General features: G+C 47.7%; 2 long non-coding RNA genes and 1 other non-coding gene across 5 annotated transcripts; all 3 read left to right on the top strand.

Moving 5' to 3' along the window:
• Window positions 1–51,537: 51,537 nt before the first annotated feature.
• Window positions 51,538–203,523, top strand: LOC109028494 (uncharacterized). Of its 3 annotated transcripts, none has more exons than XR_010135173.1 (9): window positions 51,538–51,896; window positions 56,429–56,458; window positions 66,857–66,998; window positions 70,604–70,707; window positions 71,172–71,346; window positions 80,049–83,198; window positions 83,551–83,705; window positions 201,841–201,964; window positions 202,806–203,523. It is a non-coding gene; the product is annotated as an uncharacterized lncRNA (long non-coding RNA). The 3 variants fall into 3 exon arrangements; XR_002007503.3 differs by lacking the exons at window positions 201,841–201,964; window positions 202,806–203,523 and adding exons at window positions 105,316–105,408; window positions 105,685–106,493; XR_008669125.2 differs by lacking the exons at window positions 56,429–56,458; window positions 201,841–201,964; window positions 202,806–203,523 and adding exons at window positions 105,316–105,408; window positions 105,685–106,493 and having other exon boundaries at window positions 70,601–70,707.
• LOC101127550 (uncharacterized) lies at window positions 121,290–125,442 on the top strand. Its single transcript, XR_175649.5, has 2 exons — window positions 121,290–121,864; window positions 123,070–125,442. It is a non-coding gene; the product is annotated as an uncharacterized lncRNA (long non-coding RNA).
• A 36,702-nt stretch (window positions 203,524–240,225) lies between the features above and the next one.
• Window positions 240,226–240,342, top strand: LOC115936104 (small nucleolar RNA SNORA71). Its single transcript, XR_004071686.2, has one exon. It is a non-coding gene; the product is annotated as a small nucleolar RNA SNORA71 (small nucleolar RNA).
• The last annotated feature ends 48,016 nt before the right edge of the window (window positions 240,343–288,358 follow it).

Genomic DNA, 288,358 nt, shown 5'->3' with positions numbered 1-288,358 from the left:
GAAGGAGCAGATTTTGGGTGATGGCACAGCCAGCCAGCATGAACAATGGTACCCAAAGGGTGCTGATGAACAGGCTGCTGTCAACCTGGAAGCAGGACTCTGGAGGCCAGAGATAAGTTTCTAGATGTGGCCTATCCCCATCAACAAGTTAATTGCTGCCCTGGTTGAAGACATGAAGGCAAGCTTATCAAATATGAGGAAGCTGTGAGGTTGAGAAGGATATGCTGAGTGACAGAATCAAGATGCAAGGAGACCCTGACTGGCAGGGAGACTGGGCTGAAACAAACAGGAGAAACTGAAGGGGAAAATTGTAATGTCTTGAAAATGGTAACATTTCAAAAATCTAGAGAATACATGTGAAGGCTAGGGGAGACCTGGCAGGACATTAGGTCATTCAAAAAAACAGAGGTGTGGATGTGAAGTGGTTACCCCCAAAATTCATGCAAGATACCCAATAGACTCGGGCCATATCAGTTTGCGTGTAGTGTCCTGACCACATGTTGTCAGTGGATGTTGACAAGCTAGAGCTCGACCCAAGAAAAGGTGATCAGGCTATTGTATGATGTAGACCATGGCTGTTCAGTAGAAATGTGATGTAAACCTTTTGTGTGTGTGTGTATGTGTATACAGCTGGCCCTCTCTATCCACGGGTTCCACATCGATGGACTCAACCAACATATTAAAAAATGTCCACAAAAGGAAAATTGGGTGGTTGCATTTTTACTGAACATGTACAGACTTTTTTCTCATCATTATTTCCTAAAAAATACAGCATTAACAACTATTTACATAGCATTTGCTTTGTATTAGGTATCATATGTAATCTAGAGATGATTCAAAGTATATGGGAGAATGTATGTACGTTATATACAAACACTACACCATTTTATATAAGAGATTTAAGCATCCATGGATTTTGGTATCCATGTGTGTGTTTAGGGTCCTGGACCCAATCCCCCACAGATACTGAGGGACAACTGACATACAGATGGTCCCTGACTTATAATGGTTTGTCTCAGGACTTTTTGACCTGGCAATGGTGCGAAAGCAATACACTTTTATTTTTTTGAGACAGGGTCTCACTCTGTCGCCCAGGCTGGAGCGCAATGGCGTGATCTCAGCTTACTGCAACCTCAGCCTCCTGGGTTCAAGCAATTCTCCTGCCTCAGCCCCCCGAGTAGCTGGGATTACAGGCATGTGCCACCACTACTGGCTAATTTTTGTATTTTTAGTAGAGACAAGGGTTCGCCATGTTGGCAAGGCTGGTCTCGACCTCCTGGCCTCAAGTGATCCACCCGCTTCTGCCTCCCAAAGTGCTGGGATTACAAGCGTGAGTCACCGTGGTGGGCCGCAATACATTTTTAGTGGAAACCATACTTAGAGAATCCATACAACCATTCTGTTTTTTACTTTCACTACAGTATTTAATAAATTACATGAAGTGGTCAAAACTTTATTATGAAATAGGCATTAGGTTAGATGGTTTTGCCCAGTGTAGGCTAAGGTAAGTGTTCTGGCCACATTTGTGGTTGGCTAGGCTAAGCTATGATGTTAGCTTGTTAGGGTAGGTTAGATATATGAAATGCATTTTGATTTACAGTATTTTCAACTTATGATGGATTTATTAGAATGTAACCACATCGTAAGCCAAGGAGCATCTGTATATATATATGTGTGTGTGTGTGTATATATATGTGTGTGTGTGTGTATATATATATGTGTGTATATATGTGTGTATATATATGTATATATATAAATATATATAATTTCTAGTAGCCAATAATATATTTTATTTTATTTTGTTTTGTTTTTAGAGATGGAGTCTTGCTATGTTACCCAGTCTAGTCTCGAACTCCAGGGCTCAAGTAATCTGACTGCCCAGGCTTCTGAGTAGCTGGGATTACAGGCACAAACCACCATGCCCAGATGATAATATATTTTAGGTAACTCAAGATATCGAAAACATTATCATTTCAGCATGTAATCCATATAACCACATTATTAATGAGATATTGCATTCTTTTTTCCCCCTAAGTACTAAGTCTTTGAAATTTAGTATGTATTTTACACTTCCAGTGCATCTCAATTCAGATGCTCATTTTTTAATGATTAAAATGAAATAGATTCCTACCAAAATAATAAGTTGTGTTTAGTGAAAAATATTTTATATTGCCTTATTTTTTAAATTTAAGTTTTATTTATTTATTTATTTATTTATATTTTTGAGACAGAGTCTTGCTCTGCCACACAGGTGGTATGCAGTGGTGCGATCTGGGCTCACTGCAAACTCCGCCTCCTGGGTTCAAGCAATTCTTGTGCCTCAGCCTCCCAGGTAGCTAGGATTACAGATGCGTGTCACTACTCCCAGCTAATTTTTGTATTTTTTTAGTAGAGATGATGTTTCACCATGTTGGCCAGGCTGGTTTCAAACTCCTGGCCTTAAGTGATCCACCCTCCTTGGTTTCCCAAAGTGCTGGAATTACAGGTGTGAGCCACCACTCCCAGGCTAATTTGAAAGTTAAATAATTAAAATTAAATACAATAAAAGTTTTGTTTCTCTGTTGCACTAGCAACATTTCCAGTGCTCAGTATTCACATGTAGCCAGTGGCTACCAATATTGGATACTGCAAACTTTGAATTGCAATTTGTATTTCAGCAAATTCTCCATATGGTTCCTTTGCCAATGAAAGGTTGAGAAACCCTGTCCAGAGTTCAGGCCATGATTTGGGGGAATGTCTGAAGAAACAAAGTATACTTTGCAAGCAAAAGGGAAAAAGCTCCAGGAAGCTATGATAACAATCTTCAGATAGTTAAAGGTCTGTTGTGTGCAAGGTGAGGAAGATGTCCCGAAGTGGAAGAGCCAGGACCACAGGCAGAGGTGGGGTGGGGGTAGGAGGAAGGGAACTGGACTTTAGGAAGCTTCTTTAGTTAATTATCTCACTTAATCCTTGAAACAAAAGAACTGAACTTGGATCCGAGTTCACATTTCACTTCTGCCAATCACTGTGCATCCTGAAGGAAGAATTAACCTCTCTGAACCTTAGTTTACTATCTGTAAAACAGGAAAAATAATAATCTGCCTCCTAGGGGTAATGTACAGACTATGTGGGCAAGGACCATATTTGCTGCATTTACTGCAGCATCTCTGGGCTTGGCACAGACCTGCCACAGAGTCAACCCTCAAGAACTATTTCTTCGTAAGGCCAGGCACAGTGGCTCATGCTTGTAATCCCAGCACTTTGGGAGGCTGAGGGGAGGACTGCTTGAGCCCAGGAGTTTGAGACCAGCCTGGGCAACATGGGGAGACCCTAGCTTTACAAAAAAAAAAAAATTATTGTGCATGGCAATGTGAGCCTGTGGTCCCAGCTACTCAAAAGGCTGAGGTGAGAGGATTGCTTGAGCCTAGGAGTTCAAGTCTGCACTGAGCCATGATTGTACCACTGCACTTTAGCCTGGGTGACAGTGGGAGACCCTGACTCAAAAAACAAAAAAAAAAAAAGAGAAAAAATCCAAAACACAAAAAACTATTTCTTTGTAAACTGGCACAGCTCTAATTTGAGAAGGGTGGCTATTACTGGTTCTAGCAGGCTCATGATTTGAGGTGACAGGTTGTGTTTTTCAGGGCACACAAACCAACCCAGCCCACATGCTCCTTCTTCCCACTGAAAGCCCATTTTTTTTATTTACAGCTTCAGATTGATCTGAATCAATCTATCCTCAAACCTTTTCATCAGATGAGTGAGAATAGAAGAGCAGGGAGGGGAGGTTGGGCTCCTCCATCTTCCCTTGCTCATCAAGTAGCAGTGGATCTCGGGCCATTTCCCCACTGTTGAAACAAATAGCATCAAAGCGGAGTACTGAGTCACTTGAAAGTGGGTGGCTACTCTGGCCTATCAAAGTGTTTCTCTGCAAAAGACCCCACCACAGGCTTGCCAAGCCACATCTGTGCTTCTGTCAAGTAAACAAAGAATATCTACTGCTCTCAGGCAGGCACTAACATTAGCCGAGTAAGGGCTCTTTGGGGACCAGGGAAGGGAGGTTTGCATTTGAAAATGAACCACTGTACGTGGATTTATAGTGCTGCTTTTCCGACGGAGAGGGGGAAATATTTTTCTCTGGGAGATTAGAATTTACTAGTGGATTCAAGTGTAACTTTGGAGAGTGGTGGAGGTATTAGATGTGGCAGTATCACAGTATTGTTTTATTGGCAATTAGATTTCAAACTGGCACGAATGTATGAAAATAAGTCTCAATTATGGGCCTGTGAAGTTTCTCCACCATCTGTCAACAGTTTGCTCCTTATGCCACAACATGTGTACCTTTGGAGGGAAAATGATTTAATAGCCCAAGCGAAGAGGTATAGCTCACCAAATTGTATTGGAGTTTATAGCCAATGCCTGCATTTATGATTTCTGATGCAGGGAAAGCAAATTTAAACTCACACCCGTGCGTGTGCATATGCACACAAGCGTGCATGCACACGCACACATCCCTTCCAGGGCCCCATAGACTCACAAACTGTCAGAGGCTGAATACAACTTCAGAAGAAGTGAGCCCAACTTCCCCACTTTGCAGTTGAAAAAAATCAAGCCCAGAGAGAGCAAAGGACTGGTCCAAGTGACACTGCATCACGGGGCAGAGCTGGAAATATAACCAACAGGACACTTGGTGTTGGGGGCTGTGGTATGCTGATAAGTGTGTAACAACCAGTTCTCTGGGAAAATTCAAGTCTTGATTTGTAGCGCTTCCCTATTTCTGTGGTGTAAACGTTCCCACAGTGGCTGGTTTCATGCTGCCAATGTGATGTCACTGAATGTGGAGTTTGGAAGAAATGTGTCTTTCACAGGACAATATAAGCCAGTTCCACTATACCACTGGAAAGGGGGAATGAGCTTGCTGCATGGAAATGTGTGGTTCACTTGTCCAGCATCCACTTTCCCTTCTGGCAAGAGTGCCCCGATTTTTCCACAGGGCATCTACCCCTACCCTATTCTTGGCCCATGAGTTTTGGGTAGGATGACACTATCATCAGCTCTGGGGATGACACATGACCCAGGACTGAACCATCAGTATATCCCATCTCCCTGGACATTGATTGGTTCAGGGATGGGCTTGTGACTCAGTTTGGCTCTTGGAGTCAGGCCCAGGATTTTGAATTACAAAGGAGTAGCCAGTTTGCCACCATAAAAGGAATGGTTGTCTGAGAATAGAGGCAAACATAGAGGAAACAGAACTGGGAGATGGAGAGAATGGGCCCTGATAATATTGTTTGCTCTGGGATCTATCCCTGCTTATGAGAATCAATCAATTCTCATGTTTCTTTATCAAGTATGTCATTTTTAACAGAAAGGCTCCTAACTGATGAGTTTGTCTCTGGGAGTTATCCTAGAAAGTCTCTAGGGCCTTTGGGATCTGCTGTTTATTTGGAGTGTGAAATTTGTAGGGTCATGGGTTTTGTCTTTCTCAAAGAATTCATGCTTTTACAGAACCTAGCACAATATCTGATGTGTAGGAGATGCTCAGTAAATATTTGTTGATCGTCTTGTATCTGGCAGCTTTTGCTATATTATGATGCAGTAACAAACAATTAAATGGCTTATGACAATAAAAATTTATTTCTCACTCCTCTCTTTTGTCATTTATGTTGGCTGCAGCAGTGTTCCAGGTATGTTCATCCTAGGATCCAGCCTGGTAGAATGGCTCTTGAGGACATGATGTTCTCATGGCAGAGGAAAAAGGAACAGAGGCAGAACTTTGTGGCAGCTCCTTAAGTTTTGGCTTAGGTAAAGTACTTGTCACATCTGCTCATGTTCCACCAACTAACACAAGTCACATGGCAGGGAGGTATACTCTACACAGTGATGCACTACAAGCCATAGGTATGGGCAGGGATTTATAATCAATGCTTTTATAGGTTGGGGAGTGATAATGGGAAACAATATTGCAGGCAGATAGAGAGAGAATGTGAGAATGCTTTGGATACTACCTTGTGAAATTCAACATTTGAATATCTATTGACCCAGCCATGTTACTTGTAGGTGTACAGTCCAGAGAGCCTTTTGCATATGGACACCATGAGATGTGTACAAAAATGTTTATAGCAGCATGTGAGTACAGTACAGAAACCTCAACAATGCAAACAACTCCAATGTCTGTAGGCAGGCCAATGGATATGTAAAATTAGGATACATTTACACCAAGGAATATTATACAGCAAATAAAATGAATGAATCTCAGCTATCCAGAACAATATGGCTGCATCTTAGAAACATAATATTGAGTAAAATAAGTATGCCTACAGAAGGCTACATGTAGTATGGGTCCAATTTTATAATTCGTTTATATGAGAAAACATTATGTACAAAACATAAAGGAATGATGTGCATAAAATTCAAGATTTGGCTACTTTGGGTGTGGGAAGTCTGGGGATGGGGTAGGTAGATGCAAGTTACTGGTGATGTTCTAGCTTTTATGTTGGCTGCAGAGTTGAGGGGCAGTCATTTTAATATTATTTATTTTAACTTATATGTGTTACATTCATTCTTTACCAAATATTCTTAAAATGTAATTAGAAAGAATGCAAATAATAAAAACTAGGAAAGGAAATAATTTAAAAACAGACAGAAGTGATTATGGAAACAAGCTAGCTTATAAAAGCAGGATTCCTGGAAGCAAACTTAGCAAAATTCATTTTTGTGCAGAGTCCAAAGATCTGGAATTTCAGTTGGGGGCATTGAGCATTCTAGGTCCTCTAGATAGGCCACGTGCAGTGGGCAGCTCAGATCGCCGGGCCTCCCCACGCTACGGAGAGGATCTATAGCCCCACTGGCCCCAGTATCACACTATTAAGCCACTTCAGGGGCTGAGATACCCGGAGGGGCCCTGCTTGTAGGGATGAGCTCTCCGGGTCTACAAAGAGAGGGCCACTGCTGTGGATGGATATATTGGTCATCAAGTTTGTCCAAAAGTTGTCACCAAGAGTTTGGTCCTCTCTGGGTGTCTGAAGAAGAGTTCAATTTAGCCTTGTAAAGTTGAAGAGGTCACAGTTGGATGGCAGGTGACATCCGCCTCCTCTCCCGACCACCCCCATTCAGTGCTGACTACCCCCACAGAAGCTGCATTCTGCTGGAAGGCTTCCTCATCGGCTTTCCAATCTCAGGACAGGAGAACGAAGTTTCAAATGGGAGATTCTGGGTCTTGAATAACCCACAAGCACCTGCCCCCAGGTGTCTCCCTGCTTTCCTGGGCTGAGCGAGGCATGTTACCGAGGGAAACCTATCTTTCTGTGGTAATTCCAGGTAATTCCAGCCCAATTGTTGTCTGAGTCTATTCCCTTGGATGGAGGGAGAGAGAAGGGGGCTGCGAGGGGCCTGGAGACGAGTCACAGCAGAAACCACAGAGCAGGAGAGACTTCCCTCTGAGAGAGGGGAGCTTCCTTGCCCACCTGTGGGGATCGTGCAAAATCTGTCCTCTGCTCCTTGCTGGGCAGGCATGCTTGCGGATCTGTATACATTTAGGCTCATTTAGCTTATTTTAGTTTGGTTGCTTTTGGTTGAAAGTCACAGAAACCCCTCAAAAAAGGGATTTTTTTTTTAGTCGAATGTATTTATACCCAAGTGGGTCTAGCTTTAAGTGGAATTTGATCCAGGATTCAAAAAATGTCACAGAGCCTTCTTGCGCTCTTGACTCTTTGGCTCTGCTTCCTGGCGTTGGCGTCATTCTCAGGGGGCTTCTTCCCACTCCCATGTGCCAAGGTTCTCCCAGAATCTCCTGGGACTACATTAAAGTCCAACATGAAAGAGTTTCTTTGTCGCCGAATCCCCGCCAGAAGCCCTGAAATTCATTGTTTGGATTCACTTGGTCATGTGCCTCTTCCTAAGCCAATCACAGTGGCCAGGGAATTTGATGCACTGACTGGCAGAGCCAGGTCACATGATCTCCTCCAGAGCAGGTATAAGGGATGGAGTCAGCCCCCCTAGAACCTTATGGGTACTTCAGTGAAAATCAAGGCTAAGAGGAATAGGAAAGGGGACTGGAGGCTGAGAGGATAATCAACAAATGGTCATTCTTATATGCTGATGCTTTAGTGAATGTGAGTCATTTGCAGAAGTTCTTTGCATCTGAAAGATAATGGTTCCTGTACTACGTTGGTGGTGAAGGCATTTTTTGCTTTGGTTGTTTGCCTTGTAGATCTATGTTGATTTCTAAAACTTTAAAAAATGTTTGCTTTTAACCATGGACAGTTTTGAACATACACAAAAGCAGAGAGTAGTATAATGACACCCTCCCTGCCTTATCCATCATCTAGTTTCAACCATTGTCATATGTTGACTTTTGACTTTCAGAAGTTTCAAATTTCTACATAGTTCAATCTTGAGCTTTTCCATCGTGCTTCCTCCCACTGTTTGTGTTTAGAAAGAACCTAAGTATTCAGCTTCATTTTTCCTGAGTTTTGGGTTTTTTTTTTTTTTTTTTTGAGGTAACGTTACAAGGTGAAGCTCTGAAAGGATTTTTTCTCAGGTATCCAATTTCCCCATCTCTGTGTATTGAATCATCCATTGTATGCTCACTGGTTTGTGATGCAGCCTTGATTTGATATTAAGTTCTTGCATACACTAGCACCTGTTTCTGGCTACACATTCTGCTTTATTGACTTGTGTGCTCTTGCACTAACACTACTTTTAAAAATTTTGTAGATGTGTAAATAAGTTTCGTAGCCAATATGCCTAGTTCTTTACCACGATATTCCTTTCTTCAATATTTTTCTGCCCAATTTTATCTATTTGTTCTTCCAGATGAAACTTAGAATCATTTTTCCAAGTTCTAAAGAAAATTCCCTCAGGATTTTGATTAGAATTGGTTCAAGTCATGTGCTAAGTTGGAAAAATGAACATTTTCTCCATAGTCACTCTTCAAATCTAGAAATATGATATGCCTCCCCATTTATTCGGGTCTTGTAAGTCCCTCTGTAAAAATGGATGGTGTTGTTATCTCCTAAGGGGGTCATTCCTGGGTTGTTTATATATTTTGTGTGTTTATGGAGGAGAGATTTAACACCTCCCATTTTATTTTCTTTGTTCGTTCTCTAAGCCTTTTTATTTTCATTAAGTCTGGGTTGTTGTGAGTGGTTTAGACCATGCCATGAGGAGCCCAGCACCCCAACCTACTAGAGTTTATATTTCCTCTAAAATGGGAGTCCTCTGAGCTCTTATGCACGGTGGAAAAAGCATGAGCTTTGACATCAAGACAGACCTGAGCTCCAGTCCCTGCTCTGCCCTTTTCTAGCTGTGTGTCCTTGGGCAAGTCAGTTTGCTTCTCAGAGTTCCATTTTCCTTACCTGCAAATGGGCATGGGTTGTTTTCTTCATTTTTCATCTTCTTTCTTATATTGTGTTTATTTCTAAATGTGTCTTTCTTCTCTAGGAGAATCTAAACTCCTTGGGAGCAGGGGCTATGCCTCCTCCATGGTTACACCTGGGGAAGATAATCACATAACTGTGGAAGTTCGGCACCTCCAGGAAATACTGACAGCAGAGTCCAGCCAGTAGACACTATTTTAGTTCATTCAAAATAGAATCTATCTTGAGATAATCTAGAGTTCTCTCCAGGATTATGTTGTTTTAAAGAAAACTTTGAAATACAGATAATAGTTAATAAGATTAAAATAGTTAAGGCTTGTTGTGTTCTCAGCATGAGCCAGGCACCAGGGAACCACATTTCAGGCATTATTTCATCAGACTCCACAATTCCCTGGCAAGGAAGGTATGATCCCGTTTTAGCTCAAAGATGATAAGAAACTAAGATCACACAGCAAGATGTGGTATGGCTGGGATTTGAATCAACTCGGTGCTCTGTACTGGAGCATCCTACTATTTCCCCTATAGCAATCAAGTAGAGTGTCCTAACAGTCCCTCAGGCAAAGGAAGTAGCCAGAAATGCAGGTCTGTACCTGCTTTCCCTCTTGTGCTGTTTTTAGCAGAGAAGTCAAGTAAGAAAGCCATCGATATGTGTTAGTTGCCTTCCTCTCCTCCTTCCATTTTTAGCATCCCCAGAAGAAGGGCTGCTGTCAGCACTTCTCATTCTGGTGTTAAACTCTTACCCAGTCTCTGCCACTCTGTGCTCTCCTTACAAGAGGGACAGCCTGGCATGGCTGTGGAGGACCGCTGGGTGGCAAGAAGGGGTACAGAGTATGAAGGGAGCCCAGATAATAGAGGCAAAGGACTTGGAACTTGGCAGGATGACAATGGGGAGAGAACTCTGGCCATGGAGCCAGAGGTATCCACCACTTGATAGCTATGTGACTTGGTGCAATTCTCTTAGCAATCTCTGCCTCTGCCTCCTCATCCCAAAGATGGCAGCTGGATACCCCTGATGGGCTGGAGTGATGCTGGTAGTTTACTCTGGACCATGTAACCTACCTTCCTTCCTTTCCTTCCTTCCTTCCTTCCTTCCTTCCTTCCTTCCTTCCTTCCTTCCTTTCCTTTCTTTTCTTTCTTTCTTTCTTTCTTTCCCTCCCTCCCTCCCTCCCTCCCTGTCTCCCCCTGCTTTCTTTCTTCCTTTTTCTTTTTTGTTTTTGAGACAGTGTCTCACTCTGTCGCCCAGGCTGGAGTGCAGTGGTGCGATTAGGGCTCATTGCAGCCTTGACCTCCCTGGGCTTAAGAGAACCCCCCACCTCAGCCACCCAAGTAGCTGAGACTACAGGTATGTGCCATCATGCCTAACTAATTTTTGTATTTTTTTTGTAGAGATGGGGTTTCGCCATGTTCGAACTCCCAGGCTCAAGTGATTTGCCCACTTTGGCTTCCCAAAGTGCTAGGATTACAGATGTGAGCCACTGCACTCAGCCTGATTTTTCTTTAAGGGAAAATAAAGATGGCTAGCAGGCTGAGCCTCTGTGTGTGTGTGTGTGTGTGTATGTGTGTGTGTGTGTGTGTGTGTGTAAGAGAGAGAGACAGAATGGGTATAGATATGTGTTTGTGTACATGCATGTGGTTGAGTATTTATGTGCTCATATGTGTGCCCCTATGTACTTGTATAAATGTGTGTATGGAGGTATATATGTGTGTGAAAAAATGTGTGTGAATGTGTCTGTATGTGTGTGTGTGTGATTGCATGACAGTATGTGCATGAGTATATGTGTGTGTTTGTGTATGTATGAGCACATGTATGTGAACATGTGTATGTGCATGTATTTGTGCATGGGTATGTGTATGTATAGTTATGGGTGTGTATGTATGCATGTGCATATGTTTTTGACTATATACATAAATGCTTGTGTTAGTATAAGCATGTGTGTGGATGTGTTTGTGTGAATATGTGTGTGTATGTGCATGTGTATATGACCATATATAGGTGTGTGTTTGTGTATGTGCACACAGTTGTGTATGTATGTGAGCACTTGTATATGTCTATAAATTGTGTGTGTGTGTGTATTTATGTGTATAGGTATATCTGTGTGTTGTATGGGTGCATATGAGTGTGGGCAGGAATAGATATATATGTGCTTACGTGCATTTGTTCATGTGTGCATGCATGTGTATTGTGTATTTTCCAGCATGAGTATGTGCACACTTGTTTATGTATATGTGCTTGGCAGTATATGTGTGCACGTGAGAGAGAAAGTAAGAGTGTGGGGCTATGTGATTATGTGTGTAAGTATGCGCATGCATATTTGACTACATGTGGGTATGAGTGTGTATGGTTGTGTATATCTGTGCATAGGTGTATGGATGGCTGTGAGTGTGCATTTGACTATATAGCTGGGGAGGCATGTTTATATGTGTGCACATGGTTTTGTGTATGTGTGCATATGTGTCTGTGCACATATGTGTGTGTACATGAGAGAAAGAATGCATGTGTAGGAGTGAAACTTCGTGTGTGGGATTCTGTGGATGTGTGCACATGTGCATGTGGCTGCATATGTATGTGTGCATGGGTCTGTGTGAGTGTGTGTGTGTGCGTGTGCAGGCGGAGGGCCTGCGCTATGGAGCGGGGGGCCTTTCCTTCGCTCCTGACAGATGGTCCAGCAAATGAGGCCCCTCTGCCACCTGCCTGCTAGCCCTCCCTAGGGCCTGCTTCCTCCCGGCAGTCCTGCTGGAGCTGCTGCGGCGCTTCCTCCCTCCCTCTCTCTCTCCCTAACATTTGCCCCGCTTAGCTGCTGCGTGGGGAAGGTGGGATTAGGAAAGAGCTGGTCAGGGAGGTGGGCCTTGACTCAGCTGGCTGTGGCAGGACTGGGAGGCTCAGAGTGTTATCTGTGTGTGTGTCTTGTTTCCACGGCAGGGAGGCAAAGTCCGGGCAGCCCTCACCAGCACCTGGGCTCCATCCACAGGGTGGGCAGGCAGCCCAGGGTGGAAGGGCCTATGCTTTGCAGACAAAAATGCCAGATGGTGGGAATTTGGGGCAGAGAAGGGGGGCTCCACCGCCTGGCTGCCAAGGGTTAGGAGGTTTCCAGGGCTCTGGAGAAGGGGCCTGGGGAGTTTGGAGTGTGCTGCTGTGGGCTGTGGGGTTTTTTTGGTGGTGGGGGGCATCATGTTTTTGCATATTTCAGGATATATTTCCCCTTTGGACGTCTATCAGCTTGTTAAAAAGTTGGATCATGAAGATTTAGCTATTTTGATATCAGGAGAGTACATGTTCCTGTAAGAAAGCCAACACATTTTTTTTAACAGAAAATATTTATTGACAAGTTATTAAAGCAGCACCAAATAAAACAGACACTTAGATGGGGCAGTTGGATTGTGAGTCAACCTAGGGGCATGGCCAGAGGCTGGGTTCCGGTTCTTTCAGGACTGGGTTTCACCTGCTGCTGGTTGGTTTTCTGAGCTTTGCTGTCCCTCAGCCTCATGTCACAGTGTACGGAGTTTTCCCAGGTGGATCCACTTGCAGCGATGCACTTAGCCATGTTCTGCTGTGGACAGATGTTGCCATCTCTGCCCCTCCAACCCAGCCAGTGTGGGTTTCTATAGGGAAGCCCCAGCGTCTTTGTCCCTGCCAGGATGAACATGTGTGAGCAGCACAACTGTGGACAGGAACCAAAGGCCTTTTTTTTTTTTTTGGCAAAGGGAAACAGTGAAGAGAGGGATGATTTTATGTGAGCATGGTGTTTCCTGGCCCTTCTCCCCTCCCAAATGCTAGCGTCTGCACAGGAGGGTGGGGTGCCTCAGAAGGAGCCTTGGAGTAATGGGTGGGAGCAAGAAGCGGGTTGGAAACAGGTGGCAGTCTTCACAGCCTCAAAGAAACTGCCAGCTCCCTGCCCCTGGCCTCATCCCCTATGTCCAGGAAGGTGTGGTTGTCACCAGGCTCAGAAAACCTCCATGCTTTCACATTGAATAAGTCCAAATTCCCGGGACAAGGCAGTTCCGGCTGGAAATGTTGTCCACGTCCCCCACTGCACTCTCCCTTTGGTGGTCCATCTATCACTCTAACCTTTCTAGCTCACTCTAGGCTCTAAATGCCATTTGATTTTTTTTTTAAACAGAAAATATTTATTGACAAGCCATGAAAGCAGTGCCAAATAAAGCAGAAAATTAGATGGGCTGTCAGTCATGCTGTGTCCTCTGTCTAGGGTCTCCCTCTTGTTCCTCTTCCCGCCCACATCCCATCTCTCCTGGGCTCAGCTAAAATGTCATTTCCTCCTCTCTTCTTTATGCTCCTCTGACATGTTCTGGATGAAAACAATCTCCTGTGACTCCTGACTACAACAACTGCTTTCTCTTGTTGAGATCAGTGGGGCTGCACTGAATCCACTCAGTCTCCCTGGCACCCAGCATAGGTCCCGGTACATGGGAGGTGCTCTGTTTGCTGAGTGAATAAATAAAAACTCAAGTACCAGTTTCCTTTGGGAACTGGTAGCACCAGGTATAGATATGATGCTTCTCAGCTTGAAAATAAATGCTAATCTGCCTATACCCTTATCGTCATAATCATCATGGTCATTGTTGTTATTAGGTATGCATGAATATATGTGGGCGTGGGTACCTGCCTGTGAGATAACACTGACCCATTTAGCAGGCATGGGATCTTCCTGTAAAAAGAGCATGGACAAGCTTCACTCAGGAAATAAGACACTGAACCTGAAGACTTTAGCCATTATCCCACCCCACATTTTTGTCTTCTGCCACATTCCTATGTTAAACATGAACTTCATCAACACTGTCTTGCATGTGGCCTCTCATCCACCTTTTTTTTTTATTATCAGCTTTGCTTTTGCCTTCTAATGCTTTTCTAGTTGAATAAATTTCTATCCCTGTGGGAATGACAGATAGGGCAACAATTCTGGACTGAGCATGTGCTGGGTGCTGAGGATGGAGAGAAGGAAGGAGTGGGACCCTTCTAGCCAGGAATCACATTCTAGAAGGAGAGATATGTGTAAACAGATGCTTCTAGAGCTCTGCCAGTGCTTTGGCAGCAATAGGAACAGACTTGCTATTGAAGCACAAGGGAGAGACCACCACACCAGAAAACTACTCGTCCTCTCAAGTCCAGCTCAAATGTCCCCTACCCTATAAAGCCTTCTTTGATTCCCCCAAGAGCAAGAGAGCAGGAGGGGCTTTAGATGGAGTGAATGACATGTGCAAAGGCATCGGACCTGAGAGAACCTCATGTATCTGGGTTATGGGGAGTGGTTTGATGTGGCTGGTGTGTATTTGGTGGGTGCAAGCCCCAAGCCTTGGTGGCTGACATGTGGTGTTTCATCTGCGGGTGCACAGAAGTCAAGAATTGAGGTTTGGGAACTTCTGCCTAGATTTCAGAGGATGTATGGAAATGCCTGGATGTCCAGGCAGAAGTTTTCTGCAGGGGGGCGCCCTCATGAAGAACCTCTGCTAGAGTGTGTGGAAATGAAGTGTGGGCTCACAGCCACACAGAGCCCCCACCGGGGCAGTGCCTAGTGGAGCTGTGAGAAGAGGGTCCTCCAGACCCCAGATCCACTGACAGCTTGCATCATGTGCCTGGAAAAGCTGCAGATACTCAATGCCAGCTTGTAAAGGCAGCTGGGAAGGGGGCTATACCCTGCAAAGCCACAGGGGCAGAGCTGCCCAAGGTCATGGGAGCCCACCTCTTGCATTGGTGTGACCTGGATATGAGACATAGAATCAAAGGATATGATTTCAGAGCTTTAAGATTTGACTGCCCTGCTGGATTTCAGACTTGCATGGGGCCTGAAGCCCCTTTGTTTGGCCAATTTCTCCCATTTGGAACAAGTGTATTTACCCAATGCCCATACTGCCATTGTATCTAGGACGTAACCAACTTGCTTTTGGTTTTACAGGCTCATAGGCAGACGGGACTTGCCTCGTCTCAGATGAGACTTTGTTCTTGGACTTTTGGGTTAATGCTGGAATGAGTTAAGACTTTGGGGGACTGTTGGCAAGGCATAATTGTGTTTTGAAATGTGAGGACATGAGATTTGGGAGGCGCCAGAGGTGGAATGATATGGTTTGGCTGTGTACCCACCCAAATCTCATCTTGAATTGTACTTCCCATAATCCCCACGTGTCATGGGAAGGACCCAGTTGGAGGTAATTGAATCATGGGACAGTTACCACCATGATGCTGTTCTTGTGATAATGACTGAGTTCTCATGAGATCTGCTGGTTTTATAAGGGGCTTTTCCCTCTTTGCTTAGCACTTCTCTTTCCTGCCATCATGTGAAGAAGGATGTGTTTGCTTCCTGTTCTGCCATGATTGTAAGTTTCCTGAGGCTTCCCCAGCCATGCAGAACTGTGAGTCAATTAAAGCTCTTTCCTTTATAAATTACCCAGTCTTGGACAGTTCTTTATAGCAGTGTGAGGATGGACTAATACAGTGGGTGAGTGTGTGGGCATAATGGGAGATGAGGCTTGCAGACAGGTGGGTTAATGTCATGAAGAACCCTGAATGCCCTATTGAGAAGCTTAAATTTAATCCTCTCATAAAGTGTTGGGGGCCACTGCAGCACTTTACATATATCTGCATTTTAAAAAGACTTCTCTGAGTCAGTGTGGAGGATTGGACTGAGCAGAGGTGGAGAGCAGGGACTCAAAGGGACTCAAAGAGAGGTTGGGCTGATGGAATTTGGTGACCATTTGGATGTGTGGAAAGAGGAGTGCATCTCTTAGGATGTGTTCAGGTGTAAGACACAGAAGCCTTGACTGATGGGGGCTTACAGACATAGGGCTCATTTTCTCATGTGACAAACATCTGAGAACAGGTGGCTGTAGGCAGCAGTTCAGTGGCTGAGTACTGTCAGAGTCTATGTTTCTGATGTCCTTTCAACCATGTCATTGACTTCACAAGATAGCTACTAGGGTTCCAAACATCTCCTCTATGTCCCAGGCAGGAAGAAGAGGAAGGGAGTGCCAGCCCATCAGTTCCTTGTATCAAAGAGCCAACTAAATGCTCAGGCTTATCTTTGGCAGACTTTTACTTCGGCCTTTTCGGCCAGACCTGGGTCATGTGGCCTTTACTAACTGCAAGGAAGGCAGGGAATGTGAGCAATGGGGTTGTTGCAATTGGTTCAGACCAGTTGCAATCCATTTCCTTGGGCTGGGCACAGTGCCACCCTAAAGCAAATCAGGCCTGTGGTAGCTGGGAAGAGGTGGGGAAAGGATCTAACAGTGGGGAATGGATGCTGGAAGGGCATCTGACAGTGTTGGCCACCACCAGTAAGAACACAAGGTCAAAGATCATTCCAGATGCTAGCCCTGCTGGCTGGGGATGGCATTCAGCTACATGTTGGGGGAAGGAGTGGATGCTTGTGGTGGAGAGAGTGGCTTCAGTCTTGCATATGTAACCTACATGTCACCTTGGATCACTCTACCTGTTAAGATCTGGAGAAGATTTCCTTGAGCCCAAGCTTCCTTGAATCTTGAATGGATTTGTAAAAGCAAATGTGACACAAAGAGTTTAAAAAAATTTCTGGGTGGCTCATGGTTATCTGGCTCTAATCTTCTGCTGAATTAGTTCAGGTTAGTGATGACTTAGGGTACCGTCATGTACTATTTTGTCCACAAATATGGGGAACCTGATGTAGACTAGTTCTTTCCCTTATTACTCCTCCCTTTCACACACACACACACACACACACACACACACACCCTGTTTTATCAAGACATGTGTGTGCATAGATGCCTTTACTGAAGGGGCGTGAAGAAGAAGTGATTTATATTGCAAAAACACACACAACTTGAATTTAAGATTAGACATTTCTTTCTTTTCTTAAAACTGTACCTCAACTCTTTCTATGACTTGGGTTCTAAACTTCCACCATGTTCCAGTCTTCTCTCCTTGCTCATTCTCTCTCTCAATACCCCAATCCTTCTCATCTCTTGGGAAGAACACATGCCACCTCCAGCTGATAGTTCCTGGATTTGCCCTATGGCCTTATGAGGTTTAGGGTGGGCATCTGCCCTGATCGGTTGGTGCTTGTGCTGTACTTTGTTATCAGCTAGTTTGAATATTGCCCTGGCTTAGCTCAAAGCTCAGTTCTGTGCCTCCCACCACACACCAAGGGCTTATTACTCTGCAATTACTGCTGGTTTGGGCCCACGTGATTAATACTGCCGCTGCCTACCCAGGCTCTGCCTGCTAGTTTAGGGAGAAGGGTCTCTTGTGTCCTGTTAGGCATGGATGTGTTGAGTTTGAGAAGACCCCAGAAGTTACATCACCTACTTCTCCCTTACCCAATTGCTCCTATAAGTAACTACCCAGGGCATGACTGCAGTGCTGAGAAATGATGTCTTCCCCTGGGTCCTACCCTCTGTGGCTGATGAACTGGAAGTGGCTGGAAGCAAGCTCGCTCCTCAGATGAGAATGGGGGTAGGGAGGAGCCCCACAAATCTTTCAGTGGAAAATAAAAAAATCAAATGGTATTAATTTATCTGCACAACTCATTGGGCTTAAAAGCACAGCCTGAAATGACTTCTTGATTGAGAGAAGATGCTTCATTAATCTTAACCCTCTCATTTGCAAGTGTGGAGAATGGAGACTAATGGCTGACATTCAGGACATAAACCTGCAGACACTGAGCTGGAATTACAGAGAAGTCACAAGAAGGAGAGGAGAAGCAAGTGGGCCAGGTTGATGCAAGGGGACTCAGGGTCTTGAGGGGTGGTGGTGATGGGAAGGGGGGTGTGTTCGACCTAGAAATATTATCTATTGATTTAATATCATAAATCATGCTGGAGACAGTCCTCTGGGTCCTGAGAGTGAGGGCGCTGGCCTGGGAGTCAGGAATCCTAGGTTTGAGTCTGGTTCCTTCATTGCCTTCGGGGTAACTTGGGCAGTTTGGAGTCTCTCTGGACCTTGGGTTTTATTTCTATAAAATTCAGGGAGAGAGTGTGTGGGGAGGTGCCTGATGGTTTTCAGGTCCCTCTCAGTATTAGGATGCTTGACTCTATTGACCACCGGTGACAGATGGCAGCTGGGTTTGGCACTGTAGCCTGGGGTTTGAGGCAATGCCTCTGCCTCATGCAGCAAACTTACCTGCTCATGAGATCAAACATGAGAAGAGAGCCCCATGAAGGTATCAGAAGGTCAACATGCCGAAGGAGTGTCCCACGAGGGTAGTACTCTAGTGGGGGGTTGGAGGAAGGGAGACTTCTTTACAGTTGGGTGTGGAAAGAATCATAGATGGCTTCATGGAAGAAGAGGGCCTTATGTCACAGGTCAGGCTTTGAAAGGAAGAGAGGATAGAGGTGGAAAGCTTCTACTTCCAAATGGGATCAGGTATTTATCTTGGGGCCCATGAAGAACCATGATTTCTGGGATGAGGGAAAAAAAAAGACCAGCCATGGTGAGATCAGCTGGAAGGCAACCTCAGGTAGCCTCTGAGCAACACCAAACCTTATTTCATGATGCCTGAGATTCCACCATCAGACAACCATTTCTGGTGACTTAAAGGATTTTTTTTCAGGTTGCTTACCCACATAGTGACATTGGGCCCATGAACAGGCTACTCTGAATATCAGGTTCACATCAATAAAATTAGAACAATAGCATAGGTAGGTAGGTAGGTAGGTAGCTGGGATTAAATGATCTAAGCATATAAATGCACAGCACAGTGCCTGAAATGCAATCAGACCTCACTAAACATTAACTGCTGTCATAGGGTTATGACATCATTATGGAGAACTTACTGTCCCAAGCACTGTGCTTTACATTTGAATAATAAGTAATGCATTTTAATAATAACTCTATAAGGAAAGTATTATCCTCATCTCTAATTTTATAGAAGCCTGGGGCACAGAGAGGTTAAGTAACTTGCTGAAGGCCACACAGGTAGTGAAAGGTGGAGGTATAATTTGATCCCAGGCATCTATACTATTAACCACCCTGCTACCACTTCTCTTAATATTAGTATGATTAGTTAGTTTTCAAAAATAAGGCTGCAGGTCCTACTGACTGCTGGAAGGAGAAAAGTGAGTGGAAAATCATTTCCCAGTGTTTGGTCGACCCAAGAATCCTAGGAGGCATAGTGAACCCTGGGAGCAGGAATACTATAAGCCTGCCCTAGCAGGAATTTACGATATAGGTATGAGGTCAGGCTAGAATGATTCAGACTGGGATCAGGGACCAGGGTCTCAGAACTGGGGTAGAATGTTCTGGATGAACTGGAGCAGGCCAGAGGCAAACTTGTCCTATGTCTGTCGGGATCCGTCTCCCCAGCTTTCAGGAGATGGTGAGCAGAAGTGACTCTTTGGTCATTATAAGGTTATTGCCTCAGACTTCTATTGTTGTCTAGCCCTTGGAGAGCTCCTAGCTTGAGCTTTCCATGGACTCTTTCTTGGAACATGAGTTCTGGGAGCTTTTCCTCTAAAGTGTTTCTGATCACATAATCCTTGGAAACTGCAACTCCATCTTCCTATAGCAGCTGCTATAGGAAGGGTCTTGCCTATATCTCCCTCCCTACCATGCTAGTGGACTGGGCTAGATTTTCAACTGCCAGTATCTGCATCTCTGCCTGAGGGATTTCTGCTTATGCTTCAGAAACAAGGGGAAGTGCTAGACAGTTAATGACACCCCTCTCAACTCCTGACAGAACAGCCCTCAAGCAATGATGGGCCGGCAATGGTGTATAACTACCCCAGCTCCCACCCTCCTAGTGTGGACTAACTCTGAGGCACACGCTCCCCATCATTGCCCAGAGATCCCTGGTGGGATTAAGTTCCAGTTGTTCACAGAGATAACTTGCTTGGTATTTATGCTTTATGGCTGCTTTCTCTTTCCTGTCTCTTCTTCATTTTCCTACTAAAGTTTCCTGAGATCACTTTCCAAACAAACTGCTTGCACTCAATTCCTTGCATTATAGCCTGTTTTGGGGGGAACCCAAGCCAAGATAATTACTCCTGGAGATTCCTACAACACATTAAAGCATTAAAGGCTTTGGGTAATCTTATAGTAAGGGTATCTCAATCAGTTCAGGCTGCTGTGACAGAATACCATAGACTGGGTGGCTTAAACAACAGACATTTATTTCTCACAGTTCTGGAGGCTGGGGAGTCCAAGATCAGGATGCCAGCATGGTCAGGCCGGTTCTGGTAACTGTCTCTCTTCCCAGTTTGCAGACAACTGTCTTCTTGTTGTGTCCTCACATGGCAGAGAGCAGAGAAAGAGTGAAAGCAGCGTCTCTCCTGTCTCTTGTTATGAGGGCGCTAATGCCATCATGAAGGTATTAGTGACCTAATTACCTTCCTAAGGCCCCATCTCCAGATACCATTACATTAGGGACCAGAGTTTCAACATGTGTAATTTTAGGGGGGAGACACAAACATTCAGTTCATGACATGAGAAGACCTATTTGACTTTAACACAGTGTTTCCCAACTTGCCTGACCAGAGAATTTTTTTTCACCAAGCACCTTGTAACCTCTCAGGGAGCATTATTCTGTGGTCCACACTGTGGGAAATCATAGTCTAATCCTACCTTGCAGTTTATAGCTGATTTATCTGAGGCCCAAAGAGGGAAGGGAGTAGCTGAGCCCATTCTTGGCAGAGCAGGAATTAGGACTCATGTCCCATCCACTCCTGATAAATGTGTTTTCCAACCACCATACTCCTCCCCCTCCTCATCTGTGATCTGCAGAAAATAATATTGACTCCATAAGAGCTAATGTAACATGTGTGAATATCCTGAGTAAGCTGAAGAGGATTATACAAATATGCGGAATGATTTATTCTGGCAGTGGAAGTGGTGGGGGCACCAAACAGAAGGACCAGGGAGCTGACTTTTGCGGGGAGACTGCATCTGCCCTGGAGGGGGAATGTGACCGGAATTTGTTCAACCTACTGAGTTTCCTGAAAGGAGACTCCTACACCCCCACCCCAGCAAACCCAGTGTTGATCTAAAATATTAGCCTAGAGGAAAGTTGGCTTGAAGAGGGGCAGCATCCATCTTGGAATGTCCTTATCTCATTTCCATAGTCACCAGAGACAGCTGGAAAGATAACCAGATGTTCAAGCATCTCTTCCTTTCTCTCGCTCACTTGCTCGCTCACTCTATTTTTTTTTGTAAATTGAATTTAAGGGACCTGTTTCTTAGCAACAGCAGCAGTCAGTGGTTACAAAGTCCTCCTTGGCCATTTCAATGCCCAGGGTTTCAGTAAGCAGATGAACCTCTCAGTACCAGCTGGAGACTGGGGACAGATAGCAGGGCCACAGTAAAAGTCAGCAATCTAGTGCTCCATTTGTGTGTGTGTGTGTGTGTGTGTATGTGGGGTGTGTGTGTGTGTGTGTGTATGTGGGGTGTTCCCAAAGGACCTAACATGAGGGCAGTAGGGCCCTTAGAGCCATCTTTGGCTCTGGGGTGCATGTGGTGTATGATGACAGCTGGACTTCCCTGGGCTGAAAGCTGAGTGTGGCTGCTCCAGCTCTGTTCTGGGGAAGCTGTTGTCATGGATGGTGTGGCTTTGTGACAAAAGTGCTAGATGAAACCTAAGGAAACTCAGGTCTAGTCTCAGCAACATTGTAGTGTTACCTTAGATAAGCCATCAAACTTACCTGAGCCTCAGCTTCTGCACCTGTCAGGAAGGTCGTAACACTACTTGGCCAAGCTGAGGGACAGAAAAGGTCAGGGCATGTGGAAATTCCTCAAAAGGCACGAGGAATGATGATGATGTCAGGGGTTAGACATCTCTTTTCTCCGGCCTGAAATGCTTACTCCTCCCTCCCCTAGAGGAATCGAAACTAGATTCTGGAAGCACTAGGATGTCTCTAGGCTTGCGGGCAAAAATTATGGGGAAGGGGGGGTCCTACCTGGGAAAGGAGAGGAGAAAGCCTCTCTGTACAGATCTGGGGTCACAGCAGTGAAAGTGCTTTGGAGACACAGAAGGGCAGAATATTGGATATTAAGAACCCTTAAGACCTTTTATTCTAAAGTCTCTTAATGCTTAGATCCTTGACTACTGAAGTTGAAATCCAGTGGTCCACAGGTCAGATATGGCTCTCACAGTGTTTTGTAATTTCTCAAATTAGTTACTAACAGTTACAAATTAGCAGACTGCACATAAAAATCATGATTTCCAGTTCCTTTGAATAATCAGAAGGAGTGATTTGCACATCATGCATCTAGAGCTGAGCAGAGGCTGCTCCATTTCAATGCAGTCTCTGGTTTGTCATTGTCCCCACCATTCTCAGATGCCTTCTAACTGGGCCTCTTTGCTCACCTCATACCAACCTGATTCTTACAGACATCTGAGTTTGAAATCCCTGCTTTCCTGGACATCCCTTGGACATCTGAAAATGGGGATGTTAAGAAAATCTACCCAAAATAGTTACTATTAAGTTGAAATAAAGTTATTTTCCTGGCACATAGAAGGGGTTGAAAAATATTGGTTTCCATACTCCTTTTAAAGCTTTCAAGACTTGGAGTCATTTGTATTAGTTGGTCAATCATAGGGGCCTAGAATGAGTCTTTCTAGAGGACAACCTTTATTTAAGCACAAATTCCTTCTGCAATTCATTCATTCATGTAGGCATTACTATACCAGGGGCTGTCTCCAAAAGGTGCAAGTTTAAGGCTTGGCTACTTATGATGTGGATGACCTCGGGAAAATCTTTGACATCTGAGTTTCCCCAGTTTCTTTCATTATTTCATTGATTTATTCATGCATGCAGACATGCATTGATTTATTTTGTGCTAGGCATCATGATACTAGGTGGTGAGGCTTCAATGACGCATAAGACACAGCCAAAAGAAATCTTGGTCCTGCTTCCTAGAGCAGAGCCTGAGGCAGGTATTTGGATGCATGTGAATCATAGAGGGAGTGCTATTAGGAAAAGCCTTTAATGAAAGGAGTAAAACAGGATAGTGAAGGAGGAAAAGTCAATGTGAAGTCTTGCCTAGGTCTGATCCATGAGGATAATGGAGCCCTGAATTGTAACTTAGACTGCAGCCCTCTCTTATCCATTGGGAAAAGGAGTGACATTTTATACTCCAATGTCAATCAGGCACTGCCTGTGGACTGTATTCTCTGGGAAGAGTTGTATAACCTCTGAGCAAAGCAACATCTCCCATCAACTAAGGAAGAGCTGCTGGAGAAAGGGGGCAGCTGCAAGCTATTAGTAACCAATACTCACAGCAGTTGGAAGATGCATGCCTTGCTTGTAAAAGAGGATCTCTGCAAGGCACCAACAACATATAGCACAATCCGCCACGTGCACCTCTCAGGTTCTTTTGATTCTCACATTGAGTTCACTCCACCTGGTCTCAGCTTCTCTAGCATTCTGTGGTTACATTTCTGAGGAAACCTACAAGAGGAGGATTAGTGGGGTGAACTATAGTTTCTGTTGCTGAAGTTGCTCTCAAGGCCAATATTGATCATCAATATCTTCTTCTTCTACTACTTGCTTTAGATTTTTCATATGCTTGGCTAGCACTTCTGCTGGGCTGGGTGGCTTGCCTAGTGGGGTGACCCAGTCAATCACCTCTAAAGGCCTGTGCACCTGGTTACTAGGTCATGGTTGGTTATGTATAGATAACACTGGGCACAGGAGTACCAAGGGACAACCCAGTGGATGTGGATCACTTGAATTCCAAACACATTTCTCCATGGTCTCATGTGGCAGCAAGCCACACTTCCTTTTGATGTTCAGAGCCAACAACCCCTGACACTATGGCAACCCTTCCTGTGCCTACTGATTTGTTAACCCCAGTGGTAGTAGCTAGACCAATCTTGTTGAGAAGTCTATGCTGTTGAGTTCATGCATAACTCAATCTCTGCCATCATGATTATTTTGTTTATGGGCTCATTGTGTAAGACAACAGTGGCCAAGAACTGAGGCTGGCTAATATTGCCTGGCTAAGTCATCTTGTCTAGTCTTTCACAGTGGATACTCTCTGGTGTGTGTTAACATACAATACAAAGATATATGTGTCCATTCCCACAGCCCATTCATACACCTCTACCTAAGACTTCCTTGTTCTTGATCTCGAGCCTTGTTCATTTCAGACTCTTGACTTACAGGCTATACCATTTGCCACTTTCCACCAGTCTATGTATATTCCTACCTCAGGCCACTTTTCTCTCTGCACAAAGTGGATGACCAGGTGACCAGGTACATTGTCTGAAGCTTTTCCCATTTCAAGAATTTCCCCTCCCTACTGTCTTTCAGGTGACTAGGTGCATTGTCTGCCTTTCAGAGCCCTCCTGAATGGGGCCGGAGTGCAGCAATTTCCATTTTCAGCTTGTGCCAACATCTAGGATCAAAACTTGAACTTTTCCTTTCTCTGTTGGCTGGCCATGGGGAACCTCCATAATACCATATGTGAGCTGAGGAAGACATTGACACAAATGTGTTTGGTGACATGGAGTATGGGCCACCTGTTTGTTCAGTTACTTCTTCCCTCTGCATTTGTCTGAACTTGATCCTGGATCTTCCAGTTCCATGTTCCATGGGTTGTTGGCTTTTTGACTTAGCAGTGGGGCTGACAGTACCCAGCTCATGAGGGGCAGTTCTGGTCTCATGGTTACCTGGTGTTCCACGATCAAATACTCTTGTCTCTACCAGAGTCTTTTTCAGTAGCATGCTAGAAGCTGTTTTTGGAACTGTGTATACATCTCTGCTGCACATGGCATGGTTTTGTTCTAGAACCCTTTAGGTCCACTTATGACTCTGCTGTTAGGACTTGCAGAGATTCTACAAGGTGTTTTTTTTTCTACCACAAATATCTCTGATACTATGGGGTCTACTGGATCATATGGCCTGATAGAATTTGGCTCTGTGTCCCCACCCAAATCTCATTTTAAATTGTAATCCCCATGTGTCAAGGGAGAGACCTATAATCCCCAAGCATCGACAGAAGGAGGTGATTGGATCATGGGGGCAGTTTTCCCCATGCTGTTCTCATGATAGTGGGTGAGGTCTCACAACATGATGGTTTTATAGTGTTTGGAAGTTCCTCCTTCACTCTCTCACCTGCTTCCCTGTAAGACGTGCCTGCTTCCCTTTCCACCATGATTGTAAGTTTCCTGAGGCTTCCCCAGCCATGCAGAACTCTGAGTCAATTAAATATCTTTTCTTTATAAATTACCCAGTCTCAGGCAGTTCTTTAGAGCAGTGTGAGATCGGACTAATACATGGCCCAAGTAGAAGTGCTGCTTGTATCACAGCAGTTGCAGTACCAGGCAACTGAATCTGTTGCCTGGTACTTTTTTACATTGGGCCTCAGTCAAAACTAGCAGCCTCTTGAATCACTGGGCAAATGGGTTGGAGCAATATTCCCAAGTGTGAAATACGCTACCTCCAATGTATTTGCTTCTTTCTTAGTGGTAGAAGGTACAGAGCACACTAACTTGTTTTTTATTTTGGTGGGGGGATTCTCAGCATCCCCAAGACCTTAAGACCTCTAAAAACAATAACTTTGGCAGGTTTCTGGCTCTTTGTAGGGTTGACCATCTGCTTTAGTGAATACTTGTATCTCACTTGTTACTCCTTACTCAGAAAGGCCTGACTTATGTGATGTCATCAGGGGAGCCATCAGCATGACCTTTGTGATGCTCTGTGGAATGCCCAGATGGCCCAAGCTCCTCTGGATATATTCTGACAGAATCAAGGAGAATTAACAGACCCCCAGGGCAGCACTGAGTGAATACTGTTGTTCATCCCATGGATATGAATGTGAACTGTTCTAGATACTTCTTTCTGCTGGATACGGAAAAGAAAGCATTTGCCAGATCAATAGCTGCATACCACTTACCTGCAACTATAAGTTGCTCTGGATAATTCCCACATCCGGCTCAGAAGCTGCACATGGGTTACTAACTGGTTAAGTTTGTCATAGTTCACTGTCATCTGCCATGACAGGGGCCAGGCTAGTGTATGAAATGGGACATATGATCCGGACCATCTCCTCTGCATTTTTTTTTTTGTTTTTGAGATGGGGTCTTGCTCTGTTGCCCAGGCTGGAGTGCGGTGGTGTGATCTTGGCTCACTGCAACCTCTGCCTCCTGGGTTCAAATGATTCTCCTGCCTCAGCCTCCTGAGTAGCTGGGATTACAGGCGTGTGCCACAGGCTAATTTTTGTATTTTTAGTAGAGATGGGGTTTCACCATGTTGGTCCCACTGGTCTTGAACTCCTGACCTCAGGTGATCCGCCCACCTCTGCCTCCCAAAATGTTGGGATTACAGGCGTGAGCCACCATGCTCGGCTTCCTCTGCATTTTTTGTCTTTGAAGTGACACTAATCTCTGCCATTCCCCTAGGAAGTGATTATGTTTTTGGTTTACCCTCTTGGCCCAGGGATAGGGGCAGCTTCAGAGGCTTCCACTTAACCTTTTGTAATACAGGAGCTCTTAATCTACTGGCCAAGAAACGATGGTGATGTTCTGCCAACTGGTAAGTATATATGTTGCAATCATGTATTCTGGAACTGGAAATGATCTTGCAGTTCCTGGGCCAGGACTCCATTTTTTACCTGACCGCATATGCTTCTACTACCATGGAGGAACCATGATGGGGTTTTGGGTCTCAGTGTCTCAGTACCAGCTTAGATCCTGTATCTGACATCCCTCAGAAGGTCTGGATTTTCCATTTCCCCATTGTAATTACCCTTTCTCTTCAGTTTATGGCCATAAATCCAGTTGGGAAATAACTACTGTACATATTTACTGTGGCATCGCAGGGGTCTTTCTTATGGGGACCCATCCTCCTTTTCAGTTGATGGGTTCAGGATGTGAGAGGTGGTTTAGATCTGGAAACTGAACATGGGACCATGACTTTCCAATGGGGTTTCTAATCTCAGTCTCCTGCTCATCGACTCTTGAACTCTTTTGATTCTATATATTAAATGATACCCTGGTTGAATCCTGAGAATGTCATGTTTTATTAGCCATTTTCGTCAATTAGAGGTCAGCAAGCAACTTCTGTAAAGGGCCAGATGGTAAATATTTTAGGGTTTGCAGGACATAGAATCACTTTTGCAATTACTCAACTCTGTCATTGTAGCACAAAAGCGGCCGTAGATAATATGCAACAAATGGGCGTGACTGTGTTCAATAAAAATTTATTTATAAAAACAGATTGTGAGCAGAATTAGGCCTGCAGGGCTGTGGTTTGCTGATACCTGCCATAGATGTCTGCAGGTCAGGGCCCTACTTTCTTGGCTGCCATTCTGATTTAGAAGCACACATGGTAAATCCATTGACTTTGCTTTTGAAAGTCAAGTGCCACCACCATGTATCTGCTACATCATAAGTTTAGCACCCCCATTGCTACTAGGGATCCCAGTTCTGTAGCAACATCTCCAACTCTGTCCAAGCCTACTGAGGACAGGCAGTACTGAGTCTATTTGTAGTGCCATTGTCCCCTCACCAGCGCACTCCTCATCCACTGGGAAGATGGTGTGTCCTCTGGGCCCCGCAAGGGCCATAATTGGCTAGTGTTCTAATCCCAGCCTCTTGCTCATCCATTCTTCATCTCTCCTTTAATAATTTATTGAGGCAAAATTCAAGTAACATGAAATTAAGCATTTTAATGTGAACAACTCAGTGGCATTTCGTGCATTCACAATGTTGTACGCCTATCATCCCTAATTCCAAAACACTTCCATCACTCCAAAGTAAAACCCCTCAACCATTAAGCAGTTTTTCTCCCCACTTCAGCCCCTAGCAACTGCCAATCTGCATTTTATCTCTCTGGATTTGTCTATTGTAGACATTTTATATAAATGGAATAATAAAAGATATGACTTTTATATCTGGCTTCTTTCACTTAGCATAATGTTTCAAGGTTTTATCCATGTTGTAGCATGTATCAGTACTTTATTCCTTTTTATAGCTAAATAATATTTCATTGTGTGTGTATATATCTTGATATTTATACATCTATATCTATGCACCACAGCTTATCTATTCATTCATATATCAAACATTGGTCTGTTTTCACCTTTGGCTACTGTGAGTAGTGCTATTATGAACATACATGTACCTATACTTGTTTGGTACCTGTTTTCAATTATTTTGGGTATATATCTAGGAGTGGAATTGTAGGGTCATATGGCAATTCTATGTTTAACTTTTTCAGAAATTGCCAAACTATTTTCTATAGTGGTTGAACCATTTTGCATTCTCACCAACAATGTACGAAAGTTGCAACTTCTCCACATCCTTGCCAACACTTGTTTTTTGTTTTTTTTTGATTATAGTCCTCCTAGTGGGTGTGAAGTGGTACCTCACTGTGGTTTTGATTTGCATATTCCAAATGACTAATGATGTTGAGCATCTTTTTCATGTGTTTGTTGGCCATTTGTGTATTTTCTTTGGAAAAATGTTGATTCAAGCACTTTGCCCATTTTTTAATTGGGTTGTCTTTTCTGCTATTGACTTCTAAGAGTTCTTTATGTATATTTTGGATACTGGACTCTTATCAGATATATGATATATGCAAATATTTTTCCCATTGTGTGGGTCGTCTTTTCACTTTGTTGATAATGTCCTTGGCTGCAAAAACAATTTTAACTTTGATAAAGCTTTTGTTGCTCTTGTCTTTGGTGTCATATCTAAGAATCTATTACTGATTCAAGGTTATAAAGATTTACCCTAAGTCTTCTTTTAAGAATTTTATAATTTTATCCCTTATATTTAAGCTGTTAATTCATTTGAGCTAATTTTTATATATCATGTGAGGTAGGGGTCCAACTTTATTCTTTTGCATGTGGATATCTAGTTGTTCTAGCGTCCTTTGTTGAAGGGACTATTCTTTCCTCATTGAATGGTCTTGGCACCCTTTTTGAAAATCAATGGGGTAACAATGTATGGGTTTACTTTTGGACTCTCAATTCTATTCCATTGGTCTATCTGTCTATCTTTATGGTAGTACCACATTGTTTAAATTACTGTAACTTTGCAGTAAGTTTTGAAATTGGGAAGTTTGAGTCCTCCATCTTTGTTCTTCTTTTTCTTTTCTTTTTTTTTTTTTACATGTAAAGCAATTTTATTTTTGTTTAACCTTAAGCTTGCCAGTTTTTTTCCCTGAACAGCATTTGTCTTGTTTTGATACCCACCTACACTCATATTAGAAATGTAGTGCAAACTGCTTGGTGATTCCACTTTGAATTTATAGTCATGTGACTAGGATGTTTTGAATATATGTTCTTCTTTTTCAAGATTGTTTTGACTACTTTAAACTCCTTGTAATTCCACAAGAATTAGAGGATTGGCTTTTCTATTTCTGCAAAAAAGGCCATTGGGACTATGATAGGGACTGCATTGAATCTTCATCTCTTTTGATTCTATAGATTCAGAGATACTCTTATTGAATCATGGGAACATCATGTTGTTATTAACCAACACTATATATCAGGGGTCAGCAAACTTTTTCTGTAAAAGCCAGAAAGTAAATATTTGGGATTTTGAGGGCTATATGGCATTATATAGTAGCAATATAAGAGTCTTTGGACTCCTCTCACAGTCTGTGTAGCAGCTTCTGGAAGCCATCCCAGCAACATATTAGAATCATCTCCTGGAGTCATTGCCAGGGTGTTAAATCCTGTGATATGAGGTATGCCCCTATATCAACAAAATTTTTCTTATCCAGCTTTATATTCAGTTTCTCCTCTTGACTCAACACCTTCAGCATCCACTTTCATATACACTCTCCTGGTTTCTATTAGGCAGGTCTTACAGTTCCTTTGCTGCATAATCCCTCTCTTCCTTTAGTAGGTCAAGCACTTGCCCTGTGAAACCAGGCTGTGATTTGGTCGTGGTTATGGCTGTGGTGGTCAGGAAGGGAGGCAGGGATACCTCGTGAAGAGGGCTAGCATTGTGCTGTAAGGAACTTGCCTCATTGAGGCTTCTATACAAACTTAAATCAAGACAGGGGGCAGGGGAGGATTCTTCCAACAAGGAGGGGTGAGCATTTTTTGCAGGCCCAGGGAGTCCAGGAGGATTGGGGATTCAAGAGTTCAAGTGTATCCCATATAGATATCTTTCTCCCAGATTTCAGGGTCTCACTTATTCTTCTTCCCATTAGGACTTTGACTTGGTGTGTGAGAATTGTGAGGTGGAGAAGACAACTTTCTCTGAAGTTCTGCTACTCTGACAATTATGTCCTGTTTCCAGACCTCACCTGGGTCTGCCGTCCAATTGCAAGAGATGAGGGTCCCTTTAAATGCTGTTGAAGAAGCTCTCTGTCTCTCACAATTGCTTTACACTGATGCCTGATAGTCCTGAGCTTGTCATTTTCTCTTTTCAAAGCATCCGTATTCAGCAACAACTACCCACATTGACGGTCCTTCTACTGACTCTTTCTCCATTGTCTCTCAAACTCCTGAGGTACCACATGAGTCTGTGCACTTCCCACCTGTGCCCCATCCCTGCCAGAACAGGTGAAAGTCTCAGCAGCCACACAGCTGCCCCCTGCTCCGAATGCCCAGTTCTCCACCTGCCACCAGGCCTGTGAGTGGCCCATCCGGGAATCTCATCCTTGGATCTGCTTCTTAGGCCCACTTCTGGCACCAACTGCCTTGGGTTGGGTTCTCTGAGCTTGAGAAGGGGTTCAGGTTCCCATGATTTATTGAGAGAGTGCTCTTCAGAAAAAATCCTGGAGAGGAGGAAGTAAAATTAGGATGGGGAAGGGAAGGAGCTCAGCAAGGCAGAGTCCAGGCTTGGCCCGATCCATGGTGGTAGGCTGTGGAGCATGAATCACACTGCAACGTCATCTGCTCTTGAAGCAAGGGGGCCAGACTTTTGTACCCCTCTATCAGTCAGGGTTGTGGGTGTCCATCCCTAGGGTGGAAGTATAACCTCCCTGGCAAGGTAACTCCCTTCAGCTCAGTGTAATTTTCTGGAGAAGGAGCAGCTGTGAATTGTTATCATCTGGGAGTGGGTGGACGTGGTAAGCATCCACCGCAGAGAGAGTGGCATGTTCTGCTAGCAGCAGCAATTTCAGCAGGGCTGGGGCCTGCACAGTGAGGCATCCAGGAGGTAGTAGTTCTTGGACCAGGGTAGCTTGCCATGGGGGTGGTGAGAAATGGTTGGTTTTCAACACACACACCTATACACTCCCCCCACCACACACATAGAGGGGGTCTCACTCTGTTGCCCAGGCTAGAGTGAAGTGGTGTGATCATAGGTCCCTGCAGCCTTGATCTCCCAGGCTCAAGCGATCATCCCACCACAGACTCCCAAGTAGCTGGGACTGCAGGTGTGCGCCACCACGCCTGGCTCTTTTTTTTTTTTTTCGTAGAGACAAGGTCTTGCTGTGTTGCCCAGGCTGTCCTTGAGCTTCTGAACTCAAGCGATCTTCCCACCTAGGCCTCCCAAAGTGCTGGGATTACAGGTGCGAGCCACTGCACCCAGCCTGAATATATTTTTTTAAATGACTTTATTGAGGTATAAATGACATATAATAAATAAGCTGCACATAAAGTGTACAATTTGATAACTTTTAACATGTGCATGTATAGATCCATGTAATCATCACAATAATGAAGATAATGAACATTTCCATAACCCCCAAAAGTTTCCTGTGCCCTTTGTGACCCTCTCTCCTGCTCATTCTCATTGTACCTTGCACCCTCCCTTTCACCCTCCTCCAAGTCCCAGGCAGCCAGTAATCTTCTTTCTATCACTATAGGTGAGTTTGCCTTTTTTTTCATTATATTTTAAGTTCTAGGGTACATGTGCACAACGTGCAGGTTTGTTACATATGTATACATGTGCCATGTTGGTGTGCTGCGCCTGTTAACTTGTGATTTACATTAGGTATATCTCCTTTTTTTAAGAATTTTGCACTGATGGAATCATACACTAGGTACTCTTTTTTTTTTCTTTCACTGCTTTCATTTAGTCTAATTATTTCGCGATTCATTCATGCGGTTGAATGCATCAATGGTTCATTCCTTTTTAGTACTGTGTAGAATTCCAATATGTGGATGCACCACAGTTTGTTTATCCATTCATCTGTGGATGGACATTCAGGCTGTTTCTAGTTTTTGGCAACGATGTGTAAAACTGCTATGAACATTTGTGTACAAGTCTTTGTATGGACATATGCTTTCTTTTCTCCTGTATGAATAGCGAGCTGTGGACTGGCAGGATCACATGGTAGGTGAGTGTTTAATTTGACAGAAAACTGTCAAACTGTTTCCAGAGTGACTGTATTATTTTACATTCCCATAAGCAGCATATGAAAGTATCAATCCCCACATCCTCACCAGCACTTGCTATGCCTAGTCTTTTAAACTTGAGCCATTTTAGTAAGTGTTCTGGATATGTGTTGAATGTAGAGCCTACACGATTCATAATAGATTGGATCTAGGATTTGACAGAGGGGTTATTTATGCAACAAATATTAATTGAGTGCTGTCTCTATCCTGGCATTTTTTCTAGAGGTTTGGGGCATAGTAGATAACAAAACACATATAATCCCTTCCCTCATGGACCTTACAGCCTACATCACTTTCTTGCCTGTTTGGGGAAGACTAAGGTGGCTTAGGGTGTGGGATGAGGAGGCAAAGGAGGAGGCAAGTTCAACTGATGGAGGTGGTGAATGGTGTGAGAGCAGAGGGTGAAGGCAGGCTGTGTGGTGTAAGATTCAGGGGGTCTGGTCTAGAAAGATACAGTGACATCCTGTTTCCTATTAGTGTGACCCTAGCTGGGTCATGTGACTGCACTGGGCAGCTTCAGTTTCTTCATCTGTAAAGTGGGAATAATGAATACTTTAGGTGACCTGAGATGTCTTACTGGCACTTAGCCAGATCTAGAAGCTAAGTGCAGTCCTTAAAAAATATCCTTACTGAAGTCAGTGACGTTACATTTATTCACCAACTTTGCTTTTTAGACAGGACCAGAGAGTCCTGTGTCCTCAGAAATGTCCCAGGGATCACAGAGTCAGACCATGGTCCAGTGCCTTATTTCCACCCTCTTCTGCTAACTCTTCAGGTGCAGACTATCAGCCTGTGGGCCCTGAACAGGTGAGCAGAGTGTAAGGGCTGTTTGCAGCTTTATTTTTAGAGCCGGCCCTGGAAGATGGCTCAGGCTCTGAGGCTCCATGGGGAGCTGAAGTCAGGCTATATTTAGGAGACACAGCTGCATCCCACTATCCCTCCCATGTCACTGGGATTTAGTCCTGGTGTTCGGAAAGAACACCTCAGGTTTTCCTAAGCTGTGTTTTGTATCTGTGGGTGTCCCCAGGAGCAGTGGGGCACCCTTCCTCGGTGCCTCTGTCTCAAGCTCTCTGTGATGAAGGCGCAGGCAGGGTACGACCTGCCTCCTTTGTAACACCAGTGGTTTCTGCCTCATCATGATGCTCACGGCTGGGAGTGTGGCTCCCTTCAGTGCCCTCTGTGTAGCCATAGCAACCATGATGATCCACATTTGTTCAGCGTTTCTTGTTTACCCAGTGCTTTTACAATCATCTCCTATTGCATCCTCCCGATGGGTCTGGAGTGTGGCATCATGATCACTATCCCTGTGTTCTGGATGAGGAAACTGAGACTCCAAGAAATGCAAGGATATGCCTAAAGGCACTGTGTGAGTGACCGAGGTCATGAACTTAGGCTGTGGGATTCCAAGGTCAGGGTTCTTTCAGTTAAGTTGTCATTGTTGTAGTAATTGTGCAATCTCTAAGTCCCTGGCCTATCCTACCCCACCACCTGCCTGCACAAATCCTTCTCTTCTGAGGCTCTGTAGTCGGCTCAAATGCCACCTTCTCTGGGAAGCCCTTTCTGAATCTTTCAGATGAATATGAACTCATGGGTCATTTCATGATACAATGCAGAATGCCATGGGGGTGGAGTGTGGTTTAGCACAGCTCCTATGTGCACGTCATACCTCCGCTACTGGCTCACAAGCTTCTCTTCATATTCCCTATGTCATCTTGTCGAGACCTCACGAGCTTGTAGCAGGTGCTTAAGTTCTGACTGAATTGAATTCCAACCAAATGCTGTAACTGGATGGTTCCCAGATCCCACATAGGGTTTGAGATTGGACAGATCCTTGAGCTCATAGCCTGGTGCTGCCATTTTCTGGCTGGATGACCTAGGCTATTATCATAACCAACTCTAGGCCTCAGTTTGCTCACCTGTAGTGCGGGAATAATCATAGTCCTATTTCATGAGGCTGTGGTGTGAGGATCAGAAGAGCTAATGCAAATGAAGGCCATGTTTATTATGCCCAGTGCATAATGAATGCTAAAAAATTAGCCACACATATTCTTATTCTTTTTTTTTTTTTGAGACGGAGTCTCGCTCTGTCACCAGGCTAGAGTGCAGTGGCGTGGTCTCGCTCACTGCAACCTCCCACTCTCTGGTTCAAGCGATTCTCCTGTCTCAGCCTCCCGAGTAGCTGGGATTACAAGCACACGCCACCACGCCCAGCTAATTTTTGTATTTTTAGTATAGATGGGGTTTCACCATGATGGCCAGGATGGTCTCAATCTCCTGACCTCATGGTCCACCCGCCTCGGCCTCCCCAAGTGCTGGGTTTACAGGTGTGAGCCACCGTGCTCGGTCCATGTTCTTAATCTTTATTCAGCAATCTTGACTGATTCTCTAGCAGGAACAAAGATCAGTTGATGTGTGACATCAGATGACATCACACAAAAAATAAACAAATAGATGTTCATTAGGAATGTCCTGTGACATTCATTTATTCGTTCATTCTCTTATCCATTCAGAGTCGATATGACTCACCTGGGAGCACAGAAAAGGGTGGGCATTAGTCCACATCTTCCCTGTCTCATGGTTAAAGCCGCTCTTTTCCTGCAGAAGGGGAAATTTCTCTGCTTTCTTGGTAGAGAAGTTGGTCACCTTCCCTTTTTGCCATCAGAACTGTAGGCAGAGGCCTGGAGATTAGAGAGGAGGGGGCCTTGGGAGGCTGTGATGGCAGGGGATGGCGAGTGTGTGCTGGGAGGCACAGGTCCTCCCAGTGGACAGAAGCAGGAAGCTGGCAAGGATAGCAGGTACCTGAAGCGGGGGTCTGACTGGAGTAGTCCTTTGTAGCAGGGTGACCTGGTTGGCCTAGAAGTAATGAATGCCCAGGAATGGCTGAGTTGGTTTAGTTCTGAGCTGGCATCCAACCAGACTCTTTGTCCTATAGGGGAGAGCTTCACTGGCCTTATGGCAAGGACTGGCAACCTTGGCCTGGTGAATGGGAGCATGAATAGCCCAGCTGGTTTTATCATGGAGGATAACCTTATGGAGTTTATTCTGGCTTTACTTTATGTAGATGAGGGAGTAACTTAGCTGACTCTGTAGAAGGGGAGTAGGAGTGGCCTAGGATGTGGCAGAGACAGTGGTGATCACATCACTGAGAGTCCATCTGCTCTCCCAGAACCGCGTGATTGCTTCTGCTTCTGTGAGTAGAAGCAAGGTGAGTCACTTCTGGGATGCAGTATGGAAGAGCTGGTGTGACATCCTACAACTTCTCTTCCCCCGCTGCAGTGATAGAAGAGGCTGAGAGTTTTAGGTGGAAGAGTCTCTGCCAGCCAGGATCCCTGAGTGACTATGTGGAGCAGAGTCCACCTCAGCCTCAAGCTGGCTCTGGGAGCAAGAAACAAACCTTTGTTGTGTTTAGCCACAGAGATTTTGGGGTGGTTCCCACTGCAAAGTGAACATTAGATACCTGCAAAAGTTGATGGTAATGGCATGGGGAGGATACTAATGTTTCCTAGATTCTGGAAAATATTTTTGTTGAAGTTCCATTTATATTGTGTTCTGGGGAGCAGTTCCTATGCTGAACATCAGTTACCTTACCAATCTTCTTGATTCTCTCAACACATAGGGAAACTGAGGCTCAGAGAGGTTAAGTAACAAACAAGGTCATGTGGCTGGTTTCGTGGCATAGCTAGACTTTATAACCTTGGTCTTAACAAGTATGTAAATGAGTGTTTTTTTCATAAAGAGAATTTCATTTGCCCATTGGCTTTGCTCAATTCTCTCAGCGGTGCTTCATCATCAGTTTGATTATCCTTAAGTGAAGTTCACCCTGTAGTCAAGCAATTAATGTCAATAAACAAACACTCAAATGTAGCAGGAGAGCCAGCTCTGAAAGGGGAATGGGGATGAGTCCTTAAGTGAAACAAGAACTTTTTAAGAAGATGAATAATGGCTGTCTCTTTTTTGCAAACTAGAACTTTTGTATATTGAAGATTTTAAAAAACAGTAATGCCATGTATATTTTTGTGTACATATATACTTAGGTGTGTATGCATATTTTGGTATGTCTTGTGGATATGTGTGTACCAAGTGTCTGGATTTACAGATAATGCATTCTTGATCAACACACACCCAATTAATTGAACTTTTTCATAATGTTTAATCCCTTTATGAGAATGAAGACAATAAGGAAAAGTAGGAATCTATTTTTTAAAACTATAAAATTTTTAGTATTTTGAAAGTATTGAATTTTTATCAAACCCAGCCTCCTAAACCTTTAGGTTGTATTAATTCATTTATTTAATGAGCAATTATTGTGCGCCTAGTGTGTCCCAGGCACCTGGGCCTCAGGGGCAAAGTACTGATAATGACCTCGAAGAACCAAGGAGCTTCCTAAGGGAGAAAAGACAAGAACCCAGAACTCTGTGGCCCAGTAAGACAGTGGTAAACACTGTATGGGGATCCCCCAGAGGACTAGGAAAGTTCAGAAGGGAAATTTTTCCCACTTAGGGTGAGAAGTCAGCAAAAGCCTCACAGGGAAGACAGCATTTGAGTTGACTCAGGACAGGGAGGATGGGGTAGGATTTTGATAGAGACTTCAGGAGAGGCTGTTCCTACCAGACACAACATCCAGAGCTCAGGCATGATGGTAAGGGTGAAATTAAACTAATGCACTTCAACAAGGAGGTTGAAATAAGTGATTGCAGGTTAACCTCTAATTAACCGGAAAATGCCAGTAACTGGAACCACTTATAGAAGGTTGTTCCATTAATTAAGATTTTCCTGTGCGTGTGCACGGTGTGTAAGACTACACAGTCACAGATACACTCACACACCTCTTCAGCACCACGCTGCCCTAAGGACCCTCCCGTTGCACGCAGTGGGCGCGAATCTCTGCACCCCTCTGTGGCAGGGAGCGGTGCTGCCCGTCAGTCTGGAAGACACATTCTCAGCACGTCACGCTGCGGCCCCACGGAGGCCCCGTTCCAAGAGGATTGGAAATGTAATCACAACAGTTTTTATTAGCAAAAGAACAGCAGGAACCCTTCTGCTGTCCATATGGACAGATCCCGATGGGTATTCATGAAAACAGTTTGCTACGGTAACAGCCGTGCTTAAAACTCCTCGTCCAATTACCTTTGAACTTGCCTTTTTTGCTGCAGTGGCTACTGCTGCTGCATGTGAAACATCTTACACACTCGTTTCTCCCCAGGAGGGAGGCATCTGCTTCACCCTGTTTGGGGTTCTTTGCCCTGGAGGCTGGGCAGCGGTGGGTCCGAGGAGACTCAGGAGTTTTGGGCCTGGTCACTCATCATGGATGTCCAGGCAGTCAACTCGGTTTCATTTGTCCTGTTAAATTGGCCGGCTAATTGGAGCCAACGATAGCTTTTGGAGAAACCCCTTAGCCCTGTTAGGGCTTAGAACAAGGGGCAATTCTGCAAGGACATTTGGTGAGAGGGTTAAGAACTTGCTGATGTAAGCATTGTTTCCTGGCCATGTCCAAATGCTTCCCAGGTAGAGGGCAATGGGTATAGTGACCATGCAGCCTAGGTGCTTGGATACATTTCTAATCCCCAATACCTCTTCTCACCATCCCTACTGGTATCTATAAGTTCAGATCAAGTTATATGCCACAATTCTAGGAAAGAAAATACAGTTTTTATGTATGGAGGACAGAAATATGTACATCGGAAATAGGATCCCTGTTAAATCAGAAAGAAGCCCCTGCCTTCTGCAGGTTGCAGGTGCCAGACCTTGAAATTCATTGGCTGGAAGAAGACAGAGAAGGAGCATCATGCAATTTGAAGCTGGTAAGTCTCAGAGTTGGTGAAAATCAATACTGGGAGTGGCCAACAAAACAAACACAGTTTTAGTGGTTGATGCCTGGTGAACTGAGCAGATCTGCCCTGGATATCCAGGTCAGAGAGAAGTCAGAGGGGACATCTGATGTTCTGCCTGCTGCGCTGCCATCTTCTGGCAATGATGTTTCCGTTTTCCTTTGGGAATTCATCACTTTCCTGCTCTCAGGCAGTGGGGTTGGACTGGGCTGGCTTCTGTCCTCTGCCTTGAGGAGTGGATGTAGAACTCAAGCCTGGCCCAATAGCATCTCATGGATTGGTTGTGAAATGAGCCTACTTGGGACAAAAAGGATGTGACTTGGGGCTTTTGCTGGAACTCTTCAAGTAAGGAAGCTTCTAAGCAGGGGAAATGTGGGCCTGAAGGTGTGGGTGGCTACGTATTTGTCACCTGGAAAGAACCTGATGAGAAGGACTCCCATCCTGATCCAACCGTGCCCAAAACTATGCCATCTTGGCCACTTGGTACCTGAAACAGTGGATCTTCTTCTGTGCCTAAGCCAGTTAGAGAAGCCTCCAGGGGTTAAGATTCTGCTAGATGACCCTCTTCTCAAAGGAAATGGTCCTTCCAGGTCTTCCTCCCTGTTTTCAAATCCATCACCTTAGGCCTCCCATTTCTCATTGGGGGCAGCTTCTCAAGCTGGCTAGAGGAGAGTCAGGCATCTTGCCTGGGTGTGGAATCACATATGGTGGTGTCAGATGGTCCTGGGTACGATCCTGGCTCATCATAGTGGCTCATTAAATCATGTTAATAATCTGACTGCATACATTTATGGGGCTTTTCCATTTCCCATCCCTGAAGGCAGAATCACCCTGGGGTTTAGTCCAGAGTGTGGACTTTGGAGTCAGACCAGACCAGGATTCATGCTCCAGCACTGCCATTGCTAGCAGTGACTTGGGAAAGTTGCTTAATCTCTGTAGGCCTCAACTCATCAGGAAAATGGGCATGACTATGCTTGTCCCCCACTGTATGTTTCGAGGCCTGAATGAGAAAATTCATGCAAAGCAAAGCTTAGCCTGGCATGTTCTACATGGGAGCCACTATTGTTATTTCTAGAAACCCATAAAAACAAATTCTTAAAGCTACTAAGCCAATGCCCCTCAGTTAGTATTCCATTGGATTTCCCAGTGCACACTCTTCCTTTTCTTTCTATCTTTTCCCCCCAGTATCCACTGAGGACTGGGTTTTCTGTTCTGAAGTCTGTGTTTACCCAGATGTAGAAGATAACAGGTACATTATGAGAGCTCTCCAGGGGCAGGAGCCATACCCAACAGCCAGGAAAGACTAGAGCAGAAGAAAGTGTGTTCTGATGGAGGAAAAAGGGGCAATTCTCAGGAAGGGGACAGCCTTGGTGAGGGCTGATGGATCCAACATCTTTGACTGCATGATATTTGTTTGAAGGACAAAACCACTGTTGTTCCACCTTGGAGATGTGGAGATCGCCTCTTCAGTTCAATTCAGTCTTCCTGAGTATCTACTTTGTTTAGAGTCATGGTATCCAACCCAGCTCAGATTTTCCCTCTTATTTGTTTTCTTATCCAAGTAGAAAGAGGGAGTATGCAGCAGTATGGAAATTGTAGAAATTGGCAAGCTGATTCTATAATTCATATGGAAATGAAAAAGACCTAGAATAGCCAAAACAATTTTGAAAAGAACAAAGTTGGAGGACTAACACTGCCTGATTTTAAAGCTTATTATAAAACTACAGTAATCAAGACAGTGTAGTATTGGCATCAAGATAGACAAATAGATCAACAAAATGGAACTGGGAGTCCAGAAATAGACCCATGCATATACGGACAACTGATTTTTTGACAAAGTTGCAAAGACAATTCAGTGGAGAAAGGATAGTCTTTTTTAAAACAAATGATGATAAAAAAAATTAGATACTCCTATGCAAAAAAAGGCTTTGATCCATAACTTGCACTGCATGTAACAATTAGATCAAAATGGATGACAAATCTAAATGTAAAACCTAAAACTATAACACTTCCAGAAGAAAACAGGAGAAATCTTTGTGACCTTGGTTTAGGCAGAGTTTTAAAATATGACACCAAGAGCATAATCCATAAAAGAAAAAAATAATATATTGGACTTCATCCAAATGAAAAACTTCTGCTCTTTGACATATACTGTCAAGGGAATTAAAAGGCAAGTCACAAACTGGGAGAAAATACACAAAAATCGTGTATCTGATGAACTTGCATCTATAATATAAAAGCAGTTTACAATAAAAAGAAGACAACCTAATTAAAAGCAAACAGAAGATTGTAATGCACATTTTACTATAGAATATATTCAAATGGTTAATAAGCACATGAAAAGATGCTCAACATCATTAGTTATTAGGGAAATGCAAACTGAAATCACAATGAGATATCACTATACATCCTATTTGAGTGGCTAAAATGAAAAAGACTGACCATGCCAGGTGTTGGTGAGAATATGGGGACTGAAACTCTCATACACTGCCACTGGGAAGTAAAATACTGAAAAACAGTTTGACTATTTCTTATCAAGTTTAATGTGTACCTACAGTTATGATCCAGCCAGTCCACAGCTAGCTACGCACTGAAGAGAAAAGAAAGCACATGTCCATACAAAGACTTGTACACAAATGTTCATAGCAGCTTTACTGTAATTGCCAAAAACTGGAAACAACCTGAAAGTCCATCAGCAGGTAAATACATAAACAAACTGTGATGTGTCCATATATTGGAATACTGCTCAGAAATAAAAAGGAATGAACTAATGGTATATGCAAAAATATAAACAAATATCAAAATAATTATGCATAAGGAAAGAAGCCAGAAAAAAGAGTAATACTTAGTTTGATATGTATTTCATTCACATAAATTTTAGAAGATGCAAGCTGGTCTATCATGACAAAGAGCAGATCAGTGCTTGCCTCGGGGTTGAGGGCAAGGGGCTGGCAGTGAGTGGTGGGAGGAAATTTCTGGAGGTGATGGATATGTTCATTATCTTAATTGTGATGGTTTCATGGGTTTCTGTATGTCATAACTTACCAAAATGTACACTTTAATTATGTGTCATTTATTATATGTCAATTATATGTCCTAAGTATGCTGTTAAAAAAAGAAGAGATGATAAGACTCTAACAGCAGCACCTGGATCAGATAAAATAGTCCAAGAAGGTGGCTGGCTGTCCAGGGGAAGAGGGAGAGATGGAACAGACTACTGGCTCCAAGGCCAATGTCCCTTATTTTGTACCTGCCCACCTTTTACCCCACTGTCCCCTCTGTCAGGGCATGCCCTTCCCATTCTCCTCACCTATTTAGATTCTATTGTCCTTCTAGATCTAGGAGAGAAAATGCTTCCTCCACGAAGCCTCCCAGGACCACACCAGAGTTGTGTTTTCTTCATCTTATATGCTTGTACAGCATTAATTTTGTATATTACTCCTTGGAGTGTGCATTGTGGGTCTTGCCGCATAGAGGACAAATAAGTGAAGGTTTCAGTTAGCATCAGTAACTGCTCTCTCAGGCTCTCCTGAGGCTTCTAAAAGTGTCTTCTCTTCCTGGTCGTTTTTCCACCTCTCTTGGGATGGGACAAGAAGGAGGTCTGCCCACACAAGCTTCTTTTCAGTGAGCAGCAACTCCGCCTACTGAAGGGCAATGCCCATGAAACACCCCTCTCTCTCCCATGTGCAGTCAATCACAACATGCCCCAGGCTCTCTTCAAAGCTTGAATCAACCTACTCTTTTCTCTATGGCCACGACCCTAGTCCCAACTGCCATCACTGTTTGCATTTGCTGGGAGCACCACACTAGCCTTGTCTCTGGTTTCTCTACTTCTACTCCTCCCACCACTCCCAATGGGCCTATTCTTAACCCAGCACCCAGAGGGATTCTTCCAAGAGTTGCATCAGCCTATGCCACTTCCCCGCATGTCACTTTTACCTAAATTCTCCCAACTGCACTCAGATTAAAACCAAAACCCCTTGCCATGGCCATACGGCTGAGCTGATGTGGCTTCTGCTGCACTCACTGGACTGGCCTTTCTTCAGTATGGAGCACACCCTGGACTCCTTGCCCCTTGGGTCCATGGCACGTCCTCTCCATCTCCTGGAGCTCGTTCCTCACCCATCCTCCTTTGCAGGGGAGCTTCTTCTGAGAGGCCTTCCCTGGATATCTGCTCAAAGCTCTTCCTTCCTCTTTGTTCTTTGTCTCACAACATTCAGTTCTGTTCTTTCTTTGTACATATTCCTATTTGTAAGTGCATATTTATATGTTGTGTTACTAACATAAAGGCTGTCTGCTCCACTCAGCTGGGAGCTCTGGGAGAGCAGGAAGCCAGTCTCCCGTTTACTGTTGTCTGCCATGTCCCCAGCACCAGGCTCTCAGAAATATTTGTTGAATGAGTGAATGAATGAATCACAAGGGGAGATTTGAGGGAACTGGCTTTCTGCTGTATCCATTGTCCTAGTGACCTTGGAGCATGAGGATATATTTTTCTGCCTTACAATGCACACTTCTGAAATCAGGATGGCTCTTATCATTGTGGCATATGTTTGATGAGGCAGTATTTTTCCTCCAGGAAGCTTCTAACTTAGTGATTCACTCTTAAAATGATGCACATTATATCTAAGAATTGCAGTAACAGGAAAATCTTTGCATTGCCTAATAGATGAGAGTGTTTGGCCCTCAGTTTCTGAGAGCTTCCCTGTTGTCTCTCAGCTGTGACACCTGCTTTGTGACTTGGCTTGTGTGATGTAATCAAATATTTAGTATTTATATTGTTCATAGGTATGGGCAGTTTCTCCTTAGCTCAGACTGTAAGCTTCCTGAGGGCAGATATGGTGTTTTACACTTTGCCGTTTAAGGACTCAGATTGGGCACAGAAGGGGAGGGGAGGAGATGATATGAAAGGAAGAGGAGGGGAGAGGCAAGACAGGGGAAGTAAGGGGAGGAGTATCTAATTCCTGGCCCTCCCTAGCCATCCCTTCAGCTCCTACAGTGTCTAGTGGCCCAGCTGTGAGACCTCTTGAACTGCCCTGGCCTCATGGGCCCAGGCCCTGCCATCAGACCCCAGACCTCCATGCTGCTGAGAAATGGTGTGTCCCAATGGTTAGGAACACTGGGTGGACCCAGGTCAACTTAGGCTCTATCCCAGGTCTTGTATTTTGCTAGCTGTGTGGCTCAAGACAAGTTGGTTTCTCTCTGAGCCTCAGTTTCCTCATCAGTAAAAAGGGGATGATAATAATATCCACCTTGTAGGATAAATGTAAGTAGAGATTATGGTAAAAATATGAACAGCCTGTATTGTGTGAGCACTGGCCAGTCTTCCAGTCTTAGAGCAGGATTAGGCGCAAACCTTTAGAGGTATCAGAGGAGGGCAGGGGTGGCTAAGGTGGAAGGAGGACATGCCGGGGCTTGGGACAGCAGCCGTTTAGCAACCAAAGTGAAAGTGATTCAATATTTTAACGACTGGCGTGCCATACAGGTGTGTGATGCCTACGTTGTAATATAACGAATGTGAGACATTTAGCGTGATGCAGGGTAGATAGTGCCTTGATTCAGGGTAGCAATTGCTAGTAGTGTGCCAGTAAATTCTACTAAACACTGGCTTTCACAAAAACAGTCCTAATTTTTAGCGTTTGCCAATTTCCTTGGTGTAAATCCTACCAATATGGTCAATTTCAAGCTACCAATGTTCCAATGCTGGACCTGGGGTTGGGAAGAGATGTATATGTGACAGTCACCATTGTACAGAATTCCCATCACACAGACACAGGATTCCTAGGTAAACTTAACAATATAGATCATAGTAAAGCATAGTGATATATTTTGAGTATCCTTTAACTTTTGATTTTAATATAATTTAACTCTAAATTTATAGGATTTACATTTTAATAATGGCTGTGTTTAGCAACTGGCTTGCAAACTTTTTGAAAATTTAACAATTGCCTCTAGAGAAGTGGTATAAGCTGTCTCTAGCACACCTTTGAATGACAATGACTATTATACCCACCAGTCTGCTTGCCAGATCTCTACCTATTTGCATTTCTGAGACCTCTGGGGACTCTCTTGCTCCTTACCTGTAGCCGACCCCACCTGATGCTCATTCCTGGCTCATTCTCTCACTTCCTGTCACACCTGTGAATTTGCTATTCTTGGTAGGCAGGCCCCAAGTATGTGCTCCACCCAAGGGAACATGCCTAGTTCCCAGGTCCCCTCATTCTGTCTGGCCACCCCACCACCTTCTCAACCCCGGCTTCCCTGTTGGGTTGGCCTCTGATGAGACAGTGCTAATTTGGGGAGAAGACAGTGTGCCTAAGAGAAAGCCGTGCTCCTGGGGTGTGAAAGCTGAGCGATGTTGCATTTCTTCTCAGGGCTAGAGAGAACCAGCTACAAAAGAGGGTTTGGCCTACGTTTGCCAGACTGCCTGCACCACCCTACTCTTGGCTGCCATCCTTAGCATTTCTGCTGGCGAAGGTGCTTGGCAAATTAATCCCCCAAATGCACAGAAATCTCTCCTGCCAAATTCAATTCTCCAACCAGCGATAAATGCTCACCACTGGCTTGTGCAAGCAAAAACAAAGCACAAACCCAGCAGCAAGGGCTGTGGTGTTGGGGATGGGAAATTTACTGTTCTTTGAAGCCCTGCAGGTCTGTGCATCTCAAAGTTATCAAATGAATTAAAGGGTCAAAGAAAAGATAAGGGGATTTGGTAAGCAACAGTAAGCGTGGCAGAGGAAAGGGTGCTCCACCTGGTTCAGACTTCACCAATGGACAGATCTGTCATCAAGCCTTATCTCAAGGACACTTGCTGGAAAGAGTCAGGCATCTCAAGGCATGTTCAGGGAGAGGAGACACTGTTAGCAGACAGCCCTGTCCTTTGTGTCTGGGGTAAGGAGAAAGAAGGGAGAAGAGGGAAGCTAGGCCTGGAAGATAGTGGTGTGTAGCGAAATGAACCAAGATGTGGAGGCAAACTGGCTTGGTCTAAATTTAGGTTTCATCACTTTGTACTTGTGTGATCTTGGCCAAATTCGGTCCAATCTCTGAACGTCATGTTTCTCATCTATTAAAATGGAATAGTGGTATCGTAAAAGATGCTATCGGTGCTTTGTCCATATCTCTTGGCAATCACCGTTCCTGTATACCCAACCTGGAGACTTCTGACACAAGCACCTGTGGATATTTGTCTAAGGGCTTTCAGGTTGTTTTGAGTATGTGTGTACGTGGCACAGGTCAGGCATTGTGGGGGGAGTTAATCCATTCTCCCAACTGGGAGCAACCTTCAACCCATGACTGGCAGGAGTTGGAGGATACATCCCCCAGCTCCTTCATCCCTCAGTGGGATGACTGAGGTGTGCTGTGCAGATCTCCAGAGTGGCCCAGGGTGATGAAGCCTCATAGGCCTGCAGTAGTGGAGTGCTCCAAAACACACTTTATTGGCTTCTTTCCCTTCTTTTTCTTTTCTTCCCTCTCCTGACTGGTGTTTCCTGGGGTCAAATCCCAGATAAATTGCTTACACCTGAATCATTGCCCCAGTGACTCCTCCTGGGAGAGCTCAATCTAAAAAACACATTGTATATCATAGGATAATTTTGAGGGTTAAATGGGAAGACATTTAAAATGCTCAGAGAAAAATAAATTGCAGTGAGCATTACTAGTAGGGATTTGAGTAGATACTGGTCTCCTGTCCCTTTCTCTGTCTCCTATCTCTTTCCCAGGAAGAATATGACACAGTGAAAACTTCTTTTTTCCGGCTCCCTTGCAGACACTTGATTTCTCTGCAAGGGAGTGAGTGGGCGAGTGGCTATCTGCAAGGCTGTCTCCCCAGTGCTCTGGATCCTGACTCAGAAGGGTGTGAAACTCCCTGCACATGGGGCATGAGTGGAGCCTCTGGGAGTTCTTTTGGGGGCTAAACAGACTCAAGGACTAATTAGCTAATGCCTGTGGAGTGCCTGGGAATGTCAAGTGCTGAGTGTGAAGTGCCATCACTTGAGAGGGCTTCCCCTCTCTAAGCCCTCCACGGAAGATGTGTCGATTACTGCGTATGGAGGAGCTGTTGCTGAGTCTCTGGTTGGGGCTCTTAATCAGGCAAATATTTACAGTCCCCATGAGGTACTCAGGGCTTCACAGGCCCCAGAGGCTGCAGCTCGCAGCTTGGCCCAGGGCCACTAGACAGGGCCTTGGGGAGTGTTTCTGGGCTGCTGGTTCCTCCATGGTGCCCATGTGAGATTCTGCAGTCCAGTATCCCTGGGCCCCAGACCACTCCTCCTGTGCAACAAGCTCTTCTAGGGCCCTCCAACCCACATAGACAAGCCCTGAGGTTGCTGCTCGGTCTTTGATCATCCATCCAGGGCATGAGTCTGAAATCTTCCCTTTCAAACCTGTTCTTCCTCCTTCTGAAGGTGGCATTGTCATCCTCCCCAACACTTCAGGCATCTTTGATCATTACCCAGAATGTTCAGCCACCCACCAAGCTGTTTGGATTCTTTCTCTGTATGAGTTCTGACATATACCTCCTGTGCATCCCATCAGCACTGCCCTCGTTCAGGCCATCATCCGCTTCCCTGGTGCATTGCTTTCATCTCCTGGCCACTCTTCTAGCCCCTAGTCTGCTCTCCACATAGCCAGTGGAGGCTCCTTCTGAATTGCAGTTCTGATGGAATCCCCCCTTAATGAACATTCAATGGCTTCCTATGGTTTACAGAATAAAATTTGAACTTTTCTGTCTGCCTGGGGGTCCATTGTGATTTGGAGAAAGTCCTAACCGAACTTTCTCACTTTATTTTCAACTCTCTTCTTCTATGTTCCCACTGCTCCACCCAGCCTGAACTACTCTGGAGTTTGGGACCACTCCCCCAGTGAACCATCCAAGCCCTTTCACCTCCTGTCTCTTTGTGTATGTTTAGAGAACAGATTAAATATCACATCGTTCTTCTCTCACCTCCCATAACAATCTGATCCATGTTCTGGGACAGCTATAGAGGCTTTTTGACTTTGTATTGCAGTGATGAGTAGGGAGTCAGCTTCATGCCTCCTGCATTAATGCTGTGTCTGGCCACGATGTTTCTGACATCCGAGTGTGGTGCTGTAATACAGTGATCCCTCTATCAATACAGAAGATGGTTGCATTTAGTCCCAGTTGCCTGCTCACTGCTTGTTATCTAACTGAACTTGTGTATGAGAGTCTGTCTTTTCTCCCTGCCTTCAAGGAGCTCCTTGTACCTAATATTTTTCCTCAGTGCCAGCAAATATTAGTTGTTTAATGCTTGTTGAAACAATATGAACTTGTGGCTTCAGAGACCTCTGTGTATAGCAGATGTGGCATCTCTTCCTTAGGATGTATTTCTGTGAGCTGGGCTGAAGGGACATGGCAGCCAGTGTGGGCTCCATGGGCAGAGCTCTGCTTGGAGTCCTCCTGTGGTCCCTTCCAGGTTCTGGGTTCTCCAGGTGAGAGTACCTGCAGAGGTCTCCTACTGGGAGAGCTCGCAACAGGAAGGCAGGATGCGGAGACTGAGGGCCTAAGGGCAGAGAGCCAGTCTGGATGGGCAGGTAGAAGCTCAGGTGGTGGAAGCATTTCCTCAGCCATGCAGGGGTGGGGCTGCTGGGAATCTGGGGCATCATCTGTCCCCACTGGGTTGGGTGATGGGGCAGTGAGGAAGTGAGATCCTGCTGCAGCATTTCCATTGCCTCTGGAAAGGGGCCCAGTCTGGAGTTAACCCAGATATTAGATGGCAGGCGATCTAAAGGTATTAGGTCCAGTTTTGGTTTCTTTTCTTTTTCCTTAAAATAAAACAAATAAGAGTATCTTTACCCAGTCTAATTTGTGCAGTCCTGGGAGCCCCACATTGCATAATACTAGGGTGTTACGGCAGAGCTCCTGGACTTGAGCTACATAGTAGCCCTGTGATACGATTTGGATCTATGCCCTTGCTCAAATCTCATGTTGAATTGTAGTCCCCATTGTTGGAGATGGGGCCTGGTGGGAGGTGATTAGATCATGTGGGTGGTTTCTAATGGTTTAGTACCATCCCCCTAGTGCTGTCTTGTGATAGAGTTCTCCCAAGATCCGTTTGTTTAAAAGCGTGTGGCACCTTCCCCTCCTCTCTTCCTCCTGCTCCAGCCATGCAGCACATGCATGCTTCCCCTTCACCTTCCACTGTGACTGTACGTTTCCTGAGGCCTCCCTAGCCATGCTTCCTGTACAGCCTATGGAGCTACAAGGCATTAAACCTCTTTTCTTTATAAATTATCCCGGCTCAGGTAGTTCCTTATAGCAATGTGAGAGCGGACTGATACACCTTGTCCGGTCCTGACTTCACAATCTGGTAGCCTGCTGAGCAGATAAGGTCCTCTGATCATTTTTGTTTGACCTATCAGTGTTGATAAGAATTGAGCTAACATTTTACAATTGTGAGACTTTGTATAACATTTCACATTTCTGGTTTCTTTTAAAAAATGGGAAGACCTCACAAGACTGGGCTTCTTATTCCTACAAGGCAACTGTAAGCTGGAGCTGGGCAGTGGCTGCTGCTCCAGGCAGGGCGGGTGACCCCACCGTGCCTTGGAAATCACTTGGCCTGTGTCATTCACTTACTGTCCTGACTCGTGGCCTGGTCTTAGGTCACAGTCAAGGAGAACGTCACTGATACAGTGGAGGACCCTTCACCATCATATGTGAGGCCAGAACAATGCCATCGAGCTAAGCTGTGTGTATACGAATGATAGAATGTCAGAGTTGGAAAAGCCTTTCTGGAACTTTGTCCCTATCTCTCCTATTTGCAAACACAGACCTGGAGCCAAGAGCCAGAAAGGGACTTTCCCAAGGCCACTCCTTGAGTTGATGGCAAAACTGAGACCAAAACCTGGTTCTCCTTACCCACAAGCAGGAGTCTTTCCTGGTTAGAGACAGAGCGTCCTGTCTTCCCTTCCTTTGTGCCTCTCATTTCATGGCCATCAGCTCCATTGCAGACCTGTGTGGAAACTGGAGGAAGACTGTGGTGGGGAGGGCTGGGCAATAAAGGCTGGGGAGGCCCAGGCTGCTCAGGATAAAGGCTGAATACAGGGGCGTTCAAAAGCCACTGGGCACTGAGCGAATTAAGCCATGCTTGTCTCCGTTGCCCGGGTACTCTTTATGCATCACATAATGCCATTGTTCAGCCAGAGCCAGGGGCCAGAACGAGCACTTTCTTTGCAGGTAGGCAGCCAGCGCAGGCCCAGCAGCAAGAGAAGGAGCAGGAGAGGCTGGAATATTCTGGCTTGAAAACAGCAGCTGTGTAATAAAGCCGGGCTGGTTTGTCTCAGGGCCCTGCTGTCCCTTCTCCCCGCCTCAAAGTAGCAGCATGAATCAGTTCACTGCGGCAATGGTCCAGGAGATGTGACTTGCATCCCCATCAGCTACCTGATTGCGGTCCCTGGATGCACGAGGCGCTGGATGTGCCTGGCATACCAAACTGCCCGCCTCTGTGCCGCAGCTACTGGTAATGAAGATCACCGGCCCCGCCCAGCACTGTGGACAGAACCGGGCATTCTTCAAGGCCACCACTGGCCTTTTATCTTGTCCAGGGCTCTGGGATAGTCACTGAAATCCTTGGGCTGCTTTTGACGGGGGCCACCAGCCTGTCTCAAAGATGCCCTGACAAGCCCCTCCAGCCCTGGGCAGACAAAGGCTTGAAAGGAGAGGAATTGCACACGGTCCAGACGCTGCTGTTTCTAATACGTTATTTTGACACACAATTAACTGCAAAATTTGCTCTAAGCTAAGAGCTCGGGCCCTCACAGGATTCGTACAGCACAATTCAAGCAGGATTTGGTTCTGTGAAATCTCATTCTTCCTGAAGGGCTAGGGATTGCCGGCTCCCCACGGCGATGCCACCCCTCTCAGGGCCGGCTGTGGGCACTGATCAGAGAGGATGCATCAGCCCGCCCACAGCCCAGCATGGGGCCAGGGGAACCATGGCACGAGTCATGGGAGGGGGTGGATAAAGCTTGCACAAAACCTTCCAACAGAGCTCCCTGAACAACAACCCTTCCTAAAATGGTGTCGCTTATCCTCCGCTGACAAAGGCCTGATTTGAGCTCTCCCCGGAGGTGGGATGAAGCGAACACATTGCCTTTTATCTCTCCGTCGCTTTGAGAGGGGAAGACAACTGGTACAGAGCGTGGTGGGGAGCCCTGGAGAAGGCACTCTTGAATGAAAGGCATAATCTCCGGCTCCCCCAAACCAGGAGGGGAGGCAGCTTTCATCCCCCACTGCGGCCCGCTCCCTCCGTCCTGGAGGCATCTGAATGGGAGTGGGGAGCTTGGAAGGAGAGGCTCCTGCCGCTGCACAATGCCACACAATATTGCTTCTCTCCAGGAGCCCAGAGGAGGCCATGGACATACAGCATCTGACTTTGAAACCAATTCTCCAATCAGCTATTTAAATAAGAAATATAATCTCATTGAACACCCAGAGCTGTTGGTCTGAGATGCTTCCATTTACAAGGCACGTGAAGAAAGTCCCCAAGCCCTCGGTTTATCAGGACAGCCAGCTTAGGATGACTTACTGGGGGAAAGAGAGGTGCTAGAGAGGGTGGGGAGAGAATTGAAGTTGGCCGTTAGAAATCCAGGCTGTCGACTGCTTCAGGGGTGAACCCATGCCGCACCTGTCGGTGCTCTATGCGGAGGAGGTTGGAGAGGTCTGTGGGTTTTCAGAAAACCATCCGATAGCAGGCAATGCCCTGTAAAGTTGTGAAGGGGGAAGAAGGGGCACAAAGCATTGTCTATCTCTCTTTTGGAAACATTGTTTTGAGTACTGAAGTCATTGCCACAGCATTTTTTTGTCAGAGGCCAAGTGGCTGTTAAGACCCAGTGGGTGAAATTCCCCTGACGAAAACCGGCCCAGCAAGAAGTGGGGACGATAGCCTTGACTGACCCTCCCCTGCCTGAGCTCACGGTCTGCCTCCGGCACCAGCCGTGTTTCTAGGCATTCTGGAGAGGGAGGCTTGAGAGCCTGTGCTGACCACTGTGGGAATCCCGAGAAAGCTCGTCTGCCACGTGCTAGCTTTCAATCTATGTGCAGCTCACTCACCTGAGGCCTCAGTGTTTATCACTTGCAAAATGGGTTGTAAGGACCAGGTGAGCTGAATGTGGACCGTGCCTGACAGGTGGACTGTGCCCCATATAGGATGGATACGATTCTACTGTGATGATGGCACACTCCGTCTCACTCACAACTTCGGGGAACATGGCCTGCTCAGGTTCTGGCATGTCATTTCTGGTCAGCAGCCCCGCCCCTCCTTGCCCTGTCCTGTTCTGCCCAATTCTGCCCCACTCTATCTTGCTCCCTTCGAAATCTATGGTGCTGATGACCGCCTGTGAGAGGCTGGGAAGGGGAGTGTCCGTTTGAGCTGGAAGGCTGCCTGGAGGAGGTGTGGCTTGAACTGGGGTTGAGCAGTGGGGAGGATTTGGAGAGCGGAGGAATGAAGGAGAGCGGAGAGCAGAGGCTTGGAGGTAAGAACGAGCAGAGAGGGAGGGCTGGGGAAGCCAGTCTGCAGGGAGGGGAGGGGAGGTGAGGTGCTGTGCTGGGGAGAAGGAGGGGAGAAGGATGGGAGGTGGTGGAACCCTGCCACTCCTTTCTTGGTTGCTTTGCACCCATCTGACGTCCTTGCTGGTCAGAGGATGAATCTGGCTAGAGTGGAGCAGAACTGAAGAGCAGAGCTGTGCAGCCCTGGAAGCATTCTAGAGACCAAGACCCTCAGGGGCAAGGGCCGGGTGCTCACTCAGTCACACCGTGGATCAGCAGCAGGGCAGAACCCCACCCTGTGCCTCCTGTCTCTTTCTCCCGTTATAACAGCTAGCTCTGATGAGCACCTACTGTGCGCCAGGCACTGTTCTAAGTCTTGGTGTGGGTTTCCACAGTTAGTCCTAAGACAAGCCTGTCAAGTAGGGAGCATTGTTATCCCCATTTTAGAGACGAAGAAGCTGAGGCCTGGAGTAGTCTTGAACCTTGCCCGAGGTCACACTGCCAGGAAGAGGTAGAGCCCACAGGCCACCAGCATTGAGCTCCTTTCTGACCTCTTATCTTTGGGGAAGGTTGGCCCAGTTTCCTTCTCCTTTCCTGAAGGAGCGTGTGCGTCCTTGCTGAGACCGGGAAAGGAGGTCTCAGCTTCATTTGGTATTCCCTCCCTCCTTAGTAAAGCACCTAAGTGCCTTCTGCGCTCCTGGAATGTCAGGGACCATCAGCAAACATCAGTGAGGCGGGAGACGAATGCCCCCAAACCCGTGCCCCATGGTGCAGGAAGGGCTGGCTCACTCGGCTGACTTCCATTAAACATTTGATGCATCACAGAACTGCCGAAAACCATCCATCAGGCCATCCCCCTCCGCCTGCCTCCCTGCCCTGCTCACAGAGGGGGTTCGGCCTCAGCCTGCATTCCCCGGCTCCAGGGAAGAGAGAGGAGAGGGGCAACACCCAGCCATGGCTGTGATGCTAGTAAAAGCACCATGTATTGAATGTCAGTGTGCCCAGGCAGACCTCAGCACATTACAGATTTTATCTCATTGAACCCCATGATCGCTGATAGGTGTGGTTGTTATCGTTCGGTAGATGTGGAACCTGACATCAAAGAGGGCCATGGTCACTCTGAAGGAGCTAGGGCCGCACTGAGCCCAGGGATATGAGTTGAGAGCCCCCTCCACCCTTCTGCATTCCTCGATGGGGTGGAGCAGATCAGGTACCGCACAGCGGGATGGGGCCAGAGCAGCACAGTGCGTTTAGTGATTAGTGACCCGTGGAGGTCAGCCCCGGCCAGGGCAGGTTGGGGGACCCCAGCACAGGGTGAGTTGCAGGACAGCGGTCCATGGGTAGTCCAAGGCACTCTGTCCTTCCCTCCACCCGGTTACTGCAGCCCGACCAAGTTCTCTGGGCTCCCCCCTCTCCCTGGGGACCCCATTCAATCAGGGGCCAGTCTCTTTGGTTCTCCTAGCTAGATGTTCCTGAATTCACAATCTCACCCCCTTTCCTTCCACATCATGGTCCCTCTCGTGAGGGACTGCCCCAGCCTCCTGCTGGTCTCTGGCCTCACCTTGTCAATTTCTTCTCCCCACTGTAGCCAGAGGGATTGTTCTAGAGCCCATGTCTGCCCTTTGGTTCTTCCACTTAAAACTCTACCTGACTGCCTCACATGTGATGGAGCCCACATTCTGCACTCAGCCTGACCTCCCCAGGACCCTCCTGCCCGCCCCTTGCTGGCTGCCCCCATGCTCATGCTGGGGTCTCAGCTGTGCTGTGCTCGCTGCAGGAGAGCCATCCGCTGCTCCTTGGCCGGTGAATTTCTGCTCATCGTTCAAACTCCAATGCAGAGCACCTTTCTTCCAGGGAGTCCCCCCGATAAGCTTTGTATGCTTCATCCCAACCAGCACAAACCACACTGTCCCATTTGCTTCCCTGCTTGTCTGTCACCCTCTATTGATCATCAGTTCCAGGAGGGCAGCGAATGTGCCCCCTTCCCCACTGCTCCCCTAGAGTAACATGGGGGCTGCTCCACAGCAGGCCCTCCAGGAATGGATGGCTGCATGATGAATGAATGAATGATGCCTGATACGGCTAAGACAGGAATCCCCCAAGGTGCAACAAGGGTCGGGGACTCAGACGCAGGTGGCAACCTAGCAGGGGGGAGGTGATGTGGTGTTTGGAGTTTAACTGAACCCAGTGCTTACAAGCTGTGTGGCCTCTGCCTGCCTCAGTTTGCTTGCATGCAACATGGGTATAATGACAACTCCTTTACTGAGAATTTGTCATGAGAGGCCCTGGAGATAATACCTGGGCAGTGCCCAGCTCTGTGCTAGGCACAGAGGAGGATAAGGTGGGGCTCCCTCTGGGGCTTGAGGCCAGGGTCAGGCTGCAAGCCTCTCTGAGACAGCATGTGGGGCTGACCTGGCTCTGCAATCAGGTGGACTGTGAGTCCTGAGGCTATAGTCTAGGCATACAAGAGGAGGCAGGGGCAAGACACTCCCCACGCTCCTCTGGGCTGGCCTCAGCATGCCAAGGCTGGGGTCACCATTAGCTCATCCTTCCTTTGAATGGAGCCAATGGCAATCAGGAGGACCGTGAGTCTTGGAGCTATAGTCCAGGCACACAAGTGGGGGCAGAGGCAAGGCATTCCCCACACCCCTATGGGCTAGCCTCAGCATGTGGAGGCCGAGCTTTCACCACTAGCTCATCCTTCCTTTGAATGGAGCCAAAGTTAGAACTGGGCCACACTGAGATTACCTGCGTGGGGAAGCAGAGGCCCAGAGAGGGTTTGGAATGTGGGTGCGGGTGAGGGAGGTGGGATGTGGGGAAGAACCACCATTTATTAGTTACCTACTAAGGTGTGGGAGGCACTGGCTTTAATGACAGTCAGGCACCCCCAATTCCTGGATGTCTGGCCATGGGCACATTGTGTAAAATGGGTATGAAATAGCACATATCTAGGTGGTTGCCAGGAGGGCAGGGGACGTGGTACAGAGGAAACACCCAGTACCCAGTGCCAGCCACGGTAAGTGCCCGCTAACTGAAGCCCACTGTGGAAACTTTGGGGTGCCTCGGTCTGGTAGGTATGATCCCCGTTTCCAGAATAGGACAGGAGGCCCAGGGGGGTGAACGGAGGAACTCAGGGCCACGCAGCCACTAGGGACCAGAGGGACAAATGACCTGGCCCCAGGCTTGTGCTGAGGTTTTGGCCACGGGGACCACATATGGCAGGGTAGTATTTTTCTCATCGCCTTCACGTCGCGTTTCTTAATTTAAAGTGGGAAATTCCATATTGGGTGCCTCATCAATCATTTTTGTGAGCTCAGCTCCATGGAAAGCACAGAAAACATTTATATTTGCAGCTCAAACTGTCGAAAATGTAAAACAATTTAAATAATATTAACATTTTAACAGCCTCCACTCACAGCTCTGTGAAATTAACCATTATCTCTTGGAGTAGTTGTTAAAATTCAGCCGTGGGTAAGTGGTGAGACCCATGGACAGCGTGTTTGGGGGTGAGAGGAAAGGCCAGGGGGCCACCCGTGTGAGCTCCCAGGGGCTGGTCCCACCCAGGCCTCCTGGCCATTCTGCCAAGCCTGTGTCCTTGCTCAGGGGACAGACTCCTGTGGCAGGGACTGTGGCTCCTTGTGTCTCAGATGAAGACCCTCCAATTGGGCGGGGTGCTGGAGGCCTAGAGAGAAACACGGCACTGACTCTGTCCTTAAGGGACCCCGGTGGTGGGGAGAGGTGACTGGCAAAATGCACACTGGTGTGGGATTTGTGCTATACACAAGAAGGGAGTGCTGGGGTGTTGGGGGCACTGAGGGGAAGTCAGGAGCACCTCCTGGAGGAACCTGCATCTGAGATGATTCCTTGTGGTAGGCAGGCACTATGTGAGGGAACGGATCGTCTCCAAGGCCTGGCCTTGCTATAAACCTCAAGAGCCTAAGAGGGCCTGCCTTTTGTCCCAGGCAGTGAGAAAGAAGGGCCTGCAGAGAGGTGCTTGTGGGTGGTTCTGTTAAGCTCCACACACAGATTGGGGATGGGTTCACTTGAACAGGGATGCAGACAAGGGGTGGGCACTTGCTGGGCTGTTGGGTGGTCCAGGAGTGATGAGCTTGAAAAACCAAGACTCAGGGAAGAATGACGTTATTTTCAAATAACAAGAATGAGACGACTTTTCCAATGGCTTCAGCAGGATGAACTTCGGCTTTGTGGGCAGATGTTATAAGGTGATAGTACAGTTTCTTTCCTACTACATTTTCTTTTCTGTTTTGAGTTGAGTTCTTGCTCTGTTGTCCATGCTAGAGAGCAGTGGCATAATTATAATTCACTATAGCCTTGAACTCCTGGGCTCAAGTGATCCTCCCACTTTGGCCTCCCAAAATGCTGGAATTACAGGTGTGAGCCACTGCGCTCAGCCCTACATTTTCTTACCTATTCCTTCTTTTATTATTATTATTATTATTTATTTTTTCATTTAATCTTGCTCCTTTTAATACCTATTCTTCCTTCTGCTTTCCCATAGGGTCATGATACAGTGATCAATAATGAAATGGTGAGCTCCCCCCGTTGTCAGGGGTGTCAAAGACATGTTGGGTGACATCAAGGACTAGTAAAAAGGGATTTCTGCATCGGACCTTTATTCAGCTCCACTGTGGGCCAGGTCTTGACTAGACGCCACCTCCTTGGAAAAGAGCCAGACCCAGTCGTTGCCTTTGAGGGGTGTTATAGACTGAATTGTATCCACTCCCCAAATCTGTATGTTGAAGCCCTAACCCCTAATATGACTTTACTTAAAAATTAGTAAATGAGGTTGTAAGGGTGGAGCCCTAACCCGATAAGACTGGTGGTGTCCTTATGAGGACAGGAAGAGACAGTAGAAAGCTCACTCTCATTCTGTGAGCACACAGAGCAAAGGCCATGTGAGGACACAGCAAGAAGGTGGCTGTTCACAAGTCAGGCGGAGAGCCCACTTCAGAACCAACCCCAGTGGCACCTTGATCTTGGACTTCTAGCCTCCAGAGGGGGGTAAAGAAATGTCTATTGTTTATAGCACCCAGTTTGTGGCATCTTGTTATGGCAGCCTGAGCTCACTAGTACAGGGGGTTCTTAGGTGAGGGATTTGCTAAGGTTGCTGACTGTAATACAGTACCATACAGGACAGAAGTGTGCACAGAGAAGGGAGTGCCTGGCTCAGTCAGGTGGGCATCAGGGGAGGCTACCTGGAGGAGGTGGTGGTGCAACAGAATAAAGAGAATCTGGTCATGAAGAGAGGAGGAGGAAGGAGGGGAAGCAGAGGTGGGGGGGACAAGGTGCAAAGACACAGAGGTGTTAAAAGCATAGGTTTGGGGACACCAAGAAGAATTCTATATGATTGGAGAGCAGGGTTAGAAGAGGATTTGAGAGGAGAGAGGAGGCTGGGGCACAGGTGGGTCCACCGACGAGGGAGGACCCTTCTTTATCTTTCTGAGAAGATGATTTAGAGACTCCCACCTGCCAGAGGACTCCATGATCAGTGACTAACTTGCTGTGTGACCTTAGGCAAGTCACTTAACCTCTGCGCACCATAATTCTCTCATTTGTAAAACCGGGCAAAGCATGGCTGCCCTGCCTGCCACCCGGCTGCTTTGTGGGCTCAATAAGCGAGCGCGTGTGAAAGCACTCTGGTGAAAGCCCCATAATAGCGCCACGGAAATGGAAGGTGTTATTATTATGTAACCGCGCTGACTCCCGTCAGAGAGTGTGGAGTCAATTGGAGTCTTGAGGGATGTCAGGGAATTGGCTGCTCTCTGAAGCTTGTCATAGAGACCTGTCTTTTCATTGTACTCCTTTCATATCACTGTTGGCCCGATGAAAGAAGGGGAGAGAATCTTTGATATGTCTAAATATTCCGCTCCCACCAAGACGGGAGGAATTCCGAGGAAGAGCTATTATTAGAGGCTGAGCTGGAGGCAGGCGCCTACGTGGATCAGAGGCTGTCAGTTTGCATAAACAGCCTCCCGCACTTCCCAGGCTGCTGCGGGCCTTGGCACAGAGTAGGTGCCAACCGTGCTGGCTGTATTGCAGTGGCACTGCCCAGGCAGGCAGAGGACCAGCTTCTGGTTCCCATTCTGCATCCACTTTGCTGGGCAACCCCAGAGCCAGTCACTTACCCTCTCTGAGCCAAGAAAGACGTTATAGTGCTTCCTGATGGTGAGTGCTTTTATGAGCGGGGAAGATAAGATGCTGTATGGTACAGAGATCTGGACAGGCCAAAGAAGTGACTAAGCACAGGCTGCTGACATTTTGGGTATGATGAGGCCAGGGAATTTCCTCTCTGGGAAGGATGCATTAGGATTTGGTTCTTCCTAGACCTTGTGTCAGAACCACCTGGGGAGTTTGAAAAGTCAGATTCCCTGGCACTACTCCAGGCTTAGAATCAGAATCTCTGGAGGTGAGGCCTGGGACTGTCTTCAGCAAGCTCCGTAGTGGTGTGGATGCAAGTGGCTCAGCACTGGTCCGTGCTCCTACATTTACAAAGGCTTGGACCAGGTCAACTGTCTGGGTTGGGGACACTGTGATTCCATGGCAACAGGGCAGGGCACCCTGCCTAGTGCTTGACCCAGTGAGTCCAGCCCTTTCCCTGTTTACTTCTAGCCACACTAAGCCCTCCAGGAGCCTGTGGGTGGGTCCTGGACCCACTAGTCCATGAACTGGGGAAATGATGGTTGTACTCTGGCTCCTGGCCAGCTCCAGCTGGGCATGATGTCTTCCATACCAACCCTATGTAGATTGCCATGCCTAGATGGAGCCTGCCATGTCTGGCTCAAGACTTATAGAGACCAACTGGGGAGGGCTTCTGGCAGGTGAAGAATGGGCCTCTTTGGACTCATTTTCAATGACTTGTCAAAATCACTTGTCAAAGTGCCTTCACTGACAGGGAGCCTCAGAGAAAGGCCTGGAGGTACCACCTGAAAACAGCTCCCTGTTTCAAAGGTGAGGAAATGGGCTAAGAAGGGCCAAGTTGGTTTGTTACTTTCACTAGAACCCTTGTCCTGTTGGATTAACCCTGGGACCTGGGTGAACTTGAAGAAGGCAGAACCTGGTCAGGCGTACAGAATTGGAGACTATTTTGTGTTCTAATGCAGGCTGACATCCTGCGGGTAGATGATAGCCTGTCCCTGGCTCTCGTGGGCCTGTTGAATCTCTAGGCTCAGCACATCACAGTCCTCCCAGTGCTTGCCTTCCCTCCACTACCACGACAACTGGCTACCAAGGAAGAATAAGAGCAGCGCTTCTTGCCTTGACTGCCCACTAGAGTTTCCTGGTGCACTTCAAAAAATCCTGATACCCAGCCACACCCTTGACCAATCAAGTCAGTATCTCAAATGTGGGACCCAGGTCTCAGTAAATATTTTTAAAGCTCCCTAGTGATTTCATTGTGAAGCTAAAGGGAGAACTGCTACTTTAGAGTGGTGATTCTCTACAGGGGGTGATTTTGTCCCCTAGGGGACACATGGCAATGTCTGGAGACATTGTTGATTGTTACAACTGGGGGAGTACTACCGGCATCTGGCTGGTAGAGGCCTGGGATGCTGCTAAACACTCTAAAGTACATAGGACTGCCCCTACCACAGAGAACCATCCAGCCCCAAATGTCAGTAGTGGTGGGATTGAGAAGCCCTGCTTTGGATGAAATGGGGGAGGTGACCTTGCTCACCGTTCAGCCTTGCAGGCTGACCATCTCCCTCTTACATCTTCCCAGCCCCCTTTGAAGGGAGCCTCTCCCAGCGTGCTAAAAGTTTCCCAGTGGGTGTGAGCAGCTCTCAGCGTATCAGCCACTTGGGTTTTCTGCCATGTCCAATACCAGTCATTGAGACAACCATCAAAATCACAATGATCTTTCACCTTTACTAGATGAAAAGCTAAGGCAAACTGCTCTCAGATGAAATGGAGGGGGTAGAAGCCTGGAGCAGTGCCTAGAGCTGGAGGGATATGATTCAGATGCATGAAACAAACATCCCCAGATCAAAGTTAATTTCTTCCTCCTGTAAAGAAGTCTGTTGGTGTGGAGCCCAGGGCCGGAATGACGGTTCATGTGTCAGGGACCCAGGCTCCTTCTGGCTTCTTGCTCCCCCATCCTCAGCACACAGGCCCCCGCTGAGGTCCAAGAGGGATGTTGGAGCTTTCAGAAGGACTATGCTTTTCTTCTCCTTCCAGGACTGATGGAGGCACCCAGCCCTCCTGATACTTCCGTATGGCTCATATAATAATCCTGTGAGGAACAGAGAGTAGGTGTCATATCCGTCCATTCTACAGATGCATAAACTGAGGCTCAGGGACTTCGAGTATATGTCAAGTTAGAAGTGGAATTCAGGACTTCTTCCAGCTTTCCTAATGGTGGTCTTTCTCCTGCAGGGGACTGAGGGGGACACACCCCTTCCTCATCTAAGCCTTTTACATCTCAGATCTGTTGAATTTTTCTGACTCCTTCAAGGCAGGGCTTGCCTACACATATGGTGTTTACCCCCTGAGTTTAAGTGACATTATGGCTAGATGACATAAGACAGTGGCTTTTTCTTTTTTGAGACAGGGTCTTGCTGTGTTGCCCAGGCTGGAGTGCAGTGGCATGATCATAACTCACTGCAGGCTTGAACTTCTGTTCTCAAGCGATCCCCCTGCCTCAGCCTCCGGAGTAGCTAGAACTACAAGTGCACGCCACCATGCCTGGCTAATTTATTTATTTATTTTTACTTTTTGTAGAGGCAAGGACTCACTATGTTGCCCAGGCTGGTCCCAAACTCCTGGCCTCAAGCAATCCTCCTGCCTTGGCCTCCCAAAGCATTGGGATTACAGGCATGAACCACCGTATCTGGCCTATGGTGGCTCTTAAGGCATTCTAGACCAGCAACATCAGAATCAACTGGGAGCTTGTAAGAAATATAGATTCTTGGGCCGGATGTGGTGGCTCATGCCCAGCACTTTGGGAGGCCGAGGCAGGCAGATCACTTGAGGTCAGGAGTTCAAGACCAGCCTGGCCAACATGATGAAACCCCATCTCTACTGAAAATACAAAAATTAGCCAGGTGTGGAGGTGCATATCTATAATCCTAGCTACTCAGGAGGCTGAGGCAGGAGAATTGCTTGAACCCAGGAGGCAGAGGTTGCGGTAGCCAAGATCACACCACTGCACTCCAGCCTGAGGTACAGAATGAGACTCTGTCTCCAAAAAAAAAAAAAAAAAAGAAAGAAAAAAGAAATACAGATTCTTGCAGCCATCTGTTTGAACAAACCTCTGTGTGGTTCTGAGCCCTGCCCTCTAAGGTTTGAGAGGCTCTGCTCTAAGCGATCCTGGAGACCGCTTTGCAAATCCCAGTCCTAGAGAGGCCATGTGAATTGCCAGAGGCTGCAGTCAATCCCACACAGGAAACAGCTGGAATCCCAGGACCCCAGCCAGGACCTGTATAGGACTTAAGGCCAGGGCTAGGTGAACAGGCTTTATTAGCAATGGTAAGCTCAGCTGCTGAGACAAAAATCAGCCAAATCAGTAGCTAGAAAAATAATGTCCAGGTTGCAGGCTGTCCCGGCCCTCACAGTCTTCCAGGGGCCCTCTTTCTGATTTCTCTCTGATCTTCTCATAGGGCATTGTCCTCATCTCTCTTGTGCACACTGTGGGGAGGGAAAAGGGACCCAGGACGTTCTTAATGTGCCAGACTGGAAGCAGCAGACATCACTCTCACAGGCATTCCAGACCTCAGTCATGTACACAGGAGGCCAGAAATACTGTCCAGCTAGACAGCCAAGGCCCAACTACCTCTGACCCCCGATTGCCCACCCTTCTCCTCACTTACTACGTTCTGGCCACTGTTCCATCCAAGGGCCCACACTCTTCCTACCTCAGGCCTTTTTGCAGGTGCTGTTCCCTCTGCCAGAAACGCTTTGCCCACCCTTGTCACCTTCCCTGACCAGCCTATGAGCAGTGAATGCTCTCCTTGGTATTCTCTGTCTCAGCCTCCTGTTTGTTTCCTTTGCTGGGATATGACTTGAGTTTGCATCTTTGTCTGATTACTCAAAGATCTTGGGCCCATTTCTTCCACTGGCTCTAACCTAGACCTGTGGCATCAGAATCACCAGGGGTGCAAATTCTCCAGCTGCACCCCAGATCTACTGAATCAGAAACCATGGGGGTGGGGTCCACTAATCAGGGTTTTTAAAAACCCTCCAGGTGATTCTCATGTACAGCAAAATCAAAAAATAGTTCTCTGAGGCTGGAATCTGGGCATCTTCAGGTCTACATGGCCCATTGGTGAATCTCTATGGAATACAACTGCACCCTCCACTCCATGAGCCTACTCCTTGGACTACAACACGGAGAGAGGGAGTTGGGGAGGTGTGACTATGGGAATAGATGCAGAATTGGCAAAGAAGCAAGACAGACTGACCCCCAGGGAGCATGCAGCAGCCACACGAGACAGTGCATCATGGAGCATTAGGAGGAGGGGAAGAGAGTGGACCATAAGCATCAGAGGATGGAACTCCTGGTCAGGAGAAGGGAGGTGAAGTGCCGGTCCTTCCACCACTAGCTGGGCAACTGGGGCAGGCTCTCTCTCTTGACCTCAGTTAACACAACTCTAAAATGGGGCAATAGTGATACTTCACAGCCTTTCTCGATTAAACAAAACAATGTGTGAAGAGTGAGATCAATGAAACTCCTAACTGCCTTTTACTGAGCACCCACTATGTGCCAGGCCTGGGCCAAGCACTGTGTGATTTCATCTTCACATCAGCCTTTTGAAATAAGTTCTAAATCACTTCCAGTTTGCAGATGAGAATGCTGAGGCCTGAGCTCTTCAGTCACTTGCGTAGGGGTAACACCAAAGCAGTAGCTGGCAGGGCTGGGTCGAGGTGAGAGGACATCAGTGCTCTTATTCTGCCTGACAATGAGCTGTGTTCTGTTCCTCATCGCTCCCCCAGCACAGCCAGTCAGGAAGGCAAGAAGTGCTGCTGCCCAGGCCTTTGGGTGTGTCTGCTCCTCGGCCTTTGAGGACTCATACAGGAAGCAGGCTTGGTGCATGCTTGTCAAGTGGAATAGAACCAAGGGAGAAGACAGCGCCCTCAGCCTAGCCCCCCAGGGAGGTCCACTGCACAGTGCCATCAGAAGTGGTTCTGCCTCTGCAGGGCCTGGTCCCACCTGTCTCACCATGTCAAGGCTGGGCAAGGCTGCCTGGCTAAGGGGAATGCATTGCTTCCCAGACTTGTGCATAGTCGTGCCCACCTAGCTGTGTTGTAGGAGTCAGAATCAGGTGTGCAGAGAGGCAAGCAGGGCTCTTGCCTTTAGCGGATGCTCCATTGAGAAGTTGTTCACGCATTCGTTCATTCTTGCCATCCTCAGCATGTTCACTGACCCGCAGTAAGAGATGATGCCATCTACCAACCTCAGCATCCTGTGTAATATTTAGACACATCAATGGCTAATTTTAATGCAAAATACTGGGGGCAGGGCAGTGCAGAGCAGGGACTACTTCTGCCTGAGGATGGAGTAGGGGACAGTGGAGGCTGCAGGGAGGCTTCAAAGAGGAGGTGACATTTACCCAGCATCTTTAAGAACATTACCCCTCACTCTCACCTGTTCTTACCCTGCCGTTTGAACTCACCCAAGCCTCCCACTACCCCTCACACACCCATGCACATATGCATAGCACCACAACTGTTAGCCAAACCCCTGCACCAGCACCAGCGAAGTTCCACCTGCATGAAGTGCTTCCTAGGTGCTGGTGGAGGCCATCCAGGTAACCCATGGGTCAAATTCCACCTCGAAATGAATTTTGTTTCATCTCACAGTATTTAAAATTTTAAACTTCAACACTTTATGAGCCAGAGATTGCATACTAATAGTTCAGAATTTTCACTTTCTCTAGAAAAATGAGAAGTCTCTCCAGCCCCAATGATGGCAAGCACCCTGGAGCTGAGGGGGATGAGTGGCGGCTGTGCCCTTTGGACAGATGAGTGTGCTCCAGTCCTGGGCTCTCCACCTGCTGCACACATCTGGAGTCTACCTGGGCCGGAGAGACACTTGATTTTAAGACCTCTGTGTCTCTCTCACTGGGTCCTGTGGAATTTGCCCAGGAATGGCTGTGAAATACCCCTACTCCTTTTGCTCCCATTAAAAGGGGGCATATCAGAATGGGAGTGGCAGTTGTAAAAGTAATAAGTCATTTACAATAATCAGCATTTATATGAAACGACTGTGACACATCTCCCACATGACTGGGTCACCTGCATGTGATGTGACTCCAGGGCTCTTAGCGCAAAGCGTCATGGCAAACTATGCCTGGCTCTAACTCTCACTGGCATTTTGGGGGACATCAAAGCTCAGTACAGACTCTGCCCAATCAATATAGAAAAAAAGTAAAACTGATTAGAAAGGCGACGACCTCCAAGGGCAACTATGTGCCTGTTCCCATTTGCCCTGACAATACTTAACGCCTTTACCAAAGAGAAATCTTCTGAGCTTGAGGCTGCATGTTTTTTGAATCCCAGATATACATATACATATATATATATATATGTGTATATATATATATGTATATATATGTGTGTGTGTGCGTGTATATATATATATATATATATATATATATATATATATATATTTAAATCAGGCAGCAGCTCCCAGTTTTCTCATCTAGGGGTAGCTTGTGGCCAAGAGGAAAGAGGAGTTGTCTGTGAGACAATTTTTTCCCTGGCTTTCCTTTCTAAAGTCACCCCTGAGGGGATGATGCTGGCAGTGGGAGAAGGAAGAAGGGGAGAGGGAGAGCTCCAAGAGAAACAGGAGTAGGGAGAAAAGGTGCTTCCTGGCCCCTGGAGATATATCCAATGGGTGCAGGTTTTGTAAGTAGTGGGACCCCAGCTTTCCCTGCAGCAACCCAGGAGGAACGGCTGGGTGATTTCCAGCAACCCTGAAGGTTTCCAGCCCCAGTGTGGGACAAAAGCAGAGTGCAGGGCACCTAAAAAGACTAAGGCTGGGAACAGCGATTGTTTCTGAAGTAAGCAGAGGGGTCCGAGGACCCGAGGTCTTCCCAAAGCCTACATTTTGTGTAAGACTCTGTGACCTTCACATAATTTTTGCCTGGGGGGAAGAGCACCTGGCCGTGATGCACTAGGGTTACGTTTCCAGGGAGCATTGCAGAAGGAGGGCTCCAGAATTCAAAGCTACAGTGATTTATGGAAAAGGCTAAATGGGATTCTTCCTGTAAGCTTGAGTTTGTAGACTGAGGTTCTTGCCCCCAGAGTAGATATTGAGGCAGATTAGTTCCAGAATTGGGTTACGGTGTTCAGAGATGGCTAATGTGTATTGTCTAGAGGGCCAACTCAGGCCAGGAGGGGCTCTCTAGGGCTTTGTGTTAAGAGGGATTCTGAGGCAGTCTTGGCTGGGTGGGGGGAAAGCAAGCCTTTATTGATTAGTGAGCTGTAGCATGGATGTGATTTTTGGTCTTATTTAACCCTTTCATTTTATAAGCAAAGTAATTGAGGACTGGAAGAGTTAATTTGGCCTAAGATTGGGGCAGAGCTGGAACCAACCAAGAACTTCTGATGCTAGTGCTTGTGAAATCCTGACAAGATAAGAAAGTAACAAGGAGGAAGGAATTCTAGGTGGGGGAGAACAATTGCTCTGGGAGACAGCTCATCAAAAACAACCTGCTAGCACAACATCCTGTTCCCAAAACCCTGTTCCACATGTAACCTTTCCAGCACGACCTTATAAAACTTCCCTCCAGCCCCTTTGCAGACAGCCCTTTCTCTGCTGTGCTGCCCTTTGCACCCTTGCAACCCTTTCTCTAATATATTTGCCTTTCTTTACCTATGACTGTCTTGGTGAATTCCTTTAGTGCCTGCCACACCAGCCCCAGCCAGTTGCACCCATGGCAGTGCTCTTTAACTGACAAAAATTCAGTGAGCATTTTTCATACCCTATTTTGTGCTGGTTTGTGTTAGGTGGTGGGGCAGTTCAAATATAAAAATATTAAAAACATGGTATTAACTGCCTACCATAACATTTCTGATGCTCAGGAGACTATTACATGACTAATATTTATATTAGAGTATATTAACAGCTTTTGCCTAAACCTCAGCATTTTATGAACTAGTTCAATACGGTACTCCACAGGGGGAGCCTCCTTGCAGTCAATCAGGGACCCAGGTTCTTTCTATCTTGTAGCTCTGCCACCTCCCAGGGCCACATGGTTCTCTGCCTGCAGATGAAGAAGTGAGAGCGAGTGTGGAGGACTGTGTGGACAGTTTCTGGGCTGAGCTGGGTACATGGCTTCTACCCCGTGGTCTATGGGCCAGAACTTAACCACCTGGCCACACCTACCTGCAAGGGTTGCTGGGAATGTAGGTTCATTGTGTGATGATGGGAAAAGAGAAGGGGGCTTGAAGAAGATTTGCCATGCCCATTTTAAAGAGGAGACCGAGACTCAGAGATTTAAGTAGCTTGCCAAGGGTCAACCAGCTAGTAAGAGGCAAATGCAGAATTTATATGAGTTTGCTAAGGCTGCCACAACAAAAGTACCACACACTAGGAGGCTTAAACAATAGGAATGTATTGTGTCATTGTTCTGAAAACCAGAAGTCAGAAATCGAAGTGTTAGAAGGTACAGTTCCTCTTGAGGGTTGAGAGAAAATCTGTTCCATGCCTCTCCCCTGACTTCTGGTAGCCTTAGGCACTCCTTGACTTGTAGATGGCATTCTCTGTCTTCACCTTGTCTCCCCTCTATGTGTTTCTGTCTTTGAGTCCGAGGACACCAGTCATACTAGATTAAAGCCACCCTAACAGCCTCATCTTAACTTGATCATGTGCAAGAACCCTATTTCCAAATAAGGTCATATTCACAGGTACCAGGGCTAGGATTTGCACATCTTTTGGGGTGAACACAATTCAGCCCATAACAGAATTCAAATGCAGGTTTTTCTGCAGGTCATAAAAGGACGTGATGAGTCAGCCTGGAGGATTCAAAGAAGGCTTCCCAGAGAGACTCATGTTCAAGCTGGGCACTGAGGGTAGATCAGGAGTTCTCCAGGTGGAAAAATGGGTAGGGGATTCTGGAAAGAGGCATGAGGTAAGTCTCTGTTCATGTGCACAAAAGAAATAACCTGCATTTCTTTTTAGACATCCTAGAATTCAGTTGTGGAACGAATTCATACAATCTTTCTCCTTTAAGTTTAAATTGGCAGGGCCTATCTGCCCAATTGAGGCAAACATTAAATATATGTGGAGTACCACTTTGTGATAAGCCATATGCAATGCCCTGGGGACTCAGAGGAGAATCAAACAGAGTCCCTGCTGCCCTGGAGCTTACAGCCCAGGTCAGCATTCAGTGAGCCTACATGAAAGATAACTAACGAAATGAGAATAAGACACATATGTCATAAGTCTGAAGTAAGTGGGACAGATAGAAAGTTTTATTGCCATTCACAGGAGAGGGACAGCTTGGTGGCCTGGAGCAACCATGGAAGGCTTCCTGGTGGCAGACTCTAGGACTGGGATTTGATAGAGGGCTTGGATATGGCAGTGGGTAAGGGCTGTGGCATTCTAGACAAGGAGAACAGCATAGCCAGGACTGCTGGAAGCCAGGCTGGGGTTGGAGAATGGCAAAGTCTCGAGTGCCAGCCCAGGAGGTTGGGTTTTATGCTAAGGGCCCTGGTTTCACCACCTGGCTGCTGTCATTCTTCTGCTGGTGGGCAGAATGCATGTGAGCCTGCACCACTGGAGCTGCACCCAGTTTGGCCAGCACTGTGGCACATCCTGATGACACAGACCCTGGGGCCTGCAGGGACCAGCAGGGGTGGTAGGAATGGCTCCTGCATTTGGGACAGGTGCCAGGAGATGACTGTTAGGGCTGCGGCTCCAGTGACTAGATAAGAACAGACATCAAAAGCAGGCAATTGCTGTTCTTCCCACAAAGGGCACCCTGGGAGGGGTGGCCCTGCTAAGAGCTCAGCTCAGCGGTCTCCCTGTGGGGGGCCGGGGATGGCTGTGTCATGGCTGCAGCCCCCAATTCACAGTTATTAAGCTAAATGACTGCCTCCCAAGCACAGTGGCACCAACCCTCCATCAGTTCACAGACCTCCCTGGGAGCTCTGCTTTCATCCCTCAGCGCCACCTCGCCTCCCTCCCTGGCCTTCAGAAGGTGGAAGGGCTGCTCTTCCCCACTGGCTGGGAAGGGAGAAGGTCTTCCTCTCAGGGAGGGAGGAAAGAGTTGATTAAGACAAACCCACAGCAATGCCTCCTCTCCCAGAGTCCCTGGTGTGAGGGCAGAGGATGCAGGTAGAGTCCTGGGCTGCACAACAGGTGCCTGGTTCTAGTCCTGGCCCAGCACTGATCCACTGGGGAAACCTGGGCCAGTCATTCCTCCCTCTGTCTCAGCTTCCTCTCCAACAAATGGGGAAAATGACATTGATGGTGTGGATAAAATGTTTTCTTACTGGATAAGAAAGAGCTTTCAAGACAAACATTCTGCCTTTTGAGTGTTTTGGAAAATATATAAGCAATACAATTCTAGTTTTTCAAACAAACCTAGTAAGGAAGGGGTGACTCAGGTCAGCAACCCTCCTACTGGCACGAAGGGTCCCAGAAGTAAACAGTCTCTGACTCCATCCCATTTGTGTGTTTACAAATCTTAAATTACATGATCAAGAACCAGGGACCAGACAACCAGAACCTAGCCGTCACCAATTAAGAAGTCAGGATTAAGGACTCGTGGACTGATGGTAGATGCCAGTGGAAATGCTAATCCCTGTGAACCTTTCCAGGAACACATTGATACAGTGAATGTTTTCACTCAGCCAAGAAAGGCTCCTTGAAAGCTCAGCTCTTCTAGGAAGGCCTCCCAATTTCTCCTGTGCAACACTGCATGGGAGGGGTTTGCTAGTGTGTCTGTGTCTTTCCTAGATGTGAGTGCCTCTGGCTTGGAAACCACATCATTCCTGTGCCCCCAGAACCTGGCACAGGGCCTGGTGGGAGTAGGTGGTCAGGGAGCAAATGTGAATCAAAATTCTGTCTGAGCCGCTGCCGGGGCACATCAGTGATGTCCAGCAGCATCAGGCACTGTAGGGGATGCTGAGGACTGGTCTGATTATTGCTCCAAACGTGTGCCCTGGAGGAAAACGGAGAGTGGCTAACAGGGTTGGGCAGTGTGGACAGAAGGTGGGCATGTGAGGGACTCCAGGAAGGGGGTCGGGGGGCTTCTCAAGAGAGGCACTTGGCTTGGACTTTGAGGGATGGGCAGGCATTAGGCAGTTGGAGGAATGAGGGTATTCCAGGGGAGCAGAAACATGACTGAGTGCCTGGAGACTGCCAGGAACTTTATGAAGCATGTCCCGTTCTATCCTTCCCACACCGGTGTGTAGACAATATTATCTCCATCTTGCAGACGAGGAAGTGCAGGCTTTGCAAGCCTAGGTGATTTTTTTATGTTCACACACAGAGGTGGGTTTGAGTTCAGGTCTGTTCATCTAATGGGGACACTAGGACATGGGCAGAGACAGGAGAGGGTGTAGTCAGAGAGCAGAGGGGGACTAGGAAAAGGGACAGGCCAGAGACACTATGGGGCCTCTCCTTTCCAAAATAATTTCTCAGATCTCATATTTGGCCCTGGGGCTTCCAGCCTGATAGGTTAGATTTTGCCCCCATCAGACAGTAAGGAAACTAAGACTTAGAAAAGGGATGTGTTTTGCTGCTCTGCCAGAGATGGTTTAGGATAGGTACAGACAAAAAGGGGTGTCTCCACCAGGATGTCAGCTCTGCAAGGGTAGGGCTGCACTGGCTTGCTCAGCATCACACCTCCAGGGTCAGAGTAGAGCCTGAGTCACAGCAAGCGCACAGTAAATGTTGCAAAATGAACATGTGAATAAATGTAGGGGACTTCCAAGGATAGAGAGAGACAGAGAGAGACAGAGTATGTGTGTGTGTATGTGTGTATGTGTGTGTGTGTGAGTGACAGTTTGTGTATGTGTATGTGTGAGAGACTGTGTGCATGTGTGTTTGTGTGAGAGAGAATGTGTGTGTGTGTTTTTGTGTGAGAGACGGTGTGTGTATGTGTGTGTGAGAAGTGTGTGTGTGAGACAGAGAGAGACTGTGTGTGTGTGAGAGAGAGACAGACTGTGTGTGTGAGAAAGAGAGTGTGTGTGTGTATTTGTGAGAGAGAGAGAGAGAAAGAGAGAGAGATAAGCTGACAGTGCTGCCTTTAGATGAAAACCTGGATGATCTTAGAAGTTCTCCAAAGGGTGCTTTCTCACCTGTAACACAGAGACAGCTACAGGCAGTGAATTTATTAAGAGCTTGCTCTGTCCTGGAAACTGAACAAGGCTCCAGGGACACAGACACACTCATCACACTAATCCTCTCATGGAGTTTATAGAATTTGTGGAAGACAAACACTCATTGCTCATCCAACAGATGGCAGAGGTGATGGGGCAGCATCCTAGGCCTCAGGGAGAGAGTGGAGAATGAGACAGTCTAGGTCCCTATCCTCAGGAAGCTTACTTTTTTAGTTGGGGAGGACAGAGAATAAATCAGAAAGCAACCAAAACCAAAATGAAAATGAAACCAGAGGTGCCAGATGACCTGGGACAGTGACAATTGCAATGAAGATAACAAAAGAGGGGAAGAGTGATTGGTCTGGGGACTGGTGGAAAGAGGGTCAGGAAAGGCCTCTCCCAGCAGGTGCCATTTGAACTGAGTCCTGCTTGGTGCACCTAAGCCAGATGGGGAAGATTTGGAGAAAGAGCATTTCCAGTGGAGCAAACCGCATGTGCAAAGGCCCTGAGGTAGGTCTGGGCTTGCATTCTGGAGGAATAGAAGGAGGCTGCTGTGGCTGGAGCCCATTGAGTGATCAGGGGAGAGGAGGGAAGGAAAGGGGGCTGAGGTGGAGAGGCGGGACCCATCACGCAGGGCTGTGCCTGGTGGGTGGAGTTTTTGTAACTGCTACAGGAGGGATTTGGTCAGGCTAGCCATAACAGTCCAACATGTAAGTGTTGACACAACAAGGAACTGTACTAATGAAGTGCTGCAAGAGGCTATGAAGGCAAAGTGTAAGATGCCATGGTAGCAATCTTCTCGCCAAGAGGAGAAGCAACAGGACCAGATGGGCTCCTTAAAAGGGACACACTGGAAGGGGGTGAGCGAGGCAGCAGAGACATTAGTGCTGAGGTAGGCTGAAGCCAGAGTTAAGGAGGTGGCAGGGAGGATGCACAAGTGTGAATAGATGGCTGAGTTTCCTTGGATCTGTTAGAATCTGCAGGCCTGGTTGGTCCCAAGACTGTCCTAAGAAAAGGAGGGCCATGCTGGGAGCTGGAAGAAACCTGCAGCAGGTTGGAGGTTGAATGGAGTCCCTTCACAAGTTCTGTCTATTGGAACCTCAGAATGTGACCTTATTTGGAATAAAGGTTCTTGCAGATGCAACTAAGGTAAGGATCTCAAGGTGAGATCATTCTGCATTAGACTGGTCCCTAAATCCAATGACAAGTGTCCTCATACGCAACAGAAAAGATGCTGAGACACAAGGAGGAAGGGATATGAAGACAGAGGCAGAGATCTGAGTGATGTAGCCACAAGCCAAGGATCTCCAGGAGCCCCCAGAAGCTGGAAGAGGAAAGAACGGTTCTCCCCTGGAGCGTTCAGAGGGAGCCTGGTGCTCCTGACACTTTGATTTCAGACTTGTGGCCTCCAGAGCTGTAAGAGGTTGCATTTCTGTTGTGTTAAGCCACTAAGTTTGTGGTAATTTTCTGTGGCAGCCCTAAGAAACTCAGACAATGCCCTGTGAGAAGCCCCAGCTCATACTGCTCCTGTGATTATGGCTCTCTGCTTGGATCTGTTTTGAAGAGCTCTGCTCTGTTCCTATTTTGCTGCACTTCCCCCCTCCTCTCACCGCCCCCCAACCATCTATATTAGAATAAGATTGAATTTTCTAGCTTGGGTTACTAAGCTTTCAGATCTCGAAAGTGTGGCCATTAATCAGCTGTCATGGGATGTCGTAAACAAGGGGCTTTAAAAACCATGTTTGCTTTTTAGGCTGATAATACTTGGAGGTGAAGCTGGGAGAGTTATACATAATGCATGCATTTTAATGGGCCATGCACTAGAGCCCTCTTTAGTCCGAATGATTCGTTTTAATGTTCAAAATAAATATCAGAGACAATTTGCCAACAAAGCTGATTTTCTCCGCCCGCCATTAACTTAATCTTTATACCTCAGCCTAATGACAGAGGGGCTGGGGGGCAGAAGAAGGGCTTTGGATTGCAAATAAGTGGGGAAAAGCAGTTGGCATGGTCATGAGCCATGGGGTGGCTGCATGTCTCGGATTGTACAGGATAGTCCTGATTTATGCCCAATGTCCTGGAGATATTCTGAGGTTGGTTTGAGTGCTGCTGCCAATATTTAAATGTTTTTGATGGACCAAATAACAAGTTCATATGGTTTAACCTAAATATATAAATAGCTCTTGGTTTGTTTGATAACTTACATGGTTATGGTAAATATGCCCTTTATAGGTGGGGAAACTGAGGCACTGAGAGCCAAAGAGCATTGCCTGGGGACATGGAGCTCCATGGAGGCTGAGCTCCAGGCTCCCTGGGTGCTCCTGCTCCCAGCCCAGGTGATTTCCTCTTGGAGTGTGTCCAAATTGTCACTGCCCTCTCTCTGCCCCAGCTTGTCCAGCTCCTGCCCGCTCTTGGGCTCTCAGCCTCAAGGGCTTCTTGCTGCACCTTTGGAAGGTAAACCTTGAAGGCACTCTTTGTTCTGCCCCAGGTCTCCTGGGGTGGTGATGCTTGAGGAAGGATCAGCAAACCCACTGTCCAAACCTGGGCATGGCACCGTGGTGCATATCAGTCTTGATCACCCCAATATGGAACTGTGGAGACTAATCACACATACTTACAGTTAAGTAATTTTGGATAATTGACACATATTTGGAGTAAGGTATGATCCTTGCTTTTTTGAAGGTTACTGAAGGTAGGATGGGGAAACAAGATGAATATTCCTCCATATTTTGAGGTTGATTTTTTGAATTCACTTATTTTTTTTTTTAAGAGACAGAGTCTTGATCTGTTGCCCAGGCTGGAGTGCAGTGGTCTGATCATAGCTCACTGTAGCCTTGAACTCTTGGGCTCAAGCGATCCTCTTGCCTCAGCCTCCCTAGTACCTGGGAGCTAGAGGTGCGCATCACTATGCCTGGCTAATTTTATTTGTTTATTTTTGTATGGACAGGGTCACTTCACTATGTTGCCCATGCTGGTCTTGAACTCCTGGCCTCAAGTGATGCTCCTGCCTTAGCCTCCAAAGCACTGGGGTTACAAGCATGGGCCACCCTGTCCAGCCTGGAATTATTTATTCTTTCTTTTATTCATTTAATAACTATGGAGTCCTCAAGTGCCAGGTGTTCGGCTGAGGTCAGGATAAATTCACCTAAATATCCAGATTTCTGGCATTCTGGAAAAATGGTCATATTTGGCCCCCCACCCTGCGTTCTTGCCTGGCAGCTCTTGGCTGGCACTGAGCTGTGGCACCCTCCCAGCCTCCCTTCACATAGCCCATATTATTCTCCTCTGTGCCACCTGCCTGGCACCAGCAGGCACTTGAGTTTGGTAACACTGGTTGATCTCTGCCTCCTATATACCAAAACTGGGCATATAGTAGGTGCCAGAAAAATTCTTGCCATTTGTTGCATGAAACTGACTCCAGATGGTTCTCCTTAAAAGGTCCTCATCTTCCTTCAAATACTTCCACAGCTCCATCCATGTGTTCTGGAGGAGAACAAGTGCTAGCTCCTCCATGAGTGAGCTCAGCTTGGAGAGGGGACCCTGATGGGCCAACACCCAACCTGGGCATCCTAGAAGTGGGTACGCACACCATGGGCACATCAGCCTTGGTGAGAATGCAAACCTGCCCCCCACCCCTGACATCTATCAAAACTTGAAAATTTCATGCTCTTTGGCCCAGGTATTCCAGGGCCACATTCCACAGATGAGTTTGCAAAAGTGCATCAGGATACAGATGCAAGCCTGAGGGTTACAAAATTGTTTGCAGCAGCAACTAGAAACCCCAAAATGTCCATCAGAAGGGCGTAAGTATGTGAGACGTGGTGCTTCCATGCCAACAGCTCTAGGAGAGAATGGGGCAGATATGGAGATATGTGCTGATATGGAGAGATTCAGAGATGCATTTTCAGCAAAATAAAGCAAGGAGCAAAGCAGTGTGTATGAACACATTTTGTGTATAAAAGACAAGTGAAAGCATGGGTTGATGTGAACGCTGGCTCTGCCACTTACCCGCTGTGTGACTTGGGCAAGTCACTTAACCTCTCTGGGAGTCATTACCTAGGCTGTAAACTGCAACTAATAATAGCGTCTCATCAAAGAGTTGCTGTGATGTCTCATGCATTAATATATAGAGAGAGCATGAAAAGAGCTGGGGCCAGAATAAGACCTCTTTGGCTGTTATTATTACTGTATATGCACATATATGTCTTTATATTCTGGAAGAACACAAAATATTAGCAGGAGATAGTTTTGTTATTGAGAGAGGTTTGGAAGGAGAGATCTTTTTATTTTACATCTTTATGAACAGTTCAAAATTTTTATCATAGGCATTTTTAAAACTTTTATTTCAAAATAAGCGAAAACAAATTGACCAACCACCAGGGAGGAATCTCTTTCTGTCTGGGGTAAAGTGGGAGCTGGGAAAGTTAACTGAGGAGGTTGCCTCGGAGCTGGACCTTAAAGGATCAGCCAGGCAGAGAAAAGAGCTGAAGGATGGGCATTCCGGCTGGGAAAACCAGCATGCATGAACGTCCAGAGGCAGGAGTGATCAGAGGGAGTAGTGAGGGGTCAGATTTGGGGATCACAGATGAGCAGCTGAGATGAGACTGGAGGGATCAATGAAAGAGTTTGTGGGCAGGGTTCAGACCTCCTGTACTCAAATCCATGTTTGCTTTTAGGTGATGAAGAATAGATGATATATTTTTTAGCTGGATACAGAAATGCAACATGCCCATTTTGCCAGATAAGAAAACCGCAGTCCAGAGGAGTGAAGGGTCTTTCCTGAGGTTCCACATCAAGTTAGAGGCATAGAGGGTCACTGGCTGCTGGTGTCATCTTGTTCTGCCACATAGTACACGCTTCATCAGCCCCACCTGACATTCTCTCACTGTAAGGTTGGGGAAACTGAGGTTCAGCAGGGAGGCTACTTGTTTCTTTTTGTGTAGTCTGTCTCCCCAGTCAGCGAAGGCTCTTGGAAGGCAGGACCTGTGACTGTTCTGTGGACTAACGCTTGCCCCAGGGCCCAGGACTGGCACATAATAGGCGTGCAGTTAATGTCTGTGGAATGCGAGAATAAAACAAGGTCATGTGGGAAGTCAAGGGCAGGCAGAACAGAAACCCAGGTCTCTGTCTCTGGACCTGCAGGCTGGGCTGTATTCAGTGCACTGGGAAACCTGAACTCTTGGTGCTGAAAGGGAGCCTTGGGTATCTTGAGAGTAGGTCCTGAGTTTTGTGGTCCATATTGCCCTTGGTGAATGAATGAAGGAGAGAATGCACATATGTATGCATCAATGAGAGGATCTGGTCCAGCCCTTTCATGAAGCCCAGAGAGGGAAAGGGCTTGGATAAGGCTGCATAGCTGGTGGGCCCAGGGCCAGCTCAGAGCAGGGCCTCAGACAATGTCAGCTGAATGAATGATACAGCTTCCCTGCTTGACATGGGGCAGGGACCCTTTCTCTCACTACAGGGACAGTTCTGCAGGGATGGGATCATCTTTTCAAGCCACTGCCTGGGTCTTTGCATCACTCATCATCACCCCAGGAATGACATTAACAGTGGGCCCAGCTGCTTGTGACCGGCCTGCTCCCCGCACCCTCCCCATCACCTCACACTGGCACATGGACCACAGTGGGCCTCTAGGGAGCCCTACCCCTTTTCCCAAGATGGGAGGCTGGAGCAGGGACTGAGTCCTGGTGTGGCCTCATGTTGCTGTGCCCTTGTCCTCGCCCCTTCCTTTCCTCTGCACCTCGGTTTCTGCTTCTCCAACCTATGTTCTTCGGTGCTGCCCTTGGTGTGGGGATGGGATAGTGCGGAAGAGAGAGCAGGACTGGGGCTTGATCGCCTGGACCCAAACCCTGCTCTACCCTGACCAGCTCTGCAGCTGGCCTGGGGCGAGGCACTCACCTCTCTGGGCTTGGAGCTTCTCCCTGAAGGATGGGTGAGAATCCATTCTCCGCCCTAGTCTGTGATGAGGGCTGGGTGACGCTGTGCCAGTTACCCAGTACCTGTCCAGCACCTGGCCTGTGCATGTTCTGGAAGTATGGCCAGTACTTTCATTACCTCTTCAGCGTCATTGCCCCCATCCTGGCATCCTAGCACCTGGCCCTCATTTGGATAATGCTTTATCCAAAGACAAAGCATTCTGTGCGGTGGAACATTCCATCTCCAAGCCTTTGCTGTCACTTGTGCCTGAAATGCCCTCTCGCTGTCGCTCTGAATCAGAGACCCCCTGTTTGCCCCCTGACCTGGCCTGTGTCTCAGAATCCCTCTGGATTCACGCTCTTTCCTCTGGGTGCCCTACAGCCCAGGCCCTTCCTCTGCAGGGTCCCATCTGCAGGCTGCCCCACCATCCGGGCCCTCCACTTCTCCCTGTTCCTGGCACAGCTGTGACTGTCTCTCCCTGCCTCAGTTCCCCGGAGGGTGTAGAGTGTCCAGATCAGGCCCTTTACCTCCCCAGCCTCACAGCCGAGGCTAAGAGAGGAGAAATGGCTGGGTTCAATTCCCAGCTCTGCCACTCCCCAGCTCTGTGACCTGGGGCAAGTGTCTTCCCCTCTCTGAGCCTCAGTGTCCTTCTCTGTGCAGTGGGGATGTTGTCAGCCTTTGCTTGGCTGGGTTGTAGTGGAGATCATGTGAATCCACATCTGAGATATCTTAGGATGGGTGCCCAGCTTCCCCTAAGGCCTGTGTGAGTGTTTGCTGTCAGTATTGTTATTATTGTTGCTGTGGTCACCAACTCTCCCAAGGCCACAGAGCAGATAAGGAAGTGGGGTATCCTGGGTAGAGCGGCTGGGCCCAATGCCAAAGTCCAGCCAGTCTGCCCACCCATCTCCCTCCCACCTCTGAGGCCTCAGAGCTGCCAGGTCTTGAGGAGGGAGCTATGTATGTGCTGGGATTTCTGGAGGGGGAAGGAGAGCCCAGTGGGAGGAGGTAGTGCCCTTCTCCCCACCAGGGGTGGTTCTGGGAGGGGCAGGTGAGTGGCGGGGGATGTTGGAACAACAGAGCTCCTGTTTACCGTGAGGGACCTTAATATTGTGACTGCTGCTTCTGCTCTGCCTCCCTGCTGTCTCACTTGGCAAATATGCTCCCTGGGGACCACGCAGGACTGGCTGCTCCCCCAGCTCCTTCTCTCCTGGGAACAGCCAGGGGAGGGGGAGCCGTGCCTCCACTTCCTCCAGAGGCCTTTCTCTCCCTTCTGCGTGGTAATGCCTGGCTGGGGAGGCACAACTTGAATCACAGTGGCGGGGAGACTTCTGGCCCCACGCCCTGCTTGCTGTGTGACCGTGGGTGCAGCACCTCATCTCTCTGAGCCTCAGTTTCCCTACTTGGGAAGTAAAGGGCTTAGTCTACAGCTCCAAAAAGTTATGAAAATTATTCTTTTTCTCTTCACCAGGAAAAGAAAAAGGAGACTTTCATTCAAAGTTGTGGTGGTTGTGGTTGTGGTTGTGGTGGTGGTGGTGGTGATGGTAGTGTGTGTGTGTGTGTGTGTGTGTGTGTGTGTGTGTGTGTACCTAAAATGCAACCCTTCCTCCTTCCCCTAGGAAAGGCTCGCTTCAGGTGGGCCTGCTTCCCCTACTCCACCTTCCTCCAGGAAGCTGTCCCTGACCACCCCCCTCCCCAGCTGGGTTAGAGTCCTCTGGGCACCCGTAACACTGGCTTTCCTCTCTTAAGGCACCTGTGTCTCACCTACTCTAGTACCAGGCCTGGTCTGAGGGGCCTCACCCCAACTACAGCATAGAGCCTGGCAGAGCAGCCTCACTGCCTATGGAACTACTCTAAGATGAGACAATGGGAGTGATTTCTGGACTTTCAGACCAGGGCAATTTCCTGGGGGTCAGGATGTGGGTGGGCGTGGGAGTGGAAGGCCCTGCTCTCAGGATCTGTGGAGCCTCTCCCTATAGAATCTTGAAAGACAGAGCTGGGCAGGTGGTCCCTAGGACACACAGTGAGATGTTAACTCCCATTTCCCAGGCCTGATTTTGTATATGGGCCTAGTTTGAGGCCTCTGTACCTCCAGGTGAGCCTTGCCACCTCCCTGGATGCCCCAGAGAGCACGGCCAGGCCCAGCTATGGCAGCTGGCATGGCCCTGTCTGATCCTCCCTTTCATTCTGGGCCTCTCTGAACATCCGGCCCTGTGCCCTCCATCCTTGGTGTTCAAAGCTTCACAGAAGCAGCTCAGCAGGAAATGAGAGTGCTCTGACCCCTCTAGTCCCTTAAACTCTTTTAAAGGAAGAAATACCCTGATGGGAGTATCTTCTGGCAGATTTACATTTTTAAAAAAATGCCAGTCACTGCTCTACAAAATGGGAAGCCCAGGCTCTAGAGTGAAGATCAAGGTGCAGAGAGCTGGGTGGCTGACTTTTCTCATCATTCTGCTCTGGGCCAAGGGCTGCTTCTCACCCTGCTTCCCCAGAGAGTAGCCACAGGGCCAGGCTCCCTCCATCCCCTCTCCCTGCCCAGCTCTAGCTTGGCCCATGGCTCTCTGAACCTCCCACTGCACTCCTGCTTCTGTTTTTGTGGGTGCCTGACCTCCACCAAGCATCTCCTTCCCCTTCTAGCTCCTGACCCGAAGCCTCGGAGGAACCCTCCCTAGGTTCCAACTGGGAGGGCATCCCTCCACTACATGTCCTTTGAGACTGGTTCTAGAGCCCAGCATCAGGAAACTATACAGGTTTGGAGCTCAAGAGATCTGAATTTAAAGTTTAGCTCTATAGCCATCAGCTTTGGAATTTGGGTAACTCACAAACTCTCCCTGAGCCTCAGGTTTCCCATCCAGAAAGTGGGTATAAAAGCACCCATCTGAGAGAGTGACTGCAAGATGGTGAATGAATGTGTGTGATATGCCTAGCAGCCAGCCTGAGAACCGTTCTGTTCCAAGTGGGGCCCAGGACTGGTGCCATCCGCAGACTGGTCATGATAGAAATGGAGAGTGAGAATACTTGTACAGCAGCTTCACAAGATGGTGACATTTTAGCTTATTTCATGAAAGCATTTCCAACAAATTGGAAAATAAACTGATTGGAAATGAAACAAACTGGTTCTTCCACACTTAGACTTTGAGAAGTCTTACTCAGCATGGAAGAAATCTCAAGAAACAGTGGTTATTTTCATCCATCCATCCATCCACCCACCTATCCACCCATACGCCCACCCACCCATTCATCCACCCACCCACCCATCCACCCATACGCCCACCCACCCATCCATCTACCCACTCATCCATCCACCCATCCACCCACCCACCCATCCACCCATCCACCCACCTACCCACCCATCCACCCATCCACCACCCATCCATCCACCCATCCACCCATCCATCCATCCATCCATCCACCCACCCATCCATCCATCCATCCATAGATTCACCCCTCACGGTGAATTCATCCCTCACGGCGGATGCTCAGAGGACCTAAATTTGGCTCTGGCTGTGACTCTTCATTTATTGAGCTTTGTTGGGGTAGATGAGAGAGGTCTGTATGTTCCCCAAATTTCTTCAGGCAGAGGCAGCTCTGAATTATATCATATTGTCAGGGGTAGGGCCAGGAGAAGCCCCATCCCCCAATTGCACCCCTTGCCCTTGCTTGGCTCCTGCTTTCATTTTCATCAGGAAAACCCGGGTAGGATTTACTCTAAGTCTGTTCTTCATCTTCCCAAAACTCAAAGTCAGGAGTTTGTCCCCCACTCCACCTCTCCCAAACTAATTTCCTTTTATTATGAAAACCAGAAAAATGACAAGTAATTGCTTGAAGATGTTAGAAAGATTGCATTTTGTTTTGCTACTATCAGCTTAAAAATAATGTTTAAGAGATTATGAATGGGTGATTAACTATTTTTTCTATTACTTCTCTCTCAAAAGCAAAACCACAACGATTGTGATATGCACAGTAAAATGAAAGCCCAGCTATCTGAAACCAGGCTAGAAGAAACCGAAAATACCCACCCCACAAGGAGCCATGTCCCTTTCGGGGAGAAATTGTTGCACTCAGATCTTGGAGAAGACAGAGCCATGCAAAGTTAAGTTGCTAAAGTGGCTAAAAACAAACATGGTCTCCACGTGCTAATTTTTCTCCCTGGCCCCTCCTCCCCACTCCTTACAGTAAACAGCAGTTATGGGGACTGCAGTCAAATTCCCTATTTACTGCCTTTCCTGAGTCAGTTTGTTTTGGGTGAAAACAGTCTCTGATGCAGCTCTATTGCACCATTTCAGCGGCTGTTTATCATTTAAAAGGAACAATTTTAATACCTACATTTGCCTTACAGTATGAGCCATAAATGTGATTTAGGTTTCCCTTTATAATAGACTCTACAAACAATTGCCTAGGCTCCAGAAGAACTGTTTCTCCAAGTGCTGGCCATGAAAATGGACAGGCTTTTCCTTTCTTTACAAAAGTTTTCCTTTTTAATACCTCTTGAAATTAATTGAACAAAAACTGGGTAAATGGGCTGATTCACACATCTTCCTTGCTGGGAGTCTGGAGCCTCGCAGCAATGTCTTGGGAAAGGATGGGTCTCCCAGAGTGGGCATGGGAGGAAGGCCCAGGAGGTTGTGCTGCTGATGCTGTTTGTCCTACTTCCTGCCCCCCTGGGCCCCAGCTTCCTCCTCTGTAATGGTGGGGTGGCAATGGTGGTAATAACATAGATCTCTGACATCAGTGCTACTCAAAGCCAGGTTTGTGGGCTGGCAGCATCAGCATCACCTAAGAGCTTGCTAGAAATGCCAATTCCCTGGCTCTGCCCAGACTTGCTAAATCAGGATCTCTGGAGGTAGGGCCCAGCAATCTGTACGAGAAGGTTGTCCGGGTAATTCTAATACATGCTAATGTTTGGGAAGCTCTGACTATTTGGAAGCAGAGCTAGAAGCCTGTCAGGGGTCAGAGTGAACTGCTGAAAGTGTTTATGAGCTCCCATAATCCAGTGGCATCCTGGTCCTGGGAACGGTGAGCCCACTGGGTGCTTAGGATCCAAGTCGGTGAGTGACAAAAGTAATGGATCCAGTCTTGGACACCATAGACTAGACTTGAAAGTTGACAGACTCAGGTGTGTGTCCTGAGATGGGAAAGAGGACGGTGACAAGTCTGAAAGATAGAATCTCTCCTGTTTATTCAGAGTTGATGTCTACATGGTTTCAGAGTGCAGAGCTGGGTAGAACCCCAGGGGAGAGGAGGCATCCTGGCCAATGGAAGTGTGCAGGCAGGAGCTTCAGATTGTGATCCCCTTTGCCATTGAAGGGTTTCCTACATTAGGGAGGGTCCCCATTGGCCTCAACATTCCAGGACCTGTTTCCTTTTAGCCTATACCTCACCTTCTTGTGGCCTCCCTTCCCCAGAGTGGAAGGGTTGTAACCCTGCAAATGAGGAAAGTCCTTCTGCATGGACATGCTGCTTCCTGCTGAGAAATACCTCCATTCAGGGGAAAAATGGGATTAATTTTTAGCGGAAGCAGCAGTGGCTGAACATGCAGTTTTCAAATTGTTGGCTATGATATTAAGTAACAAGCAGACTCCTGTCCAAAGGATGTTATTAAAATTAACTGTTTTAGCACTACAGTTAGAGTCAAAAACCAATCTGTCACTCCTAAATTGGTTTCTTTCAACTGCTATTTGCGGGTAAAATGAACAGTTTTAACAATTACATCTCCAGTGCAAATCATAAACTTGATTTACAGGAAAACACTTAATTTACTGCATTTGACTGTGCACCAGAGCTGCCAATTATCTGACTGTAAATTTCCCCACTTGGTTATTTGTTTCCTAAACAGCAGCCTTGGCCCCATTGCCTCCCTCACCTCTGGGCCCAAGGCCCCACCTGGGGTTGCAGACCCTGATTGGGGTTTTGTCTGTGAAGTGCTGGTGCTCAAAAGCAGACGGGGTCCACATGGACCCTCTGTCTGTGTTATTTCAAGTAGTAAAATATTGAGTAGAATATCACTGCTCTTTAACCTAGTCTGAGCTAGCCATGAAGGAGGAAGAATCACAGAATCTGTGAGCATAAAGACCGTGGAGAGAATCATTCATTCATCCATTCATCAAACAATGATTACGCAGTCATTTTCCCAGAGCTGGGAGCTATAGGCTATGCCGTGATGGCTGCGTCTCCCATGGTTCCTGCCCTCAACAAATTCACAGTCTAATAGGAAAGACATGTGCAGTATTATTCAATATCATTTTGTGGTATAATAAATTTTCCCTTTAGTTGTTGGCTGTTAATGAGCCAAAGTGCTGGGGCCCACTGAGAAGTGATTGTTCTGCTTGGAGGTGCTGGAGAAAATAGAGAAACTCACATGCCGTAGTTTTGCAGAAGTTCCATTTGAACTGAGTCTTGATGTCTGAATACGAGCTTTTCAGGTAGAGAAGGAGAGGAAAGGGTCTTTCAGGCAGGGGGAACAGCATCAGCCAATTCTTTTTGGCACAGAAGAACAGGGTATGTTTAGCGAGGGGGTGAATGGTCTGGCCTGGCAGGAGGGAAGGGGGCAGGTTGGCACCAGGATGCCGCTTTTAAGGAGTTTAGAGTCTGTTGGATTTATAATCCAAGTCCTTCTCTAGCTAAGCAAATGGAAGTCCACAGCATTGAGATACCCCGTGTAACTCAGGAGAGACTGTAAATGCCAAGAAGCTATAGGATGGAGAATGGAGGATAGTTTCCTGGTATTTTGAGAAGTAAGAAAGCATATGCAAACATATGTAAATGAGATGCAAGCCGGCACCTGCTCTGCATTGTGTAGTCAGCCAGCTTTCTGCAGCCCTGTGTGTTTCTACAAAGGTGAGAGAGGTGCCTCCTTGTGACTCCAGCTGAGCTATGGGACATATCAGGGGGTTTCATAAAAAAGAAAAATTACCCCAAGACTTTCCCTGCCAGGGGCCCTTCTGTTGGAGGAAGTGTCCCCTTGGGAGAGAGAAGAGGACCAGAATTTAGGCCTCAGAAGGGAAGGATGAAGCCCCCAAAGTTGCCACCTTCTAGGAAGCCCAGACCTCAGGATTTTGAGGAGTTGGCTCCATCAGTGTCAAGAGGTTTGTGTGGGCAGCTGGCTTGGGAGGGTGGGGGGTTGTCATGCCCTCTGCTCAGGCCCTCTGCTTCACCCCAGCATGCCCCACTCCCCTAGGCTCAGTGTCCCCATGGGAAGGGATCAGTGGGAGCTTTCAGCGCCAATGTCTCATGAGTTGAAGGTCAGTGGTTTTCTCTTGGACTGATGATTGTCCTGCTCTGATCCACCTGACTCCAGAGGGGTGGGTACTGACATGGTGATGCAAGAATGTGGCCTCGGTCTCCCCCTGGGGCCTCGTGGTTAATCCCCTACTCTCCTGTGGTCTGGAACCACTGAATGCGGATTCAAATCTCTCTTTCCTCCATGATTCTATCAAGAAAGAAGAGGTTTGTCATCTCAGTTGACACAGGGGTGGAGGCCCGTGCGTGAGCCCCTGAAGTTTCTAGGGCTGACTCTTCCTAATTTTCTGTGTGGCCTTGAACAAATCCTCTCTCTGGATGTCACTCTGCACCTAAGAAGCCAGATACTTCAGGTAAGAGCCCTTTCCTGTTGACAGTTGCCTCATCCTGACCTGCCGGCAGGGTGTGTGGCGGGGAGCTGAGCCCCTTAGGGACAGGGACTGCTTGACAAACATTTTGGAGGGCTGAGGGGGACATTGGGGCATCCCCACCTCCAGGACAACACTGCAGCCTCAGGCCCCTGCAGTAGAGGCACCCCTGGAGGGAGGGAGGGCCAGCTGCCAGGCTCGCGCCCCTTGTGGGTCCAGGGGGCCGACGTTGGGGAGGGCTCTCCGCCATTTCTGGCTGCCCCTCTAGTCCTTCTTCGGGTCTCTTTCATCCCCCCTCCCCTCTCTCCCATCTGCATGCCAGACTTTCCCTCCCAGTCTTCTCTATCTGTGCTCTCTCTCTTATTCTCTGAGTCCCATGGTTTTCTCTCAGCTCCCTGCCTGGCCTCTCTGTCTCCCTGCAGGCCTCTCTCTTTCATCTTCCTCTCCTTGCCTGCTCTGGAAGTCCTTCTCCATGTGTTCCCCTGCCTCAGTATAACCTCTCCTCTGTCCACCTGCACCCACTTTCTCCCCCAGCTTCCCCCACCCAGCTCCCAAGTCCTGAGCGCTTTGGGGGAAACTAAGGACAGGTTTCACCCTACTAAGGATGGAACAGGCAGGACGGGAGAGAATAGCCAGCCTTCAGCAGGTGGCAGTGTTGGGTGACTTTTGCTTGTAAAACCTTTTAGCACTGAAAAAACATGCTGGAATCTATTGGCATTTGAGAGGCTCTTTTTTTTTAAAAAATAAAAATAATGACTCTCATTTCCTGGGCATCATTAAACAAGGTGCAGTGTTTGTGTGTGTACGTGTGTGATGAGGATGTATGCACACAGATGTCTGCACCTGAGCCTGTGGGGCTGGAGTGTAGGGGTGTATGTGTGAGCAAATGTCAGGGCCCTGGGTGCCTGGGTCTACATGTGTAGGGATGGGAGTGTCTGTGTGCGACACACACAACCTGTGTGAATGTGGGTTTCCGTATGAACTAGTGTGTACCAGCATGGGATGTGTCTACATGTATGCACCATCACACATGAAAGTATGTGTGTGAGCGAGCAGGGCAGGTCGGGCTGTGTGGGGAGCAGGGTGGTGTGTTTGTGTCTGCAGATGTACCCACCAGCGGAAGCACAGTGGAGGGGAGGGAGAGTCATGGAATTAGGCCTCCAGGTTTAAATTCTGGCTTCACACTGCAGTGGTGTGATTTTGCTGAAGTCTCTGAGCCTCAGACTCTTCATCTGAGAAATGAGATAATAGCATTATCTGGCACTCCGGATGACTGTGAGGATTAAATAGGCTCTTCTGTGTAAAGGGCCTGTCCTGGCACGGGCCCAGTAGGCTCAGGGCCACAGTGTGTCTGGGTGAGAGTCGGCAGGTGTGGCCTTCTGCTCTCCAGCTCCACTGTCTGGCTGGGCTGGACTTCCTGGCCCTCAGGCCTGCGGTGTTGGCCTCTCTAGGAGTATGAAGACCCAGGGGTGGGGATGTCCTGAGGGCTCTGGGGTCTGCCCAGCCCTAGTGTTTCCTGGCTCTGCTGGATAGAACCACAGCCAGAATGACTGCTCCCCCCCCCGCCCCCCGCCCCCCCAGCAGTGGAGATCCAGAATGCAAGAGCTGCAGTGGCCCTCAGGGGTCGTCAACTCCATCCAGCTCCCAACATAACAGGAGAGGGGAGGGCAGGCCACAGCTCCCCACATAACAGGAGAGGGGAGGAGGGCAGCCCACAGCTCCCCACATAACTGGAGAGGAGATGGCAGCCCAGAGGGGCCGGTAGCCTGACCTGCGCCCCATCGTAAGTCATGGGCTGGCCACTGTCTGAGGGCTGTAAGCTGGGCTGATTCCGAGGCTGGGGCCCAGAGGCAGAGGCAGAGGGCAGCTCCCTGCCTCAGCTCCTTGCAGTCCTGGCTCCACCCCTCCACCCCTCTTCTTTCCTCTTCCTCATCTTTTTGTGGCGACCTTCTCCCTTAGAGCTGAAAGTGGAAAGAGGGCCGCATCTGACTGGTTCTCTACTGCTGTGTAACAACCATACCAGAACAGAGGGGCTTCGAGCAATGTCTTCTTCTTTTGCTCTGCTCTCTGGGTTGTCTGGGACTCACCTGGGTCTCTCATGTGGTGGCTAAGGCTGGCTTCTTGTGGTCTTTGCCTCTCTCCTTGCAGCATCTCATCCTCCAGGGCCTCTCCACGTGGCTTGGGCCTCTCCCAGCAGTGTGGGCTCAGGGTAGTGATTCTTTTTATGTAGCAGCTAGCTCCCAGGACACAGCCAGTGGAGGCTGTCAGGCTAGTTAAGGGCTGAGGCTTGGACTGGAACAAGGTCTCTTCCTCCTATTCTTTTGGAAAAAATCATCATGACCCACCCAAATTCAAGAGGGCAGAGAAATAAAACCCACTTCTTTATAGAGGAGTGGAAGGTCATATTGCCAAAAAGCCTGTGGGATGGGTGATGGTGTGGTGGGCATCTTTGGAAAGTGCAATCTGCCACACCATCTTAATGGCATTGTAAGATGACAAGCAAATGCCAGTCTTAAGCATGTTTCTTCTCCACCATTTCATCCAGCCCTCCCAACAGCCACCTGCAGTGGGCCTGTCCCGGCTTCATCATCCCCTGTGTCACCCTGGGCAACTTCCTTCACTTCTCAGCACCTCAGTTTCCACGTGTTGAACAGGAGTGGTAATAGTTCCTGTTTCATTGAGTTGTCATAAAGCAAGAACTCAGCCCAGCACCTGGAGAGACCTCAAATGTGCTGTTACTATCATCGCCCTTCTCTTCCTTTCACAGATGAGGAAACTGAGTCTCAGGGAAGTTGAGGGACTGGCTCAGAGATGTACAGCATGGCATTGCTGGAGCCGGCCTGGAAGACAAGCAGTCTCCCTCCAATTGCACACTGTTTTCTCTGAGGCTCTGCATTGTTGGAGGAAGGGTCAGAGGGGCTGGAGAGGAAGAAACAATGCAAATATGAGGCAGCAGAAGGGAAATTGAGGTACTGGGAGCTTCCAGCCTCATGCTGCTTGCTCTCTCCTGAATCCATCGTTGGTCTTTCTGTCCTAATCTGACCACTCCATCGCCAGCCTCCATTCCTCTGAATGTTGATAGAAGAGCTCCGGACTCTTTCCAGCTTTCCAGACTTTTCCACTCACACAGACTCAAGGGTCCTCCCAACTGTCCTGTGAAAAGAGGCCATCCCATTCCACAGGAGGGGAAACTGAGGCTTGGAAAAGGCACATGGTCCCATGTAGCATCACTGTGGCTCTTCGGACTCTTCCAGGTCCCTCTGCCTGTCCTGGGCCTGCCATCGTTCCACCTCCAGGTCTGCCCGCTGCCTGCACCTCTCCTCCCCCTCTTACCTTGCCCTGCACTGCAGCTGCCACGACCTCCAGCAGCCCTTTAGACTAACGTCCTAAAGCAATAATGCCATGATGTTCCTGGCTTTTTCAAAACCCTTTTCCTAGAGTGTGTTAACCAGAACGGCAGTCCCACGAGGATCTCTGCGATGAAAGGGCTTCATGGTCAAATAGTTTGGGAAACATGGCTTCCTTTGTCCCTTCCCTCTCAGTTTGCCAAATTTAATTATGCCACACCCCCATGCACCTTCTTTTGTTTCATGATATCATTATTTAATACCCCATTTTGGAATATTATCTAAGAAATGTGGCCTGAGGAATGAAGTTCAAATCTCTCCTCTTGGGGTCCAAAGGGCTTCACCATCAGATCTCAACCTTGTTTTCCACTGTGCCTCTCTTGGATATCCAGAGCCCTTGCCCTCCCCTCAGTAGTCCCTGGTGTCCACAAAATCCATGATCTCACCCTCCCTGTTTTTGCTCAGACCTCTCAACTCCCGTCATGTATCTCAGAGCTCTGTTTCTCCAGGGACACTCCCAACCTCTCACCCCTTGGCAGTGCACTGACTGCTGCATCTCACTCAGCCATTGGTTGGGTGCAAAGTAAATTTTCTTTCCAGGCATGAACCTGAGTCCCAAACTCAACCCTAAGCTCTTTAAGGGTGCAAGTGTCATCTTGGGTTTCTGCGTCTCCTGACTTCCTCCCCAGGCCTGGTGCAGAAGCATTGGCAATGCTTCTTATGCTGGGCAGACGGTGCCCAGCAAAGTTGAATAGATATGTGGCAACAGGCTGGCTCAGCTGGAGTTTCACCCTCAGTAGGGAGGAACACATAACTCCTTCTTGCTGTGGTATGGGAGTCCCAGGGTCTCAGGACAGTAGAGGCCACTGGTCCACACATGTCTTCTATGTTCAGTTTGATTTGAATTTGGGATTAGCGATTCTCTTTCTCCTCTCCCTAGTGGGAGAACAACAGGAGCTGGGCTTTGGCTGTAGCAGCAGAGATCCCAGTTAGACTCAAGGAATAACTTTCCAAGTAGCAGAGACTGTGGACCATTTGCCAGATTGGATTTCAGTGATTGGTTTTAGACTAAGAGGACTGTCTCTGTTGTCCTTAAGGATTTAGGGGTGACTGTGTTCTCCCAAGAGGTGGATAAGATGACCTCTTTTGGGCTTTTCTATCCCTGTAATTTCCAGAGCTGCCAGCTCTCTGGGTCCCTGGGGTCACAAAGGGAGGAAGAATTTCGACACAGGGAAGGAGGTGGGAGGAAAGGGGAGAGGGGTTTGTGTTGGGGGAACAGACCCCAACCTCTGCAGCTGGGGCACGTACTGCCCAGATGAAGGAGGTTGGCGTGCCAAACCGCCCCAGTGGCTCTTGGAGCCTCTCTCGGGCTGCTCCCCCACTCATGTGCCACAGTTATTTTTAGCACTAGGATGTGCAGAACATGCTACAGAGAAACAGAGTGGAAAATCTGACACTCAGAGCCCTGCTTGGAGGGAGACACAGTTCTTCCAGCCGGGCGCCACTCACGTGTCTGATTTGCATCTTGCACGTTTCTCTGAGCAGCCCGACTACTTTGAATTCCAGCTGGCTCCCGGAGCTGACCCACAGCCTCCTGGACAGGGCCTGGGGTCCTTGCACTTGGCAGGTGGCGATGGCTCTGGTCAGGCTCCCCTTGCTTCTGCTGGCCATCAGAATTGTGACCTGCATACAAGCATGGGGCGCTACATAAAAAGCCCAGTGGTCATCTCCTGGGTGTCCCAGACATCATGTGGAGAAGACAGGGCAGGTCTTAGGATTGTTGTTGGGTAGGGGAGGAAACCCAGGCCCAGACAAGGCATCTAAGGACCTGAGGTCACACAGAGAGGGAATAACAGAGCTGGCCCTCAGGAGGGTCAGCCCCCTCTGTCCTTGGGGCATCCCACTGGGAATGCAATGTCTAGGAAGCCTAGAGTCGAAGTCCAAACCAGCTCAGGAGACAAGGAGGTTGTGTAGTGGATATTTAATTATAAATTACTTTATGTTTTTTCCCTTCTTATTACAAAAACAATGCATGCTCTTTGTAGAAAATTTAAAAATACAGATAAGCAAACAAGAAAATTAAAAACACCCATAATCCCAGCACTCAGAGATAAACCCTGTAAATATTTTGGTATGTTGCTGAATATACCACCAGGCTTTTCCTTTTTCTTCTGTAAAACATTTTCATTTATTTTTAATTACACATGTAATATAGGAACACATTTTTTGTTAGAAAAATTCAAACAATACAGATCAAGCTAAAGTCGCCTCTCTCCCTCCCCAACCGAGCTTCCCTTTTCTGCAGAGGTAATCACAGTTCTAATTTGATGTATATCGTTCCTGATCTTTTTTTAAGTGTACACACACATTCATATCATATAGAGATATGTGGTTTTATTTTTAGTGTGTTTGGATGGGCTTTTTTCCCAACAGAAATGGTAGCATATTACATGTGTTGTTCTACACTTTGATTTTGTCACCTAACTATTAGTCTTGGGGTCCTCTCAGTGTCAGTGTTTAGAGCTCTAACTCATTTGTTCTAACGGCTGGGTAGAATTCCCTTGCATGCATACATCAGAGTTTATTTAGGCATTCCCCTTGTGATAGACTTTTTGATTGCATCCACTGTGTGTGTGTGTGTGTGTGTGTGTGTGCGTGTGTGATTGCAACACTGCCTTTCAGTGCTCTCATATGTGCCTCCTTGGGTGAGAAAGCTTCTCAAGGGTCAAAGCTGAGATGAGAAATGGCTAGTTACTCTTGTTTTACGTGCATTAAGAAAATGGGAGCACCTTGGATCAACTGCCATAAGAATCTGCCTTCTCCACTTTTCTGTGCTAATATGAAGGCAGCTCTGACAGCATTTCCCAAACTGTGCTCAGGACAGCGCTGTGTACTGGGAGACCCTGATAGGTCCACCTAGGGAGATAAAAAATCAGGGCAGGTGTACGGTTGAATACATTCAATGTACAGTCGAATAGATTCACTGAAATGCTCTTGGAAATTCACCAGTGCCCATTAGTATGTCAAGAGGTGTCCTGAAGTAAAGAAACAAGTTTGTCTTCATTTAGCCTGGCTTTGGAGGGCTGCGGTGTAGGAAACAGATTGCAGCAGACAGCGGCAGTGCCCGACCCACATCCCCTTGGCCCTGCCACTCAGTGCTCTTCTGGTCCCAATTCCACCTGCTGGCACCTGTGCTTTGTGCCTGTGTCTGGTTTCTCTTGCTGCAGGAACCTGTGGGGCTGCCCTGTGGCAGGCTGAGCATGCAGGGGACCCGGTGTTGTCTGTGTTCCAGCCCCAGCAGCCCTCAACCAATGATTGAAGGGATTGGTGTAGAGAAGCCCCAGCTCCCTCACCTCTCGGGTGAGATAACTTTGAGGCAAGTGTTTTACATTGATCCCTGTGCTTCCCCAGAGGGATCAGGCTCCAGTTCCACTGTGGTAGCTGGCTTGAAAACATGCCCATTATTGGCTGCCCTCCTTCCTTGTCTCACTTCCCCACTCCTCCCCACTCATCTCTCCAAATTTGAATCTTCTTGCATTAGAGTCCTGGGTTTGCTCCGGAAAGAAGCTCAACTAAAACTGATCAGTGGTTACTTTTTAATGGCTCCATGTGAATGTCCTAAATATTTCTCTCAACAGATCCTGCATTGCTGGACATTGAAGTTGTTTCCTTTTTTTTCACTATTATAAACAATCTTGTGGTGGACATCCTTCTAGCTCAATGGCTGTGTACATTTTAAATTATTGCTTTAGAAACTATTCCTAGACATAAAGCCACTGGTTCAAAAGACATGCATCGTTGTAGGGCTTTGATAACTTTGTGGCATCTGCATTCTCCCCTTCTCATCTTGTTCTAATCTTGCCTTGCATTCCACAGAAGGTACAGAGGGGCCAACCTTGGATGCGCTCTGGAATGAGGCTCTCTCACAGGGACTGGGAAAGGCAGAATACAGGGAATACATGGCAGGATGCAGGGAGACAGGCGAGTATCCACCTGGAGTTCATAGGGAGGCTCTTAGAGCTTAGTGCTGATGGGTGCTTCTTCCCAGGTTCCTGTTCTAAACTCTTCCCATTCTACAAGGCTCCGTTGAAATCTTACCTCCTCCAAGAAGCTTCCCTTGACTTTTCCTGCCTTGTGGGCCTCATCTTGAGGCTGCACGTGATTTGGTACTAATTCTATACGGGTCATGACACATCCTGTGGGTGGTAACAGTCAATGTTAAGCACATGACAGATTTACACGTTTGGGGTTCAATAAATGCTTGAGGTAAGAAAGCCAGGGAACCCAGATTTGAATCTACCTTTGCTGCTATCCTTGGTGGGGACCTGTGGGTCTCCAGGCAAGGGCCCCGAGGTGGGCTTGAATGGGAATAAGCACAGTACCGGCCCACTCTTTCCCTTCTCAGCCTCTCATTTTGCCCCCTTTCCAGGAGTCTTTCAGCCAGGAGTCCCAGAGGCTTGGCTGTCTGCATTCAGCCCGGGGCTGCGAATATCAGTGCGCCTTTCTTTTTATCCTTCCAGGTGCAGGTTTCCGGAGACAAATATACCCTCCATTCCCAGCCCCTCGATCTGTCTAAACACAATTTGACATGCGTTGCTATTAGCTTAGCACCTTATCAAATAATGCGGCCTGATCGAGATAAAAGGTTTTACAACCCTTGCTGCCTTTGTTTCTGCCTGCATTCACCCGCCGAGACAGCTAATAATTACCACCAAAGACAAAGAGAAATCTATACGCTCAGCTTAGAGGTTCCCGTGTGCATGTTAAGCAGCAGCCAGAGGAGAGAGAGGTGGGAGGAGATGGCCCCAAATGCAGCCTGGGCTTTGCAGCCTGCTGGAGAGAGTGGCCGCCTGGTTGCTGGGTGACCCTGTAGTTTGGTGCTGTCTAACCCTGGAGGTGGAGAGAAAGGCGGAGGCTGTGCCCCAGAGCCCTGCCCTGGGGTGTCAAGGCCTGGATTGGCAGGCCAGGGTGGTGTGAAGGGAAAGGCAGGGATGCTGGCGTAGAGGGTTGCTGAGACCAGGGTTTCTGCCTGGGTCTGCTCCCAGGCTGCTCTGTGACCTTGGGTAGCTCCCTTGTTCCCTGTGGGCTTCAGTCTCTGTTTCCGTAGCCTCTGGCCTCTGTGATAGGGTGCCAAGGCAGTGTGGTGGGAGGGTGCCCGAGGCAGTGTGGTGGGAGGGTGCCCGAGGCAGTGTGATGGTGAGAGGTGAAGCCAGCTGGACTTCCTGGGTGGAGTGGGGACTTGGAGAACTTTTCTGTCTAGCTAGAGGATTGTAAACGCACCAATCAGCACTTTGTGTCTAGCTAAAAGATTGTAAATGCACCAATCAGCACTCTGTAAAAAATGCACCAATCAGCACTCTGTGTCTAGCTAAAAGATTGTAAATGCACCAATCAGCACTCTGTAAAAAATGCACCAATCAGCACTCTGTGTCTAGCTAAAGGATTGTAAATGCACCAATCAGCACTCTGTAAAATGGGCCAATCAGCACTCTGTAAGGTGGACCAATCAGCGCTCTGTAAAATGGACCAATCAGCAGGATGTGGGCAGGGACAAATAAGGGAATAAAAGTTGACCACCCCAACCATTAGCGGTAACTGGCTAGAGTCTCTTTCCAGCGTGTGGAAGCTTTGTTCTTTTGCTCTTCACAATGAATCTTTTTGCTGCTCTCTCTTTGGGTCTGTGCCACCTTTAAAAGCTGTAACACTCATCGCAAAGGTCTGTGGCTTCATTCTTGAAGTCAGCAAGACCAAGAAGCCACCAGAAGGAACCAACTGTGGACACAATGGGAGTCTGGAGACCTCACTTCGAGAGTCAGCTCAGCTGCTCAGGCAGTTGTATGTTGTTGTGGGCCTCCATTTCCCCATCTGGGAAATGAGGAGCTGGTTGGGATGATTACCGTGGGCATGTCAGGACTGTGCCCCAGGTGGTGGATGACGCAGCTGGCCTCTCCCTGGATGTCTATTCCATGACCATGCCTATGTGGGGTCTTGACTGGGTGCTGGGGAAGGAGAAGATGTACGTCTTCAACTGAGAACCTGTCCTAAAGAGGCAGTTTTCATTCCAGAACCAACAAAGACAGAGTGAAATGGGAGCTCAGTGGGGGAGGAATAATTGTGAATGCAGTCTCAGAAGGCTTCCTGGAGGAAGAAGGAATGAATGGTGCCAGGGTAGATGGGGTAGAGTGCCTGAATGGGGCTGTGTGCAGCAAGAGCAGTGATGAGGATTGTGAATAAAGTGGGCTGCAGGGGTTGTGAGTCTGTGATAGAACAGTCTGGATTGCAGCATCTGCTGGCACTGGCCACTCTCCAGGGGACACGGATTCCCATAGATCTCAGGACTGTTGGGGGCTGCCTGGATTCCCCTCTCCCCCTGCCCTGGCCTGCTGTGGGAGGGATAGAGCTAGTGTGCTCAAAAATGTTTAACGGTTCCCTGTAAACATCCCCATCACGATCGATTCCACAATACCAATGTGACATCACCAAATGCAGAGTTGGGAAGAGATGAGCACACTTGACTCTCACAAGTGGGTGTGAGCTGCCTCCAGCACACCGCAGGTTGGAGTCCAGTGTAAACCCAAGGAGTCAGGTCAGAGACCCACATGGTGTCAAGACTCAGAAGATAAAGAATGGAGTAGCACACATGCCACCTCCACTCCCACTTGTGCCTATGGCAGACATCACTAATCAATTGTGTCTCTGCTAAGCTCAGAATTCTTCTCATCTGAGTGCTCCAGGCAGTCGCTATCAATTGATCGCAGTTGGCATACAAAATGACAATTCTTTGCCATTGCAGATCTAGGCTAACCTCCACATTGTACACATGGGGGAAACTGAGGACCAGATAGGGAAGGAGACTCTCTTGAGGTCATCCAAACAGTTTGGGAAAGCTGAGGCTGGAAGGCCAGTGGCCCCCCTCACAAGCTGGCACTCCCCTGTCCTCCCACACTGTCTTTGCTGTTGACAGCAGCAGTAACAAGGGAAAGGAACCTTGTTCCTAAGAGAGGTGGCCTTGGGCCTGGGCTGAGCATCTTATCTTCCCTGAAGTTCCTACCTCGAAGACAGGGCTGAGTGCTGTCCTAACCACCAATTCTCATTACAAAGACATGTCTGCAGCAAATGGCCATTTTCCCTTTGTGCCCTTCCTTGGGGCATGTGTGTGTGTGTGTGTGTTTGCGTGTGTGTATGCAGATTTACACAGCCCTGCCCATAAGAATGGACATGTTTTTAATTCCCATAAGCTAGAGACAAACTTGGGGACCTTCCCAGAGAGCAATGGTCCCTCCAGAGCACCCCTGTTTGTCCCCCAGGTTTATCATCAGAGCAGGCACTGGCTCATGGTTTATCCTGCGATGGACTCTGGGCAAGTCTGCTCATGGCTGCGAAGCGTTGGGCCCACTCTGTTTCCGTCCCCTTTATTCTTTTCTTTTTCACTTTGCCACACTCAGATATCATCTCTCTGGCCAGCCCTCCCTGATCCCTGACCCCAGCCCTCTCCTCTGCTTCGAGCTTCCCTCTGGCTTTGTGCCATCACCTGGGGTTGTGGGATGATCTGCCTTCATGCCTGTCTCCCTCCTGGACTGGGCGTTCCCTGAAGGCAGGGCTGGGCTTCCTTTTAGCAGAGCCAGCCTGTGATCGTGGTTGAGTTTACCCCAGCAGCTCCCTTTGCCTCTCTCCAGAGTTGTCCTCTTACTGTGATTTGAATCCAGGATTCTTGGATCTGGAAAGAGACCTGGGGACCTTGTGGTCATTCTTGCATTGTTCCCTGTGTGTCCACCAGCTGGGGTTTTAGTTCTAAGCCACAGAAAAGGAGTGTGGCTGATGTAAGTAGACGGTTTAGTGAAAGGTTAGTGTGTACTCGCTGAATTGCTGGGAGCCCGAAGAACCAAGTTCAGGCAGGAGGCAGGGGGCCCGGATGGCAGGCAGGATCACAGCTGCAATTTTGCCACAAGGCTTTCTGGGAGGACACTGCCAGGCCAGGGCACTGGACAGTTTTGCAGCCTTGAGGCCATGTGGCCTTTGGAAACAGGATGTTTGTGCAGCTGCTGCAGCCATCACAAGAATGGAACCTCTTTTACCTGCGTGTCCTCAACTCAGATTCAAAATTGCCTGGCAGCTGCCTCTGACCTGTGGAGCCAGGTCACCCGCCACACCATAGCTGCCAGGGGCTAGTGGGCAACTGAGGCTTAGCCCCGCCATGAGTCCCTGAGAGGATGCATGGGACACACCTCGCCATCGCCCCCACTGTGGGGTGAGGGAGTCCAGGCAGGCACTTAGCAGTTCCTGTCTCTCGCTTGCTAAAGGCTGTTCCTGGGGTGTGTCAACTTCCTGGCACTCTGCTGTGCCATGCACACAGGGCAGAGGTGATGTATTCCTCCAAAGTCTCCCCAGGAACATGAGGGGTTTCAGGGGAGTGGAGGGACTGAGGATGGACCCTGAGGCTCTGCCGCCCCTACCCCCAGCTTCAGCTTGGGTTCTGCTATGTTTACTGCACTTCTACGTGGGGGTTTGTGGAGACCGATCTCATATTATACTAAACGTCGACACCCATTTGGTCCAACACTGAGGTGTTTGGAGGCCCTAATAGGGGTTCAAGGTCACAGTGAGTGAGCGAGTGGCTGTGGTGCATGAACCCAGGTCCCCTGATGCCCCACGCTGGCCCCTCTGGCAGCACCTCAGCCTCTTACACCAGAGCCCACACCCCTCATTGTCGGGAGGGCCTTCAGTGGCTGGGCTTATTTGGAGATGGGACTTGGAGCTGGATTGTCCCTGTGCAGGGTTCACACACCCACAGACAGTTAGCTCTGGGAGAGGTCTTAGAGACCCCTGGCCCTGTCCTTACTTATGCAGAGAGAAGGCAGAACCTCCTTGCCCAGCACCCCTCAGGGGACTTCTGGAAGATATTTGGCGAGGTGTTCATGGCTCACCTCCCTGCAGAGGAGAGATCATTATCAGTGCTGCCTGGCCGCCAGCAGCCCCACAAGGAAATAGGCATGTCTGGTCGTGGGAGTCACCTAACCCATGGCTGGTCATTGGAGGCTTATAGGCAGGGCTCCGGGAATGCCATCTTGCAGGGGAAGAGTGGGCAGGTAGCTGGGCATCTACCCCTGGGCTGAGGCAGGAGGCAGCCAGCTTCAGCTTACGGTGAGTGTCACCCTTCATGGCTGGGGCAAGGAGATGGAATGGGTTTGGCTCATCTGTCTCTGCTTCCTCCATAGCACAAGGCTGGGCCAACGTGCTGTGTGTGGACACGTCCATGTGTGCAGGATGGAACGAGTTGCCCTCCCTATCATCCTGTGACCTTGCTCATGATACTTAGCTTCTCTGAGCCTTGATTTCTTCATCTGTAAGACCATGGTGACCTTATTGGATTGTTGTGAAGTTTAGGTGAGAAAGGCGTGAAAGTGCTTAGCCTGGAGGCTGGCACAGAGTAAAGTTCAATACACACTAGATAGTAATATTATGACCTCCTAATTTGTAAGCTAGGGAGGCAGTGCCTGCCTTGCAGGGTTGGCTGGAGGATTAAATGAGATGGTCTACATAAATGCTGAGCACAGGTTTTGGCTCATAGTACAGCTGGCTGGTCATGCATGTTAACATCACAAGGGGAAGGTTCTGCCAGTGGAGTGTGTGAGACATGGGCTCCTGGATGCCACTTTCTTGATGTACGCTTGAGACTTATACAGACCCCTTTAATTTTAAATTCTGTTTTGTGGCTTATCTCAATAAGGTGTATCAATTAAGATACTTCCAGCTGCAAGCTGCATGTAACGGAAAAACCGAGTTGGAATGACTTAAATAAAAAGGAGGTTTAATTTTGCACGTTACAAGAACAGTAGAGTGATAGTAAAGTTTAGTGATTAAGGCAGAGCTTAGAGCTCAAAGCCAGACTGCCTAAGGTGAAATCATTGCTAGCTGTATCACCTTGGGCCAGTTAATTAACCTCTCTGGGCCTCAGTTTTCACATCTGTAAATGGGACTAGCAATAGTACCTTGCTCACTTGGCTCTGGTGAGGATTAAATGGGTTGCCAAATGCAAAATGCTTAGAACAGTGCCTGGCACATGGGAAATGCTATGTTAGTGTTGGCTGTCTATTTATACCAGAGTTGGGATTGTTCCAAGGCTCATCAATTTTGGGGTTCAGTGATATAAACAAGGTATCGATTTTTTTTCCATTGTCTACTTTGCCACTGTCAATGTGTTGATTTTGTCCTCAGTTTTATGCCTTCCTTATTCAAGAAAATTGCAGCTGAACCAAGCATCACTGTCCAGAGCCAGAAGACAGAATATCTCTTCTTTTTGGGGAGAGAAAAACTTTCTCCAATGGTGTTCTTGACACCTCATTGGCTGGAAAGGGGTCAAATGCCTAGGTTAACTACTTGGGGGAGAAGAGAATGGAATTACTGTGATTGCCTGAGTCTGGCTGAGCTTCATCCTCCTGAAACCACTCATACTTGGACTAACTTGGAGGTCTGCAGTGAGGAAGAGGGGGGGTGGGATGGTGAATCATCTAGTAATGTCTGACTCAGGGTAATGGGGTGTGGAGACACAGCCACATAGCAAAGAATCTGCTATCATACCAGGCTCTGCTCTGCAGGGCCTGATACAAGTTTTTGGCTAGTCCTGAAAGCCTCTCTGGTCTGGTGCTGGCTGCCATCTAGTCTGCGAAAGGTGGCTCAGATGGAGGCCTGGGTAAGAGCGTCCAGGAGCTGAACTAAGTCCTTGTCTATGGTGGTGCACATGAATAACAACTTCTGTTTATTCAAACTGACTTTCTCCCACTATGATCTAGGAGGCAGGTATTATTTTTATCTTCATTTGAAGACGAGAGAGCTGAGGCAGGGGGAGAGTAAGTGATGTGCTTTGGCATATACTATTGGTGCCCCACCCACAACCCTTTGGTCCTTCTTGGAGGTCACCTGTAGCCATGGTGGACAGTGGCTGACTTGCTTGTGTGCAAGGTGGCCTGGGCGTGCCGGGAAGTTAATGCCCAGAGTGACAACCCTCAGGAAGTGGGGCAGGGGAGTTGATGGATAAACACCCCAGCTTCCTCACCGTTAGGGGACAATTCCTAGCTGTGTTCGGCAGTCTCTTGAGGTGTGTGTAGCAGTAACCTGCTCACAAGTGCATATTAGTGTGGCTTTTCTGTCTTCCTTGCCTGATTTTCATTTCTTCTCATCTGGACTTCCCGGGATCACTTCACCCAAATCCTGGGCTCAGGGGCTGCTTCTGGTATAACCCAAACTAAGGCCCTTGTCCAAGATTGCAGGGTTAGCAAGAGATGGCGCAGGGATACACACCAGGCCAGCCAAACTTGAGCCTGAGCTCATGACCAGCAAGCCACTCCTCTTGTCATTGGAAGAACTGTGAAAGAAACAGGAGAGCCCCAACCTCAAACCCCAAACCCCACTCGACTTCAGCCAGACCAGTGCTCATGGTGGTAGCGAGCTGCCTGTACAGTAACCAAGCCCAGTGTTTCCTGCGGTGAGGGCCTGCTGGGCTCCGACAGCCAGTGGTAGTGGCTCATAAACTGCCTGATGGGATGGGACCAGTGACCCGTGAACTGAATCTGAGGAACAATCCGGCCTTCCCCAGCCGGCTGCAAAGGAGCGATTACGGACCATCCAGGAAATAATACATTTCATGGAAAAGACCGTAATTACGGAGTATTGAGTAAATAATATGTGCTTTTTAAAAGTCTGCAATTATGTATTTATCCTATCTGTAATTAGGGAATTTTTAAAGGGCGCATTATAGGTAATTTAAAAATAAAATAATGACACCACTCAAAACAAACAGTCCCAAACAAAGACAATTCAGGCCACCCCAAACTTGGTTCAGTGGTGATTTCAGGGGTAACTGCTGTCCTGGGCTTCTGGGGAAATCAGATGGTCCATGATTGTCCTGGGTGGGTGAGGTCAGCTTGACCCCAATCTTGGCTTGATGTCTAGAAGTTCCTCCGTGCTAACATTCTCTCTTTGACTAGCCTCAATCCTCAGAAATCTCTTCCTCTGGTGACAGCCAAGTGACTACCGCGTGTTGGCAGCATTTCTCATTCTTATTCTTGTAGAAACTTTAAGGCTGCACTGTCTGATGCAGTAGCCATGAGACACATGTGGCTATTTAAATTTAAATGAATAAAAACTTAAAAAATTTAAACACTCAGTTCTTTAGTTGCACTAGATGCATTTCAGGTACTCAGTAGCTACACATGTGTCAGACAGTACAGGCATGGGATATTTCCATCACTGCAGAATGTTCCAGTGGACGGTGTTGCTTTAGAATCTACAGCTCACGTATGTAGTAGATTGCTTACGTAGTGTAGACCTGGTCTTGAACAAATGCAGTGAAAGAAAGCTTGCTCTTTTTTCTGAAGTTTCTTCCCCACTGGAGAGACCCAACGTTACTTTTCCCTTCTTTTACACGTACTGTTTTATACTGACTTCCCTTAACGAGCGGGGAGGCTTGTCTCATTCATCTTCATGACACCCCATCCCAAGCCAGGATCTAGAATATGTATGTTGGTAGAGAAGCACTGGCTCAAAACTTTTGTGAACACTTTTCTCCATTCCTCATCTTGTTGTTTTGCAGCTCAATGTCCACCTCTGTCTTATCGCTCTTAGGCACATCAATGACAAACTCTTGGCCAAGGTCATACTGGCATGCTGGAGGTGATGCAGGTGATGATGGTGACAGTTATGATGGCAGTGGTGGTGGAATTGGAGGTCATGATGGGCAGGGTGGTGCTAGAAATGATTAGGGTGGTGGTAGAGGTAGTGGTGAAGGTGATGTTGGTGATGGTGTTAACAAAGGTTGGGCCATGATTGTATCGACATGGTGGAAGTAGCTGAGGTGTTGACAATGGAGGTGATGAGGGTGGTGGTAATGGAAGTGAGACCTTCTATGTGTAAGGCCCAGTGGACACTGGAGTGGAAAGCCAATGCTTGTGGAATGAGGGGATGGATGGGTAGGGCATGTCCTGAGTCTCTGGCTGGCCAGCTGTGAGTCGCAGCCCCAAGCCATTCCTTCTGAGCTTCAGGCTCCTTTTCTGTAAAATTCATGAGCGGACATTTAATTTTTTAATTAAAAACTCTGATTTTTTTAAATAGTGGATATATTTACATATTTGAAAATAAAAATAAAATGAGAGGATTGTCGAGTGAAATGCTCCTTCTGCCCCATCTGTCCATTCCCTCCCTCTTAGCTAGACACTGCTATCAATTTCCTACATCCTGAAGAGTTTCTTTTGAATGTGTTTACTTTAAAGCAAACACATATGTTCGTTTCCTTCCTTTTGCACCAGTGATAGCATAGTGAACACGCTGCTTTGTGCTTTGCTTTTTAAGTGGTGTTTTAAGCTATAAGATACCTGTGTGATATGTGAAATAGTCTCTCTTTTTGAAAGATGTACACCCCAAATTCATAAGGTCTTTGAGAACAGTGACTGTGCTCCCTTCTTCTTAGCTGACCTCAGGCCATGCCCATGGCTGGGAATGGCACGGCGGAGCACAGACTTCTGGAGTCAGTAGAGTCACATTCTTGGTAAGCTTGGAGACCTCTGCTTTCATAGCTGCAAAATGGGGACAATAATAGTCCCTGCCTCAAAGAGTTGTGGTTGACATGAGTTGATTGGAGTGCTGAGTCTGCAGCCCTCTGCTTAGTGTCTGGCACAGAGTAGGTGCTCAATAAATGGTAGAAGTGGTGACTCCCTGAGGTGAGTGTCATCAGTGTGTCTGTGAAGGGGTGGGCTGCGGGGCTGGCTCAGAGGATCTGACATCTCCCCTCTAGCTGGTGGGGCTGGCAGGATGAGGTTCTTCTTTACAGTATACCTGGGATCTCATATCTCCTCATGTGTGTTCCATCAGAGAGAAGCTATTCCTGCCCGAGCAGCGGCGTGATAGCTGGAAGGAACCTGTTGGGTTGGATCAGAATCCTGAGACAGGTTGTCATGGCTGAGGCTTTGTGAAGGCAGAGTGGGTCACTCCTCAGCATGCCTGCTCCTGCCCCTATTTCAGAGGAGCCATTAGGGAGGGTTAAGAACCTCTTGCCACTGTCATTTGGCTATACTTAAACAAGTACACTGAAGCCCCTCAGAGCCCACCAAAGCTGCTTTCTGTGCTGGGAGAAGGAGGAGGAGAGGATCCAAGGCCCAAGTGCTTTCTCGCTGTCCTTGGATGCCTCTGGCAAGAGAGAGTGGCGGCCCAGATGGGATGTGCCGAGGCAGACCCTCCTGCAGCTCATCACCTCTTGCCACTGCCTCTGTAGCAAGCCCTCCCTGCTCCTCCTGCTCCCAGACCTGTCCCCTTGAATCTGTCTTCATCTCTGTCCCTGGAATCATTGACTTGCAGGTCAACATGGATTGTCTCTCTCCTGGGCTGACCCAGTGCGTGGCTGGCCCCGTCTGCATAGTCAGGTTCTCCTACCTTAGCCTGTATTCAAGACTTCCTGTGATGTGGGCTTCAGTGTCTGGCCTGATTCCCCTCTGCCACCTCCCGATGGGCTGGGTTGCTTCCTCCACCCACAAATTGCCAGCTTGGGCAGGACTGGGAACCAAACAGACGCAACATCCAGCGCCTCTTACCCTCTGACTATTTAGGCAGAACTTGCCATCATTTACTCCCAGAGCTGGTCTCGCCTCTTTCAGCTGGCCTTCTGTCCACCTCTCCCTCCTCCGAGCTCCTCCTCATCACTGGGCTCTGAGCCCCAGGTGGTCTGCTGTGGGTTATTTCCATGGGTGCCACTTTCCTCAGAAGAAAGAGTATAATGTGCTAGTTAAGAATATGGACTTCATTTTCACACTGTCTGGGTTCAGATCTCTTCCTGGCTGTGGCAAGCACTTCACCTCTGAGTCTTAGTTTCCTCACTTGCCAACAGGAGTAATTGTTCCTACCGCATGGGTGCTGATTGAATGAAAGGATGCAGGTGAATTACTTAGCACAGAATTGGACATCACGTAAACAGTTGCTACATGTTAGCTGTTAGTATTAGACCACTGGGCTCTGATTTCTAACACAGGAAGAAATAGCCTGACCTTCACCCCACTCATCCCTGTAGGACAGAGGCTGGCCTGGTGGGGGCACTCAGAAGGGGTATCCACAGTTCATTTTGGGACTACAGGAAAGATCCAATCTTTTCACTCTCTTTGCTTCAGGCTCCCCCTAGCCCCATCCTAGTCCACACCCCTAAAGGGATTCCCAGAATTTCGGAACCCTGATCAACATAAACCCTGGGCCCCTCAGGCAGGTGCCAGCCAGGAGTAGTGGATTTACAAGGTAAGGACGTATAAGATGTGACAGGCCTGGAATTAGCAATGCAATTCCTCTGTCATTTTTATCATTGGCCCCTGCAGGGAGGAGCTGATTAAATGGATATTCAACTCTTTGCATTAATGTGCATCCAGCTTCAATTTGCATTTCATTAGCCGCACAAAAAGCATAATTTTATTATTTGCCGTTGGAAAGCAGATCTCTGCTAACAAGCAGCTACATGCTGTTCCTGAAATATAGTGTGACTGACTCGCTCCGCTGTCTGGCTCACCCTGCTATCTTCTTCCCCCTCTGCAGACTTCCGGCGCTCTGGTGAAGGTGGTACATGGCAGATTTGGCTTTATCATGGCGGGCTGTGTTCTCATTCCAGCCCTGGTCCCGCAGAGGGCTCTGTATTTCTCATGTACCTGGGGAGGCAGGATTGACAGCTGCCATCTTCCTGGCCAGTCATTGTCATCACCACTAGTAACATTACCACTATCAAAACAGTATTTCCACCTTCATAATACTACCTTCACCATACTCACATTGCAATTATTATCATTATTATTACATCAGTATCGTCATCACCTCCACCATCACCATCATTATCATTTCCATTACCACCACCCTTCTCACCTCCCTCATCATCACCTCCACTACTTCTATCATGCTGATACATCCACAACCAATATTAACACATCACCATCATCACCTCCACCGTCACCACTCTAATCACCTCCACCATCACTCTGACCATCGCTATCACCAATTCCACCCCCACTGCCATCATATCTATTACCATGATCACTTCTATCACCTCCACTGTGCTAATATCTTGCCCACAGCTGTTATCACCATCACCATCATCACCTCCACTGCTACTTCCACCACCACCACTATCATCACCTCTACCACCACTACCACCACAGTCTCCACTACCATGACTAACTCCACTCAGCCAAACTAACACCATGTTCACCACCATCACCCTCCTCCCACTACCTCCACATCCCAGTACTTTCACTGGTATCTCCACACTAATCTAATCACTGTCTCTCTCAACACCCTCAGAACTATCACTGCCACCCTCACTACCACTATGATCACCACCCTCTCTGCCACCAACACCACTGTCTCCACATCTTCCATGTCAGTGAGGACCTTGACCATCACAGCATCCACACTGTGTCTTTGACATTACTTTTAAAAATCTGAAAGCACCAGCATTGAAAATTTTCATTGCTGTCAGAGTCCATGGATCTGTAGTCCCTACGTGGGAGTGTTGCAATAAGCAGAGTGACTGGAGCCCTTGAGGGGAGCAGGGTCCAGGTGACCAGTGCCAAGGGATCTGGAGAGTGAAGCAGAGGGACAGTACAGTAAAATCACTGGTGGGAGCATGAATTTGGAGGCAGATGGAATTGATCTCTGATGCACCATGGGACCTTGAATGAGCCACTTTTCTGAGCCCTAGTTTCCTATCAGTCAAGTGGGACTAATAATACCCCTTCATTGAGTTGAATATTAATTAAATGACAACATGTGTTCTGAGGATCTGCAGAGTGAAAGCTGCCAGTTCTCTGCCCTGATGCCCTCAGATCCTCTTGGATGTCCTTTATGAGCTCCATGCATCCCTGCCCCAGCTCTTGCATGCTTCTCTCCTAACAGCTTGCAGTTGCAACCTTCTTGAGACACCTGCAGGCTATTGCAGTTGCTTTGCTCAAAGGTACTGAGAGCCAGAAGTGTCCCAGAGAGGCCTGCAGACAATGATCAGGAGGCAGGAGTATGAAAGCCCAGCTCTTTTCTTTCAAGGCGGGCAAACTCAGAGATGGAATTTACACTGTAGAGCTCCCTGCAGGATCAGGCCTTGGCGGGGACTTCACCTGTAATTGTATCATTGCGTGGCTTCTTCCCTTCCCTGTCTTGTTTTCCCCACTCCCTTTCTGGGTTCTCCCAGGAGCAATTTCATAATGCTTGCATGTGAATTTTCATGTCAGGTCTGCCTGTGACATGACGCATAGCAGGATTTCAATTCACCATGGTTCCCTCCTCCTCTTCTCACGTTCATCAAGTACATTAGCTAATAGAGGGCTGTCACACATATTGTTCATTGGAAGTGTAAGCTAACCCTGGCAGTTTCTTAGAGTGGGAATTATTACGCCCATTCTGCAGGTGCACAACTGAGACCCATGTGAAAGATCACGGAGTTAGTAGGTGGAAAAGGTGAGGTGTAAATCATGTCTTCTGTATTCAAGTCCAGCCTTCTTCCTGCAGTACCAGCCTGCAGAATTCTCTGAGCTCAGGGCTGGCTTAAGCCTGGGCCGGCATGTATAGATGAGATATGATTCTGGATCAGTTGCCAGGCAGAGAGCTCAGACTCCAATCTTCTTTCTCCCTTGCCTTGAGCACCACCTTCCCACCCCTGTACCTAGAGCACAGCTGAATCATACCACAATGGGATCATCTGGAAAAAGCAATGATGTGACTGGTTTAAAAGGAAGACCATGCGGTGAAGGAGACCCTGTCCCCTGCTCACATGCTGTGTGACCTTGGGCAAATTCTGAAATCTCTCTGAGCCCTGGTTTCCTTATTTAGTCTTTCCAGCCACCAGGTGGGGCACGGGCTGTTATCCTCCTAATTTTAGAGCTGGCTGAGAGCAGTAATAGATGTTCCGGGAAGGGGAGGCTCAAGCAGAACAGAGAACAAATGCTCTTGTCCTCTTCTCCCAGTGCAAGAATCCCCTGAGCTGCATTTCTGACAATGTACATCTGGCTATGCCAGCGACCTTGCGCTCTTGCAAGAGGCCCTTTCTGGCTCAGGCTACCAGCATTCTTCCCAGAGAGCCCACTGGCCTTCCACTGGGTCTGGTGGGATTCCTGGAGGTTGTTCAGATGACCATGCCTTTCAGGGATTTGAGGACAGCTTCCTGTGCCCTGAAGTCTGTTCTTTCTTAGCCCCAATAAGGGAGCATAAAGTAGCTGCTTACACATTCCTTTCATCCCCAGATCATTCTCCTCTGGGCCTCTGCTCACAGACCTTCCATCAAGAAATTCACTACAGTGTGTTGGAACAGTCTATGTACCTGACTACCCCACAAGGTATGCTCCTTAAGGACAGAGATCTCATCTTAGTCTTTAAATCTCCACAGCCCAGCCCTGAATCTGGCTCAGTGGAAGTCCTCAAATGCAACAGAGTAAAGTGGACTTTGAAGTCAGGAAGACTTGCATTAAAATCCCAGCTTTACTGCTAGTTAGCTGTGGGGTCTTAGGCTGTTTTTTTTTGTTTTGTTTTGTTTTGTTTTTTTTTGTTTTTGCTTCTTTAAGCTTCAGTTTCCTCATCTGTGAAATGGTCTGATAGTATCGCTTATTTCACAGGGCTGTTGTAAGGATCAAATGGCATCATGAATGGAGGGTACCAAGTCCTGCACCCAGCCTGCAGTGACTAGCACCTGCTCCCTGCTGAACATGGTGGCTGGGGCTGGACATGGTCCTTGGGGGTGTGATCTGAGCAGCCTGCAGCATTCTGGGCCTTTCAACTGCTGCATCCTGGTACCAGTCTCATGCTTCCTGGTACCCTACAGATGGCTGTCTCCTGGTGGAGTCACCAGGTTGGAGGGGTCCTCAGAATGCCAACAGAACAGAGCAGCCCTGAGCTCCGGCACCTGTCACTGTGGCTTGACTGAATACATATCTCCAGACCAAGGCAAGCATCTCTGGCGGAACCCACTGTGGAGATCCTAAATTGGCACCCCATAGAGTGAGCTGTCTGATTCTACAAAGGCAGTATTTCTAGGTTTCAAAGGAACTGAATAATTTAAAATGCACAAGACAAAAAGTGGGATTAAGGTGATCTGATAGGCTCTCCAGGCTGGGGTATCAATTATACTCTCAACTCGTAAAGCCTTATTTGTGAGATTCGGAATTTATTATCTGTCTGAAGCACTAATTACCAGGTTTCTCTCTTTTAATTTTACAGGTCTCTTCTCAGATTTATTTTTCTCTTTTTTTCCTCCCACTGGGGACAAATAGCTTCCATTCCTGAAGGGAAGTTGCCTGCTTGGAGACGGACAGAGGAAGATATTTGGGTTCAGCTTATCCCCTCTGGGCACTTTGGGGGAAGCAGCATGGGTTGGGGCAGGAGAACTCTAATGTGTATGTGTTAATAAACTTACTGTTTTCTAAAATTTTGTCAAAGGTATGCATGTTTATAGTTTGAAGAGGTGAAGAGTTCCATGTGGCCTACTGTATTTTTCCTTCCTTGTATAGCTTTTATTTTCCTAGGAGCTAATAACTATCTTGTTCTTTTGTTTGCTTGCCTTTCTCTGTACTTATCGCTAATTCAACTCCAGAGTCTTTACTGATTGCCTATTCCAATATTTTCACCCACATCAGGTGCTCTATCAATTTCATTGTCCTGAAGAGTTTCCCTGACAGCCTTCTGACCTGGTGCCCTCAGAACAGGCAGCATTCTGTGCCCGGGTCTCGTCTCATCCTGGGATCTCCCTTTATCAACTTCCTAGGGATGCCCTTCCCTCCTCTCCTGTGTCAGAGTTTCCTGCCTGTTCAGTCTCCATCTATTTTGGTTTACAACTTTGTTTTGTTAGAGCACATCCTCTAATGGCTTCTCAGGAAGAATCCATGGGAGACAAAAATTTTGCCTTTCTGGAAATCATACTTGATTATTTGGTTGGATATAAAATTCAGGAATGAGTTTTTTCTTTTGAAAATGAACTTTTCACCATTATCATTTTGTTTCCAGTGATGTAAGTAAGTCAATGCCATTCTGCTTCCTAAGTCTCTTATATATTACCTGTTTTTTCCCTTTCTTATTAGGAAGCTTGTGAGCTCTTCTCATTGTTGCCAGAGATCTGAAAGTTAATCTTGCTGTGCTGTGGTGAAAACTTATATTTATCCATTGTATTGAATACTTGATGGAACTTTGAGTCTAGAAACTCATGCTTTTCAGTTTTGGGAAATTTTCCTAAATTATTTCTTGGATGACTTTCTTTCCTCTGTTTTTTTTTTTTTTTTTTTTTTTTTTTGCTTTTATCTCTCTGAGAACTTCTATAGTTTATGTATTAGAATTCCTGGATTGATCTTCTAATTTTATCTTTTTTTCTTAATTTTTTCCCTTTGAATTTTTGCACTCTTTTTTGAACTCTTTCTTCAACTTCATCTTCCAATCCTTTTATTTTTACTGCTTTATTCTTTTATATATTTGATTTTCAAATTATCCTCCATACAGCTCCAGAGAGAGTGTGCTAAAACACAGACTTATCATATTAAAGCCTTACTGGCTTTCCATTTTGCCTACAGAAGTCCCGTGTTTTTGGTATGATCTGTGGGCCCCAGCACATTTCTCCAGAGTCATCACATTAAGCCTCTCCATGTAGCCAATGCTGCATCTGCTCCAGCCAACTCACCATGCTGGATGCATGATGAAAAGACCCTCTTTTAGTCTTACTGGTCTCTTTTTAAATTTATTTTTCCCCCACTGGGGCCCAACAGCTCTCATTCGTAAAAAGGAATTGCCTGCTTGGAGATAGAGGATTTTGCTCTGGCTGAGGCTTCCTTCTAGAATGCTTTTACCCTGACTGCTCTCAGAGTTGACTGTGGTCCTGCCTTCCCCACTGGACTGAGAAGTCCCCAAGGCCAGGAGCTGTTCTGAGCACCTATCAAGCCCCAGGCCCACAGCAAGATAGGCATTCCATCCACACTTGATGAGAGTTGATGAGTGCTCTCATGTAAACCTCTGGACTAGTCTCCTAACAGGTCCAGGGATGAATCCAACACAATCTCTGCATTCAGCTGATTGACATAAGATGAGGATTAGGGCACACAAAGTATGTTCATGTACACACACACACATACACACACAGACTGAGTCAATAGGTGGTTGATTGCCACTAGTGCATTAAGAGAGGGACACACAACGTGCAAGGAGAATTTCTGGGAAACAAAACTCCCATCATATCCATGAAAGCTTTCTTATGGGGTGCTGCAGTGCTACCTCTCTGGGCCAGTGTGTGGACCTCAGGTGTCTCTGCCTCCCTAGGTGGGCCTCCCTTTGGTCTTTGCTGCCATCTCTCTGGCTGCTCTGTCCTTCTCTTAAGAACAGGGTAAAACCATTTTCCATTCTTTTCAATACTGAACAGCAGGCTGACATTTGCAAAAATTCTTTCTCTGTAAATAGGAGCAAATCAGGAAGAGCTGAATTCTCTTAGCTCTGGCTAACTTTAGTGCCCAGATGGGGTCCATACTCTGTCCCAAGGGAGCCTGTTTTACTAGTAGCTGCCATTCATTGGGCACGTCCTATGTGCCAAGCACCATGTGAAGTGCTCCAGGTATGTGATCTCATTCAGGCCTCAAAACAGATCTGTCGGGCAGGTATTGTCGTCATTTTATATACTAGGAAGCTGAAGCTCAGAGAGGTTAAATGACTAATTCAAGATCACACAGTCCAAAAAGGCAGAATAAGCCAGGATTCAGATCCAGGTATGGTGATTCCACCCTTAAACACAATAACAAAGAAAAAAGAGAGAAGGAAGCCACGAAGGTTCTCATTTGGCTCAAGCACGGTGGCTCATGTCTGTAATCTCAGCACTTTAGGAGCCCGAGGTGGACAGATCAGCTTGAGGCCAGAGTTTGAGATCAGCCTGGCTAACTAACATGGTGAGGACCTGGTCTCTACTAAAAATGAAAAAATTAGCAGGTGTGGTGGCAAACGCCTGTAATCCCAGCTATTGGGAGGCTGAGGCATGAGAACTGCTTGAGCCTGGGAGGCAGGGGTTGCATGAGCTGAGATTGTGCCATTGACCTGAGATTGTGCCATTGCACACAGGCCTGGGTGACAGAGCAAGACTCTGTCTCAAAAAAAAAAAAAAAAAAAAAAAAAGGTTCTCATTGGGAGCCCCTATAAATGGCTCTGGGTAAGAGACAGCTCAGGGGAACGAGGGCAGGGAGGAGGACTACATGGATCCCATGCAGCTTTTGTCCCTGGACCAAGGCCAGACAGAGATGTGACCCTAGGAAATGACAGCTTTTGTGGTGTGTTGGCTGGGGCCCCTGGTGAGGTACTGGATGTGGCCAGCAGCGGTTCTCACTTTGTGGCTGACTTCATTAGGGAGTTGCAGAGGAATGGGAAGACTTAGTTAGTAGTGCAGCCTGAAGGAAGGAGCCTCCGAGACTGTCCCGCTGATCTCTTTGCTTCATTCACCCCAGAGGAGGTAGAGGCCCCAGGAAAGGAGCTGACCTCTCTAAGCCCACATGGTGCATGGGGGCAGGGACTGGCCCATGGACCTGATCTCCTGTTGTCCATCCCAGGACTCCTCCCACGGTGCGTCAGAGAGGCTTTTCTGGCCCCAGAGAGCAAAGAGCTCTACCAAGAACACGGCTCAGAGAGACCAAAGAGAACAAGAACCGTAGAAGATGACATGGGAGACTAGAATATGATTCAGGTTATTCTAAAATGCCATTTGCATTCTTAGGAAAGAAGTGCCATTTAATTACTCTATGTGCCTGATAGCAACTCCAACAGCCAGAGAAGATGTACCCTAGGAGGCCTTTCATCGTAGAGACAGTCCTCATTTTGAACTTCTAAAAGGATCCCAGCCTTGATGCTTGAACACTGCTGGGGGAGGGTCAATTGTCACACCATTATGAGAAACAATTAGGCATCATCCAGAAAAGTCTGAGAAGCCCACACCTTATGACCCGGAGAGCCTTTGGAGTAGTACACAGAAAATCTCTTGGACCCGTGCTCCAGGAGACACGAGTAAGAATGTTCGTGCCGCATTACTGAATACAACCCAAATGCTCATTGCAGTAGAACGGATCAGTAAACTGTGTATGTTCATCCCACGGAGAATGAGCGATCTACAGCTACATGTGAATAAATCTCAGGAATGTAACGTTGAGTGAAAAGAGCAGGTCTCAGAAGAATACACAGAGCATGATTTTATTTATGGGAAATAAAAAGACACGCAAAACTACTGTTTAGGGATACAAATATGTATAGTAAAATTACAAAGAAGGGCAAAGGAGTGAGAAGAATAAAGTTCAGGATGGTGGTGTTTGTGGTTACTGCTATAGGAAGGGAAGGGACTAGAATTAGGGGGATCACACAAGGCACCAAAATGATCAAGTTCAGTTTGTTCAGCTGGGTGGTTGGTGTATGGGTGGGTTATGGGTATTCTTATTCATTTATATTTATTTATTTTCTTTTTTAAACTTCCTTTTATTTTTTTAGAGATGGGGACTTGCTATGTTGCCAGGCTGGTCTCGAACTCCTGGCTTCAAGCCTCATAAAATGTTGAAATTACAGGCGTGAGCCGTTCCACTTGGCTTTTTTATTTTAGCCTTACATATATTTTAGAATTGTTATTTTGCGTTACAATAAATATGTAACAGATTTCAAGTGTGGTTGTTTTATAAAATAACAGATAAATAAGCAAAAAATATAAGTTGCTTATTATCTCTCCTCTAGGAGACAAACTGATATGGTTTGGCTGTGTCCCCACCCAAATCTCATCTCGAATTGCAGCTTCCATAATTCCCTCATGTTGTGGGAGGGAGCCAGTGGGAGATACTGGGTTCCTCCCAGTATGGGAGTATTCCCGCATACTGTTCTCATGGTGGTGAGTAAGTCTCACAAGATCTGATGGTTTTATAAGGGGAAAACCCTTTCGCTTGGCTCTCACTCTTCTCTTGTCTGCTGCCATGTGAGACGTGCCTTTCACCTTCTGCCATGATTGTGAGGCCTCCCCAGCCACGTGGAACTGTGAGTCCATTAAACCTCTTCCTTTTGTAAATTGGCCAGTCTTGGGTATGTCTTTATCAGCAGCATGAAAACGGACTTATACACAAACACAGTGAAAATGGACTAATACACAAACACAGGCCATCTTTTGGTGTGGGTCATCCCAGGCTTTTATGGACTCATTTTATTTGTTCAATATTTGCTGGTTTGCATCAGTCTCTACCTGTGGGTGTGTCCAGGCTGAGACAGAGCTGGGACTGGCTGATTCTTCTGAGGCTAGACCTAGTTTTCCTCCTTTCCCATCCCCAGCAGTTGTCTCTGTAGGAGTGGCGGGACTTTCTTTTTTTGTGGTTGTATATGGAGAGAAAGAGATTTGGAGATTTTTTTTTTCTGGAGCACATAGGTGGGACAAGAGGGGAGACCCCTGCCTGGCCTGAAGAACTGGATTTTGGCCCTGATGAAAGAGGAAATGAGGCAGAGACTGCCTGAATGGAGTTAAGAAAATGCCTGGGGAGACTCTGAGCTCAAGGAGGCCCATGTTGGGATCCAGGGCCAACACAGCATCAGGTCAGTGCTAGAACTGAGTGACAATATGGGATGGGGGCCAGGCAGCAGTCCCTCAGTGGTGCAGTCCTCGCCAAACCAGATGGATGGCCCTGTCTGCAGGTGCCTCCTTGATTAGCTCACAGTCCCACAGGAGGGCCAGCCAGACTTGTTCTGAGCACACGAGGTGCCTGTGGTGTCTCTCAACAACAATTTGGGGAGATTTTCCAAAGGAGGTGATAACGCTCTGCAGCTAGGCAGTTAGGATCCAGAGCTACCAGGATTTGAGTATAATGCTAGTATGACTACATTCATATGCACAGCTGTCACTAAATAATATTTTATTAAATAATTTTAAATGGTTGCCATAGTATTCTGTTGTTTGGATGCATTGAGGTTAGTTTATCTGATCCCTTATTGTTGGGATATTAAGTTGTTTCTCTCTATAAGCAATTCTGCAATGAATGTTTGTGAACATTCGTGACTATTTCCTAAGAAACATTATTAGAAATATGCTTACTAGGGTAATGGGTTTGCAATTTTTTTTTCAGGTTTCTTTCCTTTTTGCTGAAGGGTTTGCAAAATTTTAAGGATTTTGATGTAAATTGCTAAAATGTCATCCAGAAGGAATATGTGAATTCGTATTTACCAGCGATAAGTAAAATACCTGTTTCCTCACACTCTTGCCAAGATGGAATATGATTTTAAAATATATTTTACATATTGAAGAATCATAAATTATGATATCTCATTTTCATTGTTGCATTTCTTTGGTTTCAGAAGAAAGTAAACTTTTTTCATGTGTTTATAGGACATTTAATTTTTTGGCATTATCTGTTCATCTTTTGCCGTGTTTTTCTATCTGGATATTCATATTTTTTCTAATACAATTTGAAGCACTGTTTATACGTTGAGACTGTGACCCCCTTTTTTCTTTTTCAGGGATAAAAACAACTAGTGTATTGATTTGGGGAGGAGAGAAGGGGTGCAGATGGGAAATGGGGAGACAAGGGCTCTTTAGTGTTTCCCAAAACCACTGCCACACCCCCTCCACCCTCTCTTGCCTTCCTCCTCTATGGTGGGCCCCAGCAGGCTCTCCCCCTTTTCGGTGACCTCCCTCTCCCTCCTCTCTGCACCCCACTTGGCTTCAACCTCTAGTGACTGCACAGAGCCCACCTGGGGTCTAATGCTGGGGAAGGCAGCTCGAACTCACCTTTCTTTCCCCTTCTTCCACCTCCCACCTCATTCCCGTCTGTTGTCTAAATAAAACACAGAAAAGGAAGCACAGCTGGTACCAGGGAGACTCATCCCAGGGCTAGGGGTAGGGGTGGGAACTGGGGGCAAGGCAGGCAGAGGAACCTCAGCCCATTGTAGTGGAATCATGGAAGGACAGGCCCGGGGGTCTGGCTCAGCCATCCCCCTCTCTTTCTCTCCCTCCGTCTTGGAGGCTGGCCTGGCAGTGGGCCTGCTATTTGAGGAGGCTGGCAGGGAAGCCTCCATGCCTACCTCTCAGGAACCATGTGTGACCCCTTTTCTATCTTGTGTTTTGCATTTTTTTCCCGTGTGTCAGTTACATGTTTATGGTTTTTTTTTTTAACTTTTATTTTGTCTGTTTATTTATTTTTTTTGGAAACAGCATTTTGCTCTGTCTCCCAGGCTGGAGTGCAGTGGCATGATCTCGGCTCACTGCAACTTCCACCTCCCAGGTTCAAGTGATCTCCCACTTCAGCATCCTGTGAAGCTGGGACTATAGGCGCCCATCACCATGCCCGGCTAATTTTTGTATTTTTAGTGGAGACAGGTTTTTGCCATGTTGACAGGCTGGTCTCGAACTCCTGAACTCAAGCAATCTGCCTGCCTCGGCCTCCCAAAGTGCTGGGATTACAGGCATCAGTCACTGCTCCCAGCTTTTATTTTGAAATAATCTCAAGCTTATAGAAAAGTTGCAAGTATTAGCTGGGCATGGTGGCACGCACCTCGAATCTCAGCTACTCAGGGAAGAATTGCTTGAACCCAGGAGGTGGAGGTTGCAGTGAGCTGAGATTGTACTATTGCACTCCAGCCTGGGCAAAAGAGTGAGACTCTGTCTAAAAAATAATAATAATAAAAAAAATAAAGCAAGAAAAGTTGCAAGTAGAGTATAAAGAACTTTTTTTTTCTAAACCCATTTGACAGTAAGTTGTTGACCCAATGCCTCATCATCCCTGGATACTTTAGTGCACATTTCCTACAAGCAAGGACATTTTCTGACATAACCTAATATGACCATCAGTATCAGGATGCTGACCTTGTACATGAGGACCAACTATTCCTCAGACACCATTCAACTTTTGCCAATTGTCCCAACAATGTCCTTTGCAGCAGAAAGATCCGGTTCAGAATTACATTTGCATTTAGTTGTCATGTCTCTTCATTCTCCTTTATCTGGGACAGTTCCTCAGGCTTTCCTTGACTTTCATGACCTTGGCACTATTGCAGAGTACAGGTCAGTTATTTTCTTGAACATCTGTCAGTGGGTTTTTCTGAAGTTTTTTCAGGACTTGCTTCAGCTTATTCATATTTGGCAGGAATATCAGAAGTGATGCTGCGTTCTCCTTGTTGCATCCCTTCATATCACATGGGATTTTGATTTCTCTCCTTACTGGAGAGTGAAGCTTTGATCACTTGAAGATGGCTTCTGCCAATTTTTTCCACTGTAAAGTTACTTTTTCTTGTTTGTAATTAATACTTTTTTTTAAATGAAGAGGTACTTTGAGACTGTGTAAATATCTTGTTCCTCCTAAACTTTCGATTTATTAATTTGTATATTTTGTCTATATAAACTCATGGATTTCTGTTTGATGCAATTCGTTATAATCCATTAATATCATTATTTATTCTGGTGCTCAAGCTGTCCTGGATTTAACCAGTAGGTGCCCCTTCAAGTGGGCTTCTGTATCTCTTTGATTTTGTCCCCATCATTCTTTGAACATTCTTTAATTTTTGGTAAACCAAGGTACTCCTCCTTAGCTTTGGAATCAGCTGTTTCTCCAGGGAGTCCTTGTTCCTTTTAGTGGAGAATGGTATTTAGAAGACAAGATCTGGGTCCTAGGTGTGCTCATTACTATTGGAGTGCCACAGCTCCAGCTCCCAGGTTCTCTCAGTGGACACACACATAAGCATACATTCACACACTTGCATCTATTTTATATATATATATATATAATATATATATATATATAAAATAGATATACATATATGTGTACTGATATGGTATGGCTGTGTCCCCATTCAAATCTCAACTTGAATTGTACCTCCCAGAATTCCCACATGTTGTGGGAAGGACCCGGGGGAGGTGACTGAATTATGGGGGCCTGTCTTTCCCATGCTATTCTCATGATAGTGAATAAGTCTCATGAGATCTGATGGGTTTATCAGGGGTTTCCACTTTTGCTTCTTCCTCATTTCTCTCTTGCTGCTGCCATGTAAGAAATGTCTTTCATCCTCCGCCATGATTATGAGACCTCCCCAGCCATGTGGAACTGTAAGTCAGATTAAACCTCCTTTTCTTCCCAGTCTTGGGTATGTCTTTATCAGCAGTGCAAAAATGGACTAATACAGTAAATTGGTACCAGTAGAGTGGGGAGTTGCTGTAAAGATACCTGAAAATGTGGAAGCAACTTTGGAACTGGGTAACAGGCAGAGGCTGGAACAGTTTGGAGGGCTCAGAAGAAGACAGGAAAATTTGGGAAAGTTTGGAACTTCCTAGAGACTTGTTGAATAGCTTTGACCAAAAGCCTGATAGCAATATGGACAACAAGGTCCAGGCTGAGGTGGTCTCAGATAGAGATGAGCAACTTGTTGGGAACTGGTGCAAAGGTGACTCTTGTTATGTTTCAGCAAAGAGACTGGTGGCATTTTGCCCCTGCCCTAGAGATCTGTGGAACTTTAAACTTTAGAGAGATGATTTAGGGTATCTGCAGAAGAAATTTCTAAGCAAAAAAGCATTCAAGAGGTGACTTGGGTACTGTTAAAAGCACTCCATTTTAAAAGGGAAACAGTACAAAAGTTCAAAAAATTTGCAGCCTGATTATGCAGTAGAAAAAGAAAAACCCATTTTTTGAGGAGAAATTCAAGCTGACTGCAGAAATTTGCATAAGTAGCAAGGAGCCTAATGTGACTCCCCAAGACCATGGGGAAGATGTCTCCAGGCCATGTCAGAGACCTTTACGGCAGTCCCTCCCATCACAGACCTGGAGGCCCAGGAGGAAAAATTGGTTTCATAGACCTGGCCCTGGGTACCCATGCTGTGTGGAGCTTAGGGGCTTGGTGCTCTGTGTCCCAGCAGCTCCAGCCATGGTTGAAAGGGGCCAACGTAGAGCTTGGGCTGTGGCTTCAGAGGGTGGAAACCCCAAGCCTTAGCAGCTTACACATAGCGTTGAGCCTGTGGGTGCACAGAAGTCAAAAATTGAGATTTGGGAACCTCTGCCTAGATTTCAGAAGATGTATGGAAACACCGGGATGCCCAGGCAGAAGTTTGCTGCAGGGGTGGGGCCTTCTTGGAGAACCTCTGCTAGGGCAGTGCGGAAGGGAAATGTGGGGTCAGAGCCTCCAAGCAGAGTCCCTACTGGGGACCTGCCTACTGGAGCTGTGAGAAGAGGGCCACTGTCCTCCAGACCCCAGAATGGTAGATCCACAAACAGCTTGCACCATGCACCTGGAAAAGCCGCAGACACTTAATGCCAGCCTGAGAAAGCAGTGTGAGGGAGGCTGTACCCTACAAAGCCATAGGGACGGAGCTGCCCAACACCATGGGAACCCACCTCTTGCATCAGCATGACACGGATATGAGACCTGGAGTCAAAGGAGATAATTTTGGAGCTTTAAAATTTGACTGCCCTGCTGGATTTCAGACTTGCGTGGGTCCTGTAATCCTTTTATTTTGGCCAATTTCTCCCATTTGGAACTGCTATATTTATCCAACACCTCTACCCCCCATTGTATCTAGGAAGTAACTAGCTTGTTTTTGATTTTACAGACTTATAGGTGGAAGGGACTTGCCTTGTCTTGGATGAAACTTTGGACTGTGGACTTTTGGGTTGATGCTGAAATGGGTTAAAACTTTGGGGTACTATTGGGAAGGCATGATTGGTTTTGAAATGTGAGGACATGAGATTTGGAGGGGCCAGGGGTGGAATGATATGGTTTGTCTGTGTCCCCATTCAAATCTCAACTTGAATTGTATCTCCCAGAATTCCCATGTGTTTTGGGAGGGACCCAGGGGGAGGTAATTGAATCATGGAGGCCAGTCTTTCCCGTGCTATTCTCATGACAGTAAATAAGTCTCGTGAGATCTGATGGGTTTATCAGGGGTTTCTGCTTATGTGTCTTCCTCATTTCTCTCTTGCTGCCACCATGTAAGAAGTGCCTTTTGCCCTCTGCCATGATTATGAGACCTCTGCAGCCATGCAGAACTGTAAGTCAAACTAAACCTCCTTTTCATCTCAGTCTCAGGTATGTCTTTATCAGCAGTGTAAAAACAGACAAATACATATACATTAAATCATATTTGCTTAATTTTAAATTGTTGCCATAATGGAGTAAATTTGTAAAATAATTGTTAGTGGTTATCATATATCTATATATACACAAGGTTGGCATCTGTGTAAGATGGGACAGGAGCCAGGGTGGGGGCAGGAGGCACTGTGGGATGTCAAAGTTCCTGTTACTGCCTCCAATTCTGATCACATGTCATAGGGTATATTCTGCCTTTCTCCCTTTCCATTGTTGTAACAGTCTTTTTTTTTATTTTTTTTTGAGACAGAGTCTTGCTGTGTTGCCCAGGCTGGAGTGCAGTGGTGCAATCTTGGCTTACTGCAACATCCACCTCCCGGGTTCAAGAAATTCTCCTGTCTCAGCCTCCCAAGTAGCTGGGACTACAGGCACCCACCACCACACCTGGCTAATTTTTGTATTTTCAGTAGAGATGAGTTTTCACCATGTTGGCCAGGCTAGTCTCGAACTCCTGAGCTTAGGTGATTCACTTGTCTTGGCCTCCCAAAGTGCTGAGATTACAGGCGTGAGCCACCACACCAGGCCATTGTTATAACTGTCTTCTGTGACAGTGAAAAATCTGGCTCCCATCTCATCTTCTGTAATATATTTAGTCATTTGATCAATACCTTGTATGTAACCAATCCCTTATCACTGCCATTGCCCTAGGGACACCCTCCCCACCAGTGTATTAGAGCTGCCTTTCTTATCCTGTTCTGGCTCCAACACCCTGTGCTGGGCCACCTCCTTTCATGGATACCTCTTCAACCTACTCAGGCTGTGACACCCCAAGCTAGGCTGTTCCCTACTCCTCAGATGCCCCCTTTGCACCACTTGGGCTCGGCCACTCACACTGGGCCACCACTCACCCTCATGTATGGCCCCTTTGACCTGCTTAGGCTTTGACACCCCGTGATTGCCTCCACCCCATGATGTGCTCCAGTGCCCCAATGGCTGCTGTCTCATTTTGCATAGATGCCAACCTTGCTTAATCCCACGTAGTGGCTTCTAGCCTAAATTGTTTTGGAAGGAAAGGGAAGAGTATATGTGAAATATTTTGATGTACAGAAGTTTTACATTTTAAAGAAAATAAACCTATTGACCTTTCTCTTCATGTTTTCTCAATTTAGCTCTATACTTAGGTCTTTCCTACCCATCTTAACTTGGGTCCCCCAAAGAGCAGAACCTGTGACAAAGGCTTATCTGCAGAGTTGATTTTGTGATTGGCTCCCAGGGAAGAGGAGTGGGAGGCTGGAAAGAGGGAGACAGGACAGGAGGGGAGGCCAACACGGGGGAAATAGGGCTCAGTCCTGCTGGGGTCCTGTCAGGAACTTTGGAGAACATGCCTCAGAATTGGCTCCCTGGCAGAGGGAAGAAGGTTTTTATTTCACAAGAATCAAAGGCTTCCCTGGGGAATGTGGACTGCTTGCACTCCCAGTATTGTGCACATGGCAGAATGGCAGAGTTGGTCACTGACAGCAGGTATCCCAAAGAGCTGGGCCAGAGAAGCTGGGAGCAGAGAGAGAGGGAGATGTGGCATGGCAGGGGTGGTGAAACAAAAAGAGGAGCTGACAGGGTGTGATATGTGGCATAAAAGATGTCTGGCATACAACTTGAAGATAATGTGAATCTTACTTCATATTTCATTTTAATACTCTACTTTTTAAATATTTAACCTATCTGGAATTTTATTTTATTTTATATTTTTGAGATGAGGTCTTGCTGTGTTGCCCAGGCTGGAGTGCTATGGCACAATTGCAGCTTACTGCAGCCTCAAACTTCTGGACTCAGGCGATCCTCCCACGTCAGCCTCCCCAGTAATTGGGACTACAGTCCTGTACCAACATGCCTGGGTAAATTTTAAATTTTTTGTACAGACAGGGTCTTGCTTTGTTGCCCAGGCTGGTCTTGAACTTCTGGCCACAGGTAATCCTCTTGCCTTGGCCTCCCAAAATGTTGGAATTACAGGTGTGAGCCACTGTGCCTGGCCTGGAATTTATTTTAAAGTGTGGTGTGGGCTGGGCATGGTGGCTCACGCCTGTAATTCCAGCACTTTGGGAGGCCAGAGTGGGTGGATCACGAGGTCAGGAGATCAAGACCATTCTGGCTAACACAGTGAAACCCTGTCTCTACTAAAAATACAAAAAAAAATTTGCCAGGCATGGTGGCAGGGGCCTGTAGTTCTAGCTACTCGGGAGGCTGAGGCAGGAGAATGGTGTGAACCTAGGAGGCAGAGCTTGCAGTGAGCCCAGATCGCACCACTGCACTCCAGCCTGGGTGACAGAGCAAGACTCTGTCTCAAAAAAAAAACCAAAACAAACAAAAAAACAAAAGGACCAGGCCCAGTGGCTCACGCCTGTAATCCCAGCACTTTGGGAGGCCAAGGCGGGTGGATCACAAGGTCAGAAGATCAAGATCATCCTGGCTAACATGTAAAAATACAAAAAAAAATTAGCTGGGCATGGTGGTGGGCACCTGTAGTCCCAGGTACTCGAGAGGCTGAGGCAGGAGAATGGTGTGAACCTGGAGTGTGCAGTGAGCCGAGATCACGCCACTGCACTCCAGCTTGGATGACAGAGCGAGATTGTCTCAAAAAAAAAAAAAAAAATCATGTGGTGTGAGGTAGGGATAGAGTTTAAATTTGCTCCCTAGGAGATTGGTCAGTTATCCTCAAGCCATAATTCACTGAATAGTCCATATTTTCCCATAATGACATGAAATTCTATCTTAAAAGTATATTAAAGTTTAAATATGTATTGAATCTGCCTCATTGTTCCGTCTGCTAATTTTTTTTTGCTAGTACCACACTGTTTTAATTATTGCAGATTTAGAATGCATTTTAAAATTTGCAGAACAAATATCCCTTTAGTGATGTTCTTTTTTCAGAAATTTATTAGTGAGCAGTAGAGGTTTATTTTTCTAGAGGATCTTTTGAATTATTATTGTGATTTTTATTCTTTTTTTTTTTTTTTTTTTTTTTTTACCTTCCCAGGGGGAAAGGGCCTGAGCTTGTACATTCTTCAGCCAAGTAGCAAACCTCTCTTTCACAGATGGTCAGAATACATAAAATCATATGATATAAAGACACAGATGGTGTGTTCCCACTCACTATGCTGCCCGCCTTTTGATTTTACTCTCACTGCTGTCCTGTGACTTTAGGAAAGGGTGGTTATTGTGTACAGCACAAGTACAAGGCTTAGAAAATATTTTTTTTCCCCAAAGGCACACAAATAAATATTAGACATAGAACTGAAATGCCTTTTTGTGTTCATAAGACTTTTTAGAAAGAATGACTGTCTAGGAATTAAAGTCTGTGCTTCTAATGGGAAATCCTTGGTCCTGATGTGTTTACACTGAAGCAACTATTTTAACTGAGTCTTATGAAAGACCTTCTTAGGAGTGACAGGTATGAGCTATTGCAACAAAACATAGTGTACAATCTTATGTGGGGGTCTTTAAATAGAGAGCCAGTTATAAAGACTGTGTCCCTGATGTGTGGAGCTGGTCCTCCTCCCCAGCAGACCTCACCTCCCTGCCCTTTCAGCATCCCCTCCTTGGCCCCAGCTGATGGCTGATGCTCCCATTGGTCTCTGTGGTGCTACCTGCCACTTGCCTGCCAAGACCTCAGACCCTCGCTGTCTCCTTGTCCCATTTCCCCTGAGGCTTGTGGCTGGTTCTGTGGTTATGACTGAGTTGGCCCTTCTGACATCCTGATCCAGACACTTCCCATCCTAGGCTGTCTCAGCTCTCCAAAAGCACCCTGAAAATAAAAATGGAAAGGAGTTTGGCTCCTTGGGTGAGGTTGTTCCTGCTCTCCCTAAGACACTGTTCTTTTCTGTAAATTTCACCTATCTGAAAGAAACAGAATGCTTCTTGTTTCTTGGTGGGGAAAAGTAACCATAATGGAATGCCACCTTCATGCTAGGCATTTTACAGGTCACCCCATTTAATCTTCACAATTCTATAGGAAGGGATGCTTGTCTCTGCTTTAGAGAGGAGGAAACTGAAGCCAGAGGGTTTATGGAACATGTGCAATGTCATGTGGAATGTTAATAGTGAAGCCAGGGCCAAAACCGAGGTCTGCATGAGTCCAAGTCCAATTCCACAAACATGATGTTAACATACTCCTCGGTGCCAGGCACTGTGTTTTAGGGGCATAGCTGCCTCCCTATTGTCAAGGATTTTGAGCAGATCAGATTTGAGGACCTTTTTTCGATAGGTCTATATTTTTCTTACAGCCACTCTCCATTTTAAGCGCATCGTGAGTAGACTTTTGGAGTCTGATCTATCGAGCTGGGTATGTTTGGAAAGCTACAGAGCAGTAGCCATAGAAAGACTGCGTGAGACAGAGTCCTAGCCTATCTGTCCGGCCAGTCGAACCTCATGTGTTCGCTGCTTTCATTTTCCCTTGGCTGAGGAAATGATGGTTTGGTTTTGCAAAGGAATGCTGGGGACTTCTGCCAGCTTGCTAACGGCCTTGCCCCATTCAGATGCATCGAACTCACAGAACATCGCTCCCCAGCTGTGGGCTCGCGGTTCTGAGAGTGCCTGAATAGAAAACCACTCATTTCCCTTCGCAAAAGAGGCGCCCAAAGCAGATATTTCAATATATTCCAATTTAGCCGAGGGAAGCCAGAACATGGATGTTGTTGCCAAGGAAACCACCTCCTTCCTCCTGTGTGCTGTGCATACGTGTATCACTTCATCTCTCTGCTCTCCAAGGTAATATCATAGCTCCGTGCTTGGGGAAGTGTTTTTAAAAAGGCATATAAAACCTCTTAGCATCGAGAAGATTCATTAAATGATCTCACTCCAGAGAAGCTTAAATTATTCTTTTTAGATCCTTTTATGCTGAGGATGGGGAAATGGCTGAGTCAGTGCTATCTCTCGCAGCCCAGCTTGGTGTCTTGGTGGAGACAGTTTTTCAGAAATAAACAAATCAGAGTTCGCAAGCTTAGACAGGGCGAGTGTGTGTGTAATAAGAATGAGGCCGTCATGTAGCTGTAATGTCACAGTCTAATCCCTCCTAGCGGATCTGCCAAGACCACCTTAATCTGAGGGCCTCCTGGGTGTGAGGCCACATTGCACAGGGCAGGCTTCAAAGTGGAGACAAGAGAGGGTCGGTGTTGCAAGGCCACCTGTCAAAAGATTCCTTGTTCGGGAACTGCGTGGGGATTTCTGCTGCCCAATCTGTTCTCAGGCCCACGCCTGGGCTGTTTTTGTCCTGCCTTGGTGTCTGGTCTTGGGTCCACCTCTCTCTCCTGGACGCTGCCATCACCCCCTTCATTCCCACCTACCCTATTCTGTATGTTAAAGTCAGCACAATCGCCCTCATGCCTTACAACCCAAAAGACAAACTGGAGGGTGCACTTGGTAGTCATCTGAGAGCTCAGTGGGTGGCCCCGACTTTCACACCTTCTTCCTCTCAGCCCCTCCTGGATTTTAGGGCTCAGATTCCCTCTTGCCCACTGCATATGCAGATTAAATTTGGCTTCTCTCTTTCAATTAGTGGCACTAGCCAAGAATATTGGTTTATATTAGTCATTCCCAGCTGGGGGCAATTTTGCCCCCCAGGGGACATTTTTGGTTCTTATTTCGAGGAGGGAGTCCTGCTGGCATCTAATGTGCATAGGCCAGGGACTCTGCTGAAACAACTTACAGTGCACAGTCCAGGCCTCTAAAAACAGAATTATCCAGCCCCAGGTGCCAATAGTGCTGTGGTTGAGAAACCCTGGCTTATACTTATTCTCTTTGCTCGTTGATGTAATAAATATTTATTGAGTACCTACTATACACCAGGCTCTAAGCCAGCAGCTGGGGATGTGAACTGAACAAGACAGACATAGCTTCACTCACTTTCTCACATAGAGCCAATTGGGAGACGTTAAACAAATAATTACAATGATACAAATCAATTATTATTACAGCTTGAATCTAGATCTGATGTGGATATCCTGCCACAGTTCCGAAGTCTACCTAGTGCCCCAGCCGAACCTGCCCTGGCTCCTAGGTGGGGTATGGACATCTGTGGCATCCCTCCCCAACACCCCACCAAGCTGGGCTGCAAGACGGGTTATGGTGGCCCCATGACTTCCTTCCTTGGTAAGCCACAGGACTTCCTTGTTAACTGCTTTGCTGTTGGTCATTGCAGAGAAATAGGGAACAATAAAAACAACCTGAGGTGTGGCAAAGGCTCTAGGACTGTGTCATCTGCTGAAGCTCCAGTCCCTGCGCTGCATCTCCTGAGTGGCATCTGTGATGGCAAACAAAGGCTCCTTGGGCTTCACGCTCTGCTTTCTTTCTAAGTGGTACTTACCACCCGCTACATCCCAGCCTTCTTCTGACCAGCTTCCTCTTCTGATAGACTTATTTCCATGAAGTTCTTCAGAGTTAGAAGCATGAACTTTAGAACCAGGTGATCCCGGTTGGAATCCATCTCTGGCACTTGCCATATGACCTTGGATAAGTTACTTAACCTTTCTGTGTCTCAGTTTCTTTTTCTATAAAATGGGCATAATAAAAATCTATCTAGCATAGTTATTGTAAGGATTAAGTAAGTTATTATATGCAGAGTTCTTGGTTCACAGTTAGTGCCATTTAAGCCTTTCTGTCATTCTTACTGTTACCATTTTCCTGGCATGTCAGTCTGATGATGCAGACGAGGCAGGAGCTTTCGTCTCTGCCTCTCGTGGACTGCCCGATCAGCTCCACGGAACTCAGCCATGCCTGCCTGCAGTGCTGAGGCCTCGCTTTGGAGTGCTGGAGGCTGAGAAGTCAATGGATGTTGCTTGGGCATTTTGGGGGGTTTCCTTATGCAGGAGGAAGATGACAATCATTGTGGAAGCAGAAGGTTGTCATGGAAATGCACCTGTTCCAAGTCGTTGCACCCTGGGCTCTGGGCTGGCTCTGCACGGGCCTGCCATGCACTGACTTCAGCTTCATCTGAGTCAGTGGGAGGCTGGACAAAGGTAGACATCTTTCCTCACTGCCAGCCTGCCATTGCGGCTTTCTGTCTCCGGTGTGAACAGGCAATCGAGCTTTCTTGGTCTCCTGAGCTACTGTGAACGTGGCACAAGATAGTGGACTCTGAATAACATTGGAAACAACTATTTCCTGGATGGCCACTGTGTGCATGGCCTGTGGGAGGGTGAGGGCAAGAGGACTGATGGTTACTGGACATCTTCTTCATGGCCAGGCTTCTGTGTGTCCTCTCACTTAATCCTCCAACAGCACTGTGAGGAAAATACAGCATCCCACCTCACAGGCGAGGAAGCTCAAGTTGAAGGAATGTTAAATTGCCTGCTCTGAGCCTCACAGCCAGGAGGTGACAGCCCCAGGATTGGCGGCCAGGGTTTGTCTGCCTTTAAAACTTATGTCATGTCCTTCTGTGTTATCTCGGTCTGTACAGGCTGCTACAGCAAAATACGATAGCCTGGGTAGTTTATGAACAACAGAAATTTATTTCTCATAGTTCTGGAGCCTGGAAGTCCAAGATCAAGGCTCCCGCAGGTTCAGTGTTCGGTGAGGACCCACTTCCTTATTCATAGACGTCCCCTTCTCACTGTGGCCTCACAGCAAGGGGTCAGGTTTCTCTCTGGGGCCTCTTAAAATAGGGTCACCAATTCCATTCATGAGGGCTGCACCCCCATGACCTAATCCCCTCCCAAAGGCCCCACTTCCCCATACCACCACCTTGGGGGTAAGGATTCTGACATGAATTTTGGGGGGACACAGGCATTCTGATCATAGCGTATGTGTAGTTGCTCCTGGCCCACTGGGGAAACCACTGTCTCCAAGCATGGCTCCCATCTGGTTACCCTGGGTGGCCAAGGTCAGCAGAGGTGCTTTGCCAACTGGTTGGCACCCACACTACCTCTGTCCAGGTGGGCTGGGGCGAGGGTTGGGTCACAGTAGGACTCTGTGGGGCTCCGGGGACTGTCAGCTGCCCCGGGGCTAGAGGTTCTGCTGCTCTGTGCCCACAGGCACCTCCTGGGAATCTGGTGACTTGCATCAGGGCCTGGAACTCACCCTGACAGTTCTTTCAGCTCTTGTCTTTTCCTCTCCTACCTACCTGCTCATCTCGCTTTCACACACAAAGCCTCCCCTGCACTCCCCGCTCCCCTCCTCAATCCCTTTCCCGGCTTTTGTACTTTATGATGCCGTGACTTGGGTGAGGAAACTCATTAAAGTCATTATTCCATGCACAGAAATGTGTCTTTCATCCCATTCATATTTAATGTTCCTCCCACTTGATCTTTTGATGCTTTTTAATTCTTGATATTACATGACATACACACACAGCTCTCGTTGGGAATCGTTCTTTCTATAGAGTTGTCATGACTGCTCTCTGTGTGAGAAGGGCTCCTCCTTACGTATTTATTAATTTCTAAAATGATGCCTGTATTTTGGGATTGATGCTGTCTGATGCTATTGACTTTGAATAATCAAGGGTGACATTGGGATAGAAGGAGTTGTGGGAACAGGACAGAGGTCTGGATTCTTGTCCCGACTGTTGCTTTTCCTGCCTGGAGGCCAGGTGTCCATCTGTGAAATGGGCAGATGCATGCCTCATGGCCTAATCCAATCCCTGCATTTGGCATCCGTTGGGATTTTCTGAGGTGTAAACACCTGGTTTAAATTCTGTCTAATTTGCTATAAAAAGGAATATTTTAGGAGGAGATGGGGCTACCCATAGAATCACAGAAAAGGCTGAGAAATTGGCTGTCTGAGGGATAGATAACCAGGGCAGCTGCAGGGACCTGGGAGCGGGCTCCCTTGCGGCTCCGTGGTGAAAGGAAGGGGACCTAATGGCTGCCAATGGCTCTTTTCTCAGCTCAAGATTTAAATTCCAGTAAGTGAACGTAGAATTGGCTCAGCTTGGGTCCCATGCCCAAGGAGAGGGCGGGGTGTTTTGATTGACAGTTATATTGAGATCTTATCCAATGAGGGCCAGGAGTTCCCCCAAGGTTAAAAGGCTGTTTTCAGAAGAACGATGGATTCTGAGTAGAAGAAACAACAAATGCCCCGAACACATCCCAAACCATGGGGAGGCAGTGAGACCATGGACAAAAAGAGGAAAAAGCAGGTTCTTCGGGTTCCAAATCTCTGACTGAGAGAGATACATTTCTGGGCCTCAGAGATTACCTTCTAATTCAGGAGGAGGCAGACTTTCTCTGGAAAGTGTCGGAGAGTAAATATTTTTGTCTTTCTGGCCCACATGACTTCTGCCATGATACCGTGGAAGTAGTGGTAGAAGACATGTAAATGAATGGGTGTGGCTGTGTTCCAATAAAGCTTTATTGATAAAAAACAAGTAGCAGGCTGGGTTGGGCCTGCAGGACACAGTGTGCTGGCCCAGGTTCTAGTTGACAGCTTTCATTTCTTAGAGAAGTTCCTTTCCAGCTTTAGCAATCCGGGTAAGACAGTGGTTCTCCGATGTGGCTCTACTTCAGCAGATCCCAAGGAGCCTGTTGAGAATACAGATGCCTGGGGCCCACCCTAGCCTTGTCAAATCGGAATTTCCAAGGATGGGCCCAAGGATCTGTATTTTTAACAGTTGCTCCTGGTTAGTTCTGAACTACACAGTGTTGTGAACTGGTCTTCTAAGACCCAGTGGAGCAGGTAAGATCATCTTCCGTGAAATGTGGATGTAGTAGAGAAACTGGGGAAAGCTTAGGAACTGAGAGGAGAGGAAGGCTCTCCAGGGTTGGGGAACAGTGTGTGTGTAGGGCAGGCTTCCTGGAGGGGCCCATGCTGGCCCTAGATGGGAAATGGAGCTGTCCCAGCACTAACCTAGCTTTTCCTAGCTCTCATCTCATTCTCTATCCTGTGGTATGCTATTCACAAGCCAGAGGGGAATTGATGGAAAGTCCCGGTATGAAATCTGAGCCATGCAGTTCCCTGCTGTGAGGCAGTAAGGTCTCAGAAAGTTTTCTGTTTTCGTTATTCCGAAAAGGCTGCACCCATAACCCAGCCCTATTTCATGGCTTTCCTCCATGGCACCCCTTTCCCCTTGTCATCGTTCTTCTTCCTCCCCTACAGACCTGCTTTATCAGAAACTTCCTTTCTCCTTTGCCCTGAATGACCCCCACCTGTGCCTCTTTCTGATACTGACCTTATTCTGGCAAACCCAGCTCCTTCTTGCTGTAATTTTTAATGGGACTAAGACTGCTGGGAGAAGCCCTCTCCCATCTCTTTCAGTTTTCCATGTTTTCTTCCTTAACAAACACCCCACTCATAAAACCTTTGGGGTCTTTTCTACTGAGGGTTGAAGCCTGTAGATGCTAGCAGAGCAGCTGCATTGTAAAGAGGGAGGTGGGTTCCTAGGGGGTGGTCCTGGGCCCAGAAGGTTTCTGACCATCATCGCTCTGCCCTTGGACCTAAGTGGGGCTCTTTGCTTGTTACAATAGTAGGCATCCATTGCCTGCCCAACATTCACCTCCCTTTTCTGGCAGCAGAACACCTTTTTTCTCAGGAATTTACTCCATCCCCACTTTGAGTCCAGGTGGATTGGGTGGATTAACTCCAGGATGGACATGGACCCAGGCCTGGCAAATCAGTGCATCGGATTCCCCTTGGCCACAGTAATTGGTTCAGGGATGGGTCTATGGGCAAAGTCCATGCTGGGTCTTATATGGGGTTGTACAGAGGAAAGAACTCTCTTTCTGGACTTGCTGTCAAACTGGAGTTTTTGGAGTCCAAGTGGGGAGAGTGTGCTGAGAGTGAGTGTAGTACACGGGAAAAACAAAGCCAAGATGTGCACCAGAGAGAGGATCAAAGAGTGAGAGAGAGAAAACAGGTCCAGAGGATGGGGTTTGAGCCTCTGGATCCAGCCGGACCTGAAGCCAGAGACCTACATGCAGACTTGTCTACTATATGAAATCTTACATTCTCTTTCTGGATTAAGCCAGCTTAAGCTGCAACTCAGAGTCTTGACTGATAGTTGACTTGGTGCTGGGAAGGTGAGTCTCTCCACAGGGATGCCTGAGCCACAGGGAGACTGCTATAGTCAGCTGTGAGCTCTTTCTTGTCCTATCAGCACAGCCCAGATGAGTTCTCACCAGGAACAGGTACACAACAGTCATAAACTGACAGGGTTAGTCATAGGCCCGTTGTGCTCTGAAAGCTTTGTCAGAACAGGCACACATCATTTGTCCCCTTCCACACCCCGCTAGCAGCTCTCAGCATGGTCCTCAGTGAATGTGCTGTTTGTCCAGCTGATTGAGGGGCAGCACAGCCTTCCTCACCACTCAACAACTGCCTGCACACTCTCCTGCCATCCTGGTCTTGTCAGTATCACCCCACCGACCCAGTTTCCAAGTTAGAAGCCGTCGTCCTCTGCCTCTTTGATGTAATCCAGCCTCTTACTGCTTTTCCATCTCTACCACCACCTGCTTAGCTCAGACCTCAGCCTTTCTTAGGAGGAAGCCATTTGGCTCTGGAACTGACACCTATCCAGGGTGGCCTCTGTTCCTTACCTGTGAAATGGGGATGGAGCACTACACTTGAAATGTGAAATGTCTCTAAGGATTTGGATGTCAGGGGAATATAATGGCCCTTTGAGCCATTATATTCAAAAGGAGCAGAAGAAAGACACAAAGTCACCTGCAAGAAGCAGTGGCCCAGAAAGCTTAGACATCACCTCCTGAATGTACATGAAGACCATGTCCATCAGAAGGGAGCCTTGGCAGCCAATAGGAGCACAGAAAATAAGGCAGCCCAGAGGCACGCTTTCCTGTGGAATATCTGGGCTGCATTATGGGCTTCTGTCAGTTGTGAACAAGAACACACTAGAGCCTGATGCCACTGGCTCCTCCAGCAATGTCCGAAAGCGTTGACTTCCTGTGTTTGCTAGCCAATGGGGAAAGAATGTGCTGGTCAGGCAGTGCAACCGTTTGCAATGAGTAAGCTGGCATTTGGGCTTTGTTCATCGTCCTTGTGAGCTATGAGTCAGCATCTTGGAGCCTGTCAAGTCTGGCCATCAATGACACTGCATTTCTGGTTTGCAGGGCTTGGTCAGGCCCTGACCCCAGGTTCTCAAGGTCAGGAGTGTATCAGTGTAATCTAAGGGCTCTACCCCCTGAGATTCTGATTGATGAGGTCAAGTGGGACCAGGCCCTTTTACTGAACAGCTCCTCAAGGAGGCCTGGTGCACAGCCAGACTGAGACTCAGGGCCTGTGCATGGCTACCGCACCTCCCCTGGCTGCCTGTGGGCCCCCTTGTCTGCCTCCTTCGAGCCTTTTCGCTTGGTGTTGCTGATTGACTTTCATGTTCACTTGAGTAATTTACATGGAGCCTGCTTTAATTCTCCTGAGACCCCCTGTAGGCTTTCATGAAATTAAACCCTCAACAACGACATTAGAGAAGGAAAAAGGGCCTCTTTATTTGGAAGTTGTGGACAAAAAGAGAACAGAACGGCTGGCAGTTGTTCTTCCTCTGAATCTTCTGCTTCTGGCTCTGTAGTTGGATCTTGTACCACTGGGGCTTTGCTTCCAGGATGGGGTGACTTAGGGTGGATGTAATTGTCGTGACCTTCTGGGGGCCAGGATTTGGCCGGAATGACCACCATTCCAGTTACTTGGCTTTTTGCTACTGGAAAGACTGTGAGTTGGCTCTCTAAGGATTTCTAAATGACTAAGGCTGAGCACAGAAGCAGCACCCCAAAATCCTGTGCACCAAGGTTGGGGATGAATCCTCCTCTGATCCTTCTCCCAAGACTTCTGGATCAAGAGTGGGTTTCATTCATTTGGCCCCTCTGAGGAGACAAGTGGAGAAAGGAAGTTCTATTTACTACAGGGTCTGTGACTTTACGCAACTTAGAAGGGTACAAGTATGGTAATTGTAGAAAGCAGAACATCATTCTGGCTAGGCTCTGTTGACTTGGACAAAATCATCTCTAATCTATGATACATCCTGAGCCAAACTATACTCACTGTTGGAATTGGGGACATCATTTGCATGGCCTCACTTCTGTTGCTTGTTTTGCCCTCTAAATCTCTGCTATCACCTTCACCTTGTTGACTTTGCAGTTAACTTCTCTTGCTGCTTTGCGGAGAAAATAGATGTTAGATGGGGACACCAACCTTTTGCTACAAAAAGTCTGAATGTAAAAACATTGTCTGCCGCCTTGTCCTGGTTTCACTGGCTTCTGACTGACCAAGGCTGATGGAATCACATGCTCCTTAAGGGTCTAAAGGGTCCCACTCCTTGCTCTGTCTTCAAAGCCATTCCCATCAGGATTTAGGTATGTCTGCATCTTGTCCACATTTACAATGGAGTTCTTTCTTCCCTTCCCTTTGCAGGTTAACCACTAGCTTCTGCCTTATCACTGTCTTCCCAACTCACAGTCAAACTTATTGAGAGAATGAGCTACACTCCTCCCACACAGTCCTGCATCTATTTCAACAGGGTTTCTGCCTATACTCCTCCCAAATGGATCTGACCATGTCACCATTGCCCTCCACGTTCCCACACCCAGGGATACTTCAGTCCTTACTTTACTGAAACCTGCAGAAACGTTTGACACCCTCAACAGTTCCTTCCTGCAAACATCTTTCCTTCGTTTTCATGACACTGAATTATTCTGATTTTATTATCCCTTCTCTTCCCTTTTAGTCTGGGAATATTCTCCCTCTGCCTGTTCCTTACCTCAGTGATTTCTGAGGTGTCTAAAAATCATCCAGGGTGGTTGCTAGAATGCAGGTCAGATCTCAGCCCCAACACCTCATACAGGTGCATCATGACTTCTCTTGACTGCTTAGAGTAAAATGTGGGAAGAGAGAAGCAAATTAAATATAGAATTTATAATCAAAAGGGAAGCAGAACTTAAAGAGTTGGAGAATTCTCAGCCTGTAACACCTGAAAAAATATGTTCAGGAGAGAGCATCTACAATGTGGCTAAGCGACTGTTTGATAAGATTAGTAGGGACAGAAAGAAGCCAGATGCTTTCCATCAGGACACTGGAAGAACGGCCCTAAAGGTATTTTGGAGATCTTCAGGGCTGCCACATCCATCACAGGCCCAGAGTGCCAGGGCCTTGTGGGTGGTAGAACTGTTTCAAGGGAGGGGCTCAGTGTGCCTGTGGGACCTTGGGCTTGCTGCCCAGAGCCACCTCCAATTTTTGCTTCATACTTCTGGTGCAGTGCTCTTTAGCCACCCCAGCTGGGGCTCAAGTGTGGCTCAAGAGGGCCCTGGTACAACTTGGGCTGCCACTTCAGAGGGCACAGGCTGTCAACCTTGGTAGCGAACCTCAGAGGCCCAACCCCTGACTCATTGTGTCCAGAAGGCAGGACATGGAGTCAAAAAATATTCTTCTCAAGCTTCAAGATGTAACACTGTTTGCCTTGCTGGGTTTTGGACTTACTTGGGATCTGTTACTCCTTTCTTTTTTCCAGTTGCTCCCTTTTGGAATGGGAACATCTATCCTATGCCTGTCCCACCATTGTATTTTGGAAGCACATAACTTGTTCAGTTTCACAGGCTCACAGGTAGAGGGCAGTTTGCCTCAGGATGAATCACACCTTTGAGTCTCACCCATATCTGATTTAGATGATATTTAGATGAGACTTAGGACTTTAGACTTTTGAGTTGATGCTGGAATGAGTTAAGAATTTGGGGGCTATTGGGATGGAATGGATGTATTTTGCATGTGAGAAGAACATGAATTTTGAATTTTGAGGGGTCAGGGGTAGAATGTTAAGGTTTGAATGTATGTGTTCCCCTAAAATTTGTGTGTTGAAACCTAAGACCCAATGTGATAGGGTTAAGAGGTGGGGCCTTTAGAAGGTGGTAAGTCATGAGGGCTCCACCCTCATGAATGGGATTAGTGTCCTTTTAAAAGGACTTGAGGGAAGCATCTGGGCCCCTTTTGCCTTTTGTCCTTCTGCTATGTGAGGATCAAGCAGCAAGCCACCCTCTTGGAAGCGGAGTTGATCAGCTCTTACCAGACACCAGATCTGACGCTATGGTATTGGACTTCCCAGCCTCCAGAGATGTGAGGAATACATCTCTGTCCTTATAAATTACCCAGTCCCAAGTACTTTATTGTTGCAGCATGAATGAACCAAGACAAGTCCACTTTCTATCTCCAGCCCAGCCATTGCTCCTGAGCTTCAGAACCACATATCCAACTACCTACAAGATACCTTCATGAGGATGTGCCAGGCAGTGGAAACATTCAAAGCAGAACTTCTCATCATCTCCATGCTTGCTGTCCCATGTTCCTCTTCCCTGTGACTGGCACCATTGCCCAACCAGTTATGCAAGGGAGAAACGTCGACTCCTCCTTTTCCACTGCCCCCGCCAAAGACCCAACCAATCTTCAAGTCCTGTACATTCTAACCCCTATGTAGGTCTTAAGTTCCCAGTTGCTCTTCACTTCCACTGTTCCTGCCCTGTCCAGGGCCCCCCAGATTTTCTACTGGATGGGCCTCTCCGTGGGTTATCTGCCTCTAAGTGTGCCTTCTCCCACTATTTTTCACATGGTGACTTAGGAACAGTTTCAGTCTGACCTTGTCACTCTTCTCCATTCAGGCCTTTAGTAGTGTCCTATTGCTTCTGTTTGGACAAAATCCACATCTTAGCCTGGCTCCTCTTCTGTCTCTAGGTATTTATCCTCCAGGATAATCAAATAGCTACTCCACTAGCCTGGCTCAGCACCAGGGCTAGGCAGAAAATTCAAATGATTGTAGCACAGTTTACCAAGTTTCTGTTATTGAGCTAAAATAAAAAGGGTCAGCTTGTCCAGTTGGATTCATAAGAATCAGAGATCTCAACCAGTACTAAGCCTTACTCATAACTGCCAGGATACGAATAATTGTGAGGCCCAGGTAAAGTGTGAAGTCTGAGCCACAATACAGCTCCCAGGACTTTTTTGCCACATTAGGCTGTGCCCTGGCCCAGACTTATCACTAGGGATCTCTATGTGCTACACGCGAGCCATCCTTCTTGAAAGGGTAGCTATTTGGGTCCTGAAACATCTTCACTTTTTTCTCTGCTAGTTTCATAGCTTGCACAACATTTTCCAGGGAGCCATCTGACATAAATCCATAGGTTCCAGGTTTGTTTACCACGAGCGGTTTTAGGCAGATAGGGCACGTCTCGCTAAAAGCATTCCATAGATAAGAGAGCTTCTGCTGGCCAACATCATTAGAATGTTTGCCAGAGGCTCTGTCCCTGGAAGGATTATGAGGGGATTTGATGGGGTCATCTTTCTGTCTTGCCTGGGGTGTCTCTCCTACAGGTAGAGAATGAACTGCAGGCATACAGCTGACCCTCCCTTTCCCCGTCCTGCTCTGCCTACCTCCAACATGCTGGTGCTTCCCAGAACTCTGACCTTGGTCTCTTCTCTTCTTACTCTACATGTGTAATATGGAGCACCTCCTCCTCCTCAGCAGCTTCCTTTCTCTAGACACAGAGTCTCGCAAAGCTACCTTTTTCACCCTTCAGCTTCAGACTCACATATTCCCCTGTTCATTGCTGCCTTAATGTCCTCCAGTCCTCAGACAAGCTCATTGGGTCCTTTCTTCCTTTCAGGGCAATGACATGCACGCCCACCTGGTTCTCATGAAACCTTGAATCATCTCGGTCCTGCCAGTTGCTAGCTCTTTGTCCTAAAGTAAGTCAGAGAGGAAAACCTCTATGAGCCTAAGTTTCCACATATGTAAGGTGGGCATAATAGCCATATCTGCTTCACAAAGCTGTTGTAGGATTAAACGAGATGATGCCACTAAGAGCTTATGGCAGTGGCTGGCACACCATAAGTGCTCAATAGTTACTGGAAGTATCTTTGGTTCCACTCCCATTCCTGTGGCTACTCATTACTGCATGTTATAAGTTCTAGCTTCTTCTTAAGGCCACCTTTCCATTTTCACCACCCTCTCCTCACCTCTGCCTTCACCCGTGACAACAGTTTTGGAACTGGCCTCCTCTATGCAGCTCTCTCTGATCTCCCCTATTCTCTGTAGCCAGAAAAATCCTTCTCCATTATGCATCTGATTATGTTAGTGCCTTTGAAGACTGCGTTGCTCTTGGGAGAATTCCAAACTCCTTAAAGTGGTTTAGGAGGCTGGCTATGATCTGACCGCTACCTGTCTCCCTGCAACTCCTCACCTCAAATGCTGACCACTGGGTGTGCTGAACTTTCAGCTCTTCTGACCCGCAGGATTTGGCAGAGGCATCCCCACCACCTGGAGCACTCTCTTCCTTTCTCTCCAGCCCTCCAACTCTCTCCCATGCTTTGCAATGCTCGCTCTGCCTTTCTCCCATCAGAGCACTTTCCAGCTGCGTGGCCATGCTGGGTTGCATGCCTGGACCCCTCATGGGAATGTAAACTTCAGGAGGGCAGGGGCCGTGGCTCACAGTTGTCTCCCCAGCACTTAGAACAGTGCCTAGCAGATGGTAGGTCCCCAGTAGCAAATAATCTGAGTCAGTAAGTGAGTGGGCAAGATGAAAGGGGGTGGGGTGGGGAGCAAGAAGGAAATCTTGAGTCTGGGGTTTCTGGCTTGAATGAAATTGAGATGGGCAATCTTCAGGCAGGACTCCTTGTCGAGGGGTCATTGTTTTAATGAGTTCTTTGGAGTAGATGGGCCTAGGTGAGCTTGGCAGTGGGCACTGGAGATCAGGCCTCTTGAAATAGGTTTATGATCTGACAATTAGCATGGGAGATGGATCTCCTTCCCTGCCCCATCCTCAGCTGCCCTCACAGCCTAGCAGGGTTGGGGCAGAGCACGCGCCCACTTGGGGGGTGGCCATGGTGTAGGTAGGCTTCACAAGGTTTCTTTCCTTTAACATTGTCTTGGGCTCTGCATGGGACAGAGATTTCACCTAGGTCTGCGAATCCTGCAACAAACTAGTGCTGTAACCCTTGTGACTGGCAGGTTTCTGTCCTGTTTCATGTGGCCTGTCCCTAAGAACCCCTTGTTGGGGATTGTTTGGGCTGTGGGTGGGTGGGGTATTCCTTGCAGCTGTCTGTAGGAAGCTACTTGCCACTACTCAGTAGTTCCTAGGCAGGAGGCTGTAGTGCCCAATAGGGAGCCATGAAGGTGAAAAGTCCCCATTTCTCAAAGCCAACTTTTGCCTTCCTCCCCAAATCAAGCACAACTTGCAACTGTGATGACCTTTTAATCGATTCTATATTGAAGGGTCTGGAGGAAGGAGGGGAAGGGAAAGGGCAGAATCGGGCCTTGTGCCTTGCTTGGGCATCTTGCCCCCTTGACCTGCAGAGGGGTGACAGGGCTGTGCCTGGGTCCTGTGGCCGCATGGAGGCTCCCTGCATCTTTGGAGGGTCTCCTGAGTTACTCCACCCTGCAGAGTAATGAGGTTTCTCTCCTCCTACTCCTGCATCTTGCAAATTCTGTTGTCATCTGCTGACTGTCAGTGGCTTTCCTTGGCCCATTTTCTGCTGGTCTGCAGAGGGAGGGTTGATTCCACTCTGAGGGGTGTGGCTGGAGAGTGCTGGGGAGCAGGGAGTACAGAGGCTCACACTCTAGGCTGGGGCTGATTTCTCCTGAACCATCAGCAATCAAATCTGCCTCACCACTGTGAGAATTAATTCCTTCTCAAGCTCCCCTTCAGATAGGTGAGAAATCCGTGTGCCTCCTATTAACATAATTGTGACCCCGTTTCTTGTGAAATGACAGCCCTGGTCTGATTATGCTCAGGGAGCATCCACAGTCTGTGTCCTGGGCTGCGTGACAAAAGCTTCCTCACATTAACTGGCAAATGAACAGTCCCACGGTCCACATGGTCTCTGGAATCTGCAGACAATGGCCACGTTTTATCTCAGCCATAGGATGGGGTCAAGAAGAAGTTCCAGTGTAGCCCACCACAGCTAGTTAAGTACACGCCCAGCAGCATTTTAAATGAGGTAGGGAGGAGCTCTGCAAAGGCATGGCTGGAAGGACAGTAGGCTTGGAGCTGGGGGGCCTAGGCCCAGCCTGCCATTTGCTAACTGCTGTTGGGGTCAAATCCCTTCCTCGCAAAGAGAGCAGAGGGCTGGTCCGTTAGACCTGATACTTGCTGATTCTAGGCTATCACTGAGTACAGTCTTAGAACCTGTAAACTGGGTTCCCATTTTCTGTGTTGGAGGAAGGGTCTAGAAAACTCTCTAGAAGACAGAGTTAAGAAGTCAAATCAGTGGTTGGATAAAGGCCTTCCCTCAAAATACGACACTGCAGAAGGCACCAGAGGAGCTCTCCTCCCTGGAGGCAAGGCAGTGGGCTGAGCTCAAAGCCTAGCCTGGCCATGTGCCCAGTTGGAGGCCCATGGAAGGCATCTGGGACTGGGGATGAGACAGTGTGTCTGTTTCCTTGTTGAATCACTCTTGCTCATCAAATATCTATTGAACACCTCTGATGACCAAGTGGCATGAGAGAATGGAAAGAAGTCTATAGTCAGGGGAGCTCCATGTGCACCTAGCTTAATCACTAACTGGTGTGGGCCTGCGCAAATGGCTTTTCACCCCAGCGATGTGGCCATGCACCCTACATGCCTCATCCTGTGAGGATGAATGAGGCAGTGTTCCTGACACAGAGTGGACCTCCCCCAAGTCCTGCCCCCTTCCCTCTCTCTGTGTGCACAACAACATTTGAGACATCACAGAGGACACTGAGGCCATTCAGAAAATGCCACTGTCTTTAAGCATGAACAGGCCCGTGGCAGGGCAGCTAGTGTGTGTCCAGAAATGCCATTGCTGCAGAGTGGAATTAACCAGGGTCCCACGGCCTGGGGACTCAGAGGAGTAAGAGGCCTGAGCAGAAAGAGTTTTATGGATGGTGCTGAGTTGAGCCTAGACTGGCTTGGCACTTGAAGGAGAAGGAAGAAAGATCATTTCAGGGCAGAGAACAGTTTGGGTCAATGCATGGGTGCACAGAAGCTCAGAAAAGAAAGCAAACCTGTGTGGTGGGGTGTGTGTAGGTGAACACTCCATACAAGATGGTATTTCTGTGCAGGCACATGGAGGGAGGGGTGTTTGGGTCACAATGTTTTGAGCGTTGGGGAGCACGGATGGCATCTGGGGGTGCTAGCCTCAGCTCTCCACTTATGGTGCAGCATGTTGGGGTAAGCTTTTCTTCCCCATTCTTCTCCAGGACTAGACACCGTTATTCAGTTCTGTAGTATTTTGCTCTTTGTTAGCTCTTATGCAGCGGGGGAGCTGCACTGCCTTGGTGTTGGAATAATTGTCCTCTTGTGACACTGTAAACCACCCATGCACCAGACTTCCCACCCCCACTCTCTGTCTGTTGTTCTCCATGGTGCTTTTCTTCATCCCTGCACCATGTGTTTACTACTTTCTGTTCCCCACATTAGAATCTCAGCTCTGTGAGGGTGGTGACCTCACCGCTGGGTTTGCTACTCTACCCAAAGCCCTTAGAGGACTGCAGCAACCAGTAGGCTTTTGTTGCATATCTGAAGAATCAATGAGTGAATGGCAGTTGGATGGATGGCTCCTTGATCACCTGTCGTGGGGCAGATTCATGTGGCAAGATGTCAAGTAATTCATCCAAGCCCGAATTCACATTCATTTGAGAACTTACAATGCCCAAGAGTGGGTGGTAAATATTGTAGGATGCCCAAAGCTCCCAAGATGATAAAAATGACCCTGGAGTTATACTAAGGGCCACCCTGGCAGGCTGCCCCCTCCTGTGCCTTCTGATAATCATGGCTTGTTGTGGGGTGTTAACTGTCATGGTGATGGCAGGGCTGAACTGGAGCTCTCACAAAAGGAGAGTGAGTTTTTCAGAGAGCCTTGGTTCAAATGAAGTCTTTTGAAATAAGATCAAGGAGTATACTCTTTTCCCATGGTGTTGGTAGGTGTTAAGATGTGTTAGACCATTTGCATTGCTATCTGAGGCTGGGTAATTTATAAAGAAAAGAGATTTATTTTTGCTCATGGTTCTTCAGTCTATCAGTCTATACCACATAGCACCGGCATCTGCTCCTGGTGAGGCCTTAGGAAGCTTCCAATCATGGTGGAAAGTGGAAGGGACCCAGTGTATCACAAGGCAAGAGGGAGCAAGGGAGAGGAGGAGGTTCCAGGCTCCTTTAAACACACCATCTCTTTCTTGAACTAACAGATTGAGAACACTCATTACCTCAAGAACAGCACCAAACCGTTCATGAGGGATCCAACCCTACGGTCCAAACAATTCCCACTAGGCCCATCTCCAGCATTGAGGAATCACATTTCAACATGGGATTTGGAGGGGATGAACATCCAAACCATATCATGTGTCAGTAACATTTCCTGAACTTCAGTAAACACCAGAACTGATTGCTGTCCTCTGTTACTCAGGTCCATGTGGGACCAGGGATATTAAAAGGAGGGAGGATCCTGATGGAAAATGCAGCAGAATATCAATGCTTATGAATAGACATCCGATTTCCTCCCCCACCAAGTCTGTGGGATCGCTCTGTAGATAGCCTTCCCCCTCACTCCCTGAGGCTATGGGAGCCCCTGCTTGGTATCCAGCCCCATGCTATGCCCTGAGGTTGTCTTGGAGGTCTTTGCTGCCAGGAGTTCACAGCTAGTTAGGGAGGTAAGGCACAAACCAGGTCGAGACAGGTAGAGGAGCAGGATGGGGCAGCAGGAGGGTGCAGGGTCAGGGTGGGGAGGTCACAGAGGCTGACTCCTGAATGCAATTGCAGAGACTAGAGATTTAGAGCAAATTTTTAAAGCTTCTTCAGACTATGAGCTTCTTCACAAGGTGAGGGAAGAAGAGAATTCCAGGCAGAGAAAACAGCAAGTGGAAAGGTGAAAAGGCAGTGTGTGTGTGCGTATGTGTGTGCATGTGTGCCTGTGCATTGTGTGTGTGAGAGCATGTGTGCATGTGGGCCTGTGTGCACATGAGCATGTGTGTGTGTGCGTGTCCATGAGTGAACTGATGAAGTTTCTGGACAGTGACGTGAGGGAGGTGGGAAGGAGGAGGGAGGAGGTGAGAGGAGAAGGAGCTGGTGAGGGAGGTGAGGTCCAGGCTGTGAAGGCCTTGAATTTCCCTGGACATGGCAGCAGGCCCCTGAAGGGTTTAGGTAAGTGCTAGTGTGATCATTTCTATTTTAGAAAAACAATCCTGGCAGCTGAAGGCCAGGCGCGATGGTTCATGCCTGTAATCCCAGCACTTTGGGAGGCCGAGGCTGGTGGGTCACCTGAGGTCAGGAGTTCAAGACCAGCCTGGCCAACATGGTGAAACCCCGTCTCTACTAAAAATACAAAAATTAGCCAGGCATGGTGGTGGGCACCTGTAATCCCAGCTACTTGGGAAGCTGAGGCAGGATAATTGCTTGAACCTAGGAGGTGGAGGTTGCAGTGAGCTGAGATCACGCCATTGCACTCTAGCCTGGGCAACAGGAGCAACAATAGTCTCAAAAAAAAAAAAAAAAAAAAAAAAGAATGGATTAGGAGGTGAGGCCAGAGGCAGGGCCACTCACTAGCAGGCTGTTGGAAGAAGCCAGAAGAGGGGGTAGCAGGAGCCCCATCAAGGCTGCAGCACTAAGGATATGGACAGGGGGTGGCTGGAATGGCCATGGCCTGGTGACTGATCGACTGGTGTGTGAGGAGAGGGCCTCTCAGGAGATAAGGGTCCAGGGTCACTCCAGGGTATCTAGTCTGCTGGCAGGGAGGGGACGAGTGGGGACATTAACCAGGATGGGGCCCCTGGAGGAGAGCTAGTCCCAGGGCGGGGTGGGGACGATTTGCAGCCCTGGGTGGGTGGGAGGTGAGATCACTGCATGGTGTTAGGTGTCCTGTTCTGGGCCTGACCCAGGTTTGCTTGGTAAAGCCTACTTCTGGGCTCTTTCCTCTTCCCCTTTTCCTTTCTGCTTCCATTCCCTTCCTCCCTGGTACAGCTTCCCAGTCTCCTCCCTTCCCCTTCAGCAGCATCTCAAGATAAACAGCTGGGGAAGAGGAGCTGTGGAAACGTCCAATCAGGGAAGGTTATTAACCCAGGATTCTAATTATGGTGTTGCCCTGTGTCTCTTGCATGGTAACAAGCCAGCCTCAACTGCTTGAGCTAAGAGCAAGCTCAGTGTTTCCTTCAAGCAGCATCGTGGACAGATTCCTGCCAGACCCTTCAGAGCAAGCACCCCACACCCCTAGCCCAGGGTCTCTTCCTCGATAGGGGGTGATCTGTCTGCCCCTCACTGTTTTCTCCAAATAGGTAAGACCGGGTGGCCAAGCACGTGATTGGCAGTGAAGTGCACATCAACACAGCAGCCCTGGCTTTCAGCAGCTGAGGTCAGCTGTTGAGCCAATGCATTTTATTTATCTGCCTAACTGCCACAATGACCTCTTCTGGGAGCCCTGGGCTGGGGTGGTGCCCTCACCTCTGGTATGGAGGAGGGAGCCCTGGCCCAGGGGACCTTTCTTTGAGTAACTGTTCTGTGCAGGGCTCTGGACTCAGTGCTGAGGATGCACCATGGATCAGACAGAGGCTCACGGACCTTAGCCATTTCTTTGGCATGAGGTCATTGCAGCTCAGAGGAGGGGCTGTTGCCCTTAACCGCATGTGTCTGTGTGAGTGGAGTGGGGAAGGTTCGGAAAGGTTGCTTCTTGTTATTGCTTGTTTCTAAGTTGCTTCCAAAGCCCCCAATGGGATTCTCAGCTCTCTCAAGAGGAAGGCAGAAGAGAGTCAGAGAGAGATGGGACAACGGAAGCACAGGTTGGAGGGATGTGATTGCTGGCTTGAAGATGGAGGAAGGGCCATGAGCCAAGGAATACAGGCGGCCTCAAGATGCTGAAAAAGGCAACAGAACAGATTCTCCCCTAGAGCCTCCAGAAGGAGCGCAGCCCCGCCAATACCTCGTTTTTAGTTCAATGAAACTCATTCAGACTTCCGATCTCCAGAACTGTAAGACAATAGGTTTGTGTGTGTTCAGCCACTAAGTTTGTGGTACTTTGTTATAGCGGCAACTGGAATCTAATGTCAGGGGCCAGATTTCAAGATGCCGTAAGCCATGTCAAGGGGTTTGGATTTTGTTCTGTAGGGCTCAAGGCTTATCACTGCTTAGGAGTCTGTGTATGTTAAGCACATAAGCTTAGATTATGAGGGTTTGAATACCACCCTTGCCAATAACCAGCTTTCTCAAAGCTGCAGCATTTTCAGCTCCAAAAGTGGGGAATCATAGTTCTCATCTCATTGGGCTAGTGTAAACATTAAATGAGATGATGCCTGTAAGGTGTTTAGCCCGGTGTAGGCCAGGAAAGTGATTGTTACTTTTACTTGCTTGGCAACCTTAGGTAGCATAATGCCTCATTTGGCGGCTTTGATCATGGTGTCTGCCCAGGGAAGGTATAGCAACCCCCCTCCAACCCCCTTACCCCCCAGGAATAAGTGAATTTGTGATATGATTGTATTAGTCCATTTTTATGCTGCTGATAAAGACATACCCAAGACTGGGTAACTTATAAAGAAAAAGAGGTTTAATGAACTCGCAGATCCACGTGGCTGGGGAGGCTTCATAATCACGGTGGAAGGCAAAAGTCACGTCTTACATGGTGGCAGACAAGAGAGAAAAGAGAGCCAAGTGAAAGAGGTTTCCCCTTATAAAACCCTCAGATCTCATAAGACTTATTCACTATCACCACTACCATGAGAACAGTATGGGGGAAACCGCCCTCATGATTCAATTATCTCCCACCAGGTCCCACCCACAACATGTGGGAATTATGGGAGCTACAATTCAAGATGAGATTTGGGTGTGGACACAGCCAAACCATATCAATGATGAACTGGAAAAGAATTGAAGGGTGTGCCCCTATTGGCCTGGCATGTGGCTGTCTGCCCACCCATGGTGGGAGCAGGTGCCTATTCACCCTGCTCACCTAGCCCCTGCTTCCCTCAGCTCCCCACAGGCATGCCTGCATTCCTGTGCCCCTTATGGGCTGTATTCATTTCTGGCCCCTGCACTATGCTCCAGGCATAAGCTATTTTAGTGACAAGTTCCTTGAAATGCTACACCTTCCCTGCCCACCTGGACAGAGACCTCCCCAGGCCCAGCTGTCAAGTATCGATTTCCCCTTTAAATATTATTGCAGCCCAGGAGCATGTATGGATTAATTGACGAGGCTAGGCTTGTACCTGCACACTTCATTAACAGCTGCTACTAATTAGTGGAGTAGTCATTAAGAGACCTACTGGGGTTTTGAGGATAATAGTTTTATTTATTTTTTTCCATGACTCTTAAGCATACAATAAATTGGGGAGTGAAATGCCATGGGCCCAAGTTTGGATGGGAGTCACGGGGCAGCCTGTGCTCTGGATCTGCCCTAAGAACACAACAGAAACTAGGACATCACCACAGTGGGACCCAGAGTTAAGAGGCCCTTCAGGTCATCTGGTCTACTATATGTGGCTACTGTGGCTGGGACTGGGATAGGGGCAGGGCCTCATTCTCAAGGTCACACAGGGACAGGGAGGCAGAGCTGGGATGAGCACCCAGGGCTGCTGGCCTTGTTGCTGGCCAGGGCTCTGTTTGCTAAATGGGGACTCTGCCGCATACATTTGGAGAACCCAAATGTGGGAGGATAGACCAAGCTCATGGCCACGTCCTCTGCCTGCCCCAATCTTACCCTCTTTTCCCAAGAGGGTGTTGCCCTTCCTTTCCCGTTTCTGGGCCTCCTCCCATCCCATCCACATCACTCCACCCTTCCCACTCCCACTGGAGTCCTGCTATACCTTGCTCCTAGAACCCCTTTTTCTGTCCTTAGCATCTCCAAATGGACTAGACTCGACAAGCAAACAGTCTGCAGTGGACCCCTTGGGTCATCCATTCTGATGGAAACAGTGAGTGGAATTAATCCTAAGTCTTTGAATTTGGGCTACTCATTGACTCTCTCAGCTTTATCCTCACCAGCTCATGGTGAGGCTGAATGCACAGTAGTAAAGGGGGACCAAGCATGGGGATGGCGTGGAAAGAGTGGTTCCTCAGCAGATGGCAGTGCCTGTGCTCCTGTGCTCCTTAGGGAGGTGGTCTGTGGGCAAACCATCGTGCTTTCCTCAGGCTGACCTGGACCATTCACTGAATGCACATTGAGAGATTTTACAGCAAAGGAATAGAGCCTTGACTTATTATTTCCTTCTTGTTTTACAGATAATGACGGTAATTCGCATCACTAACCTTCCCTGAAAGCTTACTACATGTCAGGAAGTGCTATTCTAAAAGGGCTTCACATGTATTCATTCATTTCATCCTCCTGACAATCCTGTGATACAGGTGTTTTTGTTATGAGTCCTATTTCAAAAAAGCAGAAGTGAATACAGTAAGTTGCCCGTGGCTACACAGCATGTCAGAGGTAGAGGTGAACCCGGCATTCCAGCTCACAGTCCAAACCCTTAGCCACGGAACTCTCTGACCTCTTAGAGAGGTCGATTTCCTGGCTAAGGGAAACCCCTGTTCCCCAGTGTGTGCTGTGTGGGTGGCAGCTGTGTTGGTGCCACAGGTCTGTGTCCCCTGGACATCTGCTGATTTATCCAGGGTGGTCACTTGAAGCAAAGACTGTCCACACTATATAATTTGAGTGATATGGCTCAAAAGTGCGGGCTGGGCCAATCTGAGTTCGATCTGGGGAAAGGTATGAAAGAAGCTGAGCCTGGAGGTGGGTAGAGTAGATGAGCTTGACCTAGGGCTGGAGACTCATCATGATCACCAGCTATGAGTGATTGGAGGAAGCCAGCTGGCTGAGAAAGGAGACAGAAAGGTGAATGAATGCCATGAGAGAGACCTCAGTCCTGGAAGGGCAGCTTTCCCCTGCAGTCTCAGGGTGCTGGCTCCCATGGAGTCAGGCTGCTCCTGGCCTCCTGTTTAGGTATTCTGGTGAGGATGTGCTTTATATCAAACTACAGATGCCCATTGATTTACGATGGGGCCATATACTAATAAACCCATGGTAAGCTGAAAATACTGTCAGTCAAAAATGCACTTTTGGGCTGTGCATGGTAGCTTATGCCTGTAATCCCAGCACTTTGGGAGGCCGAGTCGGGCAGATCACTTGAGCCCAGGAGTTTAACGTGGCGAAGCCCTGTCTCTACAAATATACAAAAATTAGCTGGGTGTGATGGTGTATGCCTATAGTCCCACCTACTCAAGAGGCTGAGGTGGGAGGATTGCTTGAACCCAGGAGGTGGAAGTTGCAGTGAGCTGAGAAATGCCTCTGTACTCCAGCCTGGGTGACAAAGTGAGACTCCATCTCAAAAAAAAATGCACTTTTTATTTAAGATATTTTCAACTTTTGATGGGTTTATTGGGATGTAGCCCCTTTGTAAGTTCAGGAGAAGACTGAATGTGTATTGCTTTTGCACCATTGTAAAGTCAAAAAATCCCAGGTGGAACCCTCATAAGTTGGGGACTGTCTGTAATTTCTCTCTTTGAGTCTCTCTGGTTGAACTCGCAGCCTCTCTCTTCCTTGGAAACAGAATAACTCTAATATGAACAGTTATCTTATCAGCTCTATAGAGTAGCACCAGTGTGAGGTGGGGCTCAACCCCATCTATCAAGCAAGGCTTCTGCACAAGAATAATATCCTTTTTTAAAAATTTGTTTTAATTTTTTTTTTTTTGAGACATAGTCTCGCTGTGTCACCCAGGCTGGAGTGCAGTGGCATGATCTCAGCTCACTGCAACCTCTGCCTCCCAGGTTCAAGCGATTCTTGTGCCTCAGCCTTCTGAGTAGCTTGGACTATGGGCGCGTGCCACCATGCCTGGCTGAATTTTGTATTTTTAGTAGAGATGGGGTTTTGCCATGTTGGCCAGGCTGGTCTCTAACTCCTGACCTCAAGCAATCTGTATGCCTCAGCTTCCCAAAGTGCTGGGATTACGGACGTGAGCCACTGCACCCGGCCCACAATATTCTTAAATATAACTGGCATAGATGGGTAAAGTACTCTGGACACAGTGCCCAGCTGAACATAAACATCTGTACTAGTCAGGGTAAGGATAAGGTAAGTGGCTTATGGATGACTGAAGTTTCTTTCTTTTTCACTGCACAGTTCTAAAGTGAATGGCCAGGGTTGGCAGGGCAGTGCTGAGCCTCACAGCCATCCAGGGATTGGGGTCCTCCAAACCACTCCCCCACCATCCTTGAGACCCTTGGTGTAATCTCAGTGTTGGAGCAGGGAGGTGCCATGCCTGGTTCTGCCACAGCTGGAAGAGAGCATGGAGGGGCACCTGATGTCCCAAGTCATCTCCACTCCCCTTCCACTAGTGAGAACTTAGCACATGGTCTCACCTAGCTGCAAGGGAGCCTGGGAAGTGTAGTCTTTTTCAGGGTTGGCAAATGCTGTCTGTAAAGGGCTGGATAGGAAATAGTTTCAGCTTTGTGGGGCCATATACTCTCCATTGCAAGTACTCAACTCTGCCCTTGTAGCTTGAGAAAGACCATAGAAAATATGCAAATGAATGGGCATGGCTGTGTTCCAATAAGACTTTATTCATGGACTCCTAAATTTGAATTTAATATCACTTTCATGTGTCATCAATATTATTCTTTTTTTCCAACCATTAAAAAATGTAAAAGCCTTTCCTAGCTCATGGCCATTCAAAACTAACTAGTGGTTTGGAGCTGGCTGGTGGGTCATAGTTTGTGGACTTCTGACTCCTGGTCTGGACAGCGATTTTGGGCTTGGCCACACTTTGTTAAGGGAGATTGGATTTTGGCAGAGAGTGAGCGATCTCTACCACTACGTCTACTGCAGGGCTTGCTTAGAGAGAGGCGTCTTAGCAAAAGCAGGGTGCCCCCTGCCCCCTTCTCTGTACAAATAGAAGAGCAGAATTCACTTGGTGAGGGGGAACAGCCATGTCCCTCTTCCCAAACTTTTCAGGAGCAAGGGGAGGGAGAAGCCATGGTGGGGGGCTCCTGATGTCAGCAGGTTGTAGAGAAAGTGTCAGCTCAGCCCTGGAAGGTCTTCTGCAATGCCAGATAAGGAGCTACAAGCTGGCCTCCCAGGGCTAGAGGCTTGCCATCCAGAAGCAACCAGTGGCTGGGCCGGGAGACAGGTGGCAGCACCCCCATCCCTGCCACTAGGGCTCAAGGACACCATGCAGGAGGTGGCTTTCAACCAGACAATGACAATTTTTAATAATTAGAAAGTGACAGCTACAAATATAAAATGTGACCAAAAAATCTGTCAGAAGGAATGAAGATACCATTATTTGGAGAGTGTTTTCCTCCATCCCTCCCTCCTCCTCATCAACTCCCAATGTGGGGGTGGGAGCTTGCCAAGCAAAGCTGATATCAGTTATTGAGAAAAATAGAATCATTCCCTGTTTGTACATCACTGAGTTTATACTGTCAATCAAAACAGCTACACATATTTTTAGCATCAACTGCCAATTATTCTTTCTGTCTCAGAATAATCAGAACCAAAGACTGAAAAATTCACTTAAGGGTGTTAGACATGGAGTCAGGCCAGCCTGGGTTCTGACAGTCCTGGTTGTGTGACCTCCACAAGCCCTGTGACCCCTCTGGGACTCAGTCCCCTCATTTGTCAAATGGAGGAGAGTAAAACCTATTGTGCAGGTTTGTGGGGAGAAGCCCATTTCGGAGCATTGCTCAACAGCAAAGGATGACTTTAGTTTGTCTCTGTGGGTCTCAGTCTTCTCGTGTGTCAAGTGGATGGTTGGACTCCATGATCTGTTTCCACTGTGACTTTCAGTCGCTGCCCCACTGATGGTTGAGTCTCTGACTTTCGAGGAGAACGCTGCCCTTCACAGGTGCTTCTTTCTACAGGGAGGTTTTGAAGAAGATGAAAGCAGTGGCTTGATTAGGAACTTCCTGCTCTTCAACCTTCCCAGGCTTTCTGGGCACAGTGCAAGCTGACCTCCTCTAGGATGTCCTCCTAGATTTCTTCAGGCACAGGCCATCTCTCCTGTTTATTAGGGACCCATGTATTTAAACTTGACCTCTACCCCAGCCTTTGTTGTCTACTTTCTGGTCTGCCTGGGGAATTTGCTAGAGGTAAACTCCCTGTAGCCACTCTGATAACTGGTCCTAACCCTAACCCTCACCCTAACCCCACCTGGAGCTCTGTGAATGGGTCTGACATGCACACACACATCATAGCTCTGTCGGCGACACTGGCCCCACTTACTGGCTTTAACCCTCCCTGAGCCTCAGGTCCCAACATTTGCCTTAAGGCACTCTTGCTTAAACAGCCCATTCAGACACACTCACTTGTTTGACCTTGGTGTTGGACACAACGAGCCCTGCTGTTCAGTTGCTCCTCCCATCCCATAAGTGTGGGCTGGAGGTGCCCTGTTTTGGGGCTAGCCTGGGAGAGGCCACCAATCTCACATGCCTGTCATGCAAAGGAGACAAAGCACCCAGATCCCCCAGCCGGGAGCCCCTGTTGATAGCCATGTCCTCTTGGACCCTGGGGTGACGTGGAGAGCACAGCAACCAGCTGGTCCACAGACTGTGCAGACGTTCTATTGGCCTCACGTTGCCCACTGGCTTCGTGGAAGCAGGAAATGCTATCTCAAGTGGAGCTCTGTCCCGTCTTCCTGTCACCGTACAAATGATGGATCAATGACCACCCTGGGAGAGTGATGTTCTTAGGGAACATGTGAGAGAGCCAGCCAATGAAATGTATAATGCAAAATTAAGGATGCTGGTCCTTGTTCACCTCATTAACCATCTAAACTCTTAGTATGTGTGAGGCATGTTGTGGTATGTGACATCATTTAATTCATCCATTCATTAATTCCTTTTCCATTCAGTGTTTGTGGTCTGTCCATAGGTGTTGGGAATATGGGGCAAATAAGACAGAAATAGTTCCAGGTCTGGTGGCGCTTACAGCCTGGGAGGAGCTACACAATGAAACAATTACAAAAGCATTTGATTTGACGAGCCTGCAGCCTGGGCTGTGGAGTTGAAGGTGGCCAGACAATGGTGAGGGCCAGGGTATAGGGCAGAGCACCCAAAATGTTCCAGGCAGAGAGAAAAGAAAACAGGTGGGAGAGCTGAAGGGAGACGCTTGTGTCTGGATACCAAAGCATGGGGGTGGGCAATGTGGTTCTCCGAGGGGGTAGGGAGGGGCTAGACTCTAGGGGCCCCAAAAAGCATGACAATAGTGTTTGAACTTTAGCTGGAGAGCAAGGGAAGTCCCCAAAGCTTTTCTGGCACTTGTACAGCAGGACAGGTTTTCACTTAGAAGGACTCCTCTGGCTGCTGTGTCCAGGGTACGTGGATAGGAGGAGAGTGGAAACTGCTGAGGTCACCCAGGTAAGACACGTGGAAAGCTAGAACCATTAGGATGGCATGCAATGGGTTGAGATCGGTTCAAGAGCTCTAAGGAGGAAGAGCCCACAGGATTTGGATATAGGGAGAGGGAGCATCAAGACTGTTCTTAGGTCTCCCTTTTGAGTGTCTGGTTTGATGGTGGCGTCTTTAATTAAGATTGGAAACACAGAGGGATAAATGGACTTTGGGAGGAAGATGATTGCCTATGAGACCCCCAGGTGGGTCTGGAGTTCAGGAGAGAGGTCTGGGGCAGGTAGTGATCAAGATGGGAAGTCGGAGGTATAGAGGTGGAGACGGGCTCCTCTGGAGGGCTCAAGTCTTTCAGAGATGAGTGGACAGGGCCTGGCATGGATCACTGGAAACTCTTCTCAATGCTCCACAGCCTCTATGTACAGTCCTCAAATTATATGCCAATTATGCACCAATTATATAATCCTTCTTGGTCAACCAGAGGAAAAGAAAGATAAAACTAAGAGAGTGTAGTAGAAATGGGGGAGGATAGGGGTCATTTTTGTGCCTTCTCCTACTCATCCCAGCCACAGGGCCTTTGCACTTGTTGCATGAATTCCTGGACCACCCCTTCCCCAGATGTTGGTCTGGCTGGCTCCTCAGCCTTTAGGTCAAATGTCACCTTCCCTGATAACCATCTGATTACCCTGTCCCAAAGTGTGCTGCTCTCAGCTGTCCCAGCCACAGCAACTGATTTGACTTTCTTGTCTTCTTGTCCTACCTTCCTTCCTCCCTCCCTCCCTCCCTTCCTTCCTTCCTTCCTTCCTTCCTTCCTTCCTTCCTTCCTTCCTTCCTTCCCTCCTTCCTTCCCTCCTTCCTTCCCTCTTTCCTTCTTTCCTTCCTCTCTCTCTCTCTTCTCATTTTAGAGACAGGATCTTGCTGTGTCGCCCAGGCTAGAGTGCCATGGCACAATCACAGCTCACTGGAGCCTTGAACTCCTGGGCTCAAGTGATCCTCTCAGCTCAGCCTCCTGAGTAGCTGGGACTATACGTGTGCACTACCACACCCAGCTAATTTTTTTTTTTTTTTTGAGACAGGGTCTCACTCTGTTGCCCAGGCTGGTCTTGAGCTCTTGGGCTCAAACAATCCTCCTGCCTTGGCCTCCCAAAGTGCTGGGATTACAGTCCTGAGCTACCAAGTCCTTTGCTCATTCCTTTGTGGGTCTTTTTTCTGTTTCTCCTGACCATGTAAAACCCCTGACGGCAGGGACCTTATCTGTGTATTGTTCACAGCTACTTCTCCAGCACTGTCCTTGGCTTGAGTTATTCTCAATTCCCCTCCCCTTCTCCTCCAACAGGCATGCAGCAGCAACACATGTGTGTGGGCTCTAGCTCTTGTGCCTCTCCTGGGTCTGTTCCTGTCCCTCAGCCACTGCTGTCTGAACTGCATCCATGAGCAGGTCTTGCTTGGGTCACTTGTCTTTACTCCCTCTGCTCTTCTATTATATGATTCACATGGCAGCCAGGAGCCTCTGTCTAAAATGGAAATCTTCTCATGTGGTTCCCTTACCTACACTCTGCAAACGACATCTGAAAACAACTCCAAATGCCGTATGACCCTTTTCAGAGGCCATGATAGTCTAGCCCCTGCCTACCCTGCCAGTTTTCTCTCCTCCTTTACCCTTCACTCTGCGTCAGACACATGGAGCTCTCAGCGTCTCCAGTGTGCTGCTCCTCCCTCTCACCTGGGTGCCTCTGCTCTGCCTGTCATAGCTTGTAGGAGCTCTCTAAATACTGAATGCATACATGACAAATCCAGGACAACAAAGGGAGAAAGGATACTCATCGGGACAGATTTGCCTCCTGTTTTTCTCCCTTTCCAGGGAAGCCTAGGAGAGCGTCTTACATTCTCACTGCATGTCTCTCCTAAGCCCCAAACACTTTCCCTTGTCCTAGCATTTGATGCCTGAGTCCCTCAACCCAGTACCTTGAACTGCCTCCAGGGCCCCAGCCATCCCAGGCAGCCTTAATTAATTGTAAAATTGATTAAGCAGCCCCCTTTGTTAGGCTGGGCTGGTGTTTATTTGTATTTTCATACTATTATCCTTTTATACTTCTCTGGGCGCCTTCAGCTCTCTACTGACACCTTTTATTGGGGAAATGTTAATTTAAAAATCATCTATAATGCAGGTGTCACAAATCAAAGCTGTTCGGTAATGAGTTGCTCTTATGTCGTATAAAAACAATTAATTAAAACCCTTTCTGAGAGAGCCGTGCCGGCAGATTTATGTTTCCCAGTGTCTCCCCCTCGACCTTCCTTTCTAAGGACCCTCATGCACTCAGCTGGCTTCTATGGGGGGATGGTTTCCTCCCACCTCTCCCCAGGAAATAGAATTCCAGCCCGGTGGAGTGGAGAAGGTTCCAGGAGGGCGTCGGGCCCAACCACCTTGCGTTATGGAGCACAGAGAGGGATTCTGCTGTGGTCACATAGCACCTAAGTGGTTGCACCAGCCTCAGAACAGGCTGTCCTGCCTGAGTCGTTCCTCGTGATCACTGCTGGCATTTCTCCTGCTGGCCTTCATGGCAAGGCTGATGGCCAGGGCACACAGGAGCAACGGCACTGCTGGTCTAGCAAGTACCACTCTCTGGCCTGCTCCACAGCCCGGCCACAGCAAGGGAGGTGAGTCATTCTCCGCTGACAGATGCAGTCACTCCACAGATGCTTTCCATCTTTGCTGATTAATTCTGCACTTAAGATAATCCAGGGGCTTTAAATTCTGGTCTTGCCTCTGCTCCTGACCCATCCTGTAACCTTGGGTAAATCACTTCCCCTTGGTTGGGCCTCAGCTTCTCTCTCTACAAAATGGGTATATTGATTGAAACAAGGGGTTGCAAATTCAAATACTCATAGGTACCATCAATGAATAAGGCAGTCCCGGCGGGACCTGGGAAAAACCATAGAGGAGCATGCCCTATCTGAAGGAGACCACCTCTATCCCTTTCGGATGCTTGTGGCCATAAGAAAAAGCAGGCCTGGCGTTGCTCTTTGCAGAGAAACTGGAAATCCAGCTTGGGGTTTCAAAATGTTGATGAGCGGGCCAGGCCTTGCTCAATTTGTCCTCAGAGCCCCTTCTTCCACATCCCCTGTTCTGCTCTCAGGGGCTGGCCATGTCTCTCTGTGACCTACTGAGGTTCCAGGGTGGCTGGGTCATCCTGGCTCCTGGGCTTCGTCACCAACACCACCTTCCTCCCTCCTTACCTCCCTAGGGTCTAGAGCTGGTGCTGATCTCTGGGTTGCCTTGCTGGTTTCTCCTCACCTGCGTCTCCAGTCCTCATGTTAAATTCCCTCTGTTTTAAATACCTCCCATGGTTTATGGGTTCCTGGTTGGATCCTGACTGATACATTTCATAATTTTATTAACAGACATTATTATTAATGAACACAATGAAGAGCAAAAATCTTGTCCGTGAGTGGCTGGATAGGGTATGAAGATTCCAGGTTATAATTTGGTTCAGGGTAGACCTGAGAAATCAGACGGTATCAGTCACTGTAGAAGCTTCCAGTCTTATATACTCTCCAGGGCATCTGCATCTGGCCCTTCTGCCTCCACTAAAAAGTGACCTCTCATTCTCCATTGCTGGAACTTCTTCTGGCCCTGCCCTGCTCACCCTCTCCCTAGTTGGTGGTTCTTTTTTTTGAGACTAGGCCTTGCTTTGTCATCTCAGGCTGGAGTGTAGTGATGTGATCACAGCTCCTTGCAGCCTCGACCTCCTGGGCTCAAGTGATCTTCCCACCTCAGCCTTCCAAGTAGCTGGGACCACAGGCACACCACAATGCCTGGCTAATTTTTTTTTTTTTTTGTATTTTTATAGAGATAAGATCTCACTATATTGCCCTGGCTGGTCTCAAACTCCCGTGTTCAAGTCATCCGCCTGCCTCGACCTCCTAAAGGGGAAGTGGGATTACAGGTGTGAGCCATTGTGCCTGGCCTGGTGACTTCTTTTATGAAGGGGGATTGGGTGGGCTCCATGCAGGCAAATGACTCTCTCCCTCCCCTGACCTCTCCAGCCTTCTCCACAGCCCAGCCACAGTGAGGGAGTCATCAGCACTGGAACCCGGGGTCCACGGCCTTGGAGGATCCACACCCTCCGCATTTGAGGAACTTGGCCTTCAGTCAGGGAGCCAAGAAGTCCCTGCCAATCAAGGAGGGGGTGTGGGCTGGTGGGTGGGGGGGGCAGCCTTGGGGCACGGGAGCTGATAGACCAGACTCGAGAGTTCTACTCCTGACTTCTAGATTGTTCCACCTCCATATGGAATATGTTCCTTCCATCTAACACTGTGTGATTTGGGGACCATCCAACTCAAATGAAAGAAGCCAAGCCATGCAGCGAGCCACCCCCTCCCCAATGTGGGGTACCCCCTGCCCCCCAGCTCCCCTGCCCTCCCAGCTGAGAGGGGATCGCCGCCTGGTGATCTCAACCTCCCCTCCAAGTGGGCTGTGAAGTGTCTAATCCAGGCTTTCATCTGGCATCCACAATTATAATGTCAAGATTGAATAATCTGCCTTTATCTCCCGGGTGACAGCCATGTAGAAACTTCAAAAGAAACAGTTTTGCTGGCATCTAACGGCTTTTGTTAATTACTATATCCCAAAGAAAATGAAATAAAGGAGGGAGAAAAATGATATTTCTCTGTGACAACTTTGTAAAAATATCAGTGATGAAGTGGCGCGGTTTAAGGGCTTTAAGTATTCATGTGGCTGAGATGGGACCTCTACCCTCCCGCCGGGAAGCTTAAGCGTGCCCGAGGGTGCATGCACACACACACTCACACATGCACACACACACTCGGATCTGCTCCCAGACCCCTTCACACACCATACATGTGGTTATGGGCACTCATCTTCATAACCCTCTCACAAAGTCCTGTGCTACACACACGCACACACACACACACTCATACGAGTAGAGTACTCCTTCCTTCATTGGATGGTTCAGAATCCTTCCCATGACCCCAGTTGCTGCTAGGGACACAGGCTTGAAAGAGCATCCTTTCAGGGTAGCGGGACAGCAAGGAAGACACACAGGCAGACAGTAGCTCGTTTTCTGTTTTCTCTTGTGTCACACTGCACAGGTGTCATGTACCATGTGGGCACCTAAGAACCATGTGATGGAGGGAGCAAAAGCACAGGCTGTGGGCTGGGCTGCCTGGGTTTGAATCCTGGGGCTATCTTGCTGTAGCTGTGTGACCTCGGGCAAGTCATTCAACTTCTCTGTGCTGGAATGTCTTCACCTGTAAAATGGGGTCAATAATAGGGTGTCCTGGACAGGAGGAGGTACAAGATGAGGTAGATGAAGTAACACAGATAAAGTGGTCCCCAAATGTTAGCTGTCATTTAGAGGTGTGCAGAGTGGCTGACTGCCTGAGGAGGAGTGGCCTGGCATTGCCAGAAGGCTTCATGGAAGAGGCGATATTTGAGTTTGCAGCCTTGAAGGTTAGAGGAAAAGGAGCACATATCCCAGGCAGAAAAAACAGCTCATGCAAAGACTTATAGGTATGGTGGCGCATTCATGTCCCATCCGTGGTGAACATCTGGTGTGACTGGAGGACAATATGAGGTACCAGGAGGAGAACTGGATGGGTAAAGGCTCTGGAAAGGTAGGCAGGATGTACCTTAGTGGTGACAGACCTTGGGTTTCATTGAGAGGGTGGAGTTTCCCTCGAGGAGCTGGGGGCTGCTGAAGGGCTGTGGTCTGTTGAGGACCCCCATCAGATGGGGGGAGCCATGGAGAATCAGGGGGCAGGTGGGCATGGCCTGGAGTGGGCCTGGAAACAGGAGACCAGGCTGTTCTGAGAGGTCATGGGGCACCCCCACACTCACTCACTGACACACACATACACACTCACACGTGTTCATAAACACCCACAGGCTCACAGTTCCACACCGGTACACACATACTTTCCTTTCCTCTTGTTTCCCAAATGGCACTTGTAGGTGGACTTTTAAATTGAAACTCCATTTCTCTGCAGTGGCTCTTGACTCCTCAATTACCTGGTAGTGGATTGGCAGAGATGTGATTAATGGAGTAAATTGCCAAAATTAACCCCTGGAGGCCTTATGTGCTCCTCTGTGATATGAAGGGAGTGCCTCCGAGGTAGAGGAGCATGGGCTGGCGACAGCTTTGGTCCTGTGGGGCAGGAGACCTGGCATCTGGTTCGGGTCTCAGTCTCCCCAGCTGTAAAATGGGAGAATTGAACTCATTCTCCAAGAGCCCATCTAATGACATTGTTCTAGGGTCTTCCTGAGGGCTAAACAATCACATCAGCGTGTGCTAGAAATGCCTCCCACAGAGCAGTGAGCTCATTTCAAAGCAAAAAGCAGTTTTGGGCTAACAGTCTACTGAGTGCCAGGCACAGAGCCAGGCACTGCAGGGGATTCAAACCTGAGTAGGAGAGGATATCTGTGTCCTACTTCCTCCTGGCCTCAGCCCTCCTGTTACTTTGGAAGCCCCTGGAGGACAGACACTGTCTGGAAGCTGATGCCAAGGTACCCTGGGCACTGAGTGAGGGAGAGGTGGCACCCCATTTGATTGGAAGGGGCAGCGTGTATAGACTGAGCCAGGCCTGTGGGGGAAAGGGAAGGTGAACATCCCAGGCATGGGGCATAGCCTGGGCCCAGGAAGAAGCTCAGGATGTGTTTGGGACCTGTTTTGACTGCCTGGAGCTCAGAGAGTGAGACCTGGAGGGTCAAGGCCAGGAAGGTGTGGGTATTTGGAGGCCTTGGTCTTATTTTAGACAGTAACACAAAGTAGCTCCAGCAGAGGCAGGGAGGTACAGGAAGCCTCCACAAAGTATCCTATGGGCACCAGGGCGGGAGGAGCTGTTGGCTTTCAGGAGCTGCTGGTCACACGATTGGCCAGCCTGGGGGACCCGTCAACCTCTGGTTTTCTTATCATGCCTTTTTTGCTCTTTTTTTCTACTTGAGGCTGGCTGGCTTGTGAGGAAAATGGCCACCCCTTCTCAGCTTGCCACAACCTAGGCTGAGGAACCAGGGTTCTCTGGGGAGAGGATCTGATGGGTTCCACATGGGTCTAATCGGATTTGACAAAAGAGGTGGAGTACTACTATGGGCAGAGCATGACAAACCCCTTTGCAGGATTGTGAGGGCTTGGCTGGCTGCCACTCTCCCTCCCTTCGGCTTTGGAAGCTTGGCAGAAGATTGCATGGATGTTTGTAGGCCATGGGGACCCACGGCAGGTGGGGTCCGCCGCATTTTAAAAAGGCTGTCTGACTCTAGAGTCATAAGTGGACGCAATAAGTAGGGAGGGAGCCAGAATAAAGCAAGAATATCCCAACCTTGTGAGGTCACAAACAGAGTCTCTTCCCTTAGCGTAAAGTGGCTTTCCGGGGAGATCCTGTCCTCAAATTCTCCCTTTCCCATGGCAATCAGCAAGGGGGTTTTCCTGGTATTTGTGGTCAGGTCTTGACCCATGGAAGCAGGCAGGTAGAGAAGACTAGTGACTCTCTACCCTGGAAGGCAGGAGACTGGGGCAGGAAGTTTGAGGCTTGGACTAAGAGGTGACCCTGTTGGCACAAGAAGGACACCAGGGCAGGCAAGTGGAATCCCATCATCTTTGACCACCTGCCTGCTCCAGGAAGCAGGCATTTGCCCTGCTGGGATCTTTTGAAAGTGTGCAACCTTGAATGGAGCCAGAGAGGAGAGGAGTCTGTGCACTGGGAGGAGTGAATGGAATTCCGCTGTTTTGCAAACATTCCAAAGCAGCAGGAGCCTTCAGTCAAATGAGCCTCCTCCCCACATAAAGCAGAAAGACCTGGAGCTGCTGCAGGTGGGAGGCCTGCAGGCCCACTCAGGACAGCTGCGGAGGCCAGGAGGGGTGCCCCCTGCAGTTGTGTAAGGCACAATCAGCCCAGCCACACAGGCTGGCCCCGGCCCACTCCACTGGTTGTCCTGCCCTTGTCCCCAAGCCACATCCTAGAAGTTCACTGAAAACTCATCATCTGGATGAGGCCAAGTGAGGGTCACCAGCTTGGCCAAGAGCACCTCTAGATATCGGTGACTAAGGGGGGATTCCATGCAAGACAGGGCTATATTGAGGTGACTGCCTTTGGAAGTTTGGACAAAGACACTAGGCTTTAGCTTGCATTGCACTGATGCCCTCTTTGGCCCTGGAAGCCTCTGTGTTAAGAATCTTCTGGGGCTACCTTGTCCCTCTGGCCCCTGTGTCAAAATGTCACCTGTGCACATGCTTGTGTGTGTGTGTGTGTGTGTTTTGAGATGCTGTCTCGCTCTATCACCCAGGCTGGAGTGCAGTGGTGCGATCTCGTCTCACTGCAGCCTCTGCCTCCCGGGTTTAAGAAATTCTTCTGCCTCAGCCTCATGAGTAGCTGGGATTACAGGTGTGCACGACCATGCCCAGCTAATTTTTGTGTTTTTAGTAGAGATGGGGTTTCCACATATAGGCCAGGGTGGTCTTGAACTCCTGACCTCAAGTGATCCTCCCACCTCAGCCTCTCAAAGTGCTGGGATTACAGGTGTGAGCCACCATGCCCGGCCCACATGCTTTTGAACTGAGCACAAGTCATTCATTTGGATTATGTATTTCCCTTTCTTCTTAGATCTCATTGAAAACCCGCACTGGTGGGATTTGGGTTTTAGCATCACAGTAAGGGGCTCCCTCTGCCCTCTCTGGACCCCTGGGCACATCTAGTGCTGACTACCTTCTTTTCAGAATGCTGATCCTGGGGTTTCAGGGCCCTCAAAGCTCTGAGTGTCGCCTGTGATGCTGGCAGCATCGCCCTTCTGCCCTAGCTAAGCCCCCTTGTCCCCAGAGCCCCTCTGCATGGTGGTGAGGAGGGAGCTGGGGCTGTTCATTCCCCCCCAATTAACCCTGCCTGCCTGAGGGGAGCACTGGCCCCGGAACCAATCTCAGCCTCCCTCCCACTAGTCATTAGTCTCCCCCGCTGCAGGTAGAGTGACAGACAGGCTCAGGAGCTCCTGAAAAGGCCTTTGTTTTATCGCCTTCAGTTCAGATGCTTCAGAGCACTAGCAGGCCATATTTTAATCTCAGGTCTTTGCAAACAAAATCGTTAAAAGCAGATGGCTGTGAAGACTGCCATGAATATTAATAGATATTGAAAAAAGGCCCCTTAATCTTTCCATAAATCTTTCTGAGGAGGTGGGGGAAGACTTGGAGATGAGGGCTGCAGTGTAGTTGCAGGTACCCTGGCCCTTCCTATCTGGGCTTGATCCTAATAACTGAGGAATTAGCACAAAGATAGGTGGTTCCAGCTCAGAGCTGGGCACCGAGATGGGCCCGGAGAAGCAGTCTTGGGCTTGCCATCTCCTGTCTTCCTTTCTCCTTCCCCTGCAGAGCTGTGCTGGATGAGGACCCGGATCCTGCTCAGCACCCTCATTCATGCTGAGGCCAGCTGTGGATAGGCCCTGTTCTCTTGGTGCTCTATGTAACGATGCTGTTTGCTGTCACCCATTGTGTGCCAGTTTCCACACCTGTCAGCCTTGCATCAACCTTTTGAGGTGGAATTATCATCCCCATTTCACAGATTAGGAAATAGACTCAGGAAATAGAAACAGCTGGCTCCAGATCACTGGGTTAGTAAGTGGAATGGAAGCGATCTGGACCCAGATCTGTTGGCCCTGAAAGCCTATGTGTTAAGAGTCTTCTAGGACCGCCGTGCCCCTCTGGCCCTTGTGCAAAAGTATCACCTGTGCACCTGCTTTTGCACTAGACACCATTCATTCATTCATTTGGATTATACATTTCTCTCAGTTCTCTTTTAAAATGCAAACACTCCTGGGAGAGGTAACCTATTAAGTGGCTGAGAAATATTAAAAGCTGTTCAGCCGCATAATCCAGGACCTGAGTTGAAGTCTTAGCTCAGCCATTTCCTGGCTCCATGACCTTGAGGCAGCATTTAATTCCACAGAGTTCGTTTCCTCTGGAAAAAAGTGGGAATAATGAAACAACCCTATGAGGTAGACAGAAGGGGCAGGAATTTGAAGAGATCAAAGATAGGAAAGCACTTTGAAAACCACATACCATCATACACCTGCAGAGGAATACGGTCTTCATTGTTGTTGAAACACCTGATTCATTTCCCATCACTTTCATGGTGATATGAGGGAATAAGAACCAGGGGTGGGGAGAGGTGAAGCGGGCAGGGGGCACAGCCTGGTGGGAGTGGGGTGGTGGGTGGCAGGAAGGGACATGGCTGCTCTACGGAGCCAAGGGCATTGGTCCTAAGCTTTTCTTTTCCTGGCCAGTGGCTTTCCTTGCTTTATGCTTCAAATCTAATTCAGTCCATCTTCCTCCTTCCTCCCTCTCCACTCCTCCCTTCTTCTCTTCCCATTCCTCCCTTCCTCCCTTCCCTCCTCATTGTCTGTCTCTCTCTCTCTGACAACAAATGTTTTTGGATCACTTGCTAGTGTTCCAGGGGTGGGGAATCAATAGCAAACATGAGCAGTGTGGTCCCTGCACTAAATAAGTAACAAAGAAATAGATCCAGCAGGTGCATACTGGATAAGCACTTTGCGAGAAACAGACAGGGGACCCATTTTACATAGGTGGAGGCCTCTCTGTTTTCCCAAGCTGGTTCTACAAAGCTGACTTATGTTGGGATGGCACCCCATATGACTAAGGCTGGAAAGTCCTTAGAGGACACAGGTGAGAGCCAGACAGTGAGACGAACAGAAAGAGTGAGCCAAGGGAAGCATCTTTTGGTGTGCTGCTTTCACCAGGCAATGGCCCCCAGGCCCAGCCTCCTGGCCAGGCCACGCCCCTCCCAAACTCCTCCTCTGTCTGAGTCCCATCCCCATAATGGCCCCTCCCCTGGCCTGGTTCTGCCCACAGGCACTCTTCTTATATAGGATAATCTGGCTGACCTGATACTCCTAGGAGTGGGTTTATGTGAATCCCAAAGACTGAGAAGAGGAGAGTGAGGTGGGGGCCTAGGAGGGGCTCACTGCGGTTCTCTGGCTCTAAGTTTTCATGCACAGGGTTCACAGGAACCAGTTTTGAGAGAAAACTCAGAAATGGAAAAAGTAATCCATCACTTGAGTCCCATTAAACTGTTGCTATTCCAAATGCAACCAATTCTTGGAGCCTGAGTACAAAGAGGCAGAAACTTGTCACGTTTCAACAAACATACTTTATTATACTGTATAATTTAAGGTATCATTTTATTCAAGTGACATTCAAACGTGTGAAAAACGGTTGCGTATGCCAGATCCATTAATGAAATCATTACGTACAAATGGTTACGCTTTACCAAGTCATTCATTAAAAGTAAATTAATGAGGGGGACAGCATTAAAATATTTCGCAATCATTACCAGGTCCAGCCTAACCCACTTTTATAAATATTCATCAACAAAAACGTGCCTCAAGAACTCACCCAGTAAATTAAATTCTCGTCTTGAAGTGTTTTGCTTCTATTAATGGCATCAACCGTGGTACTTTCTTTGATTTGTTTTCCGGAACTTTGGGATATATTGTACGGAAATAATGACAAACTCTGAGTAATCGCTGATAATTAGGCCAAATCTATTATTCCCATGGTATTTACATTTTGATTACTATTTTCCCCCTAAAGGCAATGTCTTGAATCTATTCTAATACAAGGCAAAATAGTATCTGAAATTTTCAGGGCTGGAAGGAAACTCAGAAATTAACTAGTCCAGCCTTCACCTGATGTTTGAGTCTTCTGTCAACATCTCTGCCATGCAGCCCTTTGCTTTCTACTTAAATACCTCCAATGATAGGGAACTCATTATCTCTGTGGCCCATTCCATTCTTAGACACCTTTGATTATCATTACCTCTTGTTAACTTTCATGCACATTCTTAGCCCCGTGCCTCTGGGTGGAATGAAAAATTCTTCACAAAAATGGGAAAGTTGTCCTGTAGGTATAATCACACTCTGGTCTTCCCCTAATTCTTTGGCCTCCAGCCTAAGCATTTCCAGGATATTTGAAACTTCCTCTAAGGAACTGAACTCCAGCCTCTTCTATTTCTTTCTCTTTTCTGCAGAGTAGGCCTTACCATGAAGTCCCTGCAAGATCTGGTCTCGAACTTTATCTTCCCATCACCCATAGTTTCTCTCTGTGCTTTAATCAGGTAATCCTGAACCATGGCTGGTGACCTTACACAGACTGCTGATTAACTTTGAGCCTTTACACAGGCTTTCCCCTCTGTCTGAAATGCTCTTTCCCCCTTTATCTGCCTGATGAACTCCTATTCATCCTGCAGAACCCCTGTTCAGTGGTCAACACCTCTGTGACACCATCCTTGATTGATTCCCAACCCCTCCCCATGACAGACTGATCACACCTCCTTCCTATACTACTTCTGTTCTTTGTAAATACTTAGTATTTTCCAAGGGAGTGGGAGAGAAGAAACGCTAGGTTCATGAAGGGTCTCTAGGTTAAACTTTCTTTCTTTTTTTTTTTTTCCTTAAAACAACACACTTATTATCTTACAAATCTGTAGAACAGAAGTCCTTTCTTTGGCTCATGGCCACCTTCCTTCATCTTCAAAGCCAGCAACATCAGGCTGATTCCTCCCAGATTGGACTTTTGATGTTATTCTCTAAGGAGGAGAGTTAGACTTGTAGCCTCAGAGCAACAACATTCAAAGAGAGATGATTATCCACGCTTACATTTTTTGCCCCATCGCTAGCCCACGTTACTTGAGTGCACTCTGAAATCACATTATTTTTGAAAATAATGTAGCTATCTTGGAAAGAGCATAATTTTTATTGCATTGTATTGATAAGGCTAAAAGCATTAATTTGTGAAATGTAAACATTTAAAATCATCCACGATGTTGTAACTTTGTTTTGACCTTTTTTTAAATATAAAGGATTGATTATGAGAAGTTGGCTCAGCGATTGTTGACATTTTAAAAAACCATTACTAATGAAAACAAAATATGATAGTGGGAGCCTCTCTGGTCCCTAAGAAGTCGTGCTAAGTGCCCACACCACACGGAGTGAATTTCCCTGCTCGCTGTGTGTCCTGCTTTCTAGTCCACATACATCACCCAGTAGTTAAGAGTGCACACTCTGGAATTAGACTGCCTGGGTTCATGTCTAGCTAGGGGACTGAGTGACTCTGGGCCAGTTCCTGACCTCTCTGTGCCTCCCCTTCCCCATCTGTAAAATGGGGGCTAATACTGACACCTGCTTCATCAGAGGCTGAGCTCACTAATGATACATCATATGTCAAGTGCCTGGTGTGCAGCTGTGCTCTAAAAGCCTTCCCTAACACAATTGGCCTCAGCACAGCCCCTGGTCCAGAGGGTGGAGTCTGCATACATCTGCTGCAACTCTGCAGATCCCATAGTCCAGGCCCTTCATCTAGAAAAGCTGCTCCCAGAGATGGTGCACACTGCCCCCCTCTCCTGCAGGCTCCACGCATGGCCTCTCCTGGACACTGGGAGCATCCGTGTGGGTGTCTGGAAGAAAACAGGGACCTATTACCAGCTGACATTTTCCTGCCTCCTTAGACAGGAACCAGCAGATAAGGCTACTTCCATTTTCCTCTTGCCCTCAGAAAGGCACAGAATCGGCGGGGCGGGGGCGGGGGGGGGGTCAAGTAAGATTTTCCCACCATCAGTGTGCTATCTATGGCTGCATTTAGTTTTATTTTTCATTAAGCAACAGCCTCTTAAGGAGAAGATCTTTTCCCTTCTTGTCTAGCAAGGAGCTGGAAGGACAGCCCTGCTCTTCTCCAGGTGAAATGGCTGGTCCCACCTCTGATCCCGAGCGACATTACTGCCCCAATGCTGAGGCTCCTCTTGGGAGGAGGTGGGTGCTGTTGTGCTGGCAAACTCGGCGTTTTCCTCCTTTAACGGGAAGGCCTTCCCAATGGGTATCGAGTCCTCATTATCCTCTCCTGGAGGGGTCAGTTGAGAAGGCAGCATAATGCTGTACTGAGACCCTTTTTGGGGGAACAGGGGAAGGAGAGATTAAGGGATGTGCCCAAGGTCACACAGCTGTGGGATGCAGAGGCAGCATTTGAGGGCTGCTTTCTATGGAGCAGATGAGAACTTCAGCTGCTAGGGGTGGGAGGGGCGACTTGTTCAGCAGAGTCAAGTGCTCCTGGGCATGTTGTCTGCGCAAAGCTTAGGGAACCAGGTGTGTCTCTGTGTGTGCTGGTGGGAGCTGGTGGGTGGGATGGGAAGGTGGAGAGATGACCTTTGCAGTCTAATTGGCTCATTCCAAGGACAGCCTGTCACCAGAGGCAGGTGCCTTGAGACTCGGAGAGAGACACCTCCTCATTCCCCCATGCCAGGTGGGGTACAGAGAGAGACAGACTCAGCCACATGAAACCGCAGAGAGAGATAAACACAGAAACAACAAACAGAAAAAGGAACATGAAGACTGGCCCAAGACATAGGGAGCCACAGGGGCAACTGAGAGAAGAGCTCACCAGCATCCACAGAGATGCAAGTCAGAGAGAAATACCCAAGGCAAATGAGGCCCGAGAGAGTGGTCCAGACTTAGAGAGACAGGTGAGAAGCCAGAGAGATGCAACTAGAGACCTCGGAAGGCAGAGATGCAGGAGAGATGTTAACCCATGCACATGGAGGCATGAAGATAGCAAGACAAGGAGAGAGACAGAGCCAGCCACACAAACCCTCTTATTCCCAGGAAGATCAGCCAAGGAGAGGAGAAAATAGTTTGCTGAATGAAGCCCGGCAGACCTCGAGAGAGTCAGTCCCCTGATGGTCAACCGGCACATGACTCAGAAATTGGGGCTGGTGAGTCTGTGGCGGCAGAGAGGGTGCTGGGGTGAAGGCCAAGCCTTCCCTTTGCACCTGGATGAGGTGCCCAGAGCCCAACCCAAGGGTGGGTAGTACAGACCTTGCACCCACCTGCTCCTGGCCATTTTACTGAGCCTCAGCAGTGGCGATGATCATTGTCAAGAAGGTCCCAGCCCTGATCCCCATCTGCCAGCTCCAGCTTGGTTTGCAGGGAGCAGACAGCCTGCTCTGTTGTGCCGGCTCCTGGCTGCACAGCCTGCTGTCGCTCTGGCCTCCCCACAACTCTGCCCCTCAGAAGCTTCTGAGGGGAAGGAGGAGAGGGAGCGCTGCATGTTTAGGAGATATGGCATAGACAAACCAGATACACCAGAATGGTCACGTTACTCTGCAAGCATAAATTGAGCTCAGGCAACAGGCACTAGGTAAGTGTTTGCAGGAAGGTGCAACCTGTTTAAAAGGAACCTTAACTGGTCTGGGCCAGTTGTAATGAGAGAGCACCTTGTAAATGGGAGAGCATAGCCAGGTGAGCTTGGGAGCTGTCAGATTAAAAATCAGTTTTGACCAAAATACATCTATTATGGTTCTAGAAATGCCCCCTGGACCAGGAATGCAGAACAGGGGCTGTGTGACTTTATTCCCCATCATCTCTTCCACACCTGGCACTGAATGGGCACTGAATCATTGATGACTGAATGAGTTCTAACATGTCCATCCATATTAATAACTAAGATTTATCTAGTGCTTGCTACAGGCCAGGCATTTGGCCAAGCACGTTGCATTATATCTAATCTGGCAATGCCTCTAAGGGATAGGGACTCTTACATTCCATTTTACAGTTAGGAAAGTGAGACCCACTGGGGCAAAGTGATTTTTCCAAGATTACAAGTGGGAAATGATGCGGCTGGTCTTGGTACCTGGGTTGCCTGAATCTAGATATGGCAATCTTGCAGTGCCATTGGGCAGCTTTTCATAAAACATTGTTCTAGTTGGCACAGTTTTTCACACCTGTTACCTGAATGGCTTTGCAAACCAGTTAGCTCTAAGCTGCCCCCATCTCTGGGCTGGCTACTGCAGCAGCCTCCTCCCTGGTCCCCTGACTCCCCTTCCACCCCTCCGAATGACTCCTCCTGGCAGCAGCCAGGGTGACCTCAGCAGGCAAGTCTCATTAGAGTGTCTCAGAGAACTGGTGGTTCCCATTGCTTGTGGGATAAGGACATAGTTCCTGAATGCAGCCCACCAGACCCTACCAAGCACACGGCCTCTTAACCAGCAGCCATGAGCTATCAGGGGGCTGAGAAATCAATGTCATGGCTTGTGACCTTAAAGCAAAGACATAGAATGAGCTAGAATAGAAATAGAATAGAAACTCTCAGAGAGGTCACATTTAATGTGGCAAGAATAACTGCTTCATCAGTCTTTTTGAAGTGGATGTATGCAGGTAATTATACATGTAGGCACATGTGTGTGTTCTGTGTTCTGGGTCAGCAAGCAAAATGTGTTTCTTACCATAGGGCATCATAAAAAATGTGGGAATTCAGTCATATAGGAGCTCCTGATCTAAGCTCACGCAGCCCACACCCCCTTCCTCTTAGCTCACAGCCACATGGTCAGCTTTAAGCCCCTTTCAGCTTTAGTTAAAGACACAGGGCTTTTGCCTGGAATGTTGTTCCTGCCTCTTCATTTAGATAACTTGACCATTCTTTCTTTCTTTCTTTCTTTCTTTTTTTTTTTTTTTTTTTGAGAAAGAGTTTCACTCTTGTTGCCCAGGCTGGAGTACAATGGCACGATCTCAGCTAACTGCAACCTCTGCCTCCCGGGTTCAAGTGATTCTCCTGCCTCAGCCTCCCCAGTAGCTGGGATTACAGGCACCTGCCACCATACCCAGCTAATTTTTAAAAAATATTTTTAGTAGAGACAGGGTTTCATCATGTTGGCCAGGCTGGTCTCAAACTCCTGACTTCAGGTGATCCACCTGCTTAGGCCTCAAAGTGCTGGGATCACAGGCGTGAGCCACTGCGCCCAGCCTGACCTCATTCTTTCAATCTCAACTCAGGCACCGCTTCCTCCGTGAGCCCTCCCTGGCCCTCCCCACCCCCACCCTCACCCAGTATCCACCCACACAGCACCAGGGACTTCCCCTTTATAGCGTTTCTCACTGCTGCACTTTGACATGTGCTCAAGTACTTATTCCACTGATGGCAGACCCCCCACTAGTCTGTGCTCCATGGGGATGTCACCCAAGGGAGGACAGCCTGTCTAGAGTGCCCGATGGGGTCTGGGACAGGTTTATTTTTGCTAACCATCGTTCCCTGTGTCTAGCTAGCACCATGTCTGGAATATAGTGGGTGTTCAACAAACGCATGGAGATTGAATGGATCTGGAGAGGCAGAGTACTGCTGTGATCTTTATAGGCGAGGAAGTGGAGCCCCGGAGAGCCCTAGAATGATCCGCTTAATGCCCCAGCCAGGTTAATCTCTAGAAGCCCTTCTGCTCTCCACTCCCACCATGGCATTTCGCAGTCCCCAAAATCTGGCTTGAGGTGTCAGTCTGAGTCCTCCCTCACTCTCCCTGCCCTCCTCACCCTCCTGTCCACAGCTCCCTCCCACTGTGGCCTCTGGGCTCCTTTTCCCTCTCCAGCTGGCTGACATACGGGGTGGCTGGGGGAGGCACAACTCAGAAAGTGACAGCGACAATATTAGGAGTGAAAAAGATCAATTAAGCCCATCGAGCTGATTTGTGAAGCTGATTAAATTAGGAGCCTCCCTGGGGGCAGAGGCTCTCTCAGGTTGATAGACCAGCTGCTGGCTGCTGTAGAGTCCTTGCCAGCCCCCAGGGTGCAATGGGGGCCACTTTGTCCTGCTCTGTCCACGGAGAGGGGATGAGGGGAAGCTCCCTTTAGAAAGCCCTGGCAGGGCCAAGCTCAGCACCCAGCCCATGGTCCCCTGTGCTTTCTTATAGAATCCCCTGCAATCCTGGGGCACTGAGTAGATTGGCCTGACTTTAAAATAAGATCCTGGGCCTCAGAGAGCTTAGGTGGCCTATGCGGGGCAACCCAGCTGGTAGGCACAGGTAAGTGCTGGACCTGGGACTGGAAACCAGGTCCTTCTGTTCCCTATGTGTTCTGTTCTGTCCTTGCCCTGTCCCCATATCCGGCTTCAACATCCCGGTCTATTACTCTTTTTCCAGTCTCAAGGCTCCTGTCCCCGCTGCCCACCCCCTCCCCCTTTGACTGGCTCTAATCAGATTAGCTCTCCAGTAACCCGATCCCTCTGCCTTGGTCTCAGGATTCCCTTTCATGGACTGTCTCCAGGGCAGCTGTGGCCAGAATATTCTTCTAGTACTTCAGAATCCATCCGCTTCTCCTGGCTTCTGGGTGGGGGCTGGGGAGAGGGATTTGGACAAAGACTCTAGTGTGTGTAGGGGCAATGAACCCTGGGGAGGTTACAGAAATGAGGTTGGCTTCTCCAGAGTGCACGAGCTAGGGAAGGGAGCGCCTTGAAAGCCAGGCTGCAGAATTTGGCCATCCTCAAACACCACCTTTAATGGCAAAGGAGGGATGGGAAAACTCCTGAAGACCAGGTAGCCATGGGGTGCTACATTTCTGGATGGAAAGGGGACCACACAGGTGACACTTGGAGTGGCAGGTGCCCGGGAAGGAGTGCTGCGTGTGGGTTGGGGTGGGGTTTGAGGGGGGAGAACAGAGGAGGGCTTCACTTAGGGGTGGGCTTGGGGCTGGGTCAGGAAGAGGACTGACAAGCCTGGAGGGGTGAGAGTATTTCAAAGATCCCTGAGGGTCCTTTAGCTCTTGGCCAGAGATGGGGCTGCAGGGGGAGCAACTGACCCTTAGACAGGGCCTGATTTCTCTCTCTCTCTCTCCCTCCCTCCCTTCCTTTCTTTTCTTTTTTTGAGACAGAATCTCACTCTGTCACACAGGCTGGAGTTCAGTGGCACAATCTCGACTCACTGCAGCCTCCGCCTCCTGGGTTCAAGTGATTCTCCTGCCTCAGCCTCCCAAGTAGCTGGGATTACAGGCATGTGCCACCACAATTGGCTAATTTTTGTATTTTTAGTAGTGATGGGGTTTTGCCATGTTGGCCAGGCTGGTCTCGAACTCCTGATCTCAAGTGATCTGCCCACCTCGGCCTCCCAAAGTGCTGGGATTATAGGCACAAGCCACTGCTTCCAGCCTGATTTCTTATACCTAGGTCTTCTTTCTTCCTTAGAGCAAGTCTGTGACAAATCTATAATTAATTTAAAAAAATACACACAAGCAAACACGGGCTCAGAGTTGTGTAGATGTAAGTGGTAGAATCAGAACTCACACCTAAGTCTACGGGGCCTTCGGAGCCTGGGACTTTTCGTGGACTAACTGCCAAAACTTCTGCAGTCTCGAAGTCAGGGGGCAGAGCTAGGGAGCCCCACAAGCCTCAAAGGGCCAGATGGGCTGGTGGTTAGGAGCACAGGTTTTAAAATTAGACTGAGTTCACTCTCCTGGCTCTGCAGCTTGCTTGCTGTCTGGTCTTGGCCAAGTTAATTTGCCTTTGTGTAGTTTACTTTCTTTCTCTATAAAGTGGGGATATTAATAGTACCTACCTCATGGGGTTGTTGTGAGGGTTAAATAAATGTACTCCCATGAAGAATTCCGAACAGTGTTGTCATTTGATAAATGTCAGCCATTCTTACTCAGGATGGAGCCAGGATATAGGGGCATTAGGCCAGGCCAGGCCAGGGAAGGCAAAGACCTCTAAGCCAGTGCTCCCTGCTGTCTTCGCATGTCTGTGAGTCTGAGCTACCTGTGCTGGTGGGGCCTGGGCTGTCTGGCTGCCCAAAGTGGCTGACACCAATAAGTCATTGTCCAGCTCCAGATTTGAGTCCTACAGCCTCTTCCCATCTAACTAGCATGGAAACGGAGGCTCAGACAGGTTGCCGCAGATCTGCTCTTTGATTTGGGGCAAGTCAGTCCTAGAGCCCTACCCCCAACCCAGAATCTGAATCCTGGTCCGGGGTCTCTAAATTACCCTGCAACTGGTTTAATTTTTTCCAGGCAGACGCCATCCTCATGGCAGAAACATTTTTTCTGTAATCTTATTTGCAACTGCTAATGAGAAGCAGGGCCGCTCTCTGTTTCTAAACCTCATCCACATCTCTAATTTGTTTCCAGAGGCTGGGGCTGAGGCTGCTTCCATCTCTGTGAAATATTAGCAATTATTTCTCAATTACTTCTCATGGGGAAGGGATTCTTGGAGATGGAAATCTGGAAGCTGGAAGAATCCATAAGGATGATGTTTTGATCTGACGTGAACCTTGCCGAGAGGCACACATGCTCTGTCATCCCTGCTCCAACTTGAGGGCTAGGCTGGGTGGCATATGACTCTGTCCCCCTCTCTTTCCTCACTGAGCCTCCGGCCCAGCTTGGTTCCCAAACATGGAGCTGCTGCAGGTCTCAGAAGCCATGGAGAACTGGGGAGGGAAAGGGAGGAGAAAAGTCTTCTTTGTAGTATCACTAAACGCAGCTCTGTCACTACAGCTTATAGGATCACAGGCCTTAGGGTCATCCTTGGCTCTTTCTCTCACACCACAAACCCAATCTATGAGTGAATCCTCTGGGTTCTACCTTCAGAATCCATCCAGAATCTGACTGCCTCTCACCATCTCCACGGCTCCCTTCTAGTCCAAGCCAGCAACATCATCCACCTGGATTATTCAGTAACACCCTGACTGGTCTGCCTGCTACCACCCTTTGCACAGAAGCCAGGGGGATTGTTTTGGAATTCCACTTTTCACGCAACTATTTGTCCTTTTAGCTATAGTACTTTGCATTTTTTAAAGTGGTTTTTTTTTCAGTTCTAGAGATTACACATATGTCCTTAACTTTTCACAGTCAGTTTAGAGTTAATACTTTATCACTTTATGTAAAATATAAACCTCTTACAAATATTTGCCATCCCCATTGTATGCTATAGTTTTCATATGCATTACATCTATATACATTATAAACTCTATAAGACAATGTTATCATTTTTGCTTTAGTTATCTGCGTATTAAGGAAATTAAGAGGAAAATTAACTTATAATTTTATATATTTAGCAATATTTTACCATTTCTGATGTTTTTTATTTTTTATTTTTCTTGAGGATCCAGTGCCTCTTTGATTTTATTTTGCTTCATTCTGAAGAACTTCTTTTAGTATTCTTATAGTTCATGTCTTCTGGTGACACATTCCATACATTTTCTTTTAAATGAAAATGTATTTTGCCTTCCTTATTAACTGATATTTTCACTAGATTTAGAAATCTGGGTTACAGGTTTTTTTTTCTTTGCCCTTTAAATGATGTTACAATGCTCCTTCTATACTCGTGGGGAATTGGGTTCAGGACCTCCCCATGGATGCCAAAATCCGTGGATGCTCAAGTCTTTTACGTAAAATGGCATAGTATTTGCATGTAACTTCTGCACATTCTCTCATACACTTGAAAACATCTCTAGATTACTTATAATACCTAATACAATGTAAATGCTATGTAAATAGTTGTTGTATCATTTAAAAATTTTTACTCTTTTTTATCGTTGTATTGTTATATTTTATCTTTGAAAAATATTTTCCATCTGAGGTCCCATGACTGTGTTCTGCTTCAGGCCTCCATAGTTTCTGGTAAGAAGTCTGTGGTTATTTGAATCTTTGTTCCTCTTTGTAATGTGTCTTTTTCTCTCTGGCTGCTTTCAAGGTTTTCTTTTTATCTTTTATTTTAGCAGTTTGAATGAGTGTATGTAAATTTGTTTTGCACCAATTTGCAAAGTGGGTGTTGTTGTTTTTTGCCACTATTTATTTCTTTTTCTTTTTCTCTTTCTGTCTCTCTCTCTCTCTTTTTTTTTTCTGAGAAGGCTGCTGGTCTTGAACTCCCATGCTGAAGCGATCCTCTAGCCTCAGCCTCTTGACAGGTGGGTTTGTGCCACCATGCCGTTTTGCCATTATTTCTTAAGAAAAAAAATTATGCTCTCTTATTCGTCTCCTTCCTGCTGGCGCTCCAATTATGCATATATTAGATCTTTGACGTTATCCCACAGGCCTCTTAGACACTGTTCACTTTTTTATACCCCCCCTTCCCCTGCCCCCCCCCCTTTTTTTAGGCTAAATGGCTTCTGTTGATCAACTTAAGCTCACAGCTATTTATTTATTTATTTATTTATTTATTTATTTATTTATTTATTTAGAGATGGAGTCTTGCTCTGTCACCCAGGCTGGAGTGCAGCGGCATGATCTCAGCTCCCTGCCTCCTGGGGTCAAGGCCTCCTGCCTCAGCCTCCCGAGTAGCTGGGATTACAGCTGTGCGCCACCATGTCCAGGTAATTTTTTGTATTTTTAGTAGAGACAGGGTTTCACCCTGTTGGCCAGGCTGGTCTCAAACTCCTGACCTCAGTGATCTGCCTGCCTCGGCCACCCGAAGTGATGGGATTAAAGGCGTGAGCCATCATGCCTGGCCATCTTCATTCTGTTTTAGGCCTATACAGTAACTGTTTAAAATATTCCAGGTATTGTATTTTTTAGTACTGGAATTTCCACTTGGTTCTTTCTATATTTTTATTTCTCTTTAGAGGTTTCCTATCTCTTCATTTATTATGAATGTATTTTCTTTTGCCTTGTTTAGCACAGTTATAATAACTGTGGTACTTGTCTGATAGCTTCAAATTCTGGGTCATCTGAGAGTTGATCTCCACTGACTATCTTTACCCTTGAGGATGGATTATGTTTTCCTAATTTCTTGTGTGTTGATTTTGGGTTTTATCCTGGACATTGGAAATGCTATGTTGTAGAGATTCTGGAGTTTGTCATATTCCTCCAAAGAGTGCTGACGTCTTTGTATTAGCAGGCATTTCACTTGGTTAGACTCAAACTACTGTTTTGCCTTTAGTGGGCTGCACCTCAAATCACAGCTCAGTTCTTTAAGCCTTAGTTGCAAGTTGTCTTGAATCTTCTCTATGCATGTGTGATTCAGAAGTGAGCCAGATACTTGATCAGAATTTACTAACAGAATTTGGGCCTTTTCTGGCACTTTCCTTTCCAGAAAATCCCCCTTCCTTTCCAGAGGCTCTGGTTGCTCTAGGTTCTGTCCTCTGGTTCTTCAGGCCATATAAACAGCATTTTCTACTGGACTTTTAGCAGCCCTGAACATGGCCACAGCTGCAGCCTGCCCTCTGGGTAAAGTCATCAAAGTGGAAAACTTACCACATACTGGTCCCTTCTTACAAGTTTCAACATCCTTCCAAAATCTGCCTGCTTTTGGTCATTTTGGTCGTTTGATCATTTTGATTATTTCAGAGCCCTCTAGCAATTGTTTTCTGTATTATATCCAGAATTTATAGATATTATTTGTGGAAGGGTATATCTGTTAGGAGATCACTCCACTCCACTGGAAGAGGAACTTCCAGAGTGTCCTTTTTAAAACTTCTCAGACTGTGCCATTCCTCCCCTCAACTCTCCCCACTCTCCATGGCTCCCATTTTACTCAAAAGCCCAAATGCTCACAATGGCCTATGAAGCTGAGAATAATCTAGCTTCAGACTGTGTCTGACCTGTGCCCTTTTACCTCACCTTTGCTCACTGGTGGCCTCTTTGTTGTTCCTCAAACATACCTGCCTGATACACTCTTACAAGACAGCTCCATGGCTGGCAAGGCCCTGCCCCCTCCAGCCCCATCTTTAGCCATTTGCTCCCACTCTTGACACTCCATCCCCACTGGTCTGTGGTCAGCCTCGGCTCAGGCCATGTCCTTTTCCACCGTAGGGCCACTTCTTCTGCCTGCAGCACCCTTTCCTAGACTTTTCTTCTGTATACTATTCCTACTAATCCTTCCCTCTCGTAGAAATGACTGCTTCTGGCCAGGCGCGGTGGCTCACACCTGTAATCCCAGCACTTTGGGAGGCTGAGGTGGGTGGATCACCTGAGGTCAGGAGTTTGAGACCAGCCTGGCCAACATGGTGAAACCCCATCTCTACTAAAAATACAAAAATTAGCCGGGTGTGGTGGCGCTGCCTGTAATCCCAGCTACTCAGGATGCTGAGGCAGGAGAATCACTTAAACCTGGGAGGCAGAGGTTGCAGTGAGCCGAGATCGTGCCATTGCACTCCAGCCTCTGGGTGACACATCGAGTCTCCCACTACAAGGGGTGATTGGTACTCTCAGGGTATGTAATACTTCTTCATACCATATCACACACTTAACAATCATTTATTTACTGGAAATGCTTTGTTTGCTCATTAATTTTGAGTGCTGTGAGGGCAGGCATTCCATTTGTTTTCCTCCTTTCTGCACCCCAGGCACCCAGCACATACTAGGCACCCAGTAGATACCTGGCATCTGACTGTCAGGGCCCAGCATGGAAGTGGAGGCAGGTCGGTGAGGAACCTTTAAGAAGTCCTTGCTGTGTACACAGCCTTACAATGTGTGTGGGTAGCTATTTCACCTCTTTGCTACTTTTAGAGAAATGGAGGCTCTGAGAGGAGAAATGGCTTACCCAACGTCATGCGACTAGAAATTCCAGCTTGAAGCCTCATGGCGGGAGAGCTCAGACCAGCAGAGAGACCTCAGATCGCTCCCAGCCTTGGCCTGCCTGTCACACTTCCTCTTTGCTGCACTGGCAGCTGGAGGGTTGTTGACTGCACAGAGTTTTTCTTTCCTTTTCCCTTCTTTCTCTCTCTCTCTTTCCCTCCCTCCCTCCTTTCTTTCTCTCTGTGTCTCTCTCTGGCGTCTGAGTTGGTTCCTTATGGTGAGTTCTTGGTCTCCCTGACTTCGAGAATGAAGCCACGGACCTTCGCGGTGAGTATTACAGCTCTTAGAGGTGGCACGGACCCAAAGAGTGAGCAGCAACAAGATTTATTGTTAGGCGTGAAAGAACAGAGTTTCCACAGCCTGGAAGGGGACCCAAGGAAGTTGCCACTGCTGGCTGGGGTGGTCAGTTTTTATTTCCTTATTTGTCCCCGCCCATATCCTGCTGATTGGTCCATTTTCCAGAGTGCTGATTGGTCCATTTTACGGAGTGCTGATTGGTCCATTTTACGGAGTGCTGATTGCTCCATTTACAATCCTCTAGCTAGACACAGAGGGCTGATTGGTACATTTTACAATCCTAGCTACAGAGTGCTGATTGGTGCATTTATAATCCTTTAGCTAGACACAGAGCACTGATTGGTGCATTTACAATCCTCTAGCTACCCAGAAAAGTTCGCCAAGTCCCCACTTGACCCAGGAAGTCCAGCTGGCCTCACCCTTCACTTTCTGTTTCCCCAGGATTCACAACTGGGCTCCTCTTGCTGTGTTGGAGGGAGATGTTTCACCTGAGCACCATGTTCCACATGGCAGTGGGGCAAGGCACTGAGGCTGTGTGGCATGGCACCACAGGGTGGCCACTGGTCCCTGAGTCGGCAGACCTGGCTCTCTTCTCCCTGCCATGCTGACTTCATGTTTATGGCTAACAAGCCTCTCCCAGGGAGCAGCTGAGCTGCAGGGGCATTCCTGGAGCGTCCAGGAGAGCAATATGGCCCTTTGCTGGTGGAGAACCTGAGATCCTCAAGGAGAAAGTGAAGAAAATTCTCTCTGCATACAGACCCCCTCCCATTTTCCCATTCTGGGTTGACTATCCTCCCTCATAGATGTGCTCATGAGTCTTGGAAATCCTCTTGACTCATTGCCATTTAAAATATCTGTGTTGCTTCTGATGATAGATGGTTGATTTATAAAATGGTTTGGCTCTCTTTATGATAGAATATTATACAGGCATCAAAAACAATAATGTAGGAGACAAGGATATGAGGAGATGTTCAAGCTGTATTCTGTGAAAAGAAAAAAAGATTGCAGAATACAGCATATGTTCCCATTATTTTTTTTTTTACAAAAATGTGGACCTAGGTACATAATGTGTGCTATACATAGGAAAAAGCCTGGAGAACTTGCACGAAATGGTCACACTGTTTTTCAGTGATGGTAAGATAAAGGGTAATTTTAAAAATTCCTATTCTTTTCCAGGTTGTTTCTAACACTGCGCATGCCTTTTGGAGACAAATTTTAAAAATAAACATTATTTTTAAAAGGAAACAAACAAAACCAAACAGAAGGGAGGCTGGGTTTCTTGGGGATTTCGGGAGTGCCTGTGTCTCCACGACCCGGGCAGTGCTCTTCTGAGAGGACTGAGGGCTGGGGAGGCAGAGAGAGCAACAACAGGCCACCAGCATTGAGAAAGAAGGCCTCAAGTCCACATTGAGAAGGACACTACGCTCTGGAGCATAGGCTGAGCCCTGCATTCTTGACATTGGAGCCCTTCGGGAGTGCCAGAAGGAGCAGTCCCTCTCCTGGAGGAGCCTGCCTTCCCACCACGGAGGCTAACACCACAACAGCCATAGTGAGCCACCCCATCTGCCCATCTTCTTACGTGTCAAGCACTGTGTTCAGTGCCTTCACAGGTAACTTCGATAAGTCACCATGGGCATGCTGCGACTAAGTTGGTACTGATATTCTATTGGTTTTAAATGGGGAAGCTGAGGCTCAGGAAGGTTCAGTATTTTGCTGGAGGTCACACAGCCAGGCAAGGGCAGAGCCAAGATTTCAGCTTCAATCTGTCTGGCTTGGAAGACTTCCTTATCTTGTGGCAGCATCTCCAGAGATCATGGGTCAGCCTCTTCTTGCCAGAGGCGTGTGTGTGTGCACAGACACATACACGCTGAGTGACAGAGGGACAAAAACAGTTAGTGAGCACCCACCCAGGCACTGTGCTCGAACTTCTTCCTGCAAATCTGCAAGGTAGGTTCTAATGATGTTCCCATTTACCCCTAAGCTTGCGCGGTGGCACGATTTACCAAGCATCACCGGCTGCCCAGGGTGACCTAGGATTCCAGCTCAGGTTTCTCTGATACTGATCTTGACCCTAGTGTGCTTCCGTGTGATCTTGCTTCTCTGGCTACTGGTGTTCTGCGGGTCTTGGACAGGTGAGGCAAACTAGGGCCAGATACTGCCCTCTGCCTGCCTTTGCATGGTCCCTGAGCTGAGAATGATTTTTACATTTTTAAAGGGTTGTAAAAACAAAACTCAAAGATTATGTGGCAGAAATATACATGGCTGGGCAAAGCCTAACATATTTACTTCCTGGCCTTTTAGAGAAAAAGTTGACGACTCCTAGCTTAGGGTCCTGAGGTCCAAGGAGGAACTCCTGGTCCTGCACATCTTCATCCTCCACATTTGGTGGTCCCAATGCTGCATGCGAGCTGTGGCTGTGGACTCAAAAGCACTGTGGTGGGGGACATTTTAAAAATGAGCTGTAAAAAGTCTGCCACACTTAGGGCACTCATTTTCCCACTTATATTTTGGGGGGACATCTGTACCCAGGGAAAAGCTCAGTGATCCTTGTTGGATTTCTAGGGTGAAGGGCTTTTATCTCAGCATGGGGTCAAGTGCAGCTATGTGTGGGTGGCAATGAACTTCAACATCTAGCCTGATTCCCCTGCAAATTGGAAGGCACCAGTGCCACCCCAGGCACCAGCCTTGAGTGTCAGGCATAGTGCCAGGTGCACAAGAAGAAAGCAAGGTCCCTGCGGATCTCATACAGCCCAGTCTGGGGAAGCAGGGGAGCCCCTCTTGGGTATCCGAGTTGGAAGAAGAGGCTATGAGAATGGGAGGAGGGGCAGGGAGGACAGCCAGGAAATGCAGGCGGTGACACCTGCGCTGTGCCCTGAGAGATGAGGCGTTACGCGGACTTGGGGGAAGGGACGTGGGGAAGTTGGTGCTGGCCAGGCGCGGCGGCGGGAAAGGCCCTGGGCAAAGGGGCTCAGAGGGGCGGCGGAAAGTGGAGCGGGGCTGTAGGTGTCAGCAGAGACGCGGCTTTGGGGCCGGCACGGCCCGCCCCTCGGCCCGCGCGGCCATTGTCTGCGCCAGGCGCCGCCTTGGCAGCAGAAGGTGACATCTGGTGACTAATGGCCGCGGCTGCGCGCCGCGCTCCTCCCTCCTGCAGCGCCCGGGGCGCAGCTGCCGCGCCGCCTCCTCCCCACTCTTCTCCCCTCCCCTTCCCTCCGCTCTGTGGGCCAGCGCGGGGGCGCGGGGCGGGCAGGATCGATGCCCTGGTTTCCGAAGGGCCGAGGCCGCCCACCTCCAGCCGGCCGGGCCGCCCCGCCCCACCATCGCGCATGCGCGTCTCCTGCGCGCTCCCTTGGCAGCCAGCCCGGGAGGACGCGGCTCCCCGCCAGGGGCAGTGCAGGGAACAGTCATGCCTCCCTGCCCCCGGCCGGCCTCACTAGCGGCTGCAAACACCGGCCCATACCGGAGCCTATATGCATGTGCATTAACTCGCAGGTGCACGAACTCACGGTCACACGTGCTGTCATGCATTGTACACCTGTCCTCGTTCATGCGTGTTCACAGACGCATACGTGGGGGCCGTGCTCGCCCACAGACTTACCTCCAAAATGTCTTTGCGTGTGTTCACATAGGTACACGAATCACGTGTGGACTCGCGCAGCGATGCACTGCTTACACACTCAAATATAGGAACATCCATGGGCATGTCTATATATACACTCACAGGCACAGCAAGTGATGCCCTTGTCCTTGCCAAAGGTTGAGGGAGGGACAAAGCGCCTAATTTAGATCTGAGACAGGATCTAGTGTGGACTAGGTACCCCTCTTCCCCAGTGTTTACACTACTTATAAATTAGTTGCATTTGAGAAACTACATAAAAAACCTGGAGATTTCACCTATAGATCTGGATTTCTGGCTTCTTTTGCAAAATCAGAAGCCCGGGAAAATTAAGGCATACTCCCAGCTTATCACAATGAGCTGGGGCTGAGCTGCAGGGTATCCCTCAGTCTGTGATTAAAGTTCCCCTACCTCCACCCAAAGGCCCCCTCGCCATGCTGGTTCCTTCTTCCCTAGCCAGGATTTCCCACGTGGAGCCTCAGCCCTAGCCCTGACTTTGGAGCTGGGCTAACTAGCTTTAGCCCTGATGTCCACAGCAAGGAGATCCTCTCCACTGTGTGATGTTGGAGGGTGCAGCCAGCCATAAGGAATCCCTCTGCAGTCTGCAAAGTACCCTCTTCACTCAAGGACCACGTGGTTCTGCTGACAGCTCCGAGAGCAGAGCGCTAGTGCTTCCATCTTATAGTTGAGAAGATGGCGGCTTGGGAGTAATGATATTACCACCTAGTTGGAAAGTGCAGATGGGGTTGCAATCACTGTAGCTGAAGTGTGGGAGGGGGAGCAGGGTTCCTCTACTTCAAGGTGCCCCTGAAGCTGGCTCCTGCCTGGCTCTGGCACATCTGTCTCCCCTCTCTGATATTGTTCCTCTCAGCCTCTGGCCTGGTGGGGACACCTGGTTCACAGAGGGAGAGGCCAGTTCCTGAAGCTTCTGGGTGTCTGCATGATGTCAGGCTCTGGCTAAACTAGCGAGTGGCAGCCCAAGAGGCAGTGGGGAGCTATGTGGATGTTAGTGCCACCCACTGCCCACCAGTCCTGGCGCCCCTTACTCCTGCATCATCTCATCCACTCAAGGGCTCTGGCTACCTCTGAGGGCTGACAACCCTGCCCGATGGCTCACCTGAGCGCCTGTCTCACTTATTCTTCTCCACTGGAAATCTGGCATGTCCTTGACTCTCAGCATGTCCAAAGCCAGTCTGTGAAGTGGGGTGACCTCAGGTGGGGTGTCCAAAGTGGGTATAGCCTGAGCTCAGATCCCAGCTCTCCTTCTCCCTCCTTGTGTGACCCTGGACAAGTAATTGCCATCTGTGCCTTCAGTGTCCTCCTCTGCAAACTGAGAACCATAATAGTACCTGCTTTGAGGATTGCCCAGTGAGGATTAATTGAGGAAATTTACACAAAGCAATCTGTGTGGTGCCCAACACAGATCCGGTGCTCAGTCAATACCAGTGCTTTTTAACTTTAGCTGGTTCTTCCTTCCACTGCTCCCACCTTGGTTGGTTTGTACTTTCACCAACCCAGGACAGGATGCTGAGAATTACTCCTGCTCCTCTCTTTGCATCTTCCACACATTCAGTCCTGTCAATTTGACCTCCCCAATATCTCTGGAGTCTGCGCTCTCCTCTCACCCAGGGTGCCTCTGCTCTGGTTTGGTTTGGTGTCACCTCTGGTCTGCACACTTGTGGCCCCTAGCCAGGTTCCCAGGCTGCAGGCTCCTCGAACTTAAATCCAGTCTCATTGCTGCCTTTGAAATGCACATGGTGTCACTCCACTCTTAAGGTGCACATCCAAGCTTCATGACCTGGCATTCACTGTGGATGGCTGAAAGGATAGCCATGGGTCTAGGGTGAAATTTTAGGAAGTAAAGCTGTATGTGTGCTTTTTCTCTCACCGTCCTGTGTCTGCCAGACCTCACATTTAGCAGCCAGTGGACCCTTCACTCCCACCTATCATACACACTTCCTCCCCTCCATGCCTTTGCCCAAGCTGTACTCTCTGCCTGGAAATCCCCTTCCCCACAATTCCAACTCTGCTTTCTGTCCTGAGCTCACCTATCCAGACCCTCCAGCCTCCCTTTATATTCAGTTGTTACCTCTCTCTCATGATCTGCTTAGAGCACCCTGCATATATTGCCTTGATTTTGCACTTAACCTCATTTGTCATATTTCTCTGTTTACATACCACCCAGACCAATGCCTCTCAAGCTTTATCAGGCACATGAACAACTTGGAGCTCTTTTCCAAATGCAGATTCTGTTGGTCTGGGCTGATGTCTCTGTATTTTTAACAAGCTCCCTGGTGATGCTAATGGTGCTGGTTCAGGACTATATTTTAAATAACAAATACTTGGATAGTGAGTCCCTAGAGGGCAATGACTTGTGTTCAGTTCATCTTGGTATCCCTGGTACCTAGCTAACAGCTTGACAAATGGAAAATCAATTAAATGCCTACTGAAGTAAACGAACGAATGAATGAATGAACGAAAGGCATCTCATCCAGATGAGAGTGTTGGAAAGTCTTTTGGAGTTGTTGACACCTGAGTTGCATTGTTAGGGAGGTATAGGAGGGAGCCAGGTAGAGAAGGCAGTGGCGGATTGAGATACTCCAGGTGAAGGTCAGTGCTAAGGCATAGGGATGTACAGAAGTGCAGGTGCAGGATAGTGTAGGAATGGAAGACTTGAAGTTCAAGGTGTTGGGGAAAGAGACCAGGTCGCCAATAGCCAGCCCGGGATTCCGTGCTAGCTTGTTTGATCCTAGAGCCTTTGGAGAATGGCATAATTCCAACTGTGGGCCACTCCTGCAGCAAGCTAGGAAGAAATTCCAGAGAGGAGATGTAAGACTGGGTAGTCACCTAGGGGACTTTTCAGTCAATGGTGTGGAGATCAGCCCATGGCGATGAGGATGGAGTCAGGGCACAGATTAAAGAGAAACTGAGGAGGAAGTATAGACAGAACTTGATGAGTGATTGGAAAAGAGGGTGAAGGAAGGCCTCCCCCTTTTACTGGGAGGCACCTGGGTGAGTGGTGGCACTGTAGACCGAGACTGGAGTTCAGGAGGAGGAGCTGGTCTAATGGGAAGGCTGAGAAGTTTAATTTCAAAGCTGGCAGGATGTTAAGAGCCTGCGGGAAGTCCAGGGCATAGGCACCAGGAGCTCCTGAGAGAGTCCAGGGCTGGAGATGACAGTATGGAGGCATCGGCTGACAGATGCTCACTGAAGTTTTGGGAAAGAATGAGATCATCCGGGAAAATCTTAGAAATAAGAAGAGAAGAAGGGAAAGGGGGGACTCTGGAGGGAAACCATTCATTTAAAGAGCAAGAATTAATGACAACCTGTTAGAAGATAAAATGGGAATAGAACACATTTATAACAGCAACAAAAAAGATAAAAAACCTGGGAATCAACATAACAAGAAATGTGCAAAATCTAACTGGAGAAAGCATTAAAATGCTTCTAAGGGACAAAAAAACATTTGAATAATGCTCTTGGATGGAAAACTAACATCATAAAATTGTCCATTCTCCCTCAGATAATTTAGAATTTAATAAGGTTTTCAATAAAAATGAAGCCTTTGTTGTTGTTGTTTAGACAAACTGATTATAACATTCATATGGAAAAATAAATAAGTGTTGAGAGGCCTCTGCACGAGCAGAAGTAATGACTACCTCTGTTCCAGACTATCTTTGTAAAGACAGACTAGTGAACACGTTTGGAAGATAGAGATAGTGTTTTCCGCTGGAGCAAAGAGCAATTTGTTTACTGTCCAGTATAACAAAGATAATGTCCCCTTCTAGGGCAAAAATCAGGCAAGCTTACTGTCCATTATAAAAGATTTAGGCTCTCTAAACTGAAAGTTTTTCTCCTGTAACACAACTCACTGCTTGTGCAGGTATCACCTGTCATACTGTGGCACTTGGGGCTTGTGTAACCATCACAAATGCTGACGCTCTGGCTACTGCTATTGCCACGAATAATAAAGTCCTTTGTCTCTGACTCAGAAGTCTTGTGTCTTCTGCCAGCACAGAAACAGGACAGGCTAACTTGCTGGTTTGCAGGCAGAGTAAAAACCCTCTTAGACCCTTCACAGTTCTTGACAAGAAGAATAACTAGCAAATATCTGAAAGCAGAATAGTAAGGAGTAGGGGCTACCTTGCCCTGTCGGGTATTAAACCATACTATAAAACTATATTATATAAAACAATGTAGTACTAGACAACACAGCAGAACAAAATCAAATTCCAGAAATTACACATATGCATTATTCAATAAATGGAGTTGAAGCAACTGGAGAACCATCTAGAAAAAAGTGTTGGATCCATATCTCATACTTTATACTTGAATAAACTCCATATGAAACAAAAATGTAACTGTAACAAAATGATAATATAATACATGTACCAGAAATGTGAGAATTTTAAAACTGTTAGAATGGAAGAACTTTCTAAGTATGACACATGACCCAGAAGCCATAAAAGAAAAGACTGATAATTTTAACTTTTTTTTTTTTTTTTGAGATGGAGTCTCTTTCTGTCACCCAGGCTCAAGTGCAGTGGCGTGATCTCGGCTCACTGCAAGCTCCGCCTCCCGGGTTCATGCCATTCTCCTGCTTCAGCCTCCCAAGTAGCTGGGACTACAGGCGCCTGCCACCACGCCCAGCTAATTTTTTGTATTTTTAGTAGAGATGGGGTTTCACTGTGTTAGCCAGGATTGTCTCGATCTCCTTATCTTGTGATCTGCCTGCCTCAGCCTCCCAAAGTGCTGGGATTACAGGCGTGAGCCACCGCACCCGGCCAATTTTAACTTTTAAAACGAAACTTCTGCATGGCAAAACCCCAACATACACAAAGCTAAAAGACTTTGAAAAGATTTGTAATTTATATTACTGACAAAAAGCATATTTCCTCATAACATAAAAAGTGTCCACAAATCACTATAAAACAGATCAATAACACAAAAGATAGATGGACAAGATATAAAGAGTTATCAAAACCTAGGACAATATGCCACTTTACTCATAATAAGAGAAATATAATTAAAATTTCACTGAGACATCATTTTCATCTCTCAGTTTGCTTAAGATCAAAACAGTGGATAACACACTGTGTGGATGGGAAAACGGACACTCATTGCTGATGGAAGTGAAAATTTGGGGGTACAACTCAATGGGGGGATATCTGGAATATCTACGGATGTTACAAATGCTTCTGACCCCACAATTCCACTTGTAAGAATATATGCTATGGAGAGATTCCCATATACGAAAAATGATGCATGTAAGATGAGTTTTTACATGTTTGTAATGGCAAACACTGAAAGCAGCCCAAATAGGCATCAAAAGAGGATGTTAAGATAAATCAGGTGCATGCATATACGAGTATTCCTGTGATGTACAGATATGGAAAGATTTTCAAGATAGGTTGTTGTGAAGAAAGCAAGACATACTTCAGTGTGCATAGAATACTGCCATTCTTGTGAAAAAGTAAAGGGGTGTGTGTGGAAGAATTTGTAGACATATGTGTGCATACATGCACACTTCTACTTAATATGTCTGTGGAGGAATATATAAGAAACTGATAATGTTGGTTGTCTCTGGGGAGAGGAACCTCACCATTGGGAGGCAGGGATGAGAAGGGAAACTTCTTGTTACACACATTTTTATACCTTTGGAAATCGAGAATATACTACCTCTATAGGGCTTCCCCACAGAAATAACAAAGAGAGTGAGCAGAAGATAGGGAGCCCATGACAGAGACTAAGCCTGTGCAGGTGGAGTCTCAGAGAGAAAGCAGAAGAGAGCTGCACTGGAGGAGCCCACCAAGGAAAACCTCTCAAGAAGGAGGTAGGATCCTGGCCTGAATGCTGCAAAGACATTAAGAATTTAGATGAGGATTTGGAGACGTGCAGTCAATGTGTTCATCGGGTCCGTGGTGACCTCAGTGAGAGTGCGTTCAATTCAATTGAGTATGTGACTGTGTAAGCCCGAATGCGATGTTTAGGAGAGAATGAAATGTGCAGAATTGGATATGGTAAACACTTTCAGAAATCTTGGTCATGAAAGGAAGATGAGAAGGTGGAAGCTGATGGGAGACAGGGCAGCTTGTGGGTGTCTCTTCTTCTTCTTCTCCTCCTCCTTTTCCTCCTTCTACTCCCTCTCTTCCTTCTTCTCTTCCTCTGCCTCCTCTTTCTTCTCCTTTTCCTCCTTCTCTTTCTCCTTCTCCTCTTCTCTTGCTCCTTTTCCTTCTGATTTTTCCCTTCTTTTCTTTTTCCTCCTCCTTTTCCTCCTTTCCCCTCTCCTCCTTCTTTGTCCCTGTCTTCTTTCCCTTCCTCGCCTCCTCCTCATTATAATTATTATTATTTAAAAGAGGCAGGCCGGGGGTGGTGGCTCATGCCTGTAATCCCAGCAGGCCGAGGCGGGCAGATCACAAGGTCAGGAGTTCAAGACCAGGCTGGCCAATATGGTGAAACCCCATCTCTACTAAAAAAAATACAAAAATTAGCTGGGAGTGGTGGTGGATGCCTGTAGTCCCAGCTACTCAGGAGACTGAGGCAGGAGAATCGCTTGAACCCAGGAGGCGGAGGTTGTAGTGAGCTGAGATCGGGCCACTGCATTCCAGCCTGGGAGACAGAGCAAGACTCTGTCTCAAAAAAAAAAAAAAAAAAAAAAAGGAGGCAAAGTGTGCATGTTTGGCTAGTGATAGCAAGCTAGTAAAGAAGAAACCCTGCAAGTTACAGGAGTCAAAGGGGACTGTCTGGTTATCTGTTGCTGTGTAACGAATCACCTCAAAACTTAGAAGCATAAAACTGCCACTGTTTTATTATGCTTGCAATACTTTGTGTCTGGAATTCTGACAGGGCACAGCAGGGACACTTTGTCTCTGCTCTACAATGTACAGGCCTCCGTTGGGATGCCTTTGACACAGGGTGTGGCTGGCGCTGTGTGAGAGCCTCCATTTTTCTCTGCATGTAAGATGGTTTCTTCATGTCTGGCACCTGGGCTGGGATGGCTGGAACAGCTGGGGTCTGGCCAGCATCACTCATTTTCCATGTGAGTTCTCCACATGGCTGGCTCAAGTTTCTTGACAGCATACTGAGGGTCCCTGGGTCCCAGGAGCCCAAGCGCAAAGTCCAAGATTCTTATGACCTAGTCTTGGAAGTCATGCAGAGTTACTTCTGTTGCATTCTCTTAGTTACATATGGCCAGGCCAAAGTCAGTGTTGTGGGGGCTATATAAGGGTCTGAATACCAGGAGGCATGGTTCATTGGCAGCAGGGGGCATCTTTGAAGCCTGGCTACCATAGGGATCATCAAGAAAGTGAGCTTTTTGGCTGGGCATGGTGGCTCACGCCTGTAATCCCAGCACTTTGGGAGGCCGAGGTGGGCAGATCAGGAGGTCAGGAGATCCAAACCATCCTGGCTAACACGGTGAAACCCTGCCTCTACTAAAAAATACAAAAAATTAGCCGGGCTTGGTGGCGGGTGCCTGTAGTTCCAGCTACTCAGGAGGCTGAGGCAGGAGAATGGCATGAACCTGGGAGGCGGAGCTTGCAGTGAGCCGAGATCATGCCACTGCACTCCAGCCTGGGCGACAGAGCAAGACTCTGTCTCAAAACAAAAACAAAAACAAAAACGTGTCTAGAAGTGCTTGATTGCCTAAGAAGTATGTTTCTGGAAGCGCCATGAAGTGTCCTAACTGATGATTCCTGGAATTCCACTGTTAGTACCACAAATCTGTGTCAACTCAAACTCATTAGAGCATCAATGATTCACCATCAAAGTCAAGAGGTGGCCAGCTAGAGCTTTTCCAATGAAAGGGGTGCCCCCTCCTGCCCAAAGCTATTCTCATCTCAATGCTCTGGATCCTAATCCTGTTGGATTTCTTCCTTCCTTCCTTCCTTTCTTCCTCCCTTCCTCCCTCCCTCCCTCTGTCCCTCCCTTTCTTCCTCTCTCTCTTTCTTTTCTTTCTTTCTTTCTTCCTTCCTTCCTTTCTTTCTTTCTCTCTCTTTCTTTCTCTTTCTTTCTTTCTCTTTGTTTCTTCCTTCCTTTCTTCTTTCTTTCTCTCTTGCTCTTTCTTTCTCTCTTTCTTTCTTTTCATTCTTTCTTTTTCTTTCTTTCCTTCCTTCCTTCCTTCCTTCCTTTCTTTCCATCTTTCTTCCTTCCTTCCTTTCTTTCTTTCTTTCTCTTTCTTTCTTTCTTTCTTTCTTTCTTTCTTTCTTTCTTTCTTTCTTTCTTTCTTTCTTTTCCTTCTTTCTTTCAAATACATCACCCATTCTGTGGTATTCTGTTAAGTGGCCAAGCAGCATGGCTCAGGCAGTCAGGACAGATTGAAAGAGGAGGGTTGGAGAAATCTAGCACAATTCTATTTTCCTAGATGAACTTCTGAGAAGTCACCTTGGCAGCATCCGACCCAGCTCAACTTGCATTCGAAGTAGGCTGTGCCGGCCTCCAGAACAAAGTTCAGCTATCTGATTACCTGGAGAGGGGATGCTCTGATGGCCAGAGCTTCTGGCTTTCCATCAGACCCACACACAATGTTCACTGGTTGTGGGAGGGTAGAATCCCTGCCCTCAAATCTCTCATCCATCTAAAGAACATGCTTGGAGGGAAATTAAGCAGAAGTAGGGCATTTGCGTGTGTATGCGTCAGAGTTGAGGTGAGTTGGCGGGTGGGGGAGAGGAACATGTGACCCCCTCCCTTAACTTCCCAGAGGGAGGGGAACTATTGGCAATGGCCAGAAACAGGATAGAATTGTCCAAAGGACATGACCTCAGCTACAGGAATCTGAAAATACAAGTCACAGTTCTTATGTAAAAATGGCAAATTTCTTACCAGGAAGGAAAATTAAAAACAAAAAAGAGCTACGAGCACTTTAGCGTGCTTTTCTGGGGATGACCCCTCTGTGGTGGGTCTCAGATGAAGCCTGCCATGACCATATCTGACAGGCTGGTGCCTCCCTAGACACTTCCCTCGCCTTCTATCCTGAGTGTAATCCCAGCGCGCTCCAGAGGTTTGGCCTTTCTGAGAAGTGAGGGCATGACTCAGTCAAGGTTCTATTGTTGTAAGTAATGGAAACTGACTTGAGTTAACTTCAGCAGGGAAGGAAATTCACTGGAAAGAATCTGGTTTATCTCACACAAGACAAGGGCTGCTGGGCCTCCTGAGGCATGGGACCCAGGAGTCAACATTTGCCAAAGTGTGTTCCACGGTTTGCTACTCCTAGCAGATGCCTGAGAAAATAAAACGCTCTGTGATCCAATGAGTTCGGGAAATGCTACTTATCTTTTTTCTCTTAATATGCACGCTGGCATATTAAAGGCTCTGATAAGTCTTGCAGCAAGAAAGCTTATTTAAGTAGACAAGCACTTCCCTAAAATATTTGTGGAATAAGGTATACTTGTTGAGAAGGTGATTAAAGAGGAAGAGTTTCCCACCCTGGCTCTCACCCTGTTGTGATGGGGAGCTGACTTTACTGTGAAGAATATATACTAGAGAGGCTATATGTCTAATGGTTAGGGGCATGGACCACCTGCTTTTGAATCCTGATTTCACCACATGCTAGCTGAATGATCTAGGCAACTTATTTAATATCTCTAGGTCTCAATTTGCTATCTATAAATCAGAGGAATAATAATAATATCTCTTGAGGTTGTAGTAAGGATTAAATGAGCTAATCAAACTATTTGGTTCACAGTAAGTGCGAAAGTATTGAGCTATTATTACGGATTGAATACACACACTCTTTGCTATGAAATTCACAGCACTGGGGGCAGCTCATGTTTAACAATCACTTGTTGGTGTCTACTCCTAATGGACTGGGGACACAGAGATGAGTCTGGTGGTATGTCCCAGCCTTCATGGGGCTCCCAATTCTGTGGGGTAGAACAAGCATGTTAGAGATTATTACAAAGAGGGATGGTAAGAACAGAGTACTATGACAGCCCATAGGAGGAGCACCTAGCCCAGACTCAGGGGCAGGGGTGATAGGGGCATGGGAAGGGTATTGCAGGCTAGCAGCATGAAGGTGCCAGCCAGCTTTGGGCATCCCAGGCAGTCTGGTGTGGCCAGAGAATGAGGTGAGAAGTGATGGTGTTGAAGATGTTGGTAGGGACTATCACAGGGAAGGCCTTGAACACCAGACCAAAGAGTTGGGGTGTTATTCTATGGGGGCTAGGGAGCTAGCAGAGTATTTCTGTCAAGTGAGTGTCATGACAAGTGTGCATTTAGGAAGCTCGCTCTGGCAGTGATAGGACTCACTGGTTGGAGAAACCAAGCCTGGAAGCCAAGAGATTAGGGAGAGCTGGTTACAGAAATCAAACTGGGAGATGGGGAAAGACTTGGCCTGGGTGACTTGATGATGCTGCTAATTGAATTGATGATTGGTACTGGTTTAGATGAAAGTCCTGAGCTTGAATCATGTTGACTTGGAGGATCCTGTGGGCAATCCAAGTCTCAATATTCAACAGGCAGTTGAATATGTGGGCCTGAAGAGATAGATCTGGGAGCCGAGGGTATTTCAATGGTAATTGAGTTCATAAGAGTGGATGGGATTGTTCGGAGAGGGTCAAGATCAAGGCAACCCTGGGTAGCTTGACCCTTCAGGGGAGCAGGGAAGCAAATTCTGCTAAAGAGGTTCTGCAGACACCTAGCAGTCCAGATTTCTTACAGATTCAAATTCTCAGAGGAACTGGTTTCTCTCCTCAAGAGAAACCTCCCCTCTCCTCAAATCCTGTCTGTCTGTCTTGAACCCAGGCTATTATGATTAGGCCCTAGTATGACATAATGGCTTCAGGGCCAAGAGAGGATACCCAAGAGGCCCTGCTCTTTACTGTTACCTTGTCATTGCTACACTTTGCCGCACCCTGTATCAGTTTCCATCTCTACAACAGGGAGAACTGGATTTTGTCAGCTGCTTCCTCCCAAAAGTTGTTACTACAGACACAAGAAGGATGGAGTCAGCAGAGTGACAGCTGAGGAAGTGATGCAGGTTGTCCGCATTTCTGGGGACTTATCCAAACCCTTCTGCACCTTTGGGTGCCTGCACCCGCAGCCACTAATTGGTTGCGGTGAGTGCTAGACTAGCCTGATGAGAGAGGAAGCAAGGAGATTTTAATGCATAGGGTTTAGGGAACACATCCAGGCACTCTGTTCCTTCCTTCTATTGTTCAGCCTGTAGAATAACAGGCACACAGGTGAAATTGTCTTACCTTCATAGGGGTTCACGAGGGTTGGAGCTGACAAACCAGTTTAAATGATAATCAAATGAGCTAATAATGCCCATGTCTTTCCAAAGGGAGAACTAGTACCAATCGGGAGTAGTAGAGGGAGTTACAGGGGAATAGAAAGTCCCTCTTGATACTAAGCATCTTTAGAAGTGATGCCTGGAACAGAATAGGCTCTTGGGCCTGGGTTATTGGGTGACAACTCAATGCTTCCACACTCTCCTCTCTGCACAAAGGGCTAGAAGCCTGAGAACTACATTTCCAGGAATCCATGCAACATAGGTTCCAGGTTAGAATCTTTCCATGAGAAGCAGGTGCATGAGATTCAGAAGTCAGAAAAGAAGACGAAGCCATATGGGAGGTGGCTCCTGCCAGCCCTGGAGTTACTCACCTTCAGCTGTGGTGAGTAGAGTGGTGGGCTTTGGCAGATGGCAGATTTTAAAACAACCTCAAAATTTTCCTGAAGCAACAGTGTTGGGGGCATCTGTGATCCTTGCAGGAGCTGCTGCAGATCCTGCAACTTTTTTACTTTCTGAAAATTTATAGAGAACCTTTATTATATAAATATCCAATGACCTTCCTTTTTCAGCTATTCCAAAATTTCTGTTAAGTGCTGTATAACATTTGCTGTATACCAAATCACCCAAAACCTAGTTGCTTAAAGCAACAATTATATATTTAGTTCACAATGCTGTGGATCAGAATTTGTGCTAGGCACAGGTGAGTGGTTCTTCTGGTCTTGGTTGGACTCACTAATGCATTTTACAAGAATAGGCCAAATTCAAATTTATATCACATGGATACAGGGAAGAGAATCATCAGGGCCAATTTTACAGTCTACCACAGCATCTATTTCTTGTATTAAATAACTTTTCTGCTTCAAAGACCCAGAGAGTTTTTATTTCCCTGAGCAAACCTTGAAGATGTAACATCACTCTGTATTTCTGGTCTTGGTTGGGCTCACTAATGCACAAAGGCTCACTAAAGAGGCAGGTATTGAGACTTGGATTAAGTAGTGGGCTGAGGGTTAAGGATTTGGGTTTAAGTCCTGGACTGTGCCACTTCTTGCAAGTCAACCTTGGGCCAGTCTCTTCAGAGTCTTGAACCCTTCTCTCTCAAACGGACATGGTTAAACTTATGTGCAGCCATCAAGTAAAACAATGGTTGTAAAGTAAGTTTGAATAGATTAGTGATCATATCCTGCATTTGAATAACACCACGCTGTGAAACCTTCCCACCTGGGGACTGCTGGAGCAGGGGCCAGAGGGCAGGGGCTGCTCTGGTGGGATAGAAGTCAGAAAGATGTTGGTCACTTGCTTTTCTCCCCTCTCGGATTCCTTGGTGTATTTTGGGGCTTAGAAGTAAAGAATGAATGGCCAGCCAAATCTTCCATTTGCAGCCTCTGTGTTGGAATTAAGCCAGAGTTTGGAAAAGCCCTAGAACTGCTGAAGCCAGGACAAACTCCAGGGCTGGCAGGAGCCACCTCCCATCCACTGCTCCCATCTGCCCTCTTGGCTCCTGGTGCAGTGAGGCCCTGCTTGTCCTGGCCCATCCTCTCCCCAGGCCTCATGTGCTCAGCTGCTTGAAAGACCACTCCTCAGCTCCTTATTAGTCCCAACTCAAGCTGGACATGATTCACAGGGATAATGAGCTCATAAATAAATTCCTGCTGCATCAGCTCATGGAGCTGAAGGTTAGGCTAGGGATGTGGGCCAGGGCAGGCAGAGGGAACCAGGCCCAGAGATTCAAATGTCCCCTGTGTTTTCTCCAGGGGATATATAAGGAGGGTGATGAAAACTTAAGAGATCCTGTGAATCCATCACTGGAATGTTGCACAGTGGGCTGGTTATGCTCTCAGTGCAGAGATCCTGGATCCATAATCCCATACTCTACTCTGCTTTCAGAATCCAGTTCTGCTAGAGATAGATTTTTGGGAGGCCAATGGCCAGTGGCTGTGTGTTCAGCAGAGCAGAACCAGGGCAGCAAGCTCTGTGAAGAGCTGAGCTAGCTGCTGAGGAATAGGGGATGTGTTCACATTTGTTGGGGTTTACCAGTAGAGAGAGGTCACAGGGAAATAATAAAAAAAAAGTTCAGCACAATCCCAAAATAAAATGAGAGGTCCTAGAAAGACATGCACTTCCTATTAGTGGAAATGTGCAAGAAGAGGCAGGAAACTCCTTATAAGCATCGATGTGGGAGAGTGTGAGACAGTAGCTGAGGGTTGATGAAACGCCTTTTGAGGCCCCTTTAAGCTCCCTGTGTCTACAAGCTGTGTGGAAGGCAATCTGCCTTGGTGTTTGGCTATGCCTGCTTCTGCTTAAAACCTACCAGTGGCTTTTCATCACACTTAGACTAAAATCACGAAGGCTGGGCGTGGTGGCTCATGCCTGTAATCCCAGCACTTTGGGAGGCCGAGGCAGGCGGATCACAAGGTCAGGAGTTCAAGACCAGCCTGGCCAACATAGTGAAACCCTGTCTCTACTAAAAATACAAAAAATTAGCCGGGCATGGTGGCGGCCACCTGTAATTCCAGCTACTCAGGAGGCTGAGGCAGGAGAATTACTTGAACCCGGGAGGTGCAGGTTTCAGTGAGCGGAGATTGCACCACTGCACTCCAGCCTGGGTGACAGTGCGATACTCTGTCTCAAAAAAAATAAAAAAATAAATAAAATCAAGAAAAATTTTCCCAAGTCAGTAGTCACTTCTGTATTATTTCAGACTATTCTCCCCATTGTTCACTGTGCTCAATGCCACCTACCTTTTTCTCACCTTTAAACTTGGCCTCTAGTTGGGATAGACTGGGCTGTGCTGCAGTAACATACAAACCCTGGAATCTCAGTGGATCAGCTCCTTATGTGTTTGATTCTTCTTTATGGACTATTCATATGGGCTGGCAGGTCTGTTCTCTGCCTAGTGACTCAGGAATCCAGGTTCCCTCCATTTTATGATGCTGCTGCCCCAAAGCGTGGCATCCAATGTGGCCCTGGTGGGAAATTTATTTGGCCCAGCATTGACACTTGTCACTTATGCTCACAGTCTGTTGGCTAGAACTAGTCACACAGCTCAAGCACAAATGCAGGGGAGGCTGGGCATTGGAGGGGAGCACATGGATATTGGGTGGGCACTCATGGTCTGGGCATGTATCTGTCAGGGTTCCAAATTGCAAGCAATGGAGAGTGACTTCAGGTGTTTCAAGCAGAAAATAAATTTACTAAAACAATATTATGGAGTTTACTGAATCTCCTAAAAAGCCAGAAGACTAAGATTAAAGGTGATGTAGCTAGAAATAGCATCCCCAATCATGCTGTAGAGCAGCTCTGAGATGTTGCTCCTGGGCGCAGACACCATGACCATCCCTGCCAACAGTGCTGGCACTGAACATGGACTCTGCCACATAGCCATAGCCATAGCTGCCCCAGAGACTGGATATGGTTACTGCATTAAGGACACCCTTGTCAGCCTGCAGCCTGTACAGCCCCAGCTCTTTTGTGTCACTCACTTCTGACTCAAGGTCTAGGATCAGCATATCTGATTGAGGAGCCTAAATGAGCCATGTGCTAGCTGCAAGGGAGGCTGACTGTATTAGTCTGTTCTCACACTGATAATAAAGACATACCCAAGACTGGGTAATTATAAAAGAAAAAGAGGTTCCTTTTCTTTTTAGAAGAACACTGGACTCATAGTCTCACATGGCTGGGGAGGCCTCACAATCATGGAAGGCAAAGAAAGAGCAAAGATACATCTTACATGGCAGCTGGCAAGAGAGCTTGTGCAGGGGAGCTCCCATTTATAAAACCATCAGATCCCATGAGACTTATTAACTATCACAAGAACAGCATGGGAAAGACCTGCCCCCATGATTCAATTACCTCCCCACGGGTACCTCCCATGATACAAGGGGATTATGGGAGCTACAATTCAAGATGAGATTTGGGTGGGGACACAGCCAAACCGTATCACTGACAAAACAAATATCTGGCATTTTACCTCCTATGGAAGGCCCTGGTTTTCAAGGGGAGCCTCAAATGAGAGTGATGAATATTCACTGCATTATCTCAGGGCCTTTGCACTGGCCGCCTCCTCTGTCTACAGGTATTTCCCCAGATGTTCTCAAAGCTGGCTCTTTCTCTGCTCAAACACCAGCTCTGACAAGCAAATCTAATGCAGTCCCCATGAGGCAATCACATCCACCTGACTTGTTTTCTTCACAGCACCTGTCCCTACCTTGTCCATTCATTTGTTTACTGATTTAATTTCTGTCTACCTGTAAGGGGTAACAAGCACAGGCCATCGTAGGAGACAGGTTCAAACCCCGGCCCTGCCATTTACTAGCTGTGTGACCTTGGGCAGCTTACTTATTTGCCTTTGCGGCGCCTGCAGTTTCCACATCCAGCGGTGGTGTGTGCATGTGTCTCGGGGAGCAGGTTCAGGCTGACTCAACATCTGCCCTGTGCTGGCCACTGTGCTAGGCCTCTGCTTCTGTAATCTCATTAATCCCCAGCACATCATTGTGAAATGCCCCTTATTTGTGTCCTGGTTTCCCTCAGGCGGTGAGAGGTAATGTACAGGCTCAAGTCCACACCACGGGAAGCAGTGCAAAGCCTGTGTACTTCCTGCAGTTATCACACAGCAACCCCCTTCAGACTCCAGGCCTCTGTGTTTGGGGGTGTAAGGGACTGTTTCTCTAGTTGGTGAGATTATTAAATAACCTCCAGGGAGTATTCCTGTTGTAGCGGGCTGAGAATCCCTTCCTAACCTCTAACCTTTGTCTCTGGCTGTAATTTTATCCCAGAGAGAAGGGGTGTGGCACATGGGCCTAGGGCCGAGTGTGAGCCCAGGTGATAGAAGAAGGCAGTTACACCCCAAAGGCTCACTCTACCCTTGGAGCAGTCAGATCTGGGGCAGGCATTTAAGAATTCAGGCACAAAGGAGAGGCCAAGGGCCCACAACAGGGAGGCAGGCATCCCTGGCTTCCAGGAACACATGGAGCGAGACACAGTCCCTCCTCCTGTATCCTTGTTCCTTGGCTGAGATAGCACATGGAAGAGGGGGTGTCTCCAGGCCCAAAGAGGAAGCCTGAAGGTTGTGTGGAGGTGGCCACCTGGGAGTCTGGTGGAGGGCTCTTTTCTTTGACTATGTAGATCTTATGTACTTTCCTCGATGACAGGCTGGATTTGACCTTCTGGTCATAGTTGGGGGACTTTTACTCTAGATCATCTCTAAGGACTCTTCCAGCTTTGACCTCCCACCTGGGTACGGAAAGAGACTGAGGCTCTGACAGGTGAAGTAGGTTTGCCCCGGTTTGCAAATGTGGCTGGAAGGGAGGTAGGGACAGGCTTTATTCATTTCTGATCTCTCAGGGATCTCTGAGAGCCTGGCACAGAGCAGGTGCTCAGAGAGCCTTTGGTGAATGAATGAATGAATGAATGAATGGGTCCTGAACTTGGGTAACAAGAATATGGCAGGGATTATGTATTTCTGTTGATGGGTGTTGCGAACCCGTAAGGACAGGAAGGGAGGAGTGCTGAGGCCGACAGTGAGAGAAGATGGAGTTTCCGGCACTCTGGGGCCGTTCACTGCAGTATCACAGCAAACAGCAATCATGTGCCCTGGACGGGCATTCCTTTGTTACCGAGAGGCACAGGAAAGAATGGTAACACAGTGGCTGGTCATCAGAAAGAGATGCAAGGATGCTGAGTGTATAAAGCTGCAGGATGCATTGCATTATGCATGCCTGAGTCCTGTAGCTTGCTTTGTAAAGCACAGTGCTTATTTTAATAAGTGACAATCTTTAATGCAGTGGGGGGAAAATCACAGCTTTGTGGATGTCTCATTGTTCTCAGAAGTGATGCTTAGCTTCAAGAAACACCAAGTTGGATGGGCAGCTAGGCAGGGACTTTGATGTCCTTCTGGTTTGCTTTCTGGGGCAGGAAAAGGATGAGTTCTCCTAGTGTCTTGTACACATCAGATGCTCAGTCAAAGTCTGATAAATAAATGGTTCTCTCCCTACATCTGATATAGTGCTGTCTTATAGTAGAAAACTTAAGGAACATGTGACTACATTCACCCATTCATCTCCTAGTTGCTTGCTGACATTTGAAATTTATTTGCAGACTCACGTGTAGTGGTGATAGATAAGGCTTCATGTGCGGGCTTGGGCCCTGATGAGAACTCCCACCGTGGCTCATATGGTGTGCACGTGACTCCACTGTGCTGGGGTGCTTTCAGAGATGAGCCAGGACAAAAGAATGGGGATGGTGGCTGGGTGGGGAGTGGGGAGTTAGGAGTGGGGGAGTGTAGTGTTATGTCCTGAGAATTAACCTGGGGGATGGAGAACAACTCTCTCTGTTTCACAGTGTCTCAGAAAAGAGACCTCAGGGATATTCAATTTCTCCTTTTCCTACAAATTGCTAGCAGCAGAATCAACCTGAAGTTCTAACTACCCTGGTCATATATTTGGCTGGCCATGGCTGATGCAGCAGAAAGTGTAGAGCAGGAGTACTTGGCTGAGGTGTAGCCACACATGTCCTCTCATGGCGGGTGTTGGTGGACCCTTGAGTACAGATGTGGCCCTCTACCAATCTAGGGGTATAAAGGCAGCTGGTGTCTAAGCCCCTTTGACCTGGTGGTCTCCTTACTTCATGCAAGCTGCCTGGCCCACTGGACTTTGCTCATACCTCCTGAGAACAAGGTCATCGCTAGGGGACTGTGTCTACCCCCTTGCAGGCTCATCTTGTGTCCATCCCTGACACTGCTTGTTTTCTGAGCACTTCCTTGAGACATGGCTGAGGCATAGTGTTCACAAGCCTTCCAAGCAGACCCAGCCCTTGGGGATCTGGCCCAGTTCAAACCTATTCCTAGAAAACCCAGAATTGGATCTCTGTGGCCACAATATTGAAGACTAGTTTTTCATGAAAAGGATGACCCTGATTGTTTTATTAAAGTACTGAAAGACATATGAACATAAATGTCTTTTTAAGTTGATGTATAATAATCATACATATGAACTCATTTATGCCTGAGGTTGCAATTTTTTTAATTTTTGCAAACAGACCTTCGCGATGACCTTGAGCATTAGGACATAAATAACTCCCGCATGCTTAGTGTTCCATTATTGGTATGCTAAACATAAATGGGCTAGCCCCATTTATGGAGTACATGTGATATTTTGATACATGGATACAATGTATAATGATCAAATCAGGGTATTTAGGATATCTATTGCCTCAAATATTTATCTTTTTTTTGTTGGGAACATTTCAAATCTTCTCTTATAGCTATTTTGAGATATACGTTAAATAATTGCTAATTCTAGTCACCTTACTGAGTCATTGAACACTAGAACTTACTTCCTCTAACTGTATGTTTGTATCCATTTTCCAACATCTCTTTATTCCCTCTTTACCCTTCCCAGCCTCTGGTAGCTATCATTCTAAGCTCCGCTTCCATGAGATCAACTTTTTTAGCTCTCACATATGAATAAGAACATGTGGTATTTTTCTTTTTGTGCCTGGCTTGTTTCACTAACATAATCACCTCCAGTTCCATCCATAATCCTGAAAATATGATTTCATTCATTTTTATGGCCAAATAGTATTCCATTGTGTATATATGCCACATTTTCTTTATCCGTTTGTCCGTTGATGGACACTTATGTTTATTCCGTATCTTGGCTCTTGTGAATAATGCTCCACTAAACATGGGGGTGCAGGTATCCCTTTGATGTACTGATTTCCTTTCCTTTGGACAAATGCTCAGTACTAGGATTGTGAAATTGTATGGTAGATATAATTTTAGTTTTCTGAGGAAACTTACTGTTTCCCATAATGGCTGTATGAGTGTATTAGTTTATATTCCCACCAACAGTGTGTAAGAGTTCCCTTTTCTTTGCATCCTTGGTAGTAATTTTTTTATTATAGCCATTCTAATTAGGATGAGATGATATTTTATTGTGGTTTTGATTTGCATTTCCCTGATGATTAGTGATGTTGAACATTTTTTCATATACCTATTGGCCACTTGTATGTTTTCCTTTGAGAAATGTTTATTCATGTCCTTTGCCCACTTTTTAATGGGATTATTTGTTTTGATGTTGAGTTGTTTGAGATCCTTTTATATTCTGGATATTAGTCCCTTGTTGGATGAATAGTTGTAAATATTTTCTCCCATTCTATAAGTTATCTGTTCAATCTCTTGATTGTTTCCTTTGGTGTCCAGAAGCTTTTTAGCTTAGTGTAGTCCTATTTGTCTACTTTCGTTTTTGTTGCCTGTGCCTTTGAAGTCTTAGACATAAGGTCTTTGTTAGACCAATGTTCTGAAGTGTTTCCTCTTTGTTTTCTTCTAGTATCTTGTAGTTTTGAGTCTTATATTTAGGTCTTCAATTCATCTTGAGTTGATTTTTGTATATGGTGAGAGATATGGGTCTAATTTCATTCTTCTGCACATGGATATCCAGTTTTCCCAACACCATTCATTGAAGAGAGTGCCCTTTCCCCAAGGTATGTTCTTAGTGCCTTTGTTGAAAATCAGTTGGCTGTAAATACATGGATTTATTTCTGAATTCTCCATTCTGTTCCATTGCTCTATATATCTGTTTTTATACCCATATCATTCCGGTTTGGTTACCATAGCCTAATAACATATTTTGATGTCAGGAAGTATAATGCCTCCAGCTTTGTTCTTTTTGCTCGGTATTGCTTTGGCTATTTGGGGTCTTTTGTGGTTCCATAGGAATTTTGGTGTTTTATGAAAACTTCTGTAAAGAATGTCATTGACATTTTGATAGGAATTGCATTGAGTCTGAAGATTGCTTTGCGTTGTGTGGCCATTTTAACAATATTAATTCTTCTGATCCATGAGCATGGGATATCTTTCCGTTTGTTTGTTTTCTCTTCAATTTCTTTTATCAGTATTTTGTAGCTTTCATTGTAGAGGCTTTCACCTCCTGAGTTAAATTTATTCCTAGGGATTTTATCCTTTTTTGTAGTTATTGTAAATGGGATTGTTTTCCTGATTTCTTTTTTCAGCTAGTTTACTAGCGTGTAGAAAAAAACTAATTTTTTTTTGACTTTTGAATGTTGATTTTGTATCCCACAACTTTACTAAATTTGTTCGTCTAGTCTAAGAGTTTTTTTTGGTGGAGTATTTAGTATTTTTTAGGTATAAGATCATATTATCTGCAAAGAGAGAAAATATGACTTTCTCTTTTCTAACTTGAATGCCTTTCACTTCTTTTTCTGGCCTGATTGCTTTGGTTAGGACTTCCAGTACTGTATTGAATAAGAGTGGTAAAAGTGGGCATCTTTGTCTTGTTCCAGTTCTTAGAGGAAAAGCTTTCAGCTTTTCCCCATTTAGTGTGTTAGGTTAGAGTTTGTCATGTGTGGCCTTTTTTATGTTGAGGTATGTTCCTTCTGTGCTTAGTTTGTTGAGTTATCATGAAGGGATGCTAAATTTTATCAAATTTTTTTGCACTTACTGAGATATCATATGGTTTTTGCCTTCATTTTGTTAATGTAATGTATCACATTTATTGATTTGCATATGTGGATTTGCATCCCTGGGCTAAATCTCACTTGATCATAGTGTGTTATCTTTTTAATGTGTTGTAGGATTCAGTTTGTTAGCATTTTGTTCAGAATTTTTGCATCTATTTTCGTCAGGGATATTCGTCTGTAGTTTTCTTTTTTTGTTGTGTTCTTGTCTGATTTTGATAGCAGGGTAATGCTGGCCTGATAGAATAAGTTAGAAAGAATTTACTCCTCTTCAATTTTTTGGAATAGCTTCAGAAGAATTTGTGTTAGTTTTTTAAAAGTTTGGTAGAATTCAGCAGTAAAGCTACTTCAGCTTTTCTTTGTTGGGAGACTTTTCATTACTAATTCAATCTTATTACTCATTATTGGTCTGCTCAGGTTTTCTATTTCTTCCTGATTCAATCTTGGTAGGTTTTATGTGTCCAAGGATTTAACCATTTCCTCTAGGTTCCCCAGTTTGTTAGCGTAAAGTTGTTCCTGATAGTCTCTAATAATCCTTTGTATTTCTGTGGTATCATGTTGTAATATCTTATTTGTTGCTGATTTTATATATTTGGGTCATTTCTCTTTTTTCCTTGGTTAGTTGCACTGGTGGTTTATTGATTTTGCTTGCCATTTTATAAAACCAACTTTTTTTCATTGATTTTTTGTATTGTTTTATAGGTCTCTATTTCATTTAGCTGCTTTGATCTTTATTATCTCTTTCCTTCTGCTAATTTTGTGCTTTATTTGTTCTTGCTTTTCTAGTTCCTCAAGGTGCATCATTAGTTGCTTATTTGAAGTCTTTCTACTTTTTTTGATGTAGGCATTTATTGTTATAAATGTCCCTCTTAGCACTGCTTTTGCTGTATCCCATAGGTTTTGGTATGTTGTGTTTTTATTTTCATTTGTTTCAAAAAATTTTTAAATTTTCTTCTTAATTTTTTCATTGGTCCATTGGTTGTTCAGGAGCATGTTGTTTAATTTCCAAGTATTTTTATAGTTTCTAAAGTTTCTTTTTGTTATCGATTTCTAGTTTTATTCCATTGTTGTCTGAGAAGATACCTGATGTAATTTTGATTTTTAAAAATTTGTTGAGACTTGTTTTGTGTTCTTACCTATGGTCTATCCTAGAGAATGTTCCATGTGCTGATGAGAAAAACGTGTATTCTGCCATTGTTGGATGAAATGTTCTGTAAATGTCTGTTGGGTTCATTTGGCCTAAAGTGCAGTTTAAATCCAATATTTCTTTGATGATTTTCAGTCTAGATGATCCCTATAAAACTGAGAGTGAGGTGTTCAAGTCCTCAACTATTATTATTTGTAGTAATACTGCTCTGGTGTTGGGTGTATATATATTTATAATTGTTACAGATTCTTGCTGAATTGATCACTTTATCATCATATAATGATCTTTAAGTCAAAAATGATAAAAAGAGACAAAGATCATTAGTCTGTTTTATCTAACTACTCTTGCACACTTTTGATTTCCATTTGTGTGGAATATATTTTTTTCATCTCTTCACTTTCAGTTTGTGTGTATCTTTACAAGTGAAGTGAATTTCTTGTAGCAAGTACATAGTTGGTTCATGTTTCTTTTTTCCCCTTTAGCCAGTCTATATCTTTGAAGTAGGGAATTTAATCTATTTACATTTAAGGTTATTATTGACAGGTGAGGATGTATTCAAGTCATTTTGTTAATTGTTTTCTCATTATTTTATATATCCTTTGTTAGTTTCTTCCTCTCATTGTTTTTTTGCAGTTTGGTGGTTTTCTGTAGTGGTAATATTTGACTCATTTCTCTTTCTCGTTTTGTCACTTTTATATATGCTCTACAAATGAGTTTTATACTTTTGTGTGTTTTTATGGTGGTAGGTACTGTTCTTTTCCTTCTAGATGTAGGGCTTCCTTGAGCATTTCTTATAGGCCTGGTCTAGTGGTGATAAATTCCCTCAGTTTTTCTTGTCTAGGAAAGATTTTATTTCTCCTTCATGTTTGAAGGATAGCTTTGCTTGTTAAAGTATTCTTGGCTGGCAGTTTTTTTTTTTCTTTCAGCTCTTTGAATATGTCATTTTATTCTCTCCCGTTCTGTAAGGTTTTGGCTAAGAAATCCACTGTTAGTTGAATTGGACTTCCTTATATGTGACTTGACTCTTTTGCTGTTTTTTAGAATTCTCTTTTTTATCTTCGACTTTTGATGGTTTGGCTATAATATGCTTTGGAGAAGACTTTTTGAGTTTAATCTTTTTGGAGATTTTTGAGCTTCCTGTATCTGTCTATATTTCTTGTAAGACATGGGAAATTTTCAGCTATTATTTCATTAAATAGGTTTTCTATACTATTGCCCATATCTTCTCCAGTAAATCCTAAAATTTGACTATATGATCACTTTATGGTGTCCTATATATCATGTAGGTTTTTTCATTCTTTTTTCTTTTCTTGTTTTGTCTGACTGGGTTATTTCAACATTCTTTTGCTTAATCTAGCCTATTGTTTTAACTCTCAATTGTTTTTAAATTTTATTTATTGAATTTTTCATTTTCAGAATTTCTTTTTTTTTAAATTATGCTTATGTCTTTGTTGAACTTCTCATTCAGATCATAAATTGTTTTTCTGACTTATATGTATTGCTTCTCTGTGTTCTCTTATATCTCACCGAATTTCTTAAATATAATTATTTTAAATTCTTTTTCAGGTGTTTTATAGATTTCCTTTTTATTGGGAACTATTACTAGAGGCTTATTGTATTCCTTTGGAGGTGTCATTTTCCTTGCATTTTCATGTGTTTTTACATTGATATGTGCACATTTAATTTAATAATTACATCTTCCAATTTTATAGATTGGCTTTTGTAGGAAAAGACTTTTTTTCCATAGGTGTATCTATAGTGTTGGTTGGGTAGGGTGTTTTGGCTTTGATTCTGGATAGTTGCAGTAGTGTGGTCTTTGTATGATTTCTTCATCTGTAATCAGCATCAGTGGTGTTTGTGAGTTCCTCGGTGGCTTAGGCAGTGGTCATTAGTAGGGGCTGTGGCAAGACTTTACTAGGGACAGGGATGCTAGGCAGGCCAGTCCTTTGGTACCCAGTGGTGGTGGCAGCAGGCTGAGCATGCTGGTCCTCAGGCCCCTGATAGTGTATGTGGGTGCTGTTGGTCGTGGGTCCAAGTGGGCCAGTCCTTAGGCCACCAGGCAGCTTGTTTGGATGCCAGAATTGGCAGCAGTGGGCCAAGTATGTGGGCATGTCTTTGAGCCCCTGGTTGGTGTGTGTAGTATTTATTTGTGGTGGCAGCAGTGGTGGAGGGCCAACTCTTGGGCCTCCAAGCAGCATGTGCAGGCATGAGCAGTGGTGGGCAGGTGGGTGCCAGTGGTGGTGGCAGAGGCAGACTAGATACACTAGTCCCTGGACTCCAGAGAGGCACACATGGGTGCTGGTGGCTGGCAGGATGGGCCTATCCCCAGGCCTCCAGTCAGTGCATTCAGGTAGTTGAGGTGGTCAGGACGGACCTGTCTTCAGGTCCCTGGAAGGTGTGTATGTGGGCACTGGGAATGGTGGGTCAATCCCCAGATGCCCAGATGGTGTGTTTATATGTTAGCGGTGGTGGCAGTGGGTGGGTCAAGCTTGTTGTCAGCTACTAGAGAGTGTGTGCTGGAGCAGACAGGATGGATCAATCCCCAGGATCCAAGACAACCCATGGGGGTGCTGATGGCAGTAGCAGGCAGGGTGAGTCAATTCAGCAGGTGGGGCAGGCCTGTCCTTAGGACCCTGGAAGGTGTGCAAGAGTGCCAGTGGTGGCAGGTGAGGTGGACTGATTCCTAGGACCTTAGGTAGTGTACACAGATACTGGCAGTGGTGGCAGTGAGTGTCATGGGGTTGTCCTCAGTCCCTAAATGGCATATGCAAATGCCAGTGATGGCAGTGGCGGGTGAGGACAGCCTGTCCTCAGGCCCTAGGGTGGCAGCCAGATGTCCCAATCCCTAGACCCCCTGAAGACACATGCAGCTAGCTGCCCAGTAGTTTTGCCACTGGAGTGGTCGGGGGTGCTGTCAGGGATATCAGCCCCAGGCGGTTGGCTCTTAGGAGCATGTGCTTCAGCTCCCTTTGTCTCAGGGGAAGCCTCCCTGGGGCGCTGCACCACTCATTCCCTGGGGTGTAGCACACTGTGTGGGCTGGAATGCTGGAGACCTGGCAGGAGTGGCCAGGTCCTGGCATCACAACGCTGCAGGTCTCTGGATGGATGTGTGAAGGATGTCAGTGGGGCTCCAGGGATATGGAGATGCAGGGGATGTTGGGCCCCAGGACAGGATGCAGTCTAGTGGGTGCTAGGATCTCAACATGGCGCTGTGCTGCAGCTGATTGCATCTCGGGGATGTGTGGCACCCAGCATGAGCTGTCTTTCTGGAACAAAACCTTCACACAGATTCCACACAGCTCCCTCTACTCGTCTCAGGGCCCACGAAGGCCAAGGGGCTCTCCTGTGGCTAGGATTGCAGGAGTCCATGATGTGGGCTACTGGGATCTCTCCTTACCTTTTCCTTGCAGTGGGGAGTTTATCCAGGCTCTGAGCTGATCCTGGCCAGGCCAGCTGCTTCACTTCCTTCTTCTTCCACGCCTCTGCGGCTCCCTGCTGCCTCCCTGCTGAATCCCACCATTCTCTCTTAGACACGTGAGTCCACCTGTAGTTATCTCCTCCGGTGCCAGGCACCTCTATTCAGACATTCTGAAGCCCTCTTGGTAAATGACTTGCTGAAGTATATGTTGGGCTTAATCCCAGCTCTGCCCCTAATTAGCTGTGTGGCCTTGGACAAGTCACCCCTCTTTCCCTAACCCCATCCTTGAAATCACAGCAGTTTACCACTGGAAGCATAGCTTCCATAGAGTCCACAGACCTGAATGTGAAATCTGCCTCTTCCATCTCTGAGATGCAGTGCTCTGAGCAGGATTTTTGGTTATTTTTGTGTGCATTTGATTTGTGTGTGTGTACTTTTCTTTTCTTTTCTTTTTTTTTGAGACAGAGTCTCATTCTGTCACCCAGGCTGGAGTGCAGTGGCGTGATCTTGGCTCACTGTAACCTCCACCTCCTGGGTTCAAGGGTGTCTTGTTCCTCAGCCTCCTGAGCAGCTGGGACTACAGGTGCACACCACTACACCCAGCTAAGTTTTGTATTTTCGGTAGAGATGGCGTTTCACCATGTTGGCCAGGCTGGTCTCAAGCTCCTGGCCTCCAGTGATCCGCCTGCCTTGGCCTCCTAAAGTGCTGAGATCACGGGCATGAGCCACTGCACCTGGCCATGTGTATAAGTTTTAAGTTCTCTACTCCTCTTGGTTTTCGTTAAGTATAAAATGGCAGTGGTAAGTGCCCACTTAGAGTCTGTCAGGACCACACAAGTATATTGTAGCAATAATAGCAAACATTTATTGTCTACTCTGTTGTCCTGGCTGTGTTTTGCAGGTGCTGCTCCTCTCAATCTTTAAATCAGGCTGGTAATAGCATCTCTCATTTTTTAGATCAAAACCTAAAAAGGTGGGAATGAAAGAAGCTCCTAACCCTCCTGGCTTTTTTCCCAAAGCCAGGAGGCAGCTCCTGAATGGTGGATTTTGGACTACTGGTGAGGCTGTCAGCAAATGGTCTGGCCCAGAGAAATGCTCAAGAGTAGGATGAAAAGACCGTGGGCTTCTTCCTCTGCAAAAGGAAAGGTTTGGGACTGATGGATGCTGAAAAGTCTAGATCTTCATAATCCTCAACAGCTTCACTGCCACTGCACACACAAAATGAGTGTGCCCTATATTTCCAGCCCTCTGATGAATACGAAAAGAGCCTGAAGAACTCATCTTCCTGGTTGCAAAGTACTTTAAAATATATAATCCCTCAATCTTAAACATACACATTTTATTGCTTTTTATTATACAATAATACATATTTACTATTGAAAATACAGATAAGAAAAAAGAAAATGGTTCATAATAATACTACCCAGCTTTAAAAAATACCATTCAGCCTTATGTTGAAGAATCTGACTCTTTTCCTATGCAAGCATGTATTTCAAGCAAAACTGGACACTTCATGTGTACTTTGTTTTGTAATCTTTTTTTCCCCAAATTAATATATAATCAATATCTTTTTGTATCAATCTTCAATCCTTTCTTCTGTCACTTATTTTTAATGGTTAACAGTCATCTACTATATGGATATTCTGTAATTTATTAAAGTGATCCCTCATTCTTGAATACTGAAGTTGTTGATAAGAAAGTTGCAATCTTGTTGAGAAGACCAAGCCTGTGAGGAATAGTTCCACGAAATTACAATTGGAACTTGCTATGTGCTGAGTGGCAGAAATGCAATAGAGTTCTGAATGGAAGGAGTGGTTTTGGAATGAAGGGTGGTGGGGAGGCTTTAAAGAGTACGTAGGGTTGGAGCCAAGCTTTGAGAGAGGGGCTGGATTTCCACAGGTTAAGAGATTGTATTCGAAATAGGAGAACCAGCAGCAGCAAAGGTGCAGAGCCCAGGGGTTGGGTAGGTGTTTAGGCCCTGGGGAGGGCTCACATAGGGGACCAGCTCCAGAGAGGGTTAGAAAAGGAGGACAACAGATTCTAGAGTGGACGGTAAGTGCAAGTCTGGCAAGAGTAAATTTTACCCTTTTGGGCAATAAGGAGCCACAGAGAGTTTTTGAGTGGGGTTGTGGCATGAGTAGATCTCGTTTTATGAAGTCACTGTACAAGCAGTTAGGGAGAGAAGAGAATAGCAGGAGATGGTATCCAAGGCAGGGAGACCTGTTAGAAGGTGGGGAACAAGTCCAGAGGAGGTGATGAGACCTGGATTCAGGGAGTGGCAGGAGGTGAGGGAAATGGGTTGGATGTCATGGCTGGAGAGGGCCCAAAGGAGGAGCCCCTGGGGCTCACGAAGAGGGGAGACTGCTGCCTGATACCTGGGGTCCTGGGAAGAGTTAATTGTGGATGAGCTAATTGGTCCTCCAGTGGGGCTGACTCATCCCAGCATCCAAGCCAGTTATTACTAATGCTGGGGAGGGAGAGAGAGAGAGAGAGAAAATAAAACAAAAGCCGAGCAGTGGGAATTCTGTCTGATTGAAAAGTTCCAGGGCTGGCCTCCCATTTCAGACAGGCAGGATTGGGAAGAGGGCCCTGCTGTGTGGGGGTGAATGGCAGGGGTGCGGCTGGCGGAAGTGACATTTCCATGATGCCTGCTTGAAACTCATCCATAACTGCCTTGTGGGGGTGCAGCTGGGGAGGGCTGGGTCTTTCCCTAAACAGCCCAGGTTTTCTAGTGACACCCAAGGCACACTCAGGGCAAGAGAGTGTGACTGAAGATGTCCACACCAGGGAGGAGAGGAGGACCAGCAAAGGCCAGGGGTGCAAGGTCTGGTTCTATTTACTTAAAAACTGGCTGAAATCTCGGTCCCTTTGTTTGCCATTTCCTTGGGTTTTTAGATTTTTAGCATGCCATGGTCAATTTCATTTGCTAAGCGAGAAATCACTGGGAGCAGCCTTCCCAGCACAGTAGAGTAGGGCTGTTTGGGTAGAGGATGTGTCCTGGACAGTGCCCAGAGGTGCTGGCAGAGGCGTAAATGGGTGTTGCCAGGTCCTCCTATCCTCTCTGCCTCCTCCTTGGTATGGGCTCCTGCTGCCTTTTTCTGCAGCAGTGGTGGAGCAAACACTGTCCAGGGCTTACAGGGCCCTGATTCCTACCCGAACTCGCTGGGGCACTTTGGCCCAGATGATTCCCCAGTGAGGGTCTCAGGTGTCTTATCAGGGTTCCTCTGTTACTTGAAGGCAGACGGCTGAACCTGATAATGTTCGTGGCATTTTCCAGCTCAATGTCCCTATATAGTCATTTTTCTCCCGTGCCACATGTTCAGGGAATGGCATCTCTCATTTCTATCTGGTCATCAGGGATCAAGTGAAGGCCTTACCTTCAAGGCTGTGGGACTCAGCCCCAGCTAGACCCTGTGGGTCTAATTTGGATTGTAAAGAGTTTGTCCTCATAAAAGGGTGCTTTTGTGTCCTCTGGCTTTCCATTTGGGATTTTAGTGGTCGGTAGGCACACATGGGGCCTTATGTTGTGTGGCAGCCAAATGAGCTGCATCTTTGGGTTGTAGGGCTTGGTGTGGAAGGGGTGCCACTAACACATGCTGTGCCTTGAGTTCTGCATGGGTCACATCATGACGTTATCCCCATGCCTCCCATGCATGGGTCACAGGCACCTCCCACTCATCTGCTGCCTAGGGCCAGTCCTATTGCTAACTTCATGTTTTGGGTCCAGGGCCTCCCCTCCAGAAATCCCACATATTGGCAAGGGGAAGCCAGCCTAAAATAAGGGCCAGGCCAACCTGAGGTGTGGTGGCTCAGGCCAAAGGGCTCCCCCTTATCTGGAGTGCATGGAACCCCTCCCTGTGAGGCTTATTTGGTGGCTCAGGCCAAAGGGCCCCCTCCATCTTGAATGCCTGGAATGCCTCCCTGTGAGGTCTCAGATCTGGATGCGGAACCTGAGGTGGGACATGGATGAAATGGAGCAGAGAAGGAGAAGGGGTGAAGCCTGGACCCTGATGGAAGGGGAGGAAAAGAACAAACTGGGGCTGCCATGACGGGGAAGGAAAGGCCCGTGTGGAGGAGCATGGAGCCATCTGCTCATGAAGGAAAGGCAGGGATGGGGCAGAGGTGTTGGGGCTTCCGTGTGACTCCAGGGGCCAAGCCCAGAGCTGTGTGTGGAGCCCATGAGGAGCAGAGATTTTCCAACAAAGGTGCATTTGGGGCCTCCAGATGGAGGCCCTACCTTCTCAGCAAGGGAAGAAACCCCTCTCTCTTTGACCTCTCTCCCCTGCACAATTAGAAGGTTCTGAAGAGTGACTTCATTATTGATGGGTGAGTATATGTTTATTGGGCATCTGTGGTGTGCCAGACGTTGTGTGGAGTGCGGGGTGCAGAGGTAAATGGGATATCTGGTTACTGCCCACATGGGGCTTATAGTGGGGGCAGTGGGGGAGTAAGTCAGGACACACGTAAGCAAACACTAGAATGGATAGATATTGTGATTAGAGCATTGGAGAGAAAGAACAGGATGTTTCAAGAAAGGACAGCATGAAGGACTGCTGTGTGAGATCAGGAAGGTCTCCGTGTGTGTGGTGGGGGGTGATGGTTAAGCTGAGGCCCAAAGGATGATGGGAGTTACCCAGGTGAAGGGTTGTGGAGACGAGAGCACAAGCGAGGGCCAGGAGGCAGCTGGGCTCAGGGCACTTAGGGCCCTGAGGAAGGCTGGAGTGGGTGGCAGGGGGCAAAGGGGGTGCTGAGGTGAGCCTAACAAGGGCTGTGGGCCAGGAAACAGGACTTTGTTTTGAGTGCGGTGGGAAGGCATGTGGCAGGCAGCCACCTTGAGGCTGGGTTTCCTTCTCTCAAGTGCCAGAGCTCAGTGGCTGCTTTCTGGGAAGCTGGTGACCAGGATGACTGGTGCATGGCAAAGGGCATCAGGAGACTCTTCTTTCCTCCTCCAGGAGTTGAGTTTCTCAGTCTCAAGCAGGCAGCATGGGAGGTCCCCAGACCTGCCCTGGAAAACTCCCCCAGACCTGAGCAGTAGGCAGCAGCTCGGGGGTGCTGGGTTCATGTCCACCCTGAACCTGTGAATGTGACCTTATTTGGAAATAGGGTCTTTGCAGATGTAATCAAGTTAAGATGAGGCCACAGTGGATCAGGGTGGGTCCTAATCCCATAACTGGTGTTCTTATAAGAAAAGGGAAATTTGGACACAGACACACAGATGGAGACGCCATGTGAAGATGGATGCAGAGGTCAGAATGATGCTGCCACAAGCCAAGGAATGCCAGGGATGGCCAGCACCCACCAGAAGCCAGGAGAGGCCCAAGCAGAGCCTTCCCTGGTGCCTGCAGTGAGAACACGGCCCTGCTGATACCTTAGCTTCAGACTTTGGACCTCCAGAACTGTGGCAGAATAAATCTCTGTTGTTTTAAATCACCCCATTTGTGGTGTTTTGTCACAGCAGCCCCAGGAAACAAATACACTGGGCCCAGGAAGGGGAACCTGGTGTATTAAGCCTGTCCCACATGCTGGCCCACCAGCATTCCTTATCTTGTTTACATGACAACTCAGAGAAGTTCCAACCATGCTCTTCATTTTACAGAAGAAGAGCTGGATGGTCAGAGAGGCGCAGCAATCTATCAAAGGCCCACAGAGACACAATAACAAAGCTGGGGTTTGAGCCCAGGTCTGAATTGGCCCCTGATCTTTCTGTACCGCCTATCTGCAGAGCCTTGATGGAGAGTGATCCAAGAGGGTCAGACAATGATGAGGAATCAAGGCTCTGCGGCACTCATGTATTTACTGGTGGAATCCCATGCCCGGCATTTGTTTTGAGATGCCCTAAAAGAAAAAAGAGTGGGAATGGGATAGATGAAAGAACAGCAGAGTGTTGGTAATCATAGAAGCTGGGTAATGGGCCCATGGGAGTTCATTGAATTATTCTCTTTATGTTTGCGCATCTCTGAAAATCTCCACAGCAAAAACTTAAAAAGTAAGGCCAGAGAGATGCAAGCTTAAACAAGGAAAAAGATTAAAAACTATGAGGGCTCTGAAATCAGAGAGCACAGGATTGGGATCTCAGCTTCGCCCTTCATTAGATGTGAGATGTTGGACAAGCCACTTGGCCACACTGAGCCTTGGTTTCCTCTGCTCCATGGCCTCTCACTAGGCAAAACCTCATGGGATGGTGGAGGAATCAAATGGTGGAATTCAAGTGCTCAGCCCAGTGCCATGCACGTGGGAGGCATTCTAGAAATATTTGCATTATTATGGTTACTGAGTGTGCACCTTACAGCAGCTCAAGGGTCAAGACTCCTTCTTTTTTTGTGAAATAGGGATGAGAATGAGGCTTAGAAGTGGAGGAACTCGTCTAAGATCCCAAAGCTAATAAGTGACAGAGACAGGCCTGACCCAGAAATCTCTCCCTGAGCTAACTGCTTCCATTACCCACAGAGCTACTCAGAGACCTGCTCTCATGCAGTGTTTAGGGCCTTTCCCACAAGGAGGCCAGCTTTCTTCCCCTTGGTTTAGGGATCAGGCCAAGGAGGGGAAGGAAGATGAAGCCACCCCTGGCTGACCCTGGCGAGCTCTGGTCACTCTGTGTTTGCTCAGCTGCAGGGTGCAGGTGGCAGGAGCGGATGCTGAGCACCAGCTGACATGCTTTCAAAGGTGACAGGCCTGTGGTAATTGATGGTCAATGAGGGCCATGGCTCCATGCACACTGTTGGTTTAAGGATGACATTGATCTGACACACTGGCCACAGCAGAAACAGCAAAACAAAGGAAGGCCAAACTGGAAACAGGCCTGGCCTCCCTTGGCCCCGGCTGCCTTGGCTCTGAGCATTCCCAGAATGCTGTGCCCTGAGGTCTGGCCAGGATCCTGGTGCCCTGGAGCTCTGGGGTCAGCCAGGATGGAGGAAGTGCCCAAGGCCCCCACCCATCTAGGTGCAGGTCAGGGAAGGAGTGAGAAGGAGCAAAGCGGGAGCAACCTCAGAGGTTCCCAGAGCTGTGCCCACACACTGTTTCCAGCCTTCCCCTGCCCAAGTTTCCATGCCCTGGGAGTAAGGTGGAGGAGGGAGGGGCCTCCAGACCGTGTCCCACACAGCATGGTGGGTGCAGTGGATGTGTCTGCTGAGGAGAGAAGATGCAGGGGCCCTGGGAGGTAGGCAGGGATGGGCTGGGGGATAAGAGAGGCAAGGCCTGGTGGCAGAGGCCTGGGTGTGAATTCAGGGCTCTGGCAGGAAACAGAATTCACTCCAGATGCTTCCAGTGAAGAGACAAGGTCATTCTGTGGGCAGCATCAGGGAAACTCTCAAGAGATGAGGATGCTCTCAGTGGCTAGCAACAGTAGCACGTCATGACCCTCCCTAAGGCTGAAGGATCAGTGGGGGTGGGAGGGACAGTGCTAGCCAAACCCCCGGAGAACCAGACTCACAGAAGAGAGTGCCAGCAGCCACTGCCTGGGAGGTGGCCTGAGCAGGAAGGAAGAGGGGAGGAAATGCACAAGCCCTCTCCTTGCTCCTTTCCAGATCCTTGCCAGCTGCTGGAGGGAGCCACTGATGTAGTCAGTAGGGGCCACCTCCCAGGCTGGAGCAGGGCAGGGAAGGGCAAGGAATGGAGAGGCAGCCTGGGGAGAATAGAGGATACCAGCACACCTCTTTTCTTTCCCTACAGTGACGACTGTCATACACACTGCACAAACCCAAGGGGAGGATTATTGATAAGGCGTGTGACAGTCCCAGCACAAGGCCCCTCATGTGCTAGCCTTAACAGACGGTAGCTTCAAACTCTCCATCTCTCTTTTTTTCAAATGTGCACACACACACTCCACATTTCCTCAAATCTCTGAATGGCTGTCATAAGGAAGAAGGAGCGAACATGTTCTGGGAGGGCCAAGGGGGAGCCCGAGGACAAATTGTGTAGCTGTCAGAATTCTGTGGCTCCTGTAATAGGCATGCCCCAGGGGCACTGCCTCCTGCCATGGGAAGCATGGTGCTCTTAACATGCGCCTGCTGTGTGTGAGTGCAGCTCATGTCACGTGCTCCCCATCCTCCAATCCACACCAGCTCTCAGGGCAGCTGATGGTCATGCCTTAGCTTTGCAGGTGAGGATGCTGGCCTCAGAGGGATGGGTGCTTGCCCAAGGTTGTCCTGGAGCCAGGCTATATCAATCAGGATAGGCCAGGTTTTGCTGCTGTAACAACCTCCAGAGCTTGGTGGGTCAAGACAATATGGGCTTGGCTCCTGCTCATGTTACCTGTCCATCAGGGGTCAGCCGGTGGCTCTGCATCTCACCATCCTTCCTCTGGGACCTAGGCTGTCAAAACTGTAGCCATCTGAGATATTGTTCTCATGCTGGAGATTTTATTTAGTCTGGAGGTCACGCACGTCACTTCTGCTTACAATTCGTTGGTCAGACTGGTCACATGCCCCTATCCAAGCAAAGGGGCCAGGATGGTCAGTCCTACTACGTGTCCAGAAGGTGGAGAGCTGGAACTATTAGAAGAACAGCACTAGTGGCTGCTACATGATCCATGGCTTCCTTTCAGGCCTAGGGAACTCCAGGTGCAGAGCTCTTCCTGCTGCTCCAAGGTTGACGTCACCCTGGCAGAGGCTGGTGGAGTGCTGTGGCACAGTGGGAAAGGCTAGAGCAGGGGCTGTCTTAGATTCTTGTGGGCTCCTTCTGTGGCCACCTAAGTAGGATGCTGAGGAAGTCAGCAGATCTCAAGAAAGATGGCCCTGGGCCGTCAGACCAAGATCAGGAGAGGCAGCATGTACTGCAGGGAGGAGAGGGCTTGGTACCTCCCAGGACCCTGAGCTTCCTGTCTCCACTCTCCTGGGCCACACATGGAGAGCCCTTTGCTGCTTATGGAGGCGGGATCCCTTTCGGAGGCTGTCTTTCCAGCTGCAAGTGCTCTGGGCAGGCTGGAAACTGTGTTCCGAAGAGCCGCATGAGGCCATTTCATCAGAGTGCTACTCAGGCTGCTAGAAAACTGGCCACAGAGCCATTCTTCTTCCACGACCCCTGACTGCAACTAGATGGAATTTCTGTACTTGTCATCCCCATTCGGTGGCCAGGCTGGGGAAGGAGAGGAGTGTGATTCTACACAGTGGACTCCACAGAGTGAGGAGGTGAGTGGAGTCAGTCTTTCTGGAAGCCCTGCCCTGTGCTTGGCCCTGGAAGGGCACCACACTGCTGGTTGCTGCCACATGCGTTAGCTCCTGTTGCTCTCCCCTCCCTGGCCACCCTGCTTCACACACTTTCACTCTTCTTGAGGAAGCTGTGTTCCCTGCCTTGTGGACTCCATTTCTGCATCTCCCAAGCCACCAATGACTCCTCTTACACGATCTTGCAGAAGCACTCAACATGGCTGGCCATTTTCGATTCATTCTGTTTTATTCTTCTGTGCCATCACACTCTCTTGCTACCCATCCGTGGAATATTCTTTCTCTCTCCATCTGGCCCCTGGGTGCCTGTGGTCTGCAGACCTCCATGCACAGTTCATATTTTCTCTTTTTGGCCATCTAATCCCTACCATGAGCTTCTGCAGCCCATCATTGATGAATCCCAAACCCAGACCTCTTTCTGGAATTCAAGGTATGTTCATCCGTGTGCCTAGTTGACATGTCCACTTGGATATCCAACAAGCTCCTACAACTGAACATGGACCTTTCCCCCAAATTGTCCTTGTGTCCAGTCATTCTTGTTTCAGTCAATGGCGTACTTATCCACCAACCGTGGAAGCCAGAAACTCGAGAGCCCTCCCAGCTTCCTTCCTCTGCCTGTCTCCACAGTAGGTCCTGAAGCCTGACCTCCTCCATAGCCACCACCACCATCTCCAACCTGGAATAGGACAGCAGGCTCTTTGGTACCTTGTTCCCTTCAATCCATCTCCCTGCTGCCACAGGGATTTACAAAAATCTGGTCCAAAAAATTCCCTAATTCTTAAAACGTTCAAGGGTCCCTTTACCCCAGTTTTAAATCCAAACTCCTAAACAGGGCACCTTTATGATCCAGGCTCCTGTCACTTCTGCAGCCTCTTCTCTCCCCTACCCTGCACCCCATGCCCAACTCTGTCCCTTTGCACACTCTCTGTTTGTCCTGCAATGCCTTTCTCTGCCTCCTCTCTGTTTGGATGGCTAATTCCTTCTCAACTTTTCCAACTCAGTTAACATATCATTTGTTTTAGGAAGCTTTTCTAAACGGTCCCCAAAGCAAGTGTGCCTCCTCCACGTTCTTGTAGACTCCTGTATGTAAACACCCTATGGGAAGGCAGAGGAGGTGCTGCCCCTCCTCTCTGCTGAGTGTTCTTGGAGGGCAAGCTTGAGTCCAGAGCCCAGCACAAGGCTTATCTGGCAGTCAATCAATTCTCGTGAATAGGCAAGTTGACCTGCCCCCAAAGTCCCTCAACTGTGGCCTCAAATCACAGAGGGACCTTGGAAATCATGTAGCCTAATGATTCATTCCGCAGATGAGAACTGTGAGGTTCTTCAAGGAGGTGAAAGTTCTCAGTGAAGGAGTGAATATTGAATCTAGATTGGTGAACTTCCAAACAAAGACCACTTTTTTTTTTTAATATTGTACTATGTAATGGAGAGTTTATTTCTTTTGTTGACTTTATACAGAAGCACTGAAAGTTCATGTGAAATCATTCATCAAATACAGACAAGCAAAAAGAGAAAAGATAGAATTTGCTTAGTAATTGTACCACCCAACCAGAGATAACCATTGCTGATTGCTTGGCATGTTACCTTTCTATCATTTCCCTGGGCAGATAAATATATGTCCATTTTTAAAAACAATACTATGATTGCACTACAAATCTGTTTCACCCATGCTTTAAACATATTTATAAATCCCTATTCATATTTGTCAAAGACTGTATAGTTTTAATGTTTTTAGTTGCACTACAATATAATTCAGTAATCAGACATGATTTTTGGATCTTGAAGTTGGTTCTATTTTTTTGTTATTATAAACAGAGCAATGAAGAACATCATTACAGTGAAAAATTTGGCCAATTCTTAATTACTACTTTAGCATACATTCTTAGAAGTTGAACTGAAGTAGAACTGGTGGGTTGAAGGATTTGCACTTTTGTGCATTTTGCCAAATTGCCCTCCAAAAAGGCTGGCTAATCAGAGTTTATATTTACCAGTTTATTGTCTTGTCAACCTGAGAGGAAACTCTTTGCACCAGAGATTGAAGGACCTGTCTCTGGTAGCAACTTTCCCTCCAGTCATATGTCTCAGTATGGAGGTTGTAAACTGGAAGCCATGGGCCATCTTCTTTTGAATCCATGATGTTTTAAAATATTTGAATTAAAGCCAGGTGCAGTGGCTCACACCTGCAACTCCAGCTACTCAGGAGGCTGAGGCAGGAGGATAGCTTGAATCCTGGAGTTTGAGGCTTCAGTGAGCTATGATTGTACCATGGCATTCCAGCTTAGGTGACACAGTGAGACTCTGTTTTTAAAATACACACACACATACACACACACATATAAAATGCTGGACGTAGTGGCTCACCTGTAATCCCAGCACTTTGGAAGGCCGAGATGGGTGGATCATGTGAGGTCAGGAGTTCAAGACCAGCCTGGTCAACATGGTGAAATCCCATCTCTACTAAAGATACAAAAATTAGCCAGGTGCAGTAGCGTGCACCTGTAATCGCAGCTATTCTGGAGGCTGAGGCAGGAAAATCACTCGAACCTGGGAGGCAGAGGTTGCAGTGAGCTCAGATAGCACCACTGTACTCCAGCCTGGGTGGCACAGCAAGACTCTGTCTCAAAATATATATATATATATATGTATATATATATTCATACATATATATTTGAATTAACAGCCAACTTTTTTCTTTTTTTATTATTATACTTTAAGTTCTAGGGTACATGTGCATAACATGCAGGTTTGTTACATATGTATATATGTGCCATGTTGGTGTGAACAGCCAACTTTATGTATCAGTAAATTTCACCAAAAAAAAAAAAAACAACCTGAATTTCTGGCCTCTACTTCTGAAGGGCATGTGCTGTCACAATTTGCCATAGTCTCTACCTCTCCCTGTTGCCACCCAGCCTGCTTCAGTCATTTATTTGCCAGGCCCCTCTAGGTGTTAGGATTTGTAACCCTTATATCAGTTCCTTTTCCCCATTTAAAATTGGCCCACCAGCATATAACACCATGCTCTTCATTCTGATTAACTACACAATTAATTTTTAAAAATACAAATCCTATTTGTAATAATAATATTCAGGTTAATCATTTAGGAAGCTGCTTCAGAGAAACCCCGAACGTCTTTAACCAATATAAAATACCATGAATCACTTTGGACTCCACAGTGCATTATGTATTTAAAAACAGAAAATTAGACACAGGAGAATTCATCTTAACTTCATTAGATATGAAATATTAATTCTCTTCTGGCTTTCATATTATTTACATATTTAATAACATGTTAGCTACAGTCTTTGACTGAGAGCAATTAGAGGCCAGTGGCTGTCTCCTGCCTTAATCTTAAAGATGCCAAAATGTTTTGATATTGTGGGAAGAAGGGATTGCTAAGGAGAGTTGGATGCTGTTGCCTCCATTCCCTTCCTCATATGTCGTAATTGGTTAACCATGTATTTCTCTTAAACAGGATATTGATGACTTTGCCTGACCCAGTGAGAATTCCATTTCTCCATTCCCATCCCTTTCTCTGCTCTAGCTGGGAAGAGGAGATTGTGGCCATTTTGTTTTACTAAAACACAAAGACAAATATTCATCCAATATTTTTGGATCCCTTTTTGCCTTTCTTAGGTCATTTTAGAGCCTCAGTTTCCTCATAAGTAAAATTGGGGTAAAAGAACAAACGTGCTGGACTATTGTGAGGGTAAAGGGGCTGAATGTGGAGGAACACACAGACCCATGTCTCACAAGGGGCTGCTGCCTGGCTCGGGGTAGGTCCTTTCTCGCTGCATCAGTGAACTGTGCCTTGGGCCTCTGCACTATCCTTGGTGCATCTCTGCACCTTAGCATGCGGCCCCTGTCATCACGTCACCAAAGGCCCACATGAATGCTATCAGAAGTTTGCGATGATGGATGTATCTCTGGGAGCCACATCTGCAGTCATTGCAATGAGAATCAGGTGAGGCTCTTCAGGCCTTGGGAGGCTGGTGGGACAAGTTTGGCCTTGACCTGGGCTTGGGAGGGAGGGAGGGTTAGGACGGAGGTCCTAGAGAGATGGGGTGTGTATGATGAGTGCAGAGCATAGAGCTGGTTGGTGGTGAGCTTGGTGCAGAGGGTCATAGAGAACAAGTCAGCCTGGTGATATGGGAGTGAGGGGGTGGGCAGAGTCAGGGCTGGGGAGGTTCAATAGATTGCTTTTAAGACCAGAGAGTATCAAAGTTATAAGGGACCTCGGGAAAAGCCTAGAGTCGGGGATCATCAACTGGTGGCCCTAGACCAGATCATGCCCGTTGCAGATATCTCTTTGGCTCACCTGATGTTAACTATTATTATTACTTTTGTTAATTTTCAAAATCTTTTAGATACAGCCTGCATTTTCCGGTTACCCCCAGTCTCCTCCACTCCATCCGTTTACATGACTTACTGGTTCTAGCTTCCAACCATGCCCCTCTTTCGATTTGAAGAATGAGGGAACTGCAGTCTTATGAATATAAGCTGCCTGCTTGGGCTGCACACTGGGTGAGAGGTGCAGTGTGATTCCATGCCAGGTTGCCTGTCACCTGGTCCAGGGACCTTGGAGGAGCTTGGATGGAGCCCTATGGATAACAAGGAGCTCCTACAGGCCCAGAGCTGGGCATTGACGTCTGGGAATGCTGGGTATGCTACGGAGGAAATTGTGGGTTGTGAGGCAGGCACAGTGGTGGCTGGAGCCCAGACTGCTGTCTGGACCTCAGAACCCCATAGCTCTCCATTAAGCATAGGCTTCCCAGGCAGGGGCTGGCTCACTGCAGCCAGCATTGTTACCTCCCACACTGCTGCCTGCCTCTCTCCCTCCTCAGCGGAGGGCCTTACGACTCTCTCCTCCACTCCTTGGTGGGACACTGAGACACCAGTGTGTCTCCCAGTCACATCTCCACTTCCTGATAAAGACAGTTATCTGCAGAATCCCAGGCGGACTTTTTAAGAAAAGGGTTTCCCAGTTATTCTGGAATGAGACTTGGGTGGTTCACGGAGAACTGGGTGTGCAGAGTGCTCTCACCTTATACCCCAATTGAGTCTATCAGGATTAATGTCACGCTAATGAACACAAGAAGGATTAAGCATGATTTGTCACTTGTTGTAAAGTGCTTCCAGGCATCACCAATCCATCACAGCCACTCTCCAGAAACAAGAACCCAGTGAGTCTGTGAGATGCAGTCTGGGGAATCAGGATCAGGAGAATCGCTTTTTATAGTTAACCTGCCCTGGGTGATGATTCCAGGAAGCAGTGGAGCTTGAGGCTGAGGCTCAGGCACACTTGAGATAAGTATGACACCCCAAACCTTGCTGTAGGAGCAGTGCTCCTCCTTCCCTGAAATCCTGAACCTTTAAACACATCCTCTGTTTTCAGCGCTAGAACCAGGGTTTGGGGGATAAAGGCTGAAGGGGAGTTTCCATCTTACAAATAGGGAAATTGAGTCAGAGGATCTATGCAGCCTCAAATCTGTGGCAGTTAGAGAGCAGTTCTAGTTCTGGCCCTGCTACCTACATGCTGTGTGACCTAGGTTTGATTAAGACCCTTCTCTGGGCCCCCCCGTTTCCCAATTCACAAAATGACAAGGTTAGAGTGGAAGATGTCTCCGCTAAAATTCTAACCCATCCCATGTGTTAGAGGGCATGTGGTTTTTTCTTTCTTTTCTTAAAAAAAAGTTTTCTAAAACAGCTTTATTGAGACATAATTTACATACTGTACAATTTGCCCATTTAAAAGATACAATTCAACGGTTTGGGGTATGTTCACAGATATGTGTAACCATCACAATTTTAGAACATTATCATCATCTCAAAAAACCCCCTCTGTATCCTTTAACTATTACCTCCCTGTACCCCTGTCCTGCATCCCTAGCCCTAAGAAACCACTAATCTATTTTCTTTTCTTTTATTTTTCTTTTCTGGAGATAGAATCTCACTCTGTCACCCAGGGTGGAGTGCAGTGGCATGATCTCAGCTCACTGCAACCTCCGCTTTCCAGGTTCAAGTGATTCTCCTGCCTCAGGCTCCCCAGTAGCTGAGATTACATGCATGCACCACCATGCCCAGCTAATTTAAAAAATATTTTTAGTAGAGACAGGGTTTCACCATGCTGCCCAGGCTGGTTTTAAACTCCTGACCTCAGGCAATCTGCTCGCCTTGGCCTCCCAAAGCGCTGGGATTACAGGCATGAACCACCGTGTCTGGCCCCTATTTTTTATTTCTACAGATTTTTCGTATGAACAAAATCATATAGTATTTTGTGACTGGTTTTTTTAACTTAGCATAATGTTTTAAAAGTTCATCCACATTGTAGCATGAATCAGTACTTCATCCCTTTTTATGGCTGAATAATATTCCATTATATAAATACACCACATTTTCTTTATCTTTTTGTCCTTTGACACACATTTGGGTTGTTTCCACCTTTTGTCTATTACACATAATGCTGCTATAAACAGTCATGTGTGAGTTTCTGTATGTACATATGTTTTCATTTCTCTTGAGTATCTACTTAGGAGTGAATTACTGGGTCATATGGTAGCTTTATAGTTTAATCAGTTGAAGAGCTGCCAGACAGTTTTCCAAAGTGGCCACACCATTTTAAACTCCCATAAGTAGTGTATGAGGGTTTTAATTTCTTCACATCCAACACTGTTATCTGATTTTTAAATTCCAGCTATGCTAGTGAGTATAAGTACTACCTTATCATGGTTTGGATTTGCATTTCCTTAATGACTAATGATATTGACTAGTAATATTGACCATCTTTTATGTGTTTATTGGCTATTCGTGTATCTTTTTTTGAAGTACAGATCTATTCAGATCTTTTGCATCTTTATTAATTGGGTAATTAGTCCTTTTATTATTGCATTGTAAGAATTCATTATATGTTCTAGATTCAAATGTTTTATCAAATAATATATGATTTGCAAATATTTTCTCCCATTATGTGGGCTCTCTTTTCACTTCCTTGGTGGTGCCCTTTGAAGCACAAAAGGTTTTAATTTTGATGAAGTTCAATTTATCTGTTTTTTATTGCTTGTTCTTTTAATGTCATATCTAACAATTATTTATCAAGCCCAAGATCATAAAGACTTACTCTTAGGTTTTCTTTAAGAATTTTACAGTTTTTGCTCTCACATTTAGGTCTTTGCTCCATTTTGAGTTAATTTTTGCATATGGTGTGAGGTAGGCATCTAACTTCATTCTTTTTTTTTTTTTTTTTTGAGACAGGGTCTCACTTTGTCACCCAGGCTGGAGTGCGGTGGCACGATCATGGCTGATGCAGCCTTGACCTCCCTGGGCTCGCATAATCCTCCAACTTCAGCCTACCACTTCAGCCTCCTGAGTAGCTGGGACCACAGGTGCATACCACCAGCCTGGCTAATTTTTTATTTTTTGTGGAGACAGGGGTTTTCCCATGTTGCCCGGGCTGGTCCCAAACTCCTGGACTCAAGCAATCTGCCCACCTCAGCCTCCCAAAGAGCTGGAATTACAGGCATGAGCCACTGTGCCTGGCCTCTGACTTCATTTCTGGGCATGTGCTTATCCAGCTCTCCCAGCTCCATTTTGTTGAAAGGACTATTCATATTTTCCTATGGAACTGTCACATTGTAACCCTTGTCCAAAATCAGTTGATGATAGGTTTATGGGTTTATTTTTGGACTTTTAATTATATTTCATTGACATGTACATTTATTCTTGTGCCAGGACCACACTGTCTCGATTACTGTTGCTTTGCAGTAAGTTTTGAAATCAGAAACTGTGAATCTTCCTACTTTGTGCTTCTTTTTCCCAGATTGTTTTGGCTCTTGTTTATCCTGTCCAATTCCATATGAATTTTAGAATCAGTTTCTCAGTTTCTGTAAAAAACCCAGCTGGGATTCTGATAGAGATTGGCTTAAATCTGTAGATTGGTTTGGGGAGTGTTATTATCTTAACAATATTAAGTCTTTCAAATCATGAACGTGAGATATTTTTTTTCTATTTATTTAGATCTTTAATTTCTTTCAACAATTTTTTTTTGTTTTCAGAGCACAGTTTTACATTTCTCTTTTTAAGTTTATTCCTAAGTATTTTATTCTTTTTGATGCCATTGCAAATGGAATTATTGTTTTCTTGATTTTATTTTTGGATTTTTCATTGACAGTATATAGAAAAATGATTGGTTTTTGTATATTGATCTTGTATCTTGCAACCTTGTTGAACTTGTTTACTAATTTTAATAGTTTTAGTGAATTCTTTAGGATTTTCTCTATATAAGGTCATGCCATCTTCATGTTTTGCTTCTTTCTTTCCAATCTGGATAACTTTTATTTCTTTTTCTTGCCTAACTGCCCTAGCTAGAATCACCAGTACAATGTTGAATGGGACTGGTAAAACTAGACATCCTTGCCTTGTTCCTGATCTTAGAAGGAAAGCACCCTGTCTTTTACCATTAAATATGAAGTAAGGATGGGCATAGTGGATCACACCTATAATCTCAACACTTTGAAAGGCCAAGGCAGGTAGATCTCCTTAGTTCAGGAGTTTGAGACCAGTCTGGGCAACTGGGCAACATGACAAAACCTCGTCTCTACAAAATAAATAAATAAATAAATAAATAAATAAATAAATAAATAAATAATAAGCAAGCCAGCCAGGTATGGTGGCACGCACCTGTAGTCCCTGCTACTTGGGGAGCTGAGGCGGGAGATTGAGGCTGCAGTGAGCCATGTTTGTGTCACTACATTCCAGCTTGGGTGACAAAGAGAGTCCCTGTCTCAAAAAATAAATGAAGATAGCTGTGGGTTTTTCATAGACACTCTTTGTCAGACTGAGGAAGTTCTTTTCTATTCCTAGTTCATTTCATGTTTTTGATCATGAAACTGTTGATGTTTCTTCAAACGATTTTTATGCATCTGTTGAGACGGCCATGTGATTTTTGTTTTGTTCTGTTGATATAATGTATTATATTAATTGACTTTTCAGATGTTAAACCAATTTTGTGTCTCTGGGATAAATCTCAATTAGTCCATGGTATATGATTCTTTTTATACGCTTTTATATGTTGCTGGATTTGGTTTGCTAGTATTTTGCTGAAGATCTGATTATTGCATCTATATTTATAAGTGATATTGCTCTGTGGTTTTCTTGTCATGTTTTTGGGTTTGGTATCAGGGTAATACTGGCTTCATAAAATGAGTTGAGAGTGTTCCCTTCTCCTCTATGTTTTTGGAAGAGTTTATGAAAAATTGGTATTTGTTGTTTTCTGAATGACTGGTAGAAGGCAGTGGTGAAGCGATCAGAGTTTGGGGTTTTCTTGTTGGATAGTTTAAAAATTACTGATTCAGTCTCTTTACTTCTTATATAGGTTGATTCAGGTTGTTTATAGAGGCACGTAATTTTGTGTGTGGGCCCTTACACAGTTAAAAGCCTTTTGTGGGGCCTGAGCTCCATGGATCATGGATTACTGCAGTTACTGATAAGTCCATAGGGGTCTTCTGGTTAGGTAAATAGATGGCTTAGACAGAAAGTGGGCTGTAATTTGGGCATCTCAGTCCTCCAGAGCCTGGAGAAGATCCTGCAGGTGGGTCTGCATGCTGAGTGCAGCAGGTAGGGTCGGAGGAGAAGGGCTATTTTAGCGAGCTGAATTGGGAGGGATGGGTGTATATTGCGATTCTATCTAGAAGGATTGCTGCGGCAGGGCCCTCCAGCTAGTCCAGCTGGTGCCTTCCTGACATGTGTACACCCCTTCCATCCACACTCCCTCCCAAGTAGTGGCTGTGTCCCTAGCACTCTGGGAGTCGTTCAGCACCACGGAGGAAGGGAACCTCTCTCTGTTATTATCATGTATCCCCAGCTCCCTGTTGTGGGTTGATGTACATGGCAGGGGGTCCAGGTCGCCCAGAAGGTTCTCAGGATTATTTTTTGAATGGAAGAATGGTCAGAACTGCCTCTAGGTTCTTGTCTCCCAGCAATTAGCAGGTATACTTGGCCTGAAGCCAGAAAGCCAAAGGGGTCCAACTGTATCCAAAAGCCCACTTTTCTAAGTAAATGTGCATCAGGTGTCTTAACCATCAAGCACGGATCCAGAAACGCTTATCACTGTCTGTACCATATGCAAAGCACTGTGGGAGATAACATAATGTGAGGTGTCTGGTCTCTGCCCTTGAGATGCTGACAATGTAGTTGCTGGAAAAACACCAGTGGATTCAGTTGAATGAGTCCTTAGATGGCCTCTCAGTCTCAGCCCTGTAATGATCACCATTGTTGTTCCTGCATTCCTGGTTCTGGTAAGAGTGCCTGGCATGCTGATGCTGATTGGTGCAGGGACTGCATAAGAAGGCCCTTCAGCCCTCTGGGCTCTTCTCGTTCTCCGCTTTTCTTGATGGGTGGTCCAATTTCTGAAAATATGCCCAGCTTCTACTTTGTACTTCTGCAATTGTCTGCCTCAGCCAAGTCATAACTGTCTCCTCACCACCCCCAACTCCTGAGACATTGTCCTGGCAGCCTTCAGCCTCTGGTCTCAGTCTCATACCCTCTCAGAAAAGGTAAATGGGATGCACACACACACACATGTGCACACAAACGAAATTTCTCAATTCTCCCACCAAGTGGAGAGCCTCCAAGTTCCATTCTTTACCATCCACTGTGGCTTAGGGGCTGGAGATTTTGGTAGCCTCTTCTTGAGACAACAATTACACATCGATCTCAGAGGGAGGCATTTTGGAAAAATGCCAAAAGACTTGGCCTAGTTTGGCTGAGCTCACCTGAGAGCTGGGTGTTACCTCAGGCACCGTTGGAGAAATAGGCTCCACAGAGGAGCCACGGGGGTAGTTATTCTCTGTCCAGGAATTGGAGTCAGTCTCTGTTAGGTGTGTGAATGCTGAGTGATGGAGCAGGAAGTGCCATCCTTACCATCTCAGGCCTGGGCTGGAGTGTGTTAAAGGTGGCTCCTGCCTGCCGGGGGAGGTTGGCAACTCTCTCAAAGCAGTGAGCCCAGATTCCACAACCTATCTTTGCGCAGTGCTGGCTGCTGATCTTGCGGATGGGGACTGAAAGTTCTGCCCTCACGCTCCTCTGGCATTTCAGTCCTGACCCAGGTGCCAGAGTCCTGGGTTGGCAGGCATTCTGGGCAAGCCAGAGATGGCTCCACTCTGTGAAAGGTCAGCCAGTTACTTGACAATATTAGGTGGTGCTGACTCTGTGCCAGGTATACTCTCACCTGTGGTTCTCAACCAGGGGCTGTTTTGTGCCCCCCCAACCTTACCCACCAGGGGACATTTGGCAATGTCTGGAGACATTTTTGATTGTCACAGCTGGGAGGCAGTGGCTACTACTGGCATCTAATGCGTAGAGGCTGGGGATGCTGCTACACATTCTACAAAGCACAGAATCCGTCTCCACAGCAAAGAACAATCTGCCCCAAGATGTGAACAGTGCTGGGGTTGGGAAAGCTTGCTCTATACAGTGGGCTCCCAGAGGTGTTGGATCTGGACGAAATCCCTACCCTCAGAAAAGCTAGGTGCTAGTGGGGGTGGACAGATCATCTTAGAGCAGGTCCCTGTCCTCCAAGTGGTGTCCTGAAGACAGTTCATTTGTTAGTTTCCCCCTTAAGTTTTTTCATTCACTTGTTCAACCTTCACAGGTTGAAGTTTTTTCTTGGGATACAGAAATGGCATGGATCTGGTGCTTCCCCTCAAGCAGCCCATGTCCAGTGAGGAACCAAAGCACACACATCAACACGCACATAGACAAACACACACAAATGCATATATGCATGCATGCATAAGCACACACACGCATGTGTGCATGCAATTCCAACACTATGCAATAAGGGCTGAGGTGGATGAATATCTGGAGACTGTAGGTGAGGAGGGGTTTGTAGGTCAGCCTTGAGGGGTGTCAAGGAATGCTTCCTGGGGGAAGTGAGCTGAATTTTAAAGGACAGGGAGAATCAGTAGGGGGAAAAGCCATTCCCCTAAGAAAGAACTAACCCTCTGTAGAAACCCATGGACGAGAGAGTTCAATTTCCTGCAGGCTCTGTGGAGCAGCCAGAGACTGCTATAACCCTCTGCAGCAATCCACACTAATTGCTCCTTCCTCCTGTGACAAGGCATCCCCTCTCCCCTCTGCCCCACAGCCCCTCCCCCATCACACCTTAAACTCATCTGTGAAATTGCATTTCTCACCCTCTCTGCCTCCAGCCCCTCCATCACTGCCAGGAGAGGCCATCAGTGCCCTGACCCAGCCCCAGCCCTCAGATGGGAGTCAGATGGTGGCCTCAATTATTGTCCTAACAACCAGGAGGATTTGGGGGAGAAGTAGAGCAGGAAAGGGAAGAGAATGTGGCTTCCAGGGGCTTGAAATTGGACAGAGTGCCCTTTTATACCTCCTGACTGCCTTTGGTATCTTCTCTCTCATATGTAAACAGCATTAAACATAATGAAAGGCCAAGCCCTGGAAGGCCTTGCTATAGAGTCCATTGGGGAGAGAATCAAAAGATGCTCACAGCTGGCTGTCCTGGGAAGGGTCTAGTGGAAGATGCTAGGGGTCTGGGGTTAGCAAAAATGGATCTTTGTCATGGCTGTTTCATTGTCTTGCTGGGTGACCTCAGGTAAATTACTTCACCTTTCTGGGCCACAAGCACCTCTGCTGTGAAATTTGGAGGGAGCCCATCCCCAGGATATCATATCACATAACAATAACATCTGGTGACATCACTGGCCTTTAATAGACAGGAGCAAAGCACGGAATTTGAAAGAAAATATGCCTGCATTTCTTCCTTCTCCCCTACAGCCCATGTTCCCCAGAGGTATTAGTGGCCACAGCTGATAGCTGATGAGTCCAGCTGAGGTCGATAGGATACATCAGCATTCTCCAGATAAGCTTGATGCATTCATGCCCCCGTACCTTAACCTATGCCATTCTGTTGCCCGGAATGCCCTTACTGCCCTCTCCCCACCCTTCCCAAAGGGGATATTCTATCAAGATCTAGCTAAGAAGGCCTCCCCTTTGGGATGCCTCCTTCACCTTCCCTGGTTGCTGTCTCTTCTGGCCCCCAACAAACTTTGCTTGCTCCTCTGTTCCATCTTCAATGTTGTTTACTTTTGTGTCCCTGGCCGGTAACAAAAATCCAATAGCTCAGAGTGTGTCCCACCACGGTGCGGCAACTCGCATTTCATCAGCAGGTGAGCTGTGACTGTCAATAAAGTATTGCAGCTAATGACTTTGGCATGGATCTGGGCATTTCTATGCCATGACTTCCCCCTTTCACTTGTAGCCAGGACACAGAGATCACAAGAGAGGGCTGTGCATTGGAAAGTTGTTACTCCTGTGTATCTTGGAGGAGGCAAGGATGGACCCTGTGAACTGGCAAAGACTAGTTGGAGACATAATCACAGACACCTTCAGTTGGGCTCATTTAATTGCCACGGATAGAGACCTGCTCAAGCACCTGGAGAATACAAGGCTATCATGGGGTTCCAGACACAGGACTTGCACCCTAGTGGGGCCTCACAGGATTGAGCCCAGCGAGGAATTACAGTGCTGTGTGGAGCAGCTTCTTTCTGTTCAGGTGTTACTGCTTCTCCCTGCACACTGGTTCTGCCCTCCTCCATCCTCAGATTGGCTTCCTCCTTCTGTTCATAACTTCCACTCCCTGGAAACTTGGGTTTGTCAAAGCCCAATTTGGCTGAGCTTCTCCATTACATGCCTGTGAACTTTGGGCTCCTGGCCCTTTTGCTACGTCTTACAGTTTCCTAGTTCCTTGGATCTCAATTTCTAAGAAAGGAATTTATAATCCAACTCAGAACAACAAAGGTTGCTGGCCAACGAATGGATGCAGTACTCTTGGATCAGCACCAGGGCTTGGTGTCTGGGTGGACAGGGTCAGGTGGTACAGAAGACGATCTCTTAGATAATGGTGGTTGGGGTGAGGCAGATTATTTTTAAGGGGGTTAGGGAAAAGCAGGGAGTATTATACAACACGATTTTTATACATGAGTAGCTACTGCGTGGCATATGACAGCTAAAAGCATGTGAGGATGGGTGGATGGATGGATGGATGAAGCATGGATGATGGATAATGGATGATAGAGTGGAATCTCTTTGACAGAAAGTTGAAATGGTTTTGTAGCGCCACTTTCTAGATTATAGTTTATAATGCAAGAGAGGAGATCTCATATATATATATATACATACACACATAATTTTATATATGTATAGATACATAGATATAGATATATTATCTTATAGTCATATATTATAGTCATATCTGCTTAACCAGAGCCATACATGGCCACATGCTGTGCAGAGGAACCAAAGATGGATACCACATGTGGCTTTGGGGAGGACTAGTGTAAAGTCAACCAATGTCCAAGGCATGGCCTTGGGAGAAAGAGGACCACTACTGCTACTCACTGACCAAGTAGTCCTCTGGAGTGGACCAGGATCTTCTAGCCTTCAAAAACCCTTTATAACCCCCAAACAGCACCTTCATCCTGTCATCCAGGCTCAAGGTGAGTCATGTGTTCCCACTGTATCAAGTTGACACTCCCCATGTGGCATTGGAAGGTTGCATGTGTACAGCATTATCAGTCCCACTCCCTCCACTGCTTTGGCCACACCTCCTCCCTGCTATCCCACACACTGTCTTTTCTAGCTGCAGCCTTAAGTACTGGCCAACAATGTTGGCATGCTTAGAACACACCAGGTACTGTGCTTTTCTCTTTGCTCATATCATAGTGTTTTAAGCTTTACAACAACCCTAAAGGGTAGTGGTTATTCTCCTCATTTTACAGATGAAGAAACCAAGGCCCAGGGACTTCAAGCAACCATAAGCAACAGCCAATAAGCAGAAGAGCCTCTTCTGCACCGACTTGTATGGACTTCCAGCCTTGCTCATTTTCCTTTTGCAGCCTCAACCTTATCTAGACTTTAAGAGACAGCCCTTTTTGTACTTCCTCCCACCCCGCACCCTTACCTCTTACTCTTATTAAGTTTAAAGTGCAAAAATGATGCAATTAAAACCTATATTGCCTCTCGACCTTTTACTTGTGCCCATGAAATATCTAAGACCCGACATTCAGAGGTGAATACACACCTCTTCTTCTCACCTCCAGAGCTGGGCAATATTCAAACTCAACATAGACCAGTGGATGGAGAGGCGATTGTGGTGGAGGAAACAGCTATGGCTGGGTGTACATCCCTGGTTCTGCAATGACTGATGAGGGCTGCGAGTTCTGTACGGCACCTTGCCAGGCCTCTATTGGCCCTGCCATTGGATGGAGATGACCCTTGTGTCCTGCTGGCCACACTGGATCACATCATCCCCTCATCTAGCTTCAAAAATAATCTAATCAAGACATCTGTTAATTCTAAGCTCTTTCCTTCTCTGGCCTCTGGGGGCCTCAGTTCCCTCATCTATAAAATGGAGAGGTCTCTTTCTACCGGCTGGCTCAGCGGACTTGTGGGAATTGGTGCCAGGCATGGGGCTCGGGTGCTTTCCTTCCCCCGGCTGCTAAAGGGGATGCCCTTAGAAGGCAGTCATCTCAGCTACTGGTTTGCACTGTCTTGGCCTGACCTCCAAACCTCTGGATGTGAAACCTTTAACCTCTTATCCAGATGTGCTGTTCTGGTGTCAAACAGCTACATGTTTGGGAATAACTATATAAATGCTGGCCAAAACTGAGGCCATAACCACCCCACCCCCAAACCAGAGATTTATGCTCACTGACTAAGATTTATGAAATTGCCGCCTTATGAATAGTTCACGGGCATTCAGGGTCAGCTGAAGGTTTTTAGAGGAACATTTGGGAGTAATTTTGGAAACATTTTGCTTCTTTCCCTTTTCTTTGCAAGTGGTAAGAGGAGAGGGAGAGAAGCCCAGGAACCATCCCTCCCACACCGCTAAGGAGGGAAAGCAGGACTCCATGGTCCCTGGCTCCTCCTGACAGAATTTATAGTCTGCAGCCTGCAAATTACTGGAGGGAATATGGAAACCTGGGTAATGATGTGGGAGAGAGCATTCCCCAGTGCTGACGTGGGTTTCCCTGCGCCACAGAACCAGAGATGGGGTAATTGAAGCTCATGCTCCGAACAGTTATAGCAAAGGTAATCTCCGTGGCGGCATTTGAAATATCCCCAGTGCACAGGGAGGAGGGTGGTGGTGGGGAAGCCAGACCCGATGAATGAGACAGAATCACGGATGCTCGGGCTTGGACCCATACAAGGCCCCAGGGTCTCCAGAAACTTAGAACTAAGTTGGGCCCTTACTCACAAAATGGGGTCCTCATTGGGTAGTAGAAGTAGGATGAAGGCGAGCCTAAAGCATAAACTCAGCAAAGGGAGGGACTCTGCCTTTTCAGCACCATATCCCTGGCTCCAAGCATGGCTCCTGCCACTTAGAAGATCTTTAATATTTTTTGTTCAATGGATGAATGAATGAATGAATGATGGGTGAATAAATGGATGGCTCTAGAATAAGTGAATTGACAGTTCTGTTGTGTTCTACCTGTGTTCATCTCATGGCTTACACCTTGGCTTGCCCAGAGGATAGCAGTCAGAATAGTGAGGTGATGCTTAACTATGTCATTCAGGAGGCAGTAGAAAGAATGAGGGGTATTTAATGGTTAGCACAACAGTTTCCTGTCTTCAAGTTTCTGAACGCAGGAGACACTAGTGGGTTAGAGCTAGGGGCGATGCTTAGAACTCAGAGGCAGATCTGGGGTCCCCCAATATCACTGCTCACATTGATTGAGTGCTTCATATGTGCTGGGCATACTTTTGCCATTGCATATGATAGACACTAAGGCTTAGGGAGTATATAGGTTTCCTGGGCTGCTGTCACAAATGACCACAAACTTGGTGACTTTAAACAACAGAAATGTACTGTCTTACAGTTCTGAAAGTCAGAAATCCAAAATCAAGATAGCAGGGCCAGGCACGGTGGCTCATGCCTATAATCCCAGCACTTTTGGAGGCCAAGGTGGGTGGATCACCTGAGGTCAAGAGTTTGAGACCAGCCTGGCCAACATGGTGAAACCCCGTCTCTACTAAAAATACAAAAAATTTAGCTGGGCCTGGTGGCAGATGCTTGTAATCCCAGCTACTCGGGAGGCTGAGGCGGGAGAATCCCTTGAACCCAGGAGGAGAGGTTGTAGTGAGCCGAGATTAGGCCATTGCACTCCATCCCGGGCAACAAGAGCAAAACTTCATTTCAAAAATAAAAAATTAAAAAAAAGATAGCGGGGTTGCATTCTGTCTGACAGCTCTAGGGAAGAATCCTTCCTTGCCTCTCTTAGCTCCTGGTGGCTGTTGGCAATGCTGGCACTGCTCTTGGCTGTGGACTCATCACTCCATTCTCTGACTGTCTTCTCATGGCCTGCTCCTCTGTGTCTTGATTTGGATTGAGGGCCTACTCTGACAGTCCAGTGTGATATCATCCACATCCTTCCTTTTAGTTACATCTGCAAAGACTCTTATCCCACATAAGGTCACATGCACATGCTCTGAGTATGGGGGTGTTATGGACTGGATATCTGCATCCCCCCAAAATTCATACATTGAAGTCCTAACCCCCAGTGTGATAGCACTTGGAAATGAGGCCTTTGTGAGGTGATGGGATTAGTGATCTTGTTACAGGAGAAACCAGAGAGCTTGCAGGAAGAAGAGGCCATGTGAGTAGAGAGTGAGAACTCGGCTGCCTATGAGCCCATGCGAAGAAGCCTCAGGATGAAAGCTACCTGACCAACACCTTGATTTTGGACTCTTCTAGAACATGGGAAATAAATTTTTGTTGTTTTATAAGCTACCCAGTCTGTAGTATTTTTTTAATGGCAGCTTGAGCTGACTAATACAGGAACTACCATTCAACCCACTATGGAGTGGGCCAGTGGTGGTGGAGGTCAGGGGCAGCCAATGCTCCTCTTCTCTTCCCCATGGGAGCCTTTGAGAGCCTTTCTGACTTTCCAGCATGGATGCCACTTCCCCAGGAGGCATTGAGTTCTTATGCGGGGGTTCAATGGGCTCCACAGATCTGGGACAATGTGGTGGGGTCCCCTTGAATTCTGTGATTGCATGGTAGCCCCTGACCATGCCCCTTGCCTTTTGTCCACTGGCAGCAAGCTCAAACCAACTGGCAGTGGAACTGAAGGCACGTGTCTAACATTTATGGAGGATGGCACCTTCTATGGGAGCCTGACTCATGACCTCTGTGGGTATTTTTGGCCCAGAGAAAGGGCTGGTCTGAGCTGTGGCTATCAGTCTAATAGTATTAGAGGGTCAGTACAGAGAAGGCAGTTATAAATCACCCAGAGTGGGCTGGGAAGTGAGTGGAACCTTTCTGCCTCTTTTGGAAGACTCAACCTGGGGAAAACATTTCATGTCAAGGGTGGGAGGGGGAGGTTTCTTAGAGCCCTGGGCTCGGCCAAATGTGAAGTCAGCCCTCCCCTCCCAACCTCCCTGCAATCCAGCCTTCCTCCTGTCCTCCCCTGGCTTCTATAATTCCGTTTGTTGTGCTCGCAAACACCGTGTTGGAAGATTTCATGCTAATGAAAGGGTTTCTTGATTAGGTTACGCTGTTACTGTAAATGTTCCCTCATTATCTATGTTATGGTAGGAATTTGAAAAAGTATAAATTGAGCGTCTTGCATAATTTATAAAACCTGAATGTTTCCTAATTAGTTCGGTTAGGTTAATGATGGTGCAGCGTCACTTCTTCCTGGTCCCGTTAATGACCTTTCCACTCTTCATTTTGAACACTTTCTGTTATTTACAAGCCCCCTCCCAACCCAAATCCAACAACCAGCTTCCGGAGTGTGGCCCCATCTAGCCTCTGATGGGAGGATGAAATGCCTTGCAGAATGTGAATGGCTCCTTTTTTCTCTGCATGTCCCCCGCCCAGCTTTGAGGCCAAGAGGCAGCCTGTTTAAAGGTTGGCCAGCCCAAATTTGGCTCAGGCCAATCCCCTGAAGAATGCCGGTGAAGTGCATTCTTTCGGCATTTGTATAGAGACTGGTGCTGTCCCCCATTAGCAGCCAGAGATGTGAAAATGCCGGAGGAGGTGGGGGAGGGAAAACCCTCTCAAAAGGATTCTAAAATAACATTTTGCATCCTCAAGTAATTCCCAGTTCTCCCTGGCAACCATTCATTTCTTCCGAACAGCAGAAATTTGCAATATGAAAGTGGATTGGCTTCTCCCTCCCTTGGGGCCCCTGTATCTCTTCATCCAGCGCCTTGGGTAAAAAGCAATGCATACGTTTACAATATAAATGTGATTTAATCGACCTCCCTGTCAGGGAGAAATGGCAAGCATATCAAACAAGACCAAGATGTTAGAAAGAAAAATCATAAATTATTCCAGTGACGAGTTTCGGAGCCGCCTCCCAGACTACTAGATGATGCTATATAAGGCTGTTCCTTGAAACAATAATTAAGATAATTCTGTATGACAAGGAGAAAAATGTCCGGCTTTGTATGAAATGTGCTTCATGTTAGCAAGCTGAATGCTTGGTATTGATTACTCTCTCCCCACAATCTCCCCCACCCAGTCGCTGTGATTCAAGGCTAAAATTAATTGAATGATGCAATATTTCTTTTCTCGAATCCGTATTTACCGTACATACCTCCTAGAAGCCATGCAAAGTGGGCTGGCCTCTAATTCTCTAAATTGACCTCTTCCTTTGGCAGTGTCTGGGAGAATGCTGACATGTACGCACACACACTCACACACATCCTCAGCTGGGTGTCCATTGTTCTCCTCTCTGGAAGGCATGATTCCCCCCTCAGGCAGATTTGAGGGACATATCAGTACAGTACAGCCCTCACTATTCTGTTATTAGGCCACCATGGGGCTCTCCTACAGAAATATGGCCAATGCCAGAGGTCCCTCAATGCAGAAAGCTGCAGACGGGACTGGCTCGCCCCACCCGCCACCCTTTCCCTGCTTGCAGTCCATAGAACAGCATCTGGCCTCTGTCTAGCAGAACATCCATTTTCCCCCTCTCCCCCTTCCAACCTCCCAGGGTATGGTGTGGATCAAGGAGGGACCTCTTCACTCTCCCCTCTCCTATTCTAGCTGCCATATCCTGAGACAGTCGTCCCCCCTCCTATGAGAGGCACTGGGCAATTCCTGGCAGAGAGGGTTGGTTTATGGCCTCGGCTCTGCTGGTTTTTCTGAGGCTCTATTTCATCTTGACTGCAGTTGCTGCCGCAGTGGTGGCTGGGAGAGAGAGCGAGGCACAGCTTCAGGTAGATAATCCACAGTACATCCCCTGGGCACCCGCAGCAAGGCTGATGCCTTCCCCTGCCTGGAGAAGCTGAGAGAGTAGTGGTAAAGGTAGCGACTGCAGGCAAGGTGCCCATGGGGAGTGGTCTGCCCCTGGAGCCAGGCTGGGGCTGGATTCCAGCATCTCTGGGCTTGTTGGGTTACTGAACAGGGCCCTTCCCACCCTGAACCCAGCTTCTTCCCTGCAGAAGGTGGTGGTGGGGATTCAAGGTGGAAGCCAGTGATGGGCTTGACACGTTGTGCACAATCAATGATTTTAAAAAAATCAGAGACATTTAGGCAATTGTGCGATGAGTAAATGGCTCTTGGTTTGACAATCCTGTTTGTGACAACCCAGAGCCTTGTCCCCAGGAAGCCATCCTTTCCAGAATGATGACAGAGAAGGACTCTTGTTTTCTGCCCTGGATGCAAGGGGGTGGTTGTGGTTCCACTAAGCCCTGAGGAACCATCCTTTGGGGACAGGCACCAAAGGTACCCAAGGACCCCCTGCCCTAGTCTTCCTCAGGAGACATGGCATCATCACTCAGCTGTAGCCACAGCTCATGAAGCCAGATGGTGATAAGCACATTGCACAGAGGCTGAAGTGGGTGGGCTGGGAGAAAAGGTAGCGCTGGTGCCCAGAGCCGACTGCTATGGGAGAGGGGGCTGCCTATGTGGGCTCAGAGTTGGGGGTGAGGAGTCTAGAAGATAGGATAGGGAGAAAGCAGGCAGCCAGTGGGAGCTGGACCCATGGAGCATTAGTAACCCATTAACCCATACCCTTAAATTAGCAGATAACTACCACACTAGAGGCTACACTCCAGGATAAGGGCCGTGTGAATCTTGTCCACTCTCCCAGAGCTGAGTACAGTGCCCAGCACATACTAGTGCCCAATAAAGGAGTGGAGTGGTAGGTGAGGGCCCAGGAATCCCTGCTGAGGGGAGTGGGTGCCAAGGCATCAGTCTGGAGGACTCTGAGGCTGTTGCACCTTGAGAATGGGTTGTTGAAAGGCAACATGGGGAGGCTGTTTGCAGCCAGTTTCTCTCCTCACCCTCCCTCTGGGCGGAGGGGTGCTAGTGCAGCATCTAGAAGGCTTGAGTCTCACTTTTGCTGGGAGCCTCACATCTGGCGCGAGGCCTGGGCCAAGCAGTGTCTGAACTGTCCTCCTCTGACCCCAGATGATCCATCAAATCCTCAGGCATCTCTGAATCCCTGCGCAGTCTGGTACCCCGTAGGAGCTCAACAAGGACTCCTGAGTGGTTGGCTGCTTGACGAAGAAGCAGCCCTTCTCTGTTGATGAAAGAGCAATTAAGACTTTAGGAGTCTGCAGTCTAGACAGGGAGCTGTCAAGTCTCACATAAGTGGGTCTGGGAACTGGTAATAGGAGATTGGGGGGGCTTCTGGAGAAGAGAAGCTGCTTTAGAGGTGAGCAGGAGGGAGCCTGGGGGCGGGTCCCGGGGGTTGGGTCCTGTGCATTGCTCAGCCGGAGCCAGCACGTAGTAAGTTCCTACCCCTCTGCCTGCCTGCTCTGTGTGTCTTACAGGCTTGTTTTTACACTGCTTTCTTTAATGACTTCTCACCATAGTCAAAACAACTCTCCTGTCAACTTATTACCTTAAAAATAGTTGAAAAGATGACACTTGGGTAGAAAGTGCTTTAAAAGAACAGCTACTTTCCCACACGCTCCTCTAGCTCTGCCTCAGAGAAGAGTCTTGTGTTTGCAGACCTGGGTTTTAATCCCAGCTGTCTCTCCAGGTGACTATGTGACCTTGGCCAAGTCATGGTACCTCTTGGAGCCTCAGATTCTTCCACTGTAAAACACGGTTAAAGCTCATTGGTGCATAGGAATAGAACATTCCCAATGTTTAGCTCCACACCTGTGTGTTCAGCCCATTTTCTCACGCAGCTGCCTGGGAAGGCTTCCTGGAGGAGGTGGCACAGAAGCTAGTTGCTGCGTAAAAGCCAAGGCCAGCGAGTTTGACCGCTGCAAGCTGAGCTTTTGTAGGACTCCCAGCAGTAAGCCTGGGTGGCAGCCATTCCCTGCCTCAGTTCCTGGACCTTCTCATCATTGCCTACCTCCCCATCCAGGAGGCATCCATCCCTGTACCCTTTCCTCTGCCTTGCTTCTCTGGTCCTCAGAACAGCTCCCTGCCACCTGCACCCTCCTGGCTGGGAGAAGGGTACAGCCTCAGCTCTCAGAGTTTGGAAGACTTTTAATTGCTGTCTTTTGTCCATGGAGATTAGAGTGACTCCAGCTTGGAGACAATTAGTAAATTATTATGATTAGTTTCCATTTGTGTGGTGCTACCCTTTGAGAAGCCCAGCTGATTTAATCAGGGTTGGTTAATGGGAGCGCTAGCAGCTCCCCTCACTCCTGACGTGCCTTGGAAACCAAGAGTGAATCCATGGACCGTGTTCACAGGAGCTCAGCATTTTGTGCTGGAGTAAGACCCTCTGCATTGCAGGATGCCTTGTGCTCATGGCTTGCCCCACGGGTCTTTGGGGAGCTGAATAACTGGAGAGAGGGGGACGTGGGGACGCGGGCCTGGATGGGATGTCAGGGACCTAGGGTGTTTGCCTGGAAAGGGCCTCACTGCCCCGTGCTCCCACAGTTCTCCTTACCCCACAGCCCACACCACCACTTCCTCCCTCCTCCCCTGCTTCACCTTCTCTTCAGATAGACTGTAGTCCAGTGGTTTGCAGACTTTGACTCGTGTCAGAATCACCTGAAGCACTTGTCAAAACCAATTGCTGGGCCCCACTTCCAGGGTCTCTGAGTCAGTGGAGGAGGGGCAGGGCCTGAGAATCTGAATTCCTAGAAGTTCCCAGGTGCTGCTGCTGCTTCTGGTCCAAAGACCAACCTTTGAGAGTCATCTTTTCTTATGGTTTTCAATCCTGGGTGGACATTCGAATCCCTTGAGGAGTTTTTAAACTGATCATTTCCCAGCCCTCTGACCAGGCTGGGTTCTGTTGGTCTGAGCAGGGTCAGGGTAGATATTTTTTAAAGATTCTCCAGGTGACTCTGATGTGCAGCTTGGGTTGAGTGGGGGCCCTTTCCTGGAATGCAGACCTATTTCCAGGAGTTCAGGGGAGCTCTTGCCCAGTTGCTGAGAGGCTCAGCTTGGATTAGCAATACGTAGCAGGATGTGGACACCTGGGTTCTGGCTTTAGTGCCTGCTTCTGAGTGTTGACTTCTGATGTCCAAGTCTACCTTCCCTTCCTGCCCCATTCTTTCTTTCTTTTCCTTTCTTGCAACACCTCTTTCATCTGCCTCTCTTTCTTCCCCCGTAACTAGTTTAGTGAAGATCCCACGCAGTGGAATGGAGTTATTACAAGGTTTTGTTTTCTCTTGTCCCCCTCACTCTGTTGACTCCTTTTGTCCCATAACTTCTGGCCACTTTCATGTATCAGGACCTTCTCTGGTCTGACAAGAAACAGCAGTCTCACCGCTGTGTCAAACCCGTCTCCTTGGAGTGGGGAAGGAGAAATGGCCTTTTCATGTTGAGGCCATTCTTCCTCCTTTCTTGGGTTTTCCAGGATGGGAAGGGTGGAGACCGTCTTGCTTCACTCGCCTCCTCTCAGTGAGGTGGCCGGCTTTTGCTTGGGCTGGTTAAGGCTGCATCTGCCTGGTGTGCGTCTGCCCGTCCCAGTGGTGGCTCCTTTCTAGTGGTAGTCTACATGCAGAAGGTGAGTGTGGGTTCTTCAGGGGCAGTGTCTAGCTTCACTTCACCTCTCTCATTCCTGAGTGTGCCCTCAGGAAGGACCTCATCTGGGTGGCAGCCACCTGGGCGGCCCACACCTCCTGCCTAGCTCTAACTTCCATGCTTGTGTATGTGGAGACTCAAGGTCCTCTCCGCGGGTCCTTTCTCCTGGGAAAGCCAGGAAAAATGAGGTCAGTGATCCCCCATCCTATTCCCAGCCCTCTAAGCTCTGGTCTGTTTTCATTTTGCAAGTGCAGGCCTCTACAGCAAGCTGCAGCCTCCTTCCTGCAGAGACTGCCAGACAAGAAGGCACCACTTCCTGTGTTCACATTCCAGGGGCGTATGCCATGCCTTCCCCTAGGCCGCACTTGCCACTTCCGCATTCAGCTAGCGTCCAGCTGGGGTGGGGAGGTGCTGATCTCCTTTTGCTGGAGGCATCCCTGTCTCTAGGCATGATTCTCCTGGAGGCTTTTCTCCTGCTTGGCTTAGGGGAGGAGAGCATTTTTCTCACCATGAATTCTTCCCTTGCGCAAGGCCATACGACTCAGCAGTTTTGCCTCTTGCCTATCCTGAATGCTTCTAGATGGGGACAGGGGTGAGATGAAGCAGAGGGCAGTTGGTGATTGTCCCACAGACAGCCTGCTGGGCCTGCTTGTCAACAGCTTTCTCAGCGTGGAGTTGGTGTTTCTTCATCACATTGCGGGCCCAAGTAGCCAACCCCAGACCCACAGGAGGGTCCCACTCAGCTTCCTGTTGTCTCCCCACCCAATGGTCCTCCTCCCTATTATGTCCTCCCTGCTTTCCTACCCTGGACATTCAGTGAGTCTGACTCTGTCCCAGGCCCTGCTCTAAACCCTGGGGGGCATAGGCATGGGACAGCTCCCACTGCACTCACTGAGAGGTGGCAGAATTCTCCAACAGTTACCAGCCACCATCCTGCATCCGCCAGGAGCTGCTGCTCTGCCAAATGACCAGGCTGTGACACTAGGGTGGTTGGACTGTAGTGGAGGCAAGCCCAGGGATGTGGAAACACAGGGCAGGGCCACATCACCAACTTTGGGGATTTAGGGGAAGCTTCCTGGCTTGGAAGAAGTGGTGTCTGAGTGGGACCTTGAAGGATGAGTAGGAGTTTGCCACTCAGACACAAGAAGAGCATTTTACGTTGAGGGAATGAAACATGAAAGCGGGGGCTGAATGCAAAGATGCTGAGTGTGATTGGAGCAGAGAGGAGATGACATGATGGGAAGGGGCGAGGGACAGGCAGGGAGCAGGTCATGAAGGGTCCTGGAGACCGTGCCATGGTAGGGAGCACTTCTCAGAAACATCTCAGAGTGAGCTGTTGGGCACTCCTCCCTTCACCCCAAGGCTTCTGTTTTGAAGGGTCTAGTTGGACACTTTCTTCACATGGTGGCAGCTCTGAAGCTGCAAGCACTTGAGTAGCCAGCATTTCTGAGAAGGGAGGACTTCCCATATTGATTGCAGGACAGCAGGTGGAGGTGATGGGTGGGCAGCAGAGATCCGAGCAGGATGGAGGATGAGGCAGCTCCCTTTGGGTCCTCACTCCAGTGGCTTTCATAGGAGGGGCCAGAGCGTCAGGACAATTCCTGGCTTGGTTTGTCTGGGGAAGTCTTTGGCTAAAATACCAGGGGCAGAAATCTTGGCTGGGGAAGAGGAATTCACAGGACTCGAATGATTTACCTAAAAGAAAAAGCAGAACAGGGATTTTTTTTTTGGAGGTGGGACTCTGGCGTGACATTTTAAAAATGCATGTTTCCATTTCTCATGTTCTGTGAGCATATGTTGTTTTTCAATAAGAAAAAACCCATGTTCGTTCCCCAGCTATTTCACCAGTGCCTATTTATCTTGTGCCAGCCTTCAGAGACCCTGCGGGTAGAGGGATACACTAGACAGGGCAGCCATCACCTTCCCAGAGCGCAACCCTCTCTCACAGTTAGTGGGCACCCGCCGTGGTGGGTCTAGGGGCACTTCCTGCATCACCTCACTTGTCTTGACAATGACTCTTGAGGATGGGTATAATTAACATCAACTTCCAGATGAAGAACATGAAGCTCATAGCAGTTAAATCACTTGGCTGAGGTCACACAGTAAGGTGTAGCCACGTTGGGCTTCCAGCCCAGAGGAGCTTTGCCCCAAAGCCTGGGCCATTTGATGCTGATTCTTTTGGTCTATTGGACTCCTATGCAGGCTCCCTCTGCCAGGCCTGCCCGTTTGCGCCTTGGGTACTGCTGGGGAAGTCATACAGCTTCTCTAGGCCTCGGTATCCCCACCTATAAACTAGGGATAATTACATCTCCCTCGCAGGCTCATTATGAGGCATAGGGAGGTGTGATTAATGCACGTTACTCAGGACAGTGCCTGACACTGGATGCCTGGCTAATGAGGGCTTCTAATCATGGTGTGGGACAATGTGAGCTGGCGTTGATTCCCTGCTTCTATCATAAGAAATAATCCACTTCTGTCTCTTTCCAGTTTCTGGCTTCAGAAGATGTAGGTCCTGGGCTTCCTTAAGCTCCTAAACTCAGACTCAGGGGAGGGATCTGTATGGAAAAGGCAGTGGCCTCCCTGTCCTGGTTCCCACATCACTGTCCCCTGGCTTCCCATGGCTGTTTCTTCTCAGGCCCAGGCTCAACCCAGCCCTGGAGATAGCCCAGACATGGGCCTTCAGCATGGAACATCAACCCCATTCACACGTGGTCTTAAGATTAGTTACAAAGACCAAGGCCAGGGTGAGCCTGGAGCAACCATGTGTTCAACGCTCCTACTGCCGTAAGTCTTGCTGTTTGGGACCTGTTTTCTCCAGGTGCTCCACATACATCACCCACACCCACTGCTTGGAACACAGCATGTTTGCTCTGCTGGTTCCCTTCCAAGATGACAACCATAAACTCTGCAGTCTGAAGGAGACTCTCTGTTTCTGGAGGGTTACCAGAAGGTTGTGCTGCCCATCCATCTCCCAGAAGGGCCCGTGCCTTTCCTTCATTTGAAGTCAGACCATCCCCTACCTTGCCGTGTGTTCTGTTCCAGGTAGCATTGCCTTGCCACCTAGCTCCACTTAGGTGTGGTACCATGGGCTTGTATTGAAGGCAAGATGTTGGGAGAAGCAGCCCCTAAGAAGCTAGTTATTGTGCCTATTGCAGGAGGAAGAGTGTTAAGGAAATTGCTGGGAGACGTTTTTCTCACCTTTAGAACCAGGAAAAGGAGGGCCGATTATGGAGAGTTCCTTTTTATCTGTGGAAACCAGGCTGAATGAGACTGCGTCTTCCTCTCCACTTTGTCTGCTAGGAAGCACAGAGCCCAATGCACAGCCCGTTTCTAGGAGGTGCCCAGGACCACAGCATCAACACCATGGTGTGTAACCTCACCCTTGTCTAGTGATTGACCGGAGCCTACTGGTCCCCAGGACTGCTCTTTGTGCTGTCTTTTGGGGTCCAGCTCTGCATCTGACTTGGTTCCCCCCAGCCCCATCAAGTCAGCTGGAGAGCGGGACCTCCCTGGGTTCTGGCTGCTTCTCTTTCCAGCAGACCTGTGTCTTCCTGGCATCCCAACAGCCATGGTTGACTTTTCACGTTTCCATGGGAACAGTCTGACTGTAGCCAGACAAGTAACTAGAGAGGCTGAGGAGGAGCGTGTGTGAGTGTGTGTTGTGTCTGAGGCTGCTCTTGGAGCCCAGAGATCTTGTGCACTTCCCTTCGGCTTGCAGTGGCTGCAGCAGCCTCCTCTTGGTGGTAATCATGGCCCATTTGCAGCTCCTACATCTCCATTGCTGACATAATATTGCACCGGGGTCCATCCATCTGCATAATCATCTTAACCTGCTCCCATAAGAGAGTTTAAAAGGTCTGGGCTGTTGGAAAATTACCATAAAGCCTGAACGCAGATACCTTTAGCAGCAACGCCAACATCTATCACAGGGTAATTAGAGGCAAGGAGTGAGGGCTCCGGGCTCTGTGTCTGGGAACTGTTTGGGGCTGCGTCTGCTCTGACTGTTGAAAAGAAAGGGAGGGAAAGACCCAAGAAGGCAGTCCAGGAAGGAGAAGAGCAGTTTCTGCAGCAATAAGAGGATTTCTTTTTACTGGAGGGCATGCAGCTTCTCCAAGGGGAAGGACTTTGCCTAAGACTGTTTGGGGACTCCTGGGACCTCTGTTCACACGTTGAATGTGCCATGGTTTTCTGAAACTAGAAAAATAATGACCAGGACTGTTTCTTTCTTACTGTGTTCTAGGTCCCAAACTCTGGAGTGCTGTGTGGTCTTGAACAAGCGCCCTTTTCTCTCTGTGATCCCATTTTTCTATTTGTAAAATGTGGGGATTGGACAAATCCGTCAGTTTCCAAACTCTTATTTGTGGAACCCTGGGGCTCACTGGCAGGGATGGGGAGAGGGAAGGGGGTAGGCAGGGGTGAGACCCACCTCCTTTACTCCAACCACACTGGCTTTTCTTTCATTGGTCCTACATTCAGCTTTCTAAGGAAGGTTATAAATGAAGAACAGTTTTCTGCTACCAGAAGCACTGGACCCCCACTGGGCTCCAAGATCACTTAGAGTCTCTGGTGTTTGTATGATAAAAGTACTAGGTTTGGAAAACCAGATTTTGCTACGTCCTTTAACAAGTGTCTGTTTCGTAACTAGCTTTATTGTGCTGAATTTGATCTCTCCAGAAAAACAGTGGCATCTGTGCAGACAGGCAGTGCGACTTGAGGGAGTGTGAGGACCCCATGGAGTCAGACACAGAGGGGCAAGAACAGCTCTTGCAAAGCAGAGACCAGGGGCCAACTGCCCACAGCCGGCCTCCTCAGGCCCAGTGGGGCTCCAAGTCTTCGGGAATGCCCCAGGCAGGGGGTGGCTGTCCTCTCTTTGTTGAAACAACAGAGCTGTTTTCTTCTGGGTCCCCCGCCCCCCTTGGCTGTCAGCTCTGAGCGGGGTGCGCAGCCCCCTGGCTGCTATCCACATGGAGCCTGGTCATCTCCTTCTGGGGTCTATCAACTGCATGAGCTGTCAGTGGAGGCCACTGCGGCCTCTCCGTTGCTGACCTCTTGTTCCCCAGCCTCTTGAAAACTCGCTGCAATTTGTCTCTGATCCTGCTGCAGTCTCCCCGCCTTCCCCTGAGGTCGGGGCCTCAGGCTCTCAAGACTGTAAGGCTCACTGTCTCCGCTGCTGCCTCATTTGCCAGGCACTTCAAGCTCCAAGTCTCCCCTCCTTCCTCACCTTTAGGTCTTTGAAATTTTGTGCCCCTATATTCGAAAGTGATCCTGGTCATTAACAGTGCAGGGAGAGAAACTGCTGAAAGCATTCCCCCTTGTTTGGAGGGTCCACTCCTGTCCCTTCTAAACTCTGGAGTTTTCCACACCTCCTCTTTTCTGTCACCTTTTAGATGCCTCCTGATACCTGGTGTCTCGCTTATGGTGTGCTCCCTGTGTGAGGCTCAGTGCTGGTGTCTGTGAGGCTTTAACCAAGATATACATTGAAAAAAAAGAAGAAGAAGAAGAAATAAAAGAAACTTTTTTCTGTCTGACTTTCTATGTGTGTCAGCCCAGGCCTGGGGAAGTGTGAGGGCAGGCTGGGTGAGTTTGCCAATCTTGTCATCCCAGAACCCCAGAAACATCACTACCCTAGTGCTCCCTGCACACCCAAGCCATGCTGGCCAGATGTGTCTCTCTGGTCTCTGTTGGACTCCAGCCCAGCCTATTCTCCTTGGCAGCAGCTCCTGGCATGCTCTGCAGAAGGGGCAGCTATTTCAAACCAGGCTGAGGGCCCTGGATGTGGCCATTTAAAGAAAAGATGATGGTAGCTGTCTTGCCAGGCAGCACCACTGCAGTCTCACAGAGCACCTGGCAGCCTGCTTCAGAGTACACACATTGCCTGCAAAGAGTGCTGGTTTTCTGTTCCTTCTCAAAACTTTGCCTTGGGACAGTGGCTGGGTCGGAGGCTAAGGCCGTCTTGGGGCATCCTTTGCCCAAGTGCAGTTCTTCCCACTGAGCCACAGTGTAACCTCTGACAGAGTCTGCCCAGGCTGGGGCTGGCGGGTCACCTATTTATTTTAATAGGGCAATGTCTTTTGGGATGACTGTAAGCAGAGGCCCCAAGTGAAAGCCATTTGAAAACAAGCTGCCTGGAAACAAGCCTCTTGGAGGACCATAGTGGGGTGGATTCTGGAGTCTTCTCTTAACGTGCATCCATGCCTCCCCTGCCTCCATTCATGTTGGCCTAGTCCATGGCCCTCCCTTCCTACTTGAGGAGAACAGCCTTCCAGACTCCTAGAGGCCCAGGCATGGGACGTGCCACAGGAGGACCTAGAACCCAGGTCTCTGAGTCTCAGTCCACTTCTCATCACTCCTGCTGAAACCACATGTCCCTCAGCAGGTATATTAACTAGAAGACCCTTGTTGTGGCTGTGGAGGTCTGGCAGTTACATGTAGGCGCAAATAAACTCTTGCAAGATACTGTGGGGTGCTAGAAGGAGTAACTTCCTGGAAGGCAAGAGACCTGGTTGTGGTCTCAGATCTGCTAAGCGGCTGTGTGATGTTGGATGAGCAGCTTGCCCTCTCTGGCCTTGGCACCTGTAGTTGTACAGTGAGTGGTTTGACTCTGGGATGGGTCAAGGCCTCTTCAGGGTCCCTCTGCTCTAGGTAATGTCAGGATCTTTCTCGAGGCATGAGGGAGAAGCTTGTGGTAGCAGACAAGAGCACATGGAGCAGGACGGGATGACCCTAGTGTTCTCATGGAAGAGGGTCCATGACAGCTCCTTCTCCCCACGTGGCCTCGTCTCGGGGCCCCAAAGTGAGTGCAGTGTGGGGCCTGCCTGCTGCCCCTCCTGGAAGCCCTCGCTGGGGCAGTGAGCAGTTCCATGCTCTATATCTTCATCCCATGGTTCTTCCTGGGGATCCACTTCTGGCAAATGCCTCCTTGATGGGAAGTGGGCAGGAAACATCTCCTGAAGTGCGGGGAGCCGGCCCTCTGGATGTAGCAAAGTCCCACCTATTCATGTGGGCACCAACCTGGGCAGGTATGAAGTGACAGAGAGGAGGAAGCTTAGCACCTGCTGTCAGGGCGTGTAGACTGGCAGGGTAGGCAGCAGTACTGCTGCTGAGGTCATGAATCTTAGTCCTCTCACTCAGCTGGTGACACAAATCACTTGTCCCACAGCCGCTTCCACGATCCATTCTGTGGGGCTGGTGGAAACCCATCACCTCGGCTCCTCTGGGGTTGTCCTCCTGCCTCTCAGATTCCTTCTCTGGGCATGGCTCATCCCAGGAGTCAGAGAGAGGGTCCTCTGGGTATCACCCCTCAGGCCCCTAGGCCCTCACTCTCCCTGCCTGTAAGGCCCCTTCAGGGCACAGCCTGCTCTCTGCTGCCTTCCAGCCCTGACTAAGGCACAAGGCTCCTTTCTGTGGCTGTCCCCAGCCCTGGCCCCCAGAGGTCTCCCCAGGAGCCTTTGCTGTGGGCTGTTGCTCAGCAGGAGCAGAGAAGGCAGGGTCCCTCTCTTGAGGAATAGCTTTCACTACTCTCCTCCCTCCAGCTTGGGGAAATCTCCTTTTGGTTTGGGAGCAATACTTCCACATTTACGTTTCTTCCAAGATCCCCTGCTTCTTGCTAAGACCCTGGCTCTCCTGCTTTCTTTCTCCACAAAGCTTCCACATCTTCTAACAGATTTACACCACTTGAAACAAAAGCCAGGACATCTCGTGGGTGCCTTCTGCTTTCCCCTGTGCAGCCGGCGTCTTGTGAAACAAGGGTGCACAGAGAGAAGGGACAGGAAAGGGAGAGCAGAAAACTCAGGAAAGAACAGGCCCTCTGAGCTGGGATTTTAAAGTAGTATCTGGGCACCATCCCGGATACTACGTTCCCATGTAGAAGCACATGTGAACGTGAGCGCCTGCCCCTAGGCTAGTGACTAAGGTCCCCATGAAAGAAGCAGAGCTCAGATACAGACTGGATTCTGCAGTGCTGCCCAGGCCCCAGGATGGGGACAGGATAGGACAGGTCCTTGGCTGTATAACTGGGAGCCAACCATGATATGAAGCCACACTTGGGTCATGCAGGATGTCCACAGAAGCCTCAGTCTTGAGGTGGTATGCAGAGAGAGCGTAGCCAGATCCTGTGCATCAGGAGGGAAGTAGAAACCTAGCCTGAGATTCGGAAGAGAGGAGAAGAGGTGGAGCCTGGGAGTGGCCCCAGATGGGGTATGGTTTTGCAGGTCAGGCTTAGGAGTTCAAGCCCGGTCCTTAGGCCATAGGGAGCCATGGGTGGTTTTTGAACAGGGATGTGAGTGGTGAGAGACAGGAAAGGTCCTGAGCGAGTTTGAAGAGAAAGGTGGAATGGATAATCACTGAGCTGAGAGTTCTTTGGAAGGCTTCCTGAAGGACTCATTCATTCGTTCATTCATTCATTCACTCAACAAAGGCTTCTCTAGCACCTTCCATGTGCCAGACACTGCTCATGGTGATGAATATAATAGAGTGTCTTTCCTATAGCACTTACATTGTGGGTAGGGGAGATGGGCAAACCTTAACCAACATATAAACATTTTTTCCATAGACTCAGAAGATATCATCGCAGGGTAAGGAGACTGAGAGTGAGAGGGGATGCTCTTCCAGCTAGGGCAGCCAGGGGAAGTTTCTAGAGGAGGTGGCATTGGAGTGGAGACCTGAAGAGAATGTGGGGGTTGATTTTGTCCTAAAGAACACGTTGGCTTCGCGCAGCTATGATGGACAGGGAGTGTGAGTGAAGCCTTTGGGGAAGAGTTCACAGGAGCTGCAACCCGCCAGTCTTGTTGCTGCAGAGACTCTGTGGGGGTGAGCTTTGGGTGGTGAGGTTGGAAGGGAGACAGTGCCATTTGGGATGAGAGTTCTAAGGCTGGGTTGAGGACTTCAGTCTTGCTCAGTGAGCCTCAGAAGGTTGCTGTGCAGGAGGTGAGCAATGGAATGAAAAGCGCTTGGGTCTCTGCAGAAGGCTCCCTTCCAAAATTACAGTGGGTTGGCCAGGGCAGGGATCCAGGAGCAGACTGAGCATGCCCAGAGAGCCCCCTCCTTTGCAATTACTACAAGTCCCAGCACAGGGCAGGGCCAGATCCCTTGGGGATCTTCTCCATATCAAAGGGGAGATTAGCTCCAAGCCCCTAACATGCTGGATGTGCTGGCCACACTCACCAGTGCTGCCTCCTCTGAGACTGTCAGCTTTATATCTGCTTCTTTTTATCAATACGGGCAAATAATTCTCTAGACATTTATCATTTTGAACTGTCACAGTCCAGTGCCTTTCCCGAGGACCACAATCAATACTGATCTCGGTTTGAATACTTTTCTGACAAGGTTCCTATTTGTAGATTCACAAGTAGAACTAATGTGTGTTAAAGCTATTCAGTTTGGCATTTTGCAGCTCCATTGACACATTAAATATAGGCGTTCACCACGACGATTAACCTTACAACTATTAAGTAATAAAAATCCCACATACATATTTATTAGCTGAACATCCTATTCTGGCATGATGCCTTCCCCGATGAGGCCTTCCCATGATGGGAAACCAGAGAAGGTGGAGGTGCTGCTGGAGAGATGAGCTCACTCTTTGCAGAGAATGTCAGGAGGGATGTGGGGATCTCCAGGCCACAGTGTTGGTGGGAGGAGGGGAAGCTGCTCGGGGGATGGAGGCCCGGATGGAACTAAAGTTGACGGGGTACTGAGGTGGGTAGCAGCAGAGATGAGATGTTCTAGGATGGTGGATCCAGCTGCTCTCTGGGATGAGATCCCAGACTTCCTCATTCCTGGTGCTTCTGAATAGGTATCCTTTCTCTTCTTGGGCCTCAGTTTCCTCATCTGCATAATGGGGTCAGACTAGAATCGGTGCCTCCTGGGCTTTTTATAAGGTCATGGCATGCGTACAGTAGGATAAAATTTGTAAAGCCTACAGCATCAATAGACAAGGAGTGACCAGCTTAGGAGACCCTGGGTGCCCCAAAGCCCCCTCTGGTGATCATGAGGGTTAAGGCGATTGACAGCTCAGTGAGTGGGGCACACCAGCGGGGACTATCAAGTAGATGAGCTCAGATGTCCCTTTTGCAGTGGATGCTTGGTGACTCTGTCTCCCTGCTTATTGATGTGGAACTCTGCTTCCTGGATCTGTCTTTTCTGGGCCAGCATCCATAGGGACCCTGAGTACCTATTTCCTGGCACAGGGGTGCATGGGCCCCAGTATCCTGGGTGTCAGCTGAGGCAGCGGCAGGGTGGACATCTGCTCATGTCTACTGCCATTCTGACCAGTTGGTGCCCAGGCCCTTCCCGTGACTAATAATATGAGCTGGGGGGCTTCATAATGGGACAGGCGAGGGGTTCTAGAATCAGCACTCCCAAATCCAGACAACCTTGCCAGCCTTGGGGGCATCTATCCACCTTTACCATTGGTCCATATTCGTGAGCTCTGGCTCAGTCCCAGGCCCAGGGCCAGCTGGGGTTGGGGAGTGGGTAAGTGACAGCAGGACACACTGTGTAGTGGCGGAAAGGAGGAGTCTCCACACAGTTGCAGCACATGGCAGTCAATGTCCGGCGAGAAAAGGGGGCAGAGATCAGAGAGGGCTGCCTGGAGGAAGAAGCCTCTGCTTCTCGACTCACTGGACAAGCCAGGATTCTTCAGGCAAAGAGTGGAGAAGAGTATTGTCGGCAGGAGCATGGCACATGAGAGGGGATGCTGCGGTGCCTGTGAGGGGTGCCCTGAAGACTGCACTGTGGGAGCACAGCCCCATGAGAGCTCCAGCTGCCGTGCTCTGATGTCACTGCTGTGTCTATGCTCCCAGCCAGCGACTGAGTATGCAGGCGTGTCCCAGGAGACAAGGGCCGTGCCCTGACCCCTAGATTTGGCCTTGCCAAACCTTCTTGAGACTGCATAGCATCTTTTCTTCACTCATGGTCAGACCTGCTCTGGGATCTGGCGGCAGCTCTCCCAGCCTTTCCTCACCCACTCTCCATTTTCTCGCACACGGACGTTTCCCTAATAAATTCCTCGCACGTTGTATCCCATATGGGTGTCTGCTTCTTGCAGGACCCAAACTAACACAAGCAGGAAGTGCTTCAGGAACTGAAGGGGGTTCATCCTGGCCTGTGGGTAAAGTGTGAGGGTGAAATTGTGATTTTCCATTTTACAACAAGGGAACAAAGTGTCTGCAAAGTTCTAGATGCAAAATACTTTTTAAACTGCAACATGACTTGTGAAGATAGGCCCTGTTGATGGCTGTGGAAGAGGTTAGGTGCTGGAGCAACACTTCCTGGAAACCTGAATGCACATTTGCCATCTCATAAAATCTCCCCAATGGAGAAAGGGAAGTGCACTTGTCTCCATGAACGCCGGAGGAGAGAGGGGCTCAGATATGCACTACCTTTGGCGCATCAACTTTGGGTCTGGGATAGGAACCCAGGTGTGTCTAACAGCAAAGTGTGTCCCAATCTTCTGAGGTGTCTAGACACTGTTCATGTGCCAAGGGACAATCAAAACCTGTCACCTCGGCTGCAGTTGGCAGGAGGATACTTCCACCCACACTCCAGTTGAAACCGCAGAAAATGCTGTCAGGCTGGCTGGCCTGGGATGTGAAGTTGTATAGAGAAAAGGCAACTCTCCATTTTTAATTTATTTAAAATTTATTTTTTTTTTTATTTTTTTCAGGGACAGGGCTTTGCTCTGTCTCCCAGGCTGGAGTGCAGGGGCACCATCATAGCTCACTGCAGCTTTGACCTCCTGGACTAAGCTATCCTTCTGCCTCGGCCTCCTGAGTGGGAAGGACTACAGATATGCACCACCATGCCCACCATGCCCACCATGCCCAGCTAATTTTTTATCTTTTTTTTTTTTTTTTAAGAGATGGGGTCTTATTATGTTTCTCAGGCTGGTCTTGGACTCCTGGCCTCAAGCAATCCTCCTGCCTCAGCCTTCCAAAGTGCTGGGATTACCGGCGTGAACCACCGTGCTGGGGCATGACTCTCTAGAGTGGGCCACAGAACCCCTACACAGCTGAGAGATGTGTGGACAACTTTTGCAGCACTGTGGTTTTGCTCAAGACCGCTGTCCCTTGGCCTCTTGCTGCACTCCCAGAGTCAGAAGGTTGGGGCATACTGGCTTTCTCCTGACCTCAAATGAAAGGCAAGGAGGCCTGGGATTGAGGCTGGCTCTTTTACCACCGTGAGACCCGATCTCTGGGACCTGTCATTGGAGGACAGCTAGCGACCGTGGGGCAATGAGGAGCAGCTGACCTTGCAGCGGGAAGGGCCGTGCCTCTACTTTCTAAGACAGAGGGACCCAAGGGGCGAGGTGCCTCTCCTGGGAGGTGAAGGCTGGTATGGTTCAGTGCCGGGGCTGGGGCAGGGAAGCCTGGAGCACTCAGACCTGCTTCTGGGGGTGTCCCCTGAAGACGGTGAGCTGGATTAGCCACTGTCAGTGAGGTGCTTCTGGTTTTTCTCTGTTTCTATTTTCTATCTTGACAGAAAAATTGTGATTTTCACACTGTCACTAAACCAATAGGTCCCTGACATGTGTTTTTGTAATCTGTGGAGCTGGTTTCCTGTACTTCTGACAGTTCTATTACATCTCTGACAGTTATATAAAATTTTTCCTCTGGGAAGTTGATGGGGGCCTTTGCCTCTCCCCTCACTGTAACTCCCCAGTCCCCCATGCTAACTTATGTTTGGAGATGATGGAGCAGGATGAATGCTTTTCTTGTTCCTGCCCTGTGTTAGCTGCCAGTCACCTCCTGGGAGGTGGACGGTGGAGTGCACAGCCAACAGACAAGGGAGGGAGACCCGAACCTGAGCTCCCTCAGGTGGGAAAGGGGAGCAGGACAGAGTCAGCCCTGGTGACTCAGGAACCCACAGTGGAAGGACGCTTCATTCCTGCTGGGTTCCAAATTCGGCTGATTCCCTCTGAGAGTCCTGCCCCCACCCCTTGCAAACCACAGGGCACTGTACTGAGGGAGGAATGCCACCCTGCTTCATACTGATGCCTGGCAATATATGGGGGCAGGAGGTTGGGGCAGAGCCTTGGCTGCAGTGTGTGCATGCTTGTGAGTGTGCACACGTGTGTGTTGAATTCAGGGTGTCACATCTGTGCACATCCACCCTTGCCAGACACTGTGCCAGGCCCTGGGGTGATGGAGCTATAGCCTCTGTATCTGGGGAGCCCAGTTGTGGGTATGAATGCTAGAGCTGCACCCATGGGTGGAACACCTACTCTGGGTAAGTCTGTCCCTGTGCTCACACTGGAAGCACATGCATCCATGGGCATGCATGAGTGGGTGGTGCATATGGGGGTAGATGTGGGGAACATGTTTGCTTCTGACTCGGTTGCTACTGTCTGGTGCTAAGCACAATGTCTGTCTTCGAGACAACTACTTCTTTAGCAAAAATAGTGATAGAAGGGGGCGCTGGAGGGAGGGGAGCAGGGGCCAACATCACCTCAGCCACAGGCGTTGCCTGTCCATGAAGTGGGAGCTTTGTCACCCTGGTCCTGTCACTGCCCTTCTGGGTGGCATTGGACAGATCCCATTGACTCAGCCAAATTAGGAGGAGGCACTGAACATTATCTTGGGGATTCTCTATGAAGCACATATAAAGTGGCCCCTAGACCCCCAAATAGCACCTCAGCCTCTGCGAATGCCTTTGCCAGATCTCAGCCTGGTCTTGAGATATTTGGGGCCTTTCAATCGACTTAGCCACTCTGATTTTCTTGTCTATGGAAAACGAGGCGTTGCCATGGCAACTGCCACATTACACGGTTCTGTACTGACGATGCCTCTGAGATACAGAGCAGCTTCTCAAAGAGATACACTTTTCAACATGTCATGTAGAATTCTGTACTTGTTAGGGAAAATTGCATTTCCAGCAAAATGACATGCCTCTCCCGGGCTTGCGGACGCATGGCTCACGCCTTCCTTAAACAAAGAATTTTATTCACTGCCTCCCTCCTGCCTCACTGGTCTGCTACTTGCTACCCACCCCTCCCGAGCCCCAATTCCCTTTACATAAAACATGAAGCTGGAGATGAAAGCTGCGCAGAGGGCAGGGCTCCACTAGCCAGGGTGGAGGTGCCCAGAGTGGGCTGTCCCTTACAGCGGAGGGGCCCAGAGGCCAGGTCTGGGGGTGGGTGCCTTGGCTCTGGCTGTGGGGTCAGCTAGCTGGCCTGGTTCTCCTATGTCCCTCCACTGGCTTCCAGGACCCTGGCCTGACTTCTCGGGGACATGCTTAGAGGAAGGATTGCAAGCTCCCCAGCCCCACTCCTTGGTCAGCGCTGCAAAGGGCCTAAGTGAGGAGCTGGTGTCCTCTTCAAGGTCATGGCCTCCACATATCTCGTGTGTTCAGCAGAACCATGTCAGCTGCTCTGTCCCTGTCAGGCAGTGTGTTGGGGATAAAGCCAGCCTCACTGGACCCACTTGGTGTGACACTGGACCCACTACTTTCCCTTCTTGACCTCAGATCTGCCATCTGCCCCCGAGCAGGTGGGCTGGATGCCCCTGGCAGAGCCTGCTCTGAGAGTCTGAGAGCCTGTCCCCATGCTCCCACAGATCTCCAGACCCCAGCTCTCCTTGTGGTTCTGCCTAGAGAGTCTGAAGCTCTCTTTCTCTCAGATTCTGTGACTGATAAATTGGCCACTGAGATATCCCAGGAAAGCCTGTGTGGACACAGGGATGAACTTCCCCTAAGGGAATTGGCTGCCTGTACTTCTGAGCTCAAACCAGAAGGCTCCTATCCTGGGAGCCCACTCCTGCATGTTGGCCTTTGCCGGAGGGATGTTGGACCAAGCTGCTGAGTGACCACGCCAACACCTCCAAGCACTGATGCATTCAGATTACTTGATGAATTGATGCAACATGCATGTGTTGAGGGTCAGCACTAAATGAGTTAATACATGTGAGTTGTTTGATGAGTGCTTGGCACATACGAGCCATGGTGCTCATTGGCCACAGTGGCATGAGAAGGGTGTGGAGACGTGGAAACACTTGCACAGCCACTGCCTCCAAGGAGCTTGGAGACAGGGGACAGCCCAGCATGGAACAGTCTCAGCACAGGTGGGGTGGGAGTGCTCAATGTAGCCTGGTCCTCGAGGCTGGGGAACCCCTGAGGGTCTCCAGCCCTTTTCGCTGGGCTGAGGGGAGCTCTTGCTTTCAGGAGAACTGCCTGAGGCCCCTTCATTCTTTCCTATTAGAATGGCCTCAGAACTAAGACTCCCCCAAGGAGTTAATCCCGCAGTTTGCATTGGCCTCTCTCCAGGGAGTGAGTTTGAGGACCATTTTCTCCCTCTGCCTTCCCTAAGGCAATCACATTGTTCCTGGAAAAGCTTGGCTATGGAGGGCTTTGTAGGCCCCTGGGGCTCCCTGTGGGTGGTGAGGAACCCTCAGGTCAGCCTCCTTTCACAGGCTGGTTATCTGGGAATTTGGCTCTTAGACAAGTTGATCAGCAGTTGTCCTTCTGCCAAGGGCCACAGGGAACCTCTGGAGGGGTGCAGTGGGTTGGTTCAGGGCACTAGAGAGAGTAAGGAATAGCAAGGCCTGTGTCAGATACAGAGGGGCAGCTTTACACGAGGAATTCAGTTTTCTTTCCTTGAGACCAGTGATGTTCCAAGTGTGGTTCACAGGTCTGTGTTGCTGATTCACAAATTGTTATGGTGCACGAAGGAGTAAGGAGGTTGCATCAGAGCATAAAGCAAATACAACATTAAACACATATTTAATTCAGCTTATATATGCACACAAACACGCATGCCCATAATTTGTATCACAAGACACTCTCGATGAAGGCAGCAATGCATCGATTCAGGTTCTAGTGCAAGCTTTGAATGCCATTGCAGACAAGCTCTCTGAGTAACACTGCTCTCCACCACCTCACACCTGTCTCCCAGTGGAGATGGGATCTGCCTCTGTGCTGCCCAGGCCAACATTCCCTCTCTAGTGGCCTCCAGGAGCCTCCCACTGGGTCTCCCTGCCTCCAATCTTACCATCTTCCAGCCCAAAGCATCCTCCACCCTGCTACCAGAGTGTGCTTTCTATGCAACCCTGGCCATGCTGCTTTCCTGCCAAACACCTTCCAGTGGGTCTCTGAGTCCAAGTTCCTTAGGGCGGTGTTACGTAAGGGCCCTGTGAATCTTGCTCTATTAATGCCTTCCCACCTCATCGCCCACCCACCTTGCTTTGTCATCTAGTCACGGGCTTTCTTTCAGTTCTCCAAATATATGGCACTTTGTCTTACTCCTAGGCCTGTGTCCAAACTGTTGCTCGTGGGACACTGCTCTCCCTTCTTTTGTCCTGGCTAACTCCTATCCCTTCTTCATCAGAGACATTATCTTTCTGAATTAATTAGGATGGCCTCAATTGTATGAAAGAGACTGTTTATTTTCTCAAATATCCTACTTTCTTATCTATGGAATCCCCCCTTTTGGTTAGGTTGATGGCTGCCCAGGACAAATGTAGCTCCCAGCCTCCCTTACAGCCAGATGTGGTCATGTCGCTAAATTCTAGTCAATGGGATATAGGCAGAAGAGTTTCTGGGAGGTGTTCTTAAAAGGAGAGGGGGATACTTCTTCCACCTCTCCTCCTCCCTGCTATCTGGAAAGCAAATGTGATGCCTGGAGCCTGGGCAGCCCTCTTTGAGCCATGTGAGTGGAAGTCACATGCTAAGAATGGCAGGGCAGTGAGACAAAAGATGCTTGGTTCTCTGATGACTTTAAAGCTGCCCCTGTCACTCTGAGCTGCTTATCTTCAGACTTCTTATACATGAAAGAGAAATGAGCCTCTATCACGCAAAAGCTACTGCTATTTTGGGGCTTTCTATTAATCACAGTCAAATCTAATTCTAATTGATGCAGGTGCAAGTAATTGAATACCTGAAAGTAAGGAAGACATTTTAGATCTCTCTTTTAACAAGACATCTGGAGGGGGCCTGTTCCGGAATGGTTTGACAATCTGATCAGTGTCTATGGTTCTCTCAGCCTTTTTCTCGTGGTCACAGGATACCCTGCAGCTGCAAATATCACATCCTTACATGGAAACATCTCAGGTAGAAGGATGAGCATAGGTTGGAAAAGGTGAAAGGTGTTCCTTCTCACACCCCTGTCCTTTAACCTTGGAGGAAAACTCTCTCCGAAAGCTCCAAGCATGCTTCCCACTGCATCTTGTTGGCCAGAACCATAGCTGCAAGGGAGGCAGGGATAGTTAGTTTCTGGGTGAGTCAGGCAAAGACCAGGGTTGGGAGTGGCTGGTGGCTGGAAAGTCAGTGATGCCTTGACATTTTCCCTTTGTGTAGTGTCTGTTCATTGGCCTCTCTCTGGAGCAGGAGTTCCCTAAGCACAGCAGCTGGCACCAGGGACACCATTGCAGAGCTCTTAAGAGTGCATCCTTTGGAGCCTGACTGCCTGAGTTCAAATCCCGGCTATGCTGCTTGTGGCTGAGTTAACGTTTCTGCACTTCATCATTTAAAGGGGAGAGGCAAGCATTCTCACCTACCTCAGAAGGTTGTTTGAGGAGTAAGCGGGTTCATATATGTGAAGCACAGAATGCCAGTTCTCAAAATTGGCTGCAGGCTAAAATCATATGGGGAGTTTGAAAACTTAATGGTGCCTGGCCCCTGAACTTTACCCTGGACTTTCTCAGGCTGGTTACCTGGGAATTTGGTGCTCTTGGTCAAGTTGACCAGCAGCTGTCTCTTTACCAAGGGCCACAGGGAACCTCTAGAAAGGGGGGTGCAGTGGGTTGGTCCTGGGCACTGGAGAAAGTAAAAAATAGCAAGGCTTCTGTCAGATACAGACAGTGGAATCTAACCTGTCTGGGGTGTGGCTTGGGCTTTGGGATTTTTAAAAGCTTGCTAGATGGCTGCCATGTGCAGCCAAGAACAGTGGCTAGCAGAGAGGAAGCATCCAGTAAAGGTTAGCTCTGATTGGTTTAGTTCATCATTGTGGTCCCAGTCATGAGCCCAAAGCCTGGCACAGAGTGGGCCTTCAATAGTTGTTTGTTGAAAGAATGAATGAAACATTGGGGACAGGAAGAGGGAGTTGAGGTTGTTTAGTCCAGCCCTCTGGCACTGGGATTGCTACCCTGCCCACTTGGTTGTTGCCTTGGTTGGAACATCTCCTGTGGGCTCCAGTGCTGCCTGTTTCCTCCTTCTCCCAATAGGCCCCCAAAGGCTCTGCGCAGACCAGCACTGTCTCCTCCTTCATCCACAGAGAGGATGAAAGAACATGGCAAGAGGAAGACTCGCAGAACCCCACAGAGAAGCTTTGAGAATTGGGCTGTCTGGCTTTCCCATCACCCATTTGGCCACCAGCTTTGGTCCCAGCTGCTGTGCCCTCAGGGGATGCATTATGGCCCTGAAAGGGGCTCTTGTCCCTTTTTGGGGTGTCATCCTGGCTGGGTGGTATGGATTTCTGCTGTAAACATGGCCCATCTGGGAGAAGCCCAGGTGCCACGTTTTGAACAGCTCTGAAACTTAAAGCTCAGAAGGCTTTGAAATGCAAATATTTTGAAGGAAACATAAGGTAAACATGAGTGCTTATTTCCCCCTGATGAAAACAATATGCTGTTTGCTCTGAAATGTAAATAGGACCTAGATCACTTTTAAAGAAAGCCATGTCTCATATTTTTAGGTCCAGGGTAATATTGTTCCTAAGAATATGTGCATCCGGCAGCCTTCCCACCCGCCTGAATCCACACTCCCTTTTTCATTCCTGATGCCCCTCATTCCAGCCATTGCTATCTTCTCCCATAAATATTCCAAATCCACCTCCCCCCTTCCCAATCTGGAATGCCACACTCCCCCGCCACAACCATCATCTAATTTTTCCAATACTCTCTGAGTGCTTGGGAGTTCCTTTTGGATAGAATTGGGGAAAAAAAAAATCTGTAGCCAAAGGCGTTTCACTGACTTGAAAGAGATTTTATGGTGCATTGAGTTCTAATCAACTTTAATAAGTATTTAATACAGGATGGAGACTCTGCCCTCAGCCCCGAGGCCCGGCCATGTGTGCTCGCGGCCCCCTGTTGGCCATGAGAGAAAGGACCGCTGCTGGGACCGGTGTTTTGGGTGGGCGCGGCGAGTGACAGCTGCAGAGAAACGAATAATTAGCGATTTCAACCCCTGATAATGAGTAGCTCCATGATCCTTCTTGGAGCCATTAGGAGCATCTATCTTATTAATGATCCCGCTCGACAGCCGCGGGCCCGAGTGCCCGCTCCTCTCTCGCTCCTCATCTGTGCACAGAAGAGCGGAGATGGAAGGTGGTCATTTTTCATCTCCCTTAGTAGTGGGGGCTCGAGCTTTCTGGGCCGGCCACATCCCTAGGGCTGATCGGGATCCACCCATGCCCCATGTACCATTCACCCTGGGCACTCCTCCTGTCGCCAGCAGAGAACACCTTTCATATGTGCCCACCTGGTGCCTCTTGGGCCAGGGGTGCCATCACCCACAGTATGCTCTCTTCCCTCCCTGCCACTTGCCTGGGATTTGCTATGATCACCATATTTGGGCAGGTACCTGCTAAGGGTTCAGGGCCTTATCCAGGTTCACACAGGTAGTAAGGGCCAGCGCCAGGATAGGATGCTTGTCTTTTTTGTGGGTTTTCCTGCTGCTCCATGTTGGCCTACTAAGTGAATTCAAGGAAATAGCAGCCCTTCCTGGCTGGTTTTCTTAAAGGCAATGTCCAAGCCAGCAGTTGCAGACTGTCTACCAGCTGCATCTGGTTTGTAGGTATGAATCTGTTTGACCTGCACATGTCTTAATATTTGGGAAATAGCCACTTAAATTTCCAGATTTACTGAGAAATTGGAAGACTTGGACACACTAAATTTGTAGTTCTGTATGGCTAGATCTCAGGGGGCACCTGCTCTTTTAAGACAGTTTGCCACAGGTCCCACCACTCCCTATCATCCCATGCCTTGCCTGACTTACTCACTTATGTTACCTGTCTGTTCCCATATCTGTCTGTGTTTGAGCTTGCTGTGTTTGAGATGAGAAAGTCAAGGTAGATAGGTCAAGTGACTTGCCTATGCTAGTAAGTGGCAGAATTCGGTTTTAAACTTAGTTTTCTTGACTGTAGCTTCAGGGCAGTTTTTCATATAGCCAGATAATTCAGTTATCAGATACTGAATGGACGGCGATGCTGAAAGGAGAGTGAATTTTGCAAGTGACCTAGAAATCTTTTCTCTGATTCAACTTCTGGACTATAATAGATGACTATGTCATGAACGAGTACCTGCTCACTTTAACTGGCATATCCCCCTTCTCCTAAACATCCTCCTTCCTCTAGAAGTTTCTGTTCTTGCTCCCTCCCTTAGACCCCTGCAGATTCTGCCATGTTTTTAGAGGACCCTACTCCTCTAGCCTCACTTGATTGGCCTGGACGTGGATATGTGACCAAAGTTGAGCCAATTTTAATGCTTTTTCCCATCTAGCCAGGGATAGTTGGTTCAGGGCTGAGCATTGCATCCAAGTTGTGTGAACTATTTAGACCTGAGATGTTCAAATCTTATTTTATCAGCAGATGCCTTTTCTTAAACAAATGAGATGGGCAATAGAAAACATCTACCGGGAATAACATGGTTAAGGTTGGCATGGACTTGGAATCCCACTCACTTGGATCCCACATTCTACCCCAGTAGTTCTTCAAAGTTTGTGGGAACTCTAGGGCCCCACAGAACACAGTTTGCAAATGGTTTTCCTTGAGAACAAATAAGTGGCAAGATCCCAGCCACCCACTGAACACGCCAGCAGATGCCTTGCTGAAACCATCACCTTGGAGACAAGATGGGCAGAGCTTGAGAAGCCCTTTAGCGACTGTTCATTTTTATAGGGTGAAAGCAAGCCTTAGAATGAATATCTGAATCAGTGCTTCAACCTAGAGTTTGAATCTCCTTGTTTTTCCTAAATTTTTTTCTGGAAGAACCTTCACCCCTCTGTCCCAGCCTCACACCAGTACTCTATCTCCCATCCTGAAATTGCAAGCTTTTAGGGAAATGAAGAATGACTCCACTCACTAAGCAAACAGAACTTGTTACTTAACAAGTGGTAAGTAGTTTAAACATTGCTTTTATGTGAAATGTATACACATAAAACAGAAGAGAATGCAACATTCACCTGAGGCTTCAAAATAAAACATGAGACTTGAAAGGGATTTGGGGGTTATAATGTTGCTTTGGATAAAATCTTCCAGTGCTCTTGAACAGGGCCCTCAAAATTTCTCTGTAAAAGGCAAGATAGTAAATAGTTTAGGCCATACAGTCTCTGCTGCAATCACTCAACTCTGCTTTTGTAATTAGAAACAGCCTTAGATAACATGTAAAGGAATGGGTGTGGCTGTGTTCCAATAAAACTTTATTTAGAAAAACAGGTGATGTGCTGGGTTTGGCTGTAGTTGCTGGTACCTGCTCTAGGTCAATGTGGGTACCCTGCTTTGTTTTTATAGGTTTCTTAGTAGACACATCTGAGAGCAGTATATGACACTAACTAGGTATCCTACAATTCATTCAATTCTGACACAAACTTCCTAAGGCAGATCCTGCAAGTTAAGGGCTCAGCCTCCATTTCATATGCACTTCTGTCTGGCCAACTACAAATTCCCAGGTTCCCCTATCCCCAATCCAGGCTTGAATATTTGCCAGAATGACTCACAGAACTCAGGAAAATGCTATCCTTATGACTGTTATTTTATTATAAATGATACAAATGAACAGATTCACCAGGCAGGTCTTGGGGGTGAGGGGCCCGTGAAGCCTAAGATATTGACTATCTTGCCCTTTACAGAAAAAGTTTGATGATCCTGAGCAGTGCATCAGGAAATGCTCCCCAAAGCCACATTATACCCCCCAGACACCCCTGAAGTTCAACTGTTTTATTTTCAAGCCTTTGGAAAATATTGCATTCTCTTCTATTTTATGTATATACATTTTACAAACAGAGTGTTGCAGAGCTTCCATGCTCTCTCCCAGTGGAATGTGGGTATGGCACTCTTCCAGCAGTGTGGAAGTTGCCCAAACCTTGTTTCAGAGTTTCTATCTGGGGTTTCATTAGTAGGCGTGATTGATGAAATCATTGGCCATGAGATTGAATTCAATTTCCAGCTGCACCCTCTCTCCCCAGGGGTTGGTGGGGGTGGTGAAAGTTCTAGCTCTCTAATCACATGCTTGGTGTATCTGGTGTGGCCAGCCCATCTCTTGAAACTATCTAAGGGCCCACTTTGAATCACCTCATAAAGTTAGGTATAACCAAAAGGTGCCCATTATGAATAACAAAAGACACTCCTATCACTCAAGAAATTCTATGGGTTTTTGAAGCTCAAAAACCAAATATGTATTTTGTATTATACCACAATTGGCTAATGGATTTTACTTCATTTCCCAACTCCAACTGATTGGTCATGCCTGCTTGGAGTGCTAGGCTGTAGATTCTGAGGCTGGGTCCAGGTTCACTGGAAAGAGTGCTGTAATCAATTAGTGATGTCTGCCATGGGTAATACAGGAGGCTTTAGCAGCATGTGTGCCATGTATCTGCCATTCCTAAAGGGAAATCTCTGTATCTGGCACCTGTTTTCCAAATAGTATTTTCTTATCTTCCCAAATTTTGCCTGCTAACCTGTATTTATGCTATCTAACCTCTCAAAGAGGCTATACTGAGGTTAGATCCTACTATCTTCCCGACTTGATTTTAAGTTTCAGGAGAGCAGGTTTCCTGGTGACCATGCATGAAAACTCCAGTAAGGAATATAGCCAGCATCACTCTGTGTACAGAGTTAAGGCTGCAAGAGGGGAGGGGAAAAGAAGTCAGCGAGAGTGTATAGAGGTCAGCTTCCCTGAGAGGTAGAGGGCTGATCAAGGTCCTGAAGAATGGGCAGGATGGGGTAGGTGGAGGGGAGAGGAGGGTGTATGTCAGGAAGTGAGGTGTTGAGGAGCTGTGGGAGAAAGAGCTGAGGGCCAAGTCTTGTCCCCGACTTCAGAGGGCTTGAGATCCAGGTAGAGTCTGTAGCTGTGGGAGCCCTTGTTGTTGCTGGACAGGAGAGCTACATGGGACTATTTTGACATGGGGGAAGATGCATGGAAGGGCATTTCTGGCCAAGCTTAGAAGAACATGAGCAGGAGGAAGTGCTCCTGTTTGGAGCAGCCTGGCCACTGCAGGGAAAAGAACCTCTCCAGGTGCACGCATTGGCCCATTGTGTAGGAGAAGCCAGATCATGCTTACCTTCCATTCCCATGCACCAAGCAATCAACCCCAGAAGTGGGGTCCTCTAAAAACTTGGCTGCATCTGCCAGAGTCTAGTGGTGGGATCAAGGAGAAGAGAAACCTATAGAGGAGAAGGGAAACCTATACGAGCGTGTGCCAGATGAAATGAGCAGACATTTTCTAGATATCCTTTTTGGGCTGACACACATGGCTGTGAGGAATGAAACTGTGCACTAGGAGCTTTGTGATCTGCTTGGCTGACCTGGAGCTGATGTTTGGATTAAGGTCTTTCACCAACTCTGATGAAGCACCTGCCAACATGGTGCTGGTGATGTTCACTTGCACAGCCCATGTAAACCTTTGAGGAGCAGGTACTGCGCCCATTTAACAGATGAGAAAGTCAAGGTAGATAGGTCAAGTGACTTGCCTATGCTAGTAAGTGGCAGAATTCAGTTTTAAACTTAATTTTCTTGACTCTAGCTTCAGGGCAGTTTTTCATATAGCCAGATAATTCAGTTATCAGATACTGAATGGATGGCGATGCTGAAAGGGGGGTGAATTTTGCAAGTGACCTAGAAATCTTTTCTCTGATTCATCATATGGGCTATAATAGACGACCATGTCATGAACGAGTACCTGCCCACTTTAACTGGGATATCCCCCTTCTCCTAAACATCCTTCCTCCTCTAGAAGTTTCTGTTCTTGCTCCCTCCCTTAGACTCCTGCAGATTCTGCCATGTTTTTAGAGGACCCTACTCCTCTAGCCTCACTTGATTGTCCTGGACGTGAATATGTGACCAAAGTTGAGCCAATTTCAATGCTTTTTCCCATCTGGCCAGGGATAGTTGGTTCAGGGCTGAGCATTGCATCCAAGCTGGGCCTATCCCAGGCAAATCTTTGGCCTGAAATTTTTCAAGACGGAGCTGAAAGGGAGTCTCCAGACTCTCCCCACAATGCAGGCTCTAGGGTGGTCAAAGCCAGGAGCACCCGGCCTCTGTGTTGCATGACATGCTGAGGAGCTGGCCTGCAGGTGAGAGGGAATGAAGCCCCTGCCAAGAGGATCAGAGATGAGAGATGGAGGGAGGAGGTTCTGTTCTAATTCTGGTTCCTGTTTCTCTGAGGCCCAGCTGCTTTCTGCCTTTCCTCAGTTGGATCATTGAGCCTCCTTTTGGATTCTGTGAGTGAATACATTCCCCTTTTGGCCTCAGCTAGTTCGAGCTGGATTTCTGTCACTGGCAACATGAGTTCTGACTGACACATGGCCCTTGTGGAAGCATCTGCCACTCATATGCGCATGAGATATTTACAGGGCTGGTCCTGCATGCATGGCACTGTGCACAGCTGCAAGGGCAGTGGGCAGGGGAGCACGGAGAAGTGGAGAAGAGGGTTCTGTTCAGAGATTTGGGGTGCAGACAAGATCCATCTGCAGGGGACAAATTTGTACAGGCTGATCATAGACTTTCAAGGATATAAAGGGACATCCCTGACACCCAGATGTCACCTAGCCTGGGGTTGGACCCATGACCCCCAAAGCAGATTCTAACATGATATGTCTTCACCTTGAAGGAGGAACATGAATATCTCCAGATCTCAGAGAGGATGTCTGACTCTTGAGCCAGAAGAAGGCCCATTTACTCTGTGTTTACTGATTAATCCTGAATGCCAAGTGTGGTGCCTGATACACAGGAGGTACTTCATAATCATAATGTGAGCTGAATGAATGAATGAATGCATAAATTAATGCATGCTCAGCTCCGCTGAGCTCACTCCTCTTCCAAAGCAGTGGAGGAGGATGCAGCCTCTGTCTTAGACATGTCCTAGCAATTCTGGCTTCCTTCCAGAGCCTTCCAATCCTCCCTGTCCCCTGTTCACCTGCACCCCCTCCCTGAAAGGAGAGTTATATAGAAAGAGGGTCAAAGCCCCAAAGCCCGAGGTCAATCCCATTCCTGCACTAAGCCAAGTCCTGCCTACCACTCATACCACGTCTGGTGGTGTCCTGCTCTTCCCTGCCATCTCTCTGTCTCCTGCATGAATGCACCCCTACTCCCTGCACAGATGTGTATGCAAAACCCATCCTGTCTTGGCACTCACTGTCTTAAAGGCACTCAGTAAATGTTTGCTGAATGAATGTGGAATGAATTAGATTAAACAGATACACTTATCTTGCTCTAGCCTCCTTGAGATGGTTTGCTGTTTAAGAGCTCAGCAACTCACAGGGGAGATGTCACCTCAGGGATCAGGATGAAGAATGGACCAAAGTGCTGGAATAGATGGAGGTTCAGGGCACTATGGGTGGGCACCTGAGGGAGGAACTCACAGAGGGGTAGCATTTGCACTGGGCTCAGAGGGAATGAGTAGGAGTGTAGCTGGTCAAGAGTATACCTGGTAGGAGTGTATCTGCCAGGATATGTTATGAATTACAGTGATAGGAAAAGAAAATCTCAAACAGAGGTAGGGTAGACTTCAGGGCTGGCTGATTCAGCAGCTCTCAGATGCTACCTGGGACTCGGGTTCTTTCTCTCTCTACTCTGTCATCCAGGGTGTTGATTGCATTCTATAGTCAAACAATGGCTGTCAGCAACATTGGGGGCAATGTGTGTCCTAGTCCTTGTCTAGTGGGAGAGAGGGGAATCACTCTTCCAAGCGTAAATTATAATTGGATTGGACAATTTTGGAAAAGAACCTACCCCTGGACAAATAAGTCACATGGGAGTTCCCTGTGTTGATTGACTTAGAATAATAGGGCCCACCCCTGGGAAGGATGAAATCAACTGCCCTTGAGCCACTGGGTTGTGTGGGGAATAGGGGGTGGGGGATACCAGAACAAAACAGAGGCCAGACAGGAGTCAGGGAGGATGGGTAGCAATTAAGAGAGTCCACATTGGAGTAGGGGAAGATGCACGGAAGGGCACTGCTGGCTGAGGGAACAGGCCATGTTAAGGGTTAGTGTCAGGACTTGTGTGTTTGGGAGATAATAGGAGCCAAGTGGAGAAGGGGCTGAGAGGCAGATGCCCAAGGGCAGGGCTTGAATGCCATGCTGGGGAATGGGATCTCCCTAGGAGAGTGGACTTCTGTGGACAGGAGAAGGGGAATGAGAAAAATGCTGAGCAAGCCCAATCCCTCCCTCCTTGGGTTCTCGTGGCGGTACCATCCCAGGATTACCATCTGAAGTAGACTGGGTTCTGCAGGTTTAGACAAGGCTTGGGTCTACATTTCCCCACGTCCCCTTCTCTTTGGGGTTCTGAGTTAGGGATGGCCACATGTGGAGCTGTGGGAGATTTGGAAGGTGGAAGCAGAGAAGAATTAATCATTCTCAGAAGGTCATGGCCATCAGACAGGGTGACAGATGCAGAAGTGCCCACAGGCGTCCAGGGTCCCATTCATCTTTCCAACTCTTGGCCTTGCCCACCTCACCAGTGGGGGGGCCCCGAGCTAGCCACCAAGTGCTGGACTGCAGGTCCCCCAGAGGCAGCAGCCTCCATAGCCCCCACTTCCTTCCCACCTGCCCCCCTGTTCCCATGCTTCAGGCTGTTGGTGCCTTCCTCTGGTCCTCTCCTAGACCTTGACTGCCCAGCCCACCCGCATCTGTGTAAGCATAAAAAACTCAAATGCTATGTTAAGACTAGTTGCCTTAACACCTACACATTCACTGGAGTCATCCTCGAGTAATAATAGCTCAGCTTGACCGGATCAGAGAGGCTGAACTACAGCATAACAGCACAGACTGCTGGCTTCAGATCCTGGCTCCCTGCCTACCTGCTGTGCAAACTTAGGTGAGTTTTCCATGTCTCTGTGGCTCAGCTTCCTCCTCTGAGAAGTGAGCCTAAGAATAGGAGTAGCTGCAGAGAGTGGCTAGAGGAGCCCATGAGTTGACAAGGCAGCACGATTCGCACAGTGCCTGGAACATAGTAGGTGCTGTGTAAGTGATAGCTGTTGTTACCACCTATTTGTCGTGTTCCAGGCAGCAGCTCAGGTGTTCACACAGGTGTTAATTCATTTAATCTCCCCAACAACCCTGTGAGAGTGGCAGTGCTATTAACCCCATTTACAGAGTCACAAAGAGGCTATTAGGTTGGAACATATGAAATTGCTAGTTTTGTAGGTCAAACATAGTTCTGTATCAGCAATTGCATGTGGCTCACAGCTAGCATGACTGCAGGTCTCAAAGCCGGGCAACCTGCCCAAGGCTATGCAGCCTGCACTTTTACTGGAGCACCTACTGGTCGCCACAGAGACGATGTGTCCTCTGTTACAGAACTTATAATATTACAGGAGGGCTGTTTATGTAACAAAGGCTGTGCACATGGAACAGGGAACTACAGACTATTTTCAATACCTTTCCTCTACACCTTAGCTCATTTGGGCATATCAGACATAGACATCACCTCTTCCATGAAGCCTTTCCTAACTCCCCCCACCAGAGAAGTCAACCCCGGCACAGAGTCAGAGGTAGGAGAGGGCCCTGTTTATCTGGGGGACAGTGGGAAGTTTTGTGTGGCTGGAATGTCCACTACTTGAAGAAGAGCCTGGAAAGGGACCCAAGCCAGAGGAAAAGACTTCGGATGACAACGGGTTTGGCTCCATTGTCACCATGAGAATGAGCCATCCAGGCCAACTCTTCTTACTCATGAAATGCCACTGAATCTCTTGATCTTCGCCTGCCCTTAGGCCTCCGTGGAAGGTGCTCCTTGGTGAGGGTGCACCCGGGAGCCTGAAATGACCTGTCTGGAAAGAGGTGGGCAAGTTTCCAAGCCTGGGTGGCATGACAGGGACTTCCTGGCTTTTGCCTGAGGCTGTAGTCCCTGTAAGAGTGACCTATGGAGTTGGCCTCTGTCCTGGGAGTCTCAGGCGGCCCCACGCCCCACCTTCTGCTTTGCATCCTCTGGACCTAACCTGCCTTCCCAAATCCAGGCCCATGGCTTTGTTCTGGGAAGCACCATCTCAGCCCAGGCTCAATGCTGCCCATCCCATCCCCATGTCTGTCCTGTACTCCTCTCTCAGGGTCAGGGCTATTCTCCTCTTATCTGGGGTGAGGGAATCTGACAGAATGTACCAGAAGCCAGGTCTCCCTGAGGGCTTTCCCAGGACTGCCAGGGAGAACTGGGGGTGACCAGGGTCTCCTATTCCCTTGCATGTGTTAAGAATTTTGGGTGTGGTGCTGGGCTCCCTGGTAGGACTCCTGGTCTGGCCGTTCCTAACCAGTTTCTCCTTTGCAAAATGGGGCTTACAGATAGCACTTACTTCCGAGGCCAGTCAGTGTTTAGCAACTGGCTCTTGGAGTATAGTTCCAACCTGAAAATTGATTAGTATTTTTCTGTACCTCAATGATTGAGGTGAACGTGAAACAATGAAGATGTAGGTACAGACTTGACACTCATTTGTCAAAAGCATGAGTGACTTTGCTGAATTGGCTAATAGATTTTGAATACAGAAAAAAATGTTTTGTCGGGGGGGCTACTCACAAACTAACAGCTATAGACCGACACAGGCACACTTTTAAGTTTCATTTGGAAAATTAATATTTTCTCCATCACTTTTTTAAGTCTAGAAAAATCAATAAAAAATAAGTCAAGCCTTTGTCAATTTTCATAGTGAAGTCACTAAACATGGAATTGGAAGAGAGGCTTAGTAGCCACCACGATATGGCATTTCCACTGCAGAAATACAATAGAAGCACATGGCCCTGGAAGCATAGAGAACAATAAAGTGCAGTGAGATAATTCGGAAGTGATGAGTTTTGAGGATTTCTTACTTTTGTTTTTAGTATAATTTATTTTTAACTTATGTAATTTAATTTTAAAATAATAGTCATATTTATCACCCAGCTTGTAAAATTCTTGAAAATTTAACAATTGGCTCTTGTGAGCCGGTACAAGCTGGCTCCAGCATGCCACCCTAGGGTTATTACGGGGGGCAAATAATTGAATGTTTTCAAAATGTTCAGAAAACACTGGCATATTGAGTAAGCCCTCCATAAAATGTTAGCTAATCTTCTTACTTACTATTATGATTCTCGATTGGAACTTTGGTGAAGTCAGGGGCTGAGGTTAGGTGTGTTTTCCCACTAGACTAAGTTCCACTTGAGGACAGGGATCTCCTTTTGTTCTCCTGGCATCTAGCACAGGCCTGGCCTGCAGCAGGTGGTGGGCAACGCTCTCTGAGTTGGCATTTTTCCTGCCTGATCTGGATGGACGTCCGTTTCACTCTCGCTCACCTGTGGCCATTTCTGGGTCCTTCCCGGCATCACAAGCCACAGATGCCATCAGGTGGGCCTGTTGGTCTTTCCCTTTTCCTGTTGCCTTGTCAGGAAAATCTCACAAGAAGGTGCATATGTGGGAAGCCCACTTCTCAGGTTCTGACCCAGGAGAGGAATCGAAGGCAGATATTCTCGGCTCCATGCCTGCTTCCTGCTCCTTAAAGAGACCTGGGGGTGTTTACAAGTTTAAAGCCTCACAACATTGGGATTGAAGTAGCAGTGCCCCTTTGTATCCATGGGGTCTGCATCTATGGACTTAACGAACTGTGGATACAAAATACTCAGGAAAAAAAAATCCACAAAGTTCCAAAAGCAAAACTTGAATTTGCTGTGCTCTGAGTCCTACGCTGAATCCACACGAATGAAGTGATGTGCAGACATTGTATTAGCTATTATAGTATAAGTAATTAGAGATGACAAAGTATAAGGAAAGATGTGCATAGGTTATATGCAAATACTATCCCATTTTAAACGAGGGACTTGAGCATCCCTTGATTTTGGTATCCATGATGGGTCCTGGAACCAATCCTTAGTGGATACCCAGGAATGACTGTGCTTGCAAGAAGTGGCTGAGTTCCCATCTCCCTGCTGAAACTAATGGATGTGCCAACCCTATGCAGGGGAAACATGTACTTAAGGACCCAAATCTTACTGGAGGAGGGACTTGTGACGAGGGAGGAGCAGAGAAGTCTGCTCAGAGTCTGATAAAAGTAGCGTGAATGCTTTTTCCTTTATCCACAAACATTTATTGAGCATGGATCACGGGCCAGGATAGGGCTGGCTTCTGGGGATATGAAGTAAAAATTCCACAGCCTTTTCTCTCAGGGAGATTACATTACAGTAAAAGGAAGCAAAGAGCCTATTGGAAGGGCTGTCACTGGACACAGTATGGAATCCCCCTCAGCAAGTTGCAGCTGCTCAGGTGGGGGCGGTTGGTCCTGGGGAAGCATTGGGAAAGGCTCAGTAGAGGGGTGATGCGTGGTTTGCTTGTTGCAAGGTAGGGAGGTGCTCGCCTGATGATTAAGGGACAGAGGCCATGGTGCTGTGGGCAGGAAGTCCCTCATGGACGGGCAAGGCCATGTGGCAGGGACTTATGTGACCCAAGCAAGTGAGAGGAAGGGCACAGGGCAGGGCTTAGCAGAGGAGCCAGGAAGCAGCAACAGAGAAGGGGTTCACCCTTAAAGGAGCAGTCCATAAAGAGATGGCAATGAATAGGTCAGAAGGTGAAGGAAGACAATGAGACAATGATAGGTACCCCAGAGTAGAGCCTAGAGCCTGCACAAAGACAGGTGCAGGCAGCTTATTTGTCAGGTGATCGTGAAAGCTGGAGTGAGGGAGCAAGGAGAGAGAGAGAGAGTGAGAACAGGGGAATAAAGAGTGCATAATTACTGTGGGCAACTGATCACAAGCCCAGTAGGACCCTCTAAGGAACTGCGGAGAAGATGCCTTGGAACTCTCCCTCCCAAGGATGGGAAGTTGACTCACCGGCTCCCATCTTCCATTGGTTGGGAGTTGCCCCTGGGGGTGTTAACTCTTCCATGTTTTGGCCATGCTTGTGTTTGAGCCAAGGGGTCACCCTGAGGCAGAAAGGGAGAGAGTCATATCAGCACACTTGAAGTGAAATGTTGGCAGCAAGTATACAGCTGTCTTTCTCAGCTGTGCTGATGTCAGCAGGACCAAAAAGATGTGACATGGAGCACACAAAGTATTTGCTAAAGGAATCAAGGAAAGAGTGAGTTTCAAGGAGAATGGGTTGGCAGGTTGCCTGTCATGGAGAAGTCTTGGATTGAAAGGTCCAGGATGGAAAGAGTTGGGTTTGCATTGGGGCTCAGCAGAGAAGCAGGGACAGAGCCAAGTTGCACTGGGCTGAGGAATGAGAGGGCAGTGAAGAAGCAGAGACAATGGCATAAGTGATTTTTTTTCTGGATTGTCAGCTCTGAAGGAAAGACAAGGAATCTGGCAATAGCCGATGGTAGATACAGAATAAGGAACTCACTGAGGATGAAGAATGTGCAAGGATCAAGGATAATGGTGAACTTGAGGGACTTCAGGGTTTGCATTTCAAGTTTTCTTTCCTTCAGACTGTGTATGTGTGTGTGTGTGCATGCGTGTGTGCGTGTGTTTGTGTGGGTGTGTCTGTATGTCTGTGTGCTGGACTAAAGAGAGAGAAGGAAAAGTTGCTCTTTTCTTGGGACTGTGGGATGACATGGGCATTGAGGTTGGACAGACTTGAATTAGAATCTTTGGTTCTGCCATAGTGTGATCTGGGCGAAATACTTGGAACTCAGTGTTGTCATCTCTAAAATGGGGATAACAATATTTCTCTCCCAAGGTACTTCTGGGCTTGAATAAGGAAAGGTTTGTAGAAGAGCCTGACACAGATTAGATGGTCAGAGCCTCAGCATTGTCTTGAGAGACAGTGTGGTGGTTAAGAGAACAGATTTTTGAGCCAGACTGCCTGCCTGGGTTCAGGCCCCAGCTCTATGCTGTCCAGGCTGTAATGCACACAGCGACAGCATTGGCAAGAGTAGGGGTGTGACGAGATGTGAGGCTGGATTGGTAAACACGTCCAGAGAGCTGAGACCAGAGCCCAGGCCAAGACTGGACCTCCTCTACCCTGAGCTCTAGGGCCCTGGCCACTGCGCTACTCCCAGTGACTTAGTTTTTCCTCTGCCAGGAGAGGGTGAACTGACACACACCTGTCAAATGTGCGGCTCAGATACCAGCACTCCCTATCTCTAGCAGACATTATCGATGGAACAGACACGTTCTGGTGGAGTTTGGACATTGTCTCATTCAGAGTGCTTCTTGACATGGGCTACACGTGGGCCCTGCAGTGGATCAGACTTGCTACATGAGATTTTCCATCGAGGTCTAGGTGAACTCTCTAGATGTTCCTGTTCTTAGACCTGGACAAGCCCAGCTTCTGCCCAGGCCCCATGCTTTACAGGGCCTTTCTCCAAGTTTTCAGAAAATGTATAGCTAACCACGGTCCTCATTTTTTCACTTGGCTGGGTCTCTCCCAACCCTGCAAATCGGGTAGGCTGTGGGATTTGTATCTATGGGGTTGTTCCTGGCTCAATTCTAGAAGGGGAAACTATTGAGTAGATTACCTATGTTGCTCGGCATGGTATTTCTTCCCTTTTCTTTTAAATAACAGTACTATTAAGATATAGATCACACACCATATAATTCACCCATTTTAAGTGACAGTTCAATGGTTTTTAGTGTATTCAGAGTTGTGCGCCCATCACCACAATCAATTTCAGAACATTTTTATTGCCTGAAAAGAAATCCTATACCATTTAGCGATCAACCCCTTATCTCCCCTATCTCTCCTAGCCCTAAGCAACCACTACTCTATATTCTGTCTCTACAGAGTTTCATATTCTGGACATTTCATATGAATGGAATAATATAATATGTGGTCTTTTGTGACTGAATTCTTTCACTTAACATAATGTTTTCAAGGTTCACCCATGAGGTAGCATGAATCAGTACTTCATTCCTTTTTATGGCTGAATAATATGCAATTGTAGGGACATATCACATTCTGTTTATCCATTTGTCCATGATAGACCTTCAGGTTGTTTCCAACTTTTGGCTATTATGAACGATGTTGCTATAAACATATATACAAGTTTTTGTAAGGACACAGATTTTCATGTCTTGAGTATATATCAGACTGGTGCAAAAGTTATTGCGGTTTTTGCCATTACTTTTGATGCCAAAAGCGACAATTACTTTTGCACCAACCCAATAGGAGTGGAATTGCTGGGTCATGTGTTACTTCTATGTTTAATCATTTGAAGAACAGTCAGACTCTTCCAAAGTGGCGGTACTATTTTCCATTCCTAAAAGCAGTGTATTTAGGGTTCTAATTTTTCTGCATGCTGTCCTACCCTTACTATTATCTGACTTTTTGATTCTAGTCATCCTAGTTGGTGTAAAGTGGTATCTCACTGTGGTTTTGATTTGTATTTCCCTCAATAATGATATTGAGCATCTTGTCATGTGCTTAAGTGCTTGCTGGCAATTTATAAGTCTTTTTTGAAGAAATATCTATTCAGATCCTTTGCCCACTTTTAATTGGGTTGTCATTTTATTATTGAGTCATAAAACTTCTTTATATATGCTATATACAAGTCCTTTATCAGACATAGAGTTAGCAAAAATTTCCTCCTATTTAGTGAATTGTTTTTTCACAGTCTTCATGGTGTCCTTTAAAGGACAAAAGTTTAAAAATTTTATGAAATCCAATTTTTCTATTTTTACTTTTGTTGCTTGTTCATTTGGGGACACATCTAAGAAACCATTGTCCAAACCAAGATCACAACAATTTGCCCTCATGTTTTCTTCTAAGAGGTCAATAGTTTTAGCTCTTCTGTTTGGAGTTTTGATTCACTTTTAGTTAATTTTTTCCATATGGTTTGATGTAGGGATCCAATTTCATCCTTCTGCATGTTGTCCCAGCACCATTTTGTTGAAAAAATTATTATTTCTCCATTGAATTGTTTTGACATCCTTGCTGAAGATGAATTGACTTTAAATGTGAGGATTAATTTCTGGATTCTCAAGCCAGTTAAATTAGCCTACATGTTTATCCTATGCTGGTACCACACTGTCTTTATTACTGTAACTTGGAAGTAAGTTTAAAAATCAGGAAGTCTGAGTCCTCCAACTTTGTTCTTTTTCAATACATATTTTTTTCTATTCCAGGTTCCTTGAATTTCTACGTGAATTTTAGGATCAGCTTGTCCATTTCTGCAAAGAAGCCAGCTGAGCTTTTGATTGGAATTGCATTGAATCTGTAGATCAATTTGGAGAGCATTTGCATCTTAACAGTATTAAGTCTTCTCACCCATGAACATATTATATTTTTCCATGTATTTAGATCTTTAATTGCCTTCAACAATGTTTTGTAGTTTTTAGAATATAAATCTTGCACTTCTTTTGTTAAATGTATTCCAAAGTATTTCTTTTGACACTATTGTAAGTGAAATTGTTTTCTTAGTTTCATTTTCAGATTGTTCACTATATGATATCTCTTTTGTGGGATAGTATGTGATTGCTTGTGAATGGTGCTGATACACTGATTTTTAATGACTTGTTTAGATAGACAAAAACTTCAAAATAAGATCTGCCTTACGCATACTAGGAGTATCCTAGCATCTTTGAATTCTGAGACGTCATTTTATTACAACAGTTTGTTTATTGATTTATTTGTCGAGGGCCCCCTATGGGCCAGACATTCTTTTAGGAGTGAGAGGCACTGCAGTGGGTGCGGCAAAGTTTCTACCCCTATGGAGCTTGTGTTCTCATGGGGAAGACAGACAACAAACTAACCGCTAACCAAATACTTAATATAATTTCAGGCAATCACAAGTCCTTTGAAAGAAAATGAATTAGCCTTAGGATACAAAGTTCAGGGGCACAGTGTCAGATTCAATGGGATGGTGGGGAAGGCCTTTCTGGGGAGGTGACTTAGGGACAGAATTAAGTGCAGGGTGAGCTGTGTGGAGAGCTGGGGAGGACAGTAGGCACCAGGACCTGGGTGGGAACACACTGCAGGGGATGGGGGACTGTAGGAGAGCCAGCATGGCCAGGGTAGAAGGGAGCTGAGATGGGGAGAGGAGCTGAAGAGTTAGGCAGGGACCAGGCCACGAAGTCAGATGGGCCATGGTAAGCACTGTGGCTTTTACCCTGAGTGTGATGCCAAGTCATTGGAGAAATTACCAAGAGCTGCAGGAGTCAGGGAAGGTGTCTTGGAAGTCAAGGAGGTAGGTGAGTTCTGCAGGGAGAATCTGCATGCACAAAGGCTTCAGGGTATGGAGAGCCAGGCAGGAGCAACAGCAGGAAAAAAGGTATGGGGAGAAGCTCAGCCTGATTGAAGCAAATGGAGTACATTCTGGAGCAAGACAAAAGAGAAAAGAGGGGAGGGTTGGCATGCTCTCTGGTTGTATCATGGTCTATCCAGGAGGTAGTATTGGTTTTAGCCCAGAGTTTAGCCCAGATTCAAGGCTTAGGAAACCTAGAATCGAGCTTTGGCTCTGACGCTGACTTGTTATATGACCTTGGGCAAGTCATCTCCCTTCTTTGGGGCTTGATGTTGTCATCTGTACAATGGGTGCTTTAGAACAAGAACAACCTCAAGTGTGTTGCCCCTGTAATGCACATCTTTGGAGACTGCTTGATTCACCAAATCCTGGACGAGAGCCCTTGCTAGGAGAGAGGCCTTCTGTTAGCTGAGCTGGTCTATAGCTTCTCTAAGCTCAGATGCTTCCTGCCCTGAGGTTTGGCAGGGTGACAGGGTAGAGTGTTACTATGATATATCTCTCCCTTTCATCATTGCCAAGCTAATGTGATAGCCTGTGCCTGGTCTGTAGGGCGGCTAAGCTTGTAAGGAGCTAATGCTGGAAATGCTGGAAGTAAATGTGGCAGAGTTGATAAGTGGTAGAGAAGGGAGATGGAGACAGGTTAAACATAGCAATGCCAGGCCCAACTACATCATGTCCTCCCAGAAAAAGTTGGGAAGGCCTCAGACACTGACTGGTCCACCTCCATTGGTTTGCAGAGAAAGTGGACAAGGTCCAGAGAGGGAATGACTTCTGCCTTAGGTCACCCAGCAAATTGGAGGCAGAATAGAAACATGGTTCCTGGTTCTGGACTCGTGGTCTTTCCACTGCACCCCACTGCTTCTGGCAAGTTGAAAGCCAATGCCCTTTGGGCAAGGAGAATTAACAAGAGGTAGAGAGAGGAATGTGTCTGAATGTTGGTTAGGTGGTAGGAGAAACAAGAAGTGAGCAGCCTCCTGGTGGTCCTACTTCTCTCTGATCAGGACACACCAGCACAGAGATGCAGACCCTTGCTCTAGCTGCACCTGCCCTGGAGCCAGCAGCAGAGGGTGCTCAGGAATCCTGGGAAGCCAGCCTGTGAGCCCTCGCTGTGCCACACCTCTGTACCCACCACAGCCTCTCCACCTGCATGATCTGGCCCATGACATTTTCTGCTCAGAAATCTTTCCTTTGCTCACTTGCAGACAAGACTGGGGCAGGACTGTGGCAGCCTCTTCCCTGGGCTGCTCTATTCAGACTCTGGGGAACTTGTAGATGATGAAATTGGGAAAATAAAAGTTGTCCTCATTCTGGTCACCACTTTGGGAACACAATTTTGGGAACACTTGAGAGAGGGGCTGATTCGTATGCCTCTGACAGACTGGCCCAGCACCCAGGAGACCGCAGCCTCCTCCATGCCAACCATGGCACCTGCTGGCATAGTCCACTAGTGCCCCAGTGACATTTGCCACTTTTCAGAGTCTTTCCTCACTCTTTACCCTCTTTAGGCCTTAGCCAGTCTGCTTTGCCAACTTGGGTGTGGTGGCTACTGTCTTTGCTCCAGCCCTTAACCTTGCGTCCTCCTGTCCTGACCATCTGCTCCTCCTAGTGACCATGGGGGCCATGGGCTCCAAGCCAGGCCAATCAGATCCTTTCCCTGGGACTTTTTGCCACTTGAGCTGGCCCAAAAGAGCTTGTTATCCTTTTTCATACAAAGCTGTTTAGATATAAGCCAGAGATGCCTGTGACCAGTATTTCAACCTCCTGACAAGCTGAAACTGGAAGAATAAAGTCAGCTGTCAGAGAAAGAGATGGAGGTTAGATAAAGCATCCTAGGGTGCTTGGGTGCCTGAATCCCACTGTACCTGGACCTCCCCTCTTTTTTGAGAGAGCTGGTGAACTTGAGTTTTTGTAGCAGCCAAAGGGACTCTGACTAATCTGTGGATCTGATAATGCTGGCTTGGCCTTTTCATGGGTTGTGAGAATCTGATGACCTGCCCGTGGTCCAAAACCAGCCAGGGGTAGATCTTCAAGAAGGCTTCCCCATCCCAAACTCCTTACAACAGCCATTCCACTCATCATGTGGAAAAGTGGGTAACCAGAAAGGACAGGAAAGGTGGGGACACATAATTGTTGGGGCTTGACATAGGCTGTCTCATCTCCACACAGTTAATACTGTTTTATAATAAAACAAAGAAATAAAATCCTATTTTATAAATTAAAAAAATCAAGGCCATGCTGCTTGGTTCCTTCAGGCCCTGGGGAGTCTGTGTCTCAGCTCAAGTGGCCAGCTGGACAAGATGGGTGTCACCCTGGCCAGCCCCTGGACAAGCCTGCCTCAATCTCTGGGCCTAACTGATGCCGTGGGTTCAGCCTACAGAGTCTCCTCCCTGGACATCTCTCTGGAGATTCAGGATTGGCCAGGGCCTTGTGTGATAAGAATCACTGAATGTCAGTGCCCAGAGGAATCTCTGAGATGGAGAATGGAGCAAGGCACGAGACAAAGACACTTGGCCAGTTCACACTGCTGTGTGGCTGCAATATGCTGGGCACAGAAACAGACGCAGGGAACCTTGGCTTAAGAGCTCCCACCACTGCTGCTGTATGCCACACTGCTTCCTGCTTGGTCCATCAATGTCCCTAGCAGGTGACCTTGGACAGCGTCCCAGGAGCCAAATGTGGTCCCAGGGTCAGACTGACATGACAGGGAAGATCTATAGGTCTGGTGGAAGCTGCTTGGTGGCATCTCACCCAGGAGTATCTAAGAACATAAAAGGGTTAGATTTGGGGATATGTATTTTAGCAGATTCTGAAACTTGCCTCTTGTATTTTTGAATACTTATACTCTGCTTCATGAGCTCAGATATAAAATCTAGGTCTGTCTTCTCTCCTAGTGCCTCTGTTGCTTGAAGATACAGAACTTCCTTCAAAGAAATAGGTGAATGGCCCATGCAGTAAATGCCCCCAGGACTGAGGTGATAAGCTCCTGGCTTTTCAGTAGACCTTCTGCTTGGCCATGCTTTGCAGGCTTCTGATCACTAGTCCAGGTGACTGGTTGAGGATGAAAAAGTCACCTCTTAGCCTCCTCCATTGCTCCTCCATGGCTCCTCCATGCTGTTTTCCTCAAGAAGGAAGCTCTGACCTGCTGGGGTACTCGTGGCTTACCAACACCAAGCCCTCTGTTTCACTTTTCTCCTTGCAGGGGCCTTTCTCTGCAGCAGTCCTTCTCCTTGTCTGTTGGCCTGAAGCCTGACCTTTGATAAGGTCTTCGGCCAGAATGGTATCATGAGAAAGATAGGGATGAGGTGTAGTTGAATACTGTACTGAAACTGAAAACAGAATGGTTGTATAGGTATTTTAAGTCCAGTTTCTTTTTTCTTTTTTTTTGTTTTTGAGATGGAGTCTCGCTTTGTCGCCCAGGATGGAGTGCAGTTGTGCGATCTCGGCTCGCTGCTACCTCTGCCTCCTGGGTTCAAGCGATCCTCTTGCCTCAGCCTCCCGAGTAGCTTGGATTACAGGTGTACACCACCACACGTGGCTAATCTTTTGTATTTTTAGTAGAGATGGGGCTTCGCCTTGGTGACCAGGCTGGTCTTGAACTCCTGACCTCAAGTGATCCATCCGCCTTGGCCTCCCAAAGTGCTGGGATTACAGGTGTGAACCATTGTGCCAGGCCTTCTTGAAGTCCAGTTTCTACTGAACATGTATCACTTTCTCACCATCGTAAAATAAAATAACCAGTATGTCAAACTATCATATATTGGAGACCATCTACATCATATACGTATACATATCACATACATATACATACATATACATATATGATGCACATGTATACATCATATGCAGTGATGTGCTTATTTCTTGATCCAAGTGTTGGTTAAATGGGGATATTCAGTTTGTAAAAAATTAGCAAACTATAAACTATAATCTTGTTATAATGTGAAAAAAAAAAAAAGAAAGGCATGAGGGAGGCAGAGCACTGGCCTTGGAGTCAGAACATCTGGGTTTGAAATCCTGACTCTACTGAATATTTGCTGAGCCAAGTTGCTTCACTTTCTCATCTTCCCTACCTGTTGCCCTGCTGCATGGGGCTGATTACACCTCCTTCATGCCCTTGCTCATTAGGAGGGCTAAATGCCAGGGGGCAGGGGGACGAGGTGGTGTGCAAAAGCTTGGGTCACAGAGCAGATGATCAGGAGGTCAATGCCTGGTGCATTAGGCCACCCCAGCACTTCTTGCAAGAAAGAACACAGGACAGCAGCAAGCCAGAGAGAGCTGAGCTTTTGCTGGAGTCATGTGACAGGCAGGATAGTGACTGAGGATTTAACGAAAGGACAATTTGAGCACCTCCAGTTCCAATGCCAATGAGTGCCTCTCCCTGTGTCCCCAGGACCGGGATGGTGCTAGCTGTTTGTGAAGTGCACCTTGTCCCCAGTAAGCATCTGTTTTGCTTCTCTCAGCACCAGCCCTTCAGGAAATTCTCAGCAGGCCCCCTGTGTGCTCCAAAGCGACGCCTTCCCAGCTCACTTTGGCTGCCAGCAGCCTTCCAGCAGGGGCTTCTTGCTCTGAATCCTAACACGAGCATCAGCAGGGGCTTTAGTTGCTGCACTCAGCAGGGGACAGGAAGGGATGGTGGTGGATGGAGGGTGATGAGGCAGTGGGCCTTGTTCAGGGTTTCTGGGATGCTGCGGCAGACAGGGTCTGTCTGTGCATGTCTGCGGAGGCTGGCTCATCAGCCTGCAGGCCGGCCTAGTGCCTCATTTCTCAGTCAATGCCCCCAGCACGTGGTGAGCTGGGTTGACAGGGGGTGCAGCCACTGAGACAAGCAGCCAGATAGCTACTGGTCATGTTGCTTCAAGAAAAGGAGGTTAGGCCAGCCACAGTGGCTCACTCCTGTAACCTCAACGCTTTGGGAGGCAGAGGCAGGAGGATCGCTGGAGGCCAGGAATTTGAGACCAGCCTGAGCAAGACCCCGACTCTAAAAATTTTTTTTCTAAAAAATCGGCTAGGACTAAACATGTATCCCAGCTACTTGGGAGGCTGAGTGGGAGGATCACTTGAGCCTTGGCGTTTGAGGCGGCAGTGAATTCTAGCCTGGGTGACAGATTGACATCCTGTGTCTAAGAAAAGGAAAAAGAAAAGACTGTTAAGAATCTCAGTGATGCAGAGGCTTATAATGGGCACTTGGGCCTTGCCTCTTCTTTATTCATGTGCTCACATGTAGTCATTCCCTGCCAGCCTCTAGTTCAGCCCCTGGGCACTCAGTCAGGGACAGGAAGCATGGCCCCTGCCTCTCTGATGCCCTTTGCAAAGACCCTGTCATGTCTCTGCCTGGATGACAGCCACAGCAGGGCAAGCCACGTGGTGGAGCAGGAAAACCTTGCAGCCAGACTGCCTTGGCTCAGCTCTCAGCTCGACCACTCCTTTGGGTTCTGATTTAGGGTAAGAAACTTACCTTCTCTGTGCTGCGACCAGCCTGATCAACATAGTGAAACCCCGTTTCTACTAAAAATACAAAAAATTAGCTGGGCGTGGTGTCGGGTGCCTGTAATCCCAGCTACTCAGGGCGATGAGGCAGGAGAATCGCTTGAACCTGAGAGTCAGAGGTTGCAGTGAGCCGAGATTGCGCCATTGCACTCCAGCCTGGGCAACAAGAGTGAAAGTACGTCTCAAAAAAATAAATAAATAAAGGAGGGTGGGGGGTGACAGCAGTCCCTAATTTATATAGTTGGCATGAAGTTCAATAGGCTAATGAGTGCAAAGAGTGTGAAATAGTGCAAAGAGTGTGAAATGGAATCTAGTCCATAAGTAACAAAATCATAATGACTCGGTTGTGCTACCTCTTGAGTCACCTTCTTCTAGGCTATCTCCATCACACAACCTTAGCGATCTTTCTAGGTCAGTCTGATCATAGTAAAGTCATTCAGAGGCTCCGTTGAAAGTTCAAACCTTTCCATGACCTTCAGACCCCTGCTTTCCTCCTCTTGATCACCTTTCCAAATGGCCATGCCCACTTTTCTCCTCTCTACCTTACAGACACTGCAGATGGCCTGCCATTTGCTAAACTTGCCACTGCTTCTCATCCTCTGCTGATCCTGGGGGACCTCTCCTCTCTCCTCCTTACCTCCCTGGAGTCGTACATGGGTTCTTCAAGAGGCCCTTCAGTTTGTATTTGAAGGTAGAGAATCCTTCCTTGATTTCTCCTTCTCTAACCAAAGCCAGCCCCTCCTGTGACCTCTCCCATTGACTGTCTACCCCAGGTCTCCTGTGCTAAGCAGTGTGTTGTAACCGCCCGAGTAAGCATATGTCTTCCATTGAACTCGGTGTCCTCTGGCCATGTCGGAGTCCTCTCTGGGCTGGCATGAGTAGACCCACAACAAACAGTTGTTGAAGGAATGAATGAACAAGAAGCTTGGTGAATGCTTGCCAGATTAGAATGAAGAAGCTGCTAATCTCCTTTTGTCCTTACTACAACCCTTAAAGCAGATGGGGAGACACTAGCAGCCTGTTGGGACTTAGCTGCTACTTTGTTGGTATAAGTGGCAGCTGGCTGGCCCCAGGCAGCTGCAAGATATGGCCTGGTCTGACTCTTTGGACAGTGCTTGCTCTTCTCCCCAGTTAGCACGCGTTCTGTTGCCTGGGAGGCGTAGGTTGATGCACATGAAACATAGTACTTTCCAGAGATGCTCACCACACTGTCACCATGCCACATTCCCTCCTGCAGTGTGAACTTGCCCCTCCCCCATGAAGATGCAGACTCCCATCTCCCCCACCTTGAATGTGGGCTTGAGCCTACTTGATCAATACAGTGGGATGGAAGGGATGTTCTGAGACTTCCAAGGTTAAGCCATAAGAAGCTTTGCAGCTTCTGCCCGGGTCCTTTAGAATTCTCTCTTGGGATGCTCCTTCTGGGAAGCCAGCCACCATACTATGAGATGGCAAAGCCATAGAAGAGGCCATGTGTAGGTGCTCTGGTGGACAGCCTCGGCTGAGTTCCCTACAACAGCCCAGCCACATGAGTGAGCCTTTTGGGATACCCAGATGGGCCAAACCTTCAGATGATGCCAGCCCCAGTGGACATCTGACTGCAATCCCATGTGAGACCTGGTGCATGAGCTGCTCAGCTGAACCCAGTAAACCCACAGAAACATGAGAGATGGTGATAAATGTTTGTTTGAAGTCACCAAGCTTTATGGTGGCAACAGATAAACAACACCAAGTTGGACTTGGTGCCAACTGGAGGAAGAAGTGACTGCTGACCACTTCTCTGTCTCCAAAGGGTGACTCCAGAGAGCCCCCAGCCTATGATTTCTCAGGATGTAGAGGAAGGGACTTGGAGGTGGGAACCACATGATCTCTATTGTAAGGCCCACTAGCCTCTGAGATGCTTTCTCCAATTAGCACACTGCTCTGGGGCAAAAGACAGAGGGAGGGTTGGGACTGTTTCAAGGTCTAGTTTCCTCAGACTGTGGGGAATAACTAGTTTCAAGTGCACAGGTATAATGCCTTTACACACATCCTACATCCTGGTCCCTGTATGGTCTACTCCATGAAAATGGTCTAGATGCTTAGTACATGGAAGATGGAAGCAAGGAAATGGTGATGGAGCACCCATTCTGTGCCAGGTGGCTGACCTCCATTATTTCATTTGCTCTTCACAACAATTTGATGAGAGTAGAAGTATTATCCACATTGCACAGATGAAACTCAGTCAGAAAGGTTCAGTGATGTGTCCACACAGCAAGCAAGTGGCCAACCTGAAAAAACCCAGGCCGGCATCTCTACTGTTGATGACTTATGAATGGTCTCAAAGATACTGGGAAGATTCCCAGGGCTGTGCTTCATCCCCAGCTGCTGGTCAGGGCCTGAAATCCCCTCATTATTGCTTTGCTACTTTAGCTTAAATCCTGGATCCTGCCAGTGCTAATCCCTCTGGAAGGATGATGCATTATAATGTTATTAATCACCTACCCCAGGCAGACTGAGGTCCATCGTCTCTCCTGAGAGTCTGTTTTCATGGGAGGGAATGTGGGGTAGAGGCGCTGCTTTCAGGGACGGAAGAGAAACAGGTGGGGTCATAACAGGTTCCTAGTTCAGGCTTTTCTCCATTCTTTCCTGATGGACCTTGATGGTGGGCTTGGAAAATCAAGATGATAGATCCTTAGTATGGGGCATGGGACAAGCCCCATCCCCTGCCTGAGACCAGCCTTCCCCAAGCCCAGTGGCAGCTCTAGAAAATATCTCTTTCTCCAGCTAATGAAGTCCATCCCTGGAATGGGCATGGGCACATTTATTGTCCTCTTCAGCTTCCTTCACATTTGGCTTGTTTCCCTCCTGGGAGAGGTGTGTTTAGTTCTGGGCTCCAAACTCAAGGAGGGGCATTAAGCGACTGGTGTGAGGCCAGAGCAGACAGCCAGGCTGAGTGGGGAGGGAACGCCGATTCCTGATAGAGCAGTGCAAGGGTTCTCCAAGGGGAGGAGACCCGGCGGCTGGAGAGCTGGTTTCCACCCTGAGGATACCGGGTGACTGAGTGCATTGCTGGACTTTGCCCATGCTCCTAATCCTTCTCTTTGGGATGGTTCCAGTTCTGGGGAGGTAGAGGCTACTTCACATGGGTGATCATGATGGGGAGTGACTACCTTGTCCCTGGAGGTGGCTGAGCAGAAGACCTAACTGCCCATCTAGGCTCTGCAGAGAGGCTCCCACGGAAGGAGAAGGGACCGGGTGACCTTGGAGACCCCTTATCATGTTTGATTCCCAGGCTCTGAGAAAGGACAACCCCATCCCGGTGCAGCAAGATTTTAACCCCCTGGGGTAAAAGGGGGGGAACAAATTGTTGTGGCTGTCCTGGCGCTCACCAACCCTCCCGGCTCCCTTTACTCTGCTCTTTGGAGGTCTAACTTCCCTTCGGCAAGGAGCCCTTGCTCCTTTCTTTTCTCCCTTCCTGCTTTCCTTTCATTCATTTAACAAATTCTTGTTCAGCAAATTCTTTCTTGCAATGCCTCCTAGGATATTGGGCAATGCGCTTAGTCTTGGGGGACCCTGGAGTGAGGAGAATGAATACCGCCCCTGCCCTTATGGAACAGCAGTGGGGAGCGCCTGTGGAATAGGGGAGTGAGATGGATTATAGAAGTCTTGGGGGAAATCCAAGAAGGTTCAAAGTGAGGGCTGGGTTCAGGTAGGAGATGGCGTGGGGTGGGCTGGGAGGGTGGCAGTGGGGCCGGGGAAACTGGATGGAGTCCAGAGACAGAGAATAGGAGAATTCATCAGTGCTTGATGGAATGTTGGCTGTGGCAGGCAGGTGAGGAAGACGGGGTGTCAGAGGACTCCTAGGTCGCTGGCTGGAGCCCCTGGGTAAGGGAGGGGGCCAGTCCCAGGGATGCCTCACCGCAGCGATGGCGTGGCTGGCAAAGCTACCTCATGCTGGGGAAGGCTTCTGTACTAACGTTTCATTTCGGGCAAGTCTAGGAACAGGGACCATGCATTTGCTCACACCCTCTCTCCAGAGCCTGTCCGCATCCCTTCTGATCTTCCCGACAGCTCCCAGAAGCAGGTCTCTTTCTTAAGATGCCTCCTAGGTGCCTGCCCTCCTTTCTGCCGCTTCTCTGCTCATCATTGCAGAGGAGTGGTGATTGACACACCTAGAGGCCAATGAACTACCTAGCTCCACCCACCACTCCCAGGTTCGCTGAGTCCCTCCCCAGCTCTCTCCTGTTCTCCTCCCGCAAGATCTCTCACGGTATCAAAATACCAGACACGATCCAGGGCAATAACAGGCCTGATTTCCACCTAGGGAGACAAAGGAGGGCCCAGCTGGGCCTCTTCACAGCATCCGTGATCGACCCCACCTGGCTGGATGTTGCGGGGGCGGCAGGGCAGTCTCAGGCTTCCCGGCCAGAGCCTGCAGCCGGTAAACATTCCTGCCCCGTTTCCACGGCTGCCAGTTGGGCTTGAGCCACTGGGGGCTGGGGGAGGGGCTTTGACTGGGCCTGCCTGTTCGACTTTGGGGGATTTGGTGGTTCTCCCTCTCCAGATTAGCTCATTGTGAAGCTGCTCTGAAGAACTCCACTTTCCAGCAGCCAGTGTGCGTGAAGCCAGTTCACTCCCTCCTGGGGGTCCCTCCCTGTGGGCGTGAAGCTCGTCAACCCCTGAGTCCCCCTTCCTGTGAATGTGAGGTTGGGGCACCCCTGGGCACTCCTTCCTGTGGATGTCAAGCCAGTGCACCCCTGGGTACCTCTGCCTGTGGGTGTGAAGCTGTTGCACCCCTGGGTCCTCCTCGTGTACCCTGAGACACTGGGATCCTGGTTTCCGGGCTTGCTCAGTCATCTCTGGTGGTGTAGGTCTCTGTGTTCAGTTTTGTAAGTGGAGAAAACTGAAGATGATTCTGTTTACCTTACCCACCCCCTCACTTACCTCACCTAGCTCAGGGGCTGGGTATGGGGTGGTCTCAGCCCAGGACAACCTTTTAAATATTAAACATGGTACCATGCGATGTTTGTCATACTTATGACCTGGAGAAATCAAATGCGATTACTCAGCCATCTCAAATGGGGCAATGTGTATGCTAACAGCTACCCCTCCCGAGGGCATTTCACACATGCTACCTCCTGAGCTTCACTGAGAACATTTACAGGCAACAAAACGGATGCACAGAAAGATGGGTGGCTGGGCTCACTGTGGCCTGCAGAGGAAATATGAGCTTGACTTCATCCCCAGCTGGTTCTGTATCTGAACACTGAGCACGAGGAAGTGAGGGTGGCCAGGCCGGTCTGTACCTGGGCTCCTGCGCTCTGCCGCAGCCCAGTCAGTGTGGTTGGTGCCTGGTGTCATTCCTATGTAACAGAGACAGACCAGAGAGGGAAATAAACTTGCCCAGGGCTGTGCAGCTGCTCAGTGGCATAACCAGGACTGGAACTCATGTCCTCTTCGTCACTCTCAGGTGTTCATCCCACTCATCTCAGCAAATCACATAAAGCTCTCGGTGGCCTTAACACCAGGTCAGGAGGACTAGAAGGGGTTGGCCACGAGACAAGGAGGAAGGCATTGAGGGGTGAAGCTGGAGACCCGCCATGAGTCCTGGCTTGTTACTGGTGTGACCTTGAGCAATTTGCCCTCCTTCTCTGAGCCTCCATTTCCTTGGGTGTTGCCCAGGGATGCTGATCTGTGGCCAGCTTCCCACAAGCAGTTGCTCTGAGGACAAAGATGTGGGATGGGAGCTGGCTCTGTGGACAGGCAGGGGCAGCTCCCCCCTGCTCCCCTGCCATGGAGCTCCCTTGTCCTGGGTGAGTCTTGGCCAATGCCCCAGAGCCCTGCACAGCCCCAAGCTACTGTGGGAAGGCAGGGAGCTGGCTTGTGCCTCCCCAGTGCCGACACATCAGTTCTCAGGGGCTCTGAGATGGCCTCTCTTGGCCTGGACGTGCCACAAACAGTGCCCTCTCCCCTGCCTGTGTGTGTTTTGGGGCTGGCTGGCAGGCTCGGGAAAGCAGCCTGGCCTTATCAGAAGCCCTGGGTCTCCGGTTTCTGGGAACTGTCTCCGCTCTGCAGCTTTCTTTCCCAGGGGCTGGTGCCAAGCAGGCTCAGTCTGAGCGTCTGGCGGGGTTCCAGGCATTCTGTGTCAAGCACTTCTCAGCAGCAGGAAGACCAACTTCATGGAGGCCTGAAGGGACCCAGCAAATGACCTCTGTCTGCATGGCCCTGGCTTAAAAACAGGAGCATGGTAGTTAGCGACCCCTAATCCACACAGGGGACCAACTCCTCCTAGTTGTGTGGGCTGGGCTGGGAACACACACCAATGCCTGTTAGCCGCCTCTAGAAAGGGGACCTGCATGGAAGTGTCATCCTTTAGGAGGCATGACCACGTGCACTGTCTCCATTCATGCTGCACAGGGATGGAGGCTTGGCGCAGAGACCTTGCTGGCCTGTGTTCTACAACTCCCATCACCCGAGAGAGTCACTCCATATCCCTGCGAGATGGGGATCTTGACTGTCAGTTAAGATTGAGACAATGCAGGTGCTATGAGGTTGAGAACTTCCCAGTCACTCAGCCATGTGTGGCTGAGCCAGGTTTGAAGCCAGGCAGTTGGGCTCCAGAGCCCAGTTCCCACCTTAACAGCACAGGAGGGGGTCCTAGGTCTTCTGGTCCCACAGCAACCTCCATGCCCCTGCCCCCTCCACTCCCTGACTCCCTAGGAGTGCAATGCATCTTACTGAGGTGGAGCTGGCTCAGCTCAGTGTAGGTGCTACATGTATAGATGCCAGGTGGGTTTATGTTAGCTAGGGTGCCCACAAATAGGGTCCAGGTACCAGGGGCAGGGTGTCTCAGAAGAGTTGGCAGGGATATAAGGGACTGTGTGATAAGGAACGAGGGCCCTGTGTACCACCCAGCTTGAGGTCTTTGTGGGGGACAGGGTCTCAGCCCTCTGTTCTGGTCCCTTGTGTGGATGAGCAGTGTTATCTGTAGATACCTGGAGCCCAGAAGGTGGGGGAGGTGGCAGTCCTCGGTGCCTATCCACTGTCCTCTCCTGGCAGACTCCCCTCCTGGCAGAGCCTCTCTCCAATGCCCGTGACTACTCAATCATCCTCTTTCTCTTGCTTGAAAATTTGATGGGACAACTCTGCATGGCTTTCTTGGCTCTCCACACTGCCCCCCTAGCTGAGGTCCTCACTGCTCTTTCCCTGCTCCAGGCTGATCTTCTCCATCTCAGTCCCTGCCTTCCCTCCTCTGTGCCTTGGTCCCAGAAGCTTCTCCAGTCAGGCCATGTTGGAGCCCATCTTTAAGGAGGAGACCTCTCCCCTGCCCTGGGCTCCTTCAGCATCCTAGGCCACTGGGTGTGAAGTGACCGAAGGGAGTACCATGGGACAGGCCTCTGGGGCCCTTTGCCTTCTCCAGACCATGAGATCCTGGAGGGCAAATTCTACAGCCCATTCATTTTCAGTTTCCCAAAATGTTTGTGGATTACATGGATGAAGGAAAGCATGCATGAGCCAAGAGTGGAGGCGATGCGATGGGTCTGGGAACCGGGAGATGTGAGTCCCTTTCCCTTCAGTGTCTCAGGAGGAGAGTGGGCAAGATGCCATGTGCCCTGAGATGATTTTCTTAGATTCCTTGATGGGCCACCCTTTGGGGAACATTTGCATTTTAACATTGAGGGGAGCTGGCAAATGGTAGTGGATTTTGGGTGCTGTGGCACCCATTGCAGAGGGCTCTCTGGCCGGCCTTGCTCATGCTGTGGGCAGGTCCCTTGTCTGGGAGCTTCTGGGCTCCTGTGCTGGCTCCCACGATGTCTCCCTTTGTAACCCCTCTATCCGGCCTGTTCAGGGAAGCATGAGCTCTTTTCTTTGCTCCAGCTCATTGGGGTGGTGACATTTTAAAATACTGTTAATAGCTGATATTTATCCAATGCCACATGGAGTCTCGTAGCTGAGCACTTACACACATTATCTAATCTCATCTGCACACCAGCGTTGTGAGATAGGCCCCGATGACCATCCCATCCCATATTACCAGGGAGGCCTCATTTATCTCCACGCCCAGATACCCCTTCAGAGGCATGGATTTGCCTGGGCGAGGATCATGCTTAATTTTGCTCCATACCATCAGCCCCCAACAGCAAGTGGGTGCTTCATATTGGTTGGCCAAACAAGGGGAAAATGAGTGAATCTGCAACTCCAACCCTTCCCACAGGCCTCACTGGAACCCTAATTTAAGAACAATGCTGTAGTCCTATAATCTTAAATGAAAAAGCAGGGTGTGAAATGTGGTGTGTGCATGCATGTCACATGTGTGCGTGTGTCTGTGGAGGCAGGGCACATAAACTGGGGAGGCTTGGAGGTCATGACTGGAGTGTGGGTGCTGAGTTCTGCTGTTTGGGGCATCCTGGTTCTGTGATTTGGGGTGAGATGCCTAAGCTCTCTGGGCCTCAGTTTCCCCTTCTGTAACATAGGGGTAATCACAATACCTGACAGGGTTATTGCGAGGACAAAGTGAGTTATTACACACAGAGCACCTAGAACAATGTGTGGCCTCTAGTAATCACTAATTAAGTGTTTGTTACCATAATCAGTAAATAGGGATGGAAGGAGCTAGATGGAGAGGTAGACATATTGATAACAGTGCATGGGCCTTGTAAGGGAGTAACCAGTATATTTCCCTTATTCTGCATACCTCAGCTCCTTCACCTCTCCCACAACCCTGTGTGACACCTGAGGCAGCTCAATTCTCTGGCCCTTTAAACAGAGTGTGTATTAGTGGAGAGGTCACATGAAGAGGAGGTGGTGGCCCATGCAGGGGCCTTGTGGCTATGAGGAGGGGATGCTGCAGGGTGACACAGAGTGGACCGAGGGGCCTGGGTCAGCAAGGCCATAGAGAGTTCTCTGATGACCACAGCCGAGTGCCAGGGCAGGACAGCTGACCAGACATCAACTCTCCATCGCTGCCCAAAGCCCCCCACCCCATCCTCACCTGCAACTTAGACAAGCCTTTCAGGAAGGACCAGATGGAGGGAGAAAAATTCTCAGTTGACTGAGTTGTAATCTGCATTTACCAAAGAAAAAACTTGAAGTGACTGAATTTATCCAGGATTGACTAGAGTGGAAATTTCTGTTTTCAGGGAGAATGAGGCTCAAGAGAGGAATGAAGTTCAGTGATAGAAAAATAATGAAAATTATATATTTTGTATACATGCCTATGTGGCTTATGAAAATCTCACCACCATATGTTATCCTTCCTGTATATAATTTCAAAATATGTGTACTTATGTGTGTTAATATATATAAACTGAAAGAAAGAAAATTAACCAAAATGTATTGGATATCTCTGGATGAAGGGATTATGGACTATTTTTAATTTTCCTTAATATACTCTACTGCATCTTTTCAATTTTCTAAAGTAAACATGAACTACCTCTATGATCAGAAAGAGAATAATTATATAGCTATGAACTGTGGGTTTACGTAGTTCTTCAAGTCAGGCAGATTCGGCCAGTAGGTGGTGTGAACCAGGTCACAGGAAGGTGTTAGGCCAGGGGCTGTGTCCTCAGAGAGACCCTCCCTTTCCTGAGCCTGTTTGATGGGGATCATTCATGTCACATGTGTCTACGTGCAGCCAGGACCCCTTAAATATTCCTTCCCAGAAAGGAAGGCAGAGAGCTTTCAGTCCTGTCCTCTAATGCTAGCAGGAACAATGGCCTCCCCTTTACAGATTAGAAACTGGAAGCTCAGAGAGGTCTAGTGACTTGTGCAGGGCCACACAGTCAGGGAGCAGCCATGCTGGGGTCGGAACTCGGACTTCCAGACCAGGTTTGCCTCACACCACGCCACCTCTGTTGGTCAGCAGGAAGTGGTTCCAGGACAAATCTCCATGCCCATGTCCTCAATACCTAATGGGGATTTACGACTCAGAGAAAATAAAAGCTTAGAGGGTTTTTTGTACCTTGTCCAAGGTCACACAGCAAGAGCAGAGTTGGCGTTAGAATTCTCATGCTTGATGCCAGAATACGAAGATACTCAGAAAAGCGTATGATACGGGACAAAAGGGCAAAAAAAAAAAAAAAAAAAAAAAAGCAAAGAAGTGCGAAGACAGGAAAGAGACTACAAGCGCTTCCTGAAACAAAGAACACAGTCCAGCGTGTGTGCGCACGTGCACATGTGTGTGTTGGGGGGTGAGTGGGAATGGTGTTGTAGTGTGGGGGGAAGGTAGGAGCTGAGATTGAGAGTCAGGGAATAGGGCAGGGGGAAGGAGAAAAGAGACAGATGGGAAACAGTCCGTGAAAGCCAAAAACCTCAAGTCAGACAAATGTTTATTTTATTTAGTGTTGATAACAGGGAAAAAAATGCTGATGGAAACTCACAAATAGCACAGGCTAGTGCCAGCTCTTTAGACCCTAGTGGGAAGTGCTAGAATGTGCCTCTGCCCAGCAGGGCAGCCCCCCTGCCGAACATGATGCTTGCCTAGGAACCTACCTGAGGAGACTTCTCCAGTGGAAAGGGCCCTGAAATGGGAGCCTGGGGCTAACTGCACAGGCAGGCTGCTCCGTTCTCAGAGTGCCAGGTCCTTGTCTGTGAAGGCAACACCGTCATTCCTGCACCGTCCACCTGATGAAACCACTGGGAGGACTTCACTTTTGGCCAAAGTGGGATCACAGGAACTGTCTCCAGCTTCCTGCCTGAAATAGCAGCAACAATGTCAGCAACAGCAACAAATAGACAAAATCTATGAACCCACAGTTTTCAAGACAGTGAGCCTCAGGAAGTGAACTACTGTGATTTCTCAGAGATGGGAAACAAGGAGGTGAGCCCTGGGATGGCCCCAGGCACCTGCCTGGAGAGAGAGTTCCTAGGCTGCAGCACAGGGAGGGGGACCCAAATGGAGCCCAGTGGACTCCCTGATTTGATGAGATGGAGCTGAGAGTGAAGGGACACCCAGGTGGCGAGAGTTCACAGGATGGAACACAGGACAGAGTACTGGAGACAAGACACACACACACACACACTCACACACACACCTCTAGAGAGCTGCAGAGACTCCACCAAGTACTCAGCAGAGTTCTGGTCAGCACATACGTGTAAGGAAATTACCTGAGACCAGGAAAGAAAACCCGCTAAAAGGGTTTGAGGGGACAGCGTGGAGGACCCACAGGGGTGTGAATAGTTTCTGTTCCCACCAGCTAGGCTGGAAAAAAAATCTCATAATTCAGAGGGAATTGAGTAGAGTACTCGAATGCATGATCCTTAATCAAATGTTCCTGTTATTCCAGAAAAGATGTCTACCCCCAACCTTAGTTACTTTGAATCAAGTTCAGACTCAGCCCTGTCTCTGCAGTTGATTTTCATAGCTCTGAACAGATCAGCCTCCCCTGACCCTCTTTATTTCTCATGCTGTTGACTTGGTGAAGAATATGGGTTCATTGTTCCATGGGGCACCCTGCATTTGGGATTTGGTTGGTGCCCTTCTTGTGGTGGTGTTGAACTCTTTCCTCTATCCTGGTATTTCCTTACACTAAGTGTTAGGTCCAAAGGCTTGGGTTCAGGCTCTATTCTTTTGGCAAGAATCCTTCGTGGGTGGCACTTCCTTATTAAGATGAAGTGTGCTTTGAGATGGTAACACTAGGAATGCACCCTCGGCTCATCAGCATAGGCTGCTCATTACAGCTGCTGGGAATGCAGCCTCCTGGCATGCTGTTTTGCCTCTTTCTGTCCCCCACTAAAAGGCATATTAAGATGCATGTAGGTCAGAATAAGGTTCATGTGTGGACAGCCTTGAATCCACTCTTAGTTTTTAAAATGTCTTCCAGAAGTTTGAGTCTTTTTTTTTTTTTTTTTTTTTACAAAACCTGGTATTTATAACAAATAATAGTGAAACATGGTGAGTTATGAGGTTGTCACCTATGGGCCTACAAAGTAGGCTGACCAATTGTCCCTGTGTGCTGGGGGCTGAGGGATTTCCCGGGATATGGGACCTTCATTACTAAAACTGGGAATGTCCTGGGCAAACCAAGGTGGACTAGTTACTTTACTACAAATTGTAGAATTGTCTGGTAGCCAGGATTATAAACAAGCAACTTAGTGTGCCAGAACTACCCAGGCTTTAGATGTGGTCCTGTCCCCTCTTTATGCCATCTGAGTAAGTGATGGTTGTCTGGGCTTTCCAGTGATGGAGACACTAGCCCTTTTCCTAAGGGTGAATAAGTTTAAGTCCTTTTCCTATTCACTCCATTGGTGGATAAGTTCAACTGCTAGAAAATTTGGGGAGGGAGGAGCCAAGATGGCCGAATAGGAACAGCTCCAGTCTACAGCTCCCAGTGTGAGCGACGCAGAAGTCGGGTGATTTCTGCATTTCCATCTGAGGAACGCAGTTCCTCACCAGCAACGGAACAAAGCTGGATGGAGAGTGACTTTGACGAGCTGAGAGAAGAAGGCTTCAGACGATCAAATTACTCTGAGCTATGGGAGGACATTCAAACCAAAGGCAAAGAAGTTGAAAACTTTGAAAAAAATTTAGAAGAATGTATAACTAGAATAACCAATACAGAGAAGTGCTTAAAGGAGCTGATGGAGCTGAAAACCAAGGCTCGAGAACTACGTGAAGAATGCAGAAGCCT

This window comes from Gorilla gorilla, chromosome 8 (genome assembly GCF_029281585.2).
Source record: "Gorilla gorilla gorilla isolate KB3781 chromosome 8, NHGRI_mGorGor1-v2.1_pri, whole genome shotgun sequence".
In the NCBI taxonomy this organism is placed as follows: domain Eukaryota; kingdom Metazoa; phylum Chordata; class Mammalia; order Primates; family Hominidae; genus Gorilla; species Gorilla gorilla.
The sequence above is the reverse complement of the archived record's forward strand: the minus strand, read 5'-3'. Positions and strand labels throughout refer to the sequence as shown.